Source organism: Bicyclus anynana, chromosome 3, assembly GCF_947172395.1.
Source record: "Bicyclus anynana chromosome 3, ilBicAnyn1.1, whole genome shotgun sequence".
NCBI lineage: Eukaryota > Metazoa > Arthropoda > Insecta > Lepidoptera > Nymphalidae > Bicyclus > Bicyclus anynana.
Window position 1 is genome coordinate 6,509,124 of NC_069085.1, and position 288,358 is coordinate 6,797,481.

The 288,358-nt window shown below is 36.6% G+C and overlaps 3 protein-coding genes and 1 long non-coding RNA gene across 6 annotated transcripts; 3 read left to right on the forward strand and 1 right to left on the reverse strand.

Moving 5' to 3' along the window:
- Window positions 1-13,783: 13,783 nt before the first annotated feature.
- Window positions 13,784-131,384, forward strand: LOC112048683 (T-box transcription factor TBX20-like). Of its 2 annotated transcripts, XM_024086327.2 has the most exons (6): window positions 13,784-14,160; window positions 18,109-18,270; window positions 21,155-21,320; window positions 79,510-79,783; window positions 114,251-114,486; window positions 127,431-131,384. In XM_024086327.2, exons 1-6 carry the CDS (start codon window positions 14,022-14,024, stop codon window positions 127,741-127,743), a joined length of 1,290 nt encoding a protein of 429 aa, XP_023942095.1. In that variant the 5' UTR covers window positions 13,784-14,021; the 3' UTR covers window positions 127,744-131,384. The 2 variants fall into 2 exon arrangements, with proteins under 2 accessions (XP_023942095.1, XP_052747159.1); XM_052891199.1 differs by lacking the exons at window positions 13,784-14,160; window positions 18,109-18,270 and adding an exon at window positions 18,316-18,427.
- Window positions 131,385-137,989: 6,605 nt separating this feature from the next.
- On the forward strand, window positions 137,990-138,679 carry LOC128199863 (uncharacterized). Its single transcript, XR_008252387.1, has 2 exons — window positions 137,990-138,058; window positions 138,459-138,679. It is a non-coding gene; the product is annotated as an uncharacterized LOC128199863 (long non-coding RNA).
- A 26,954-nt stretch (window positions 138,680-165,633) lies between these two features.
- LOC112048684 (T-box transcription factor TBX20-like) lies at window positions 165,634-225,357 on the reverse strand. Of its 2 annotated transcripts, XM_024086328.2 has the most exons (7): window positions 224,857-225,357; window positions 219,236-219,521; window positions 184,061-184,334; window positions 183,636-183,800; window positions 167,507-167,583; window positions 166,832-166,906; window positions 165,634-166,751 (listed from the first exon to the last, which is right to left on the reverse strand). In XM_024086328.2, the coding sequence occupies exons 1-7, from the start codon at window positions 225,059-225,061 to the stop codon at window positions 166,325-166,327; spliced, it is 1,509 nt and encodes a 502-aa protein (XP_023942096.2). In that variant the 5' UTR covers window positions 225,062-225,357; the 3' UTR covers window positions 165,634-166,324. The 2 variants fall into 2 exon arrangements, with proteins under 2 accessions (XP_023942096.2, XP_023942097.2); XM_024086329.2 differs by lacking the exon at window positions 166,832-166,906 and having other exon boundaries at window positions 224,857-225,356.
- Window positions 225,358-258,576: 33,219 nt separating this feature from the next.
- On the forward strand, window positions 258,577-269,715 carry LOC112048688 (sodium/potassium-transporting ATPase subunit alpha-4-like). Its single transcript, XM_052891166.1, has 4 exons — window positions 258,577-261,339; window positions 262,701-262,805; window positions 265,387-265,442; window positions 269,472-269,715. Exons 1-4 carry the CDS (start codon window positions 258,577-258,579, stop codon window positions 269,713-269,715), a joined length of 3,168 nt encoding a protein of 1,055 aa, XP_052747126.1.
- Window positions 269,716-288,358: the final 18,643 nt, after the last annotated feature.

Below are 288,358 nucleotides of genomic sequence, written 5' to 3' on the forward strand. Positions count from 1 at the left end.
GCTAGGTATGTTATATCATATTAGAGCAACAGTTGTGTTTTTCAGTGATGAACACGATTCCAAGAAGTTATGACAGGTAAAGTTAGTTGCAATGCTTTCTGGGTTGCAGTGAATTACGATACGTTCGCTTGGTTCAGTCAGCGGACGATAAGTTGAAAAACCATAGGGTTCTATTCGTCTAAGTCCGACATAACCTTTTTGTTTAGAATGGCCCGTGGCTAGAATGATGAGAATTTCCCCACAAAAAAAGGTAAGTATAGGTGCAATCCAATAACTACTTATTGTAAAGTTTCCATCTTATCAAAGTAAAACGAAAGTTTCAGAAAACTGGTATGTACCTACCACTAGTAGAAAAGTCGACACTGAAGTATATCTAGCTATCGACCAAGTCAATACGTGCAATCCAACATAGAACAGTATAAAACACAATAGTTATAATGATAAATTAACTCTGCGCGACAATTAATATAATAATATAGTTTTCGTTGAAATTTGTTTCGCCGTTGGGCGGAATTTATGGTTTGTGTACACAAATATGATGTATAGACTTATCCTCGCCCCGTTTGTCACAGCCTTTGTGTACGATCACACCCGATCGTTTACGACAATAGAACACTGCGAGCGTCTGAAATAAATCGGGACGAGCGCAAACAAAACGGGACGACGTCGCACAATGAGAGATTAATGGCCGCCTCATTGTTATCACTTGATGCTCTTTACGCGTTTTGTGGTCTCGTTTCACGGTTTATTTGCTGCGTTAAATACATCAATGAGCGTTAAATCACTTTTTGTTTAACAAAATAATGTACTCGTAGTCAAATTGTATTTGTAAACAAGGTTGCTTTCAGAGAATGAAACCTTTGAATTCGTTTTATTTCGAACGTTTTCAAATGCAACGAATTCTATATAATACTAGCTGACACCGCGTGGTTTCTGTTCCCGTAGGAATACGGGGATAATATATAACCTTTCTGGATAAATGGGCTATCGAACACTGAAGGAATTTTTCAAATCGGACCAGTAGTTCCTGAGATTAGCGTGTTCAAGCAAGCAAACAAACAAAGTGTTAGATAGCCTATTTATCGAGAAAGGCTATATATTATCCACGTATTTCTACGGGAACGGGAAAGTTTAGTACTAGCTTCTTAAACATAGCTACTCAGCTAGTACTAAACATTTTTGATTTCAATCAATCAAAATTATGTTGCAATGTAAAACGTACTAATGTCGACTCGGTTGACTTTGTCCTCAAAAAGACACTGAGTTAGCGAATAACCCAGTGGTTTGATGTCTCGTTCTAAAACTCTGTAGTTAATCGCCAGCGAAACCTGATGACTATGTAGGTCCATAATACCAATGAATTAACCAAAAATAGGTATACCTACTTGAAGATTTGCTGAGAAAATAATGAATGATTTTTATGTCCATATTTGTTACCAGAACGAAATTAAACTTAAGAGTTAAGTGTACTGAGATGTTATTAGATATAGATAGAGACCCACTGTTTAAAAACTATTTTAACGATGTTCACGTAGATATCGTCAGAATGGATGCAAAATCTTGTTCTAGGATGATGTGCAAAATTGATTTTACCATTAACGTAAACAGAAGCAAATATTTTATACCTATCTGTACCTACCAACCTACTATTAATGAATTTAGTAATGAAAATCTCGAAAGTAGGTAGTTTTCCTATGTACGTACTAATGAAAAAATGTTAAGAACATTTTGATTCTTCAATGTGCACTACAACGATCATAATGGTCGTTAGCTGACTAGAAGTCTACCATAGACATCGCTTATCATCAGACCTTTCAGTTAGAGTAGACGTCATTTTTCTCCGTAGTAATTTGATTTTGGTATTTTATAGAACGTGTGATTATGATACATCGAGGAGTAGTAACATCTCACTGCCCAAGGACTTACAAAACAGAGCTATTAGGTAGACACTAAAAAATTATTGATGATGACCCGTAACGCCAAGTGAGGCCTATATCGATGCTCGTAAAACTGAAGTGTGTTGCGGTGTTGGAATCCACATAAAAGTTTAACTCCCTGGCGACTGCGGAGATGGGCGACACTTTTTTTTAATAAAGCATATTACTTACGTTTTTCAAGAAGGTCCAAAAGTTACATAATATCGTCTTTATGTTAATTTGTCGATGAGTAACACTAATAGTTAATTAGATGTTTTAGACTTAAGTTTAAAGTCCACCATCAGCTTTAAAATTAGGTGGTTAAGATATTGATTGCTGTGTTTTTGGGTGGTAGGTAAGTTATAGCTTATGTATTCGTCTACTTTTGGATTTTGCCGAAAATGCGAAACCACACAAGATCTTCCGCTTCCCTCATTCAACTACTTCCTTCTAACTTCTATAAGTCATCAGACCACCAAAGTAAAGGCATCCTACCCTGCGCTTACTGGTGTACTGCTCCAGCCATTTGCTCTACGCTGCGATGCGACAAATATGCATTCTGCCACTTTAGTTTGCTAGACTCTTGTATTGTATTATCTGTTCAGTACACATTGCCTTCAGTTTTTGCGCCTATTCTTTTACTCATGGCTAGAGTAGGCTACTCTTTGTCTCAGTCTAATTTAGTAATTCTTACAAACTAGGAATCTTTAAGCCAAGAGTTAATAATAATAGTTAATAAGCCACAACCACATCATCAATTCAGATAAAGTGCGAACCTATTTTATAAGAAAATCACCCGTAAATTTCAGAGATGGGAATCTCTGAAGTTTTAAAGCATCGCTTACACTTGCAGAGAGATCGTCGAAGCGACGAGTAGATGCGTGAGCGATGAGAGTCGCTTTTTTGGCTATAAAACGCGCGTTTTTTGTGCCATAGCTGTCGCCTTATCGACGTGTCGAGTTGTCGACGCCTCCAGCCGCCGCAATCAAAACACCATTCGGGGCGGTCGTTAAAAATGATATAAAGTTTAATTTACAGCTGGTGTGTCTCGGATTAACTGTTATCGGTAATGTGATGTCCACGTTCAGGCTCCGCGTGGAAATTGTTTCCTTTGTTGTTAATAATAAGGAGATTTTTTTTATTGCTTAATATACTTTCAGTTACGTTCGGTGCGCCTCGGCTTGTTAGTGTTTATTTTCTTTATATTGACGGTAAATCTTTTATTTGTTACGCTAATACCAACACTTTAGAAGACGCAGAATTGAAATTAACCGTTGAGTTCAATCATTCATTGAATGATTTTTGGTCTTATTAAGTTAGTTAGTTTATATTAGATACAAAGGTTTTAAAAAAATACGTGAATATAGAAAAAAAGTGAGATTAGTGTTGTGTTAAGCAAACTTGTTTAATCTTATACAAGGACTATCTGTTTATTATATGACTAAAATTCACTAGTAAACATAACTTTTAGTCACCTAAAAACAATAATATTCTGCGAAAAGCACAATGTTTTAAATGAAGAAAATGGTATTTTACCGCTGAAGAGGACGCTGCAGCAAATAATAATCTACATTTGCAAGCAATTTGATGATGAAGCATTGATTTTTAAGCATTGATGGATGATTAATTCCGATGGTTAGATCGGAAAATAGGATTAATGTCGTAGTCTTCCACCTCACAATCAAACACACTCAGTGTGTTTCGATGAGGTGGAATTACCTATTCTTTTAACAGGAATATTACTTGTGAACCTTAAAGTAAACTATATGAGAATGTTCCGAGGCTCGCAGCTTGTGCCTGAGCAGTGGCCTGCCGCGGTCGCCCTGCGGGACTCGTATTGTTTACGATTGTACCACTTCTACTACAATGATTTACAACCGCCTTGCACCCATAAAAGTGGGGACAACGCACTAAAAGATACAAAAGGTGCTAAAGAAAAAGTAATATATTATAAGTTGGAGAGAACGGATATAAAAGTTTGGTGAAATATATCGGTTTTTTAGTGTCCGCCACGAGTGTTTGTTTATATGCACTGGGGCGATTACGCGCGCCCATTCTGTGCTCGCGTCACAGTTCACACACATTCGTCACGCATTACCTGTGCAAACTTTGTGCGGTGTGTAAATGTTACACTGAATATTTTTTGTGCCTTTTATAAAGATCTTTTCAAATTACACGGTATAATTATTTAGTAATAGACATTTTTGTGACTGAGGAAACACGAAAAAGCAGAAAGCTTATTCCATTATATTCGTTTTTAGGGTTCCAAATGTACGTAGTACAAAAACGGAATCCTTATAATTTTACTTGGAGACATTTTAATGTCTGTCTGTTTTCTCCGAATGTATTATAAGGAAAAAGCATCTATGTAGGTGACTACTTGATAATCAATTCTGAGTTTATCAGTGTCGCACTAAAACGTATCTATCAATACTATTCAATTTAAAATACGCAATATTCTAGAAAAAGCCTTTCGTCGAGATTTATAGCTCGAGTAATATTAGAAATTGTATACCTACCTTGAGTAACGACTTGTGATGATGATTTACTGCTGACTGACGTGACTGATCGTATGGATAGCCATAAAGTACCCTATAAGTTATAAGCGATCCCGCAACATGAGCCATCATCACAGCGGTTCGAGTTTTGTTTTTGTAGGCGACCTTTCACCGGCTGCGTAACATCACAGTTTTGCGCAAAAAATCGCGCCGTAATCTCCGAGGATTCATTCCGACCGCGTCGCCCACCCACGTGGCGGCATAATTCTTCCTGAACGAGCTAACTTCATTATTGTGGCGTGAGATACAATAGTTAAGAGCGGGATTTATAAGTCCAACACGTTGACTTCTGTTTATAGCTGGCGGGGCGCGGGGAAGGGATTAGCTTGCGCCCGCGCAGCGATTTATGGCCGTGCTCGATAAAAGCTTAAATGCTCACAACTGGAATTATTCCATGGGCCGCTGCCGTGAATGCCTCCGTTGTGGACGCCACCGCGGTTTGCGAGTGTGGAGACTCCATACGATTGTCTTTATAATTCAGTATGCTGTAAAAATTATAGCGATAAAGCCGTGGTGATATACCTAATATTTTTCTTTAAAAAAAATGAAATTTAGTATAATTTTATGATAAATGTACCTAGGTTAAGTTCGTCAATCAAGATGAAAACAATTGCAACAAAAAAAAAAAAAGATTATTGCAGTAAAGAAAAACGATTCAGAACTATTTTTCTACTAAAATTCACACTAACATTTAGTCCAATTATCACAGCAGGTATCAGGTATAATTATAATAACTTGAGAGTTATTTATTGAAAACTGTACAAATAATAGGCAGGCATGAGGCAGGAATATTAAATATTTTAGATTACCTATTGATACTTCGCTTGCTAATTATTGAATACGTGCACTTACCTACATAAAATAACAATTTTGCAGCCTAGTCATTATGAGAACTTTTAAAGTCTCTGTACAATTTATAATACCTTCAATCGACATAGGTAGGTATCTACTTGTAGAGATTCATACGAAATACTTAACTTTAACAGTTAATATTATTTCCTATTACCTTACCTATCATTGATCACAGATGAGATGAGAGTAAGTAACTTTAATCACTTAATTTATCACTAGGTACGAGGATGTATGTACATGTAGGTATACCTGTTCAATTGTTCATTAAACTACGCTATTTCTAGTATTAACAATTCAAGGCAACGTATGTTATTTAGAAATTCACGGTGGCGTGGTGTGGGCGGGTTTACCTACATGTAAATGGTTAAACTTAAGTACAGATTGTGCCTAATAGTACATAAATAATGGGCTTATCCACGCAACAATGGCTGCCGTAGAGGCCACGGCTCTAGCTTGCAGTAATGAGGTATTATCGCCCATTTCTCAACTCGATCGAGCTTGCCTTGTTATCGATTGAATCTTGTATGAATACGAAAGCGTAAGCATTTGTGTGATATTATACACGGCTGCGGAAGAATGGTGTTCTTACATAACCAGCAAGATGGATTGCGTATTTATTTTTATATTGATCTTCTTAAGTGGATTAACTCCAAAAATGTCTATATATCTAAGTAATTCATAGAAGAAATTATCTTTTTATACCTTATTTATATAGGTCTATACTTATTTAACTTTAAAGTTATATTGTGTTTTTAGGGTTCCGCCCTTATTTTATATTAATACAAAAGTTCTCAGAAATGCTTTTTTGTGGCAGGTAGGTATGTTCATTAAAAAATAATTAAATATATATAAAATAATAATTAAATATATATAAATCTACCTATAATTATAAAAAAGTAATAAAAACACCACATAAGAGCCTCAAAAGTACCTAAAGGGGCTGTACTCATCACCGAACCACTTCCTGTTCGATCACCGTTCTCTAGATTATTATCCCCACTTTTGAGACGTTATTTTCCCACAAATTAGAACGGAACGTGAATAGTGACCATATTAAAAAGAGATAAGTATGGAAATTTCTCTTTTTTAAAGCCACACAATACATCGTTTTCAACCCATATTCGGCTCACTGCTGAGCTCGAGTCTCCTCTGAGAATGAGAGGGGTCAGGCCTTAGTCCACCACAATGGCCCAAACTTCTCACACGCAGAAAATTAAGAAAATTCTCTGGTATGCAGGTTTCCGCACGATGTTTTCCTTCACCGTTTGAGACACGTGATATTTAATTTCTTAAAATGCACACAACTGAAAAGTTGGAGGTGCATGCCCCAGACCGGATTCGAACCCACACCCTCCGGAATCGGTGACAGAGGTCATATCCACTGGGCTGTCACTGCTCACTTACCACAATACATAATATCTACAAATTACTAGATACATTATATGGCGGTTCGTGTAAATTAATGTACAGAACCCTCCCGGTGATAAACTTACTCGAACGTGTCTACACTATTAAAATCTAACTGTGTTTTCAATAAATTCATTAGCAGCCGGTTGTACATCATTACACAGAGTTTTCTATTATTAGTCACTCGTATACATAAGTACCTATACATAAGTACCTATAATTATTTTCTTTGCATCTATTTTAGTGATTTCAAAAATAGAACTCTTTCGAAGGAATAATTATTTCGAGGAGTCGTATAGATGGCGTGGCAAACGTCAAGGGCAGAGGGCACACTATTTGGGGAGCAAACGGAAAGTAAGCTGGAAGTTTGTTTCCATTAGCAACATTTTCAATGTAGGTAGGTACAGTACCTAATAATAAAATATTATGTACTTAGTAGCAAAACCCTCGCAGTTTCACTCGCGTAGTTACCATTTCTGTGGGAATACGGAGATGATATATTATATAGCCTTGATACTCCTTGATAATGTACTTTTCTATTGGTGAAAGAATTTTTCAAATCTGTTCAGTAATTTTGAATTTTTCATGAAATACAAAAGTACAAATCTTTCCTCTGTATAATATTAGTTTAGACTTAATAAATCGATATGAATTTATTGAGTACCTAAGTCTTTGATTGTTATTTTTCGGAATCTTTTAATGCTCCATTTAGGTAATTTGTTATTCTCTCCGACGTCTATCTTACATATTAGGTAACATTTGATAGTCATACAATGGACGGCCGCGTGGCACAGTGGGTAGTGACCCTGCTTTCTGCATCCACGGCTGTGGGTTCGATTCCCACAACTGGAAAATATTTGTGTGATGAGCATGAGTGTTTTCCAGTGTCTGTGTGTATTTATACATTATATAAGTATTTATATGTAGTATATAATTGTATAATTATATTATAATATCAACTATCTTAGTACCCATAACACAAGCTACTATGTATGCTTACTTTGGGGCTAGATAGTGATGTGTACTGTTTAAGTATATTTAAGTATAATGACTTAATGTAAAATTCAATAGATATTGTAAGGCCATTTTTATACATTTACTCAACAAAACTTGAATGTAGATAGTTACTATGTTACTATAATATCTACATTCCATTTGTGTTAGCCATTTTTAGTAGGTTCTCCTCCAACGCTACCGAAGGAATCAAACTGTTCACGCAACGCAACAGTCATAATCAAAAATAAAATTATGAGTATGATATTTTCTGAAAAAATACAGGGTTATCGTCATAAGTAGTCATTTTTACTCTGATATCGGAGCTTCCTGTAAAGATGGTAACTCTACAAACATGTTTCCTCAAGTGCTTATAGTTATTTACACAATACTAAAACATAATAAAGCTTTTTTAAAAATTTCGTCTCTCTATCTTAATGTTTGTCCGAGGTAACCTCAGGGACGTTTGAATCGATTTAAATAGAACTTTCACTGGGAGATATAGGTTAGAATATTAATCAACATGTCGGCGTACGTGAGTCATTAGTTATAAAATATTTTTAAATGTGGATCCGAAGTTTTCATGTATCTATACTAATATTATAAAGCCGAAGAGTACAAGAGCTAGTGGCCAAGTGCGGAAAAGGCCCAGAAGAAAAGAAGAAAGAAGAAGAAGAAAGCTGAAGAATTTATTTGTTTGCTTGGTCGAACGCGCTAATCTCAAAAACTAGTCCGATTAGAAAAATTCTTTCAGTGTTAGATAGCCCATTTATCGAGGAAGGCTATAGGCTATATATTATTCCCGTATTCTTAAGGAAACGGAAACCACGCGGGTGAAATCGCGAGGTGTCAGCTAGTAGCAGCTTATGCTACTAGACGGATGGACGATAAAAGCCGTGACGGATGAGAATGGGAATACGAATGAGAAACTAATCCGTCGCACGGGTGGCCGCAACCCGACACCGAGCATTACATTTGTCATGTATAATGCGCGCGATTTGTTGCCTCTCCTCTCGCCTTCTTTATGTTTTACTTATTCTTTATTCCAATATTTGAGAGTTGCAATACATTTTTTTTTAATAATGGCAACGGTTAAACAGTCGACTGTGACAGGTGATCGTTGTCTGGGTGTGATGAGTCGCGATTATTTATGTAATGATGGTTGAAATGAATGAATATTACTTCGCCTTATTTATTAGCAACCCATATTCGGTTCACTATTGAGCACGAGTCACCTCTCACAATGAGAGGCCTTATCCACCACGCTGGCCAAATGCGGATTCGTATACGTAGGTATACGTGCTACGTAACGTACGTACGTAGAGAATTAAGAAAATTCTCAGGTATTCCTTACGATTATATAATATAGGTAGATAATCTTGTAGAACGATTATGAACTATTTAAGACCATTTAAAAAAAATGTCAACTAACCCATTCTATTGTCTGTACACCTTACTACTTCCACTTCATGCAAAGTCAAACAGACTTCCAAAAGTAGACAAATTTTTCAAGATGGCGTCCTGTGTGGCCCACGTGTGCATGCTTCCGAACAAAAATATTTGTACATTTCAAACCGACACTGATACTTTGCGTTGTGAAAAAGCCGGGCGCCGGCTTTCGTCCTTTTGCGGGATTTGACTTAGACTTTTGTGCAACGCAACTCACAATGGGCCTTTCATGTTTGATGTTTATTCTTATCCTATTTCCTATTTATAAGTTTCTGTTGATTTTTCGATTGAATTATGAGTTCCGGTTTATTGGGATGTTTTGACCGGTTTTACAAGTTTTTTTTTTACGCAATGCACTGTTGAGTTTTTGTACGTCTTCGATGGGAAGTTTCGACAACGAATCCTATTATTTAAGTTTTTTGAAAATTATAATTTTTCTTGTCTCTATGACGTGTTTGTGCTTGAGGATTAAAATAATACTAGTTAATTTTTTTTAGATTAAATAAATTAGATTCGTTATCAACCCATATTCGGCTCACTGCTGAGCTCGAGTCTCCTCTCAGAATGAGAGGGGTTAGGCTAATAGTCCACCATGCTGGCCCAATGCGGATTGGCAGACTTTACACACGCAGAGAATTAAGAAAATTTTCTGATATGCAGGTTTCCTCACGATGTTTTTCCTTCGCCGTTTGAGACACTTGATATTTAATTTCATAAAATGCACACAACTGAAAAGTCGGATCGAACCTACACCCTCCGGAATCGGAGGCAGTGGTCATATGCACTGGGCTACCATGGTTCTCGGCTGTCACGGTTTTTAAATTAGATTAATATTAAATATTTATAGTGCAACGAGGTTGTGATTGAACCTGGAGTATCAAGTCGTAAGATTAAATCCTTTGAGCTATTAAAGCTTTTTAGGTAAGCGACTCAAACTTAAACCACTTAAACTGAGCAATGAACTATGCAATAGGTATGCAATATATTTTGACCACTATTGCCTGATTAATCCTATAGGTAAGTATAATATAATAATTAAAAAAATATACATTGGTATACGAGTATCTCTCTGTCATCTCATCATGTTCATCTGTTCATCAAAGTCAAACTTTCTTTATTCAGTAAGAACATATTTTATTCATTTGTAATCGTTATTAGGTATACCTAAGTAATATAAAAGAAAAGAAAAAGAATAAAAGTAATAGCAAAAAAAATGTACCTACCTAGGTACATTTTTTTTTCTATTACTTTTTTACATTATCCATAGTAATCACAAATTCAAAAATAATACATTCTCAAGTCAGTACGACACGAAGCATCGCATCAGTAATTTTCAATATTATTCAAGAAAAATAAACTTTTAAATATTTTAACACTATTCACAAAAACTAAAAAAATAAGATGGAGTGATTTTTTATAGGTAACTATTGACAGTAATTTACGTAGTAGTTGTTAGTTTTAAATCTTGAAATACAGATTATGAAAAAAGTTTGTCTATGCGGATGTCAAGGAGACGCGTGCTCAGACCAATTAGGTATTGTATAGGACCTGCCTCGCTAGACGTTACTTTTCTGTCAAAGTATATGATCAACGATCTAATGCGATTATAAAAACTGTCTCTATAGAATCGATGTTAAATAGTTGTAATCATGTTCGTCGGTTAAAGAGCTCCGTAAAAATACCTTTTTGTGTAATTGAATTGTTTAAAAAACGGGCAAAAACTTCTAGTTTAGTATAAGACATAGGCATACCTACCAAATCTAAGCTCGTTTTCTTCAGAAAATGACAGACAATTTTATTCGTGACTATGAGTGCAATACAGGTCCTTTTAATTGATTATGAAACACGGCTAAAACTCACGTGATATTATCAGGTCGGAGTATGCCTGACTAGTTTCGAACCCATACGGGGCCCTTAGTCATGAGCTGGTTCTTGCATCGCGATCACGATCCAAACTGTTTGGATCCTTTTATAATTGGTCTGAGGACGCGTGACGTTTGTCTTTTTTTTTTCATCGCGCTGCTTGTATTCTTTATTTTGTGTGTACCTATCTAATCAGAACTTAAAGCTGCAAACGTATAATAATTACCTAAAGTTATTAAGTTACGTCGAGTTTCGAATCACTATGTCAAGTTCTTTACAATTTTTTTTGCAAGTGAATACCTACATTAACTATTTTATGAAGTAGTAGTTGATATAGACGGGCCTTGTCTACTTGTATCATATCTCGAGATACCCTACATCTACTGGCTCTTAATAATTCACCCCCTTTTAAGCAAAATGAGAACAGAGCGTCTTTTCGTGCCTCCCCGTGTATTAACTATACAAACCGTGAAATACTGCCTTCACCGACCCACATTATGACGACTGCCAACTCTATACCTCACTACCTACCGACTTTAAGATGGAAGCACACAATAAAAACGCCCCACTTGAATACTTAATTAAGTTTAGTTTACTAGGATTATAGAGTAGAGCTAGAATTTTGTCGAAATCTCCTCCAGTGAAGGATTCCCCATAGGCATAGGCGTATATAGTAGGGGGGCAGAGTGGGCCGTGGTCACCCGTGGTAAAATTAAAATTCTGTGATGTACCTACGTCAAAATACAAAATATACAAAAAAAATCAATATAATCTATAGACCCGTTTCAGAGGCCAGCGGCCAGCCACAAACATTGTAAACGAAATATCTATTATGTTGAGTGTCGACTCTCCTCAGCGGCATGTCAGTCAGGGGCCAGGCCCATCCTAGGAAATAATCCTAGATACGCCAAAGCCCATAGGTTTCCCTACTTGACCCTGAAAGTCCTTGGGCCTCCCTGGAGATGCTTTTAGTGTCATTCTACAACCCTCCCCTCCTTCATCATCAAGCCCTCGGGCTCTTCTCTAGCAGCTTTTATGTATTAAAAGCCACTAGACCGTCACAATGTGACGCTCTACAGAAGATTACACAATGATAGAGCTTTTGTAACAATCTTGCATAAACTCTTAACATCACTAGTGGGGGAGCAAAGTCCCCTACCAAGACAGTACTTTTTTGTAAATACCTACTACCAATACCTACTATCTATAAAAAAACTTTATTAATTAAATTAAGATTTAATACAACGTCAATTACCAAAATTACTACTTACACTACCTATGTATAACATAAGAAAACTAAATTAATGAAATCCATATATCATAATGATGCGTGTTTTGGGTAGATAGTTTAGTTGGTATATTTATTGTGTCTCCGCCATTATTTATACCAGATCCCACAGCAACGTTACGTTTTTTTGTTTTATCGGTTAAAAATACGCAAGTGAGGTGTAATGCGTATAACAACTTGATTTAATGTGACACGATACGACAATCTACGATACTTACGACAAAACTCTAGAGAATTATGTTGGTAGGTAGGTACCTACCTAATAACAGTAGGTACCTACTTAATATAATTATTATTGTTATATTGGAGATGGAATTTTCCATTTTGTATAATTTGTACGTATAGAGCATACCCTAGTTAAAAACCTCGTGCACGCTACTGGGTAGGTATACCTACTTACCTAATTGTAAAAAATGTCTCTCTCATAGACCAAGTTTCGCCATTGGCACTACTTACCAATTCTTTTGTGGGCAGGTGCGTAGGTACCTCTCGTACTTACCTACGTATACTAAGAGTAGGTACCTAGAAGTAGACTACTCTTTTTAGTAGTAGGTACCTACTATAGGTACTCCTAGGTAACTATTAGGCAATATTTACCTAATTAAGTATCTACCTATCGATCTGCTAACAATGATGTTTGTCTCAATGAGACCAAATTGTAAGGAACATCATATAAAAGTACATCTAACTATCCTACTTATCTAACCTTAAAATTATACCTACTAAAAAAGATAACCTTCTATACTATACTATTTGTTTTGTGACAGGAATGTACATTGTACTACTGTGTTCCATCATAGAATTCATATGCTAATTGACAAACATTATGTTATCCCGCTCTAACAGCCGTATATTGATCATTGAATAACGTCGTTCTCTTTCTAATCTACTGATCTGAATTAATGGGCGGCGCGGACGCGGTGAATGCGCGCGATTTCATTATAAAACTTTCTCTGATATTTTGTCAATAAGTTTTTTATTGTATTTTCTACTAAATTTTCACAAGAATTGGGCTTGATTGCAGTTGCGATTGCTTAAAACAAGATCGAATTATTAAAATTCTTTGATAAAAATATTATGATTTATGAAGATAAATTCTGGAAAATTACGTAGGTAGCTACGTACCTACCTTACATAAAATACTCTAAAATCAAACTCGACTCGGGCTTTTCTGGATATTTTTCATCCATCATCTGACATATCAAGATGGGATAAAACTTGCAAAACTTTTGCAACGGAATGCACAAATTATTGAATGCTAACAATGAATTATGACGGGAGTGAGCAAGTGATATGGAATACAAATTAAATAATAATGTGATATTGTTATGAGTAGGGGCGCCGGGGCCGGCGACAGCGGGGAGCGAGCCGACTGGCCCCGGTTGCCCCGGCGGATGGGGAGGCCCCGCCCCGCCCCGGCCGGCCCCCGCCGCCGCGAGCACGCGCGTTCAGTCCGCGTTCAACCGTCGTGCCGTGTCGCTCCGACTCGCCGTGCCGCGTCGCGCACGCTCGATCGACTTTCGCTTACATACCGTGCCGTTTTCTTACAAAAAAAATGAGCTAATTTCCAATTTCCGCGTGCAATAACAATTAACTGTTTAATTAATTCATGTTTAGTATAAGAAAATTATGATTGAACGATGTGTCGGACGGAATGATACAGTGTTAGAATTAGGACTGGGGTACTGAGTGTTGATGGATGTGGAGGGGTGGGGCTCCAGGATGGTCGCGGAGGAGGGCAAGACCCGGGCCACGGACTTTTCCATCGCGGCCATCATGGCTCGCAGCGCGGAGCAGAGGCGAAGCCCCGTCGCCAGCTCGCCGCCATTCCTCGGTAAGATAGGCCTAACTGGGAAACTTGCCGAATGCGGTCGGCGGAATCGGTTCAACAAGAAATAAAAATACCTACCTCGTAAAATAAAACGATTGTTTTGGTAATTGTTCAGTTGATTAAGTAGGTGTACTAGTAGGTATTGATGTAGGTTAGGCAGAGATGTTCATGTACCTACCTATTTGTCGAAATTTTCATTTGCTTGGGTTGAAAATGGATAGAACCTGCTGAAACTAAACATAAATTCTTGATTTTAAGTAGGTACGGTAGGTACTTACCTACTTACTTGACACTTGATAATTGATAAGAGGTAAATAGGTAAGTTATCTGCATAGCCACTAAGAATAAGGAAAGGTAAGTAGGTATGTACATGTCTAAATACATGTATTATGTATTTGTATACCTACCTATTAGAGAAGGTTTTGATCCAGTTAGGCAAATACTTATTAGAATTGTAGACAGATAAATAATATCCAAGCCCAAAGATATTAATATAAAATGTTAACCTACAATAATCTAGTCATTAAATTTTAAGCAAATCACAAACCTAGCTCACTACATACCTAGTACGTACCTATCTTTTAAGATATTTTAACTGCTTTCCTACTCTACATTCTAATTATTTAAAAGTTTAAATATTGTAGGTAACTAACTTGTTAACGTTTAGGTATTTTGTAAAATAGGTAAGCACCTACGTATGGTAGTTTAATAGGTATACCCACATTAATCAAAACTCCGTCGGTAAGTTATCTTACTAGCACATATTACATACCTAATACGTAGATAGTAAAAATTATAGACGTGTTAGGTCTAGGTGCCTTCGTCTATGGTAAAAATAAAGAAAATCGCTCACTATAGGTACTGAACCAATAAAATTGTTTTACTTATAGGTATGCGTAGTGCTAGCCACTCACCATCCAAAAGTTCATGTGCCTGCAGCGCTAACGGCAGGACAATCGATAAAATGTCATACACACGCTCAGTTTTGTCGGATATCCTGCCGAAGCGCTGCAGGCCCTTGAAATTATTGGATTGCGAGTGACTAGTAAAAGTGATTCTACACTTCATCTCTCACTACGAGTAAGAGTGCACAGCTGTGAGCTTTCTTTGCGCACTTATGTACTAGGTAGGTACCTATCTCTTGATTAGATCGGGAAGACGTTTAATAAACATCTTAATGAGAAAAAAAAATAATTAATAAAAACTGTCTAACTGATTCAGTAAATTGTAAGTTAGACAGTTTTTCTTGAGTTGTTTATGTTTACACGTTATTAGTTACTAGTAGTCGCCGCGCGGTTTCACCAGCGTGGTTCCCGTTCCCGTATGCATACTAGGTAGGGATAAAATAGCCTTCCTCGATAAATGGGCTATCTAACACTGTAAGAATTTTTCACATCGGACCAGTAGTTCCTGAGATTAGCGCGTTCAATCAAACAAACTCTTCAGCTTTATAATAATAGTATAGAGTACAGATTAAGCACCTACCAAACTAGGCGGCCACGAGTCAAGACCACGATCAATGGCTGCAACGACCAGGTTTGTCAAGTGCTTATAGTTATTTACAGGATACCTACTACCTATAACACAATCAATTTTTATTATTTTTGTCTGTCTGTACCGATTTGAACGGGATTTTCTTTGGTAGATAGAGGAGTTTATTGAGCAATATATAGGCTACTTATTGATCCCGGAAAAATGCATGGTTCCCGCGGGATATAGGTAAAGCTGAATTTCACTCGTGCGCATGCGCTCACTACTAGCAACAACGTACCTACACCGGATCGCCTCGCTCGTGAGGTGATCACTCGATGATAGCTCGCTGATACTCACTCGTGCACACCTAGGACCAAACCCTGATAGACTACTCGGAAATTTGTTGACCACGCGCGGTTCACTGGTGACAACGCGGCGTCCACCCGTGGTCCACCTGTCGACTACAAGTGGACGCCAAGCGACGTGACAGTGCGGTCGGGTCCCGGGTCCTAATGAGCTACGATCGATCGATCGATCGATGCGATTATTTGTTCTCTAGCTAGCTAGCTATTTTTCTATGCCGTAGCCAAGCAATGCTTCCTACGTTGCTGCTCTCCCTGTCTATCCACACGAGGTCCACACACTGCTCTACTAGCGCAAATACTCGCGACGCCTCTACTAGCCCTTTGACTCGCACTAGCCTCGACAATACCTATTGGAAGCGGTGCGCAAGACGAGTAACGTGGCCACAACTTCTCTACCTACTTTCCTCGCTACTTTCCTCGCCACTCGTGCAGTGTGTGACGGGCGGATTAAGTACAGCTATTTATTATCATTATATTTTTGCAAGACGATTTAACTTTAGTTGTACATCTTTTACAACTACAATTATTCGAAAGCCGCAATTATCAATAATGAACTTACCGGATAATTGTTGGAAACGTCCAAGTTTTTGAGCACGGCACCTAGATAACCCTAGGTTTTCAAAGAAGAGATGAAAATTGTCTGAGTACTTTGTAGTGTTTGCTAGCTAGTTCAAACGGTGCAGGCGCGCGCTAGTTGGTAGCACTGCGACGAACTGCTAATGGCAAGCCGTCGATTCCGCGGTGTGTGTCCAACATTACCAACTGCCGAAATCAATTCAGACTAAATATCTATTAATAAAGTGCATTGATGTCCATGTTTTATTGTACGAATGTTTGGTAAACAGAATGTTTATAAATTGTATCATTGGTCTGTGACTAAGCCCTCATTCGCACGAGCGTTTTTTTAACGAACGTTAAAAAGATAACGGCGGTAAGATAGGTAAATAGCACGAATAAGTAAGTAAATCGATATTAGTTGCCATTTAACAACAAAAATCCATTCGTTGAGTGGATTTAGCACATCACCTTTCTCCGAAGGTTATTAAATTCGAGACCCGACGTTGGTCGAAGGGTTCACTAATTGTGAGCTCGACATAGACGCGCGCGCAGGCGTCGTGTTGCCGTTGGCTAATTGTTAATCACAGATTAAACACAAACATAACTTGCCATTATAAACAGATTAGGAATTTTCAGATTGGTAAGCATTTATGTAATGAATACCCGTTTGAAGTAATTTGTAAGATTTAACCAAAGGTAAATAGCGAGAATTAGTAGTAGGATCGATTTTAGTTGCCATATAGTTAACAACAAAAATCGATTCGTTGAGTGGATTTAGCGCTCAGTTTACCTTTCTCCGAATTCTATAAAGCTCGAGACCCGACGTTGGTCGAAGGGTTCACTAATTGTGAGCTCAACGTATACGCGCGCGCAGGCGTCGTGTTGCCGTTGGCTAATTGTTAATCACAGATTAAACACAAACATAACTTGCCATTATAAACAGATTAGGAATTTTTAGATAGGTAAGCATTTATGTAATGAATACCCGTTTGAAGTAATTTGTAAGATTTAACCAAAGGTAAATAGCAAGAATTTGTAGTAAAGCGATTTCAGTTGCCATATAGTTAACAACAAAAATCGATTCGTTGAGTGGATTTAGCGCTCAGTTTACCTTTCTCCGAAGGCTATAAAACTCGAGACCCGACGTTGGTCGAAGGGGTCACTAATTGTGTCCGCGCGTAGACGCGCGCGCAGGCGTCGTGTTGCCGTTCGTTATTCCCGATTAATTGCGCGGAACCGAACGCGGTCGACACCGCCCGCCCGGTGGGACACGCTACTTACAAACGAATTACTGAGCATTTTATTTATATTATAAAGGTGCATTTCCAAGTTTTACTGCCTCTTAGGTGCAGTGGTTAACTTGTTCGGTTATATTTAAATAGAAAAGCGGTTAAAATTGCGTTTGGGTTGCTCATTAGTTGGGCATACTTCGACAGATAAAACGTAAGATTTTAACCGATTTGGTCAAAATAGTTTTGCCGCAAGAGAAACTGTGACTGTGAGAGACGGTATCGAGGAGATGAGAGCAACTTACCAAGTTATTTAATTGTAACAGGTCCATCATCGCGGCAGAGTTCGCCGGCGTCGCTCAGTTCGCCGGCGTCCAGCTGCCGATCACCCGTACCCGACGAGGATGTGGAGGTGGACGTGGAGCAGTGCTCGGACGGCGAGCGGGACGCGTCGGACGCGGCCGCCCCTTCCCCCGCGCCTTCGTCAGGTAACACCTGAGTAACTAACGTCGCAACAGAGTTCGCCCGCGTCCAGCTGCCGCTCGCCCGCGTCCGACGAGGATGTGGAGGTGGACGTGGAGCAGTGCTCGGACGGCGAACGGGACGCGTCGGACGCGGCCGCCCCTTCCACCGCGCCTTCGTCAGGTAACACCTGAGTAACTAAATCGCGGCAGAGTTCGCAAGATTCGTAACCAGAGCCTCTTGGCTATTATGTATTCGTAAAGCTATTGAGGCGTGAATTTTAAATAGTAGAGCTTTTTGTGCTACAAATCATCAGGGGAAAACCTATTACCGTCATACTCTTTTCTGCCCTTCTTCAGTTTGAGGTGTATGGTTGCCATTAAAATTACAGATGCGAGGCTAAATAGAGTTAGGAAGGAAAATTAGGAACCGAGAAATTTCCTAATAATCGATTTTTGTTACCTGGAATATCTTATGGCGCAAATACGAGATTTTAGGATGACTTAATATAGAAAGCCAAATATGAATAACTAGCTGCTGCTGATACCCGCGACTTTGTCCGCGCAAAATTTACATTTTCCATAAATCGTGTTCATTCCAAATTTCACATAAATCCATTCAGTAATATTTGCGTGAATCAGTAACAAATATTTGTACCATCCATAACAAATATCATATAAGCTTTTCAGCTTTAATCTCGCGGTAATTTTTTTGCTGGATAATAAGGAGTCTTTGTGTCAGGCTATCATCTATCTCAATTCCTAATTTCAGTGAATAACTGTATTCGTATAGGGTACAGTAATCGGGACGTGAAAGAGTAACAAACATTCATACCAGTTTTGCGCAGATCTTGCATGGAATTTTTCGGGATAAAAGTAGCTTGTGGTAATACAGAGTATTATGTATATAATATTAGTAGGGTTTTCCATTTATAGAATGGCCTTCAAGAGGGTCAAATTATTATAGAATTCAGCCTAGATATTTTTAGAAACGAGCAAAAAACTAACTTAACCACACTAAAATATAATAAAGTAGACGTGTCCATAGGTTAGGTACTAAACCTAATTTGCATGCTCGAAACTAAGCTGCTCCAACATAAATAAAATAATTATTTAAATAAACGCACAGATTTTTATTGTACACACGATTTATGTTTTTTTTAATAATATTTATGAGCAATATTTAGGCTACCATAGTTAACAATCCTAAAGAATCTCTTGTTCATATTAATGGCATGTAAAACTTTAAGGCTATAAAAATTTATCTCCTAATTACAATCTAAATACGGTAGTAAGAGTATGCATTCCGTTATTATAAAAAATGGACTCCATTTATAATTTGAAAACATATAAAATGCACGTAGGTAATTACAGTTTTGACACACAATACCTTCGAACTCAGCCATTGTGACGCAAAAAGTAAATTGGAGTTGTGATTACAGCATTATTATCATAATAAACAAGAATTTCTCATACAACTGGTCGGTTCACACCGCGTTCTTCTGTGATTGAATGAGTATAGAAAATGTTAGTCCAAGAGACCACCGTAACTTTCCCTGTGCATGGAGAACATAGGTACATTAATCCGCGATCTGTATAGAAAAGTTCTCTCATCATGTGTATTGCAGAAATTCTTAATCGAAGAATAATAATTAATAATTAGATTGTCGTCGTCGAACGTTGATTAATTGTGAGAAAGCTTAATAATGTTTGTCTTATTTATGAAGACTGCTACTAGCGTAATGTATAAAGTAAGTGGTATATTTAACACAAGTACCTAACATGCAAATTTAATCTCCAATCTGTACCTATTACTACTCAGTAGGATAATTAGATAGGTTTTTTACTTGGTCATTATAATGTTTTCACAGAATACTACATGAATTAATTAAATTAAATTAAATTAAAGTACAAGGTTTAATGTTTTCTTTTAATTTAATTCAGGGATGCGAAATCAACCTTATTTTATTAATATGTTCACAAGTAATGAATGATGGTATTGAAAGCTAAATATAAATCAAAGAATTAAAATTAAAAATACACATAAATTGATGCAGGTATATTTTGATTCAATAATGATAATACTTGCATGAGTATTTAGTTCTCTTCATCTCACCGCAGGCTCTTCTACTATACGATGTTGTCACATAAATATGATCAGTCAGTTCATTGATCAGTAGTTGCCTACTGCCTACATTGTTTGTCTTTTTTTAGATTAATAATTTGACAAGATTGAGTGAGTTATGAGTATAAACCAAGTCGGCAATACAATGATAGGTAATAATGCATTTATGTCAGTCACAGGAAGCTAAATGGCACTTAATAATAGACATATAAGTACTCGTAATTGTGTTCTACTTTTCTTTAAGGTTATGTAAACTGTGTATTAGACACTGCATTTCTTATAATCAAGAATTAAAATATCAAAATATTGTGCTTCTCTTTCTGTAAAAATATTGAGATATTCTTTCTTCCCTTAACTTCTCAGAAAAAATTTCAGCCCTGAGTAGGGATGACGTTGGTGGTGTAAAACCCCTGTCATCATTAACTATCTGATAATGATCGATCTGGGGTCAGAGCGATAGCCTTTATAAAGATTATTATCAACGCCGCTTGCGATTACAGGCGGAAACCTGGGTGGAATCATCTTGTGGTCCCTGGAGTCACGTGCTATAGATCACAACTTCATAGATGCAAAAATCCACTGTTTACCCTCAGGACTCATTATGAACCTGTATTAGAGAAAGAATTTTCCATTTTGTATAATTTGTACACATAGTACAACCCTAAAGCAGGCTACTAGTTTCAGAGATGGCGTTCTTTACCTATACTTACCCCATTTATTTCTCTACTGTATAGAATGCAATTTATAAAACCATAGCTTGCCTTTAATACGGTGAAATGTTCACAGAATTAGGCGAAAGGGACACGCCCTCTCCCGCGCGCCCGCTGCCGCCCCCCGCGACCTCCTGCAACTGTGAGGAACTTTTGTCGGTCGACTGTCAGCTGGAGACCAAAGAACTATGGGATAAGTTCCACGATTTGGGCACTGAAATGATCATCACTAAGACCGGGAGGTAAGTGATGTAGTATAAGATTTTTCTACTATAAAATGTCCTGCCGACCAATTTTGGTCATCATCATCATCGAGTCCTTAGGTACCTCAAATTGAAAATTGTTCTATCGATTTTGTGAAATGTTTTTGAGCTGAATGTAGTTAAACTTGGTCCAGTCCCTAATGTCGTCCATCCATTTACGCTACTGTATCCCAGTTGCAGGTAGTCCAGGTTTTGCATTTTAAAATAGACCTAGGAAAAACATACTCATCACACAGCTCTCAACACTAAAACTAAAAATTATGCTAAATTGTGATGACGAATTTAGTAAAAATCTGCTACATTTAATGTTACCTCAATAGAGAAGATACAATAATTTTCGTTAAATTGGAATTGAAAATTCTTAATGAACAAGTATTTCAAAGGCCGAAGAATGACAAAGTTTGAAATGTTGACAGAAATTTTCTTAAAGGCACTCAATATATGAAATATGGAAATTAATTACTTCATCAGCGCAAAGTAATCTTTTCACTTCGCAACGCCATCACCGCATGACTCCACTCCATAATCGCCCCAACAAAGGGTTCAAGAATTCATCAGATAAAGTGGCCAATTTCGGAATAATTACTCCGCGAACCCGGCCGTCCTTCAACCCTTTAACGAGATAAATTAAAAGTACATTTTTATCCTAACCGTCGTAATGCCGGGCCATAAATTCAGAAAGCCCCAAAGACAAGCGCAATGGGGGAGGGGAAGATGTTTTTATAGTCACACCGAGAGTTTATCTAAATAATTGCGTAGTCGGTGGCGGCGAGCGTAAAATTGGCATTGTGTACGCTCGAGGGGCCCGCGCTGCATTTTGACGGGAACAAGTCTCTTTAGGAAACGCTACGGTGACGTAATTGACTTTTGATAAAGAGGTTGTCACAGATACGTCGCATTTTCTTCGAGTACATTTTCATAAGGATATTTTTAACGCTATTTTATTTGTTATCCGTATTTCTAAGCATCCTTCACGAGTTGGGGCTAGATTTGTGATCTAGCCTTTTAAATAACTGATAAAAATGACGTATTTTCTTCATATATATTTCACAAAATACGTATTTTTGATCTCCCAGCATCGTTTTCAGGTAACTGTACCTTTTTTGAGGTGTTGTATAAGTTGTTCATTAATGTTTATAGGTATGTTAAAACATTTACATTATTGATTAGTGGTTTACATTGATAATTTTTGCGAAGTGCTTTGTTTTTGGTGTTGGTATTCCGCTGAAAATTGGTATTTCATTGAATTGTTTCATCAAGTGTTTGAACCTCGAGCTGTTACATGTTTCTGATTATAATGATCTTATGAATGATAATAATAATAATAATAATAATAATAAATTGGGACCGGTCCATTATCACGGACAGGACTATTCTTGCGAATAAGCCTGACATCGTGGTGTTGGACCGGGCACAGTCAAGGGTGTTTTTAGTGGACATCACAATTCCATATGACGAGAACCTTGTGAGAGCAGAGACAGAGAAAAAACGTAAATATCTAGATCTGGCTCACGAGGTTACCGCCATGTGGCATGTGGAGTCCACTGAAATCATCCCCATCGTTATATCTGCCAACGGTTTGATCCCAGTCAGCCTCGCTCACCATCTGGGGCGGCTGGGGTTCCGTGGCAGTTCGCTCGCAGGCAAGATGCAAAAAGCGGTCTTGCTGGACTCGGCTAGGATAGTCCGCCGGTTTCTCCACCTGTCGCCCTGACCCCCGGCCGTTTGGTCTCCCTGCCGGGGTGAATCCTCCGCCCGGTGCATATATGTATTTATGTAATATATATTTAAGTTTATTTATTTTGTGTATTTAAGTAAGTTTATTTTTTTTTTTCCCTTTGGCTTTTTATATATATTTATTTTGTACTGGGCGTGAGAGTTTAATTCATTTGGATAATAATAATAATATCGTTTATTTGCAAGAATTAAGATGGTTTTCCATCATAAGATCAGATCAGATCAGATGGTTCATAAAATCAGATGGATCATATATTTGCTCCGTCGACTCTTAGCATAAAAAGTACCCATACAATCTACGTGTATAGGACAAATACATTGAACACCAGTAAGCTGCATATTAGTCTCGTGTCATATGTCTCGGCCCCCGCTCGCAACAAGTGCAGTTAGGCTAAATCACAGTAGCCAGTGGCCCGGAGAGGATTCAATCTCGAGGGTGATGTCTCTATTGTGTGATTGCGTGTATTGCAACCGAACGGTTTTGATACAATTCAATTAGACGTATCTACGCGTGGTTACCGAAGTCAAAATTAATTTCAAATTTATTAAATTTTATCATAATATGTCAGGTTATATCTTATTATACGAGTATAAATAGTACGTACATTTATGTACCTACTAAGTTTTGGTGTAACCTTATTAAGTAATAATACATATTTACTGTATGTCTGGCTGTGATTTCAAAATATTTGTTAATTTTTCAAGTTCTTACAGCTATTTGCACGATACTAAAACACAATCAAGCTTTTTTAAAATTTTCGTCTGTCAGTCTTTCTGTTTGTCCGGAACTCTGGAACGGCTGAACCGATTTTATTAGGCATTGACTAAAACATAGAGAAGATTATGGAGCAACATCTAGGCTACTTTTTATCCCAAAAACATAAATGGTCCCTGCGGGATTTTTAAAAATCAGAGTTTAACGCGTACAAAGTCGCGGGCGTCCGCTAGTTAACAATAAACCAAAAGTAGTAATAGTAGTAGGTAGTAGGAATATCAATATTACTTATTCCTTGACATTTATGTTGAAATGTACAGCGTAGCATTTCTCTAATATAGGAAGTTTTATACTATTACGACTCGTTGTTGTTATTATTATTATTATCTCGTACCTATTATGGTTTTCCATTTAACATCAGGCATTTAACTCATATTCAAAATCTTTTGTTACTATCTGCTATAACCTTAGAAAATAATACATATTATAATAAAATCATGAAATACGTAAGTTCTCTTGTTTCCATAAAAAGAGAATATCCATTATATTTATTTATATCGTCTTCGATTACACCAGAATAAGTTATAATAAAAATGATTTTATCTCAAGATTGTGCAGTCGTGGTATCATTGGCTAAACAAGGGATAAATCAACCCGTCCAATCAAAATGGGATATCAGGGACAAATTTTATCATGGAGGGTGGCGGAGCGTGTTTTTAAATTGCTTTACAATGCTTTGTCTATTAATTGTAGGATGTTTTGGAGATAAAACATTGTTACGGATATTTATAAGCTGTTTTTTTGACCGCCTTAAAAAGGAGGAGATTCTCAATGTTATTTTTTAATGTTTGTAACTCATAACTTCGTCACTTGTTACCCAATTTTGTTTTTTTTTTTTTTTGAAAGAGTAGGTAAGTACTCACTAGTCACTTTCATGAAATTCGGTTTAATACTTTTGTGTTAAAATCAAAATAACAGAAATACGTCTTTGAGGTCTGTTCAATTTTTATGTTAGAAAATTAGGTATGATTTGGTACACTTGTTCCCTACATTAAAACAAAAATTGATATTGAAGTAAATATTGATAAATTCTTGTGTTCGAGGGAGGGAAATTAATGATTTAAGTTCAAAAAACATGCCTATTCTTAAAAAAATGTAGTATACTTGTAGCGATTAGATTTTTAATCTAATGAAGATATTCATCAGTTTATTAGGTGGCTGAAGATGATAAGACCATAATAAGACTATGATAAAACGAAACGATAGAAGAAGAAGTTTTACCAATAAATTACGTGGTTTTTGGATGCTTGATTCTAAATAGAACGTATTGAAAAAGCAAAAGTGATGCAAAAACTTGTTAATTTTATAGCTTTGAAGTATTATTGAGCTCATTTTTATGACAGAATAATATGAATACGTAAACTGGTGCTTATCTTCGGGCTCTTCGGACGTCCCATAATATGCTTCAACTTTTTTATTGCACACAATCTCTTCTCTCCATTTTAGGGTTGCTCTATAGTATACAACCTGCGGGTATGAAACCGCTTGAAAACATTTTGAACCGACAGTGACTTCGTTCGCTTAGGATTTTTCGTGAGTAAAACAGCTAGACTTTACAAATAACTTCGTATTTATATTCCTTATATATCTATATGTAATTTTAAAAGTCAAAATGGAATAGAGGAATATAACATAAAATATTTTTATTACTTACATTATTCTTAAAGTTTCATTGTTATTATGATATGAATTTTAAGATAAAAACACTAACTAAAAAATATATTTTTAGCGATTTAAAAATTCATTTCGAGTTGAATCCTGGTTCATGTAACCGCTCTTCTTTATCTAGATTACAATTTTATATGTAAAATGTAACCACCCATTGCAACAAAAAAAAAGTATTTTTAAAAATTTTCATTGGTGATAATTGAGGAAAAACTCGAAAGATTCCGAACACGCCCACAAGTCCAGTCTTTGTCGTTTTCTGTAATTTTTTTAAATCATCGTTTTGAATATGTTGACATCGATATTAAAAATCGATATCGTCACATCACTATCCGTACCCTCGAAAATAAAATGTCAGTTTGACACTTTTTATTTGTGCCTCATTTTTCGATTCGTCTTGATTTACAAGCGCCTTTACTGCTGACTTTGTTGGTACCTAACTCGCGACGATTTATGCGTTGGACCCCGCAGGACAATGTGCGGGGTCCAAAAAGATCCCAAATATTTGGACACTGTCGCTGTGACTGACTTTATGGTAATGATGTTATTTTGAATTTGACAATGTTGAAATGCTTACACGAATTTTGTCGAATGTTTTTAGTGGATGAAACAATCTTACTACAGTTTAGTTATTTGGAAAGTAGGCATTGAAATATAAGCATTTAATAATTCTCATTTTTTTTTACTATTACCTCCAAATCCAAACGGACTTGCCGGAATTGATTCCAATAGATTGCATCAGCACCTATTTGATTTGATTACTTATCGAAAAATTAACACTATTGGCGGGAGTCAGGTGGGATTTTAGAATTTTGCATTTCAATTGGTAAAAAAAACTATAGTATTACAGCCTGTCTTGATGATTACTGTTTACCATAAAGAAACTAGAAATGAAGGTAGAAAACGCATTTCATTTCATAACTTATTTATTTTAAATCATGTATGGTTTGTTTATAAAATGGTATATAAAATATATCCATATCTAATTGTTCTAAGCTGATTAATCAAATTTTTTCAATTTAATTATTTTCATTAATTTAAGAACAAGTTAATTATAATTAATATTAGTTGTGAAATGACTAGTGATTTATACCCTCATTTGTAATTTGTTTGTTGGTAAACAGTACTCATCAAGAAAGGCTGTAGTACAGCCAGAAAGCCTGGGAACCGTTCCGACCTCACAAATTACATTTACGTTTTTCGCCTCAATAATCATTCACTAATTGTGTCGTAAATATAAGATACTTTTTCCAGAAGCATTCTCGAGTGGATATCGTGATCCTTGCGTCACCGCTAATTGTCTACGTCCGCAGTTTGAGCGATCGGCCGCGACATTAAGCGTTTTATCGCTTTTTAATACTTGACAATTACCGACCGATGTCGTTGGAAGTATCATGCTAATAAATTCCTGTAACCTGCCAAACGTATACCTGTTAATATAACCTTTATTGCCTACGTCATAACAATCATTATGACAGACATTATCCGCGACCTCTGTGAGCCACAGTTATAATTCCATCTCAGGAATATAGCTCCTTTAGCTCATCAGTATAGAGTTTAATTTGCCATTTACATTTTAATTCACTGTACACAGGGCCACATGTTAAGGTGGTCAGTTTACGGCGTTTTTTGCTTGGTAAAATAAAAACTACATGTTTAATCGTAGGCGACTGTACAAGGAAGTTATGAATAGGTAATCATTTCATAGTATATTAACTATCAATGTTATGGCCAAAGATACCGCTTCAATTAGACGTTGAAACAAAGTAGCGCTTTGGTCTCTTACGACCAAGTAATGTGGAAAATTAGGTATTATGTACGCATTACCGTTAGGCATCCACGGTAGCTATCCCATAATAGTTTATTGTATACTTACATATTGCTTAATTGCTTGGCTCTTTAATGATGCTGTTACTTATACGAGTACCAGCGGCGAAGAGCCCCACAAGCCGATTCCCGGTTACCGTTTACAAATCCTTTCATATTAATTAATGTAATGAATATGTTGTAAGGATATATAACGATAACGTAACAGCAGTATAGGTTCATAATTTTTCAGATTTTTAAGATTTTTCAAACAATTTTTTGATAAAATAAAGAGTTCTGATGTGAAATTCGCTAAAACAGTTCTTTCTCGACCGTTAAAAAATAATAAAAATGATTTCATACATTCAAATTACAAATAGGTAAAGCTCCTAGAACATAGGAATTGCTAAAACTGGCGTACAACTAGATTCGCTCTAAAAAAAACTACCACATAAGATTTTTATTACATTCGTCCACAATAAATGTTTTGTACGAATTGTGATTGATCGCACTGTGCTACATATTAATTATATTTTATTCAAATTTTAATTACGACTTCTAAAATACTGCCAGATAAAATCTAACAGTTATACGTAATGCGAAGGCACTGACAAATAAATTTAAAATATCGCTTATTAAATTTATAAAAGTGAACACATTTCTAAATTATTGTTTTCATTTCCTTTTACATTATTTGATTGAATATTAAATCAAGAGGCCAAACTATACGAGTTATGCGCTGGCACCTGGCGACCCAACTCCCGGTCAGTTCGTTCCTTTGTAGAACTTCGTATGGAGAGCTTAGGGTTGTCACATCTTTCGAATGCGCAACTTTTGAATCATCTAGAACTAAGAATTTACGACTAATATGGCAAAAGAGCAACGCTAAGCTAAGTGTCGCGACAGCCACAAACGCCGCCACAAGAAGGGGCCACAAAAGTAGCTGAAGTCACTTGTGGCCGATGTCTGTTACTTCTTTTAACCCATGCAGTATCATAACTCTCGGCTCGAACGAAGAAGGTTTAATTGCGCTGATGCTTTTGATAAGAAAACGTCGTTGTAGAATACGAATTCGTAGTTACATCCATTCAATTTTAACAGAGATGGGTGCGGAATCGTGCGAGAGGCGTTTTGTGTCGGTGTTTAGTGGCCATAGCAGAAGCGAGCAGCGACGACTGTAACGTGTGGCGGCCACAGACGTCAACCGTGTGCGGCGAGTCCATACAAAATGTACGAAAACTACAAGAAATATGCCGGTAGCGGTGTATTGTGGTTGTGGCCGGTGACCCGTGTGTGGGAGCCCTTAGGAGTAATAGCCTAATTCTCTATTCCTAATGTGAATTGAAAAAATGAATCTACTATCTATCTACCTATACAAAAATATTTTTTACACTCACTTACAGAGGAATTCATAGACGTTGTAGGGACACCCACAGGGTATCATTCAGCCGCTGACTGTCGAATTTAAACTCTATTTGTTTGACAATTTTACACTCAGCGTGTGAATAATCCCCTGGCGGTACCCCTACAACGTCTATGAATTCCACTGTTAGCTTACCTAGGCTTAAAGCGTTTAAACAAACAAATAAATCATTTAGGATACAATCGCAGATATAGATAAATATTTAACGAAGTACTAAAACATTTATAGAAATATATATTGTAATAGTAGTGTTGTAAGAGCGTATTTAATGACAAGGTTCGGTCAGAAAAGAACAATCACTATAGATTATTTATTCTGGCTGTGTTAACTGAAAGGTTAGGAAGTTATATGAATGAATGAATGATATTTTATTCAGGTATATACAGGTGTAGTAGGACCTATATACAGGTGTAGTAGGACAACATAACTGCTTTTATTGCATTCCTAGCGAGTACTTAGTGACTTTCTGTAATAGACACTGCTTTTCACGAAATAATAGGTCATCTGTCTGCTTCGTCAATTACTATAATAAAATAGTTGGCAACCCTGTTTCAAAGGTGTTGATCGCTATAAAATTATAAAAGGCTGTAACATTTAACAAACAATATTTAGTGCTGGCCGGACAGTTATTGTAGTCAATGATTACTGACGGTGGTGAGCGGCAATTACAGAGTTTTTTCTCCATAGGAACGTCCGAACAGGTGCCTGCGTACAGACCGTTTGAAGGATAATCCTTTACCTAGAAATGTTAATTGTATAATAAACATATCGGGAAATTGTGGGTAATTGCTTTTTTATACAATCACCTAACATGGTTCACATAATTACGCGGACGTGTTAATGAAAGTTATAATGATAAATTAATTTTCTATAAATTAAGTAGCTAATACAACTGTTGTTATGCGTTGTCGAAATTTCTGAAGTCAAAACGCCAACACTGCAATAAAAATGTAAGAGAAAAGTAAATTTATGTACCTATAATAATTATTATTTTTCTTCTTACAATATTTATGTTTTTCTTACCATAAGTGTAAGTGAATTGTATAAATCTAGTATAATGTAATACTCATGTCGTAGAATTTGCAAAGTCCTTTAACCTCCGAAACGGCTGGACAGATTTTTATGAAATTTTGTGTAAGAATCGGAGGTGGGTCAGAGTATCGGCCAACATCTCATCATCATCATCATATCTGCCGATGGACGTCCTCTGCAGGACATTGGCCTTTTGTAGGGACTTCCAAACATAGCGATACTGAGCCACCTGCATCCAGCGAATCCCTGCGACTCGCTTGATGTCGTCAGTCCACCTGGTGGGGGGTCGGCCAACACTGCGCTTACTAGTGCGGGGTCGCCATTCTAGCATTTTGGGACCCCAACGTCCACCGGCTCTTCGAACTATGACCAACATCTATTCTCATATTAAGTGATATTTTTTATTCACGAAATAAGGAAAAACCACGTTTCCTGGGTCAGCTAGTAGGTACTTTTTTGAAATACGTGCGTTTGCAGTGACTACTACCGGTAGAAAGAAAAATTTAATTTACTAAACAGAACTAGAAAGAACTTCACTTGGTCTTTTGAAATAGCTTAAGATCCTTGATAACCGAATAAATATTTACATTTAAATTTAGTTTTTTGCTACTTTAATTCAGTATTCAAAAAACTCATTATTTTTAACGTATCTACTTTTAGATTTAAGTTATTGTTGCTAGCACATTTAAAACGGCTAAGTAAGGTATGACTGTAAGTTTAAGTTTTATCTTAATCTTCTTATTCGGCCGAAAGTGCATAATCACGGAGCCATTTCGGCATATAAAAGCGCAGCGGGCGAACACGACCAGGCTTCATGTAATCTGTTTTAATAAATCCAGCGCGGGGTGTGTGGGGGGTGCAGTTAGGGGCGGCGGGGGGAGATATGCATTAAACTTAATTGAAATTTTCGTGGCTACGACTACGTGTTATTTCGCACTAATGCACCTTTCAACTTGACGAGTACTCTCACACTACTGAGAGGTCAACGCCCTCTGGCGGCTGATGATTTATATCGTATGTTGATAATATAAAATACTCGATTAACATATTCGGGTTATTATACACTCCAATGTTTCATATGTAAGTAACTGCTGATTTGATGTATTACATCGACCATTTAAAGTACGTATTTATATTTATATATACTTGGATGGATACTATTGATAGTACTAGTGGTCGTAATTGGACTTTTAAATAAAATAAATTATATTTCAATGCTGACATTCAATAATAATCATTTAAATTCATAGAGGAATTTGATATGGTGATCGCACCTAAATTCACCAAAAAAATTATCTGTCGTTTTTTGAGGGGGACGAGATGTGTGAGTTTACCTCGAATCGAAAATATTTATCACCAATAAATATATTCTGTGTACACTACACACAACTATAAATTTAATTCGCAATACCAGTACACACACACCAGTAATTTATACACAGACTTACACATAGCTTTTGTCTAGTTCGGACGGTAGTGTAGAAACCGAAAGGGGTGTGGATTTTCCTCCTCCTAACATGCTAGCCCGCTTCCATCTTAGATTGCATCATCACTTACCATCAGGTGAGATTGTCAAGGCCTAACTTGTAAAGAATAAAAAGAAAGCTCCAGTGGTGTAAGGACAGAGATGATGACTAATGATGAATTGATCAGTGTTGAAGTTGAAAACTCAACCCACATGCGCTGACCTGCACCCGTCTGCCTGAGGTAGTGTTAGCTTCATGTACCTCAGGTACTTGTAAGTTTTAATGGAAATTGAAACACCAATGGTGCAGCAGAAATAGGCATGGCGGTATTCGTGCAACGAACAAGCTCTAGTAGAAAGAGCTCCAATACAAAAAGGTGTATGTAGGGTTGCCAGGTCGCCAAAATTAAAAACCGGACAGTCCAGTCAGTTCGGCCTGACATTTTTGTAAAAAGGCCCGACAGCCTACATTATTGAGGATTTTGTGTACATCAGTATGATCATTACCGTAAAGTTTGTTCCCACACACACTCGTCGTTCGCCCGTTTGCTAAATGTAAAGCCGGACAAGCCGGACACCGTTTATTTTGGCCGGACACGGAATATGAAAACCTAATTATCCCGAAACCTGGCAACACTAGGTGTAGGTATGTACTATATTTTGACTCCTTTACCTAATACTTTTTATGATAGATTATGAACTCCGATTCTATCAAACTCATCTTTATACAGATGCTCTTAGTTTCTCTTCTCATCTACTTTAGTATTTAAAATTTAATATACTTAGTAATTTTATTAAAATGCAAACATGTCTTTTACCACTCCTTCGTTCCGGTATGTTAACAATACTCCTGAGATATTTTTATAACATTACCTAATAAAGCTTGCATAGAAATAAACTACTGTCTTAACCAGGGGCCGGCAACCTTTTGAGTTGTTAGAGCTAAAAAGTATAATTTTCAAAATTTTACAGTTTTGAAAGACATATAATTTTCCTTGGCAATATTAGTACGTAATATGTAAAGTTATTTTATTTTGATTTAAAAATAAAAGGATCTAATTTGACCACAAATCAAAGTATTTATCTAGATATTAAAATAATAAAATGAAATAAATATAGGAATTAGGAGTAAATCAAAGCCATTGCACGGTTTTTCAAAAGGTTTTTGTATATAAAAAGTATTCAATATTTGTGTCACTAAAGAATCACAACTTCACATCGAAGGAGCCGCAGGTTGCCGACACCTGGTCTAAACGACTCATTATAAAGCAAAGCCATCTATCTCACTGTCACAGACATTTAATTTTATTTGCAATTTTATAATTAGTTCTCTACTTTTTATAAATACTTTAGTACAATGTAAAATAATTGCCGAATGGTTATTGTTAGTATTTAAATTATTGTCAAATTACATATAAGAAACTATATAACTGTAAATTATACAGAGTATTAAGTATTATTAAAGGATTTCGAAAGGAAAAACGATTTCCACACATACTTTATAATATTAATTGATATAATATTGACAATAATATACAAGTGCACTTAAATCGTACCTCGGCAGGTGTTTATTCCTTATTCTGAGATGACAGTAATATTTAGTTAGTAATATTAGTTATTAACTTATTAGTAATATACTTATGACTCCATGTGGAAGCCTGAAAGCCATTTGGCTTTGCTTTTGTAATGCCGTTATTTTATTTTTTTTACATAATTTTATATGTAGGTAGTAGATACGTGGTTATGTAATGAATATGAGTAAATTAGCCAACTCCTTACTTTTTTACCAACTTTTTTTCACAAAATATAATATAATCGAAACATCTTTCGAAATAACATCATGCGGATCGTTAGCTGACATGTAAAATCACTGTCGAATCCGTGATTAAATTCGATTACGGGTACAGTTAAACTCTCGGTCAATGTGTCGTCAACGAGCCGTGAGATGGCTGATGATCTCTCTCTATGAGCATCCAGAAATCTCCCGATCTCCATGATTGCGTAATCAATCTACGTTGGTATGAGCTGTCAGCCTTTCATCGCCGGCGCAGCCTCCGGAGTTAATAGTCTTTCACAATCATTATTTTTTGAAAAATATTTTTATATTGGGTTGCTAATTGCTTTGAGTATTAGTAGTAGAGTCTATTAGATATATAGTTGCTTTTCGGGTTTCAATCATTTTCCGTCCTACTTGATAATTTAGGTACGGTGTAATCTAAAACGATTTTTTTTTTAATTTTTTACCATTAAGTGCGATATCACCTTATCACCACTACAACTATAGTGGTCATGGGAGAGGAATAAGTTAATAATTCTATCAAAACTCTGCTACTGCCGTCAGCACTAGGTACTCCAGGCCTTAGCCAGCTTAGAAGCTAAATATTTTAAATTGACCAAAGATGGGTAAATAACTCAAAATCATAGGACCTTTATACCAGCGGTCTGACTGAAGCCTATGCTCAAGTTAGTAGGTACACCGAGAAAGCTTTTATATGATGGTGGGGAAACTTTTTCGAATGATATCTTAATAACGATGAGCGATAGATGTAAAATTTAAAGAACCTTAATTATAGAAATTATAAAGAGCAGCAAAAAAGTGTTGAATTAAAATTTTTGTATCTTAACCGAGAACCGAGTTATTGTAAAAAAACTGAATTCAACCCTTTTTTCAAGATGTCGGAAAATGCACATAGGAAATCTTGGTCAGAAATTTGAAGCTAATCTTTTTTAGGCTCCCTCACGTCATCCAAAATTCAGTTTTTTTATTATAATTAATCAATAGATACGTTTTCGTTACCTATTAATTTTATAAAGCTCAGCAGAAGAAAAGTTTGCTTGGCCAACACGCCAATCTTCAGAACTATTTATTTTTAATTGAAAATTGTTTTCAGTGTTGGAAAGCCGGCTACATAACATTAGGTTGTGTATACGATATTTTAACCCCCAACGCAAAAAGAGGGGTGTTATAAGTTTGACGTGTCTGTCTGTCAGTCTGTCTGTGGCACCACAGCCCCCGAACGGCATAGCCCCCAAACGGATGAAGCGATTTCAATTTAGTTTTATTGTATTACAGGTGACCTAAGTGCGACTGTACTTAGATATGTTTGATGAAAATCGGTTGAGCCATTTAAAAGTTGTAGGGGGTGATAGTGGGGAAGAAAAGCCGAATGTCTGCAAATATACTCGAGTGGGGTCTCAGATGAAAGCGCACCGAAAGAGAACGATGACTTGATCGAGAGTGTAATTGATAATTTAATGAAATTCGGGGGGTTTTCAAAATTTCAATTTTTTTAAGCAAGTGTGACTGTGGGACTGGGTGACTAACATCTAGTTTAGATGTAAATCATATATCTAGGAATGAAACCTTCGAACTTCGCCTCATAAAGGAAACGCTGACACAATTGGTATACTTTATACTAACTGTGTCAGCGTTTTAATATATGAATAAGATAACCCGTTTGCTGATCGGCAGAACCAAACGGTAGCTGACGGCAGCGGCGGGACGAATCGCTCGCGTGGGCGGCATTGTGCCTCCCGACCGCACTTCACATAATCTTGAGTTAAAGCCAGCAGCACAAGCATTTCTTACATTAATCATCGCGTCCTTAAATGATCATTGTCAGGCGATCGTATCTAATTGAATTGAGGAGGCTTTGTTATTAAATTATGCCCACGCGCATCACGTCATCGCAACTGAAACAATTTGCGCTTAGGTAGCAATAAAATATTATAAAAAACATAATACATACATTGTGTACTTACGCTATTATATTTTTTACCAATTTTAATTTATTTTACTTACATTCAGTTGTAATGTACACATCAAATATTTTAACTGCTGTTTAAAAAAAACCCAAATCAATTCAGCTGTGTAATGGTAATGAGTGTGTACAATGGCAAAGTCACTTCGTTATAAATCCAGTATGGCCGATGCCTGCAAATTCATATTATATGAAAAGTTGTGATTTAAAAAAATAGAACACAAAAAATAAATCATGTTTGCCGACATATTTGTTTCCAAAAATACAATATTAATTTTTACATATCCATATGCTTACCATTAAAATATATCTTATAACTTATTCAACTTTACTTTGCTAAGGTTGATTTAAAAAAATTCAATAAATTTTATTAATTTTTGACGATTCTTTTAAACGTTAAAAAGTAAAAAACTTACAATCAGGAAAAACTAAACTAGTTTTTAATATAACTAATAAATTTATTTCGATTTATATATAAAAATTAATGTTGCAATCATCCCTATTCGTCGTATCGATAATATTACCTTTATACGCTTGTGGTTCATTACATACGTGCACGTACGCGCGCCGACGGAACCGCCAATTAAGGTGAAATTAACAATAAAGCCGGCGTTCGTTATAATATCGATTGGTCAAATAAAACGCGCCGATTACATGACCTTTGCCGTTCATTAAAACATAACTGATATTTTACTATAGCGGTGAGGCAATTCAGTATAATGATTAGTTATTGGCGAATTTAATCACACACTCACTCGTAGGCTGTATGCTCTACTTAATGCAGTAAAACGGTCAAGTAATTGAGCCTACGTGTTTACTATTAACAATTACTTTCGAAAGATTATATTATGACGATAACTAAAAAAAAGCAAACTTATATTTAAATAATTTAAAGAAATAAAAATTACATTATAAACATACATATATATTAAATTGAGTAATATTAGAATTATGATTGAATAACCTAATTGTTATGAAGAACTGAATCAATATTATCCCATCTCAACAAAATAATCATCTTAATTCTAAAATCTCTTCTTTAATAATATTTAAGCTATCAGTCAAATTAGCTAAAACGTTAACTTTATATACATATAATATGTCATATAATATGTTCTGTGGTTCTTTCTAACCGTATTACCTACTCGACTGTAACGTCACTCTTCAGTTGTTATTCAAGAACGAATGAAATCTGTAAGTCATTTTATTGAATTTTAATGTCACAGATAATCAAGTCTGTGTTAACACATAAAACAAGTACAAATTAAACGGATACATGCTACCAAGCTACGAAACAAAAAAACAATCAAATGTAGGTACCCACGAGTAACAGTTGGTTGTTTGCTGACCCACATAGCGGCAAAAAGATTTTGAATAACAAAATTTGCGGCCCGTTGAACACGTCGGAAGCGCTTTCGCCTTAATTCAATAAGGATATTGAAGCCTAGCTGGTTAGTGGCAACAAAGGCAAGTCTGTCTGTCCGCGCACAATTAGCTCTCCATTGTGTATGGGGTATTGTGCACCTTGCGATTGTGTTGCGCGCGCTGTGTTGGTTTAACTCCTACACCCATTGTGAGCTTCTCAATCGAAAGCATTATCCAAACACCAGTCAACATGATATTATCTCCACCATTATTAGCTCAACTTTCGATGTTTGAATGTTGTTTTTTTCGTCGATAACTACCTACTATGATTGATTAGGTATATTAATGATATTGACGTAAACCGGTAGCCATTTTGAATGATAAATAGCCGTCGATGTAACCGTTTACGTGTTAATTAGTGGTATATAGAGCCCCGATTAATGTGTTTTGATTTGTTAAATTTTATTGGAGTTTATTGAAGGTTAAATTAAAAATCTTTTTAAATAAACCCACTTCAAAGCTACCTACTAGAAAGTAAAAAATAAATGGGATTGTACATACACATTTTGGCTGCTCTTTCTCTATTTATAGGTATATGCTTTGATTTAGCCTTTAAAATCTATTATCTCACATGTAATACCTACTTAGTATATGTATATTTAAAAACCTGTTGAAACACAATCAGAAAACCCCGAGTAAACAAGTCTTACATAAAACAGAGAATTATATTACAGAAGGGAGAATTGTAAAAAGCGGGCTTTAATTTTTGTATGTCAGATATGATTTTCAAAAATTTTAAATTTAAAAATACTGCAAAGGCTAGCACATCACAACAGTAATACACTCCACAGATCTCGCATAGATTTGATCTAAACATCGTTTAACACGATAACGTAAATGTCAATCAGCTGCCTCTGAATATTTTGATGACCACCGGCGCAGGGTCATAAGTCAAGTTGATCTTGTGGCTGTCTTGTGATGTTTAACCAGATGATATTTTTATACAACTTCTATATAAGTAATTTGGAATTTACTGGACCTTTTGTGTCTTTTTAGGGTATTATCCGGTTTCAAGAAGATTTTCCCTTTTGACTGCCTTTTGATATGTTGTAAGTTTAGGTTATTGTCTTGTACTGTACAAGAATCTTTTAAACCTGGCAGAGGTTTAAAAGAATCTTTTAAACCTCTGCCATCTCTATAAGATTTCTTCTATCTTGTTTGGTTAGGCTAGTGTCTGTTAACACCAAGAACTTCCGGTCTCTAGAAGATTGCTATCTTTTACATGTTTTGGCTACTCTCAGCTTACAAGGTGAATTTACCGCCTCTAAAAAATTGACTTTTACATTGTCTTGCACTTTTTCAACTACTGCCTGTTTAAGAAAAGACTCTAAAATAGAGTTTTAATATCTTCAAACAATATTTAAATTTGATGAAAATGAAAAAAATGTCGTTTGCTACAACAACGACTGACTCTTTTAATCACTGTCTCATTATTTAATTATGAACAGTTAAAGAGTTCTAAAACCGATATGATTTGATAGTTGTCTTTGTCATCTTTTGTGTCTAAGTCAATCAAGTCCAGAATGCTAATGTTGGATTCTTGATTTAGAGATATTAAAACGAATCCAAGAGACATTCTGCCCACTCTCGATTTCACTTCTCCCTTCACCGTTGAAGCTTTGTAAGCGAAAAACGACGTTGGCGAAGACAAAGGCGGCTAATGCGGAATGTTTTGGTGACCACCGGCGGTGGGTCAGGAGTCGGCAGCGCGCACAATACGCGCGTAATGAAGTGGACGCGAGGGGGCGGCATTCAGCTCCGCGGGCCATTGTGGGCCCCCGACCCCCGACCTGCTCGTTAACGCGCGACCTCGTGCTCCTGAACTTGGTCTTGTTAACGTTTGACGATCCCAGTTTTGGGCAGTGGTAAGCTTTTTTGGGATTAAAAATCTATACTAGGTGTAACAAAAGAGCAAACAACCAATGTCACACATTAGAGTGCTAAATTATGGAGCAAAAGAATAGGAACTTTTATTAGTTTTTGGTAGATACGTACATTTACATCTAAGTAGGTTTTTTAAAGTTGTTCTTTTATTTTTTTAAAGTTGAATGCCATTTTAACAACAAAAAAATAGCTTGGATTTTTATTTAAATAAAGGTCTATAGGGTCTATAATAATTATGAATTACATTATTGTATGCATTCGAAAAGGATCTAAGGGATAAAAATCCGAAAAACTATCGAAACCATGCGAAGTCGTAAACGTCTGCTGATGGAAGTTATTTTATAACTTTCCTTCAAACTTATTATAGCTTATGTTACTCACAGATAATGTAGCTTTCTGTTGATGAAATGATTTTTTAATCGGTCTATGTTTAGGCGTGAAAAGCAAAATCATTTTGGTTAAGATTATTTATTTTTTATTTATATTTTTTATTATTTTATTTTATATTTTTCGATCGTTATATGTATTATAGTAAGACGACATCTGTCGTCTACTAATTAGATCCTCATACTGTTTCTCATTTCACTCTCGTCACTCAACAAAACCAGATGCACCGTGAACCTTATAAATTGTAACCGCTTCAGGCGCTTAAACGATACTTCAATAAAAAAATGTGAATGTTACATCTCGCTCTCTCAGTATGCATATGAAAGAGGCGAAAGATGGACCAGTTTAGCTGTGGCGTAATTTTTTTTAAAGCAAAGCGTTAAATTTTCACAGCTACCCCTCGGTGAAAATAAATTATTGTCGATTCCGGGTGGCCGTGGTTGTTCCGTTCAGTTACAAAAACGTGATCGCTCGAACTACCGCGGAAGTTGGGTCGTAAGGGTTGGTTAAGCTGTGCTTAAGAGTTATTGAACGATCAGCAGATGTGAAGGAAAATGAACCCGGTGTCATTATGTAAGGGCCATTAACTTGCGCGTCGTTTGTACCCGTATTGAAAGAGTAAAAAATATTATTACATTTACAAAGGATAAAAGCCGATTTTAACTGAAAGCCACGTTTAAAAAGTTTATACAAAATTTCAGAGGGCAGTAGAAATAACAGTAAGCTCGCATAGATATAATTCATTATTGGGGATTGTTGTTTGTTGAAGAAGTGTTCACAAAGTTTAGACCTAGGTCTAAAAGTCTACTAGTAGACGTGCCGTGGAGTGCATAAGGTTGTCGATCAGGGTATTTAATAAGCATGAAGAAGACAACTCATATACATATACATATATGCACTAGGGTATGCAGTACTTTAATGCATGTATGAAGTGCACGACACTGTAGACGTGAAGCTAATAAAAAAATTCGGGAGACTTCATTGTTAATGAGCGTATTGATTAGGAATTTTATATATTTCATCTAATATTTTACACTAATTATTATTATTACTCATACTCTGTAGATACGCTATTTTACTTAAGTGTTTAAAAGATTAAGCTATTTATGTTGGAGTACCTACCTATAAAATTATAAGCACCTACTTAAAATGTATTTTTATGATACTTTAACCTTTGACAAAGTAAAAATAACGACGGTCAGTTGCTATACCTACTTAGTAATGGAATTGAGAACGAGTTACATAAAAGACGCGGTAATGAAAAACCTATTAAAAATAGTTATAATTTGTCTTATTACTAAAATAATGTAGTCGAAAAACTTTTAAAACAAATTCCACACAACAACAACATGTAATAAAAACCGGAAGCATTTTCCACGCGGCATCGACAAAGAAAACGTTCGCCACACAGGACAATAAAGTTTTCCAACAAATGACGTCTAATTCGACCAAATTGTGTTCGTTACCGGCACCACCCAGCGATGAAGCCATTATTTTCCATTTCCGCGCCGGCGTTGACTCGATAACTCGAAAATGACGACCATTCGTATCAGCAAACTAGCGATCTGTGCTACCTCATTATCAAATCATGGCGAAGGTTCTTTTAACTGGCTACAGTCCGCCTTGTAATTTAGGCCACGCGATATCTGCTTTATTACGTAACCATAACGTAAGCCTTAATATTAGACTACAAAGACTACGTTTCACTTGTGTTCCTACACGGTAATCTCTGTTTACGCGTTGTAAATGTGTAGGGTAGTTTACAATTTTAAAGTTTTTGTTTTAAATGATAGGCATCGCTGTAATATTCATGTAGGTATATATTTTTAATAAACTTTTCTTTATAGATTGCGATGTACACAGCAGGAAAATCATTATTTTTCCGTGCATACCGCAATTAATTTACGTTGTTCTCGTAATCGTAATCATAAATGTGTATAGTTACTGTATCTCGCTAGAGCAACTTCTAAAAACAAATGTTAGCTAGGTACAGCAATTAACTATGTAACTATTATTTTTTGAAAAAAAAAAGATAACTAAATAAATAAATAAACTTTGTAGCTTTGTACTTAAAATATTTTTTTTTTTTATAAAAGAAACGTAATGGAAGTATCTTTTTTTTTTTTTTTTTAAAAAATGCCAATGTCGTATGCCATCTATATTAGAAATCTTTAGGCAAAGTGGCATTATTACCACATCAGATTTTTGATAATTTATATCAATTTCAAACATTTCACATAAAAATATATTCACGGTTGATTTTACAGTCGACTTTTAGATTTTTAACTTATCTAAGTACCTTTTTATCTAAATATATTTTCGTGTGGTTTTCTACCGGGTTGGTAAAATAAATTAAATTTGGGATGGGGCAGGCTCTGGTCTTTAAAGAGTATTACTTCATTGAAATTACCGTCGTTAAAAAATATATTCCTTATCGTCGTTATCAACCCATATTCGGCTTACTGCTGAGTCTCCTCTCAGAATAAGAGGGGTTAGGCCAATAGTCCACCACGCTGGCCCAATGCGAATTGGCAGACTTCACACACGCAGAAAATTAAGAAAATTCTCTGGTATGCAGATTTCCTCACGGTGTTTTCCTTCACCGTTTGAGACACGTGATATTTCTTAAAATACACACAACTGAAAAGTTGGAAGTGCATGACCCGGACCGAACCCACACCCTCCGGAATCGGAGGCAGATGTCATATCCACTAGGCTATAATGCCTTGATATTCCTTATATTGTTCGTTAAACTAATAAAGAAATCCAAAAGTCGGATACGAACAGAAACTGAATTGATTAATGTTCCCTATCATTATTTATTATCTACTTGCGGTGATATAATGTGAAAATGTCATGACATCTTTATAATGCCCTTACGGAATTGGTGTACGTTATGAAAGGGCTGTTAGGTGTGTGACGTCACGCGAGGCGCTCATCAGGCGTATTCTGTTGACGTACCCGCTGTTTTATAACTCACTCGGGGAATGGGGACGGCCATTTCCAGGGATTTGGAAAGGCAGAAAATATTTTGTTGACATACTTACATTATGATATTTAATAAGTTAAAAGAAAATTTTGTTTATAGTACAGGAAATCTAGGAAATATGACTACAAGAATTTCATGACTCGAGATTTTTTACCATCGATAGGGAGCAACCCAACAAGCATAACTTAAGTACATCGACCCTTGGTGTGGCTCAGAAACTTAAAAGTTTTTGGATTGCGTTTTTCTCCAAAACTATGAGTTTTATTATCATTACTAAGTATACGGGATCTTTGTTATGTATGCTGCACCCGTAGTAAGAATTTATTTGCAAGCTACTTACGTACGTAGCTCATTTACGTAGCTTAGTTTTCTCAGTGTACTAAACCGATTTGAAAAGTTATTTCACTGTTGGGAAGCTCTATCCCCGAGTGCTATAGGTTATATTTTAACCCCGTATTCCTACAGGAACTGGAACCATGCGGGTGAAACCACGCGACGTCTACCAGTCTTTTATAAATCTACTATTCAATCTTCGGCAATGCTATAATAAATGACGTAACGCAATTAAATATAATGTTTCACAAGTGTGTATTGTCAAAGTTGTAAAATGTGTAATTTGAGCCTTTGTGTTTAATTATCACCTTGTAATTACCGAGTGTATCTAGAGTCGTAATAAATAATTTGCCACAGTAATAATGGACAGTAGTAATTATGAGTGATTTGTTTATTTCTTATAGCGAATTATTAAAATATTATATTGTTGATGTCCGTGATTTCGTTTGCGTTCTGTTTTTCACAAATTCGGTAGGTATAAAAAGTTGCCTATAGGTACCTATATGGTATGGTATGATCCCATTTGTCCCTGTACCAAATTTAATTTCAAGTTTCAACTGTTTAGTCGTGAAAAGACAGACATACGGATTTTCACATTAATGTAAGTAGGTATGGATTTGATTCGCAATAATTCACCGAATTAGTTTTATCCTACTAATACATATCTCAATTTGTTTTCTACTATTTCACGCCAAAATAACATGCAAAGTGTGGTTTTATTAAAATTAGCACAGAGATCATGCTACATTTCTAAGATATAGAAAGTTCCCACGAGAAAGTAGGTAAATATTCTAAATGAAGGACTTTCCACACAAACTTTCAATTCACCCCCCTCTCTTTCTATTTCAAAGACAAGAAGTTGCCTATGTTCTGCTTCTAGTCCCATTTATCATAATACCAAAATTCATCTTGAACTCTTCAGCGTAGCCGTGAAAAAGCATCAGACAGACAGACTTACTTTCACATTTATAATATTAGTATGGATTCATCACGCAGAAGTCGCGGGTATCCGCCGCTACCTATGTAGGTATTTGAATTTGGAAGACGTTAAGTTCAACAAAGTCTGTAAACAGGGAAGAGTTAACGTTCGTAGTGGTAGGTAAGGAGCATATGAATTTTCCCGTAGTCAACCCCTCTAGCCGGCGCAGTATGGCGGCGGCGGGCGAAAGCGGGACGCACGAGCCGCGCGGCGGTTTCGTACATCGCCACCCGTCCGCGCCCGTAAGCCCGTAATTTGCCTTTCTATTACAGTGAGGGCGTGAAAAAAGGAAAGCGTTTACGGTGTGTTTAATGGGAGCGAGCGGGAAGAAATATGACCGCCCGTCGGGAGGGAAAATTTTGGTTTTCAGAGTTTTTGCGGAGATGTGCATCGGATCGCGGCGCGAGCGAGCCGGCGATATTCGCGGGACCGCTCCCCGGAATAATTAGCGGAAGTCGTGGCTTAGTTTTCCCCCGGGCGGGAGGTTGCGGGAAGGGAGTTCCTCTATTTGTCGTTTAAGAGTTAATCGGTCGAGCGATTCGTCACCCTCGGGAGAGCTCGGGGCGATGTTATATCTTTATTATGAGGCTGCTCAAACTTGCTCGCCCCGGGTGATTAACACAACCCTGATTATTGATAAATTTAGCTAATGTTTGTGTTCGCTGACACTCAATTAGTAACAATATTACTTGATGAGTAATTTGTTTATATTATACGAGCAAATATACTATATTTACTTATCTAAGTATACCTATCTACTTACGATACGTTTACTGTGCTAGTAAATAATTTAGGTGTGCTGGTAATTACTGGCACATAAGGCTTAATACCTTTGCACAGGTTTAACAGGCACATGGTATCGCATTGTCATGTCTTTTTAAATAAGATTTATATTCTCATTCCCCTCCAACTAAGGTTTCCAGGTCGCTGAAATTAAAAGCCGGACAATCCAGTCAGTTTGGCCTGACATTTGGGTAAAAAGGCCGGACAGCCTTAATTATAGAGGATTTTGTGCACATGAGTAACTACATTACATACATATATTAATAGGTCAGACAATTTTTTTTATGTAAAATCAATCATTTATGATTACTTATACCTAACCGTAAATTTTGTTCCAACACACACTCGTCGTCCGCTCATTTGCAAAATGTAAAGCCTAACAAAAGCCGGACAAGCCAGACACCGAATAGAAAAGCCTAATTATCTCCGGCTTTATCCGGACACTTGGCTACCTAGTACAAAAATACTGCATTTTCGGAGTGGGTACTAGGAATAGCCCAGCGGGCGAAGATTGAATCACGACCTATCGATTACAAGTCAGTTGAGCTATTGAGTCTTTAACATCAGGTGGACCATCTGCTTGTATTGTCAACTATTACTTACCATCTGTAAAATAGAGGTAAGTATGTAATATGTCGTTGGATAAAGAATAAGCGAGTAAAACTTTGTTTATTTTGAAAGGGTTGCCGGTATCGACGTGTAATATGTCATTAGCGAGTGACAAATACAGGCAGTCGACTCGTGCGCCGCGCGTCAATTACCCTTAATGGCGGCGCGACATATGTCGAGCGAGACACGTTTGTATCTTGCGGTTGCTATAACACGCTAATTATGTATCATACGCGTGAAAAAAGGTTAATAGTAAAGTTTATTTTATCATAATACACGATATTTCGATCTCAACTTAGTAACGGAACACAACTACAAACACAACTGCAAGAGAGACAGAGAAATTGCCTGAGTTGTTCTTTTCGGCTCTTTTCAGTCGAATCTCTGTTTTTAAACCGGTGACTTGATAGACAAATTGGATGTTTTAAAAGAATTTTAAACAGTACACAGTTACAGTACAGGTACAGTTAGTTTAAACAGTGTAATTTCGACAGCTTATGAAAGGACAACAAACACAGGAGATGATGAGATGATGATGATGATGATGATGCGAAAGAGCAATTGCTGTTTCTTGTAGGCTTTTCTCAGTCGAATCTCTGTTTTGAAACCGCTAGTAGAGTCGAGTCACAGACTTGATAGACTAACTTGACGTTTTAAACGAATTTCATTTGAAAAGTTAATTTCTTGATAGATCTTTAACAAAATACAGTTTCTGTCAAAATGTAAAATTAATAACCAAATAATATAAGAAAAGTAACAAAAAAATATATTTTACTAAGATCTATTTGAAGAAACTACTTGACATTCAAGGTTACAAATGAGTAATTTGAATACTGCTGAAAATTGACCATCTTGTGAAAAATGCTGAGCAGAGTTGGGTGTATGGTTAAGGAGCTCCTTTAAAACATGTTAACTCTCCCTTTCTCTGCTCCTGTTGATCGCCCTGTGCAGCCAAAATTGGTATGATCCTACTAGAGCAGCGTTTCATACTCGTTCTATTAAAGAACTTACTGCAGACTTGAAAAAAAAGCGTGGCACTCGGGGATTGCTACGGTAAAGCTATTGCATAGCATTTTTAACCGACTTCCAAAAAGGAGGAGGTTCTACGTTCGGCTGTATGTATGTTTTTTTTAATAACAATTTATGTAATCACATTGTTGCACGACACAAACACCATGCCGAAGTCTGTTGAACTGAAACGACGTTAGACGATGCACGGCTTTCAACGCCGCACCGCTGTGCCTATCGGAGTGGGGATTGTTAGGTTTATTTTCGTTACGGAATTTCTTGATCCGGTCGCTGCACTCAAAGCCCGCGATAATAACTTTTATTGCATTGCTCAACATTATGATAAGCGGACGAAGTAGAAATTGAAAAAAAAATGGTCAAAATCAATTATTCCATGGACACAGATCACATTGGTTCCAATAGTCGTGTAGGGTCGGAGTTGGAGCCAACAACGACTCGTTCAGCCAATCAGTGGCAAATGAGCGATGCCGGTAATTAAAACGGATCGCCTTACCAAATCAATAAACCCATACGATAAGCCGATTAATTGCATTTGCGCTTAACAGTTCTCAGGACCGTGGACGATTGATTCATAGCACTGCAAGTATCTGGGAAATTAGTTGGGCAAAACATACTAACTCGAAGGCGTACCATATGGGGCATGTAGAATGTTCCACAATACCTATATGTAAATATTTGTACTATTGAATGGTTTTTAGCTTTCAAATAATATTTTATTGCAAACTTTTATTCAAAGTTGAAGCTATAATATAGACCGTTGGGTTGGACATTCTGTCCTTATTTCTATTGTACATTAATCTATTTCATCTTTTTTGAACTAAATTCAAGTTGGATAGACACAGGCATTGTTATAAAAGTGAACTACCAAATCTTACCAACAGAAAGAAAAAGAAATTAAGTTCTGTAAGATTATAAAATATGTAATGTAATTTTTTTGGATACCTACAATACGTTTTCATAGGAAAAATACCTAATATATAGATTACTCTACAATCTATATTCTAGGTATTTTCCCTAATCGTTAAGCATCAAGACTTTCTACTGCAGTTGTACATATGTATTCTGTGCTGCAGTGAGGAAACGAAACGATTAAATGTATATGTATATGTATGAAAGTTTTTTTGGTTTGTTTTTTTCATTAATAGTTAATTTTTGAGGAAGCCTGAAGAAAGCTTGATGTATTTTTATCTTACCCGCCAAAAAAAAAGTATAATGACTAGGTGACATTTTCATATTATTCTAAGTATACCTACTCCGTTTACTTACTAGTTCTTGGTTATTTGATATTTTGGTTGCTAAATTATTATCTACTACGTAACAACTTTAAATAGCACTCCTTTATCATATGGGAAAGGAAGAATCGTGTGTGGCTGACAAATAGTTTTTCGAAATGGTAAGTATTTAGCACCACATTAATGCTGAACTTTAAAAGCGTTTAAATTTTCAACTGATAGTGCATCTCAGTGGGATACTTTCTCGGAACTACGAGTACATCTCCGTGCGAGGGTGACATGCCATTAATTATACGACAAAGGTGTTGTTGTGGCCGTCGAAAAGAGCGTCAACAATGTAAGAATGTTTATTTAGCACGTGGGTTTAAAATTCCGCTATTAGTTTACAATAGTGCTGAAATGGTACAATATCTTGAATTGTTATTTATTTTAAGGAAACATCTCTGGCACATTTGGTAGTGCTTGTGGTGGTCCTTTGGTTTGGTCTGATGGTATGACTCTTGCTTCACTCACCATCACACTTACCATCCGATAAGCATATTGCCTGCAGCTCTAACGGCATGACGTCCGATAAAACTGATCGTGTGTTGGTCGCGATCGGCACGATGTCATGCACATCGCGACCAACTGAGTGCCATGGCACTCATTGTTATTTGGTAATGGCGGATCTATTGTCATTTGTGTAAGGCGCTGTCAATTTTAATTCAGGTTTTAGCCCCGAGACTTCTTTCGTGGCGCGAAGTTTAAGGAAACATCTCTGACACATTTGATAGTGCTTGTGGTAGTCCCGGGTGCAATTCGGAGTATGGTTTGGTCTGATGGTAGGCATTGGCCGTGGCTAGTCACTATTGCTTCAATCACCATCACACTCACCATCCGATAAGCATGGTGCTTGCAGCTCTAACGGCTTGACGTGGCACTCATTGTAATTTGATTTGAGACACTTCTTTCGTGTCGTGCGATCCGCGAAGTCTAGCTTTAGTAATTCCCAGCAGGAGTTCTGTCACAAAAAGCTCAACTACCTACTTACTACAGAGTATAATACCTACATTACTTACTAAAACCTGCTAAATCTTTGTGGCGATATACCAATGATCTTAATCGAAGTTATTGAGTTGAAAAGTATATAGCTACCTACTCTTCGTGTTCAGCGAAGTCGTAAGCATCTGCCTTTGTTAGGTAGGTACGTACCCGCTTCTGTTTGTTTATTATTTCATTTCTACACGACACTAACATATGTTTAAAATGACATTTGAATGTCAACTGAACCACACGTGGAATTTTTAATTAGCCCTTATCGTACTCGAAATATTTTTCTGATAGTAAATTAATTGACTGAAGGTTTTTTAGTTACTATTAATACATCTATTATTAGTAGATTACGAAATGGTTGCATAATAGTGGTTTATTAACCGAAGTACCTGTGTACTTCGAAGATCCGAGAGTTCAATGCAAACCAACAAACTTTCAAATCGTTCCTCTTTATAATTAGTATAGATACACACTAGGGCTAAAAGTGATTATATATTTATACATTGACACCCACAAAGTTTTTAACTAGGGTATGCACAACTACACAAGTAGGTATTTCGATAAAATACGAACAAGATAAGTTTTGTAATGTAGCCACACACGATCGACCAATGAAAAAAATATCGAAACCATACCTACCCATTTCCATGATTTTTCACTGTCCATCATTCCTAAGCGGTTCGTAGATTTGACGGTTTAGTTGACAGTGTGTGGCTGGCGTAAGGAACCCAGCAGCCTGTCACCTGTATTTGCGAGCGGTGTGGGTGGCGCGACCACAATGGTGTTTGGGTTGGCATTCGTCACGGGGCGTCGCGCGCCAGCCATGATTGATGGCCTGCCTCCCCGGGACACGTTACGACGTAGCGAATGCAGAGCCTACACTTTACTTACCAGTAATACTATAGTATACACACTACGTGTCTTTATCTGTACACTATGTGTGGGATTTGGGTTTAATTTCGTTGCCATAAATGCTTATACATTTTGCGAATTATTGACGGCAGTATGCAATTACATACCATTATTTACTCGAAATAGAAAATCCCAACAGGATCATTTCGTTGTCCGACTGTTGGTTTGCCAAGGCCTTTTTTAAATAACGGGTTGGTATATCAACGAATAAAATGAATATTCTCTGCGATCATTTTGAGCTATTATGAAGTCAGAATTAAACATAAAAGATGCGTGAAGACTCAGCAAGACACAATTTCTAATAAATACAATGGCTACGAAACCCTAAAAGGAGAAAAAATGGTTTTTTTTTTCAACGGAAAAAGAAACAAATATAAGTATGTGCGTTACTTTTCGTCGTGATAAGTAGCTGTACTCCAGTACACTTAAATTATTTAATTAACAAACAAATCTAAACATATTACAAAAAATCACAAAACTACAAATTCCTAGAACACGTTTCCATAGGATGTGTGATCTAAAAGAAAAAAAAAACAACGTCCATCTCGGTAGTAACTCGGCCCCGCGTAAATTATGGATCGTCATAGGTTACGCGTAACATTATATGGCGATTGGAGCGATAGCGTCGAAATATTCATAATCCCCGGAGGGCTGCGTAAATAAAAATTATTTCGTTTGAGACAGGTGCAGAGTCAGGTTACGCGGGCCATTAGCATTCGGCCGGACTAGATTGTCCGTCCGGTCCGCATCCCTCGCAGCTGTCCCTCAAATGGGCTTACAAATATCTTGACACTATCGCGACGTGTAATCCTAATGCTAAGTGGCCGAGAAAAGAGTTAAACGATTCTTTGGATTGCGTAACTTTAGCAAGTGCAGAAGTCATTAAATGTATGAGCTACCTGTTTACTCTTGTGTATCTGATTGTGTCTAAGCTACTTATAGGGGTGCAGTACCGTCACTGGAAGCTTTTTGCAAGCGCAGAAGATCTGCCTCAGGGGTAGACAAGGGGGAGGGATCACAAATATTTTGACACTATTGCGTGTAATCTTAATGCTAAGTGGCCGCGAAAAGAGTTAAACGATTCTTTGGATTGCGTAACTAGCAAGTGCAGAAGTCAAATGTGTGAGCTACTTGTTTACTCTTGTGTATCTGATTGTGTCTAAGCTACTTATAGGGGTGCAGTACCGTCACTGGAAGCTTTTTGCAAGCGCAGAAGATCTGCCTCAGGGGTAGACAAGGGGGAGGGATCACAAATATTTTGACACTATCGCGACGTGTAATCCTAATGCTAAGTGGCCGCGAAAAGAGTTAAACGATTCTTTTTATTGCGTAACTGTAGCAAGTGCAGAAGTCAAATGTATGAGCTACTTGTTTACTATTTTGTATCTGATTTTGTCTAAGCTACTTATAGGGGTGCAGTACCGTCACTAGAAGCTTTTTGCAAGCGCAGAAGATCTGCCTCAGGGGTAGACAAAGGGAAGGATCACATATATTTTGACACTATCGCGACGTGTAATCCTAATGCTAAGTGGCCGCGAAGAGAGTTAAACGATTCTTTGGATTGCGTAACTGTAGTAAGTGCAGAAGTTGTTAAATGTATGAGTTGTTAGTGGCAATTTTTTTTGACTGTATAGGCTCCTTAACGGAGGTGCTGTATCGTTACTGGAGCTTTGGGCAAGCGCAGAATATCTGCCACATAACCTCTAGGCTAGATGAAGGGAGGGTTACACTACGAGTATCTTGACACTATCGCGATGTGTAATCCTAATGCTAAGTGGAAATATAAGGTCGCGAATAGAGTTAAATTGTTATTTGGATTGTGTAACTATTGGTTCAAGTGCGGAAGTTGTTAAATGGCTTTGCTGCTTTTTCTGATTGTGTATTGCAATTAAGTTCCGTTTTCCGCCCAAGTCTTCGCTAGCAGGGCGTTCTGACTGTTGAGGTGAGTGAGCCAATGAGTGAGGTCAAGTGCCTAAGATAAGACCTGATGCCTAGAAACTTCTGTGACTGTTATGATGTAAGAAATCGGAAACTTTTGCTTTTCTCGTCTAACACATTATGCAGAATTTGATGCATTTCTAGAATTTGAGGTAAATTGGGCTTATACATTTATTAATACTTGTAACATTGACGCTTAATGCACAAATACGATTGGTTGCGTAACTATGAGTAGATTCGACAACGGAAGTGGTTAAATGTTTGAGCTACTTGCTTACTCTAGCATTTGCGGTTTTGCCACGAACTTCTATTTGGCTGTCTCGTTATTCCAGTGTTTCACCTGTTCGATGGATTTATGTCATAGGGGCCAGGCTTTGGATATTGTACCTTTCCTTCCAAAATGTTGTACTTAAATAGCAGTCTGCTGTGAATTAGGAAGTCTGATGAGGTGTAACCATAGCTTGGCAAGCACGAAGCCCGCAAACATATCTATAACTAACTATGTTATTGCTTTAATTAAGCAGCAATCAACATGCCAAACCAGCTAGTACAAACTGTGACCCAAAACTTGAACTTGGGATCAAACCCAAAGGGGCAGTTAACTATTTAATATTTATTGATGACATAAGTCAAGGAAAACCTGTGCAGCAATATGTTATCTATACAATCTTTGCTACCGTGTTGTTTTATGTGCTTGTAAATTTGTCACATCAAAAACGTAAGTTCTTGAGCTTGTCGACGAGTCCAACGGTAATAGACATGATAAGTGATAAGGAATACTTATAATGTTTCGTAGTGTTCACTTTAACGATAGTCAATTTTTCGTAATTAAATTTAAGTGACTTCACGCCTCAATAACAGTACGTGGTAATGTTTATACGGTTTTGATTACGTTATAGATTCCTTATTTATCTAATACATTTCATTGAGTTTATTAGATATTTTCCTTTACAGTTTGAGACTCGTGATTTTTAATTTCTTAAAAAATTAGATATTTTCAGTTCTGGCAAACTGTCGACATGATTTGACTAAGATCTTTTTTATTCTAGAACTTATAAAATGGTAGTTTTAAAAAGAATTAACGATAAAACATTCATCAGAGTTCTATAACTTATGTCATAGCTTTGTAGCTATGGTACATATTAGAAACTGGCTATAGAAATAATATACCGACCATAGTTTTATGCTCCGTGCTTGTTGGGTATATCACGTAAAAAGTTACGACAAGTCAGTCGTCTTCTAAAAATGCTAATAGAGTTATGATTATGGGCAAATTCCGTCGTGTTTGACTCAACAACAGCTAATTTGTAGTTATTGTTGCCATAAACAACAATTATGCCTTTAATTAACTCTATGACGTTATGATAAGACTTTATGCCTCAACATCGCGTGATAACCGACAATTCGACTTCAATGCTACCCAGATTGAAGTCCCACTTATCTTATTTTGAAATACAAAATAACCACTGAATTCGCAAAGATTATTTTAGAACGCTTCGAGGTTTAGAAAAAATCAAAGTGCGTCATTTTTAACCAACTTCCAAAAAGGAGGAGATTCTACGTTCGGCTGTATGTATGTTTTTTTAACCTTCTGCTCAGTTTGAAGGCGGTGCTAAGCCAGTGATGTTTTAATTCAAGCCGTTTAAATTACAAAATTTCTATGGTTCTTTCAGAAACGGCTTTAATTAAAACATGGCACTGGATTTGCACCGCCTTCAAACTGATCAGAAGGTAGCACATAGGTATTTGCTTTTTAGTTTAGGTTAATTTTAGAGTCGGAAGTCGGTTGTCGCTTATTAAAATTTTTATGTTAACTGTTAAATCAATTGTTAAATCAATGTGATTATTTCATGTGTAAAGTTTGAGTACTTATCGGTTACGTTATTAGAAATGCGTCTAAACATATTTACAAATAAATAAACAAACTCATACTTTCATTACATTAGAAGAAGAAATACTTCAGTGCACACAAAATACAAACAACGTGTGTGTCTCGGGACGCTCGACAGAAGTGATAACTTAAACCTGCTGCCGTTTGCTTGAGAGAAAGGGAAACCAGACAGAGTGACGCTGTAACTCGTTACGTTACGAAGCGGTTCACCCTTCCACAAGAAGCTAACTTCAACAAATTAAATATTAAAAAAGAATAATTATTAAACCCAAAATTAGCATTCATAGATTAATTTGATAATATTTTTAAAAATTAAATATAAGCTAATTTTAATGACTGGTGTAGGATTTATCTATAAAGAACTATTGTGAATCTTACTGAAAATATACATTACCTATACATAGATCTAATGTTTACGTTTTCAACATACAGTTAAAATAAATGCCTCAGTAAATGCCTACTTAGTACGTTACAGAGCGTGATTTGGGTAACCGCCTCGTTTACCATCTTTGAACGTTGAGTTTAATATAACCACAATGGTTAGAGCTTCTTTGTTATATAATTTCATATTGCATAATACTTCAACACACAACGATTTGAAAAGTATAAGTAGTAATGAGACGATGCATGTGGTACGTGTAGACGTCATTCTAGTATCGGAATACCTAATATTCTCTTACCGAAAGAAAGGTAGGGTCGTTAGATTCTATTAAATAGACTCAAGAAAACAATGCAGAACTACAAATTATTATTTGTGAATACCGGTCAATATATAGATGATGAAAATAAAGGTACTGTAGGTAAAGTTCAATGTACTACTACAATATCCAGAACACATTGTGAGCCAGGACAATTATTGCGTCTTGCAGCGTAAGATATAAGAGAAATATCCTAGAGATGAGTAATAAGCCAAAAAATATTGCCATAATGACCTTGAAAGTCACTGTTAAAGACGTCCAACGCTTATGGAGATTCTAAATGCTGATCGAGGATAAATAGCTGAAATGGGATTTATGTTTAAAGATTCAACTGAAATTCTAGAAATGGGATCAAAAGTACAAGAACTAAACAGTGACTTAACGAACGATTAGTAGTGGGTTCTCGCCTTAAGTAGTAACCTATAAACACTCGTCGTTAGATAAAGTTATTAACATATAAATAGTTTTATGTATGAAAACGTGTTACGCGGGCGAAGTCACGGGGCTCTACTAATTGGCGGTGTAATTATAAAATATGAAACAGTTGATCAAGATAATAGATGGCGGCGGAATAAATATTCATATACGAATAGGTATACGTCCGCACGTTAATGCGAAATTAACTGCGTAAAAGTAATTAAAATGGTGTAATAAAATTCACCTACGATACGATCGTCGAGTAAAAGTCCGCCTATAAATTAAGATGTAGGTAATACTGATTGTATTGTGTCAGTATTACTGAATTGCAACCAAAATGGTGATCTTGTAAAACCAATTTCAATATAAATCGAACAAAAATGGCGCATTACGTTAAGCGTCCTCCGCGTGGGAAATGAAGCCGTAATGCGTCATAAATATTCATAATTCGAATGCAGCCGCACGTTAATGCGAAATTAGCTGCAAAAAAGTAATTAAATTCACGGTAAAAAACGTTCCTACGATAAGATCGAGTGAAAAAAGCTGTGGCCATAAATTAAGATGTATTTAATCTGACGGATTACAAGTGAGCAATTCACTTGTCACCAAAACGCTGCTAGTGCGTTATCGGTGACAGATCAGTATCCTATAAAATCGTTTGGAATTCCAATCGGATGTCAGGCACGAAATTGTTATGTTAAACGGTGTCTGCGTGGGAAATGAAACCTTAACGCGTTGATTTTAAGGTTCAATCATTTTTTTAACGCCACTTTCTTTGCCGGCTGTGCCTCGGCAGCTCGAGTCGATGCTCGTTTTGTTGCTGTCGCCTAATCCCGCTCTTAGCTAACCGTTTTGACAAGATTTTAGATGTAGCGATAAGAGTGTACAGATATTTTTGTCCCTTTTGTAGCGCATCTGAAACTTGGTCTTGCTTAATGTTTGATGTAACTTAGTCACGATTTAATTTTCTATCGTTGATATTTATTTTGGTTATTGAGCTCTTTGCACATATTGAAAGGTTGGAGGTTTTCCTCAAGTTTTATATTTACTTATCGAAAGTTTAGTGGGGCTTGATTCTTATTAGACATCTACATATTTTCCGTTACTGTTTGGTTTTCAATACGATATTTTTGTTGGTCTGAACTTTATTTTGAAAACCAATTAAAATTGTACAAATAAAGATTATTATTAATTCAGTTCTAGTTTCTACCTATAATCATTCATCATCATTATGGATGGACCTCCATTGCTGGACATATATGCTTCTTGTAAGGACTTCTAGAAAACACGGTCCTGGTTACCTACTTGTATAAGAGAACGTTAAAATTATTACGATCGTAAAGCTATTATAGGGGCGAACTCAAATCAGAAATGTTTAGGTTTCAATACCCTACTAGAAAATTATGGCTAAAATTAAAAAAAATATTTGAAGAATAGTTTGGAATTTGATTGTATGCTACGTAAATAAACGTATGACTTTAGTGGAACTTTGTCAATTAGTTAAGGGGATTACCAAAGACGTCCCATGGACGTCAGATTTACTTTCACCCCGACCCTGGATGCTTGGTCCGTGATCGCTGAGGTCTAAAGACGCCGCCGCAGTGACAGGTCGGCACAATGCGTCCGTTTAACACGCTCACCGTATTGGGGTGATCTCTTGACAGCTCACATGCTTCACGCCTTCGACTCCTGTCCGCTGTCGTGTGAACGTGTCTCGTAACATTGCGTACAATCCTATCGACATTATAAATGTGAATGTTGTTATATTCTGTTTATGGTTGGATATTGAACACCGAAGTACGTCCACTATCATGTATTCTGTGGTATCAGTTTGAGCAATAAATGAATTGATTTAATTTTATCTGTTGATCATTTAATTCACGTAAGGGCAATAAATGAAATTATTTTTAGTTACTCAATTACGCGAAAATGGCTGGCCTGACTTGTATTAATTTAGTAAACTTTTACCTAGTTTGCGTTCTGCATCAACAAAGAGTTCATTTATTTAAATTTTTATCCGATCCTAGGTGATTTATGATGGTATTAAAGGTTTCTTTGTTTTTCATTGAATTTAGACTTAGAGATAAACGAATTTAAGGTAGTACCTACATCTATGTGCCTTTTTTTGATGGTATCTATTTCAATTAAACTCTATCCAGATATTTCCCTAGATAATTATACCTATATTAGTCAAGGTGTGTACATAATATGAAAAGCGGATTTTTTTTAACTTAACTTATCTGAACTTCTTTATATGTATGCAATTATTCGTACTACGAGTATAATTCATGTTCAGTTAATTAAAGTCATTGTTAGGATTCACTAAGATTCTATATAGGTTACAAAGTTGGATTCAGATGTTACCTAAGTGTAGCATATTAAGATTTTGTATACCAAATTTCTGCGATAAAAAATTTCTACTACTCATTTGTTCACAGACATTTTAATTAAAATTAGCATTTTCATTTGCCCAAATTGGTCTGATAGTATTCCCATCTTTCCTACAAATTGGTTAAAAGGCTATTAATACCCGCTTCATGTTTACCTTTTGTGGTTATCTACTCAGATTATTCGAGTTTTAGTAACCACGAACGTTTGTGCACAAATATTTTCATATTTTCTCCACTTTTATAGATAGGGTTGATAAGTAGGTACAGTTTCTTTACCTTTTGTGGTTATCCGAGTTCTTTGAGCTTACGTAACCACAAATGATTCTTTATCAAATAATAGTTTTTATACTTACTCTTATTCTAACATCTAAAGACACTATATTTTGTAATGAATTTGTCTTACCTTGTGTACCTTGTTGCTCAAGATATTTGTACTGAGGTAAGTTAACCCATTTACCTACTACTTACTTATTAACTTTTAGTAATGAAATAAGTACAATTGTCTAAGATTTTGTGGTTAGTTCTATGAGCTTAAGTACTGGAAGTTTTTGAGCTTAAGCAACCCCAAATATTGTTCATCGATTGGTATTTTACCTATTTTCTGTCAACTAAAGAGTATTGGAAGAAACTGACGCTTGAGATTTACTAATATATTGTTGCCCAAGGTGTACTATTCATAGAAGCAATAGTACCTAAGTATAATTGTCCTTACTAGCAGTAGAACCATTTTATCCAACCAAACAGTAATAGGTAAATAAACGTAGTACGTGCATATAATACGGGCTCGCCGCTCAAGAGATCGTCTGTCAGTAAGATGCGAGGCCGTAATCGCTTCGGATGAACAGCGGTTGAATCAACAATGAGATGGTTGTGGCAACTGGCAGACGACGCGCGAGGCGTGTCCGCTCCATCGATCGCTCCTCCGCTCCTCGACGACGTCTGCACCCCGTCCCACCCCCGCACCCGCCGCCGTTAGCGCCCCGACCGATGCATTTACCACCCGCCGCCACCCTCTTCATACTCGTACATACTCCGCATTCGCAATACCTGTCTACCGTCTGTTTTGAAACGGGCACCTTTATTTTATACCAGACCAGACCCGCGACTTAAAACGTTGAAGAATTTTCATACAAAGTTTCATCCATTTTATCATTACTTTAACAGTAAGTCTTACTTAGTGCGAATCTACTTAGTTGGTATAGGTTTTCTGGGTGCTGCTTATGGTCATAAGGACGCTGCAGTAGTTTGAGTTTTGCGTTGATGCCTGTCAGTCCAATCATTTAGGTAACGTTTATACGTAGTAGTTATATAGTACATACCTTTATAACTACGGCTCCATTTAATCCTAGTCCACCTTGATTTCGCTAGTCCCCCTAGTCGACCATCACTGCGCTTGCCGGTGCGGGTCCAGCATCTTTTACCCGATTGCCAAGAAGAGTTTACGCGCGTATCTTGTATGTTTGTATATTGTAGTATTATTAATTCAATGTCTATCGCTCTTTGAACTATGCACCGTGTTCGTTACCTCTTCATCTTTGTGACTCACTGAGCTATGTGATATGATCCTCGTAACTTTGGTTCATTTGCGGGTATCCACATTTCTGATTCAGTCACGCAGATCCTTTACTATATCTGTTTACATTATTTTAATTTACTTTCTTTTCATAAGTTATTTGTGGATTTTATTTCCTTTTCTCTATTACCTACTTCTGTACATCCAACCATATATATTTATAAGTTTTATTATTAGTTTCTTCATTAGGTAGCCTGGATGATACTATTAGGTAGATATTATTAGTGATAAGGTCGTGTGCATTTTTTGTAAAAAAAATTGTATCTGTTGTATTTTATGTTCTTTGTGGTGTACAATAAAGTATATTTTGTTTCTTTCTTTTCTTAAAATTTTCAGAACATATAGATTTTTCAGCAGGTATATAGATTATATATATCAAAGTAATGTTTATAGCGGGTATCTCGTTTATTCGTGAGGTGTTGATTCGACGGTAGCCGCTTGGCGCTTAATTCCAATGTGCAATTAAAGCCGTTTACATCACTTGCGAGCGACCTGTAAATGTTATTTGTGCTCATTAAAAGCGAATTACGTTATAAATTTTATGTGCGTACGATGTAGCCACGTTAATGCTCTCAAGGAATTGCCGAAACATTGTATTGCGTTTATACTGGAATGCGTTGTACAAGGTATAAAACGAAGTGTATAATTGGTAGTTAAGATAACGTTTTGCGGGAAGGAAATTAGAAAAATTTGAATATTTAACTCGTACTTTGGTACGTTTTTACATAACGGCGGCTCGCGCTGTTGCGTGCGGTACGTTCATTCGGAACAAAGGGCAAACGTATTGTATAGGCTACTAGAACTACATTGGAGAACGTTAGTTAGTTACAGAAAGAAACCTAGTTTTGTCGTCAGTCTTTACTATTAATTATTTAGAGCTATCTAAGACAGAAAAGAAATATATTTTCTTATTAAATCCAAGCCCAGAGTTGGGAAGTTGGTGGTTTCACACCCCTGTGCCTTAAATAGCACGTTAAGCCATTTAAAGCCGCTTCATTCTATAAAATTACAGCGATATGACATCGTTCATTTCCATGGCAACTTCGTTGTTAGTGACATTTTATTTTTGGCATTCCATGGAAATTCAAATTCTAATAAAAGTTGTTATAGGCGAATATTACACCGACGAGTATAAAAAAGCGGAATCACACTGCTAATCATTATATTTAACATCATTTTGGTAATTATAATTAACATCACTCTGGTCATTGTAATTAACATCATTCTGGTCATTATAATTAACATCATTCTGGTCATTATAATTAACATCATTCTAACTGGTCGCTACAGAGTCAAACATGGATTGGATATTGGAGCGTGGCCGGTCTAACTTCTAAACCCTTGTTATATACCTATAGATGTCTGGTCTTGTTGTGGGCCATTCAAATACGCTGATAATGATTGTAATAATTACATAATCAGATTTATTTCTGACCTCTAAAAATAAGAAGGATTACGCCTTTATGCTATGCTGGCCAAGTTTATCTAATACTTACCTTCCTTGAAACCTATTGCACGCTTGGTGATAGTATTCGTGCAAACTTAAGTGATACACAGACACTAATAGCAACGAATTCGTACAACATCACAAAGCGCATTACTGCTCACGGCATCGCGTAATCACTTTATCTTTAAGGCGAAGTGGCATTAGTGGTCTAAATTAAATTTGTCGGGTGTCGGTTCGGCGCCGGGCGCGGTGATCGATCATTGGTAATGGTGCGGCCACACTAACGACCTAGATGTCCGTCAATCGCTTTACGAGATTCTGCGGTGGCCAGATGGGAGGTATATTTTTGTGGGACGCTTGATAGAATAAAGATTTTCAGGCTTTTTTAAAGCCTCAATTCATTAGTTAGAGCCATTGGTATATATTATTTTTATTATATATTTTTGAAACCTTTGCTAAAGTCTTTACAAATAGTCAACTTTGGCGTTTCAAAAGTGCTTATAAACTACATCTACTTGAAATAAATGTATTTTGGTTTTGATTTGATTTATTGACTCACGGTATTACGTACCAGCAGTGTGTTGGGTCTTTACTCTAAATCCGCCCTCTTTAGTATACCTGAGCAGAAATTAAAACGGTCTCTTTAAATTAGGAATAGACACAATAATCAGGAATGCATACTGATATTAAATAGAAAATATTCTAAATTCAACAGCTAAGATATAATAATAACTGGCTTGGCCACTGGCTTCCATCGATTACCTAGATCTTAGATGTCAAATAAAAATGAAAACATCAAATACGTTTTCTTAAAAGGCATAATTCGCAAAATTATTCGATTTTATTTAACTCTTAGTTATAGCAAATTATGTTTAAATAATGTGTTGAATATTTTGTCACTTCTTAATACATTAAAGATGTCAAGGAATGTATTATAGATCCCGAAAGTGTGGTCACCTTAACATACGCGTTTACGATTCATCACTCGTTGACAACCGTTCACGTCATCTGTGACTCAACTTTTGACAAAACTGGAATGATTATGAGGTATTCCTTGCGTTTAGAAGATCGATTGTCAAAGCTCACGATTTCTCTTCTTTAGTTAAACGTGTGTTTATCGCAAAACATAATAACTATTAATTAGTATAAATCATATAAAGTCTGTTATAGCGTAGTGGATATGACCTCTGCCTCCGATTCCGGAGGGCGTAGGTGCGAATCCGATCCTGGGCCATGCACTTCCAACATTTCAGTTGTGTGCATTTTAAGATATTAAATATCACGTGTCTCAAACGGTGACGGAAAAAATCGTGAGGAAACACACCAGAGAATTACGAAAATACTCTGCGTGTGCGAAGTCTGCCAATCCGCATTGGGCCAGCGTGGTGGACTATTGGCCTAACCCCTCTCATTCTGAGAGGAGACTCGAGCTCAGTAGTGAGCCGAATATGGGTTGATAATGATGATGAAATCATAGAATATAGTAAATTACATTATTTTCCTTATAATTCTTAGGAAGGTGTTAAGTGAAAATATATCTCCATGTAAGACAATATCTTCGTCATCATCATCATCATCATTACGTTGCGGTCTAGCTTTATGCTAGTAAAGTGCATTAAAATCAATATAGCCTCTTAAATAACCAAGTACCTACTAACAGCATTTACACACATATACAATCTCACTTTTTATATTGAACACTTAAAGTCAAGTAGACAATATATTTATTATTAAAGAACAATAACAATTTAGCTGCAATACATATTTTTTATAGTTATATTCAAAGAGGCGTTAAAGAATTCAAAGCGTTTTATTACGAAGCATTAACTGCATGCAAATGCATATATGTTATAATTAAAGGCAAATACAATTTGAATCGGCTGCATTGCGTCGATGACAGCAAAAAAGCTCGTTTCAATTAGCTGCTTGCTGTGGTTCTTAATAAATATTATAACTAAGGATGTATATATAATAGTAGCAGCTGTTTTTAACCGACTTCCAAAAAGGAGAAGGTTATATGTCCTGCTGTATGTATGTTTTTTTTTTACATTCAGGCTTCAGAACTTTACTCCGCATGGAACCATATAGATAGACAGTAGTGGATATATACCGGTTTATACACTACTGTACATGTATGCAGCACTGTTTGAGACTGAAAATTATATTTCATGTTGGTTCATAGACAAAAATCTAAATAAGGGTATGGTTTCGATATTTTTTCATTGCTCGCATTCGCGTCCTGCAGACGTTAAAGAGTAAACTTAATCGTGAGTGGCTGGAGTAATATATGAGGAACAAATACAGAGTAATATATGAGGAACAAATACATAATATAACTGGAATATTTGACAAGATATTAAATATTTCTGAAGAGACGAAAATCCGCCTCCAATAAGCCAAATATTCTATCATACCTAATTATGTTAAGAAACCTCTTACAGTTCCACGTTTAAGAGGCTGGACTTGAAATCGAGTCGGATCCCGCACTTTTATTTCTTGTCGTATTCTAATAAAGTCGTCAAGAGAAATTTTAGGAGAACGGGAATAGTGGTCATATTTAAAAGATATAAGGTAAATGAGAGAAACGAATCGTGTGGCAGAGAGAAAACCTCCGAGCAAAGTCCGGACTACTAACCAATGGGTGTAGGGTTAAGGAATTCATTTATATATGTATATAAGAAAGTCGTGTTAGTTACTATTGGTTATTTTACTTTGTTATTGGTTATTTGGGTATTGATATAATAATGGTGGCTTAGGACCAGGAGACGGACATAGGATACTTAGGGTAAGGTTAGAGTATTCTTGTTAAAATATCAAAAACTTTTTATAATTTCTTAATACGCATGAAACTTAAAGGCACTTTAGCGCCCTGTTACGAGTATTAATACGAACAGAAGCACCTGCGTCACGCGTTACCTCTTGATAACTGATGCTAAACTCGTTTTGTACGTTCAATTAAACTTATTAATTGAGAAATCGTATCTTGCCAGTTGCTTATCTTTCATTTAAAACGATTGTCACGGTCTTTTAAATACTGTAGCTACCTTTTGTAACTCAGCTTTTATTTGCGGCTTCGATGTTCACTCTGGATTTGATGACGTCAGACTTTACTTGACCATTCAAAGTTTTGCTTAGAACGTAATTATTCAGTGAACAATTATTCAAATTTGTTTTATAATATATAAGTAAGTAAGTACACAAATTTTACATTTAGTGTTTAATAAAGAGTAGGCAAAATAAAAAATCAAAAATCAAAAATCAAAAATTCAACAGGCAACAAATTCAAAACTAATAGTTAATAAGAAAGAAAAGTTACATATGCAACTTTGTATTTTGTTGCAGGCAGCGGTAGTCTTTATTTATTCCCTTAATATGTTTAAATTGCTTAGCAAAAGGGGCATACGTGAGAAGCTTAAAACGGCTCGTCAAATAATCAAGATATAATATAGATGGAGGTACAGAAAGGACGAGATGAGACGGTCATTAGCGAAATGAAGCCATTAGGAGCGTGTAAAACAGTTAATTACTTTGTAATCTCAAGTGCCGTCGGAGTTACTTTGTAATAATGAACAGCGATTATTTTTTGATGATGCAGACATTTTGTTTTCAAAACTATTTAACTAAAAATAACTAAGAGGGTCGAAATAAGTTACTGATAAACTCGAAAGTTTTAATGAATATTCCTTACTTTTCACGCAAAAACTATTTAGTCGGAATTGAGATGAAATATACCTTAGACTAAGCAATAGGCTACTTTATTTTACAAGTGAAAAATCCGTGGATTCCACAGGATTTGATAAAAAAACACTGTGCGGACGAAGTCAAGACGCCCTTTAGAAGTAAATATGTTTTTAGACAATTTCATCATTGATATCATCAAGAAGATTAATTACTATATATTTACAGACTAATTTTGTATAAATAGGAATATATGTCACAAGGAGAAAGTTAAGCGTAACTAATTTTGTTCGAGTATTCATTTCCGTTTATTGGCTTGTTGATACTGTATTGCACTTATTGTAGTAGGTAATACCTACTGACCGTTGAAGTGTAAAGTTCTCTTGGCTTTCCACTTGAATGGTCAGATTGGGTGTGGTACCAACACCGTCACGATCACTTACTTCATTAATCGACAGTATTAGTGTCTCATGCCCATCAAAATTTTCACAAGTTTTTAGTTATCATCTAATTCATACAATACATCTTATAATACATACGTCCACTGAAGGACATAGGCCTTTTGTAGGGATTTCCTTAGGACCCTAACGTCCATTGGCTCATCGAACTATGTGGCCCACCCATTGCCACTTCAGCTTCGCGACACATTGAGCTATGTTGGTTGACTTTAGTTATTCTGTGGATTTCTTCATTACTGATTCAATCACGCTGAGATACTCCGAGCATAGCTCTTTCCATCACCCGCTGTGTGACTATGTATAGTTAGCGACCAATTCTTATTAGACTTTTAAATTGAATTAAGTTTCATTTTACATAACGTGACTAAAATCCATACGATTCCTATACGACGGATGATAAACATTGACTTTTCCATATCTATAAAAAAGGGAATTCCAGACTCAATTACATATACAATTTTTAATCGTGGTCATAATTAAGTGCAGATGCATAGATAAGCAGGTTTTAGGTATTCCTTAAAAATATGATTAAGAAAGAGCGTGTTCATTTCTCGTTTGTTATTTAAACGAGTGTTTATAATATCATTGAGCATTTGGTTCCGTCGAAATGGTTTCCGGCAGTTGTGCATTCGACACGAGTAATTAAATCATCGAATACTCCGCTCCGTGTCGGGCGTAACATCTTTCTTATTATTTATCGGCTCTCATGCCGCCTCGGTTTTGTTTTCATCTTAGAAACAGAGACGCCGACGATAAGCTGCCTTGTGAAATTGCATAATTTGCGTGTCTTTCATGACTTAGGAATATTGACTCTAGTCCCGTTTTCTCGTGATTCAGTTGACGTTGGAGATCCTCTGGCTGATAATATTTTGACGGCCTCCGCAGCGCAGAGGTTTGCACGGTGGATTTACAAAACGGAGGTCCTTGGTTCGATACCCGGCTGGGCAGATTGAGATTTTCTTAATTAGTCCAGGTCTGGCTGGTGGGAGGCTTTTGGCAGTGGCTAGTTAGCACCCTACCGGCAAAGACGTACCGCCAAGTTAATTCCGGTACAATAACAAGCTAACCCGCTTCCATCTTAGACATCATCATCAGTTATCAAAAAAAAAAAATTAACATTGAAATCATTAATAATGCTTTAAATATTATTTATACATAATGTCAGTCTCAGACTAATTCACCTAAAGTTGAAGTTCATTTAAATTTTGCAAGACTAAATCTTTGTCTATCATATAGATCTCTGTTTTAAAAAAACTTGTTATAAAATCATGAACTAGAACTAAATTTTTTACTCGTCTGTGATCACGATTAGGAATTAAATTTGTAGACTACAAAGTTTCATTCCTAGAGTGCAATCCTTCACCTGTTGTTGAGTTAGATAGAGTACGTAGAGGAATTAAGAATACCTTGCCTATTATGGTTGGTAATCCAGTAGGTAATAACACAAAGTATTTATTCACCAGCCTAATTGCGTATATGAATCGATCATAAACACGAACTTCTATAGTTAATTATCTTTTTCTTTGTCGATTGTTTATCTCGCGTGTTGAAATTTCTTATTGCAGTGAAACCGTTTTATTCGCTTGTTGGGCGCGCATGTAGGGTAAAGTTGATTGCGATCGTATCGGCTTTTTCTACATGTTACAGTGTTCAAAGATTTTATTTGTTCCGCTTTTTATTGCAAACGGATCTCTAATCAGTAGTGGAAATTGTGTAGCGTTTAATTTTATTTAATAAATAATCATTATTAACATAATTCATACACTTAGATGTAAGCAATGATCATTCGACTATGCAAATGTAGTTTTTGGGTGCACTACTTTACTAAAGTGTTGTTCTTCAATCTATTCTCATAAGAGCGATGAACTTCTGTTTTACATATAATGTTTTTTGTTCGAACAGGAACTAATTATTCATTCGATACAAACGTTTGCAGCGTCAACACGAACTAAGTTATTGGCTAGAACGATTTTTTTACGTGCAATGTTTTGTCTTTTCATTCGATTGTTATCAGAGGTAATGAATTGTTTTTTTTTGTTATTACATATTTTATTTAAATACTTTATTTCTCAAAGTAAACGCTTAGTAATAGGCATATCCGCATCGTACGTATCGGATGCATCGTATCAAATTATTCTTCGATCGTAGTATTCTTTGTATAGAAAGTCATACGTGTGTCTACTACTGATCAGAGTGCCTAGTGGGAGTTTTCAATATTGTCATACTGTTACTATCGTGTTAACGTAAACGCGAATTTATATGGAATTAAAACAGTTGTGCAGTAGTGCCACTAAATGACGCTGTTTCAATTCCTTAAAAAATCATGTTTACGTTAACGCGATCGTTACAAACTGCCATTAGGCCCGCAGCATAGTACGTATCACACGAATCTACCGTAAAATTAAGATCCGTATGATGCAGTGCGTCTAATACGTACGATGCGGATATGTGGACGCTTCCTATAAAGTGCTGTCGTAAAGCATTAATATGAAATATTACAATATTTTCGTCTAAACGCTCTATTAATTTTGGTAATTATCTGACACCGACGGTTTTGTTTGAGCACAGGCGCCGTCAATTTCTGACATAACCGCCATGTTTTATGTCGAATGTTGCATATTAACAATGGCGTTAGGCTTTACGGCGAACGGGGCCGGAAGCCTCATAAACCGAGCCGGCCAGATTCCACCGATAAAAACGGCACCTTGTTAATTTTAACTGTTTTATTATGGCTCTTTAATATTTTACATCAATGTTTCTATTAAAAATCGTCAATTTATGACGAATAATGACGTTTGTGTGTCAATTAATTTATGGCTGTAATCGGGACTTTAAAATCTACGTAATACGTTCGCTCGGCTCCGACTTGGTAATTAATGTTAAACTTTTTAAATCATTTAAATATTCCTATGAGCGTGTCGTCGCTAATTAGTTTTTGGATTTTTAATGAATGTATTAATGTAGAATTAGCATTCGCATAATATGATTTTTATATTTTGTTTGTGCTTCTTTATTAATTGGAGCTAATTTTTGCTGGCTGTCATTTAAAATTAAATAAAAGAAACTCTTGAACTTATACGAGTACATATGCCTAGTTGAATTATTTTGCAGACATTTATCACCACATTTGAACCGAAGAAATACCTACCTACTTACTAGTCTAGTGTACGATTGTACAAATGAAGTAGGTAATATTAATTATTAATTTATTTTTACTATGATTACAGTACTAAAGATATAATAATAGATAAATTAGGGTGATTATTGTTTGAAGACTAAAGTTTTTGCGTAACGGTTTTTTTTTTAATCACGAAAAGGTTACCGTAGGTTCATTTGTATATTTCTTAATGATTTTCGCTTTAGCTATCAAGGTTCTTTTATTTTTATACAATTATTATAAGATTCTGAAGGCTTGAACGATTTAATTGACTATTCTAAAAATCATTGTTTCATAGTAATATTTTACAATAGATTAAATTAATGTTGCCTCTTTAAGTAAATTATAAATGGTTTTGCAAGTGGCAACCCTATGAATATGTAACCCTAGTTAGAATATACCCATCATACTTAGATAAATAAATTTTCATCTTAACGTCATAATAATCTCATCACAATTCGTCAGACTTTTAAATTAGTTAATTTCTAGGTTAGCAATGACAAGTGGTGCTTCCACACAGCTGTTTAATAAATAATGTGTTGAAAACATCCGGTTAGGGTTTAATGTACCATAACCTGGCTACATTAGCAGTGTTAAATAATCAAACATTTCTTGCATACAAAGTTTAAAGAAAAATAAAGATGAATTTTTAATTACTCTAGCGTTGGTATTTTCACACTGCGCGAAATGTCGCCGCGTTTTTATAGTGATTACTGGCATAATTAGGTAGTTGTAGAAAAAGCGGTAATATAATGCTGAATTATAAGATTTTAATTTGATTTTCATAAAAAAATTATAAAAAATCGCCATCACGAGTCTACAATATACCTTACATATTTTAGACTCGTAATGGCGATTTTAGTGGGGGTAGAATAGTATTAAGAACGAAAGGAAAACACTAAACATAAACCACTTCGTTTTAATAAAATAAAGTCTAAATTAGGTAGATATAGCTAATATATATTAGGAAGTCCGTTAAGCTTTAAGGATGACAAGGATTTTATATTTTTTAAATTGAGGCAAGTCTGAACTGATGGTAGACATCAGTAGTGGTAAGTTACCACCCTACCGGCACTTGTGCCAAGTGATATAGCGTTTTGGTACGATGCCGCGAAGAAACCGTCATGTGGTAAGAGAATACGTACCCCCTTCAAGTTAGTCCTCGTCCATCTTAGACTGCATCTTCACTTAATATCAGGTGAGATCGCAATCAAGAGCTAAATTGTCACGTCAAGTTTTACACACTCCCGCGCCTGTCAAACGTTTGTGTGTACACCTCACTACATTCAAAGCAAGGCAGACCTTCAAAAGTAGACAAAGTTACCTCATTTGAGGTCTTACCGCTGCCGGTCGCCCGTCTGTGCTAGCTCTAAGCCTCCACATATGGACGAGACGCCCCGCGGCGTTGCTACTTACACACGTAGCGTCGAGGTCATTAACTAAACGTCACTTTTCATGATATTTATGTCTCCATTATTTTTCACATATAACGACATCGTAAACTTAAAATTTCGCCGACGAAAGCTCTTCGCCTGTCGACTGCGCATATTATACGCGGAATATTAATTAACAGTTAATTTTACCGTTAAACATAGTTTGTTGTGTAAAATTTACGAAGATTATGTACGTAATAAATAACAATGATATCAAATATTTCTTTTTAATATAAGGAAAATTGGTAGGTACAGAAAATAAACTCAATAAAAAACAAGAGATCACTGTAATGATATCGCCATAATATGGATTGCTTAACAAAGGGAAATTTTAAAAAGGTCAAAAATAAAAAATTAAAATTGTTACCCAAATTAAAGAAGTGCCTATGACAAGGCAAAACACGTAAGCGCTAACATGTACGTTTCGAAAATAAGAAGTCGTATCATTTTTGGGAACTTAACGTCGTCGTTTTTGTAACCTTATAAATTCAGCTATAGTTTTTTTAATACGAAATGTCGGTTGGGTTATACTTAGTAACAGAAGGAAATGTATTTGTTTAAGTGGCGATTGTTACAGTGTTGTATAACAAGATAATTACGTCGAGCGCGCGGGCGAGCGGTCGCGTGTCGCGCCGTCAGTGTAACAAGACGCGTGAGCGACATCTAGCTGACGGCCACGTGTCTGTCATTGATTCCTATTCTCATGAGTGGACTGAACTAGTTCACTGCTCTCCTTTAGCGAAATTAAACAGGCCGGCGACTTTTCAACATAAATAAAATTCTGATCGACATTTACGATCATCATCATCATCTATCAGCCGATGGACATCCACAGCTGGACATAGGCCTCTTAATGGACTTCCAAACAACACGGTCTTCCATTCGGTGCGGTGCGGGGTCACCATTTCAGCACCTTGGGATCCCCAAACGTCCATCAGCTCTTCGAACTATGTGCCCTGCTAATTGCACTTCACTTCACACACTTCACACTTCAGCTTCGCGACTCGGCATGCTATGTCAGTAACTTTGGTTCTCCTGCGGATCTTCTCATTGCTAAATCGATCAAGCAGAGAAACTCCAAGCATAGCTCGCTCCATCACCCGTTGAGTGACTTTGAGCTTTTTTTTGAGGTCCACAGTTAGCGACCAAATCTCCTATCCGTAAATCATCACGCTCTTGTTCGAAGATTTTCGTCTTCAACTTCAATTCAACATTTACGATATAACAGTAAAAATATTTTCCTACTCTATATACTGTTTTACAAAAAATTTAGCGCTAAACACGGTTTTGTCATTAAATGAAAAGTTCGATGAGACGGTAGAAATAGTTCATTTTCAACGCTAATTTGTATACCTAACTAATGAAGTTCTTGACGATATTAATAGGACTAATTGACTAATCGTCATTCGCAACTATTGTGTTTGTTCAAAGTAACTTTTTATTTAGGTTACGTTTTTACGTAGGTAGTCTTGGTTTTAAAGGTAGATAGATGTACACTTAGGTCTTGAAAAAGATTTTAAAACATGAAAACACATCGGCTCCTCTTAACTAAGTTACAAACTTAGTAAAGAGGAGGTTTTTAAAGGTGCAATGCATTAAACTAAAAAGACTATTCGAATGCAGTAAAATAAAAAGTTATTTACTCCTAAAATACTAGAACTAACAAAACGAACATTTCAACCTTAGCATGTTAGAAAGTACGCATTGTAACCTTTGCAATAAACACTAATAAATAAACAATATATCAGTTGTATATTTATTAGTTGTTGTAACAATGAATGCTTTTTAAACACGCCCATTTCTAATGCAATGATTCCGAGTCCCTTTTACTATAGTTAGTGCAAACAACATAATTTACCATACTTAATTGCACAGTATAGTAAACTTGCATGGCTTTAACATGTACCAATTCCTAATGTAACTTTTTAGTTAGGTCTATAAGTTAGTGTACATTTCTCATCTACGTGACAGGTTGATTCACTTTTTGCTCAGCAATTGAGCATGAACATTCTTCGATGTAGATACCTAGGTAAAGTTGACAGCTATAAATCTATCTAAGTCCCTCACGCACCTATTTGTAAGCTGTAGATATTGTAAACATCTTTTTTGTTCGCAATGTATTCATACACTGCTCTATAAGCTCTATACACTCCTCTATAAGGCAATGAATACATTGTTGTCTCTCTTGTAGAATGGTTATCTTCTAGGCACTTAAAATCCTTGAATGTTTTCCATCTTCAGTACCTATTAGGACTCTTTGACAGAACTCATCAAGGATTACCGCCATGTTTACTTACATCGCTATACTTTTGTATATAGAGTATAGTTAGTTAAGTAGTGGTGAAAATAAAGCCACATCAGAAATGACATTTATGATCTATGCCACAAGTGCTCTTAGCGGTTTTGCATTACCATATGATGTAAAGGATGGTTTTTCATTTATCGACAATTCATATCTCGGTTTAATAAAGTAATAAGGGTGATTTTTATGTGTTATAAAAACATTCTCATAATTACAGCGAAGGGTCGGTATGTTGGTCGTATGTTATATGGGTATTGGCTGTAAATTGAGAACACGTGAAGTTGGCGCGGGATCAAGTTGCGTGCGAATCGAACTGATGACATTTCATGGAAACCAGTCATGCCTGTAAAGGTGGGTTTTGGTGTATCGTCAACGCGACAGATAGTGGGAATGTCCACTAATACAAAAATGACTATACTGTGTCAACAGTATTGTTAAATACTAATTACAGCAGTTTACGCTTTAAAGAATGTTTTTTTAAATTTGCTAAATATACTCTGTTTTTTATGAAAACATTTCCAAGTTTCTTTGTTACATCATCATTAATTACTTTTACGAAAGGTTCAATATTCTACGAAATCATATCTTACAGGCATATGAGATTTACCAACTATGTCTCTGATTGAAATGCTCTGTGTAGTGCATTGTAGGGGCTCTGTTTCTTTGTCCTATTATAGTCTATGGTAATTTTCTTAAGATTGAGTGGGTCATTTCCAACGATTATTAGTATGTATAAAATATGTTAAGTAACTAGTTACCTAGAATTTATTTCTCAAAGGCCTTTTTAGAAAATAACGTCTTGTTACAGCGATTTCATCTGACGGGATCGATCTAATAAGTTACACTCTTTGCCTGACGGTTATTTATTATTTATTTATTTCTTGTGATGTAGGTCAGTCTGTGCTGTGCAAACTTAATAACTTTTTTATCTACGAATTTGTGACAGTTTCTTATTCCGTTTCAGATAAAATCAATAACGTGTTTCTAATAAAAATCGCTCAGTCGTACGACTTCTCCCGTCACCACGACCGAAGCCCGCTTAATTTTGTAGCTTGTCGATTCCACGAAACCGTTCCTTAACATACATAACACAATGTAACAACTTTACCTCGAAACATAATATTACAGTTAAATTTTAATATCACCATCAACACTAAAAATTAATAGTTTGCCAGTAAATTCAACAAGTGCTAAATAATGGAGGTCTTTTAATAATTGTCTTGCGTAAATGCAAATGAACGTTCGCAACGAATAGGAGACATGTAATGTCAAACCTTGAACGCAGAAAACAACCACAAATTATTATTTAAATTCTGACAGCTCATAGCTCTAATACCTATATAACTTCTACTACAACACTGTTCATTAATTTGTAATTGTTTCACCATTTTTAAATGGATGTTGTTGATTTTATAAATGCCGTTCTTATTGCTGTAAACACGCGATAAGGTTTGAAAAATTATCTGATATTATACCTATACCAAACCTGGTACAATTACGTATCCACTGTTAATTGACTTAATTTTATCTACAGTACTTTATGCATTTATATATCTTTACTAGCTGACGCCGCGCGGTTTTACCCGCGTGGTTCCCGTTCCCGTAGGAATATGGGGATAATATATAGCCTACAACCTTCCTCGATAAGTAGGCTATCTAACACAGAAAGAATTTTTCAAATCGGACCAGTAGGTAGTTCCTGAGATTAGCGCGTTCAATCAAACAAACAAACTCTTCAGCTTTATAATATTAGTATAGATATTATATTTAGAAAAGTAATTAAGGTCCTTAGGACAACGTATATTTGATGACCTAGCGTTTTCATTATGAAATTCTGAGCTGATAAGTCCGTTTTATCCATAAATTTTTGCTAACTTTTGACTCTATATTAGAACTTCTTAGACTATCTAATCGTAACAGTGCCCTCGAGTGACCTGTACCCATTCAAATACATTTAGTAGCCTACTGCATAAATATGGTAGTCAGATTCATCATCATCCATCATCATTAACAGCCGATGGACGTCCACTGCTGGACATAGGCCTCTAGCATGGACTTCCAAACAAAACATCCAGCGGCTCCCTGTAACCCGCTCGATGTCCTCAGTCTACCTAGAGGAGGGTCGACCAACACTGCGCTTTGCGGTGCGGGGTCGCTAATCCAGCACCTTGGGACCACAACGTCCATCTGTATATTTATTTATTTATTATTTATCGGCTCTTCGAAGTGTGTGGCCTGTCATTGCCACTTCAGATTTGCGAATCGCTGAGCTATATCAGTGACTAGTTCTTCTGCAAATCTCCTCATTTCTGATTCGATCACGCAGAGAAAACCCAAGCATAGCTCCATCGCCCGCAGAGTGACTTTGAGCCTTTTTATGAGAATAGTCAGGTTAAGGATAAATAATACAACAGAAATCGTAAGCTAACTTATTTTAAAAAAATAATACTGGTTATGAATTGTATTTTTTCATCCATTATCAACCCATATTCGGCTCACTGCTGAGCTCGAGTCTCCTCTCAGAATGAGAGGGGTTAGGCCAATAGTACACCACGCTGGCCCAATCCATGTCCAGCTCGATCAGATGTGAGCCAGCGGTTGTTAAATAATGCAAATTGTATAATTTATTTATTTTCTAAACATTAAATAAATTATCTAGAAGTTAACAGGATGTCCCTCGTCACGTTAGGTTGGACCAGAAAATATCTCAATTTCACCTTTGTTACCTGTATGCCTTAATAGTGGCTCAGTAGGCTTATTCACTATCTTTGACGTACTAGTACGCTAGTTGACATACTTATTATATATTATATATATATATATATATATGTATATACCACCAAGTGACGGCCTCCGTGGCGCAGTGGTATGCGCGGTGGATTTACAAGACGGAGGTCCTGGGTTCGATCCCCGGCTGGGCAGACTGAGATTTTCTTAATTGGTCCAGGTCTGGCTGGTGGGAGGCTTCGGCCGTGGCTAGTTACCACCCTACCGGCAGAGACGTACCGCCAAGCGATTTAGCGTTCCGGTACGATGCCGTGTAGAAATCGAAAGGGGTGTGGATTTTCATCCTCCTCCTAACAAGATAGCCCGCTTCCATCTTAGATTGCATCATCACTTACCATCAGGTGAGATTGTAGTCAAGGGCTAACTTGTAAAAAAGAATAAAAAAAAAAGAATATGTAACTTACAATACTAATCTAACAAATAAAAGAACACATAAAATTGTATAATTATCGTCAAGCAAAAATAAAACCATGTTTTTTGGACAATAAACAAGATAATAAAAACACTAATTTGCTTATTACAGGCACTTACTTAGATAATAATTATTGCATAGATAATTAGGTACTATATACCTCTGCTATAATTAAAATAGACAAGCTATTTTTTATTTTTTTTATTTTCTACAAGTTAGCCCTTGACTACAATCTCACCTGATGGTAAGTGACAATGCAATCTAAGATAGAAGCGGGCTAACTTGTTAGGAGTAGGATAAAATCCACACTCCTTTCAGTTTCTACACGTCATCGTTAAATCGCTTAGCGGTACGTCATTGTCGGTAGGATGATAACTAGCCACGGCCGAAGCCTCCCAGTAGCCAAACTTACTCTATCTACTCTTTAACGACAACAGTAATGACAAATTGATGTATTACGTATATATCTTATTACTTAGTGGACGCCCGCGACTTCGTCCGCGTGAAAATCAAAGTAGCTAAACTTTCAACCCCTATTTCACCACTGGGTTGAATTAAAAAAATTCTCGAATCACATAATATTTCGTATTTTTATTATTATTAACAACACATTTTTAAAACTAACTCTATTTTAAAAAATTAAGGACTTTCCACACAAACGTTCATCCCCATTTCAACCCCTTCCATTTTTATTTTATGTAGGTTTTGCTCCAAGGTCCCGTTTACCATTATATCAAAATTCATCATGATTGGTTCAGCCGTTTAGCCGTGAAAAGGTAACAGACAGACATACAGACAGACTTACTTTTGCATGTACATATAATATTAGTATAGATTATATATAAAAATAATACATGAAATTATTATATCTTTATATTATTATAATTTGACTACAATCTCATCTGATGTTAAGTGACAATGCAGTCTTTAATAGGCAAGGCAGTACGAATACCCCTGACTGGTTTCTTCACGACATAAATTAAATAATTATTATTTATACTTATATGAATTATAATTTAAAATTGACTTAAGTACCTACTGGATAGACCCACCTATAGCAATAGCGCCTGCAAAGTAAACCTATTTAAAATAAATGAATTCGAAAAATACAAACAAATATCAATTAACTTACTCGTAGGTCCAATGATCGAAACCTTCGCGCCTCGCACGGAAGCGGTTACCCATAATTGGTTCCTGTGTACGACGAATTGCATTCTTCGTCGAATATTGCGGTTTCCTAACAAAATATACGTACTTGCTTCTGCAAATATAGTTGAAAAAAAAAACATACATACAGCCCAACGTAGAACCTCCTCCTTTTTGGAAGTCGGTTAAAAAGTTAATTTTTAGCTGTTTAAACTTTTCTTTGTAAACGTGTTTTTAGGAATTTTAGAAATTATGTACCTACTATACGTTTTTCATGCATTTTTGTTTATTGAAGACAGATAAATAAAAAATAATACAATTTTTAATCTCCAATTTAATAGTACACAACACAAAAACAATGTAATGGTTTTGAAAACGAATTTTCATTTTCTCTTCGATAGTATTACAAAGGATAATAATAGTTAGTTTTTACTTAGAACCAATTATTTATAAATATGTTTTTAGGAATTTTGGAAATTACGTATACGTTCTACATGCATTTTTGTTTATTGAAGACGGATAAATAAAAAATAATACAATTTTTAAACTCCAATTTAATAGTAGTGAAACAATGTAATGGTTTTGAAAACGAATTTTTATTGTCTCCGCCGATAGTATTACAAAGGATAATAGTTAGTTTTTACTTAGAACCAATAAAATTTTATTGCAAAAGAAAGGACTAGGTTGCTAATATCTAAATTAACTTCGCATCGTCGAAAAAAAAATTCCGTTTATGCCAAAGAAGAGGTGGCATTGGCATTAAAATAAATTGGCATTAAAAAGCAATAATTGCAGTCAACAGAGCCGTATTAAGATGCTAAGTAATTACGTACATTTTACGCTACTTGCGGTTCGCTGTAAGATTAATGTGGCCAGTCGTGCCTTCCGACCTTTAACAGCCAACGAGTAAATATAAAATGCATTGACTATATCAATTCTAGTAGTAATATTTGTTATTGTAATTGTGGGTAATTTTTCTTTTTTTATTACTTACCAGTACGACTTAAACGCACGAATTTGTCCGCGAGGAATTTCAATGTTTTTTCGTTTAATAATACTTAGCATAAATGAATGAATTCATAATTTGCGAAGCGATGGTTTCTCCATACAAAGTTTTATCCGCTATTCCCTGTCAATAACACGTATAAGTATTAATTTTGCCACAGAAATTTAAATGTGTTCTTATTTCTAGGTTTAGTCTACCAAAATTGGTGCAACGGTTTAATTGCGAAGAAAATAATGATGACGTCTTCTAAATAGTTACCTCAACCGTTAGAGTTTCTATTTCAATAGCATGAAAATAACATTGAACTAAATTCAAATTCCAATCCAAAATAAGCCACCGAGTTTGACGAAGTGACAAATGATATAGGCCCGACTTTCACTTGTGTGCATGTACAAATGTCTTGAGAATGTAACAAAGCATTCGGGTCCGGAGTTTTACAATCCACGTCTGAGCAACTGATGACGGATACGGCTCGTTACAAGATCTCTTTGGGTGGCGAGATGACGCGACATCGTCTTAACGACGCGCTCATAAACGCACGACACCGACTCGCTCCGATGAGAGATCCCGCAGCATTGATACAGAATAAACAGTCCGAAACACACCTTGGACCTTAATACGATTTATTTATGGCCAGTGCTTAACTCAGGGCCCCCGCACTCGGCGCTTTATCGCGCTAGCGCTCTCACTCTGGGAATTTTATAGGTATCCCTGCATTTATTGTACTTATTGGGAGGTTGACACCGCACCCGTGTTTTATGAGCGCTAATAATTCTTTCTTTCACTCCCGCTGTTGTGATTTGTTGTTTTTTTGGTACCGTTGTATCGTTTATGATCAACGCTACCTCTTACTGCTAGTTACCGAGATACTTGATTGCTTCCACTAATTGTTAGATTTCGAATTATATCTAACATTTTAATTTCTATGATATCGTGTCATTTGACTCGGCTTCTTGTACTTACTCATATTGTAAATGAGGATGGTCGCAAATACCCAAGTGTAGAAAAAAACAGAAGAGTACCTCTATGGTTGACGTAAGTTAGATATTCCAAGGTCCAGCACAGTATGGACACTACAAATGCATTATTAGGTTATTACTATGAAATCAATCGCGTCATAGACTTTGCAGATAGTAAAGTTTGGGTAGTAAAACAATGCACTTGGGTCAAGTGAAGTTGAGACAACTATATTAATTTGCCACCTGCAGATGCTGATGATATGCATACATGCATATATGAGTATACATATCATCAGTGAACTTCGGCGTGACTAATACTCTGTCAGCGTGTAGTTGCGATTCGTTACGGATGACCGGGCGATCGCAACTTCATTGAGGCAAGGTGTCACGCTTCTCGGTAAACACTTTATATCTAAGCATATTATCGAACCAATTTTCAAATCAAGACTCAAAGAATTGATTCTTTTAGATATCGAATATGAAGCTAACGAGTTATCAGTTGAAGTGGTGCCTTATACAACAGGCAGTTTTACTCCCGTCGTAAACCGAACGATATCGTCGTATCGATCACTTAAGTTATTTGAGCTAATAGAAACAAGTCTAGCGCAACCAGACGTCGGATCGCGTTAGGGACGAACAAATTGTCGGATCTTATCTTATCTATGACTACTTGTTTAGCCTTCGAAATTATAAAAGCGCCGTTTAAACTCTATGAAAAAAATGTATTAAGAAAAGGTTACGTTATAAATAAGTAGCGGCGAGATGTTATCGCCTCAGGCCGGCAGGAAACGCTTCGGCCCATTTAGGGGTGCATTAAAATCGAATACATCATATTTGTTTGATTTCCTAGTTCGCGTTTCACCCTGTAATTATACAAGTCACCGGCCGTGGCCGGATCTCTGCCGGGTTTTTGTTGATATACATTAATCAAGTTTTTTTATATTGCGAGCATGTGTTTTAAGATTAAAACACTTTCGGCGATTGTGAGGCTTTTTTACCAATCTTGCGGTGTCGCTAAGCTATCGCGAAAATAAATCGATGAAAATAAAACATGTAAAAACAGTTTCGTTTAACAGAATTGAAAAATATTTATTGCATTGATAAGAATAACTTGCATTTCACACATTGTTGTCATTTCTCCTGGTGTGAAATTTTCAGTTTCATTTATACCTTTATCTTTTTATTTTTTTCAGTTTATTCTTTATTTGTATTAAAATCAAACATAAATATTTTATTTTAAATCAATTGTTCGAGATCCTCGTTCTATAGTAATATCCAGAAATACCATGATATTTTTGACGTCGCCTTAATGCTTATTTTAGTTTTTTGTTCTTTTGAGGTCATTAGCATTGTGGGTCGAGCCCCTCATCAAACTCAAAGGTTCATAGTCAGAGTCACCTGCTTCAAAATGTAAAATTTTCGATATTTGAAACTTTCTCAAGTTTTACGTTCGTTATGATTTTTATGATAACCATAAAAATATAAGTTACGTGCTCACTTGCAACGCAACTTTCTGAACACATTTTCATAATAAATTTAATCTGATACTTTTGCTTAACGCAACTTAACAAAATATATTACATGTTTTGAATGTATCGAGGCATTTTCTAGGTGCGATTTCTGCTAATCAGTTTTTCATGTGCAATCCTCTTTACCATAAAAACGTGTATTATTGGGTTTTGGTTAGATTCACGTGTATTTTTAAATTATCTTTTCTGTATCTCAACTTGCTGAGGAATTGTTAACATGCATTTAAGCGATAATTTCGCAGCTTATGTCCAGTTTCAATAGCAGTCTTAATACCTTAGTTATTTAGAATGAATGAATGATATTTTATTCATGAAAATGTAGGTTTAACATGATGGTACATATTATAGAATTGAGCCTTTATACATTTTACCATAACTGGTGTATGAATTATCTTAGAGTATAGAGAATATGCAGTTGATTGATAATATAAAATCTTAAAGATACATTTTAAGAATCTTAATTTAATTTAGATTGTATATGTATTCTTATAACTTTATAGTTTTTACGCATATTGTAAAATCGTTATAAACAAAGACTTAAAACTTTCCAGAAGTGTTTTTAAATAATTAATTTAAAGAGACACTTATTAATGTAATACCAGTACGAAAGTTTGCACTTTAGTGCAAATACATTCCATCTGTCAGTGCAGGTTCAATTTGTTGTGCTTAGAATTTGAACTTATGTTCAAGTTGGAAGTCAATATTTCAAATAGGTAAAGGTTGTCTAGACTGCTAAAGTCGTACTTATTTATCATTTCAAGATTTACTACAACATTGATTATATTTACAATGTCTGAGACTTTTGCATTTGCTATATGAACTAACCTGTAATTTAGTTATGTATAATAATGTATGTATGTAACTGGCATTTACAGGACAACTAATGTTTAATGATTTGTGTAGTTGCTTTGAACTTCTATCTTTCTTTTCCGTTCTGGTCCTTTTCGGATAATGTTACTGAATCACCATAAGTAATGAATTGATATCGGTTACTGGGTTTTGCAACATTGATTATTCCCTAAAACACTATTAAGATCTTCGCTTATTAGAAATTTGCATTCATTGTATCATATTTATCCAACCGATCGTCATGAAACTTTGTACATGTCTTGTAAGTATTAGGAGTAACAAAGGCAGGGGTATGATTAGAGTAGGGTAGGGTGGGGGTAGGGAAAAATATCACATTAGTCAAAGCGAAGCTTGACCGGATCCTCTTACCTTACCTTACCTTATCAGCCGATAGACGTCCACTGCTGGACATAGGCCTCTTGCATGGACCTCCAAGCTCGATCTCGAGTCAGCGGCTCCCTGCAACCCGCTTGATATCTTCGGTCCACCTAGTGGGGGGTCGACCATCATTGCGCTTTCCGGCACCTTGGGAGCCCAACGGCAATCGGCTCTTTGAGCTATGTGGCCTGCCCATTGCCACTTCAGCTTCGCGATTCGCTGACCTATGTCAGTGACTTTGGTTCGTCTGCGGATTTCCTCATTCCTGATTCGATCACGCAGAAAAACTCCAAGCATAGCTCGCTCCATCGACCGCTGAGTGACTTTGAGCATTCTATTAAGGCCCATAGTCACCGAATCCTCTAGTGGGCTGTAAAATTTTTTTTTATACCTGTATACCGGTGACATCGCTGCTAGTCATTAATGTAGCACATGTTAAATTGTTTTTTTTTTTGTGTACAGACGCATGTTCCCGACGGTGCGCGTCTCGTTCGCCGGCTGCCGGTCGGAGGCGCGCTACGCGGTGCTGCTGGACGTGGTGCCGGTGGACGGCAAGCGCTACCGCTACGCCTACCACCGCTCCTCGTGGCTGGTGGCGGGCAAGGCGGACCCGCCCGCGCCCGCGCGCCTCTACCCGCACCCCGACTCGCCCTTCTCCGGAGACCAGCTGCGCAAGCAGGTCGTGTCCTTCGAGAAGGTCAAGCTCACCAACAACGAGATGGACAAGAATGGACAGGTTAGTTTTTTCTATAGTAGCCGGTTTCAAACGTTCCCGTGTAAAGCATCCCGAGCATTCGAGCGTCATGTAAATTGTTGTGTAACTCTTTACTTACATTTCTAAATATTTGGAAAAAATCACAACACTTATTCAGATATCAGTCTTTCATATTGCCTTGAATAAAATAAGAAATTTAAAAAATATAACATAATTTTTTAATTTAAAAAAATACACCGTTTAATGTATTTTTTTCAAACATACACATCAAGATATTTACTTATCATATCATTCGTCGCAGAATTACTTGAAGTATCGAAACCGACTTGAGATATGGTGAGAATAAGTCAAAATTTTATTTAATTTGAAAATTATAATTTTACGCATTTTCATTGTCTATTGAAATGTCCGGAAATCGAATCAAAAAAATATCTATTACATTGTGTGTAGTATGTTACAACAATAATTTTGGTATCAATTTTACGATGTGGTTCAAGAATGACGGGTAGAGTTTAGATTTTGGTTGTTAGCCGCTCCTTTATCTGAACAATTCTCAAATACGCTACGTAAAAAATCCACTAAACATTAACCTACTAAAATAATTAGTTCGTCCGGAGAGGGCATCGTTACGCACACAATCGTCTAAATAATTCCAGTTATGTGGCCGGTCTACTGCCACTTCACCTCGCATTTAATCATCCAGCAAGGTGCCGAACATCGCTCTCTATAATTAGTGGAGTGACACCGAGCATGTATTGATACTAACCGCTACTGACAAAGTGTCAGCGCCGCGCAGCTCGACCACTGACAACTGACACACTGTCGACATGCTGGACATCAATTTAAAACTCTTCACTGAATGACGACCTAGATATTATAGATCTATTTAAACGATCAACTATGAATATAAGCTGTACGTATTTTAACTGTTTCTCGAAAGGAGGCTTTAAAAAATTTGCATTTCTAAGAATAAGCTTTGATGTTTAGATTTAATTTTTTAAGTTTGTTTTCAATTGGATTTTCGTTTTAGCACAAGAAGTATATAATTAATTATATTGTTGTGGTGGTATAACGCACAAATAGACGTCATATTGTATGTAGTTGTAAAATGTAATGCATTTTTAATAAATATGGTAAGGAAAGATGATTTTAAAGAGCAACTGTTGAGTTTATTGCTTTTTTTGGCAGAATCTGCCTTCCGAATCAGTAACAGTCTCTACAAATAGTCTAACTTCGTTTCAAAAGTGTTTGTTAACTAAGCCTACTTCAAATAAACGATTTTTTAAAGTAGAACCTACATGATTCAAGATTTGTCCCTTTTGTATATAACCCAGTAAATTAACCAACAGAATTAATTTAACCCCCAACCACATTTTTATTTTAGCAGAGTTGTACAAATTTTTGACCACCACAGTTTTTGTTACCACATCTGTCAATTCTGTTTCGTAGCTTCATTACTTGGAGGAATCATTATTAATTCATCTGAGCTGTACCAAAAAAAATGTCCCCAACACGATAAAAAAGTTCACACTACATTCTTTTTTTTTTTTTAATTTAAACGGTGACACGTTCTCGGAGATAAGTTGCGGACGACTTCCTCGTGCGTGTGGCAATTTTATAGAATTACGAGTGAAATTGCCGATGCCGGCGACACCTCGGGCGGCGGGGACCCTGTAATGAGTGCGTTGCTGGCTACAAATTAGTTACACATGTCGCGCGACAGCCGGCCCGCTACTTGCCGTCGCAGGTGTCGCGAAATGTCACGACCAGGAAGCATCGCCAGTGTAACTTGGACCCTCATCTATTGGTATTGTGATTGTAAAGCAGATCCTCGCGTTGGTCGTCCTCAGGTTATGACACTAGCGCATGAATTGAGTATCGCGAAACGGCTGTTTTGCTGATTTTGTTCTTGCATCTTCGGATATGGATTAGGTATGTGCTTTTTTGCCTGTTAGAACAATTTACATAATACTGCCTAGCTAAATAGAGTTTAACTAGCGAATTTCTCGTTTTTATATTACGTTTATGTATACTGATTCTCTTGGTGGTACGTATACAAGACCAGTCTCGAGTTAATTTAGAAATTATTCAATCCTAAATTCAGCCGACCCAGGAATCGAACAAACAGCATCTCTTTTATAGACCAATTAGGACGCTCGCGGCTTCGTCCGCCCTTAGACTTCCTTAATCCGGATTATATTTCATCTTTCTACGTCAAGCGGATTTCGAGATTTCGAGTGTCCATTCATCATTATCAGCCATTATGCATCCACTGCTGGACATAGGCTTCTTTTAAGCAACTATTTTTGGCTTTTTGCATCCAATCGATCACTCATCCATCGAGCGACCTTTCGCTTTTATATTATTTAGATATAATTAGGTGTGCCCCGCTGTTTCATTTTGATTTGCGTATAACAAGTAGATACATATATAGCTGAATGTTTGATAGCCAACATGTTATTGAATGATTGATGTTACTCGTCACTCGTCTATCATACAGTACGCTAAAAATTACTACAATCTTCCGTAAAAATTACTACAAACCTACTGGTAGTTCCAGACAACAGACCCAAAGCATATGTTTTCTGTGCCTAAAGTAAGCTAATTAAGGTAGCAGATACATAATTCATTTTACTGAATTAATATCATCATCATCATCATCATCATATCAGCCGATGGACGTCCACTGCAGGACATAGGCCTTACATACCTAGTCATAAATACTTATAAACCCATGGTCTTGGATACAGAAAGCATAGTGATTACTTACTGCACCACATGGCCGTCAAAAAATACCAACTGCACCAGAGTTTATCAGAGGCACGACAGGAATAAAATAATTTTCGGAATGTAACGCTGTTGTGTGTAATTTAATTATAGAAATGTACTCCAAACCCATAGAGGTGCGATGCACGAGAGGGCAGTGAATGGAACAGACTGGGCGGGGCCGTGTGATGGATGGAGCGGCACCGGCGAAAAACGCTCCTAGGTCTAATTGGCTTTCCCATAACGAAATTATCGCACCATCGCCATGCTTCCAGATTAAAACCATTTAATGAGACCGTTTCACCGTGTTCGGTATGAACATTATTTGTTTTTATTGTTCTGTGATTGTTAATCTTACAAATCTAATGATATCATGGCGCATGTTTCATTCGGGAGTTTGGAGATAATTTTTTTAAATATTTTTTATATACCTCTGTGCTATAAAATACTGGGAATTCAGTTGTTTTTACATTTTATTAATGATTTTTTAGGTTGTGTTTCTTGGTGTCCGATTCATTGATGGTTTCGAAACAAATATTCATGAATCCAGACATTACTCTTGGTAGATTGTTCATCATATAACAACAACTACAGTTACAGGGAACCGATCATGAACCGAAGGCGACTTTTCTCCTCATGATGATTGTCATGAAGCTACGGGCACAATTGGCTCTTTATAGAATGAGAGCAATCGCGAGGGAAGCATTTCCAGGAAAGTTTTAACATTTTCCTTGACCTCTCATCTCAAAAGCTTGCAACCGTCAATATTAGATAGAATATTGTCTTCCTTTAGTTCTATCCTCCGACATGATACTTGCTGTGTTCTTCCTACTTCTAACAAGCAAAAAGGAAAAATTCTCAACTCGGAGTGGAGAAGTTACCACACCATACTAGCGTAGGTACGAGTCTTCTTCTTCTTAGCGTGGTCCCACTACGTGGGGTCCGCTTTTCAGCATAATCTCGCGCACTTAGCCCGATCTTGCCCGAACGAGTATAATAACTGATAGTGAACGCTAAAAAGTTGTGGAGCAGTGTGGTAGGTCTGCGGTCCATAACCCCTGTAATGAGGGAGGCCTCGCCCTATAGTGGACCTTTAATGAAGGCTGATAATTATGACAATGGTGGTCCGGACCTCCTGGTCAACTTCCCAAGTTAACGCGTTTTTTTATTCTCATTATGTACCAGCAGGTGCGAAAATAGTGAACTTTACGAAAAAAATCAATTGTATAGTAGGTAGGTAATAATTATATGAACGAAAATTGTTTTACGTTCAAAACATTATGGAACCATGTCGTTATATGAAAGAGCCAAGATTGGCTATAAATAGTTAACCCTGATCGTGCACGGGTCAATTGTTATGTTGTTACCTATAGCCATAAAATTATTATTTAACGCTATAGCACCACGCAACATGATTATTGTAGGACTGAAATAAGTTTGGTGGGTTTATTGGGTATAAAATATTTCTTATTATGGTTCTAAATATTTTGAAAATTAACTGCTTTTGTGAGTTTTTATCACAGTTGTTGTTTGCATTTTAGCATAATAGCATAATTTGTAAAGATTAGTCAAATTAAATACATTATCATAATATAGTAATAGACAAAATAACTGTTAAGAACTAAACTTAATAAATATGTAACTGAAAATAATAATTAAAAATTTTAAAACTTGGTAAAGTTGAATTATAGAACAAGAAACGTATAAATAAGTACTGTTATTACTGTTATTATAATAGTCAACATGTAACAAATTAATCTATGCTTAAAATTATAAAGCTAAAGTTTTTTTATTTGAACACACTTATCTTAGGAACAAGACTAGGATTGTAATACCTCTTTTTGTATAATATGATATCAAGACTCATTACGAGTGTCCATTGGCTATCAAGTGATTTCGTGGAGCATAATACTTACGTCTCCACTTACTTCAAGGCTTTAGATTATAAGTGTGAGAAAAGCAAATAATCGAAATCCATACAATAAGTGAAAATTTTAAAAATTCAATAAAAGTTCTTCAGATACTTGGCTTTGTCATTGGATCAGCTTTGTTCGACAATTTACTTTTAATAAAGTCACATCAGCTACCGTTAAAGGGTTAACTAAAACTAAAAGCCTATTCCGTGCTACCGAACGGGGTCACAGCGTTGTGGTTACAAACCATGAGAATGGTCGCACGGAAAGCGATGACGGCTCGCGATTGTAGGCTTTATAGATAGGGCTGCCCAAACTTACCCGGCTGTTAAAAGAGTTTATTGTTTCTTAAGGCTATGTATGTATGTCAAATTCTTTAGCTCGCAAGAAGCTCTACAGCTGATACTGTTTGCATTTTTTCAATATCTATGAGGTGTTGTCGGATTCGTTACATTCGTGAGAGTGACAAAGGGTTTATGAATTTTAGTAATCCATTCAACAGTGGTTTTCAATTTGTTTTTATTGATATTTGTGATCATGAGATTTTAAATGTTAATGATTGACGGATTTACTTTCTCTCCGAGGCACGGGTGTAAAGTTACATAATAAACTTCGGGCTTCTACTTAACACGGGCTTTTCTTGACGGCCTCCGTGGCGCAGTGGTATGCGCGGTGGATTTACAAGACGGAGGTCCTGGGTTCGATCCCCGGCTGGGCAGATTGAGACTTTCTTAATTTGTCCAGGTCTGGCTGGTGGGAGGCTTCGGCCGTGGCTAGTTACCACCCTACCGGCAAAGACGTACCGCCAAGCGATTTAGCGTTCCGGTACGATGCCGTGTAGAAACCGAAAGGGGTGTGGATTTTCATCCTCCTTCTAACAAGTTAGCCCGCTTCTATCTTAGACTGCATCATCACTTACCATCAGGTGAGATTGTAGTCAAGGGCTAACTTGTAAAGAATAAAAAAAAAAAAAAAAAAAAAAAAACATTTTTCGGAATAAAGAAAAGCTAAATATTTAGTAGTCCCAGAACCTCATTATACTTTTCCGAACGTGGCATTTGAGAACAATATATTCTTTGGAATAAATGAGAACAATATACTTACTTAAGAATAGTTGATAATATAGTTATAGGTGTCAACCCTACGTTAGCAGATATAGAAGTGATACGCGCGGGCTACTTAGACCGTCATGAACATTTCATGCGTTAATCCATTTTGAAAGTTTTATTCTAATGTTTTTTTGGGTTGTAAAGTTAATTCTAAATACCATGTTTGTAAAGCAAAGCCGAGAAAGAGAGAAAGATTTTAAACAATTTTGTAACGTGTTACTTTGCGAAAGTTGAACAATAAATAACATTTTTTTGCTATTCTCCGCAAAAATCCCAAATTCAAGCGACCACGCAATTCCGACATGAAAACCTTTGAGGTAGACATTTAAGCAAAAACGAGCCCTGCGATAAAAAAGCATAACAAACAAACTGACATTTGCACTTACTATAAAGGATAAATTGCACGCTACAGGTTACCAGTTTACCAGTCATAAGTAAAACTTATGTCATCGAATTATAAATTTATACCCAAAACATCGGTGCGAAGGTTCTTAATACGCATATATATAAGTTTAATTAATGAAAATATGGAAATTGCCGGCTCACTGCGATGCTAATGACGAGCCGCGATGATTTATTACACCACATTGGACTGTTTATTAAAATAATGAGAATTGTTAAAACCGCATAACGATCTAAGGGCAACGTTATAATTATAACTTAGTGGGGATTTGGCTTCGCTAATGATCGCGGTTTGCCTTTATTTTCTTATTAATCTACTCTACCTATTTAGTAGTCCGTATAGGTTTTGATTTTTTGTATGATTACAATTATATCAAAACAGCTGGTGTTTTAGTAACTTTTTTAATTTTAACACGTTCGCTGCGGTACGAGGTCAATTGACCTCGTAAGTTTATCATCTTCAAGAGTTACGAGGTCGACGGACCTCGTACCACATCACATAAAGTTTTAGTATGAGGTCGAAAAACCTCGTAACGCACCAGAGTAAAGTACAGAAAAATCAGTGCCGCAGCGAACGTGTTAACATATGCAAACTGTTATATAACGTTTCCATTTTAGGGTTAAGCCTAAACCGTTATTTAATGCCTTATTCAGTCACTATCTTATTTTATTGAAATACAAAAAGATTTTAAAAGTATCTACTTATAAAATTATAAATAATAAATCGAAACATAAAGTCGGTCGAGCTTTCGGTAGCTTTTTTATTGTGACATTGAAAAAGAAAACCGCTAATCGACTACTAATAGGTAAAGTAGTTACCTCTAAAGGTACTCCTGTAAAGTTTTCCGAAGCTACGTCAACTCCAGCCGCCGACAGCCAGCTAGCCTGCAAAGTTTGATGTCTTCATTCTTCATATTCAGATATTGGCTCATCATCATCATCATCATCATCGTCATCATCATCATTATATCAGCTGAATGTTTCAGTTACTGACAAGGGTAATAGGACTTCTGCAGGGATTTCTAATTACAACTTTTCAGAGACAGTAGTCTTGTAAATAACTTAAATACATAATCAATCAATATATTTAATTACAAATTTGCTTTTTTTTAATTACAAATTTGCCCTTGACTGCAATCTCACCTGATGGTAAATGATGATGCAATCTAAGATGGAAGCGGACTAACTTATTAGGAGGAGGATGAAAATCCACACCCGTTACGGTTTCTACACGACATCATAACGGAACGCTAAATCACTTGGCGGTAGGTACGTCTTTGTCGGTAGGGTGGTGGAAGCCACCAGCCAGACCTGGACCAATTAAGAAAACCTCAAAACCCAGAACCTCCGTCTTGTAAATCCACCGTGCATACCACTGCGCCACGGAGAGGTTTTTAATGTCGATATTTCGACCCAGTTGCATGGATCGTGGTCACGACGGGACTGAAGTTGCGAGATGCGAAGTTGACATCAGCTGTTAGGGGCAGAATCGATCTACCCTATTTCTTGTTATTTTTCTTTTTTCAACAACCTCGCGTTTTTGGTTGTTTAGGCAAACCACACTCACGACATCGCTTCGTATGTACCCGTTTAAATAATATTCATAATGAACAACCATGAAATAAGTTTAAAATCATTAAAGTAAGCGCTTGCTTTAAAGTAGGCTAAAAACAATTTATATAGTACCGTTCTTTATAGAACAGTCCATTAGTTAGTCCCGCCATTAACCATTTCCACAAGCTCGCTAACGAGAAGGCTTTTGGCTAATCGCCAACATCGATGCTCATCTCCGTTACAACGCAAAATATTTAATCAACCACGTATCTACTATCTACTATTATTACACTAAACGGCGATCTAATATAGTCTCAGACCAATTATAGAAAGACCTGTATCGCACTCATAGTCACGAACAAAATTGTCTGTCATTTTCTGAGGAAAACGAGCTTAGATTTGGTATATATCTTATACTAAACTAGAAGTTTTTGGCCCTTTTTTACACAACTCAATTACACAAAAAGGTATTTTTACGCAGCTCTTTACCCAACGAACACGATTTAACATTTAACTATTTAACATCGATTCTATAGAGACATTTTTATAATCGCATTAGATCGTTGATCATATACTTTGACAGAAAAGTAACGTCTAGCGAGGCAGATCCTATACAATAATTGGTCTGAGAATGTAGTATTACTTCCACACTCGTATCTACACTTAATGTTATAAAGAGGAAAGATTTGTATTTTTGTACGTAACAAATAAACTAAAAAAAAAAACTGGGCTGATTTGAAAAAAATATTTTACCATTAAAAAAGCTACATTATAAGCTTAACATAGATTATATTTTTATATACTACTTCTACGCGGGTGAAAAGCATGTAAGTAATGTATTAATTAGGTATACTAATATTATGAAGGGACTAATATAGAAAGCAACGTTATTTGTGAACGTTCAAACCTGTGTTTTTTCGAGAATGTGCAGGTGAAACCGCGGAGCCTGCTAGTGTAAATTAAGACGAGCAACTTCTATTTATTCGAATACATTTAAAGTGTCATTAGCTTCACGGTTCAATCTTAGTCGCATTGGGATCGATATTTGCTTTCTAACTAAAAGTGTTTTTAAGTGTTTACAAACAAAATTATGATTTTATATTATAACCATTTTTTTAACAAGTCAATAAATATATTAATGATTGGGGCAAGTGTAAATAGGCATCTTCGCTTCAACTGAGACCTTATCTCTGCTTTCCATTAGGTAAGTAAAGGTCAATTGCAAGCATAATATCTTCTTTTAGTTCGATTATTCTCATGTTGCAGGGTTTGGCGGTTAGATGCAACATTCTGTAACAGGAAAAGCGCTATCTATGTACCTACATCAAATTAAAAAGTCTCATTCTTGATTGAAATCTACGTATGACATACTTGTCAATTTCAGAAAAGTATTTGCCTTCTATTCAAACGTCGAATCGCTTGTGGTATAGTTAACTTTAGCCGCGATAGCCAAGTGTATATGACCTCTGCCTCCGATTCCGGAGAGTGTGGGTCTGAATCCGGTCCGGGTTCCATTAAGACATTAAATATCACGTGTCTCAAACGGTGAAGGAAAAACATCGTGAGGAAACCTGCATACCAGAGAATTTTCTTAATTCTCTGTGTGTGTAAAGTCTGCCAATCCGCATTGGGCCAACATGGTGAACTATAATTGGCCTAACCCCTCTCATTCTGAGAGGAGACTCGAGCTCAGCAGTTAGCCGAATATTGGTTGATAATAATGAAATGATGAAAGTTATAGCAATTCAGTACTCAGTAGTTATGCCGCCTGCAGTGGCGTGCACACCGTAGATGCAAAAATGCCCTGCCTACCCTAAAAACTCATTACGAACCTACATACGAACATATTACGATAGGAATTTTTCAATTTGTACTTATAGTGTCCTAGAATATCCTAGTATATCCTAGTTAAAAACCCTGTGCACGCCACTGGCCGCCTGTAACTTGGGTCCACCAAAGGCGCACAAAGCGAGGCAGGCAATAAAAATCAATAAAACACTCAACACGCCGCCGCTCAGCTAAATGAGCAACGGCGTACATCAATTTTAAAACCTCCGCATTTATAATTACACCCAATATTTTCACGTCGTTAAGAATAAAAACAAACAGGTAATTTGGATAGTGTTAATAATAAAAATAAATAAATTATTTGATGAAACAGTCGGCCTCCCGCGGCGTTCCCTTGCTCCGTGCTCATTAGAGTACGGCAGCTATGGGCTGACATTCACGTCATGACGATCAACGACACAGATAATTATCATAATTTATGGATATCATCGTATGTTATTTGGCTTATGAAAGCGCTTTTTGTCCATAATGTATGTTTACTTAAGGTTCGGCGAAAAAAATGCAATGGTTACAAGGTATGCTTCAATTTGTGCTCATTTAAGTTATATGCAGATATTTTTTTTACCTGCATTGTGTATGTTATGTGATATTTTATGATGTAATAGCTGACGCCGTTCCCGTAAGAATAGGGGACAATATGTAGCCTATGGCCTTCTTCGATAAATGGGCTATCTAACACTGAAACAATTTTTCAAATCGTACCAGTAGTACCTGAGATTAGCGCGTTCAAGCAAACAAACAAACAGACAAACCCTTTAGCTTTATAATATTAGCATAAGATAGATAAGCAAACGCTATAAAGATTGATACTAAAGATTCATATTAGAAAATCGAATACACTCCTAAACTTCAGCATTAAAAATGTGTTAATGTTTACGCAAAAAGAATACTAAGTATTACTTAATTAATTTAGTTTAAACTAAAGTCACTGACATAGCTCAGCGATTCGCGAAACTGTAGTGGCAATGGGCAGGTCACATAGTGGAAAAAGTCGATGGATATTGGGGTCCCAAAGTGCTGGAATAGCGACCCCGCACCGGAAAGCGCAGTGTTGATCGACCCCCAACTAGGTGGACCGATGACACCAACCAGCGCCGGATCGAGGTAAATTTTAGAATGGAGCGAGATCCAATTATGGCGCCTTTTCTGTTTGCTCCTAACATTATATACTAGGGACGTTTGAAAAGTTCGTAGCCTAACGTATATCGGAATGTCATACATTTTTAACCGACTTCAAAAAAAGGAGGAGGTTTCTCAATTCGACCGTTCGATTTCGATTCGATTCAAGCCGTTTAAATCATAAAGATTTTAACTGGATTTTCAGACACTTCTTTCAGATACGGCTTTAATTAACACAGCACTAACTTGGTACCGCCTTCAAACTGATCAGAAGGTAGCACATACGATGTTATGTTTCGCTTTTAATGGAAACTTTTTCATGATTTTTTTTTAAATTACCCTCATGTTAAAGCTACATTATTCAATATATAGCTATATTAATAGAATAAAATTTTATGCATTCATTTGCTTTCGTTACGTTCCCCTCGCGATCCCGTCAATCAAATCGTGATTAGGTACTCGTATTTTTTAACATGAAAAAAAAACGAGTATCTTAATCTTAACTTAATCACTGCAATGAAGAACTTGAAGAAGAAAGGTTTAGCAAAAAAAAAACATTTATAAAGTCATGTTAAAAACTGAAGGTGAATTAGGGCCTTCGTATATATCGTGAAAAAGTGAGTGACGAAATTCCAACGTGGTCGTAACAGCGTCGAAAATGACCAGTGTAGCGATAGACCGTCAACGTCGACCTCTGACGAAAAAATTCAAAAAAATTGTGACATGATCATGTCTTATCGAAGACTAGCAGATGCCCGCGACTTCGTCCGCGTGAAAATCAATGTACATTTTTGAGTTTTTTATATATAAAAAATACAAAATCACAACCCCCCGACCGAAGGCTGGTGTACAATAAAGTGCGTGTTTTTTTGCGCTTGGGTAAAATGGCCAGCCATAGTCACAGTCGGAAGCCTTATTACAAACCCCCGGCCGAAGGCCGGTGTACAATAAAGTTCGCGGCCGAAGGCCGCGCGTTTTTTGCGCTTGGGTAAAATGCCCAGTCATAGCCACAGTCGAAAGCCCTATTACAAACCCCCGGCCAAAGGCCGGTGTTTAATAAAGTTCGCGCGTTTTTTGCTATATATCCGATCTTAATGAAACAAAGCCTATATGTTGCCCTGGACTATGCTTAATCTATTTGTGAAATCTGCATCAAAATCCGTGCAGTAGAACCAGAGAATAGCGCGAACATACAGACAGAAGGACAGACAGACAAACAGACAGACAGACAAGAAAACTAAAAAAAATGTTTTCGTATTCAATTGCTCATTTCTAATTGCCCTAACTTGATTTTAGTTAAATTTGGGCAAAGTACAGACACTCGATTTCTACTCTTTTATTATAGTATAGATAGATAGATAGATAGATTGACTTTTAGGAAGATAGCTGACACTATTGGCATCTCAACAGAAGGCAAACATCACACAATCGCCTTGGCTTCTTTGAGTTGAACAAATACGCGATCGACTGACGAATTTTCGCAACTGCTTGGAGTTGTTTGAGGCAGATACTTTTTGTATGTTTTGTGACCATGGTTAAAACCTGAGTACTTTACTCCAGAAATAAAAGTACAGTCTAAAAAGTGGACACGACCAGGATCCAATGTTCCAAAAAGGCAGAAGCGGTTTTGCGTGTTGGAAAAGTAATGGCCTTAGTTTTTTGAGATTCGCGGGATGTAATTACGATGGATTACTAAAAAAAGGCGTAAATATAAACTCTGCTTAATAGTGAAATCTGCTGCGATGTTTCAGAGGACAAATTAAAAAAAAATGGCCATGATCATTGAGAAGAAAAGTTTTGTTTCATCAGGATAATTTGCGAGTTTCTGCTATGCTTTTAACAAACGTATGAAACGTTTGTTAAAAGCATAGCAGAAATTCATCAGTATAATTTAGAATTCTTACCTTACCACCATATTCATATGATCTAGTCTCGTCTCCATCAGACTTTTATCTATTTCCGAAGCTAGAAAAAGCACTTATCAAGTTCAAAATTTTTATAAAAGTGGTCTATGCATTTTCTAAGAGTTTAAAGAAAAAAATAGCTGGTATAGAAATGTTTCCAGGCCAACAAAATAAGTGTATTGAGCTCTAAATAAAGTTGAAAAATAAATTAATTAAAAAATTATAGCTTTGTAGTTTCCTGGTTTACTTAGGCTACGAACTTATGGAACGCGAAGATTTTGACCATACTCAGGCCAATTGAAAATCAGGCACAATACCGTCTCTCGATCACGCAGTGCCCGGGTGCAATCATCACCCTAGCGCCCCCTAGTACCTATAGAACCCGCGCGGCGAGTGGCGCTTGGGCGCCCCTGAGATCGCGACACCCGGGTGTAACGCACCCCCTGCACTATAAGTAAAGACTCTCTAGCTCACGCAGCACCCGGGTGCAATCATCACCCTAGCGCCCTCTATTACCTGTATATACCCGGGTTAAAATCAACGCACTCCCTGCACCATAGGTAAAGAAAGACGCCTCTATTAGAAGTAAATTCGAGCACGTCGCGTTCATCTCTTCGCTTTAAATATAGACGATCGAAAAGAAATAAATTTCTTTTCGATCTTGTCTTTACCATTTCGGCGCCTCCTAGGATTTGGCGCCTGGAGCGACCGCTCCGTTCGCCGTATGGACGGTCCGGCCCTGACACCAACGTACATCGGCTCTTCAAACTATGTGCCCCGCCTATTGCCACTTCAGCTTCGCGACTCGTTGAGCTATGTCGGTGACTTTGGTTCTTCTGCGGATCTCCTCATTTCTGATTCGATCACGCAGAGATACTCCTAACATAGCTCGTTCCGTCGCCCGCTGTGTGACTCTGAGCCTTCTTATGAGGCCCACAGTTAGCGACCTAAAATGGTTACCAATAAAATAATAACAATTAGGTAATAGTCTATTTTTAATTATAAATTGTAGCCTAATGCGCATTAAAACTACTGCGTATAGTTTCAAAAGTCATAACTAAGGATTAGCGATTTCTATTATAGCCATGTTACTATATTAAACACGTAGCAACGGTAACATAAATCATAATAATTGCCCCCACAGGTGCAAGGAGATGTAAACCAAACATTCAATTTGGAACAGCTGTAATTAAATAAATCAAAATTGAGTAGTATAGTACTTAGTACGACTTCGGAAATTTACATAATGCTATGAAGTATCTCATAACTCGACATAATATTTACATCGAAGAAAGTGATTTAGGGTAACCTTGGACTCTTAAATTAAGTCTTCGTTATTAAATTAACCTCATTTTATGTTATATTGGGAAATGCTTTAGGTTCTATCATAACCACTTTCGATTTTTAAAACAGGTTTAAAATAACAATTGGGTTGGTACAGTTAATTTCAGATAGAGGTAATTTGAAAACAAACAGATTAGATTTTCTAGTGGAGGATATTTTATTAATGAACTGCTTCCGAAAGCATGGTCCCGGACCTGTCATTCGGACATTAGATTATTCCCATACATTTAGTAGTTAAGCGAAAGAGAATCGATATGTAACATGGCTAAAAGTCCAGAAAATCGATCTGGATTAATGTAGCTTAGGTATTACGAGAAATGCGGTTATTGTTATCAATCGTAGGTATGAACATGTGTACATTTGGATGATTGTTATTCAAAATAACTGAAAATATTTGGTTAAACTTTTGATATACAAATGGTTTATATGTAACTAATGAAATACACTATACTAAAGGAATTACTAACTGCCAAGGCAAAACATTAATAACAATAGGTATTTATTAATAACAATATTTCTACTCTATCCACAAGCTAACCACAACTTATTAAGTTACTCAAAACCGATTAAAGACGGTGAGTTTACTTTGTGGCAAGAGGGCATGAATTATTTTATGTCATAATTAGGGCAATCGTTTGAACGGAGGGTAGTCAGCCCGGAAGCGACCGGTGCGTCTGGATAAGGGTAAGGGTAAGTACCATTTGGAAAATAAATAAGGACTAATAGTCAAGTATTATAGTTATGAACTCCTGTCTCATTTACTTAAATTACTAATATTATAAATGCAAACTCTTGGATGGAGGTATGAGTAGGTATGGATGGAATGGTTTTTCAATTACGCCACAACAATTGAATGGTTCTGGATGAAAATTAGTTCAAAGATATTATAAGTCATAACCTTTCTATTTCATTATTTTCATCAGAACGGAAGCCAATAAGGTATTCGCGAACCAAATTCAAAGCCATACAAAAAAAAATGCTTTGCGTAAGTTTTGCAACTTAAACGACAAAAATGACTTAACTCAGCCAAAGGTTTTTTTTTGTTGGTTTTGTTTCCTCTAAAACAAATCCTAAATATTATTTTCTATATTTAAGAATAACCAAAGCAACAGTAGCAAAATCGGAAACAATGGTAGGTAGTACCTAATTTTGCATCAGCATTTGCCAGTTAGACAATTTTACATTAAAACATTGTAGACTTTTCCAAGATGCTCCAGTTTCAGAGTAAAACGTGTGCAGAGGGTTTTCTGTCGGATCTGGATGACGTTGTCGCATGGATTTGTCGGGTTTTTGCGGATAATAGCAAAGTAGTCTTCTCAGTGTCAGCTAGTCAGACAGAAACAAAACGAAAACATGACTTGATTTTAGATTTGGGTCTTTTCAAAATGTAGTGATTTTACTTCTCCAGTATATTTATCTAAAAATAAAGTATACCTACATAAAAAATTCATTGATACCTCATTAAAATAAGTACTTGAAATTAAACGTGTAATATAATTTATCGCATACAATGTAAAGTTACAATTGAAAATAACGTTAGCTTTCTTTTTTTATTCATTGTAGATAATTGATGGCTACCATAGCAATTTTACGAGTCAAAATCTATAAAACATTCGCTAATGAAATTTATTAATAAGCGCATTAAATTTCAAAGGCTCGAGCATTTCGCTACTTTATCATTAGCGTGCAGTGCAAGAAACCGTTGTAAGAACCAGATGCCGTGTAATAACAGAGGCCGGGTTCGTATCCGAGTAAACATGCCAATTTGCAATCATTCTTTTTATGCCAATAGTGGTTACTTTAAAATGCAGAAAGTAAAGGGCATTCCTTTAGCGGCTCGTAGAGGCAATGCGCACTAAACAGTAACAGGTGAGCAAAGATCTTGAAAATTTAAGACTGGTAAACTGAAACGCGACGAAAGGTAGCAATCTAAATATTTAGTTAAATTGGTAGAATTAGGTACGGTAGCGGTACAGACGTTAAGTATTAAAATTGAGAATTCTGAGATGTAAAATTCTGTAAAGATTGCTTTATGTCCTTAAATTTCACGAAAAAATTTTCATTAGACAGAAAGACCAGGCCACAAAAATATATACACATGTAGTTAAGACGAATGCATATTGTCTTTGGCAAAGTCGTTAACTACACGTCGCTTAATTTTCTATATTTTGTTGAAATATTTCGACTCGACTTAAAGAAAAATAACTTTTCCTCGATGACCGCTTAAATGATCCCTTGCTTTTATAAAACTTTTTAGATCCAGTAAAACATAGTTATCTAATTACGCAGTAATGGTTTAACATCAAAACTAACAGGCCTGGTTTCAACTAGAAAACTTGTTGTAAAATATTTTACGTTCCCTTTAAAAGTAACATTGTTGTCGAGAAATTATACTGCAACGTATGCGGCTTCTGCCGTCTCTTTGAGAAGGTTATCTTTAAAAGTTTTATTATCTTCTTTAATATGACTTTCAGTAATGTCTATTACTTGGCTGCCATTGCGTATTGGTATTAAATTATAACTTTCACTCTCAGGTTGCAATTTGTAGTTGTTGGAGGAAGTAAAATTTCTCATCATATTCCATGCACTAGGTTTACGTTCATGTTTAAGTGCTTAGAGATTTATTAGCATATGATTGGGTTTGTATATAAATGGGTGTCTAGTAATGACTTGCGTTAGACTGAGTTTGGATGACCCATGGGGTCGGAATGCTCATCATGGCATTTTAAGTAGGAGTAGTTAATTTTAGAATATACATTTTATTCATTTACTGTTTATGAATAGACATGTAGGTTTTTTGAGAATTTTGTATGAGATGTAGAATATAGGAGTAATTTTTTAAATATATTTAGTGGTTCTTTATTGATTTCAGAAAGCACAACAACCACGATTATTTTATACTAGCTGATGCCGCGCGGTTTCACCCGCGTGGTTCCCGTTAAGGTAGGAATACGGGGATAATATATAGCCTATAGCCTTCCTCGATGAATGGGATATCTAACACTGAAAGAATTTTTCAAATCAGACCTGTAGTTCCTGAGATTAGCGCGTTCAATCAAACAAACAAGCAAACAAACAAACTCTTCAGCTTTATAATATTATTTTTCAAATCAGACCTGTAGTTCCTGAGATTAGCGCGTTCAATCAAACAAACAAGCAAACAAACAAACTCTTCAGCTTTATAATATTATTTTTCAAATCAGACCTGTAGTTCCTGAGATTAGCGCGTTCAATCAAACAAACAAGCAAACAAACAAACTCTTCAGCTTTATAATATTAGTATAGAAGCTTTATAATATTAGTATAGATTCTATTTTATAGTAGCTGTTTAATAATTTTTGGTTTTAACTACTGTTGTTTTGGTTTCAAAACTACTGTTGTTTTTCGGGAACAACGATTCGCTTGCGAGTATAATAATATGTAGGTAAAGACTATTTTTAAAGTCGAGGATTACAGTGACACAATTTTCTGCTTATATGTGTGATTATTCTTTTACATTTGATAATAAGCATAATAATTATTGTATAGCTCTAAAAAGCAGTTTGTTTGCTATTTATCTGCTTGTTCCGTTAATTATATAACTGTATTTGTTAACGTTATGTTATTATTCGTTTTACAAGTTCCGGATAATTTATAATCTACTATGTTGTCACCATTGTTGTAGGTAACTACATAAAAATGGAATTTTATACGTACCCATAGGAAGATTGTGTTAAATAATTACTTAGCAACTAATGTTTGAAAAGCTAATCTATCATTTTTGATATGATTATGGCCAGTAAAGCAGTTACCAAGCAAACACATCCGGGTTTGAAATAGCTTAACTACTTTTACATAGTATGTTTTGTGTTTGTTTATTGGACATGTAGTCCATCATATTGTGATATCATCATAAGTAGATATATTTTAAAAAGATAATGTTGAAACATTGTTCTTTACAAATTAGGAGTTGAATTATATTTCTTTATGTAAAAACACTAAGCTCAACAGTGATTTTGTTGGCATTCATATGACAATTCATTTCGGTGGATTCTGTAGCAAACGTTGATGCAGATTTTAAATGACTGAGTAGGTAATTCAAGCTATCGAAATACTGTTTTAATTCAATAACTCCAACTAAAACATTACCTAGACCTACTCTAATTATTACTTTCGTAATTTATAAGTAAACTTTTCAACAGAGGGGTAAATAACAATAACATTGCGTCAGAACGTTGGAGAGTCAACATGCGCCTGTGTCATACGTACCTACAGCATTTACTATTGGATCTGGATGATTCTTAAACATATTCTTCAAATAATAGCAAATTAGATTAACCATAATCACTAATTAATTATGGATATCGACTAAAGACATTATTTTCAGCTAATTTGAGGGAAACAGGAATATTGGTCTATATTTTGGTCTATGGTAATAAGGATGTCGGTGACGCGAACGCTCGAGATTTCACACATTCAAAAAGACTATGACCTTGTTGATCATGAATGACCATACTGGTGCCGTGAAACGATGAGATTTTCCGCGTACAATAGAATACCAAAAGCTGTTTCAAAAGTTTTCACTTCAAAAAAAAAAATCTCCGCCATTATTAACAGCCAATCGTTCAAAAACGCAACTCCCGTTCCGATACCGATGACCGGAATGCGGTCTAATGGTTGTAGTGCCGCGCAGTTGCAGGTATTGTATGCAAATACATTCAAACCGTGGAGAAGTGAGCTCATTTAGCAGAGTTATGAGCCTTGACTGTCGTTATGACGCGATGCCAATGATAGGAGGCCTCGTATTAATCAAACGGTGTAATGATACCTTCGGAGGCTGAGGGCCGGCGTAGCGGGGGGCGGTCGCAGAGACAACGCATTTCTCACTTCAATTTGTGACTGTCTACAAACTGTCTTGTTTTTTTTTTCAAGTTTTTATTTAACTCGCCCTGTTCTGTGGATCAAATCTTGGAGTTCAATTGGCATGCTTGCGTATCTTTGGTATGCATGACACATGTAAGCAGCGATAGCCCAGTGGATATGACCTCTGTCTCCGATTCCGGAGGGTGTGGGTTCGAACTTTTCAGTTGTGTGAATTTTAAGAAATTAAATATCACGTGTCTCAAACGGTGAAGGAAAACATCGTGAGGAAACCTGCATACCAGAGATCTGCATCTGCCAACCTGCATTGGGCCAGCGTGGTGGACTAAGGCCTGACCCCTCTCATTCTTAGAGGCGACTCGTGCTCAGCAGTGAGCCGAATAGGGGTTGATAACGTGGTTGTTCTTCACCACTTTCACCCCCATAACTTATAAAGGGCTCAACCGATTTTTATCAACCATGTCTAAGAACACTTGCGTATAAGTCACCTTTAATACAAAAAAAACTAAATTGAAATCGCTTCGTTCGTTCATCCGTTCAAACAGTAATCTACGCGTAGTAAGTCGCGTACATCCACTAAGCGAGATTCCAAAAATACATTAACACGTTCGCTGCGGTACGAGGTCAATTGACCTCGTAATTCTAGCTTCTACAAGGGTTACGAGGTCAAATGACCTCGTACCACACCACATAAAGTTTTAGTATGAGGTCAAAAAACCTCGTAACGCAGCGAACGTGTTAAGCAACACTGTATTTGTGTAAGCAAATAAAAACAACAAACAACGTGTCTAGCGAGCAGTAAAACAACTATAATATCTTCTTCTCTACAGGCATCTGTGTTAATAACATAAACGTATCCGACACTACGTCGATCCGTCCGTGTTACTGAGCAATTATTATTTAATACGTTTCTACTTTTTTCATTCCGAGATGACGTTTATCGTGGGTCCCTGCGTGACGTGACGCGGTGGACGCGGGGTCTAGTGCAGCGGTTCCCAAAGTTGTTTCCGAGGAACATGGGGATTGCTTGAAAAAGTCAATTAGGGTTTTTTTTTATTCTTTACAAGTTAGCCCTTGACTACAATCTCACTGATGGTAAGTGATGATGCAGTCTAAGATGGAAGCGGGCTAACTTGTTAGAAGGAGGATGAAAATCCACACTTCTTTCGGTTTCTACACGACATCGTACCGGAACGCTAAATCGCTTGGCAATTCTCAATTTAAGGATCAATTATTACAAATTACGCTTGATTACGATCATACCTGATAGAATCAATGGATGGTAAACGCTTGACCAACAGAGGCGGAGTGACATTTATATCATGAAGAGAAAAAGACATATGATCGACCAATAGCGACGGAGTTGAAAATATCACTCTCTCTTTCGTCTCACTGCAAAGAAAGAGATAGTGATTTTCATTCTTCACATTAACAGTTAAAATAAAAAAATAATTATTACACTTTTAAACTAATATCACTATAAACGATTTTGTATATACGTATTTCAATTATAGTGTATTTTTTTGTAATAATTTGATATTTTTATTTATCTTGAAAGTTTGGGAATCCCTGGTCTAGTGACTAGTCGAACAGAGATTTACCACTTTTCCACCTCACTGCCCGTGTCACATTTTACGATCGGACGTTTTATTTGAATATATTTTATTGCTACCCATCTTTTATGACACATGCACTATTAGATGATATTTAACCGAATTAAAAAATGCTTAAATGTCTGATAGTGTGATTTTTGTATTATCGCACTCTTGTGTTGATTTGATAACGAAATAGCAGGAATATTTATTTGTAATTATCATTCATACAGATTAAAGAAATGTAGTCCATATACAAATACACTGCTTAATAACAATTTTGCTTTACGGTAAAGTAACTACAATTTTAGCTCGAATATATATAATTCAAAATAACAAATGGAGCTTATTTTTTATCAAGTAAATATATTATATTTTCTATTCAACTGCTAGTTCATATATGATATCTAAGTATTGCATTTTAAATTTATGCACTAGTCTGTTAGTAGGTAGGTATACGTACATAAATTACAAAGCGCTAAAATTACAAATGTCATATCCATTAGACACCTATATATCAGGTTGGTACTGATGGATAGTTGACAGATAGTCAGGGTCTAATAGTAAAACTAGATTGCAGGACATATTGAAAGATTTTAAATAATAAAATCGTTATCTAAGCGAGGTGTCACAGCATGACACGATCGACACGAGTACCTCTACTTGACCGATTATTTTTATTTATTTACCACTTTTCCACCTGACTGTCCGTGTAATTTTTACGATAGATATTTTATTTTTGAATACATTTTATAACTACCAATCTTTCATGAAAAATAGTTACGCAGACGCGTTCTACACTTATTTAATTTGTAGAATAGTTACACAAATGACTATTTTATTAAAATCAGTAAACAAATGTTTTATTTTACTGCCCATTTTGTTTATTTACTTTATTAACCAAAATCTTAAATGCAACTAGCCGTACTCCTCGGTTTCACCCGCGTAGTTCCCGTGAGAATACAGTGATAAAATACGGCCTGTGACACTTACAAATAACGTGACTTTCTAGTGGTGAAAGAATTTTCAAAGTCGGTTTAGTAGATACAGAGAATACCACGAACTTTAATTAATATTTTCTTCGAATGACAATGTTGAATGAATGATAGCGAATAACCCAGCATGTTAGCACGCTTCCTTGTTACACTGCAATGTCACTTACCATCAGATGAGATTGCAGTCAAGCGCTAAATTGTCATCGAGTAAAAAAGTAAGTAGGTACAGTCAATTATTGCGGCCGACGGAATATAATTGATTATAGATAGATAACGCATAAAGCCATTCGTCATATTCGTTTTTACATGCGGTGTAATTCGGTATGCCGTGTTAGTCAATTATCTTTAACGGGATTTAAGATAACGTCATATTCGATTGGCCCCGCTGTCCTGCTTTATCGTTTTATTATAAAAGTTACTCGATTTGGACGGCGTAATTGTTGGTGACAAAAAAATTATCGAAAGTGCCAAAATCTGGGAGCTTTTTTTCAAAACTAGGTGATGCCCGTGACTTTGTTTGCGTGAATTTGAGATTTCTTATTATTCTATGGCAAATCCCATTGGGGGTAAATTTTTGAAAATCCTTTCTAGTTTCTAGATAGTAACGAAGTAGCCTTCGTCATAATAACTACTTGTGTGTTCAAGGTTTAATGTAACCAGCGCCCCTAGCCAAGTAGCACGTTGATTCTCTTTCTACGATTGCTAACGCTTCGAAATCTAGAAAAGATGTATGGGAATGACATTTTATATCGACAGGTCACGTGATCAAGATCTGTCATTCCCATACCTACATCTTTCTAGTTTTCGAAGCGTTAGAAAGAGAATCGACGTGCCACTTAGCTAGGGGGCTGTTCAGCGGGCTAATTCACTCATATACGTAACCTATACGTTAGTAGACATGTACGAAATAGAGATTATATGTAACGAATATCATCCGTTGTGACAACCCTGGGGTATCATAGAGTAGGTAAATGACATTTCTCAGTTGTTTATTTTAATCGGTTGGTAATAGAAACCAAATTAGTGAATAGGCCAGCAGTTTGAACTGTGTGTTGATAGATCAGTCAGTAACGGTTCTCTTCTGTACCACATTATTTACATACAGATTGTTATTATTATTTTGTCAAAATATTTAATAAGTACCTACCTATAAATAATAGATTTACCTTAAAAAGCGTCTTTATACAGCAAAGATCATAGTACATATTGGTACAGCCTTGCAAGGCCATGAGAAATTCATTTCAATTAAATTATTTTTGGGACATAACTATACTTAACATTAGAGTCTAATGTTGACCAGTATTAACCATTACCTATCGTTCATTTTTTTTTATTTAAACCTACATTTGTAGAGGTCGTTGCAGGTTCCTGCCTTAAAGTCAAGGTCAGATATTATCTTAACACAACTATTATTATAACGCACCTACGAAAATAAACTAGTCAGCAAAAGCTATTAGGTATTATGTGATTTAAATTAAAATGTAGGTAATTAAAGTCGTGGTCAAAATCCACGGAAAAATGGTTTTAAGTGTGTTGTTAAGAACGCGCTAATCTCAGGAACTACTGGTCTGATTTGAAAAATTCTTTCAGTGTTAAATAGCCCATTTATCGAGGAAGGCTATAGGCTACATATTATCCCCGTATTCCTACGGGAACAGGAACCACGCGGGTGAAACCGCGCGGTATCAGCTAGTATATGATTAAACTCGTCATTAACATTCCATTTGAGTACCTAGCCTATACTACAGAGTTATTGATAGAGAGCTTGCGATGGTCAGACATACGTAGGGACATTTTAGAGAGGCTGGAAGTCACTCATCCTATGGCGTGGCGTGCATAAGGTTGTCAATCAGGGTATGCACTAGAAAGACACATTAACCAAATTGGTAAATAATGGGCATTCGATAAACATTAACAAAACATTTCCTAAGGTAAGGCAGTCTTTTAATCCATGGAGTATGTGTGTAACAACACCAACTTCCCAACTTTGTAAAGAAAAACTAATATTTCATATTTCGACACAGAACTCGAACCCAGTACCTTCATAATCCGAAACAGTTTAACTACTCGGCCAACGAGGCATAAGTCATTACAAAAACTCTATGAATAGATGTATCTATCCGAAAAAACCATAGACAAAATGTTTATTAAGCAATCACCGTGAAGTGTGTTTATGGACACACATTATGTGTGGAGGAATCCACTATCGAACGGTTGTTTATTTAAAATTAATAGATTATGTTTATTAAGTGGTCTTATATATCATAATGTGTCATAATATAATATGAATATTTATATAAGTTGAATGAATGTATCCGAATATCGTTAATGTATTAATTTTAGATCGAACTTTATAGAAAAATATTTCTTTGGTTTGTCTACTTGAATACCTACCTGATGAGAGCCGTGATAGCCCAGTGGATATGACCTCTGCCTCCGATTTCAGAGGGCGTAAGTTCGATTCCGGTCCGGGGCATGTACCTACCGCCAACTTTTTAGTTATGTGGATATACTGTGAAGGAAAAACATCGCAAGGAAACCTGCATACTTGAGATTCTCTGCATATGTGAAGTCTGCCAATCCGCATTGGACTAAGCCCTCTTATTCCGAGAGAATATGAGAATATGTGTTGATAATGATGATGATGAGGATGTCTACATACTTCTTATGTCATCTAATGAATAATTTGATGACTGACAAACAAAGTAACATGTCCAGCTATATAAACAAATATTAATAACATTTAACTAGATGACGCTAAAAGTCTCTCAAACTAACTTTACAAAAAACTGGTATTGAAAATTAACTAGAAAAACGAAAGTGAGTCGTATATTTATTTCAGCCTGACATTACTTTCTCCCCTTACACTTTTACGAACAGAAATTATCCCATAAATAATTTTCTTCTAAAGGTAAACGTTGACTCGAATAGTCACAAGGAAAACAATGGAGTAGACATTTCAATAATTTTACTTTTAAATTTATTGCATAGTTAATTTAGTTAAAATAGAAAACAACGCATTCCTCAATATTAAAATACGAATGACGTCAGTAGCAAGGAGCAAGCAATTCGTTAGTGTTTGAGTCCGTGCATACATTTTTACGGCGTCTGACTCAATCTGCGATAAACGTAATTATTCAAGAGACTGGTAACTTCATCACCATAAAAGAAAATTGAAGCCACTCGAATTGCATCCTATACTTACCGCTCATATCCTATGCTATATTTTTATTTAACTGCGTTTGAAAAACGCAGTAAAATAAAAATAAAAAATTGGAGAGACTTTTAATTGTTTCCCTAAGAAGTAATTTCTTGATAGTTAATTAAATTGTATAATTTCAGCTATTTACAATCATTATTAATTATGTAGGGTTGTAAAACGCTCGAGTACTTTGATACACCGTTTATTCCAAGGGGCAGATGCCTGCAACTTTGTTCGTGCACTTCAATTAATTCTAAGCATTAAACGACTTGATTATGACAAGAAAAACGATGGAGTCGCTTTATGGTCAAATTAATTTATTGCACAGTAATTGTTGTAGCATTAAAAAATATATATTTAACCAATATTCGTATCTTTGTAATTGAGAATAATATTTTAAAATCTAAAAAACATAACCTGACTAACAAAAATAAATCTAAAGAAAAATGTGTTTTACTTTTTAATATCTCTCGCTACTACCTAAACCTACTTAATAAACCTACTTAATAGAAAATTATATAACTTCCACCTTGACATTAGACATCTATAAAGTTGGTTGAACCATAAAATAGATATTATGAGAGTAGATTCATAAAACGCAAGTTAACTACTTAATTATATCTGTTATGAAATTTTAATATTGCTAACATTTTAATATTCAAATGACACACGAGATCTATTTTAATAACCCGGATGAACAATAAAGTGGGCCACGAAGTCGTGCTCACTACAAAATTCAACAAAATATTATTTTGTAATTTTTCAACATGAATATGATTAGGATTAGGATTAGGTCTCGCATGACTAGGATATACCTACATAATTACTTGTTTGTTCCTTGGATGCTTTTATAAATGTTCTTAATCATTTTTTAAAGGTAAAAAGAACATGTTTTTCAATAATTCAGATTAGGATTTTTGAAACAATAAATGTAGAGTAGGGTAGGCTGCCTACTCCTTTAAGTTGTGGTCATTATTTAAAATTGATTTTGCGTTATTCCGATGACGTGTCGCAGCAGGCCTAATAAAGGCCTCGAAATCCGCTTCTTTAAAGCATCATTTTTCATCGCTTACCGGCGTTGTTGACTTAACCTCAATGATGCTATCGGACAATCGCGCACGATATTGAGTAATAAATATTTTCGCTTAAGAACTTCATACCTGTACCGATATGTGACACCCACGCATTACAAAGTCATTGGCGTTTCTATAGTGCTATAAGAAATTTTAGTTTATTACATTTAACCATAAAATAATATACATAACGCATAAACGTCCGAACTTAGTTTGTATTGCGTTTAATTTTAATTTGTTAGACCTTATTTTGTAGTGGCAACAAAGTGTAAATCAAAGTAAAACGAAACATACAACTGTTTTTGAACACCCGTGTGTTTGCAAATCGTGTAATCGAAAAAAAAACTTTGAATTTAAATGTTTTTGTTGACTGTTTTAAAGTTCATCAAAAGACAAATAAAAAAACAAACGCATTTAAAAGACTTTTAGCACATTTATAAGTTTTATTAGAGATTGCGCAGACAACATACTTATCAGGTGATATTAAAATTAAATAAAAACGATAAATTGTTCGCGCGACTGTGCTCGCCCACGCTGACTCTCCGTCGGATCTGTTGACATCCCATATTGTATGGGCAAACGATGTTTGCATAAATATATCCATTATTTTTTAGTGGGTAACTGACAGTTTGAATAACATTAACTTTTATACAAAAATCTCTCTCGCGCTTATTAATATTTACATCATTAAATATATTTTATTCAATATTTGTTCGCGTAGCCACTAAATCATAATGATACCTTATTAAGATTTGGTAACGCTAACGACCTTGTTTGCATTGATTCATTTAGGTCATTAGTCAACGTTTTAATTCGAAAACATCGAGGTTTTGGGTCGGAAAAGTCTAGGTTTATATCACCTGAAGGTTATTGACTTTGAGTTCTAGAGTAACTAAACTGCTAATTTCGACTGACTTTGCATAATTAGATTAGACGTCTGTAATGTAATTGTACTTACCTATTATTAAGGTTTTGAATCACTAAGTGCAATTATTTAGTTTAGATATGATGTTTTTTTTTATCTACTTATATTTTTACTTGGTGATTTTGACTGCAAAACCATGTAGGTACTACCTGTAATGCATAATATGTATTATCATCACCGCCATCAGCCTTGAATTCGAAAATCAGTGATGTTACATTAGAGTTAAACTGTTGGTCCATGAATTTACCATGAAAATAGTAAACATTAAAACCCTAAGCTCGCCAACCTGTATTAGAGCGGCGTGGTGGAACCCAGTTTCATATCCCTTTTTTTATAAATTCGTCTGGTTTGGTTGCGGGCCTTTAAAAGGGCTGATACAGAAGCATACTAATCATAACGCTGATTGTGATTACAGGGTCCACAATTAGGTATTTAGATATATCGCATTGAATAATACGCAAGGTAAAGCGCCACCGGTGCGCGGTAGGTAGGTGGTAGGTACAAATGGGGTAATTTGTCGCCGCGGCGTGCGGAGGCGAAAATCCGCCGTAATCCGCGGCCTCGCGCGCTAATCGAAATATCGACGCGCGGCTTATTGACACGGACTCGGCCGGGCTCGACTGCCCCCGCACCTGGGCCTAACTCTCTGTGATACCTATTCAAATAGGCATATTATTTTTTCCCAAGTTTGCTCGTATCTCGTATTTTGTGATCAAAGCAGAAATAAAGAAAATCCGCAAAGTCACCAAAGAGCTCAACGAGTCACAAAGTTCGAAGACTCGATAGACGTTGGGATTCAAAGATTCTGGAATGTCGATCCTGCACCGGAAAGCGCAGTGAACATCAAGCGAATTACAAAGAGTGTCGCTTGATGCAAAAGGCTCAAAACCGTGTTGTTTGGAAATCCTTACAAGAGGAGGATCCAGAGAAGACGCTAATGATGATGAAGGTTGCTATGGCACTCAAATCGACATTTCTTTTTCCTAAACGTTAATTATACGTCTTTTTTCTGCGATTTATTCTCATCATCATTGCCAACCGATAGATGTAATTTTATTTTTTATTTTTATTTAATTTAATACACTTTATTTGTACACCACAAAAATAAAAGAAAACAAGCAAAACAGAAACACAAGAAAAAGTAGAATACAAAAGGCGGCCTTATCGCTTAGTAGCGATCTCTTCCAGGCAACCTTAGGCTTAGGAACTTATTAGGACAACTGTAGGTGGTGTGTACGTAATAATATTGTACATATACATACATACAAATAACTACACACTAATACATAAACCATAATACACAAATTATATAATAATTATAAATATCATAAAATAAACTAATATATAAATATATCATTATGTCGTATGATAAATATTCTAATAAAATAAAATATGTAACTAGTGACTAAGATAATATGTCTTAACGGATTTTTTAAACATATCAAAGGATTTGGATTTCCGAATGTCGACTGGGAGTGCATTCCATAGCTTAATAGCACGAACAACAAATGAACACTTATAAAATTTACTCCTATGGAAAGGCATACACAGAGTAAGAGCACGACATGTTCTTAGCTCTGATTGCACTCCCAGAAATGTGAATTTCTCCTTAAGATAAGGAGGATATTTTGGATTAAAGAGCACACAGTACAGAAGAGAAAGTACATGCAGATCCCGGCGACGGCGAATAGGAAGCCACTTGAGTTTCTGACGAAATTCAGATATATGGTCATATTTGCGAAGGCTAAATATAAACCGAATTGCAACATTTTGAAGTCGCTCAAGTTTATTAAGATAGTCCTCAGTCAAACTGGGATAGCTTGCGTCCGCATAATCGAGAACAGAGAGTAGGAGAGAATTTTATCTGTTTTGCTAAGTTTTTATTATGATGACCACTCTATGGAGCTTCTGTTCAGGTAGCGGTTCTGTTCGTAAAACTACGTAAGTACCTAGTAGTTTTTAACAAAATACTTTGTTGTTAAACTAGTTGGTAGTTATGGTAAAATATATACTGTTTTAGACAATTTCAGCTAATAAAATAAAAAATTTCAATGATGTTAAATGATAATTCTCCCTTCTGATTTCTACAAAACAAGCTTAATATTGTCCAAGTTATGATTATCATGCTATTCTCAAGTAACGAAACGTATAGGTAGCGCATGTGTTCAAACGTAACGTAACGTAACTCGTAATTTCGTTCTTATGGTCTGTATGTGATGGCTAGACTGATGGTTTCGTCACGAAAATAACGAAGGTCTGGCCACCACAGTCTTTCACTATATTATAATCTACCTTCAGCTCCGAGACGTGTCGCCATCTCAACGGTCGGACACGTTATGTCCCCCTCCGCTCGCCACTCCGCTCCTCCCCTCGGCCCTCCCACCGCCCCCCACCGCAATTATAACTGCTCTTTCACCATCAAGCCATATAATACCCTATTCTTAGAACGTTAAAGATTAATATCCTATAGCGACCTGTAAGAGGGGCGAGGATCCCTTAGTGATCTGTGTCGTCGCCTACGTAGGTACGTAGAGTACTATCTTCGTTGAGAATATAGAATAGAACGTGGTTAGATAGGTATAGAAGTGTCTTTGAACTCATTTTAATATAAGTCGTACTATCACCGTAGCAGTGATCTAAAGAGAGTTAAATGCTTAGTCTTTAAAGGACAATAAATACCTATTTATCTCCATCAATCTACGTGCGTATGAAAGTTCATATGGCTCAGAAGGTACCGATTTAAAGGCAGTTAGAAAGTACATGATATATAAGTAAGAGTTATGGTAGACACAGACACACACACACACTTTAGGAGGTAGGTATACACCCCACTCCATGTTATCCACCAAAATAACTTGCAAATAATATTATCTAGAATAATCTAGTAGTCCAAAGTAGCTTATCATAATGATATTTTGGTCAGTAGGTATTGCGCATAGTCATGCTTATTCGTCTAATTTTATACTTAGACTAGCTGACGCTGCGCGGTTTTACCCGTGTGGTTCACGTTTCCGTGGGAACACGTGGCAACACATATAGTCTTCCTCAATAAATGGGCTATCTAACACTGAAAGAATTTTTCAAACCGGATCAGTAGTTCCTGAGATTAGCGCGTTCAAACAAACAAGCTCTTCAGCTTTATAATATATTAGTATAGATATATATACCGAACATGACTTTTCATCTTAGGGTTCCTCGAGTTACGGGCATCTCAACTTCATTTTATCAGTAGGTACCTAATCATGCCCTTCAAATTAAAATAGGTAATGCAAACAAGTTTAGCTACAAAATACCAAGATCTTGATTTTAAAATGTAAAGGAATTCAATTAAGTTATAAATATGCAAATCGCCATCCAATATCTTAAGATTTGCTTTTTTATATACCTACATAATATAAATGTTTCTACCTACTCAAATACTTAATCTTATTATCGGGATCCTTAAATGTTACTGGTCACATATAATTCTCTGATCGTCAGTCTATATCATTTGTTGCACACTGCCACATGACGTGCAAAAATTAATAAAAGACGCAAAGCATTGAAAATTCGAACGCATCAGTATGTTTTTTATTTTTCATACCTACCTATTAAAGTAACTCTTAGATCAACTGAAACTCTCAAAAAGTTCTTCATCAAGACGGTACACTTGAAATCTTTTATAAAATCTATCGCTTCTAATACAGTTTTATTCCTAGCTTAAGCAGAGATGTATTTTATACTAAACGTATCCTACCTACCTTCTTATATAAGTAATTGTTGAAAACGCAAATTAGTATAATTATCATTGTAATAATATGAATGTTAAATTGACCTGTAATACTTTAAATTAAAAAAAAATGTGTAGGTAGGTATGTAGGTGGATGGTGGACTAACGACAAAATATAATATTATAATGAGTCATAGGGAGACACTGTACCTATGGACCATGGTATATTTAAGTCCCTAAAGAAATCTATATTCAGTATTGGGAAACCATAGGTTGATGTCATTATTATGATGAAAAATTAAACGAGCGCTGATTATGGAGTTACTATTATTTTTTTACATAAGTAAAACTACCCGTGACAGTAAAAAAAGTAGTCAATAATATTTATTTATTGTTTCTGGTGGCGTTTGTGGCAATGTGCGAACAACTTAATGGATACCATTACGACACGATACTTCAAACAAAACAAAATTACAGACAGGGTCTAAACCGAACCAAATGGTATAAAATATTTGCGATTACATTTAAAACATTATGGTATTCCACGTCAGTCAAAATATTATAAGATAAAATCTACAAAATGTAAAAAACAACGCTTTACCTATTAACATTTATAACCATTTTTGAAAGGTGGGAGGCTGGTTACCACCCCACCGCCAAGCGGTGTGGATTTTCATCCTTCTCCTAACAAGTTAGCCCGCTTCCATCTTAGATTGCATCATCACTTACCATCAGGTGATATCGTCAAGGGCTAACTTGTAAAGAATAAAAAAAAGCATGGCAACTTTTATCTTAACTCGCTTAACGTTTAGGTAAGCTCACAAATCGTTAAAGCTTGCTACACTTGGCTAAACCCGTAGCATAATCCCGGAACACCGCGGCTTGGCGATAACTTACCGACGACGCAGGTGTGAAATTTAAGGCTACGTAATGACAACAGCCCCGCCCCGCCGGAGATGCAGCATCTTATTTCTTATGAGGTTAATGATTTTATTGTAATACTAGCGAACGCCTGCGACTTCGTCCACCCTCTGACCTCTTTAATCCAGCCCTTACTTAAAAATGAGTAACTTCTCCCGTTTTCCCAAGATTTCCCTTCACTGCTCTGCTCCTATTGATCGTAGCGTGATGAAAAGTATACTATAACCTGCCCAGGAGTATAAGGAATAATGGTATCAAGATTTAGATTTTACAAATTAGCACGCGACTTCGTCCGAATGAAATTTAGTTTTCCAAATCCCTCCAACAGTAGTAGTAACAAAAAGTAGCCTATGTGTTAATCCAGAGTAAACTCTATTTCCATTCTAAATTTCAGCTATATTGGTTCAATAGTTGCGGCGTTAAAGAGCAACAAACATCCTTTCGCGTTTATAATATTAGTTAGTAAGTAAGTTTAGTTATTTTAGGATTAGAATAAGGATCTAAATCCATTAATTTAGTAGGCAACAGTGCCCAAGTGATGTGTGAAAACATAGACGAATAATAACTGAGATACTTGCGGATGTGAGGATACCGCTAACAGAACACTAGATTGCGCATTATTGAGCACCGTATTATGGGATTACGATCTAAATTATCTCATACCTAATTAATAACTTCAAAACGAATAGACGGCTCGTTGCTTAATATGATAATAAGTACACACAGAGGCGGATGTACTGAGTGTATCTATTAAAGTAATTAGGAAACCCCCAAACACCTTAATAATGAGATTACGCTTCACAACAGCACCGCACAATGAATCGGCGCTCTTGAAACGTACGTAATTATGTAATAAAAGTGAGTAGGCATTCGAATTCATTAACAAACCTTAATTATAACATCAGAAGCGAATGTTGCTAATAGGGATGGGACGATGCATTCGACTACGAAAACTACGACTGATGAGTTGTTAATCAACAATTAATTTTATTTTAATTCTGAAATTAAAATGATGTGTAAAATAAATGAATTTTTGAATTAAGAAGTTTACAGTAGGTATATTGACATTATGGTGAAGTTATGATTTGATGATGAAAGAATCAATAATGGAAAATACCATTTAGTAAATGATTAATTTGGTTGTAGGTAAGAGGTTTAGTTGAAAGATAAACTACCTAAAGTGTACGTATTAACCTTTTTTTTTATTCTTTACAAGTTAGCCCTTGACTACAATCTCACCGGATGGTAAGTGATGATGCAGTCTAAGATGGAAGCGGGCTAACTTGTTAGGAGGAGGATGAAAATCCATACTCCTCTCGGTTTCTACACGACATCGTACCGGAACGCTAAATCGCTTGACGGTACGTCTTTGTCGGTAGGGTGGTAACTAGCCACGGCCGAAGCCTCCTACCAGCCAAACCAAACCAAACCTGTTATACACATCAACATATTTTTATAAAGGTACAATTTATTAACTCTCTTTTATATTCGGGTCAAGTGTACTTCGAACTTCAGTTCAGTGTTTCGATCGAAATTTCAAAACATTCGTTTGCTTTAGAACTGCAGAACTTTTATACCAATCCTATCCTTACCGTTTACGACCGTGAGATGCACAAACAAATAAAGTGAAGTTTAAATTTAAGTTGACTCTACTCTTCAAAACAAATTTATTTAACTACCCTTTTGTGGAGAACTAAAGAAAACGTCTTCGCGTATTATTCTAGATTCCTCTTTATTTCACCATCTTCTGAGGTATCTACCTAGATTTAGGAACGCAAATTGTTTAATTTAGATATCATATTATTACTATGAGAGGCAGTTGCCATGAATATTTTTTCGCCTCGGTGAGGCAAGAAGGTTAAGTTGGACTTAGATTAAAACTACAAGGTGGTGTCTACAGTTAAGTCCTGTTGATTTGACCGTAGAAATCACTGTGAAATTTTAGTCGAATTTTGTTTACACATAACTACGATTCAGTTTGAAACATTTCTAATCGTATCCTTTATGTGACATAATTTTAAAATATTTCTACATAACATCGTGCTGCACATCAATTACTAACGACGTGTGTATATCGCTTATATTATTGAATTCGACTCTGGCTCCGACTCGGTCGCCGCACATCCCTAGTCGGCATTGTCAGTGGGCGCCGGCCACTATCGGCCGTCACATCGGCCGACCAATTAATTACAATGTAGTGATGAGGAATCACCGACACTATCATTATATAGATAACGTTAATTAATTTGACAAGAAAATAGCATCAGGCATATTGTTTTGGTATACTCAATTAGGCTTCGATGTTGTGTTCGTTGCTGCACATCTATTTTAAGCGTCGAAGGTACAAAAAACATGATGATGAGAATCTATCATTAATTAACTTTCTGGAACTAAAACCTTTCTTTCTTTTTCGTGTTCTTGCTCGGCGTTTTAAACCGTGCTTTTTCATAAACATAGGTATACCTTGCGCCATATCGAAGAATTTGAGTAATTAGAATGCCAATGATGTTAAAAATGAGGCACTCAAAAGAGGAAATTTCCACATCTCAATGTTAGTTGTGGTCTACAACTAACGTTATTTAAACAAATAATACCTGAATATCGTCTACAATGTCGAGTTGTATGTTCAGAAAGTGTAAAACTATATATACATAAATACTTAATTAATGGAATTGAAGACAAAAAAATTGTGCATGTGTGCGCTGTTTTGATTATTTGGTAGGGACATTTGATCTATATTATAAAAGTATCATTGTAGAATGCTAACAAATGCAATCAATAATGGTGAGCATTGTAACCCAATGTGGAGTTTGGTTTTTAGTGAAGCGGAGATTGCATAGCACAACACTATTATTTGTTATTTATAGTTTTATTATTTTAAAACCTTTTAAAGTGTGATATGATTTTCAAAATAAAATCTTAGTCTTAGTAATAGAGTCGAAATTATACATTTATTTTTTACAAAGATTAAAAAGAATAATAAAATCTAAATTTAAATAAAACAAATACACACTTTTTAAATGTTCACCCATAGGCAAGGTACCCAATACCCTGGCTTTTTTTTCTGATTGTGCAAGTGTCGTAGGCTCCTTATGGGACCTCAGCGGCGTCACCTTATCCCTCTGGATGGCAAAACTTATCCATTGGGCCAAAGATTCAGCTCTTGGGTCACCTGACGCATGGATAAATTTGTCAGACATACAATTAAAAGATTTCAAAGTCTTAGTTAACTATCTCATTTTTCCTTCACAGATAGTCCTAAACTCGATGCACCGGTACCAGCCGCGCATACACCTAGTGAAGGTCCGGGACGGCGGCGGCCCTATCACCGACCTCTCCCGGGAACAGCACCGAACGTTCATTTTCCCGGAGACAGTCTTCACTGCGGTCACGGCCTACCAGAACCAGCTCATCACCAAACTGAAGATCGATTCCAATCCATTCGCGAAAGGATTCCGGGATTCCTCAAGGCTGACTGACTTTGACAGGTGAGCTATAGATATGTTTACTACTATTTTTATTTCATTGTTTGTACTATACAATAAGGAACTTAAGCTAACTTATCTTAATAACTATACAAATCATGGAAGTGGAATGGTGGCATTTCCTTTTGCGCATAAAATGAGCCAGCTCTTTTGTCACCAGTCGAGGCAACTAGCCGCGGTGAAATATTTCAGAGAAATTTTTTGGCACTGCTACTTCCTGACATAAGGGTCTCCACGACAAAAGGAATAAATATGGAACTCTCGGTCAGATAGGCATGCTTGTGTTACTTAATGCTTGTGTTTGTAGGTATTAGTCAAATCTTGGAAGTCCATAAGCACTTTGCTGACGATTCTTTTGACTCGTCAAAGAATTAGATCTACTAGTTACCTATACATTTTACAAATTATTGGTTTGATGCTAGTTCTTTTCATCCAAATTCCAATGCACTTGACGTCAATGGTGTTTTTGTTGGGAATAATAACCTATAACGTTAATTCAAATTTATCGTAATTTATCATCGTTAGGATTATAAGGTATTTTATTCTTATCTATTATGCATGTAGTCATTTCAGAATATTTAATTTAAAATTTTACAAGATTCTCTGTTATAAAAACTTTTAATTATTTAATGCAGAAGATATGCCTAAAGCAATATTTATAAAAGTCGAATTAAATATACAGTATAATGTGCTGAAAAGCGTGTAATTATTGTTGATAGAAAAAAAACATTGAAATCCTATTGTTTTGCGAAACAAAACGAAAATCCAACTTTTAGCATATGTTAGCCCCGTTCAGTATAATTTCCACACGTATTATTTTTGCTCAAATTAGCACCAATTACTCAAAACGCGAAAGTGACGACCACGCGTATAAGCTGGTACAGGGTGATCCGCTGCGGGCGAATTTGATAAATTGGCAGGTTATTAAGCAACAGTTGAAAGGCATTAGGTCTGCCGCCCTGCAATTTGCGGCGGCTTTTGCATGAATAAAAGATCAAAAACGCGCATCAGATCGCTGCGAACGCTAACATCGGAACAGATTTAGGGATGTTGTTATCCCCTATCGGCTCAATCGACTCGCAAAAAATAAGATTATAGCTATAAAATGTTTTACAATTTATGGCGATTGTGTTATATTGCTCTGATTTGCAATTTATACTGGCTAAAAGGGTATTTATTATTTTGTCGTAAATTCGGGAATATGTTATTTATTATGGTTTAGAGATGTAATCTGTAATACATTTTTATAAGTGTCATCTATCCAAGGTAGTCTTTCTACTTTTAGAGGACTGTTTTGTTTAGCTTTGGGTGTTTAGGTGTTATTATAATGTTTAGTTAATGTCAACGTCAATTTACTCGTAAAATGCGCGGATTTTGAAATTACAATTTCGTGTGCTAGTTTTTTATCGTCCGTCTCTCTAGGCGGGATGCCCTAAGCAAAATTTTTCCTTAAATATCTTATATGCTAATCCAGGACCGTTCGTTTGTGTATAAAACTGAAAGTTTTATTAATTTATCATCTAACTCTGACTGTGGCAGTTAACGGTTTTTGATGAACGAATTTTGATATCATACGTTTTCTTCTGTAGCACTAATTGATTTTCCCTAAAGACGTTATAGTGCTGTCAACTGACTACTTATCCAAAGGCCAAAGTCTTCGTATATGCCTAGCATGCGACCAATGACATATCTCATGACGAGAAATAGACAAAATGTCAACCAATGGCGGTGGAGTAGTCCAAATCCCATCTGTTTCGTCCTAACGCAACGAAATAGATAGCGGTGTTTTCGTTTGCGCTGCTATTGGTTGACATTTGTCTATTTCTCAACATGAGATACGGCGTTTGCTCGCATGTTTGACCCACTGGAATAGAAGAACTGTACCTTATTCACAAGTTGGTACAGGGTGATCCGCTGCGGAAAATTTACTTTAGATAGTATAAAAGCGATTGTGCAATCAAAAAATACCTTGGGCATGACGAGGCTTTAATTGCAATTCAAAATCAAGAGGTTTCAAGTGAAGCTAGGCATAGGTATTCCGGGGTAAATCCTGTTCCAATATGGCAATATATGTAAACCAGATTTTGTTTTATCATATGTTTTATACTAGTTGACGCCGCGCAGTTTCACCCGCGTGGTTCCCGTTCCTGTAAGAATACGGGGATAATACATAGCCTATAGCCTTCCTCGATAAATGGGCTATCTAACACTAAGAGAATTTTTAAAATCGGACCAGTGCGTCCTGAGATTAACGCGTACAAGCAAACAAACAAACAAACTCTCGAGCTTTTTAATATTAGTATAGATTCATAGACAAATGTTACCTCGAAATCAAAAGTAACATAAAATATTACATGTCACAATCATAAGAATTGTGTAACTAGAATAATTACTTTCAATTGCATTTCAAAACCGTTACATATTCATTGGGTCTGCTACTCAAAAATGTTATCTTGTCTTGTACTTTTCTGATAAGAACTATTAATATATCAACAAAATAGATGACTTAAATAATTGATGTGGCGCACAGTTTGTATCGATTCTAATTTATGTCACGTCACTAGACTGTATAGTTAAGTCAGAGATAAATCTATCTCCACAAATATCGACTGTGTCACTTGTTGGACGTGTACCTAATCGATAACGTTATGCTAATCATATTGAAATATTCGTAAAACGCACAGCCCTCGGATACCGTTATATGAACATTGCGTATTCAAAAATGAATTAGCCTTATTGTTAAGTTTCATTTTATACTTAACTTATATATAACCACTGTGCATTTGTAGAGTCTATTGATGTGTAGTGAAATAAATGAAATACCTAGGTAATCGTAGTACTGAAAGTGACTAAAAATTACAACTTGTTTATTGAGAATATTTTGGCCATTATTATCTCATTCATTTTATCTATTAATCTTTTCTAGTTTATTCCTAGGTATGCTGCAATGATGCTTGGATTCTCAACTTTTTCGGTTCTGTGAAGCATTACAGAACCAAAATATGTAAAGTACAGTAAATGTACAGAGGTTATTTGAGAATCAATTGTCCGCGTCTGTTATGTAATCTTTCCACGAGAGTTCCAGACTCATCTTAACTGAAAAGAACCTGAAGCTTAATTAAAGTATTAACTATATAGCATTAATTAGCTTATCGCTATGTATTTACAAAAAATTACGTAAAATAAAAAAATGTGACTTACATAACATTTTAAATTACCTATATTAATGAAATAAAGAATGTTTTTAACCGCCGAAAATATTGACACGTGTTTTAAAAACTCAAACGATGATAAGCGTTTCTTTGAACAAAACAAAAGTATACCTACCTACCTAAAGCCACAAGTACATTACAAGTTTCTGCACTGAGCTGAGTGCATAATTTCGGAGTGAGTTACTCACATCACGACCGGTCCGAGCATCGCCGACGATGGCCAGATAATAGAAATGCGCTTTAATTTGTCATTTAGGGCATAATGAGAAGCGCGCCCTGTGATTACGCGCCGCCGCCGCCGCCGGCTCGCGCGCTGTTGACGTGTGTTTCCACACGCCGCCGGCCCCTACCACGCACTCGCGTATGTCTACATTATTGTGTATAATCAATGAACTTAGAAGAAAAAAGAGGTAGATGGGTTATATAAACCACATTCGATGTTTACAGCACACAAAAATTATTTCAGCGACGTTGTCAACGGCGCGATGATAGTGCGGCGAATGAGCTCAGGTTTGCTAATTAGCACAGTTTTAACGTATCTACCTTTTTCTTCTAACATCATTGTGTATAATAGATGTAATATTTATAGACCCGCGCACATGTTGTTCTGCCATATTTTCTTAAACCATAAAGAAATAGGGGGAAAATTAAACACTTCAAGAATCATTTTTTTTTATTTTGTAAAATTATCTAATAAGTAGATTCCACTTGAAAGTTCAACAGCTCAAGTGAATTGCCGAAATGCTCTACGTCGTAATAAAACTGTTTACCACGATAAAATTATCGCATCGATTTGAAAACAAAATATTTCGTCAATCACGTTAACGGGAATAAGCCTATTAAACTTAATATATATCTACTTACATCAATTAATCGTAATCCACATCAATCTTACTAAAAACTTTCCGAAAACTTGCAATAAGTTGCCAAACTATACGATAAAAATCATTAAAATCGATCGTTTCCGAGGAGTAGGTACGACAACAAACCGTGATGAAATATGTAATCTTCAGTATGAAGTCACGACTTTGGTTTATGCTTAAATATATTAAAATTAAACGATTAAACACAAGGACTGTGTTCTGAATGTTGCCTGTATTTCTTGTTTTTCCTGTGTAGGTTTTCTAAGCAATGGTTTTCATTTACCATTAGAAGGGTCATCGGATTGGTCCGTTATTTATTGCCATAAACAATACATTGTGAGGATGTATTGAAGGGAAAAAATGTTTTGCATATACCTGGCGTACCTAGCCTCTTTTGCCTGTAATTTCACTAAATTCTAGTATCATTTAATCTTATGCAAACATATTGTATGTTATTATGTTATAAGCTGGTAAATGAAAGCAAATAAGTAAATATTCACATCAAGCGAGTTGAACGCGAGAATAAAAACGACGGTAGGGGCTACATGGGAACGGGCGTGATAAAGCCTCCGGCAAATTCTCGCCTTGGAGCGAACGGTTCGACTTTAACTTAATGAGTGGAAATCGGAATTATACGGAACACTTTAAAAATGTGTTCATAACCCGCATTTATGGGTGTAAATATTGTCGATATAAAAAAGTTTGATTTCATGCTAAATTTTAAGTGACTTTAAATACAGGAGACTAGGTGTTTCCTGCGGTATTACTCGCGTGTAAACATGATCGCGTATGTCGCACGTCTCATCATCATCATCATCATCATCATCATCATCATCATCATCATCATCTAACATCATCATTAACAACCGATGGATGGACTTCCAAACACCACGATCCCGAGCCGCCAGTATCCAGCGGCTTCCTTCCTTATATTATGTCTATGGCTATATAATCCGACAGTAGTTCTGATGTTATAGCGTGTTCAATCAAACAAACTCTTCTCCGTATTAAAATTATTAGTACCTGTAGGATACTCAAGTATTATAATGTAGATTCCCAATTCGACGTTCGTATGTTTATTCTCACTTTGGACACATTAAAAATATAAGTGTGGCGTTATGATTTAAGTGAGATGATGACGATTGAGGATAGTAAAATGTATTTTTAACCGACGAAAAAGGAGGAGGTTCTACGTTTGGCTATATGTATGTCCAGCAATAATTCCGTCATTTATGGACCGATATTAAAAATTCTTTTTTTTTGAAAATATAGTATTAAAAAACATGTAACATTTCAAAATCTCAAACCAGTTTCAATAGAAACGCGATGATGGTTTTAAGAAAAAAATCAGAAATAGAAGTTCTCGCGAACGATTTCATGTTTTATTTTAATTTTAAAAATTAAGTTAATGTTAATTTTTGTATTACATAAAACCGATTTCACTTTTTTTCAACGTACAAACGTACAAGTACGTACAAGCACAGAATACATATGTAAGTATACGAGTCAGCTAACATATTAAAAGATTTGATGGTTCAATAAACGTTTTCATTAAGCGATGATCAGTTCCGAGAAGCTATTAATAGAGTAATGGACGCGTCAGTGCGTGCTACTGGTGCTGGATGTAGGCACTTTGTTACAGTAATTGATACACGTGGAGATTGACGGCCATTTTGAGATGCTATCGATGCATTACCGGCTTCCTACGCTACCGTGCTCTCACCAATCAAAAATAGATAATTAAAACTTTAAAACATCCATCTAATGTTCGATATCGAGATTCCTAGCACCGCTTTTTTTGTTTATAAGCAATCGTGATTAGATTCAATCGGCTTAGACGCAAGAGTTTAGTAGACAAGGTTTCTTCTTGCCGATGGACAACGTAGGATTTAAAAAAAAATCTAATATATATTTATAAAAAAAAAACTTTTTTGCTATCGGTGTTTCGCGTACTTTCCTGATTTACGAAACTAACTTGAATTGTAACTCAATGCAGTGGCGTAACTAAGTAATCAAGGGCCCTTGTGTAAATAAAAAAGGCCCCACTACTATATAAACTGGTTAGGTTTTATCAATAAAAATATTTAATACATATATACAAATACACATAAATATATACAAATACACAAAAATGCTAAGCTAATTTATCATCAGCTCTGTTTCGTTTTCAAAATATTCTAAGTTCAGTTCGATCGCGATATTCTGTTAAGGATTCGAGTGCCCCCTGAGTTTGAGGCCCCCCGGGGCATTGTTCCGCCTAGCCCCTGGATAGCTACGCCCTTTCAATGCGAGTCAGTGGACATTGGTAAAATATTTTGTTATTTTTAAGAGTGAGTCTACCTACAATAGTGTAATGGATATCTCAATGTTGAGTCCAACCAACACCTTCATTAGTGAGCTTTTGAGGCACGGATTCCTGAACATGAGCACCCTGTGTATTTGTCTAAGCTTTACATCTTCTCTATAAAATACAGTATTATATATACACAGTGGCTTAACTGTAGGGTGGCAGGACTAGCAAAACTAGTCAACTTAATAGGCTGTGAACTCAGAAGTTATCATTAAAAAAAATTGACGTATTTCAAGGGCCCCAGATGCTGTAGTTACGTCACTGATTATGCACATGTAAATTAATTACACTAATGATGACGTATATAGCTTTAGCATTAGAACATAACTCATGATGTGATGTTGATACGCTGTTAATATTTCACCCTTTATTAACAAAAAATCGCCTCTCCGAGATTTAAAATAATCGGCTCCTTAATGACTTCCTTCGCTGACGTCCGAAATGGTCGGACAATGAGTGTGATAAATCGGCATAGTGTGGGAATGGGGGGCTCATTTCAGGTATTAATTAATAAGGTACGCCCCCCACTTAATCAAGCAAGTTTTGGTGAGTCTTTGTCGGCATACATTAGCTTAATTGCAAGCGATTCACACACATTTAATATTCTGTTTAGGTTTCTATAAGACTTGCCTTGACAGTCACGCTTGATAAAATAATTACAAGCTAAAGAAGTTTGATTGAGAATTACATTTTTCGTTGTTTTTTATTCTTTACAAGTTAACCCTTGACTACAATCTCACCTGATGGTAAGTGATGCAATCAAAGATGGAAGCGGGCTAATTTGTTAAGAGGAGGATGAAAATCCACACCCCTTACGGTTTCTACACGACGTCGTACCAGAACGCTAAATCGCTTAGCGGTACGTCTTTGTCAGTAGACAGCTGTAGATGCTACAGATAATATGTACCTACTATAAGTGATACGTCAAACTATATTTAGGTCGGGGGTAGAGTGGTCAAAATAAAAAAAAAAACAAATCATCAAATAAAATATATATTTTTATACGTTTTAGATAATATTACCTGTGCTGTTTAAATCCATCTGTTTTTACCACTTCGCGCAATATGTGTGGGATAGTGGTTTTAAATTCCGATTTGTCTAATAGTGATGTCGCAGGATCCATCATGATTTAGTATCGATGTAAATAGAGATATTTCTTTTTAAATTTTAGTATTGATAACATACTTGTATTTTAGAAGCAATGTAGAGTTATAGAAGATTTTATATTTAATTAATATTGAAAAAAGCCTCTTGAGGCAGAGGATTATTTCTCTGACTATAAAAATCTGTTTAATATAGGGTTAGAAAATACTGAGTTCAAGTTCAACGAACCATTTTTTCATGATGTTATTACGAGCACCATTTAACCCACTCACAATCTATTTTATTTGTATTCTTGTTTAAAACCTGACTCAGTTATAACAGTTAAAAAAAATCTATAACTGAGTCAGTTTTATTATACAAGAATACAAACAAAATTGATTATGAGTGTGGTAGTGAATGGTAGAGAAACATTAATTTCAATGTAGACACCGGACCCGTATATTACAGGTAATTCTTAATTTATTAGATACCAAAGTAGGAACTAGTACCTATTTAAAGAAATTTAATTCCAGACGGAGAAAGTCACGGACGTTCGCTAGTATGAAATAAATTGAACTCGTTAATTAGACTACAAAATCACATTGCATACAGTATAAAAACAAACTTAATCAAGGCATATGATAATTTTTATGATATTATCTTTTATGTTTTAGTAATAAAATACATTGTATCTGATATGCAAGTACTCGTGTGCCTTTCATATCTGATGTAAATGAATATATATAATGATTATGCCACAGTTTTTCAGTAATTGTTGTAATGAAAATTTTCGTATAATAGATGTTTGTGTTCAAACAAAAACTACTTAATGTGATGTTGGAATTTTTATATTGCATGGACAAAGTAATTCATATGGTTTTTTAAATAAAAATCTTTCCAGTTCCTTCATTACGCTGGATTTATAATTTACTTACAATGCGATCATTAACTTTTTTCGCTTGAAATTATTCGCTATCAATAAAGGCGAATCGATATCGAGTATCGACAAAAACAGATATCCGATAACAGCACTGGCAATTCCTCGCCGGCCTCTTAGAGCGCCGCCCTGTAATTTGGCGGCGAGTGTCGGCCATTACCTCTGATACCGAGATCATAATAAATACCCCATTAACGCCCCCATAGCACCCGAAACGACACGACATAATATCCTCACATTCTGACGAATTAAAAAATAATAAAAAACGTAAGTATAGTCTGTGCACCGCTAATCATAAGATATTAAATTGCCACCACAGATTATTGTAATCCGGACGAGGTTGATGGTCAAATCGTACTGTACACCACTAATTTCACTGGAAAAATACCTTATTACCCAAATGCGACGCAAAGCGTAGCGTTTTTTTTTGTTTTCCTATCACAAGTCAACGCCTTACGATCTTTTACCTGATGGCAAATGACGCTGCAGTGTTAGGAGGCGCGATGAGTTGAAGTGGGTATGGCAGATTATTGAATCTATGTCAGTCAGTGGTATTTTGCTTATATCAATAAGTGACTGACTGGCTCAACTCACCCATCACGAGATCTCAAATCTATACTGCCGATTAGCTTGAAACTTAGCTCTATGTGACTGTGTCGATATTATTTAGTCGTTTCGTGACAAGTATTCGTAGATGTTCACTAATGTAACAGATTTCATATATAATATGAGAAATCACAGACCCTTTAAGAGTGTTTAACTTTGTGAAAGCCTTTAGCTTGGTGACACCCAACAAACAATTGAATTTGAAAACATTCGAAAATTGTTAAAGATTAGGAAAATTTGAAATGTCTTTAGCTTCTTTGCATTTATGGCTTGTCCGGACTACTTTAGCAGTTTAGTCGAGCAGCATAAAATTTAGCTGCTAAACGTGCCTGAACACCAAAAATTTAGTCGAGTAGTAAATAGTTTAGTCTACGACTAGGGCCTTCTACCACGCGTCCACGCTCACTGGTTCATCGGCTAAACAAGCCCGAACCTGGTGAATTAGTCGAGTTTATTAGTTGCTCCTAAAATCATAAAATGACGTTTCGCTGGAGCGAAGCAATTCGTCGTGAATTTTTGTACCCATAGCTTCTTTTCATCCACGTCTTCTATAATAGTCAATGTGATTAGTTTAATCAGTTTATTTACTTTATTGCGTTGTAGGTTGTTCATCTTGTAGACAACTCGCTTGTGAACTGTACTCGAACAAAGTGCGATCGATTTTTGGACAGTAGCAAGTAGTTTAGTACGCTACTCGACTAAAATGCTAAAGTAGTCCGAACTAGGCATTAGGTTAGGTGCACTAAGTTACTGTTTGCACAATGCACTTAATAAAGACTTATAGGTACAGCTGATAAGTACTTAAACTCTTTTTTATGAGGTTGATTTTTTTTATTTCTATTGAATAGGATTTTCAATATAATATTTTAAGTAGTCACACATACTTCGCCGTTACGCGCTCTACCTGGCCGGCGCCCGCGGCCGCACCGGTGATAGATTAAATTCGACACGGCATCTCGTGATGTCATGCCAATTTCGAGCCTCATCTCAGATCTGCTGCCGTCACGCTCATTTGCCGCCCTGCCTCGTATCTCACAGCTCAGACGCCGTTAATAACAACTGAGATATATCGAGATATACCGAGATCTGAGTAGTGAGTAATAACTGGTTTAGGTGTTTTTTGTTTTCATTGCAATATTATAGAGAAGTGATTGGAATATCCACGATTTGTTGAGTAGTTGTGCTTCATGGTTTTACCATTGCCTACTTATGTTCTCTCTTATAAAGGCATGATTTACCGTGTCATTTATTATCCAAATTTTCAATAGCATAAGTAAGATTGGACGCCAGTAATGTGATGGTATTTTGTTTTCAGTAATAATTTTGTTCAGCCATGCTATAAAAAAAAAAATATTTCCACCTGCATTTTTATCATAGAATTGATTGTTGTTGAAATTAAAACATATACCTACTTACTGACCGTATTTTATGTTGATGCCCGGTCATAAACATATAATATTATACATCTCCTCCTCCTCCAACTAAAATTTCAATGTACAGAATTTGACAGTTTTATTATAAGTACCTATATTGATGGATATCTTTACCATAAAATAGTTAAATTAGGTAGAGTAGGTACCTAAAATAACACCTATTTAACGGTTTAGTATGGCAGGATTAGTGAAGACATGTTGAGTAAACTTTGTGGGATAAAAACAGTGGCATACCGTGCCTTAGAAGGGCCATGTATCAAAATTAGTTAGGGGGTCCAATTGATAAAGATTTGTCACAACAGAAATAAAAATGCTCGCTTAAAACAAATATGAAATAAACTTAACTTAAGTAGGATGTTGCTAATTTTTGGGGCACGCATAACCCGAAAAACAAGAGTTTTTTTTTTCAAAATTGTTGTCATTTTTGAAGCGAAAACTCTGCAGTTTTTTTTCGGCAGCCGGGAAGCACCAGATTTAGTGAGATTGTACACTCAACTAATTTTTGCTTTTACATAAGGGGCCCCTGTAGTCTGGGGGCACCGTATCATTGATACGTTGTAAAAATGGGGGTTCCCCAAGGATCTATACTGGGACCATTTCTTTTTCTCATTTATATTAATGACCTTCCTTATGTTGATAAGGATAATCATGAGATAGTTTTGTTTGCAGATGACTCATCGCTTATGTTTAAAATTAATAGAGGAGAAATTAATTACGATAATGTAAACAACTCTCTCAAGAAAGTGGTACATTGCTTTGAAGCTAATAATTTAGCGCTCAATATGAATAAAACAAAAACGTGTATATAGCGGTAGCTACGCCCTTGGATAAGAACAGGGAGATGATTACGTCATTGATTAATAGTAGGTATATAGTTTGTTTTGCAAAAGGATGACTGCACCATACCTACAGACTGTGGATGTAGATTGAAAATTATTATAATATTAATACCTCGATTTAATGAGTGCAATAACGTTTTATGAGTTTTGAAAACACGTGCCTCGGCGGTGGCCGCTCGCCGCGCCGTTCCGCGAACTGTTTTATAGAGCGCGCCCCTCCACGCCGGACGGACAAACATACTTGCCAAACAAGCTTCGGGGAACACACCTATTATATATACGTAGCTTGGCAACTTCGTTCGTAACACTCCCGATATTACGCTCGGGCGCGGGCGTGTAGCGATGAATGAAAAAGCCACGACTGATGCACGTCACTTCCCCGCGCGGACGATTTCACACCCGCGCAGTCTTTCCCCCTGTCGCCCGCATATCATGGGAGTGTTATCAACGAACTTGCCATACTATTATAATAACCATGTTGTAACTTGACATTTTTTAATTGTGCCATATATTACATACATACATAATAATTATATGTAGGTATAGAGATCTGGCTCGCTACGTTACGTTACGCTCGTTACGTTAGATCAGCGATCTCTCGCGGTTTTAAAAAAATATTGTTGCCGAAAAGATTGATAAATTAAAAATGTATGATTTATATAATAACTAGCGGACGCCCGCGACTTCGTCCGCGTGGAATTCAGTTTTTCACAAATCCCGCGGGAACTATGACTTTTCTATATATCTATTTCCATTCCAAATTTCAGCCAAATGTCTTCAGTAGCAGCAGCGTAAAAGAGGAACAAATTTACTTACACACTTTCGCTTTTATATTATTAGTGTGATAAGCGATTTAAAAATGGCAGGACATCTGCATTCAAAGATTAAAATTTTTGAATGCACATTTTAAAATGTATTATATTTTTTGCGAAATATAAAACCATATTAGTATACCACATTCGTTTTCTTAGAAGCATATTTTATAGAGCACGGCCCGTTGAAAGCTAACGAACGCGCCAACTCGCTAAACGTGAGCTTCGCGGAACTCTCCGCAGTGGGTAAGCTTCGCACTACAGTAAAACACTCGTACGAATGTTTATGTTCTATGACGTACAACCTAAGCGCCTTCTTCCTTTTCCTTAATATTTTCTGCGGAATTCCAAATTTAAATTTATTGTTGTCTACCCTCCGTAAACTGACTTTCTTTAAGTCATACACTTCGTAAACTGACTTTCCTTGAGTCATACTAGTATTTAAACAATTGTGAGAAGTAATTATAATTATAACAATTATTATTAAATAAACAAATTTGTTTAATATTTATTCTAAAAGTTGGTTTACATCTCCATTTTGGCGGCACGGTACCCTTTAGAACCGTTAATGGAGTTAGGTGCGTAACAGAATTTGAAAAATGTGCTTATGCACTAAGCCTTCTAGAATCCTAATTTGACTTACATATACTAATAATAGTATTAAAGTACCCAAATGTACGTAATTTACACCTACGTAATATTATCTCTCTGTACATTGGAAATGTTAAAGTTGTCCCATACGAAATAGTTTTTAATAGTATTAGGAACTTTTACATACATATAATAAATGAATTGTTTATCTTTATTTCCAGAGATCCCATGGAGTTGATGCTAATGGAGCAGCAGTTACTTCGCTCTCCGTTACGGCTGTACTCGGGGGCGAGCAGCACTATTGAGGAAGAAGCAGAGAAACGGGCGGTCTGGGCCAGGACCCCGCCGGCCTTGCAGCTTCTAGCGCTCGGAGGCCGGGCCTGGCCTTCCGCTTGGCCGCAACCCCTGGGGCTTCCACCAGACCTCTGGTTACAAAAGCCCCCTGCGCCAGTTCGGTACTGCCCGTACCCCCCGCCCGCGCACCCTTCCGCCCCCAGACCGGACCATTCGCCCTCACCGCGACACCCTATGTAAAATATGCACTCGTTCCCAACCTTCAGCAATTCCTATAGAAAGTGGCAAAGACTAATAAATTGAACTTAAATAGTGCTGTGAAAAAGTTTTAAAACCTATGAAAGACTAGAAAATTAAATAAGTGAATAAATGTACCTATTAAATATAAGACATAATTGTGTAATTCGGTCTCTATAACAATATACGTTTGTAATTTGAAGGTTCCTACCCGAATATTAATATTAAATTGTATAGTTAGATCAATTTAGGATACAATTACCTGTATAGTGTTTCCTAATTCTCTGCATTTCTTTGTTTTGAACATTCTTATAATAATTATGATAACGTGTACAGTAAAATTGACAGATTATTAAATTATTAAATAAATGAGTAACCAAAGATTCTGTTCTGTTCTGTGAAAATATTTAAATTGTTGATAAAATTAAAATTCAATAAATAAAATTTACTTTAAAAAATATCATTGACATTCCAAAGTAGACAAACCCATCTAAATCTAATATCTCTTTTGAAAACATAATAATAAAAGACATCGACACCTTCCAGTTAAACTTATTTTAGTAACTACATGTGTGATGCTAAATAACTATTTAGTCTTTAAAGTTAGGTATGTTTACGTGTATAAATGTGTTTAAAGTGTATTTTTTTTCCTCTGACAAACATCGATCGAGGTTGGTAAACTGTCGATCCTTGCCAACCTCGACATTTTAATTAATAAAAAAAGAAACATTTTTTGTTATGAATAATTAATTGAATATGCATATAAATAATTCTATCAAAACTTTGGAAAACAGTGATATAATCGTTCTATTGACAGTGTGTGTATCTGTATATTTTAGAATAGTTATTTATATTCCATTTAACATAAGGTAAATAAATTATCTTTATAAATTATAATTATTGAATATTTTATAAGGATTGGTAACAAATCATTCATAGTTCACACCAAATGTATTTAGTGTATTTAGTATATTCTTATTGCAAGGATAAATATAATTATTATTTACTTGCAACTAAATATAATTATTATTTATGTAAGTGTTAGTATCCATATCACATTGCTTGAATTTTAATTAATTATAAATTTAAATTCATTTTAATATTTGGTTATCTTATGTATTCAAACCAATAAAGTTTTTAACGATTCCATAGTTTATGTTTAATGTAAATAAATGATGGGCCTTGTTTATTGAACACTCATTGGTTTTGGCGAGGTTTGTTACAGAAATAGAATTCCGAAATGTGTAAAAATTATAAAATATTCAATATTAAATTTTAAACTGAAAAACTATAGTGTAGTAGTCAAGGGTAACTTTGCTTTTCAATGCATATTTGGAAATAATAATTATGAAAAAGTACGGTAGTATTTTCAAATTATTTTACGTATTCGTATTTGTGCGTAGATAATCCAAAAATACTGATTTAGGGTTATAACTAATAATAAAAATGTATTGTTACTTTGCTAGAAACACATCAAAATGTCTTAAATATTATTGTTTAATAAAAAATATAATGACTGGTTTAGTCGATATTTGTGATTAAATTTCCTTATTCTCAAAGAATAAAACAAAATAGATGCCAAGGCCCTCTGTCCATTAAAAAGCAAAATTATCCATATATGCATCCTTTAATGTAACATGTTATAAATTGATTGTTATATGACAAGCTCACATTATTTAACATTCCTATATAACATTGTATATAAAGATATAACAAATTTATCCATTTTAAAATATAAACATTATTTATAACATGTTATATTATATATGCTGTATATTACATGTTATATACAGTGTATATTTTACTTGACTACTACAAAATTATATAGAAATTGTATGTATTGTATAGTGGTTGATTAAATTATTTTTGTAGATTAAGCACTGTATATAGGGGTCACATAGTTGTTTGTAATGGGTAAAGATTTTTTTTTTGAAAAAGTAATCTGTAGAAGAAAAATGTGTCAACTGCTCACATACTTTGCCTTCTTTTAATTTATATTATTAAAGTTAATAAGAGATAAAATAAGATACTAAAATTTTGCGATTTTAAGGCTGCCTTTGCGATTAAAAAGGCTTGCGTGTTATGCATTTTTCTTGTGATTGTTACTTGTCTGTCCTATGTTTTTTTGTAAATCAAAGGGTTTCTTGTCTTAATAAAGAGTAATAAAATGAATTTAACAGTGATAATAAGTCTATTTAGAGCCGCTGCAAAGAGACTATCTAAAATTCTAAATACAGTATTACTATAATAGTATGTAATCAACATTCTACTGTACAACAGTGTAATAATTATAGTCACAATAGCCAAAATAATTATTTATATATTTTTCCAACATGCTCGTAATATGACATTAAAATTGTAATATTAATTCAAACCTGAACATCTGCCTGTTAAAAGCGTTAAATTCTAAACAATAATAAATTTTAGGAAGATTATATAACTAATATAAATAGGAGCAATATATCCTTTTCTTTCCGTTAGCACAACAGAAACGCATTTTTAAATTATTCGAAACCCATTTATCAAAAATGTGTTTATGTGTGTTGACTAAAGTAACGTCAGAACAGAAAAAAGGCATTGTTAAATTATGATCGAAACCAGCAAGAAACCGTTGTTTATGAACCAATTCCAGACAGATCATTTATGAACATGTTTCTGTTTTGCTGACGCTCCTTCAGTTTCACACGCAAATGCGCCTCTGTGTACGCCTTACATACCTACAATAACAAAGCAAACCCCCCATCCTAAAGTACGCAAGATATATCATATCTTTTATGCAGAATTTACTGTACAAGAAACAAAACACTCGAGAAGTTTTAGTGTCCAGATTTGACATGTCTCTCAATGTTTGTTGCGCCGTGATTCTTCATTGTACCTCTGAGATTCTTCATTGTACCTAACAGTTCATTTATAAAATTTTAGCTTCAGCAATATATTATGTAAAATGGTCTCTGCTTTGCGCTTATTCTGACTCTCGTCGTACATGATGACAAAAAAAAACAATTTAGTCAAAAAATTTAGGTATAATAAATACATCTAAATACCCAACTGCAGTTATAGTTTATTATTTAGAGCTATAATTATATTATATTGATCAGTGTTTATTTATTATTTATTATTATGAGATTGATCTACTTAATATTATTATGAGAGTGGCTTTAGTAGTTAAATGTACAGACAGGCGTTAAACAGGCGTGAAACTGTAAGCGCCATCACTGCAGAAACCATATATATATTATTAAGTTATCATCAACCAGAGAGACGATGCTAAAAATGTTTTTTTAGTGAACCGGAATCGACGTCATTCTCTTTCTGTATCACTCAAAATAATTTAACAATCCGTTTCTGCTGTGCGGACGTTCCTTGAGCTTACACAAACATGCTTACAACTGTACCTACTACCAAAGTAATAATCCTAGAACAGATCATCTTTATCGTGTGTCATCCCTTACGAGTACAAGTATGAAGAGGAGAAGACATGTATAGAAGACATTTATGTGAACCTTTATTGTAGCTACTAAATTAATTATTATTATTTGTTTATTTAAGAGATTTTAAATTTGGCAAAGATGTGAGCAGTTTGCATATGTAGTGACACATATCAGGGTTGAGGCCCTACGTGTTAATAAACTAAAAGAATACAATTATTGTTTTATTTTTTTAAATGAATTCCTTTTGTCCTTCTCCTAAAATAATTATTATTCCATTATTACTACCTACCTACACAAAAACTACTAATAATTTAATAAGATTCTCACCACATGATGGACAACCTTTGATGAGGATGGTAAAAGTATGACGTCTTGTCCATAAGTACCGAGGTGGTAAATTGCAAGCTTGCAATTACACATTTGCAGAGGCGTAGCTACCACCGTATCAGCCATATTAATGATACGGGGCCCCTGGTCTACAGGGGTAACAAAAATCACTAAAGAGATTTTCGGGATTCCGCTCGTAAATTGGGCCCCCAAACTAAATTTGATCCAAGGCACGCTACGCCACTGCACACATGCAATATATTAAACGGACCTATATAATGATATAAGCATCAAGTTAAGCCAATCATCTTTAAAAAAGGTAAAGTTTGTGGTAGGGGAATTAGAATAATCTAACTAAAAAGTCCGCCAGAAGTGGGTAGTCCAACGGTTCAGGCTAGGCGACGCGGCTAGGTTCAAATATTGAACCAATGACTACAATGTTGAATCAAGTCTAGACGCTAAAGATTTGGCATTCATGACATGACACAGATGTACATACATACTAGGATTCCTACCTATTATTTACCTACTCTGTATTTCTCATGCTCCGAATAAAGTATAGAGAGTTTCATATTTACATTACAAATAGGTAGGTGAGCTGCAAACCGTTAGAATTTGCAACATATACACTATGGTCACACTCATTTTCTTGTCTTTATTAAGAGTCATTAGGCATTATGGAGCGAATATATCGATGAAGGCCTTCCGTCCGGTAATTGCCGGCGATGTAGCGGCCTACAAATTGAAAGCCGCCGCGGCCTGAGGCGTGTATTGATGGATCTCCTGCCATCGGGAAATTATAGCCGGCCCTCGCGACAGCTTCGCAAATTGTGCGTATAATGCTAGTAAATAATATGCCATTCGCTATAAATTCGTATCGGAGCAACACCTAAGTGCATAAGTGATGCTTTTACGCGTGAGCCGGCTACATTGTAATTTCTTTTACTCATCCTCAAGTTCAATGGCGCAATAATTAATTGTCTATGATGTTTTATGTCTATATTATATTTCCTCGATCAGGTCACACGATTGTGGTCCCACGATCTTATTTTCTGTGTAATAAAATCTACGCACCAACAATAAAATCGTAAGTAGCACAATTTGTAGTTAGGAGGGTTTTACTACGTAAAAAAACTTTCGCTTGTTTCCTAAGCTCCCACTGTACTGTTAGGTATAATTTATAAGAGGTACGTACCTTTATATGACCTTATTCCATTATGTCTAACCATGTTTTATACAATACCTACCAATACCTGTGCCGTGTTTCAAAAATGGTTAATATTCCTATTCCTCTCCAATTAGTCGGAATAGGAAGAATTAGTGCCACAAATCAAAAATCGAGCGCCTATAGATCTCACGCCCATAACACACGTTCATAGTCCTTTGTCTGCGAAGGACGCGCATTAAAAGAAGGAAATAACAGCGAAATAAGCACAAAACGGGGCATAAATTAACGCGGGCGTATTCCGCAGACACCGACTGATTGACTCCTTTCATTACCGTCTCGCATTGTTCGGCCGCGAGAGAAAAATTGCATATCCTTTTGGAATCACAACACATTTCATAATTATGGACTATTGTGGCGTTGTCGGAGTTAATTCCTCGAGGACGAGCGAACTCCTCGCCCGGGGTTCGAGATATATTGGTGTGAGCAAAGACGGCACGTGATACTATAATGGCAGCTGTTGATTAGTTTTCAAGAGAACTAGTGTTCGAGGAATGGTCTCGTGGATTTAATGTGCCGCTTGAAGTTTTTTTTTTAATTTTTTTTTATTCTTTTCAAGTTAACCCTTGACTACAATCTCATCTGATGGTAAGTGATGATGCAATCTAAGATGGAATCGGGCTAACTTGTTAGGAGTCGGATGAAAATCCACACCTCTTTCGGTTTCTATACGACATCGCACCGGAACGCTAAATCACTTGGTGTCGTACATCTTTGCCGGTAGGGTGCCGGTAACTAACCACGGCCGAAGCTTCCCACTAGCCAAAAAGTAATAAGATACTAGGTACATGAGTGGCGTTAATATTTTACATTTTAATTTTTTTCTGACAAATTATTTCATTCATTCGGTGTAACACTGTAGTTAACCGACTTCCAAAAAGGAGGAGGTTCTACGTTCGGCTGTATGTATGTTTTTTTTTTTTTTTTTTTTTTTTTTTTTTTTTATGTATGTCCAGCGATAATTCCGTCAATTATGGACCGATTTTAGAAATTCTTTTTTTGTTTTGTAGGGCTTACTTCCAGGGTGGTCCCATTTTTTTCATGTCAGGATCTGATGATGGCATCCTGGAGAAATTGAGGGGAACTTTCGAAAGTTGTAGAGACGGCTAGTACGTTTGTTAGTGTTTCCATAAGGTATTTTAAACCACTACAATTTTATGAAGGTTTGGAGTTGGTCTGATGATGGAGCCGAAACACAGACGATGGAACTCGTCAAGGATTTACAGCAGTCACCTTTTGTTTGGGCTTGATTAATTTGTATTGATGAGTACTTTCCACCTATATGGGTTGTGACTGTATTAAGGGTCTGGTGATGAAGACGAGGGACAGTGAAGAGAACTCCTTGACGGTTCACAGTAGCTACCTTGTGTTTGGACTTGATAAATTTGTATTGATGAAAACTTACCACCTAGATGGATTGTGACTGTATTAAGGGTCTGATGATGAAGACGAGGGACAGTGAAGAGAACTCCTCGACGGTTCACAATAGCTACCTTGTGTTTGGACTTGATAAATTTGTATTGATGAGAACTTTCCACCTAGAAGGATTGTGACTGTATTAAGGGTCTGGTGATGAAGACGAGGGACAGTGAAGAGAACTCCTCGACGGTTCACAGTAGCTACCTTGTGTTTGGACTTGATAAATTTGTATTGATGAAAACTTACCACCTAGATGGATTGTGACTGTATTAAGGGTCTGATGATGAAGACGAGGGACAGTGAAGAGAACTCCTCGACGGTTCACAATAGCTACCTTGTGTTTGGACTTGATAAATTTGTATTGATGAGTACTTTCCACCTATATGGGTTGTGACTGTATTAAGGGTCTGGTGATGAAGACGAGGGACAGTGAAGAGAACTCCTTGACGGTTCACAGTAGCTACCTTGTGTTTGGACTTGATAAATTTGTATTGATGAAAACTTACCACCTAGATGGATTGTGACTGTATTAAGGGTCTGATGATGAAGACGAGGGACAGTGAAGAGAACTCCTCGACGGTTCACAATAGCTACCTTGTGTTTGGACTTGATAAATTTGTATTGATGAGAACTTTCCACCTAGAAGGATTGTGACTGTATTAAGGGTCTGGTGATGAAGACGAGGGACAGTGAAGAGAACTCCTCGACGGTTCACAGTAGCTACCTTGTGTTTGGACTTGATAAATTTGTATTGATGAGAACTTTCCACCTAGATGGATTATGACTGTATTAAGGGTCTGATGATGAAGACGAGGGACAGTGAAGAGAACTCCTCGACGGTTCACAGTAACTACCTTGTGTTTGGACTTGATAAATTTGTATTGATGAGAACTTTCCACCTAGATGGATTGTGACTGTATTAAGGGTCTGATGATGAAGACGAGGGACAGTGAAGAGAACTCCTCGACGGTTCACAGTAGCTACCTTGTGTTTGAACTGGATAAATCTGTATTGATGAGAACTTTCCACCTAGATGTATTGCGACTGTATTAAGGGTCTGGTGATGATGACGAAGCACAGTGAAGAGAACTCCTCGACGGCTCACAGTAGCTACCATGTGTTTGGACTTGATAATTTTGTATTGATAAGAACTTTCCACTTAGATAGGTTGTGACTGTACACACGCAGAGAGTATGCTAACACTAAAAATAAAAAAATAAAAATTTTAATAAAAAAAATTCAACCGACTTCCAACTCAAAAAATAACTTTAACTAAAAAGCAAAAAATAACATCCTACCTATGTGCTACCTTCTGATCAGTTTGAAGGCGGTGCCAAGCCAGTGTCGTGTTTTAATTAAAGCTGTTTCTGGAATAACCACAGAAATTTTGTAGTTTAAACGTATTTAATTAAAACATCACTGGCTTGGCCCCGCCTTCAAACTGATCAGAAGGTAGCACATAGGTAGGATGTTATTTTTTGCTTTTTAGTTAAAGTTATTTTTTGAGTTGGAAGTCGGTTGAATTTTTTTTATTAAAATTTTTTTGTTATTGCTCTGTGGTCGAAGCCAACATTAGAAGATCCGTATTGAAGAACTAAATCAAAGTTCCGAAATCAAAACAAAAAAAAATCGAAACCGAAAATGCAATGTTCCGCAAATATGGTAGGTATTTAATAAGCTTATTGCTTAAACTGCATAAATATAGAATAATTCTGAATTAGCCCAAAAAGTTTAAATTGGCGTCATTGTCCTAAAAAGCATAATTGTTCATTAAGCGGGCGGATGAAATAAAGTTTATCGCTGCTACAATTGTATTGAGAATTTCCTTGAAATTGAATGCATTGGTTAAAATGTTAATGAAATCGGTAATTGGATTAAAACTAACCAAGAATAAAAGTTTGACATATCGGCATCTAATTCTTGCTTTACCAATGATTATTAGCGGATACATTTTGCTTTTGTTGTAAGAATTGGTATTTGTATCCGAGATGTTTATGTGGTAAGCTACGATTTCTTGGCTTTAATTGCACTCATTTGTTTTGCCTCGTGGCGGTATTGTTCCCAGGGCTGGGCGCGGACCTTTGCCGCAGATTATCAGCGAGTGAAGCGATAGGAGGCTCCACGTGCTATCTCCGTCCGGTCATGCCCTACGAGATCGCGATCTGTAATATTTCTTCTTTAAGAATTCCCAGCGCGGCATTTAACATAATTATTATTGTAATTTAAGTATCTTCCCATTAATTTACAAATAGATACCAACTTTATGGCATTTAATTTCATTGAATATTGTGATGTTCGTTTTTTCCATGTCTCATGTTGTTTAGAAGCTCACAAGTTAGGTAAGATTATTTTGGTGCAAGATGGCGTTGTCTGAGTATGTTAATTTATAAAGTACTTGGCAATGTTATTGTATGAATATGTTTGTTTAAACTACCTTCATAACCTAGATAGAGTCTGAGATGACAACATTATAACTGTCTATCTACTCTATGTTTCTTATCTTACGGGGCTACAACCGTAATGGGTATCTGGTAATTTCGGTGTTAAAACAAAAATGTCCTTTCTGACAATGAGTGTTCGCTTTGTATGTAGCTATTTAATTATCTACTGACTTTAAGCAAATACCTTTATAAAATACTAGTAGACGCCGCGAGGTTTCAAGCGCGTGATTCCCGTTCTAGTAAGAATACGGGGATAAAATATAGCTTATAGCCTTCCTCAATAAATGGGCTATCTAACACTGAAAAAAATTTTTCAAATCGGACCAGTAGTTCCAGAGATTAGCGCGTTAAATCAAACAAACAAACAAACTCTTCAGCTTTATAATATTAGTATAGATTTGGCGTTTATAAAGTATTTGGCGATGTTACTGTCTGAATATGTTTATTTAAACTACCTTCATAACCTACAGATGACAACAATATAACTGTCTATCTACTTTACGTTTCTTAACTTACGGGGCTACAACCGTATTGGGTAGCTGGAAATTTCGGCGTTAAAACAAAAAGCCCTTTCTGACAAAATTTCGCTCTGTGTGAAGTGAGTAGTTATTTAATTATCTACTGATTTTAAGCAAATACCTTTATAAAATATACCTAACAGTGATCTGTAAGATTCCAATTTTTCGGTTAACGATTTCGGATAACACTAATAACGTTAAAGCACAATCAATTTCAGCTACAAACAACGGGAAACTGTCGGGACAAATAAAAGACGTAAATTTGCGTTTAGCGTTGCTCCAGTGCGGTGGTGGATCAGGCTAGATGTCGATACGGACAAGCCATTGCCCGCTGTCCGGCAAACGTTTTTCTAAGTCAATGTTCCAATTGTAACGGTGTACGTCTGTCCGGGTTTCCGGCGTCAGCTGCCAGCTCTAGCGCGATAGACAAGTAAATAGAGGAGGCTAATCGTCACGTCGAAAGGAAACGACGAATTACTCCGTCACGGAGCGCCCAACGATTGCTTTGTCCGGCGCTGGGCGAACACCTGTGTGAACTTTGTGCTGAATCAATTGTGCTCTCCTCACGATTATTAGGCTGATTTGTTACTCCGTTGTGCGCTGAGGCCGATAAACAGTTTCTGTTTTTCCTATTTGGAAAGCTAGGCAGTTAGGAAGAATTTAAGACTCAACTGTTTTTTTTAAATACGTTATTATGATGTCAATTTGATACTACAAATACAGTGCGGATTGATGGATACCTAGTATATATGTTTAACAATGACAAGTCAGACCTTGACTGTGATCTCACTAGCAGGCTAATTCTCTAACCGTGACGTATGTTTGACACATACGAAATTGAGATTCTATGTGGCAAATGTCATACGGTGCCTACTGACAAACCTTCGTGCACCTTAGCAAAAAACTATTTAGATAAATCTTGGCAATCATTTTGGAACCAATCAAAAACCATTAAAGGTAAATTCTATGCCTCAATTCAACCAGACATACCCAAGCGACCTTGGTTCTTTCTCCATAGGTATGCTGTCAGATGGGTTACCTCCACAATATCCCGTTTAAGACTTGCTCATGCCTGTACACCTGTCCACTTGAACAAAATTAGAGTGAGAGATCACTCTCTGTGCGAATGTGGTTTGGACGAAGGCTCAGTTTCCCATATCCTCTTCTCTTGCCCTAAACTTCTCCACCCCCTATATGATGTTCTCCCTCCTAAATTCCCACGTCCTTTAAATGTTGAGTGTTTGTTAATGTCTGTGTTTAGTCCCTATTGTAAATTTATATGTAAATATATTCAATGTAATAACATTAAGCTGTAAATATTATATGTGTTAACAATATTAATTTTGTGTTCTTTCAGAAATGTGACTAACATCCACACTAACAAAAAAAAAAAAAAAAAATCCGCTATTTATAGTGTCAAAATTAAGCTGATTAATAATCAATTCTTGATTCCCAGCTTACACCGATCAACCTCTAAAAGTGTGTCTTCCTTACCCACGCGACATTGGCGAAGTAAATTGTACCCAGTTGGTACAGCAGCAAGCCATAAAATCAAAAATTGAATTGAATTGAATTGAACCTTCGTGGATGACATTTCTCAGATGATTTGATGTTTGTTTTATTAGGTTGGTAATAAAGACCAAATTAGTGAATACCCCAGCAGATGTTGAGTGATTTAATCGCTGCCACTAACTAACCATGGCCGAATCCTACCACCGTCCAGACCCTTAACTCTGAAGAAACTAACCTTTTTAAATATTTACCTCTGAATCACATACATATGGAATCGACGTCTTAACGTGTTATTATAATAACCAACTTACCAACTCCTGGCTGTTATTGAGACATACCAAGGAATCCAACTAACCTCATAATCCATAACCACATGGGTGAGCCCATGTCGTACTGATTCGACTGACTGAAAGAGGCAGTTCCAGACCCGAGAAGTACCTCATCATCATCATCATCAATTTTAACAGCCGATGGACGTCCACTGCTGGACATAGGCCTCTTTCATGTATTTCCAAACATAACGGACTCGAGCCGCCAACATCCAGCGGCTCCCTGCTTGATGTCCTCAGTCCCCGGTCGACCAAATCTGCGCTTTCCGATGCGAGGACGCCATTCCAGCGCCATACCTTTTGACGTAACCTACAAACTCACTTCTATAGTTACGATAAAAGAAGCATTAATTCCGCAATATCCACAAAAACATTAACGAATAAATTTTGATAGCAATAACTCTTTCATAGTCGGGTCAAAATTGAGTTGTTTGATACTTATCGCCGAATGTGCAGCTCGTATGGCCGTCGATGTTCGCGCCACGCTTTCGTGACCGGCCCGACAAATTGCCTCGCATTCAAACTCAACGCTTCAACGGCACTCCTATTATTTACCCATACAACACATGATAAGTATAATTTATGAATTATCTATAAACATAGGTGTGAAAACTGAAATACCTACTCGTATCATCATTATCAACGTATTATAACGGCGCACCATAGGACCCATATTTGCATATGCAGCTTCATATCACTTTTCCCGTAAGGAGGGAGAATGCTTCTTCTTATCAGAGGTGATATTATGAAGCCTAAGCTCATCACCTACCACGCTGCCTCAATACGGGTAGGCGAGTTTAGGGCAATAACGATAATTTTGTAAAGTCAGCCCCCACATTCTGTAAAGTTACAGCTCTGTGACATCGTTGGTTTCCATGGAAACTCCGTTGTTAGTGAGTTCAAATTCTAATGAAACTTGTTATAGGCGAATATTACATCGACGAGTATAAAATAGCGGAATCGCACCTCAGATGATGATAATGATAACGGCTTAATGTGCTCTCCAAGACAAAGGGGTGCAACATCTCCCAACTTCACTATTCCAGGCTGAGAATTTTAACTAAAAAATATTTAAGAATTTTAACAAATCATAAATTAACAAAGTCTAATCCAGAACTCGTATCTAAGAGCTTGTGATCCGAAAACATAGGCTAAATCACACCACTACCACCACAGGGCACAACCCTAGGACAAATATATCTAACACTACATTATTAGCGAGTATTAGTAGCGTCTATATTTACTATAGGTATTTAATCCCCGTATTCGCAAGGGAATGTAAACTTTCGCCAGTAAGTCATAAAATATGCAAACTGTTTTTTCTATAATTTAAAGTTTAAAACGTCATCTGCGTACAGTGAATAGGCACCTCTAAGTACTCACTGATTACATTTATATAATAACTCCTATCCGTATTCTCAAGCGTAATGTATCTAATTTGACAGTCGGAGCTGTTAGGTTGTCTAGAGTCAATCTTAACGACGGCACCTATCCGCGAGTCACGAGAGAACTGAGTGCTAAGGAGATCGTTTACATTATACTGCTACGTCACGACAAATCGTCACTAAACAAAAAACGTGAAAAAATTGTTAGTATATTCGCTATAACAAGGATATACTATATTTCATATCGCCTTCAAAATTATAATACTGAGAATCATTCTCGTAGTAGTTATTTTGTGATGCATTGTATTTTTAGACCTTAGAAATAGCGTATTTAATGGAAACTTATAGCTATTACATTATAGCTGTTGCACTAATTACTTATTTAGTACTTATTGTCAGGTTAAGCTTCATTTCTTCTCTCTGGGGATATTACTCGTACCTTCTACATAATATAAGATCATATTTAATTTCAGTCCTATTTAAAAAAGGGAATACAGGAATTCGCTGTATTCGCTGGATACAGGTGGCTCAGGATCGCGGTATTTGGAAGTCACTACAAAAGGCCTTTGTTTTGCAGTGAACGCCCATCGGCTGATATGATTACAAGTATAATGATGATGACAGTACAGTAGGGCGATAAATTGTTTTAAAGACAGCAGTTGAAATAATAGGAAATATAAACAATTAACAATTTATTTTATAAAAAAAAATACTTGTTATTTCATTTACTTTATTCGTCAGGAAATTTCTTATTTGTCTACTCCATAATTATAATTGAATGATGATGAATGATGTAGTGATAACTACTATAAAATAACTGTTATTATAAAATAATTAGTCCAGTCGAATTTATTAATAATACAAAGTAATCATAGGTATAGGTATATTTATGACCGTCTTTATAATGCGCGGATTTATTGACGTCGAACAATGGAAATGAATCCATATCGTGCCACTTCACGCCAACTGTTCTGTCAATCAGTGCTAACCACACACAATTATACACTGCACTTGGGTACCTATCCTTGAATACCAGTCTTGTACTGAAACCGTGCTAAATGCCGGGTTCTACGCTTTTCTAAAGGCGAATATTGCCTCATAGCGTAAGTGGATGCATGCAACGCGATTCTCTCGTACTTTGCAGTTGTAAATTTGCTAAAATCTCTCCATATAATAACATAGATTTAAATATTTCTAGTTACTTGCTTGTTGCAACCTTGTTACTTGGAGAAGGAAGATTTCGTACTAAATCCGTAGTTAGATAAAGTTGTTAGTAACGAAAATCACTTTATTATGACAGTGTTTGTGACGTTCGACTACGCAACGCGGTTCAATACGCACTTTTACCAGATTTTTAACCGACTTCAAAAAAGAAGGACGTCCTCAATTCGACGCGTATATTTTCATTGGGTTTGTTACTATAATCAGGTAGTCATATTTTATTAACCAATTTTGTATTACAAAAACATACAACCAGCCAAACGTAGAACCTCCTCCTTTTTGGAAGTCGGTTAAAAAAAGGTTTTGCTTGACCGCGATCTCACCTGACGGTAAGTGTAGATGTGACCAAAAGTGGAACGTGCTTATCTAGAAGATGGCAAAGTTGTAATAACCAAGTAACATGAAATTCGGTATGAACTTAGTCATGATATAATATGTCGATGTAATTACAATTCAATCGTCAAGTAAATTATTGTTTCTTTTAAAAAAAAGCTTTGCTATTCCTCAATATTCTTCATTTTTATACATGATGATGTTAATGATTTTGCTAATAAATTGCAGCGAAGGATACCTTTTTATAGAGCAAGAATACAATAAGGAACTTAAGCTAACTTATCCCAATAACTATACAAATCATGCCCACGTGGAATGGTGGCAAGAATACTGGCTGCATTTCCGCGCTGGACAGCCAGGCTGATCCTTTGCGCAAAAAATGAGCCAGCCCTTCTGTCACCAGCCGAGGTAACTAGCCGCGGCGATATGATTCGGTAAAATTTTTTGGCACTGCGATTCCACGGCTCAAGGGTCTCCACGGCAAAAGGTACAAATATGTAACTCTCTGTCAGAGAGGCATACTTGAGCCATTCACCGCACCGGTTTCAGCTTTTCAGGATAACTTAAATAACTATAACTATAAATTCATCGAATCTTCGAATACTCAATTGATTATGGATCTACCTATTCGAAGAATTGATAAAGTTTTGACAAAGTCCCTTAAGTAGGTAGGTCGGTTGAAAATATTATTTTTCAACTTTTAACAACTTCGGTGTAATATCCACAGGAATTTCTTTCAACATTTTATAGCTTTTTAATTGCATTGAAAAGCATGCAGCACGGTCGACCGAGCGCGCCGCTCGACTGTGACTGCGTGAGATTGTTACTCGTAAATAATCAACGGCTTCACGTTCATTTGTGTATCTGCAAGTACGCCAATGCTTCATTTATCTATATGTAAAACCTGTTTGTCTGACATATCAACTCTGCACAAACTGGGGGCTAGATAATACCATGAAACTTTGCTTAAAGATTCCTTTTACACAATAGGTCTGCACTAAGGTTAGTGAAAATTTGTGAAAAATTTACCTATTTAGCCGTTGATACCTCTGCCTCTGATTCCGGAGGGTGTGAGTTCGAATCTGGTCCAGGTCATGCACCTCTAACTTTTCAGTGGTGTGCATTTTAAGAAATTAAATATCACGTGTTTCAAAAGGTGAAGGAAAACATCGTGAGGAAACCTGGATACCAGAGAATTTTCCTAATTCTTTGCGTGTGTGAAGTCTGCCAATCCACATTGGGCCAGCGTGGTGGACTATTGGCCTAACCCCGCTCATACTGAGAAGAGACTCGAGCTCAGCAGTGAGCCAAATATGAGTTGATAATGACGACGATAACCTATTTCACTGCTTATTTAGAATGGGAATAACAAAATCTGACTAAGCACTAATAGAATTTGGAAAGATAGAAACATTTCTATCTACAAATAATCCGAGAATTAGTCTTCCTTGTACGACTAGATCAACAAATCGATCTGTTGATTTGTTCTGCTGCTGCATCGTAATAGACATTTTCGAGATGCGATTCGTCTCATCGTAGAACCAACAAGTGGGTACATCAGTTTTATGACAACAATCGTTGTTGAAGATTCCGATAAATCTATCTATCCACGAGAACTTTGGTCACATTGCCAGGAGAGGAGACAAATTAAGAGAAATTCTTTTCTCTCCACAGGCAAAGTGGAAAATAGCGGAGAACTTATAATTTCTTAGCTGAGCGACATAAAATTTAAATGACCTATAGATATAGGTACCCTACCCATAGACCCATTAAACTAAACCAATATTTAGGTAAGTATTATCTTTATTTCCATGGATTTAGTTAATCAATGTTTTATGTCATCATCGAAATTATCTAGTCCCAATAGAAACAAGCAATCAACCTATGCCATGAACGAAGCTGAGTGTAATACTAGAGGTAAAATGTGCCATAAAAAAGTTGAATGCCTAGTACCACATTATAGTAATAAATACGGAATTACGTGCTCAAACTGTTCACACTACCTATTGGAAAATCGGACTACAAATTACGTATGCTAACACAAAAAGTTACCAACCAACATGCGTTGCAACGCTTGGCTTCACAACCAGAAACGGTGATTGGTGAAGACAGGATATTTTAGAGTATAGTCAAAATGTTACATTATCTGTGCATTGTCCATTATACCCTCAGACTAATTAGATAAGGATCGGCCTAGACGTTACTTTTCTGTCAAAATATATGATCAACGATCTAATGCTATTATGAAAACTGTCTCTATAGAATCGATGTTTCATAGTTGTAATCGTGTTCGTCGGTTAAAGAGCTCCGTAAAAATACCTTTTTGTGTTGTTGAATGGTTTAAAAAACGGGCAACAAAATGTTTTAGTTTAGTATAAGATCATTTTAGTTTAGTATAGTATATTTTGTATAGTACCTAATCTAAACTCTTTAGAAAATTATTGACAATTTTGTTCGTAAATTAGGGTGCGATACTAGTCCATAAGTAATTTGTCTGAGATATATCATTTGAGGACATAGGACCAAGGTAAGTATTTATATAGGTATATAAATACTTATCTTGCTTACTATAGGTACGCTATATTGAAGCCCATAGTAAGGCAACTATGAACCTCACAAGAAGGCTCGTAGTCACTCAGCGGGCGATGGAGCGAGCTATGCTTAGAGTTTATCTGCTTAATCCAATCAGAAATTAGGATATCCGCAGAAGAACCAATGTCACCGACATAGCTTAGCGAGTCGCGAAGTTGAAGTGGCAATGGGGTCGGGCACATAGTACGACGAGGCGTGACGAGGCGATGGACGTTGGTGTCCCAAGGTGCTGGAACGGCGACCCCGCACCGGAAAACGCAGTGTTGGTCAACCCCCCGCTAGGTGGACCGAGGACATCAAGCGGGTTGCAGGGAGCCGCTGGATGCTGGCGGCTCATGACTGTAGTGTTTATAAGTCACAAGAGGCCTATTCCAACAGTGGACTTTTATCGGCTAATAATGAATAATTTTAGAATTGACTATAGAGATCTTCTATAGAGATAGGATACTTACCTCTTTTTCCTGTGTCTATCGGAGATGAGTCTTTGGACCATCATCCGTTGAAATGACTGCTATAAGTATGTCATTTCGGGCTCTGCACACTTAGGTAGGTACTGATGTAGCGTCCCTTCAGGAGTAAGAAAACATTATACTATGCTGGCTCGTATAGGTAAATGTAATGGCCTAGATATTTATTCTTTTTTAAGACATGCCCTTAAGCTTATGTACAAACTTCATTCCAATGAAGCGAAAACACTCTGTTCGGAACGGTTCATGGGGCAAGGATCCAACTCTAAACCTCTCGCCTTGAGTCTGGCCCTGAATCATGAAGCTATCGGGTCAAAATTAAATTAGCAAACCCATAATGTATGCGAAATGTATAAACGTTTCCTATACTATAACAGCAATCCAACAAGTAATACGATCTAGCGCAGGGAACAGAATCACATCGCGATATGATCCTTCAGGTGCGCCGAAACTCCTCCCCCTTGTTTATTGCTTATTAGTGGGAACACGGCGGCATGTTTGAGCGGCGCTTTGTTCTCGCCGACAACCCCCCCGTCCCCCGCCCTGCCCGCCGTTGTTCTCCACACGGGCCGGTCACGACGCCTGCGCAAGCGCCGCGCCACATAAATCCCAGCTATTTGACGTTAGCTCGCACCTAAAGATGATATCGATCTAAGCACAATGATATCGGTGGAAGGAAGTGCAACGACATCATAAATTGTGATAATTTTCATATATTACGTGCGTTCGTGATTTCCACTATCGATAATGATCGATACTCCGGGGAGAATAGTTTTGCATGCTTCGTTTGATGCAAAAATAACTGATCCATAGATTACATTACGTTATTCCAATTTCCAATAATAAGCGCTGAGTGTGTTACTATTTTAATGACTACTATCGGAAGAATTTTTTTGTTTTTATTTTTATTCTTTTCAAGATAGCCCTTGACTATAATCTCAACTGATGGTAAGTAATGATTCAGTCTAAGATAGAAGCGGGTTGACTTATTAGGAGGATGAAAATCGTATGGCGGTACGTCGTTGCTGGTAGGGTGGTATCTTAAGCCGAAGCCTCCCACCAGCCTTTTAAGAAAATCTCAACTGGAATCTGCCCAGCCGGGGATCGAACGTCCGTTTTGTAAATCCACCGCGCATATCACTGCGCCACGGAGGCCGTCAAAAAGAAGATTCATGTATCAACTTAAAGGTATGTAGAAACCTACCTGATGGATATACCTACTTTCCACTTTATGCAATACCTACTAGTAGATTAAAGTTTAATTTTTTGTATAATACATGCAATTTTAGATTAGATAACAAGATATGCCTCTCTGACAGAGAGTAACATATTTGTATCTTTTGCCGTGGAGACCACTGGGCCATGGAGTCGCAGTGCCAAAAAAATTTACCGAATCATTTGACCGCGGCTAGTTGCCTCGACTGGTGATAGAAGGGCTGGCTTATTTTTTGCGCAAATGATCAGCCTGGCTGTCCAGCGCGGAAATGCAGCCAGTATTCTTGCCACCATTCCACGTGGGCATGATTTGTATTAGGATAAGTTAACTTAAGTTCCTTATATTCTTTCTAAATAAAAAAAAAGAAGGGATAATATCTCGCCCTATTATCATGCAAAGTTTAAAAACATTTTTTTAAAAACACCTAATGTTTAATATAGGAACGAAATCCCAGCACCTGCTAATGTTTAAAAGAGGATCGATTCCGAGAAAGAGATCGATATCAGACATTAAGTTTCAATAGTGAACGCATTAGGCACACACGATGTAGCGCGTCGAACATTCCCCGAATAGGTTTCTAACAAGAGAATGACATCGTATGATGCCTTTGACGGATACTATCATCATCAAAAACGCAAACGCATCACGCAAATTGCTGATACATCAAGATACAACAGATTAGGAGCCCATACGAAAATCTACAAGAATATTACTATAAGCATGAGCAGAGAAAGAGGCTCATCTCTTGCATCTTTCGCTTTGTCTACTAAGTAATTTGCCGATGTTACAGCAACTTGGACTATAAAATGTGTTACGTAAGGTTTAGTTTTGTTTGTTTTATGTGTGAAATGCGATGTTTGACAGTGGTGGAGTGCAAGTGATGCGGTAGATAGTGGCTGGGCGCGGCGCTCGCTAATGGGAGTGATAAGATCGCGCGACCACGCCTCGGCCGCGGCGAAGAGCCCGATAACACTAGCACCTAGTAGGAGTATACAAGTCTTGGAACTTTCAAAGTTTTCGTCGATTTCGTAACTACGAGTATAATACGTTTAACAACCAGAGAGGCAAACGAAAGTATACTTAAAATATTAGTTTAAAAAAAAAGTTGTACACTTACATAATTAGTTGACGTGATTTACACATCACACTGATCTAGGGAAGAGCATACCCTAAAACATACCTTGAAATATAATTAAATACTAAAATCTTCAAAATAGTTCATTTGTGATGTTTTTACAGGATACCTGTGACACAAAACTAGTTTTGCGACACAAGTCAAATCGATGTTTAATATTTGAATTAGGTACTCTGTTTGAAGATAACAAGGCTTGAATTTATACAACTAACTGCATACATTCTATATCCCAATTTGATTTTACAAAATCACTTCTTCACATACTTACCTACCTAGGTAGATATATATAACTTTGTCAAAGTTTTTGAAATAAATCAAATCAAGTTCATTAATTTAAAAGAAAGGTCAGTTCACTAACACCAAAAAAACTCAAGTCACAAATCGAATTTCGTTATCGAAAACTGTTCAACTCGTACTGATGGTAAAGGCTCGCATCGCGGTTCCCTTTAGCCAGACCAAATCGCATTCTTAACTGTTGACAACGAATAATGGTTACAGATTTGTTAACATGATTCCGAAACAAATGGCTTGACAAACAATGAAAAATTGTTTACTGTAACGACAATTATCATTACTAAGTGAGTAATGAATGTCAAGAGTTGGAACCACGATAGCCCAGTGGATGTGACCTCTGCCTTCGATTCCGAGAGCGTAGGCTCATGCCGGTCCGGGGCATGCACCTTTAACTTTTTAGATAATATTAAGAAATTAAATATCACGTTCCTCAAGCGGTGAAGGAAAAACATCGTGAAGAAACCTGCATATCTGAGAATTTTCCAAATTATCTTCGTATGTGAAGTCTGTCAATTCGCATTGGGCCAGTTTGGTGAACTATTAGCCTAACCCTTCTCTTCTTCGTTCTGAGAGATTCGTGCTCAACAGTGCGCCAAATATCGGTCGTTAATGATGATGATGATGATGAGGTAATGGAAAATAAGTTTATGAATTCCTAATGTTCACACGTGAACATGGATCATTCGGTGATACCTATCAATATCACACCCTGGGGTCTGAACATGATTATGCCTTTTTTAAATATCATTAAACTGAGGTCTTGAGTGATCTACCACAGAATTCAAAAAACTAAAAAAAATCAAGCTTTATTTTAAGCAGACTTACTCCGGTTTGCCTGTTTATGACTCTATCACCGGTTTGGAAGACAGGACGTACCTACCGATTGTGTCAAGCTTTTTCGTAATCGAAAATTGACTTGAAAATCACTCGGCTCAAATGCGATTTTATACTTATTCAACTTCGTCGGGATACGATTATGTTTTTCAAGATATTTTTACATACTATAGTATTAAAACTAACCGAACGTTACGCATTACGTATGGAAATCGTGCTCACGTCTTATAAATCGATCATATCGCTGGAACTTTTTAGCTGCAATTAAAGTATTCGTATGCATACTTAATTTTACGGGGCTTCATGCACTTAAGGTGGTTTCACACAAGTTTTACACTCAGTGTAACCTTTAGTCCACACATTGTAATATTGGTATACGTCTATAACCATATATTTAACGCATGAAGATTTCTTTGTCTCAAGTCTTTATAGATTATCCTCCACCGAGAGCCTGCCATGCCATGGCTCACAGAATAATCGATAACAATAAGTTCTCAATTAACTTATTGTTATCGATTATTCTGTGAGCCATGGCATGGCAGGCTTGAAGTTTGAAGTTTTAACACAAATTGTACAGATTCCGTATATTTGGTTGGTTACCACACGCGGAAAACTTAAAGATTTCACTGTGAAAAATGAAAATCTCAAAAGTAACACGATTACGTAATTTAGATTTATTAGATTAGATTACCTACACTTTTTAAGCGTCCGTGTTCAACGAAACTTCAGAGCACTAAATTGAAATTAAATCTTGCCGAAAACACAACGAAATTTATGACATTTCAAAGTGCGCCTAACACACGACAAAAGCTCAATGAATTCAAGATCTAAATATCTGTATCCACGGAGACGGAACCTGCACAGAAAAAGCAGTTAAAAGAACACGAAATCAACATGAAGCAAGCCTTACGATCAAGGCTTCTAACCATCGATTCTTTTTCTACAAACGTTTATGCTTAGAAAACTAAAGAATGTATAGGAATGACATATCCGAATGCTATCAATCGGATATCTCATTTCCTAGATCACGTGAACTATCGATAACCAATATATTTTATGAAGCGTTAGCGAAAGAAAGAATCGATATGATATATGGCTAAAGGCTCAGATTATATACCAACCGGCGATGTGTAGAGTTCCTTATACGCCGAGGCGCGGAAACCTGCGTGCCGATTATGTGCCGATGTACACGACACTGTTATTACACGAAGCATTAACAGTTAATTATTAACGTTTTTAGTATAATGTGTTTACTCGTAGCTAATTACAAAACATATATACGTCTAGCTTTATACATAATGTAGCATGTCTGATGCTGATCGGAATAGGAAATTGAGTCTATGACTTTGATCTTCCTACATTGCTTCCTCATTACCTATTATTTAAATATTAACTTCTTTAACGACTTTATTATATTGTATGCACGATTTGTAAAAGAGTGAATAGAGATTATTCTGATAATACCTACTTAAATAGTAGGTATATCAGCTGTAAAGCTTTTACTATATTTTTTTAAGTTGAGAAAGCTATCTCAATTTCTTTTTGAAAGATGTTGTGTATTATAATAATAATACCCGCTTAGTAATAATAATTTGACAATCACTAAGTAGGTACATAAAATTACTAAGTTACTCTACTACTTAGGTAAATATCTATATTAATAATAATTAATTAAAAGTGCACATTACAACTAATATACCTTCCACAACAACATAGTTAATAAATTATTTCTTTTTAGTTTTAGTTCGCAATATTTATTTGGATTTGAACGCAAAGGAGATGTTCGAAAAGGGCCTACTTTTCAGACCGATACAGAAATTAAAAATATACTAAAATTCTTGTATATTTTACTTCAGTAGAACCTTAGCCGAAATAATATTCGCCAACAGGGAAAATAAACTGATTTTGTCCAGAGGTGTTATTGGTGATAAAGATAGACAAATTATATACATATAAAAGCCATTGTTGATATATGCCTATACTAACTACTTTAAACTGTGGATATACCTACTGACCTACAGTTAAGGATTCTATAATATCTTATCTCTAACAAGACCGCAATACGATAAAAATACTCAACGAACTAACAACTTCCAAGTCAGTTAAAAAGCTAAATACGTTTCTCATATGTTGTAAATTAATTAACATGATTAAAGTTAGTTAACAATTCTAATATCGAAGGCTCGCTTACAATGTGTAGATTTACGAACCGTGAAGGAAATTGGTAGGGTCTAATGCGCGATAGTGATGTTTGTAACGAGTAACGACTGCTATAGGATTATTATTGCTGCTATGAATAGCATACTTTATTACTTCATATCCTAATTGTGACGCACTCATAAACTGGGGTAATTAAAAGTGTGCAATCATTTAAAGGTGCTATTTCTGTGGGATTTAAGAAAAAGGTCAGTCATTAAGTTTTGTGTGTGTATGCGAGCGAGCTATGGTTGGAGTTTTTCTGCGTGATCGAATCAGAAATGAGGAGATCCGCAGACTAACCAAAGACACTCACATAGGTAGCTCAGCGAGTCGCGAAGTTGAAGTGGCAATTGGCAGGCCACACAGTTCGAAGAGCCGATAGACGTTGGGGTCCCAAGGTGCTGGAATAGCGACCCCGCACCGGAAAGCGCAGTGTTGGTCGACCCCCCCACTAGGTGGACCGAAGACATTTTGACGGCCTCCGTGGCGCAGTGGTATGCGCGGTGGATTTACAAGACGGAGGTCCTGGGTTCGATCCCCGGCTGGGCCGATTGAGATTTTCTTAATTGGTCTAGGTCTGGCTGGTGGGAGGCTTCCGCCGTGGCCGTGCAGAGCCTTGTGTTTGTGTTTTTTTTAGATTGAATTTGTGTAAATGCTGCAACAGTCACTGGTGGACCAAATAAATAAATAAATAAATAATTACATCATTAATGACCGCTAAAACGTGCGACTTCGTATCAAGTTTATACGAATCCACCTAACCTAAACCACTTTAAAATTAAAACGGATTACTTTTTTTTAATAAACAAGTTGTTTTGGTGTGCTGAGATCTCGCGTTTAGCCACAACCAAGCAGGTGCAAGTGATTTATCTCCTTATAAACGTTCACCAAATTACCATTTAGCACCATAAATACCTTATTATCTTGACCGTACGACATATTAATGTCTGGCAGGCTCCTACGCCCGGGGAGACGGGTATCGCAGCATCCGTACCGATTGCATTATCACCGGCAAAGCATCGTTTTACTTATTATACCTCCGTGATAGTTAAGTACCAGTACTGAATACTTAACTAATAGAAGTGTGAACGAATTGTTAATTATTAGCAATGATATTGATGAATTAAACGTTTACTCGATAAAGAAATCGTAAAGGTAAATATTTAGTTTTTAATTTGTGATTTGGTGACAACTAAAAAAATCAAGAAAATTAGATTCTTTTAAAAGAGCAATTTAAAAAAAAAAGAAAAGGAGAATTGCAATTGGATAAAGAAATTGCATTTCAACTGTTAAATTGTTCTGGATGAATTGATTAAAGATGAAAAGGAGAATGGCCATCCCCGGCCCATACCTACCCTAACCACCCGGCAGTTTACTCATAGGTATATAAAAAATCTTAAGAATTGTACTTTAATAATTAAATCATTGAGAGAGACGTGATAGCCCAGTGGTTATACCTCTGCCTCCGACTCCGGAGGGCGTAGGTTCGAATCCGGCCCGGGGCATGCACCTCCAACTTTTCAGTTGTGTGCATTTTAAGAAATTAAATATCACGTTTCTCAAACGGAAAACATCGTGAGGTAACCTGCACATCAGATAATTTTCTTAATTCTCCGAGCGTGTGAAGTCTGCCAATCCGCATTGGGCCAGCGTGGTGGACTATTGGCCTAACCCCTCTCATTCTGAGAGGAGACTCGAGCTCAGCAGTGAGCCGAATATGGGTTGATAATGATGATGATGAACTAAATCATTGTCAAAAAAAACGCTTTTTATACCGATATTCTCACAGGAATGCGATCTATAGTTATAAACGTCAGTTCAGTTAGTACGGCAATAAGGTAAAACGTTGTTTTAAAAGTGCCAAGTACATTTCTATGAGAAATATGTTTCTATATACTCAGTCCATCCTGTCCATCCACCGACGTGAGGTACTACATACTTTCTAGGTTGTATTGCTGTCTATTAAAATAGATTACGTTTCATCCTACATTTATCATCGATAGCGTCAAATTATGTTACATAAAAATGATGAATCGTAACGACAAATCATGCGTGAGTGTACATCATTCTACATGAGTTAATAGTTTAATGCGTATACTTGGATATTAATGTTGTTTTAACCTTTAAATATGGTGTCAGCTGATGTTATTAAATCATTCATATATTAAGACATAATAATTAAGTTATTAAATGTGTCAAGACTGTATAACATTTAAGCTACGAATATACATACATCTAACGCCTTTATATCAAGCACATGGTTAAACAACAAAATATACAACCAATATTGGTATTGGTTGTATATTTTGTTGTTGTATATTTGGACATCTTAACTGTTCTTTTTAATTATGTTGTTTGAATTTTATTAAAATTTACCTGTTTCAGAATCCCATTATCATCTTTATATAATTATTTAAGTAAGTTGCACTGTCTTCGAGATTCTTTTAAGAATCGCTGTATGCAGGAACTTTATAATTCCGCGTCAAAACGTACCTATGTGTACGTATATGTACTATGTATGTTTGTTTTAACTAATAGTTAAAAATTACACATCCCCACCTAATTTCAACATCCATTTCAAACATTATGAAAAAAACTTCATCCATCCATCATCATTATTATTGTGATTAAGAAAGAATTTCTCTCACACTTGCAACTTTTAGGGTAGATACTGGTACAACCATGTATTCTGTGCTTTGGGATTCGTTTTTAGAATAACTAGTACCTTCAGTAGTTCGTGTGTTTAAGGCCTAAATCCAGGTGTCCTGTAATTAGGCACCGCACCACATCAAAGGTGCTGGCAATCGAGTAGCGTTATGGCCTCATTCCGGAAGCTCCAATTAACCCATCACATCATTCATTATTTTATTGCTGACCAACCGAACGTAGGGTACGTTTTTACTTCACTGTCCCTTTTATAGTGGGACAAGTTTTTGTTACAAAACGACTTCAATTTCAACCTTTAATAAAGTTATAGTAAAAAATAATTAGCACTTACGAAGACTAATTCCCTGTTTTAATCACCATAAATTTTGTTAGTAGGGGTCTCTTGTTATGATATTGTTTTTATGTCTAATTCGTTTTAATATCCATCAAACTGTTTACTATGAACAACTATTGAATTATTGTTTTGCAAGATATTTTTTTTTGTTTGCATACCTACTTTATAAGCATGACCGACTGGAGCGTTCGGCAATCTCCTTTCATATTTAACAATACCGATTTAATTTACTGATTATTTAAATACCAAATCAATTTTCATAGTTGTAATGTTCGCACACACTCTCTGGGTGATCGGTTGATCAATCACATCCAGTTGGTTGAACACTGTATCTACTTAGTACCTCGTGGTACGTACTGCTGTAGTACCAAAGTGCAACTAACCCCCCTCTTATCCGAGGCTTGTATTTATAGACTCATCTATTGACAGTCTAGGCTGTTGGCATATACTAGAATAGTACTACTTTTTTATAGCGGGTGAAACCTCGCGGCATCAGCTAGTTATGTAATAAACATAACTGGCTGATGCCGCGCGGTTTTACCCGCGTGTTTCTCGTTCCCGTAGGATTACGGGGATAATATAATAGCCTATAGCCTTCCTCGATAAACGGGCTATCTAACACTGAAAGAATTTTTCAAATCGGATTAACCTGAAATTAGCGCGTTCAAACAAACTCTTCAGCTTTATAATATTAGTATAGATAATAACGTAATAATAATAATAACGTAATGAGTTAGCCATTATTAAAAATAAATTATACGTTTGAATTTATATTTTGGTATTATCAAAATCAACTTGTAGTCTATTGTCAAAATCGACAACCACGAAAGATTAACTAATAACCCGATGCTATCAGTAAGGTGACTTCGCACCTTCGCCGAAAGTTATCGGGTCCCCACATCTGGGTAAAGCTGGCCATTGTATTCGAGATGCCAAGGCCGGCTCCATCCATCACCTGCTAAGCCCTCAAGAGCAGCCGCCACCGAGGTGACGTGTTCCTATAAATATTTTTGATACGGATTTGGTTGCGACAGGTCATAAATATTAGTTATCACTTTGAGGATCTTATAATCACTCCACCAATTTACTCGTATAGTAAAAAGTAGTAGGTAGATACTTATAGAAGATTGCTTGAGTTTAGGTTCTTTGCAGAAAGGCTTGTATAGTTTATCTGCAGTAAATTGTTGTTGTGTTAGGTACAATTAGGTGTTAGCCCAGGGTCCGTGGTACATTTTTACAATTGATTACTATCACATCTTGATGAGACGCTCAATTTTTTTATTTACGAAAATTCTTGATTCTGGTAGCTGCGAATCTGAAGCTGGTAGCTGTTGAATCTGTTAAGAATTCTGAGCGTCGATACGAGATAAGTACCTACCTACATTATCTCGTTTCGACGCTCAGAATTTTTAAAATGCACCACGCAATTTATAAGACATTGTGGCTGTTAAGTTGTATAACTATTAATTAAGTTTATTATTATTTTTTTAATATTAATTAATTATTATTAATAATAATAAACTTAATTAATATGCACCACGCAATTTTTAGGACATTATGGCTGTTAAGTTGTATAACTATTAATTAAGTTTGTTATTATTAATAATAATTACAAATTGCGTGGTGCATTTTATCTCGTTCCGACGCTCAGAATATTTATTACCTGGTTACCCAGTTAGCTACTAGAATCAAAAATTTTCTTAAGTAAAAAAGTTGAGCGTCTCATCTGGATGGAGCTACTCACGGAAAACTTACTTCATAGTAATCAATTGTAAAAATGTTCTACGGAACCTGAGCTGTATCATAATATCAGAATAAATATTAATGAATAAATAAATAATGAATAAATAAATATTAATTAATGTTTAAATATTGGTAATTAAAATATTATTAGCAAGCATAATATCAGACGCAAGAAATCTATATTCGAGAATAAACAACTTACCGAGGGGTATTTCAAATTATACAATTTAATTTAAAAAGTAAATGGGAACTGGAAATGGTTTAACCATCTGTTAATCCTTTTGAAACTCAATTATGTTAAAAAAGTTCTTGCAACTGGAATATAAACTAAATAGTAGGTAATTTATAAATGGTTTTCTGAGCGTGATTTCGCCCATTCCTTTTTTAAAGAATATTTGCCATATCTTTTAAATAAGACCAATATTCCCATTCCCTTACAACTAGTCGGAAAATAATGTGTGAGGAGTGCGTACGACTATATTCCACTGGATGGGGTTCTAACCACGACGTCCACTAGATGATGACTCTAGTATTGTATGTAATAGCTTAACTATTTTTAGAGGCTTGAATGAAAGTGGGGAAGAATTACTGGATGTCTGCAAATATACTCGAGTAGGGTCTCAAATGAAACGCACTGAAAGAGAATATTGATGACTTGATCGAAAGTGTAATTCATAATTTCCCTTCCTACGGGGTTTTTTCAAAATTTTCATAATGAAATTTCTTTTTAAGTTTCTGATAAAAAATTCTTTCTTTCTTTCTTACCATTAAGATAATTTTACGCGTTAACGTTAGGCGAGAGGAACATAAATATTTAATAGATATTTTCCCACAATGGGGTGGACATCGACACCGCTAACCCTCTGGTGCGTTGTAAAGGACGATCGGAATCGAATAAATTCTAACCCCGAGAGTTTTGCTAAGCAAAATTATTAGCTTCCATTCATTGTAACGTTCGCTCTCCCATTGTTGGATAGGTATGTGTGGAATAATTTCTCTATTATCGCAAGTAATCATTCGATTATTTTAACACTTGTTAGGGGCTTATTGCACATTTTATGTGAGCTTGCTTTTCAATTGATCTCTTTATTGCGACGTTTTGTTACGTTGCTTGTGTGAATCGTGTAAAATATATTTTTATTATATATATAAAAATATGTTTTTTTAGCTTTTATTTTATTTATTTATTTGTAATTGTACGCTGAAATAAGTTGTTAGTTAATTGGTCTAATTTGGTCGTAATTTAAAAGTACATCAATTTTGAACGTAGCACCGTAAATAGGTACATAATTGGGAACAAACATGATACTGTTTTATTAACGAATTTTATCTGTCAATTAAGTCTGGTACGATGCCGTGTAGAAACCGAAAGGGGTGTGGATTTTCATCCTCCTCCCGTTAAAGTTGTGAAGTTAGCCCGCTTCCATCTTAGACTGCATCATCACTTACCATCAGGTGAGATTGTAGTCAAGGGCTAACTTGTAAAGAATAAAAAAAAAAAGTAAGTTTTTAACTAAACAATCAGAAATATAGAAGTTAGAGAACTATACGATGTTGCTGTTGATTGTAGATACAAAATTGTGGATCACCTCTGTTCGTCACAATATATCACAGAAAAAGGCTACCAGTTTTATATTATTAGATATGTAAGATGCGAAACTCACTCACGTACGGTTAGTTTATGAATAATATAAAAACTTGGCACCATAGTGGCCCAGAGGTTAAACCAATTTGTACTAGGTACCTAGTTATTTATTTATCAGTTATAATTTTTTGATAGTGTTTTGTATTTTATTAACATTGTTAAAAAAATAAAAAAGGATTGATACCGTTTGCTTCACACAATAATGATCGGTAAGATTGCAGTTCAAAGAGGACTAGGAAGAAGGAAGAATTAATGGAGTGGACTGGCATGAAGACAGTTGGAGAACTTTTCCGCCTAGCTATGGATAAGGAGAAGTTTAGGAAGCTAACTTCTGACCTTCAGTACCTAAAGGAGAGGCACTTTTAGAAGAGTCCACGTCGACTGTTATTATTAGTCCATCAAAAGTCATCTTTCACACGGCCGCAGCAATGGATCCGTAATCAAATCAGTGCGGTCACAGACGTAACCGAGGTGGCTCGTCCCCAAGGAGCGGGGGTCCATTGACAGGTTATTGATACAAATAGCCCCACCCTCCCCCAGGGAGCCCACCTCGATAACACCAATAAAACCTGATTGATATTGTGTAAGTGCGCCCGGAAAATGTGGGAACTCAATTGATGTTACAGCCAAATTCGATTGGTGGAAAATTGAAAAGAATTACACTTGCAGTGGAATTACAGCTTTATGGGGACGCGGTAGAGTGAATTGTTTGTCGATCTGTCTTGCGTTGAGTCGTTTTGTTGCTGGGGCCCTTGTATTGATAGTAGCTGGAGGCGTGAATAGTGCTGTCTAATGGTGAGGTTACACGCGCATTGTCGAAAGTTATTGTATGTATGTAGAAGGTACCTGGGCGTTAGGCATTACCTATACCTATTGTTTTATAAGTACTCCGGATCTAAGAGAGATGTGGGCAATCCTAGAATATGGAAAATTAACTACTGATCTGATAGTTGTTAATGCTATTTTCTTAATGGAATAAGAATTCGAAATGGTAGGTAAGACGGTCCTACTTAGATAAAATGTTTATAGTTTAAAGCCTAAAATTCTTCATTTCTCATCTAGGCACTGTGTGGAATTTTTTTTTGAGTAGTCAACGTCCATTATGCTAGTCACTCACCATCCAATATACCCACGTGCCTGTATCACTAACGGCAGGATATTAGATAAAACAGTGCGTGTGTTGGTCGCGATCTGCAAGATGCATGCAAATGGCGACCAACACACGATCGGTTTTATCGGATGTCCTGCCGTTATGCCTAGTTCGGACTACTTTAGTATTTTAGTAGAGCACGAACGATTTTTGGGCGGAAGCAAATAGTTTATTAAGCTACTCGACTAAAATGCTAAACTTGTCCAAACTAGGCCTCAGAAGCCGTACTAGACTACTTTAGTATTTTAGTCGAGTACGAACAATTTTTGGGTGGTAAATCCAATAATTGTTCGTACTCGACTACTACGTACTAAAGTAGTCCGAACTAGGCGTTAGCGCTGCTGGCTTGTGGATTCATTGGATGGTAAGTGACTAGCATTAGGTACCGAGGTATGTACTTGAGCTGTAATTTCAAATGGAGGGTTGCTCGAAATGCTTCCACAAAAATCTTAATAAAAGATCTAGATACAATAAGAGTACCCATTAAACACTTCTAAATCAAAAGCATAACGTGACAAATACCATTTATCCGTCTCCACAAATAAAGCCTAGGCTATTTCGTTAATAGTAAACGTATGTAAATTAACTTTTATTTTTATTAGTGTCTAGAATATCTTTTACCAAAGGAAATAAAGGAAAACGAAAACGAAAAAAGATTCCTATTAGAACAAAGGACTGCATTACATTAGCTCGCCCCTATCAGTGGCGGTCGACAAAGTAAAATTGGGGACACCTTATTTCCTCGGCTGGTTTGCAAAACACGTTCACGCTTCCCACCTATTCCCACATCTCAACGCTTATAGATACTATCTGTTACACTTATTAAACATACGTAGCTGTGAATTTCAGTATTTACTTCGACGTACATTGCTGCTTTTCTTTGCGTCTGCAAATAAAGTAAGTTTCAAGGAGGGAATGTATCGGTATGTTCTCACTTTGAACTAATATCGGAATTCCGTAGCGTTGAGGGGTAGAGGTTCAGGTGGGAGCCTTCTTCACACTGATAACACGCTAATGCCCTCAACTTTGCACCACAAGGGGAGGCAGGGGTGAACAGAGAGGGGGTGGGGGTTGTTCGTGGAGGAAAAATGGGAAAAGTCAGATCATTCGCCTTATTGAACACAAATAACTTTATCGAGTTGCAATATGCGCTGTGATACGAGATGGCGGATTTAAATTGCCCTTTGAGAAAGCGACTATTTAAAAAAAACTTTTATCGTTTAAAAAGCAGTAGGAGTTAATGAGTGGATGACTCTGTTACAGTTCCAGTAGATTAAAATTATGCGTTTAAAATCTAGTATCTATGTTTGCCAGACTTATTCTTGGTGTTTTTATTTTGAGTTCAGTTTCTTTGTTCGATTATTTACCTACATTTGGATACATTGATTATAATCACAGTTTGAATATATATATGAACCTATTGGATATCGTTTTAAAGATTTTTTTAGTTAACGTAGAATAACGTAACGAAAAATGGCTAGTAAAATGGGTAAGCAAGTAATGGGTAAGCCACTTCATACTTATTTGACATCTGGTACAGATGGTAAGATGGGATGGGGATGATGTCGAATGCCACATAACGTAAGCAAACAAAATATCATGAGCAAAATATAATATGACTATCGTAAATGATAAATATTAATTAGTTTATACCTAGATCATAAATTCAGGGTGCTCCAACCTAGATCTCATCATTGCTTTGCGCTAAGCACTTTTGTATTCTGTTTCATTTTCATACTAAAACAGCTATTGTGTAGGTGCGCCAAATATATTGTTGTAGGTAGACATATTTACTGTTTAACATTAAAGATATTCCCTAAAAAGCGTAGGCAACGCCGCGTGTCAACATAAAACAGTTTAACGACATTATAAGTCGCCGTCGGAGATGTTTCGGGGATGGTTTTTATATTTTGGTAGGCACTAAACGTGCATATAAAGTTTTATTATGTCGAAGCCTCGGAGGTAGGTGTTGGGGGAGGGGGAGCCGGCGCTAATGTCTCTCCACACGTCTCCACATTTCAGGAAAACTGCAAACCTAACCGCGTAATAAATTCACGTTTATTACCGCAAATGTTCGTAACGCAGGTTAGCAGTCGCTACCGGAACGGAATAGTACAGAGTCTTCTTTAAAGAGTTATTCTACAATTAACTAAGTAGAGTAATAATAAAGGTCTATAAATGGACGCCTAGGTAGATTGGGAACATCAAGCAGGTTGCAGGGAGCCGCTGGATGCAGGCGGAGAGAAATACAAAAAAAGAAGAAAGAAATTTCGACGGCGTTGACGATAGAGATGGTAAAAGCGGCTTTGGTTTATATACTAAAGCCCGGCCGCTTAGAGTTTGCGTTTCTGACAGGTCCTGAGCGATTCAATCACATTGCCTCGTTATTTTTTGCCTCATCTCATGTCTGATGAGACTATCACATAGATGAGAAATATCGAGGCAATGTAATTGAATATGTTTGCCTCATACACGCTCACGACCTGTCATCAGAAACGCAAACTTCGAGCGGCCGGGCTTTATTATAAACCAAAGTCGTTTTTAAATTTAAATTTTGAAAAATCCCCGACTGTTGACAGTTGTGGCAGGAATTTCTTTCAGCATTATCGAAAAGTAGCTCAACGAGTTGCGAAGCTGAAGTGGCAATCAATGGGTGGGGCACATAGTTCGAAGAGCCGATGGACGTTGGGGTCCCAAAGTGCTGGAATGGCGACCCCGCACTAGTAAGCACAGTGTTGGTCAACTCTCCCCACCAGGTGGACTGACGACATCAAGCGAGTCGCAGGCATTCGCTGGATGCAGGTGGCTCAGTATCGTGATTTTTAGAAGTCCCTACAAAAGGCCTATGTCCTGCAGTGGCGTCCATCGGCTGATATGATGATGAAGATGATGACTGAAATCTTTCGGCTGTGATCTGCGATTATCAGAAAACTCTAAACCTTAATCATGATCTAAAAGCCAAATTAAAAGGCCGAGGGTCAATTTCGGTTAAAAATTGGCATAAATTACAAAGGTAATTGCTTTATTGCTCAGTGAATGGTATCGAAACATTCCATAGCCGTTAATTTATGAGCATTATCAAAACAGATCGTTACTGAATTGATAATTTTTATTTATTGCCAGTCACCTATCCGTTACTGCGTCGTTTTGGGAACGTTCTCGTAAATGGGCGCGTAATTCATTTAGGTGTTAAATTTATGCGTCATATTTTCACCCTCCCGATCGATCTAAAATATCGTTTTTATTAATGTCCTATCGCATAAATTATAAATTTGTGTTGTAGGTGGCGTGTGTACCTATCTACGTACGATGTGATCCAGTGGTGTAATTATGGGGTGGCCGGATTGGTAAAATGCCATGGGCCCATGACTCGAAGGACCGAAGGCCAGCCCGCACGTGAGCTCTGAAGTAATCTTGAAAAAAATATTCGCTACGGGCCTCAGAAGGCCTATATTACGTAGGTATCCTAGACCTAATGGTATGTACCTAATTATTGCTAAGGCGGAAGTGCCTACACCAATTCTTTCTTCTTCTGCTTCTGGTGGCAAGCTCTGCTTCACAGTACCTACTCTATTACTTTTATCTCTTAAATCAGAACATTTTGATTGCATTGAATTTTGGACAGTGTTTGTTTCGCGTAATTGTGTACAACAATTATAAGAGCCTGCAACGAACAAATCTTTGTTTTATATAGGTACTTACTTACGATTAAGGGTGAAACATACGACCTACCTCCCAAAAGCTTAATTCAAAGTCCATAGTGGCCTACCGTATTTAATGATATACAAATCAAATCAAAATCAAAAATCATTTATTTCAAGTAGGCTCAGTTTACAAGCACTTTTGACACGTCAGTTGACTATTTGTAAAGATTCTACCACCGTATAGGTAGGTACATAACAATGTAAGCTGCTAAATGTTCAGCTTTTATAAAACGAAGAACTAAAGAAGAAACTTGCACCACGACTATACATTAGGTAGTTATACCAAGAATCCTGAAAGCTATCGGCTCTACAATAAAGCTAAGAAAAGCGAATGTTATCGCATAGAAAAATTCGTACGTAAACATTCGGGTCACGTAGTCTCGAGCCCGCCGCAGTTAAAAGCGGATTATGAGCAGAGTGGCCAATAACAGGGCATTACGGCCTCGGCCCAAGGAGCCTGTCGATAATCCATCGCGTACGCTGCTCGGCATCAGTGAGACCCTGCCCTTATTAGGAAGCAGATTTTTCGCGTATTTTGCACCTTATTGTGTTTGTTATAAGGATTATTTTGCATTGACATGGTTAGTTTTTGGTTAAATGACAACGTTGAATAGGTACCAAAGTAGAGTTTGGTAGGTATCAGCATGCTGCTAAGATGTAGGTACGAATATGTGGTATGGTGTATGGCTTACTATGGTTTTGCTTTGATAAGGTTCCTTGCTAAAAATTTGATGAGAAATCTTCAGTTCTCGTATATTTACATTCGTAGATAATATACAAAGTAGTTAACTTACCTAATAATATTTACTGGTCTCAATAGAATCCAAGGGTAAAAGCTACAATATTAAAAGGTTAAAATATTAAAAAACCCCGGAAAAATAAAGACAACTATCCCTTTCACCATAGTTGTAAAAAAATACGGCCAATTTTGGATAAGCTTATCCGATCGTCTGATCACAAAAAAAAACTAAAACCAGATCTTCTACAGATTAAACTGCATCCAAACAGGTCCATCTATTTAGCATCTACTGTCCCACAGCCAGACACACATAAAACTCAAAACAACCCTCTTGATCACCGAGGGTTAACGATTACGTAAACGAAACGAGAAACTCAGTGAAATGGCAAATTCAATCAGACCATGTCGAAAGTACGGCGTCACTGGTACAATATCTGCGATTGGAAACAGTTTTACAAGCAATAAATTTTTGCAACCGGCGGGTAGCAAGTAGCAACATTTATTAGCTACAATCCAGATTAGATTAGCGTTGCATCCCTCGGCCCTCGGGGATGAAATTTGTCGTAGTAATGTGGCCACGCGCGCAACTAATTCGATGGAGACGGCGACCCTTCCTCTATGTGACTCGAATGTCGCCTCGACACTGTTTCATTTTAATTGAATAGTTACGTTGGGGTTGTGTCGCTAGATAACTTTATAGTCGCTTTGCATAATTGCGGGTCGTGTCGCTCTAATTTGTTACAATTTCGCAATCTGTCACGCTTTGTCTTTGACATAAATCAGTGATTGTTTCGGGCAATAAAGCTGAGAACTCCAAATGAAAACAATTATCTTGATTGTTTTTTATAATGATAACTAGCTGACCTGACAAACGATATTTCTTTTATGTTAAAAAATGGGGGGTGGAGGTCTTCTTCTTTAAGACCTTTCTCTAGTTGTAGTGCATAGGGATAGGGATAGACGGATCTATTCCGGGTTGCATTCTTTAGCGTATCCTAATCAAAAACAGATCGGTTGCCTTCTTATCTGCTTCTATGGACCGTTTTCAACAAGTAGTCTTTGGTCTGCCACTCCTTCGCCAGCCCCCATATACCTAGGATACCACTTGAAAACTTCAGTGCATAATCCGATGTTCGGCGTACAGCTTGTCTTATTGAATCTAATTTTCAGCATGCATTTTATTTAGGCAAAATTACAAAATTGAAATGATAAAAAAAATAGAGCATGTTTAATCACGAATATAAATATTTCTTTTAATTTCTGTGTTTTTTTTTTTCAAATTTTCAAAGTGAATATGTTTAATTGTAAATGTAGCTGGCCTATTGACTATTTTGTCTCTATCAACATACTATTAAAATAAACATCAAATCAACTGAGAAAAGCCATTTACCTACAGTCTGATATCCACGAAGAGTTGTCTGTTGTCATCAAATGACATTTGTTACATAGAATCTCAATTTCGTACTATACCAACTAGCATACGTCAAAGTTAGTGAATTAGCCTGCTGCTACGAAGAAATATGTACCTTGGTTAGCTTTGAATATGCCTTGTAGCGCCATCTAGCGGTGGACTTGGGGAGTACAACCGGTTCGGGCGACCGGGCTTGGAGAACCTACTTCATTGATACAAGGCAACAGGAGCTTCGGACGTCATTTTTTATAATGTATGACATATACATATATCTATAAAGTGACTTTATAAAGCTTTTCTACGCGGATACGTTTGACTTTGATGTTTGTTCATCTTTAGTGGGTAGGTAATCTTAAACTTATATTATAAAGAGGAAAAGCTGTGTTATATTTTATTGTAGGGGTAATTCTAATAAACCGATAAAAGGTTTTTTTTTCTACAAGTTATCCCTTGATTACAATCTCACCTGATGGATGTAGCAATCTACGATGGAAGCGGGCTAACTACGTCTTTTTCGGTAGGGTGGTAATTTGCCACGGCCAAAGCCTCCCACCAGCCAGACCTGGACTAATTAAGAAAACCTGAATCGGCCCAGCCGGGAATCGAACCCCGGACTTTCGTCTTGTAAATCCACCGCTCTTACCACTGCGCCACGGAGGTCGTCAAAATTCTCTTCTTCTTCTTTCTTTTTTAACACAAGAAAATCACGTTTTTTGCAGTGCCGGATTAGAGAGCTTAATGCCCTAGTGCCCTAACTAAGCAAATTTTCCCCATGCGTGTATCCTAAAGTGAACTACAAAGAATATAGCTTTAGCTACTTATAAATGAGATAACTTTTCTGCTTTAGGTTGAAAATGCTTTATAACAAATCCTGGATTCGATTCCCATTTCGGATCAATTTCGGATTACTTTTCAGATTGGTTCAGGTTTGGTCTGGTAGAAGGTTTCGGTAATTTTTCTAAATCTGCCATCTTATCAGTAGAACGTATTTCCCGTATGTACAGTAGGTAGGTAATAGGTACGTATTAACCAATTAGTGGTTGAACTTTACCAAAAAAATTATGGTCTAAGATTCGGCTTTCTAAATATATACTCTCATCTGTTATTTATTAGTGATTAGATATTGAATAGTTGAACACAGTGAACATTGCAAATAGGTTGCCTAGTTAAATTGCGACCAGACACATTTTTCATACAAAATTTAGTAAACCAAGAAACTAGATGATAAAGACAAAGACAACTTATATAGTTAAATTAAGCATACAATAAGCTTCCATTTGTCATATTAGTTAAGGGCATAATATAAATAAAAACCTGTTTATAAATATTAAGAAACCCCACAGTGTAAAAGCATGTTCACGATATTTTTAAATAACCAATTAAAAAAATCGCAACCAAAGTAGATTACTTAATTAAATCAATTTAATATTATCTGGCCGCAATTTCACTAAATTGCGGCCAGATAATATTACATTGATTTAAAATAGCTACTTGCAATGTATTGATGTGTTTATTTTCTATCATTTATTTCTGATCCCAAAAAATAGCAGATGAGGGTATACATTTCTTACGCCGGGTCTTGTACTATTTTATGCAGGTAAGTAAATGAAACAAGGACAAAATAATTATGTTAACAAACATTTAATTTTTTTCTTTATCAATATATTATTTATAATAACTATAATTTAACTACATAGTTAATATAGGTACCTAATTATATCCGCCTCGACGAATTTCCACAGAGTACCTTAAACACAGACAGCGAATATATCTACAATTTATTTATAACATCTATACTACAAACATCTATGTTTGCTAGTAGAACATTATGGTTTTCTTTTGTATTGCACATTTTACCTAACCAATAGAATTTTTCCAAATTATTAAAAAAAAACGATATGTAGATATTGTCATTTAAATCGTTCACTCCCTCCGTTCACTTACTATCGTCCACAAATGTCAAGTAATTATGACACACTATCTCGAAACCAATTCTAAAAACTTTATTAGGAACATAATAATGTTATTCTATTATAACAATAACTAATTACAATCTTAAACTATATTTAAATATTTTATTTTACAATATTATACACCGATGACCTAGCATAGGGTCGTACTGTTCATTTCACTGTCTATTTATTATCACTCACGCAACCGGTGAAAGCACTAAAACATTCCAATGTTTATAACATAATACTATGCACTAAAAATTAAACAGAAGTGCAACCGCAATTACAGCGTCATTTCATTATTCTTCTAATAATCCGCTAGGTTCGTAATGTGAAGGAGATCGAGTCGTACAGTACTGCACTAAGTGGGACTGTGCGGCGGGTGCGGGGTGTGCGGGGGGTGAGGCGGCAACGAGTGAGGACTCGCATCGCGGAGAGAGTCCGGAGACGACCCGGGCGACGACCGGCGCGGAGGGTACGGAGAGAACCGGTGCTGCGCCAGCGTAGGCACTCCGCCGGGGTACACCGGTCGCGGCAACTGCAGCCCCGACCCGGAGGCCAAATGCTGCTGTGCCAACAGCTGCGGAGCTAAACAAGCCCACTGTCCCCACAGCGCCGCAGCCGGTACACCGTATAGCGGATACGCCGCGCGGAGAAACAGCTGCGATCGAGCAGCAAGAATCGCCTTCTCCTCCAGAGTTAAGTTGTTGTTATGCTGATCCATATCGAACGGCCGCAGAGGCGAACGCAAATAGTGCTGCTCAGCGAGCATCGACTCCATCGTCTCCCTGAAATAATTGAAATGAACATCAGACATTTTGTCAAATTGTCGACCAAATTATTGTAAACGATTAGATTTTGTATCTACCTAGGATTGGCGGCGCTGAAGCGCGCGTCATCGGGAAAGAGTGATGATCTTTCGTGCTCCCCCGTGATATAGAATCTCAAAAAGAAACAAAATTCAAAAATAAAATAAACGTCTAAAGACTTAATTAAGCCGGTTCCGAAACGGAAAACGTACGTCAGGTGTATTTGAGCAATGAACGAGTCTTTGGAGAAATCGTGAGCAAATTATAAATCATCGGGCGAATGCAAAGTGGGTCTACATTTATCTCGATTCGATTAGCCATGAGTTAGAGATATAGTCATAATTGAGTAGGCCTAGGCATCAATCAGTGTCGCTGCGTTTGTTTCTCAGAGCGTGTCCGATGCTCGATTAGAGAACAGATACCAAATTCTGTCATTTTGTAATGAGGGCTAATGAATGGCTGTGGCTGAGTGAATGATACATAGCGATCGTTCCAATTAGTATCTGGTGTCTATTACGTACGTTCGCATTTCTTCACTTAAAACTTATTTCAGATTTCTCAAATTTCGTTGTAAGCGACACTTGTATTGAACTGACTTGAAGTTAAAGAGAAGCTCATAATATTTATTTAGTTTTAATGGAAGTAGGTATAAAGTAAATAATTTTAATTCAATTTATCAGAAAAAAAATAAGTTGAAGTTAAATCGTAGTTTATAAATACAAGTAAAGATTTACCTCTCAAATTCAGTGAGACGTGAGGAATCTCGGAACCCCTTCGCGAAGGGATTGCTGTCTATTTTGAGTTTAGTAATCTGTAACAAAAGACATGATACGTTTAAACGTGCAAAGGATATACATAGATACTAGCACATGTAAATTGATTTATTGTAACATGTTTAGAGTTCCTTAAAAAACAGAAGTAAGGTTTTATTTATGAGAATAAAGGTGACGCTAAGTAGATTACACTAAAATGATATTTGATTTATAGGTCGCAATCCAAGACCACTAACATGAACTTAACCAATGATTTTACAGTAATTATTAAACATTGTTTTATACAAATAATAATTATAGAGATTAGATAAGTAGACGAATAAATACATAATTATAAAGTAACTACATCGTTAGTAATAAGTATGTTTAATCTAAAACTGTGCAAGAATCTTAAACATAATTATTGTTAAACAGATACTGACAAAGAACCGGAAGCTGCGGTAAATACAAATAAAAACCAAAATTTTTGTCGTTATGAATGGTCCGAACGAGATCTTAAATCAAAATTAATAATGCGTTTGCAAAAACGAAACGCAATTAATTTTGTTTGCGCTTACAATTTGCATTGAGTAGTTCCTGCGAAACTTCTCAGAATGTAAGCGGAATTGAGTCGATGCACTCATAAAATACACTGTTGATTTAGGTACAGTGCGAGGTGTTAAAAAATGTGTTTGGCAGAGGCCAAGCAGTGTGATGAGAAATCGCCCCCTCGCTGCGCGGCCGCCCCCGCTGTGGCTTCACACAATTTGTGAATATATTTACAACAAATCTCTCGCAACCTGGTGCCATTCAGGTCTCACTTCCAACGTTTGTACACTTTAATGTCGTTTAAATAACTGTTTATCTAATCTTAGTTAAACAGACAGTGATAGTTTTAGATTTACTTAATTCGCCGATTAAGCGCAGTATAGTAAATTGAGTCGTTAATTTATTGAAGTTTCGTTTGATTTGTATTACGAGATACGAGTTAGCGAAGGCGTAGCTGGCCAAAGGCTACTTGGAAGCAGTCTGTAGATGAAAGCTGCCGATTTTACCTATATAAATATATAATACAGCCCGGGATAGATCCGGCTGTAAAAAACTTTTTCAGCCCTATGAAACATGCAATATGTATGCAATAGGTATGCAAGGATTTAAAGAAGACAAAATAGATTATATTACTGGTAGATCAAGAACAATATTTAAAGAATATTGCGATGCGGATCAGTGGAGCATTTGTTTGAATTTCTATACAAAGAATAAACCCGTTTGATGCGACGCGTGCGATACGTATTATGCGGATCAGTGGACGCCTGCCATTAAAAAAGCCTTTAGGAAAGTGTCACAAAATTATTTAAAAAAAAACGTCAACTAGATCTAGACTATAGCTAGTTATACCTACGAGTAAGTAATTAACCATAGCAACAAATTAGGATATCCTAAAACAACTATGCATTTTCAGTAATAAATACTGCCATGTATTTTTAAAATGTCTGGAACCAAGCATTTAGCAAGGGTCATTTTCAAATAGTTCGAAAGTTCCAATTGAATCGCCAAGTCAATTGGCGAAGTGTGAATACGGTAGAGTGCTATTTGCAATAAACAAGTCATCGGGCAGCCATCGCGACGTGTCAATCTCTCAACGCGGCGGCGGCCGGCGGCCGGCGACGCGCCATAATTACCCGCCGAGTGATCCGACCTGCTCAGCTATTCCAGCAGAAATCGCTGCAACCTCGCTCACATATACTACACTTACTACTGCGACTTCAACTGCGGGTGATATGTATTTAAAAGTTGGTGGAAGAAGCAGCCCATTTGATGTGCAGTGCAAAATGTCTATAACAGAGCTACACTGCGCAAGAAATTCTAGAAAAGAGCTTACCCATTCTGAGGTGTTAAGCCTCATTGTGCCTATTGTATCAATGACAACCACACCTTTGAAGTTCAGATTAGAACATAGCAATCAACGCATTAAACTCCTTTACCTCAGGACAAGCTTTGACAAAGACCTCCTACTATAATTACTATTTGTTTTGTGGTGTACACATAAAGTGTTTAAATAAAAAAAATACTATTTATAATGTATTTAATTCCGCGAGCGTAATTGTATAAAGTGTTTGTGTGTCCCTTTAAATTGTATCTTTTATATTTGTAATTTTTTATCAATCATTATCTACTTGCCCTAAGAATGCACTTCGAATTTTGCTCTGCCTGTGTTTAAATAAATCGTTTTATGTTATTGTTTTATTTTTTCCTTTTCTGTAATAATATTAATAATTTCAGAATACCCAATCAAAGTTGTATCTGCCAAATATAACTTAAATAAGTCCAGAGTTAGTGAAAAAGACAGACAGACAATTTCACTTTTATAATATTAACACGTTTGGCTGCCAGCTCTATCTATCGCTACAAATGTCACAGATTGCTCCACCCGCTTGTTACTTCCTACACAAGAGTTAATTGCACAGTATTTTGACGAGTTCGCACTAGACAGGTAATTTAGGACGATGAACTCGCCCAATGAGTTTAGAGAATTGCAACGTTAACGACGAAGTGACTCGAAATCTCAAACGGTTCCACGAAAATAATTTAAGCGTCGGCGATTAACCGCCCATTTTACTGTTAAAAATGTTTATGAAGTTGTTTGATCTGGCATCGCCGTGAGATCTAATGAGATAATTAATCTACAAAAGTTTCTGATAGAGACGCAGTATTGTTACAGATCAAAGACAACAATAAACATTGGAATATATTAGCCGATATACGTCAAGACTTCGGTTACAAATGAATTTAATACTAGTAATGATGACGGAAATAGTTGTGACTTCTGTCTGCTCATTCCGGTATTGTAAATTACGAAAAAAGGCATTCTGACAAATTCACTGGGTTTTGAAAAACATGCAGATCTGAGAAACAGTTATACTCGTATGTAGAATTTTGATTAACGTAAACGTTCCTGGCCCTAATCAATGACATTATTGATATAAGTCAGGTCAAGAGTACCTACTTACCCTAGACCGACGAACTTGTATTAAAAGATTGATGTTACAAGAAGAGCAAAGATGTGCAAAGATCGTAGGAAGTGGATGGACGTGGTCTCTGCTTACTCCTTTGGGAATGAGGTGTGATTATATTATGTATGTTGATTAACGCAAAATGTTAAAATATGACCTGAGAGATATTGTTCCGCCTTATGCCTATAGCATGCGATAACGACAATCTCTTGAAGATAAATAGACAAAATTAACCAATAGCGGCGGAATAGTCCCATTTGTCCGGCCTTATGCCATGCATGCGATAACGACAATCTCTTGAAGATAAATAGACAAAATGTGAACCAATGGCGGCGGAGCAGTCCCATTCCTATCTCTTTCGTCCTAACGTAACGAAAGAGGTGCTATTAGTTTAAATTTGTTTGTTTCCCTTCACGAGATTCGTCTTTTAATCCCATGTTTATGAGGCATACTGAATCTTTTTGAGATATTGTCAAAATGTAAGTATAAGAAAATTCCGTTTTTTATTGAATTATTCTGCAATTCTAGGAGAGAAAAATTTACTATAGTAGTCAATTGTTCAAATCTCATTAATAAGTATAAATATTTCATTGTCACACATTTGTGCGTTGTCACGAGACAAATATGTCTTGTGAAGCACAATGAGGCATCGGATTGATGCATGTGTGTCCAAGAAGCATGTTCCTTCGCCCCTCAGAGCGAGCGAACCAGGACGAGGTGTCGAGGGTCACAGTGCTACTTATACTTGCACGCCCACCTGGCAAACGATTGACTACAATGGATTCGTGTTTGGGTACAACTCTAATAGCTACTAGCTGATAATATTGACATGTTCTAACATGTAGCTAGGATGTAACCGTCAGAATTAGATATTCATTACGAAGTTTGTATTCTAACTTTTAGTACAATCACATAGCCTGACTGAGTTTTTGTTGGACTCTTTGCACTTTTATATGTTAGGATATGTTTATATTTTATACAATAAACGTGAATATGATATGAGGTAAAGAAATTTTATATATTGCCACAGAAACTGTATTTTTTGTGACTTTTATACTATAAATATTTAAGGAAAGAGCTATTCATACATCGGTTTCAAACAATCCATTTCGAGGTAAATCATGACTAATCATACTTTTATTTATAAACTCTAAAATAGTATTAAGCAAGTATATGTTTAAAAAATGTCCGCATAACGAATCCACTAACTTTAAAAATCACAGATTCATATGATCTTAAGATCAAAGATTCAATCACGTATGAAGCAACAAAATAAGTATTAAGTATTTATGAATCAACTAATTAACAATCTATGAAATAAAATTGACTTAAACGCGAGAATAATGAATGGATCGCTTTCACGCAACAGACGTTTATTAGATTTAGTACAAACATAAGGACGAGGCGTGTCAAAACAACCTAATTTAAGTATCAACAAACGCTCGCCTTGGGCGGCGGCGGCGCTCCCGCTCACTGACATTAAAGGAGACTTAATGACATTATTCCCGGGTGGGAAACAAAAAAGTTTTAGGGCCTTAACATACTACAGACTTTTAACAACGACTAGAACTAGACTATAAAAAAGCGTCAACTGCCTTACTGTCAGGGGGCGAACTGTTAAGATAAAAAATTGAAAATAAATACTGAAAGACTAAAGTTTATGCTGTGTGCCATACCGAAATATTCATTTTCGTGATATTCTTATTATCTGTCTGTGATATCAACTCATTTGTACAAGTACAATAATAAGTAATGATGATTGCAAAGTGTCTACACTTGGTGTTTGATGTTAATGAAAGAGATCATTGTTATAATAGCAAAGAAGCAACCAATAGTATCGATTGGGAATAACATCTAAGTACTAGTTATAATAGCTATTTACTGTCTAAAAATATAAACACTATTAGTGTTAATCTATACTCTGCATTTAACTGTATTAAATGCAAAATACAAAAAAGGCTTATTAACTAAAAGTTGACGGTAGGTACATAATTACGACAATACTGAAATGTCTACCATGTAGACAGGCCCTTAACGTCATTATTCCGGGCGGTAAACAAAAAAGTTCAAGAAAAAAGCGTCAAGAAGGGAAAGAAGTGAAATGCGTTGGCTCAAACTTCAGGACATACCGATTGTCTTGATTTATGATATATTATTTGGGGAAGTGCATTCCTACTGAATGACAAGTTTTAATACGACTGTCTAAATACAATGTGTTCAAAAAAACTGCCTAGTTTGTAGTGATACTATGTGTTATACCAAAAATATTGCCTGAGCTAGATTTTCGAGACTTTTTCAATTATTTGAATGAATTCAAAGATGATTCAATGAAAGAGCCGTTTTAGCCCAATGGATATGACCTCTGCCTCCAATTCCGGAGGGTGTGGGTTCGAATCCGGCCCGGGGCATGCACCTCCAACTTTTCAGTTGTGTGCATTTTAAGAAATTAAATATCACCTGTCTCAAATGGTGAAGGAAAACATCGTGAGGAAACCTGCACACCAGAGAATTTCTTAATTCTCTGCGTGTGTGAAGTCTGCGAATCCGCATTGAGCCAGTGTGGAGGACTATTGGCCTAACCTCTCTCATTCTGAGAGGAGACTCAGCTCAGCAGTGAGCCGTATATGGGTTGACGACGACGACGAATGAATTCAAATAAATCTTACGAGTATTTCTCGTTCAGTTTCGTTAGTTAGTTTTAAAACCGATTTATTTTCATCGAAAGTTATATCAATAAGTATAGTTGGAATATGATTTTTTAGCATAAACTTTGTATTTTAAAGATATTTCAAAGGTACAATGATTTATAAAAACAAAAATCATTTACATACTCGTATTTAGAGGTGGAAAATAGATAATGAGTCGAGTAACATGACGGTTGGAAAAAAGGGACATGACAGTAGCATTCCGGGGAATAAATAAATGTCGCGTTACCGTCGCCGTGGAAGTTATGGCCCTATTGATTGATATAAGGTTACGAATGATGAAACTACATCGAATATCTTTATAGATAATAATGATCGTAATAATTTAAAAAAATGTATGATCTATACTAATATTATAAAGCTGAAGAGTTTGTTTGTTTGTTTGAACGCGCTAATATCAGTAACTACTGGTCTGATTTGAAAAATTCTTTCAGTGTTAGATAGCCCATTTATCGAGGAAGGCTATAGGCTATATATTATCCCCGTAATCCTACGGGGACGGGAACCACGCGAGTGAAAGCGCGCGGCGTCAGCTAGTATATAATAATTTAGAGATCTCATCTTTGGAACTACACGATAAATAGCGTTAAAATTAACACATATTTTACACGATTTTTACGAAACTAACCGTTTACGCAGCACACGCAGCGTAAGTTCTCAATAGGAAATAAAAAAAATAATTTTGAAACATTCTTCATTGGTGCTCCGCTCCTATTGGTTTGAGCGTGATAATATAAAGCCTATGGTCTTCCTCAATAAATAGGCCATCTAACATTGAAAGAATTCTTCAAATCGGACCAGTAGTTCCTGAGATTAGCGCGTTATACCAAACAAACCTAAAATTAGAAAATTAGTATAGATTTGAAATTTTTGTATGTCATGGTTATTTTACTTAAACTGTTTTATAGAACATGACTTAGTAGACTATTGAGCTTACTTTAAGCGAATTAAAATTAATAGGTAAGTACTTCTACCAAAATTTTAATAATTAGCTCATCTTAAAGTCATTGTGTGGAATGAAATCATTTCTATAGTTAGCTTTCCAAAATATATTCTAAGTTCTAAGTTCTCATCAATTGTAGGAACTCCGCTAAGACAATAAATCTCGAACGACCAACAGCTGCGGGAGCTGTAAACGACGTTTTCGAGAATTCCGAAGCTTTATTATTTTGCAAGTGTTCCGAAATTATCGCTGATACATGCGGCTCCGATAACTAGGTGAATACCGGTTCAATTCCTACGTTTTAAATAAATATAGTTGTGCGGTTGTTTTACTGCTAACTAAAGTTTTCATTTCTCTCATATTTCCGGAAATAATCAGTGAAAATACTCGACCATCGAATTTATATTGCGGAAATTATATTAGCTAATTTGCATTGTTTTACTACAGTATGCTTTTATGAAACGACTCTGTCAGTTTCGTATCATCTTTTTTACTAATTTGGAAAACTATTTGTAATCATTATTAGGTATAGGTACTCGTATATCCTGAAATGGTTTTCCATTTTGGTACTACAATGTATTTCGGGTTTCGTGTTACTAATTTATCATCGTTTGTAATTTGACAACAAATAAAAAAATAAATCGCTTAAAGAAAGAAACATCCAACAGTCCTCAAACTTTTAATTTCTCATAATCCTTCGTCTTCGTCTAGCAATTCTATCAAACGCAAACTATCACCAATCGAACCTATTGATAATATAAATGATATTGTATACAAATTGTACAAATCTTCCGCTATTTCTGCAGCTATCTTGATAAGTACTCTGCCCATCCACATTGTCCAACTATATATTCCTCCAGCTAATTTTCAAAAGACAGTCTCTGAGTTTTTTTATATTAACATTTCTGTATTAATTTTCGGCTATTCTGTTTACTTTTGGTTAGGAAGCTTGTTCCAACGCCGGTCGTTCTTCGACATCATTGAGTCTGGACAAGAGATCTTTTACAGGGCCCACGGTCAATATGAGGTCGACCTTACATTCGTGCCCATAATCACGACTGAATACTCGCAAGATCAGGGAGTAGGCGATCCGCCACATTTCAATCGAAACAGCTTTTCTAATTAGGTGCACCTACATTAAAATTGCGGTCAACTTGCGATGAAAAAAACTAGGGATTGAATTGACATACGTCAATGTGAAGGCCACTTTGATATTTGTTGGTTACAGATTAAAAACACGATAATAGTTAAGTGGTCCATATTTGAAAAGGAGGCCTTATCAATACTACGCGACAAACAGGTGCGTGGGTGAATTTAGACAAGGCAAACGAGCAGAAGTGAAACAGTGGGTGCTGAAGAGAAATTCTCAGACCAAATGCCTATGGACTTGTATCGCACCTAAATTCACCAATAAAATAGTCAGTCGTTTTTGAAGGGGATGAGGTAAACTCACACATCAAACATATTTAACACCAATAGATATATTTTGTGTCCCTACTACATACAATTCGCAATTCATACGCGTGTAAAATTTACATAGACTAACTTCACACACACACATCGCTTAGACTACACTATATTTGATTAATTTTTGGGATGTTTTGCTGTTATATATTGATTTTAATAAAAAAATATATATATAATAATTTAGAAATACATACAAAAGAAACGTCATCTTTTAGTAAACTAGAAGTTGCTAAAAGCGTTAGCTTTTAGCGATCTCTGTTCTGTGTTGTTTACCATTTTTATGAGTTCCATTCAACTACGCAAACCAGCATTTTTCATAACAACAATGAATCATCGATTAAATAAGAACAGCCCTTAACTATACAGTTACAGCGATGTGACATCGCTCATTTCTATGGCAACTTCGTTGTTAGTCACGTTTTATTTTTGGCATTTCAAAAGATAAATTCAAATTCTAATAATATTTGATATACCTATGCGAATATTACATCGGCGACTATATATAAAATAGCGGAATTACAATTTTTCATTAACGCGTTAGATCATTGATCTTATACTTTGACAGACGGGTAACGTCTAGCGAGGTCCTTATATAATTCGTCCGAGAAGAAATGTTGAACAGTCAGTAAGTATAAATTTTATATTAACCAAGTAAATTAAACTTGGAGTACGATAAATGTAGTTCTCCTGAGGTGGCTCGGTGCGCAGACGCAATAAATTGAGACGGGCCGCACACGACGGCTCTGCGTGACGTCACACCCGGCGTGATCGATGGCAGGCGAGAAGGAGATCACGCTTTACCACCCTCCGTCCAACACAACGAGAGAGAGCGGGACAGAATACTAATAAATAATTACATGTTAAATTATTTTAAATCCTCTCCTAAGCAAGTACGTTGACTCCTTGTATTTTTGACTTATGCTGTCATGTTATCGTGCTGTATTGTTCGCTGGAATCCTGTGACATATTGCGAACAGTTTAGGTATTTAAATTAGATCACTTGCATTTATGCAATCTCAAGAGAATCTTTCGTTTGACTGTTGGATCAAGGGTGGCAGTGGCTATTGGATTTTTGCAGCTCCTACTGAACTCTGAAATTCTATAGGTATTCTAGTTCGCAATCAATACAATTACCTTAAACTGCGTTAATAAAATTACAAGTTTTAATATTTTAACAGGACTTTACAGGGCGTACAGGATTAAAATATTAAAATTATCGTTACATTTTCTTTATTTCTGTAGAACAGAAAGTTTTTTAAGTCAAATTTGCCGCTCCCTAAAATCTGCCGCCCTAGGCTCCAGCCTACTTAGCCTACTGGTAAATCCACCACTGACGGGTGGGGATACAGAAGGCAGTGATTTTTGAGGCGCCGCGTATTTTGCGGAGGTTCCTCACTCTGGACCCTGATTACCAGTTGCTTGGGCACTCTAATGCCCGCAACGGGAGGGTTGGATTTTGTATTGGCCGTTGGGGTCCCAAGGTGCTGGAATGGCGACCCCGCATTAAAAACACAGTGTTAGTCGACCCCCCACCAGGTGGACTGACGATATCAAGCGAGTCGCAGGGATTCCCTGTATACAGGCGGCTTAGTATCGTGATGTTTGGAAGTCCCTACAAAAGGCCTATGTCCGGCAGTGGACGTCCATCGGCTGATATAATGATGATGATGAACATTTTAGAAACATTGTTAAAAATTAAAACATCTGTAAATAAATATTTGAGAGATTAATATGGATCTTCCAGGTTTATGTATCATTAATTGTCTAAGTAGCGTATAAAACAGTTCTAATTGAAACAGACATCTACAGTTCCATAAATAGCTTACCTACTCGCGTTTGTAGGTCGTTCGTTAAAGCCCTGTGGCATACTCATTTATGATATTATCAAAAACTTATTAATAATAGCAGCACGTTGACAAATATAAAAGGATCATATTCAATAAGAATGAATCGATTATACGGAAAGAAAAAGAAGTGAGGGGGAGAGGCGCGCGGCGCGGGGGGGACACCGTGACACCTGACCGCAGCCATTTTGGCCCGTGAAATATGTTTATTTGTCATGGTCCCCTTTGTTATTGAAATTGTGTTTGGCTTTACTCCTTTATATTGTTCGATTATGCCCAGAACCCGTTTGTGGATCCTCAATGTGAGAATAGACATGAACATTTTAGAACAGAGGTTCCCAAACTGTTTTTTCTTTCGAAATCTAGCTGGTTCCGGTGAACCTCTGCAGCTACGTTTCTACCATTTCTCAAATTTCGAAATAATATGTATATCCAACTATGAAAATTTGCGTTCCGGGTCAGTTATAATGAAATTAACAACATAATTAAGAGGTTTAAAAAAAATGAATTGATTTTTTTTTTCTCTTATGTAAAGTACCAATTTGGTACTTCATACAATTACGATCTAGCCTACTTATGAGACTAATTAGTGATTTAACTTTAACCTAAACTTATAATATATTATTATTATACTAAGATAATGTCCAATAACTTAATCTTAGTCTTTCACTAACTATTACGTCTTTATGTCATTAGATTCAGTCATTGCTGAATTAATTAACATAATGCGCTTTGAATGGATGTAAAAAAGTACTCAAAGCAAAAGGACTCCAAAAATTCTCACTTATTTTATTAAGAAAACGCCCCATTCAGTATGAAACTAAATGAAGAATAAGAAGAATGAAGATAAAATTTCATGGACGCCCGCTTACGTACCGTGAACCCCCATTTTTTTGTCACCTCAACGTAACTTAAGTCTCCCGTAGACCCTTGGGGGTCTACCTGGAACACTTTGGGAACCAATGTTTTAGAATATTGATTGTTGATACTGAGAAATGAGAAATAAATTTCAATTAAGAATCTATTGAGCATGTTTACGTAAGGCGGCTGGGGCAGTTATTTCCGTGATTATCATCTCAAGACGCTGAAGCTGTGAGTAACGGAAATAGTGTCATAATTTCTCTAATCGACATATTGTGCGTTCCCTCGTGCAGGCTATTAGTAACGTATTTGTGTCAAGATTAAGACGCTTTAGTAAACAAACATCAGAGTTAATACATCGGGTATTTACTAAAGGTATTGTGCCTTTGTTGGTACGTACTTGAGTTCTCTGACAAAGCGAGTCATGTAGTAGTCACTTAGACTCACATTTATGGACGGCACTACAACATTACAGTGATTTTGAATGGGTATAACTTTCAGAATGAAGTTCAAAACTCACTCTTACGCTTAGAACACGTAACAGATACGTATAACGCCACTGCTTGCGACGCCTTCCACCACCTCGCTGGCCTCTTGCTAGCAGCGTTTTGAGTGACTTTTAATGTTCGAGTGTTTTCGAATGGACATTTTATAGTACCTAGGTCCTCTCGGACATCCGAGACGTAGGCGCCTTTGTTAACAGTTGAAAGGCTAAGAGGAGAGGGGAATTTAAAAGTCAATCCTGCTACAGCACGGCCATTCTCTAACGTTGTTTTGTTTATCTCGCAAGTGCGAGTTTAGAATTCACCGCTATCTTTCTCTTTCTGTAGTATCGTGTTAAACAGAGAAAGATAGAGGTGAATTCGAAACTCGCACTTGCGGTTTGGCGAGTTTAGAGTGATAATATTTGATTCTATACCGACCATTATCCATAATGATGACAGAGACCTACAGAATGACCTTTCTGGCTACCTACTTCTTTGACATAGAGCATTATGTGGAAGCTTTTTTATTTTGGTCCGACCATATCTCGTGGTAATTAATGTAGGTACCTAAATAATTGATGCTTAGCAGACCTTGATTAGGTACCTAACTATATTCTAGTTAAAAAAAATAGGCACCGTTTCACGGATAAACATGTTTCAAACCGTCGATCCGTCACGGCAGGTTGCCATCCGCGAGATTTTTTCACCCGCAGGCAATCGATCACAACAAATTCACTAGTCATCGGCTATTAAAAAACGCATTGTGTATTGTAGACGCGTAAACTCTTACAAACATTGTCACCTCACCCCGTGGTGGAGGGACAAAGGGCTTCACAAAACGAACAACTGCGTGGTGGGTGTACAACGTTAAATATTGAAGCAGGTTCGATTCCCGGGAAACCGCCCCGCGGCGCGCCTCGGCGACGCGTAGTCTCACGCCGCGGTACAAAAAACTCAGTTCACATTTCTTTTCCATTGAACGATGTTATCTCGTCCCATATCAGCGTGTCCTATGATAAAGCACCAATAATGATGTTATATTTTGAATCGATTATACGAGGTAGGTATATAATAAATATATTTAAAATATGACACTTTTTCTGTTGGAATTTTCGAGCTTCGAGCTTTTAAAAATGTTGGTGGCGCTCTTTTGTATTTGCGTTATATTAGAAAATTGTTTATCATCACGATTTATAACATTGCACAAACGAGGTTCTATTAACGAGGTTAGGTAATTCGTTATAATTGGATTAACTTCATTTAAAAACAGCTCCATATTGTAAAAATAATGGTCTGCAGAAACACCCTTGATGCAGATATCTACAGATTATAGTATACATTTTGTGTGCCCTGATAGCTCAGTGGATATGACCTCTGTCTCCGATTCCGGAGGGCGTAGGTTCGAATCCGGTACGGGGCATGCATCTCCAACTTTTTATTTGTGTGCATTTTAAGAAATTAAATATCACGTGTCTCAAACGGTGAAGGACCAACATCGTGAGGAAACCTGAGAATTTTCTTAATTATCTGCGTGTGTGAAGTCTGCCAATCCGCATTGGGCCAGCGTGCGGTGGACTATTAGCCTAACCCCTCTCATTCTGAGAGGAGACTCGAGCTCTGGTTAAGTACAAAAAACAATACTCTAAACCTTTTCCTTGTTTGATGCAATCTCAATAAAGATACTCAAAATAAAATTATCATAGTTTAATCACGTCAAACGACCAATTCTCATTTTTTTTTGTCAAAATTAACCCTGTGGACGCAATACATATCGGCCGACAGTCGGCAGGTGCAAACACGTTAAGTGTGCTCTTATTGTTAAGGGATTGGGTTATCTGTGACACTATCGGGTTCGACAAATGGTACAACTGTCAGAATTGTGACGTCAGCCAAATCGGTGCCCGCGCCGTCGGCTTGTCGTGATGAAGAGCTTATATTACTTATTATTCTGAGGTAGTCTTCTTTTTGGGGTACCGTAGTCAACAAGGAACCCATAAAGTTTTATTCTATGTCTTTCTGAACTGTTTTCTTCAAATGATGTTCCAATATGATGATGATCTCATAGTGTGGGATCTATGGATAGATTTTTAAAAAATATTCGGGGTGTGTCCTTTATAAATTTAAGGATCCATTTGTCAAATATTAAGGTTCAATGAGCTATACGAGTATGTATTACGAGTAACACAAAATATTTATTTATTTTACCTCCTCCTCGAACAAAAATTATCCTATGTTGCCACCATAAATCCGTTCAGCACATCCAGTAATTCATTTAACTAGGCCAGGCTAATAAGCGAGAATTTAAAAACGTGTACTGTTGATATTTTTTCCAGTATTTAAATTAGGTATAGGCGGCAGTAAATACAGACGCCTAAACGGCCTATCTACAACTTATCTATACCTACTCAAACTGTATCCGAATTAGGAACGTCAACACAAAATTTAAAAAAAAAAATCCCAAGATCTATAGCGTACGTAAAGACGCCGTGCTATACATATAACCCTATAGTGTAATAGTAGTGTTCATTGTGCGCTTAATCATTTATATTCAGAAGCGATCCATTCGCATGGCGCTATCATTAGGCGTTAGCTGTAAATCTCGCGGCGCGTTAGAATCAATGGATATCAATAATACGGCACCGGGGAGCCATTCGTGTTGCCATCGCAGAGGCGGGGCACTGTACTCGGCAAATTGACGCGCTGATACTCTGCGATAGGAAATCAACGTGGAATAGTTACTAGTTTACTACGAGTACTAGGTATGTGCTCAGTCAAAGCAACTGTGTATGTTACATTCCGGTTATTTGGATTCAGTAGATTTTCTATTCGGCTCACTGCTGAGCTTGAATCTCCTTTCAGAAAGAGAGGGGTTAGGCCAATAGTCCACCACGCTGGCCCAATGCGAATTGGCAACTTCACACACGCAGAGAATTAAGAAAATTCTCTGGTATGCAGGTTTCCTCACGATGTTTTTCCTTCACCGTTTGAGACACGTGATATTTAATTTCTTAAAATGCACATAACTGAAAAGTTGGAGGTGCATGCCCCGGATTTGAACCCTTTGGAAAAATTATATACAACATATGTTAACAATATCTAATTATTATAAGCTTATTCGATTTTTTTTTCATTAATTTAAGAACAAATTATTTATAATTATTATTAGATGTGACGTGACTAGTGATTTATCTTTAATTTGTTGGTAAACAGTACTCTAAACTAAGTACAGTAGGTACAGTTGATGGCACAAGATATACAGAAAAACAAATATAACGTTAGATCTGATAATAATGAATACTTTAACTGAATGTTGTTAACAAATAAAACAGAAAATATTGTTTAGACAAATCCGAAATATCCCACTTCTGATACAACAAAACTAAATAGCATAACGTGTAATAATTTACAAATTGTCCAAACACGTCTCCGAATCCACATATCAAGGCGCACCACGCAGCAGCTAATTAACGCACGAATGAAGATTTATGTGCCGCGTTGTCGATATAAAGTAACGCTTCCTTTATGAACCTCAAAACGTCCTAATTACTACAAGCAGGAACAAAACGAGCGGCCGCGACGCCCAAACGCTCTTGTGACAGGGAATTAATTGCTCGTGGAGACACATGCGGTGCGGACAGGGTGGGCTTACTAGCGGGGAGGACGCTTGTGATTCTGTCTATTGGCGTAGGTGTATTAACATTTTCGACACCGATACTCCGTTAGTGATTGTATTTACAATGTAGAAACTGCCCATCGACAGGGCACGTTATCAAGATCTGTCATTCCCATACATTTTTCTACTTTTCGAAGCGTAGAAAGAGAATGCCACTTGGCTACAGGGAACCGAAATATGAAGGTGGTTACAATTTTTGTGACTTAGTCCTGAATGCTCGTAAATCTGAGATGAGTTAACCTCGGTTTGTATAATTAGGTAGATACTTGGACGGTTGCAAAGTGCATGAATATGAAGGTGGTTACAATTTTGTGACTTAGTCCATTATGATCATAAAAACCAGTCTTAAGTTAATCTTGGTATTGATAAGTTCATAATTAATTTTGTAAACAAAAAGCTTTATGCTGCATTATGCATGTTACATTTATGAGAAGCAACTTCTGTAACCTTGTAATGTAAATTAAACATACAATCTATATTCTTAATAATGCTGTAACCTAGAATATAGAAGAACTACTTTGAAGGTACGACTACAAGATCGTATTGTGTAGGTCAACGAATTAAGAGTCCACTTTGAACACAAGGAGTATGGATGCGCAGAATACGAAAACATATTACAGCTATGTAATAAGTATACTGTGTTACAGCGGTCTCGGTTTAATACTACTGTATGCACTAAACTTCTAGTCAGCTCTGAAGATACATTTACGCATAGATCTAATTAAATTCAAACATGAAGTCCTCAAACGACGAGACAACACATTAGCAACAAATAGTTGATTTTACTATCGAGCCACGTTAAATTTAGCACGGTGAAAACTCAACATCAGCAGTTTGCGCTCGTCTCCTCACGTCTGTCGTCAGGTCGCCCGCGGTGGCCGATACAGAAAAAATTCTGTGCCACCCTTTGTTCAGGCTGGACATACCTTTCAACGAGATGCAATTAGTGCGCCAGATATAGAACACGCCGATAGCCGCCCGACAACGCGCCGCTATCTCAAACGCTCGGATCCTGTGATCTATTTTAGATATCGAGTGATATCTAATGCCAAATAAAACGGTGGACATCTTATTTATGTGTTCGCACAACTCATTTCAACTATGTAACGTTGTACTTACAAGTTGGTTCTGGTAAGCTGTCACTGCGGTGAACACGCACTCCGGGAAGATGAATGTCTTGAATTCCTCTTGCTCCAGATCTGTTATGGGCGCGTTGATCGCGCCTTCCCGCCGCAGGACCAGGTGGATGCGGGGTTGGTATTTGTGCATCGAGTTCAGCACCAGCTATAGACATAATATTTTCTTTATTGATAAAGGTTACTCGACATTTGCTTAGAAAAACTACTTGTCTTATCTTAAATATACAACTTGAGTTATTCGCACAAGATTTCGATCCAGGTTATACCTATTCATTATCTTAATATTATCAATGATTTATCATAATAATATAAGTCGTCATCATTAGCCGATGGACGTCCGCAGCTGGTTAAAGACCTCTTCTTATGATTTGCAAACACCTAGGCTTATCTATACGTAGAAAGTACCTGTCCATTCTTGTCCATCTCGTTGTTGGTGAGCTTGACCTTCTCGAAGGACACGACCTGCTTGCGCAGCTGGTCGCCGGAGAAGGGCGAGTCGGGGTGCGGGTAGAGGCGCGCGGGCGCGGGCGGGTCCGCCTTGCCCGCCACCAGCCACGAGGAGCGGTGGTAGGCGTAGCGGTAGCGCTTGCCGTCCACCGGCACCACGTCCAGCAGCACCGCGTAGCGCGCCTCCGAGCGGCAGCCGGCGAACGAGACGCGCACCGTCGGGAACATGCGTCTGTACATCGTAAAATTGCAAATTCTTTACAAGGTTTAAATAATAAAAAAAAAATAACAATATAAACCACAAATGCGTACAACACCCTGGGTGGCCTGAGCGCTATAATTCACAAATAGTAATCTGGGGGCGACATACCGCGCGGCTAGCCGCAGCTCTAGTTTAATTCAATGGAACGTAATTAAAATAACTGTAAAAACCGCTTAAAAAATTGTGGTGGCGGTATAATCTCAAGCGTTTGCATATTAAACTGCAAAAGCGGCTAGCCGCGAGTTAGCCGCCCCTGCGGTTAACCGCTAGTGCGTTAAAGCGCTTAAAATTATTTGCCCTTAACCACGTTCCAAGACTAATTAGTTTTTTTTTTTATAATTTAGTAAAATTCCCGTAGAGTTTATGATCATAATATCATTTTATGCTACAACATAATAATTTGAACTTTTCAAGTAAATTGGATTCAGAACCTTTTAATACTGTACATAATATGCTCAAAACGAAAGAAAATAATTGGCCATGTCTACTGCATAAATAAATTTTAATAGCACATAATATTGAATTCTTTATTTTATTAACATAATTATCTACTATTATGATTATCTTCTAATTCAAGGATAAAATTAAAAGTTTTAATATATATCAAGATTGAAGTTATTCTTCAAAACTAGTAGGTAGACATATTCAAAACTTCCATAGCACCGAAACCAAACGCGAGTTTTGTATAAATTCTTTTTTGTTTACTGCTTTATTAAGTTCCTCAAGCTATTGTTATGGTGGACCGTGAATTTTCACATTAACGCAATTATTCGACAATTACTTGCTCGAGTCGGAGTTATCGCTCCGACCGGCACCGATCGTCTTCTGCTCATTAGAGTTATCGCAAATTATCGCAACTAAATATAAATTACTTTTTATAAATTGCATATTTATCAGCAGGAAGATTTAAATTTCTGTTAAATTGAGAATTTTCTCGGTTTATTTTAGTCTTGTCAGTTGATTGGATGTAGCAGATAGAATGTTTTACTTCCCTTCACCCTAGCGGTGTCAACAATAATAAATATTTAGAATAAAAAAACAATAAAATGTACCAATGCCTACTGCTGTTAAAGCATAAAATACCCTAACACAGTTCCTAAACCACGAACAAAATCATATCTCTCAAGGTGATACACTTTATACGACTATGACTCTTAAGTGTCGCCGTGGCTCCCCTTCCCCCTTCTTAACAGAGACATTCTTTAATGTCGCCCGTTGCAGAAAGATGAATGGGCAGGCATTTTTATATAGGTGTATGTTTTTGTTTACTCTTACTGAAATTGCTTGTGGTTGGTTGAAGTAATGGGCCTTATTACCCTCTTCTCTTTGCGGTTTCCTGCTATCATTTTTTCTCACTCGAGCGGGTGGGGTTTCAAAACATTCAATTCGAACTGAGACTAATAAGAAACAGAATTTCAAAATAGAAACGTTAAAGAAACCGATCGGAGATAATAAACTCGTTGTACAAAGAGAGAAGTGTCACAAAAAAGTGGCGTCGGTAGCGGGCGCGTGTAACACTATCTTCGAATCGACATAAAATGGTAGTCATTGAGGCGTCGAGAACGGAAACAACAAATCTTTGCTGTAAGCTGAGAAGCTCCGTGAGCTGGTCGCTCACTTTTTGTCAGCATTACGCGATGAGACGACCAAATGCAATTGTTATTAATTTCACGTACCGAAAAAATGGGTCTACCCTACCATGCTATTTTATGTGACGTTGACTAATTTACGAAAAACTGCGATGTCTTTTATTGTTTTCTAATATAAATATTTTAATTGATTGATTAGATTAGTATAATGTAAGTGGTATAAATGACAAAATGATTTTTACCATGATTTTGAGATTCGAAATGCCACGACATCAGATGTCTTTACGTTGAGCTTCTTTTACAGACATTGCCTTTGGACTACTATTTAAGCCAGCCAAGGAGATGTAGTCGTTATGATCATCATCATACATTGTTAAGTGCCTTTTTTATCCTCCTAGAGGCGTTTATAATGTAGACAAATTTAAAATAATTTGTCATTTTGTACAACTTTCAAATTTTAATAATGAAATGAGTATAATAAATTGTATTCGATAATGATTATATATTTTGCTTAAAGAAAATAAAGCGCAAATCTCTATTACCTAAAAATTTTATTAGAAAGCGAAATTACACAATTGTATAGCATATCGTTGATACGACAATGCAGTTTACGATAAATTAACCTTGAATAACCGACCACCCAGGCGATAGCACAATATAAAATCAATCAATGATTATTGTATATTTTCACAATACCGATTTGATTGGCAAAGGTTTCCTATTGCCATCTTAACGTCTTACAGTCGTAACATTGGCAATAAATGCTGAAAGCGTAACAAAAGCAGAGGCATCGTTAGCGACATGCGATTTAATGATTTTACAAGATCCGGGGAGCGAAGAAGAGAAAATAAAAATACTATTAATAAGATTTATGCACGTAAAGACCTATTTACACTCACCCGTCAACGGGTCTAGAAAGACGGATAATAATCATCGTAAAGTAATAGCAAAGCGCCTTATAAGGGATAACATTGCTAGAATATTAAACTATCGTTTATTGTGGGAACATAATAATTGAGAATCGTAAAAGTTCTGTGATTGTGGGTAACGATAATATAAATTAATATAATTGTAATTTATCTTAACGTTAATGATACATTAAATTGATTTGTTTTATAACGCATGTATTGTAGAAGTTTGTTTCATCAGAATCGAAGAAGAAAACAGTTAGGTTAGCGGCTTTTCACAGGGAACTATTATTATACTTGTACATAACTCGAAAATAAATGTGCCTATAGTTAACTGTCATGGGCAACACAAACAACATTTCATGGGGACATTTTTAGATAATTAAATGACTTAGGTAGAAGCAGCATCCATATTTATCTATAATATAAAATGACCGTGGTAATGGTAGTAATCGAAGAAATTCTCAAAACTTAATTGGTTACTTTGGTAGGCAATCAATTGTAAACGGCCCGTTAGAGTCAAACGCGTCGATTTGCGACACTCCTTATAGCATTCGCGATAGTGCATATTTGCATACGGGCAATTGCACGCATGCGTTAATGGCGACACTCCTCGCACACTGATATATACTGCCCCGATGATATATGGCCTCCGACGTCGTCCATCATTCTACCACCCAAAAGTTAGCGAGAAAGCTCGCGCGACCAAAAGGAGTACGACTGTACGAGACGTACACCAGTTTTAATGAGCAGACACTGAAGACAGAAATAAGGGGTGACCGTTTTACAGTGACTCGTTATTGTTATGACATTGTTAAAGTGCCTGGCTGGATTGAGATGTAGTCATGGTGCGTCTTAGGATGTAGGTAACTGCATGTATTAAAGCTAGGCATCTAAATGTGTTCGACTATAGTTTGAGATATATTTAACTATGCTGCTGAGTTAGCCTGCAAGTTTTAATATTAATATTAATCAATATTAAACGCTTGTTGTATGGATCAGAATGTTGAGCGGCAAAAGCGACAGATAGTAGAAATGTTTGCGAACGAAATGCTTATGTTGAGATGGATGTGTGAATAAGAAATAAGCATATAAGAGGAAGTCTGAAAGAGGCGTCAGTGACAGAAAAATTGAGAAGTAAAAGGTTAGCTTGGTATGGAGATGTATAAATTGCGGAGGGATGAAAGTCATGTTACTAGAAAAATGTTGAATTTGCAAGTGGAAGGTCACAAGAGGAGAAGAAGGCCAAAGAAAAGATTGTTGGAGTGTGTGTACAGGGAGTGGATGATGAGTTGACGAGTAATTGAGAAGAATGGAGAAGATTGACATATTTGGCCGACCCCAATTAAGTGGGATAAGGTAAAGTAGATGATTAAACAATGTTAATGTTACGCTTTACTTTATATTGTAAGTATACAGCTTCAAATACCTATCAAGTTGATTACATGACTTCAACACAAACGTTACGATAAGAAAAGATTTGTATTTTTGTACGTAACGAATAAAATCAAACTCTACTGGGCTGATTACCAAGTTCTTTCACCAGAAGAAAGGTTCATTATCAGGGATTATTAGGGGATCTATGCAGGTGAAACCGCGTTTGCTAGTAAATAACAAACAACAAGTAAAAGTTATCGTTAAAAGAAACTCTATCCTCTATAAATGGCCATTCCTAATAAAAGGAATATGACAGGGATACATGGTCGAGAGGCGAGCAATGGCGGCAATGGCGGTGAGCATGCATCATACCGTCGCGCGCGCAGGGAAACAATGATTGACGAGTTTGCACCTCCGCAGGCCTCTAATTAAGACGATATGCGCCACGAAGCTAAGCAACGAAGTGCTATAATTTCATGTGCTATTATTGCTTTACTAACAGCGCTGGTTGCTACACACATTAACTAAGACTAGGTAATAAAGAAATTAAAATATTGTGATTCTGATGATTTTAAACTTATTTCGTGGTTGTCCATTATGCATATTATTTAAACGACAAGATTTTTAATGTCGATATTTTGACCCAGTTGCTTGGATCGTGGTTACGACGGGACTGAAGTTGCGAAATGCGTAGTTGAAATCAGCTGTTAGGGGCAGAATCGATCTACCCTCTTTCTAGTTCTTTTTCTTTTTTCAACAACCTCGCGTTTTTGGCTGTTTAGGCAAATCACACTCACGACAGCGCTTGTTATTAGGCGTATCGCGGCGCCCTCTTGGGCCATTAAAAATCTCGTCGTTTTATCGTGGTATGTACCCGTTTAAATAATATTCATTGTGAAATCTCTGTTTAAATCTTGAGTGCCAAAGATATGCTGTGTGCCTTTGATGACTCTGGTCTTAAGATAAAAATATTTAATAAGTATGATACCGCGTAAATTGATCCATGTATTAGGTAACCCTATGCTTTGCCATCTAGAGACAATACTTTTCCTTGTGAACGAACATTTCGAGTATGTGCTATTACTGCTTTACTAACAGCGCCATCAAAAAATTGTGAATTTTGCGTTTAAATCTTGACCTCCTCAGATATGCTACGTGCGTTTGATGACATCGGGCCTCTGATCTTGAGACATACAATAATTAATAAGTATGTTAATAAGTAAACTGATCCATGTATCAGCTCAGGTAAACCTAAGCGTTGCCATCAAAAAGCAATACTTATCCTTTGGGAAGTTGGAACAATGACATTGGACGAACATTGTGCGAATATTTAAATTTAGCCCTGTCATTTTGTATTATTTGATCAATTCTTTTATGTATTTACCAATACATTTTAAACCAATTATATGTACGCTGTTGTTTTCTAAACATGATCAATTGTAGCCGAACCTATTTGGAAACCTAATTACGAGTCTAAGATCTATACAATAACCTAAGCTGATTACAAATTTAAGTAATAACATAAATACGTTCCAAGAAAACCACAATATGAAAATCCGTCCAGCAGTTTCGGAGCATCGCGTGAAAACACGTTTTCTAATCCTTATTTACCTACAGTTTTTCATTATAATTGTTGAAAACAAATAGTGATATAGGTAGAATATTTCAGAACTCGGGGGACAAGGCAGCCAGTGAACATTAACGCAATGTTATCACATCGTGATACCCGACAGCCAATCAGCGCGCGTCTAATTATACAGGAAAGCGCTTTATTATTAGCAATTATACGCGGCCATACTGCCGCCGATTTCATTTACTCCATTCGTTGATTAGGGACAGATGGCGCGTGGTTTGCTAATTAGCACACTTGAAGTAATCAGTAACGATGGTTTGATACGTTTTATTATGTTAATTAACTTTACCTTATAGTTAAAGTTATTAACTTTAATGGCACTGATGAAAATATTAACGTTATAATGCTGTTCATTTAAATTGAGAGATTTTAATCTACCAACTTCATATAATAATTACAAAATTAGAAGCTAGGAGGAAGAGGTATAATCATAATAGGTGGGGTTAAGATAAAACTGTAGGTATTGTGTGGAAAATTTTCAGCTTATTATATCTCAGTGATAAGTAGGTAGGTACTCTGAGTTAGTTTAGTAGATGTATTATTGTACTAACGACGGTTATTCTTTAACTTTAGTTATATTTTAGGTTGTCTACGACATTAAACTTTTATAAAAAAACTTTTTTACAAAGGGGAGAGCTCTATTTCAAGAACCCTTAACCTTATTGCATAAATATTATCCGTATGAACATTTTCAAGGTGCTAGCTAGTTTGGGGTTTGTTATATTGGTTGGGTTTGCTCTAGTTTGGCAGTCAATAGTAATTAATTTTATCATCATTATCAACCCATATCTGGCTCACTGCTAAGCTCGAGTCTCCTCTCAGAATGTGAGGGGTTAGGCCAATAGTCCAACACGCTGGCCCAATGTGGATTGGCAGACTTCACACACATAGAGAATTAAGAAAGTTCTCTGGTATGCAGGTTTCCTCACGATTTCAACGTTGAAGTCACGTGATATTTAATTTCTTAAAAAGCACACAACTGAAAAGTTGGAGGTGCATGACCTGGAGCAGATTCGAACACTCACCCTCCGGTATCGGTAGAAGTCATATCCACTGGGCTAACAACGGCGTTCATGGCCGATTATTATTATAAATATTATTAAATATATCATCAGCCCATTGTTTTTCACAGAGCCATTAAAACTCTTTGATATGCAACAAGAGAGGGAGAGAGGGCGCCACCGTTGCCCTGTCAATACACAGTTTAACGGGCTCCGTATTTTTATGTCATTAAAAATATAAATATTTACTAAATAATTCTTAAAGCTGCTTACAAATGTTGTGTATGTGAAAGTTAGTGAGGTGAAATAAAAAACTCGGTATAAAAATCAAAAAAAAAAAAAGATCTGACAGTGAAAACAATTAAGACTATTAATTTGTACATACTACTAATTTATTTACATAAATACTATTAATGTGACTTTTATACCCTTTAACTCTTTGTAGTGTACATAAATAAACTGTGAAAATTTTGAAAACTGTGAAAAAAAGTGTATAAACAAGATTTTCAGTTCAATACAACCGTTAACTTTTAAAAAAAAGCAGTGATGAATTAGCGCAATACGTTCGCATACCGTTGTCAATTGAGTTACGTAACGCCACCTATTGGCCGAACACTAATTTATTAAGTGTTTTTACGTATAGAGAAAGCTGACTTTGCACGATATTATAATCTTGGATGAAGAGGCAGTGATTAAAATATACATTTATTTCTTCTCTTTGCTTACAAGACAAAAGTCACGATAAAAATAATAACACCAGAACGCTTACGTTACGCCATTTTAGTATCTGTGATTAACAATGTACTAGTCTCATAAAGATTTAGCAGACGTTCTATCGCTAGATGGCGCTGGTAGTTTAAATTAAGTATAGAAATATTGTTTAATTATTTTTGACCAGTACATATTAACTAACAATTTAACTATGGATAATACTCTGAATGCTAACATAACCTATAGAAAAAGAAGAGCGCGCTCCTTATCTCTGTCTGATCCAGATTGGAATGCATCTGCAATGTTGGAGCAAACGATTAATTCATTAGAACATACAACAGAGTGCGATGCTAGTTACAAAAGTCTACCCATGATGTCAACGTTAGAATCATCGACGACGAAGGATTTAAAACAAAAGTTGGAATCCTTACAACTTGAATTGGCGACAGCCTATGAAGAGATAGATAATCTAAAGTCCGAGATATTAGAATTAAAACAGTACTCAGTAGAACAAAATAAAAAAATTGACTTTATTTTAAATGCCACTTCTAACAGTATACAAACGCCCAACAGCGCGCGGTTTGATTTCTGCACCCCAAACTCCTACAGAAAATTAAAAGAGTCTAAGGATGTTACGACAGATCAATCGACTTGCAAAAATGTGGAAAAACGTTTTCAACAAGCGCTAAATCAAGAAATGCCAAGTAAGGGGATACCAACTCCAACTGAGACCATATTGAATGAAGATAGTGAGTTTAAGTCGCAAAAACTATCACAGAAGTCATTAACAGATGGCGCTGGCTGTCACTTTCAGCAAAAGAAAACGTCAAATATATTTATAATAGGTGATCAACAGGCCCAAGGAATATCATTAAAGTTATTAGAAACACGTTACAAAAAGTGGAATGACGTTTATAGTGTTAGTTCGATTGTTAAACCGAATGCAAATTGTACCCAAGTGCTTAGCAGCTGTGATTCCCTAATAGGTTCTGTTACTAAGAATGATATTGTTATTTTGTTTATAGGTTGTAATGACAAAGAGCCGTATAATTTGTTTTGTAAATTATCGAATGTACTGGATAAATTGAAGGTGTGTAAGCATGTTTTTATACCTAAAATACAACAGAACCCTTACCTTAATGTAAAGTTACTTAATCAAAAAATTAAACTAATTATTAGGAATTATTGTAACTGTATGTTTGTTGATTTCGAAAATTATTCCACAGATACAAGTACAATACCACATAATCTGAATTTTTGTGACCACATTTGTTTTAAACTTAACATAGAAATTGACTACTTGGAATATAATGAAAATTTTATAACTAAACCTAAAAATTTTTACAGAAAATCTAATAATAGCCTCTTAATCTCAAACTATCAGTCTATTTTAAATACCAACACAAAACTACACACTCCTACATATGAACAGCACAAAAAAAATTTAGAAACACAAATACTACTCAGAAAAACGAAAAAAGGTACTATACCTTATTATTTTAGAGATGTAGAAAACACTCACAAAAAGGACGTTGTATGTAAGAACAAGACACTGTCTCCTACGATGTTTTTTCGTGAATAAAGCAAGTTTTACTCTTTTCCACCAAAACATTGCAGGCGTACTGAGCAAATCTGATATTTTAGATATTACCATAACAGACTTTTTAGAAAACGGACTTTGTGTTGACGTGATTTGCCTATCTGAAACATTCCTAAAATGTGGTTCGGAATCAAACCTAAGACTAAGAAATTTTAACATAGCCTCCTGCTACTCTAGAAAGGAGGAACGTAGAGGGGGGACATGCATTCTGTTAAAAAAAGACTTGTGCTATAAAACACTCGAGATAAAAAATTCCAAACAGTACGTATTTGAAGGCTGTGGGGTAGAAATATTAGACTATAACATCATAATTATTTGTATATATAGAACACCCTCATCCAACGCAAATGATTTCCTTTATGAACTATCCTCTCTTCTTGAAACTCTAATGCGAAGACGTAATAAAAAAATTATTCTTTGTGGTGATTGGAATATCGACATATTAAAACAAAACTCAATAACGCAAGGCTTTATCGATATTTTATATAATAACAATCTACATAATCATATTCTTAAACCTACAAGGCGCAATGCCTGTCTAGATCTTATAGCGAGTAATCTCTCTGATGTTAAAGCAAATATACATTATTTGGGGTTGTCGGATCACGAAACGGGACAAACTATAACAGTTGACGTTATTAAAGATCCCAAGATTAAGACAAAGCCAAAGTTTTGGTTTGAAAATAGAAGGGACTTTTCACGAGAAAATTTAAAAAAATTTAAAGAATGTATGTCAGCACTATCATATAGCGATATGTTAGCTGAAAATAATTTAGACGTTGCGTTTAACACATTCCATGACTTAATAACTCTTTTTTATAATCTATGTTTTCCAATTATTCGAGTAAAAATACAACAAAAGCTTTTAAAAAATAGCTGTATGACCAAAGGACTTAAAAGGGCATGTATAGTGAAACGAAAGATGTACCTCAAATATCTTTACACATCTACCAATAAAAACCTAAATAAAAAGAAGTACCATAAATATACACAAATTCTAAAAAAATGTCTACTTCAAGCGCAAAAAATTGGAGCTACCAAATATATCCAGAAATCCACAAATGTGTGTCTAGCATCTTGGAAACTTATAAAAAATTCTTTTCAAAACGATACCGTGAAACATGAAATTGACGAAATCTTAGTAGATGGAGAAGTGCAGACAGATCCTGACGCTTTATGTGAACATTTTAATAATTATTTTATTAATTTGACTAACAAAAATACAAATACGATTAATGATTCCGCTAATGTAGTCAGGATACCTAATCATAATACGAGTCTATATTTGACACCTATTAATGAATTAGATATAATAAAAATTATAAAATCACTAAAAAACACAAAATCAGTAGGTTACGATATGATTAACACTACAGTATTAAAAGAATGCGCACTAGTCCTAGCATACCCGATTACTTATTTAGTGAACCTATCATTCGAACAAGGAATGTTCCCAACAAAATTAAAAAAATCTGTTGTGAAACCCATATTTAAAAAAGGTGATAAACAATTGCTTGAGAACTATAGACCAATCACACTTATACCAATTTTATCTAAAGTATTTGAGAAGATTATGAATAACAAAATATATCATTATCTTAACACATTTAATTTACTAAAAAATACACAATATGGTTTTAGAAAAGATAGCTCGACAACTTTAGCTTGCTTTTCTTTAATAAAAAATGTAACAGAATGTTTTAATAATAAAATATATCCCCTGGCATTATTTCTGGACATGACAAAGGCTTTTGATTTCGTGTCCCACAGTTTATTATTGGAAAAGTTATACAGGTACGGCATACGAGGAAAACCTCTTGACTGGGTTAAAAGTTATCTAAAAAACCGGGAACAATGTGTAGAGATTACTAAGATAGTTGGGAACAAAAGATGCCAATTTTTATCTAAATATAGACATAATGCTTTTGGAGTTCCCCAAGGCAGTATTTTGGGACCTCTATTGTTTACAATATATATTAATGACTTGCCAGATGCGATATCTCATGACTGTATTCAATTTGCTGACGATACTACATTGATCATTAAATGTAAAAACAAGCATGACATTGAAAAAGAAGCTAACATTTCATTGACTAAAGTAATAGACTGGCTAAATGACAACAACTTGCAAATCAACTTAAATAAAACTAATTACATACATTTTCAAACATATAATAATACTGCTACTGACCTTAATATCAAATATAATGACATTGTTATTAATAATATAGAATCAACAAAATTTCTAGGTATTAATATTGACAAATTCTGTAACTGGAAAGCTCACATCCATGGGGTATGTTGTAAACTAGAAAAGTTTGTTTATGTTCTGAAACGTGTCAAACAAACAACTACTCACGAAGCCGCACTGATGGCCTACCATGGATATGTGTCTTCACTGCTTAGATATGGTCTGATACTTTGGGGAAACTCGGTAGATTGTGATAGAGCATTTAGAGTACAAAAGAAATGTATCAGGGCACTCTTCGGTGTGGATATGCTCCACAGCTGCAGACCCCTGTTCACATCTTTAAAAGTATTGCCACTACCTAGCTTATATATTTTCGAAATGTGTATGTTTGTAAAAAAAAATCCAGAACAATTTATAAGCTATAGATCAATAAAAAATTTGAACACCAGGTACAAATACAAGCTATGTATACCTATGCAGAGGCACAAAGTTACCAGCAAAAATGTATACTGCATGGCGGTAACTTTATTCAATCACCTACCTGAATACATAAAAAAATTAGCTGTAAATAAATTTAGGAAGACATTATTTGATTTATTAATGAAAAAGTTGTACTATAGCGTCAATGATTACATGAATGAAAAACTTAAATAGGGACATTGACCATAAAAGTGACATTTATATTGACATTTTTTATTGACATTTATATTAACATTAATTAATTTGAACTTTGTTTTATTTTTATTGTTTGTAAATTTGTAATTTGTAAATTAATTTGTATGATCTGTTAACTTTTGCACGCCAACTATGGCAGGATATGTGTTAAAATATAATATAAGACCTATGTAAATGTACCATATTCTGGCAAAATAAAATTGATTGATTGATTGATTGAATGAAATTCTGAACTAGTCTTCCATATTTTTCAGGAGTCATTTCCGTAAATCAGTGTTAATAATCCACAGTGTACCTATTAGATACATGTCTGCTAATTGCTAAAAGTGAACAGATATTATCCGGCAATCACCATGTCAATATTAGCAGCGCTAATAGCCCCGCCGCTGAATATTGAATACAGAGTGACAACAATCCGCGTTGGTGGCCGTTGAATATTTCATATCGGTAATGGCCCCACTTGAGGCTAATTTTATGGTCACGGGTTAATATATCATGTCTAACGGTGATCATACCTAGCGTAATTTTATGGAAATCACACAAACTAGGTATTTATCCACTACTAGTTGTTATTTACTAGTAGTAGAGACAGAGAGTTGTTGTTGTAGGTACTAGGTAGTTGTTAAAGATATAAATACTAGTTGTAATTTTTGTCTGTGTAGTTAGTCTTGTTTTTTGTCTTTGTAATTTTTCACAATATAAGTATAAAATACAAAACATTATTAAAAATTTATAAAAAAATTCACCCTCCCGCTGGGACATTTGAGCGCCCAAGCAACCGGTGGTCAGGGCTCCAGAGTGAGGAACCTCCTCACAATACACGCCGTCTCAAGAATCACTGCCTTTAGTCTTGTTTATTATTAGGTAACTACTCAGTAAACTAAGGAAAATTAAGTTCCTTATTTTTGCTACTACTATAAAACAAAGTGAGAGAGTAGAGGTCAATTAACAAAATAGACAGTTAAAGATAAATAAAAGGAAATTCAGTGATTTGAATAAATAACTAACCGGCCTTTGATGGTCTCCGTGGCGCAGTGGTATCTACGCGCGGTAGATTTACCAGACGGAGGTCCTAGGTTCGATCCCCGGTTTGGCTGATTGAGGTTTTCTTAATTGGTCCAGGTCTTATTGGTGGGAGGCTTCGGCCGTGGCTAGTTACCACCGACAAAACGCACCGCCAAGCGATTTAGTGGTACGATGTCGTGTAGAAACCGATAGGGATGTGGATTGCATCATCACTTACCATCAGGTGTCATTGACAGGTGAAGTAAATTGTAAAGAATCAAAATAAAAAAAGGATTCTACGCGAAACAATTGTGAGCGTACACTAGTTACATAATATTAATTAAAAATGCTTCCTAAGAAGTTTTTATTAATAAATACAATAACAAGGTGTTAAAAAATCACCAACAATGTAGAGCGCTATTCGTTATCAGCGGAGCAATCGTAAGCTCAAACCGAACTTGTAAGTGGTCCGTGACAGGCTCGGTAGATATCTCTGATCATGATCAGTGTCCAGATATGATCAGTGCGATTGACAAAATCGTGCGAGTGTCGAAAATTGAAGCCCGCAGTTGGACCTCCCAGTGGCTGATACGGATTAGGAAATAGAAACAGATATTGTTATCTGTTTCTATTATAAATAATAATTTTTTACCTTGTCAAGCATTGCTTGAACTGTTGAGAATTTATTTTTTTAGCTAAGTTGTTAGCACTATTGTTATAAGTAGAATTATCGTCTCAAGTTACAATTTATCTGTTTACAGTTTACAAGATTTTTACCATATCTTAGTGGAATGTTTTCGAAGCGAAGAGTATATTGTAATAAATATTGTATTACGAAACCATGCCAGAAAAAACGCAAGATTTTTTTACAAAATAGTAAAACATAATTTGAATAATTAGCTAATATTCATTATACTTAAAATAGAGCTTAGGTAAGTAACTTGTTTTCTGTGTTTAGGTCAAATCTTGGAAGCTAAATTTGAACAGTTTCCTCTAAATTTGAACTTATATGGACCAAGAGACTGCGACAGACAGACATAACAAATTTTATGAAGAATGAAAGTTTTTCAATCTGTGTTCCTACCACAGACAACATGTTTGGCCTACGGTAATTTATAGGTGCTTACCAGTGGCGAAGGATGGAATTTAGATGAAGGTAAGCCGTCCTAAAGAAATGGAATGTCATGTAGCGTGATACAAACTCCGGTTTCTCATCTAGATACAGTACAACAATGAATATGCATGTATTTTTTAAAGGTAACCCGACGGGAATCAACTTGCATGAACTCTTCGCCGCTGGTAACTTGTTCAATTCTTTTTAGTTATTTTATAAGCAGTTTAATTGGTTTATTTCTTGTGAACCAAATAACTAGTAAACTTAGTGCTCACATAACACCTACCAAATATTAGAAGTTCGAAGGCCGGACCTCCCAAGAAGACAATATTTCACCCCGAGCACCATCCGCCCAGCCCCGCCCAGCCAGCTCATTAAGCAACTAATACACATCAATCTTTCACACATTCCAAAAGTGTACAAACTTTAGCAAGTAGATAGTATTGGGAATGTTGTACTTTTGTCATAGGAATTTATTATCACTTAGCAATAGTAGCAATCAAATTAATGCTATTGAAGCAGAGAAAAAAATATCCGTGATATTATCCTTTATTAAGAGCTGAAAACTCACCCCTAATGGGGATGATGACTGACTACAAAGTGCTATAGAAAATTACACGGAAGAAAGAAAACTCAATGTTTATAACTTTATTCTTATTCTTCGCTTAGCAGAGTGTTTATGGTTGCAGCGATGAGCGACGCCTTATATGCAATACCACTTTTGGGCAATTGACTAAACACTGGGCGATTGGAACACTCCACCATATACTGACTGAGCCTAAACTAAATCCGTGCAATGGGTTGGAGATCTGCCTCAAGATTTTTAGCCTTCGACTTGGCTCTACACAAATTGGACCCTGATTTCCAGAAATGTGGCCAAAAATTTTTACAATCCGTAAAAGCACAGCCGACGAAAGTCTTTCTTAAGGTACTCCAGCTAAGAAATGTTTGTTATGAACCTTCTCAGGATACTATAACTTTATAGCCTGACCTCAAGACCCAACACCGCATGTTAATTACTGGACCAAAGAATTATAGATATGAGTACTATGTATAAGTAAATGTTTCGCGTTGGATGCGATTACCGAAGAGGGCGTGACGGCGCCGACGTGTGAGTGACGAGATGACAAATGACCGCGTGTCTTCAGAGTCCGCGACTATAATAAGAACATTACCTGTGGAGTTTGTACTGCTTATAGGCAAGCATAGTCTTAATAGCACTACGCTTCGGACTCTGTACCTATCGAAAGATCATGGGTTGCCGCTGCTTGGACTATTGTCGTGCTTTTTCTTAACACAGCCTTTATGATTAATTGGAGGGGAAAGGAAATATTAGTTTTTATTAGTTAGTAACTAACAGACGGAATTATTCGTTTTTAGTAGTTAGTAACTAACAAAGTCACTAAGCGGGCGATGGAGAGAGCTATGCTAAGGATTTCTCTGCGTGATCGAATCAGAAATGAGGAGATCTGCATACAAACCAAAGTCACTGATATAGCTCAGTTAGTCGCGAAGCTGAAGTGGCAATGGACAGGCCGATGGAGCCGATGGAGGTTGAGGTCTCAAGGTGCTGGAATGGCTACTCGTTTGATCGACCCCCCACTAGGTGGACCGAAGACATCAAGCGGGTTGCAGGTAGCCGCTGGATGCTGGCGGCTCGAGACTGTTGTGCTTGAAAGTGCAAGAGGCCTATGTTCAGCAGTGGACGTCTATACATATAATGAACTAACAGAAGTCAGTAATAGTAGATGGACCCGGCATCCGCACGGTGAATCCATATTTAAAAAAGATATGGCAAATATTCTTTAAAAAAAAACTGAAACCCCATCCAAAGTCATTGAAAAATTATGACCATGATGACGATTCAAATAGTCAAACTGTAACATCTTGACGCGTATTCTTCGCTATTTATACATAGCGTATAAAGTACCAATTAATTAACTAATGAACTCAAACGACGCGTTGGACAGTGAGTCACGGCGCGCAACCGAGCGGGTGTTGGATTTCAAACGCATCGGATGCGAGGCGACAAGTCGTGACGGAGTCGTCGGCCGTCGCGTCACACTCATCCATCACGACACTGCGCCCGTGACGGGAATATGACACTGAAATTTTAACACTGTAACAAGAATGATGCGACAATATATTTCAAAACGTTAGGGTGCGTTACCTCTGAAATACATACATACGAGACTGCAGGGTTAGACCAACTTGATTAGTGGGAAATAATGACGTCTTTAAAAATCAGATGTGAGGAATAACAAATAGATAAACAAGATTAAATAATGTAAAGAATCTGTGGGAGTTTATCCAGTCTACAATGTACACCGTAGTTGTACGTTTAATAAATAGAATACATTGAAAGGTTGACCCCTAAACCAATAAAGGTTCAAATACTTGTTTTAATAAAAATTCCATTCTGTACACGTAACAGCCATGTTCACACGAACAGCAAATTATAAGGTTGGAGCGGCGCGCGTAGCAAATAAAACATTTCTACAATGCAATACAAAGCCATTACCGCAGCAGATGTTGCATGTAAGTATTTATTACAGGGCGCGTAATTAGTGATTTTATACAAATATTACTTAAGCGTACAATTTTAATTGTGCGGTGAGGCAGTGCCTACAGTAGGTACAGTGACGCCTAACCCTTACTTACCCGCGGTGTAATCAAGCGATATTTTGTAACATGGCGTGGTTCTACTATCGAATTATTCTAATAATTTATCTACATACAATTAAACATTCATTTCGTTTTATTACATACAAGGACAGTAGATGGATCATAACCCTGATAAAATAAACGCAGCACAGGATCTAGAATGAGAAGTCAGCCAGACACCATAAAGTGTATAGATATTTATACCAGAAACAAATAAAAAAAAGATAATAAAAACAACAATTTATATCGAAATACAATGATACACCACACGCAAATAACATTAACGGTATTCTAAGATAGCCTACATTATAAATTGTCGACATAATACATCATTAATAATTAAAATTTACTAAAATAAGTCATCATCTCTTCAGTGTGTGTGTAAACAACATCTGTGCAAAACAAAGCTTTATCTGCAAAAAAAAAAAATTAAAACAGACACCAATCGGAATCTTGAAACAAAACGCTTCGTGTAGCGATGGTGACAGAAGCGACGAAATCGCAGACGATCGGCATTCGCGCAGCGCTGTGCGAAATTCCGAAGCCTTTTGCTCGTTTTGCTGCCTTTATTGCGCCAATGGTGTCACATTGCGCTGCGTATTTTGCATGCCTATTTCAAGCGGCGAATGACTTTATATCTTTTTATGCAAAATCGTCCTTTATAAATGTGTTCAACGTAGGTTTAGATTTCCTTATTTTATGCATTTGTTTTGAAAATATTTGAATATTCAAACCAATACCTAGGAATATGGTGTACGTTTGGTTCAAGCGTTTGCTTTCTTATATTTTATTTTATATATTTGCATATAAACTATTTAGAAATCATAGATACACCTTTAGTATATCTACATATTATTGTTTTTTTAAGTAATGTTCGTTACATATAATGACTAACATTCCCCTCTTTCCTCCAACTAAACTAAGCTAAGAATAGCTAGTGCTAAGAGTGCATACAACAATAGTTTAATAGTACGGGACAGAACAGATCTCTCGGAACCGAGTTCGGTCCTTACTCGTATCTACGTACCATATCTTGATTTCTGCAAATTTGCTTATCAAAAGTTTCATTATTTGCCACATAATTTTCATCGTTGCGCCGGTAATTCAGTCACACCTGTGTTTTCATGCCTTAGCGCTATGACTCATGACTCATGACTTTCGCAAGTCGACACTCCTCGTCGATATTTGGGAGTTGGCGAATATTGTCTGAGCTAGTCGGCACCTTGCGTCCTGTTAAAGTTTCCATAATATCCTTCCCAGACAATTAAACAAGATCATTTGCAGAATTTGATAAAATTATTTCATCAACTACTTCGCTTTTGTTTGTCTATAAGGTACGTAGATAAGATAGATAGGTAAGAACGATTTGGTTTGACCTGGTGTCAGTTCACGCCCTTGGTTAAAACGTACCATCAAGAACACTTGAAACCTCTTCCAAATAATGTAAGTTCAGCAGTTCATGAGGTAGCTTGTTGATATATTATAATCAAAAAAACTACTTGCGTCTGATAAGGTAAGATACAGTGTTGAAAAGTCTTCAAATTACCTTTCATTACCTTTTACACATTCTGCTACGTTAACAGGTTGTCATTTATTGTTATCTAATGACACAAAATTGCTATTAATCCTGGAGAACGGGCGTGACCAGGCCTGTTACTCCTGCAGGTCTATTAATAGGTATATTATTAAACTGTGACGTTTAGGGCCAGCGCAATGCGTGCAGTCTATAGTTAGGATGTTTTCGTTTCGGTCGGTGCGGCGTAAACTCGCGCTTGTACGGTGAGGCGTAACTTTAAACACGTCGAGAATCGACGAATCATTAATTCCTTTTATGTGCCGATTAATTTATCGATAGAAAGGTTTATATGTAGCTTACGTAGGACAGCTAGAGGGTGCGACGAATAAATGAAAGCATTAAATTTAATAGTTACTAATTAAATCACTACAGAAATAACTATAGCTAAGTAAATCTAGTAATGATCACTTCACGTTTTTATAGGTTTCCGAGGTAACTACGATCTCAGTAATGAGGAATACATGTCACACAAAACATCAATTATCAATCGTGAAATACAAAAAATAATCACATGAATTTTCATTAAAATACTTACTTATTAGTTGTACAACATTAAGAGCTCCGATGGAGATCTTCTATAAAGTTTATAAAAATAATCGAATCACATCTGAAACTTTTGCTTCTAGCTTCGACTTAATGGCTCTATTTATCTACGTATACAAATCCTAAATACAATACCTAATTACTTTCTATCAGCGCGCAAATATGAAATGAAAATTTGGAGTGTAATCCAACAATGAAGCAAGGTCATGACACAATCAACGGTCCTCCATCGCTGGAGGAGGCTCCACCCTCGCTGACATGTCGCGTTTAACAGCCCGTACGTGCGCCCCCTCCCCCCGACGACATTACCGGCCGCAGACATAGGGCACGTTCCCGCCAGACGTTGATGTGCCTACCTACCCGCACCTACCCGCACCTACCGCCGTACATAGCCCGTGGCTTGATAACGACTGCATTTATACACTCACTACTTGCTTAGCTACTTGGCTGTAGGAGTTTTACTTTAGATAGTGTTTTTATTTAGGTACCTATTTGTCGCGGCTTCGCTCGTGTTACAAATCAACCCTTCGGGGAGCAATGTTTTTTTGGATGACAGGTACTTGTAATTTTCAGTAACTCTGATACATCCTGAATATACATTACAGATCTACTTATTTTAATTTTTTTTATATATACTTTATTCCACATAAGAAAAACAATAACAAAAAAAATAGAAGAAAACATAGTATTCAAATATATGCAAAGGCGGTCGTATTGTTTATTCCAATATCTGCCTAGACAACCTTTGGACAAAGGAGTTAATGTACCTAATAATGGATACGTATATAAAATATGGATTCAGGATGTTCAGTTGTTTTAATGTAAAAGAGTAAATGCGTAATAAACGAATCTACAAAAACTAATTTTCGTATACTCGTAATATCACTAAGGATTTACGTTGCTGTTCCTACCTACCCACGCCTACCCGGCTTTACATAACCCGTAACGCTAATAAAAAAAATTAATACATCATCTCAATAAATAATCAGACAACTGCATTGCTCAGCAAAAGAGCAATTACATAGATGTGCCTACCTACCCACACCTACCCGCCGGTACAACACTTAATCAAGATACTAAATAAAAAAAAAACACTTCGTTACTCGGCAAACAAGCGTGATATCGTAATATTACAAACAGATTCTAAATCTGCCAACAAGTGCGACTGTACACAGATATTAACGCATTCGAGGTGTCGATCGGTGCAGTGTTCCTCGAAACAACATCAAAGGTTTATCGCATTAAATACATTGTAACAAAGGACTACCCACATTTAAATTAAATCTCAAAGTCTTAATTGTTGTGTACTTTGTTCTAAATTTTAAATGTCTATTTAATTTTACTCGTATTAGTGTTATCTTTCCTTTGAGATTTCGTAAATCGTCGATCCTAATGATCACACTCAGTCAAATCGTATTCTCATATCTGCTTCGTCAAACAGGTCCTATTTAGTGGTTACCACAATCTCAGGTTAAGGCGATCTGTCTGATATAATGAGGAAGCATAGAATGCAGAGTATATATTGTTGAGAGTGAGGATGGGATAGTTGTACCAACAATGCTTTAGTTCTATAGCGATTTTTTCTGAATGTGTATTTGTTGTGGGCTTTTTGAGGGAGCAGAGGCATCGGACGGTTTAAGGCGAGTCCAGAAGCTTTGCCAGAGGGAAGTTCGAGGTTTAGATGGAGTGCTCTCTAAGGCTAAAATAGTTAATAGAATTTTATAGACGTCACATGCGTTCAATTTATAGATGGTAAAGTGCACTGCCTTGCCTTATCACTCGTTACGAACTCATTGGAAAAATATTTTTCCATTTTGTACAATTTGTGGGAATAGTGTTTATTTAAGTTAATAACCTTGTTCAGACCACTTACAAAGTTAGGGTATATATGCTCAAAATACTTCTTACAGCTGGTTTTCAGTGAGTTAAAATCGTCGTGTTCTACATCGTTCAGAAGCACCTTTTTAAATGAGTAGTAGGACTATTTGTAGAAGAAGCTGTCCGGAAAATTACTATCACTTACTACGTATAAAAAAATTGTAGGTATCATACAAGTTTAGATTGTGTACAGCAATCTCTTTGAAAGCAGTGGATAGGAAGAGTCATTACACTAAAATTGCTGCATAAATCGTTCGCGTGTCCCCAGCCATGTTGATCAGTAATAATTGAGGCACCGTTTCACATTACACGGTTACATATGCTCCTGTATGCACATAGGGAGGCTACCGGATGTCACCCGCGCGGGGAGGCCGGGGCCGAGTGCGTACATAAACATTTTCCGCGTACTTACTCCCATAAATTAGTTCCCGCGAAGGCGCGGTATAAATAACTGCGAAGCGCATGGCCACTTACTCATTACCCTCTAATAGGTTATTGATTTCCTGTTACGCGAACGAGAACTTATAGTTTCGAAGAAAAAACGTAAATGCTGTAATTTCTGTCAACGATTGAATACTAAGCCCTCATACGCACGATAGCTTTTTTAATGGACGTTAAAAAGCGTTCAAATACTACAAATGTGTTCCCAAGTGTATGTTCATACGACAGGTTTTTAAAACACAACGCTTGTTTTCGAGTAGTGTTGCATTTTCAATTTTGGGCGTTGGAAATAGACCTTCATTTAACTTCATACTACATTTTAACGCTTTTTTAACGTCCGTTAAAAAAACTCTCGTGCGAATGAGGGATTAATGTTTAAACTCATATTGTCAAGAAATCATGAAAGGTTTTTATTTAGTTGGGGGACATGGATATAAAAGGACCATTGTTAAGGATCAAACACCTGATCGGATAAACATGCCTGACCTTGAAAGCAAAAAAATATATAGCTACATATAGGTAGTGTGTAGAGTACTTAACAAGTAATTACCACTAAAATATTACTAAATATCTCATAATCCTTTTACGGGTTTACCTACACCTTCCAAACCAGTGCGAGTTACTAAGAATTCATAAAAAAGTTACGTACGAGTATTAATGTGTATAATACAGTTGTCCTCTAATAGACGCCTTTTTAAAAGTCAGACAACCAGTCACAATAAAAAAAATAAAATTACATCCTTAACCAGGCGTTTAACAATCAGAAAAAACGACAATCACCTATCATTATCAACGCAAGGCGTTCGGTGACGCGCACACAATAGCACCGGAAAGAAAACGACGAAAATTAAAAGTTTTCTCCAAACAAAACAACAGCTGTCATATTAAACCGTCAAAGTAAAGATTACGAATGAAATATTCACGGTGAAAGCGGGGTTCAGGCCGTGGTTATGTAAATAAGTGGCTACGAAAATGTACATAATTAGTTTACACGTTTTCTCGACGGCGCCCGCCTCCCCCGGCATATTGCGTGGGGTTGGGGGTGAGATTAGTCCACAATACACTTGCTAAGGGTACATTTACATGAATCACACATCTATTACACGCTGTGTACAGATAGGATGCATGTGTTCCCTTCACATAACCTAGAAAATGGATAGGGTTGTTCTGAACCACCATTAAAAATGGATCGAGTTTGTAACAAAGTATATATCTGTTTTTCAATCAAAATTACTATTTGTGCTGGTTTATGTACGATATGACCCTATAATTACTCGTAAATAACAAATAATGATTTAATAGTCGTCTGAAATGTACATTAATTAACTCTAAATGGGATCTAATACAGAAGTATTTTACTGGTATAGATCTGAATAATAAAAATGTCACCTGGTTAAACGAACATTTTTCAGAACACATTGTGTTGTGTTTTGTGTAAACGCATATATATTACCTAGCTTTTCATCATTGTTTTACTTACGTGTTTTTTGCTTCTCCTTAAAGCAATATACAATAGGTTTTGCTCTCGACTGCATTCTTTCATTCATTCATAGTAGGTACTTTGGAAACGTGGACAAATAAAATACTCAAGTGGTTTTTACATGATGATGTGTATGATAGACCTTTGTACAGTATTAATTAACGATAGTAATTGTTTTGTAATCTTGTTTTTATTACTAGTTTACACCTATTAACAGTGGTGTGCACAAAGTTTTATAAATAGAGTATGCATTAACGTACAAATTGTACAAAATGAAAAAAATGCTTCTCCAAAACGGGTCCGTAATAACTCTTTATAAGTTATCTATGAAGTGCACGCTACTAGGATAAGTACACTTGTATTAAATAAATAATTCATATAATACAGGCTAATTTGCGGCAAACAAACAAAGGTTCATTATTATTACAAGACTGTTTATTCAAATGAAAGAGCGTCAAAGCGATCGCGACCGGAGTGACAGCTAATCTCTTAATAAGACACAAAGCAAAGTGAATTCGCGAGGTGTCGGTAAGGGAGGGCGGTGTCGACGCTCCGGTCCTGGGAGGGGGCCCCCTTAATTCTTTTGTCGTTTTCAGCTCCGTCAAATATCGCGTTTCCCGTTTGCATACATTTACACTGACGCCTGCCCCCCGAACGCGAACCGACGGCGTCTCTCACGAATAAAATTAGTGTCGGCAACGTGACACCAACTGAATTTAAGCTTAATAAGATATTTATAAAGAAATTTCCGATTCAGCGGCAAAGTTCAAAATTTGCCTCGGACTACGTAAAGAGTTTTGGTGGCGTTTTCAATTTAAACTTGGGAGCAAGTTAAATAATGTGCGAGCGTCCCGGCCCCGGCCAACTCGTTTCATTTAAGGTTTTAGTGAAATTAGCTTTTGGATTCGAATGACATTAAAATATCCGGAGACGGTTGGTGCCGAAGTTGGGAGCCCGTATCTTTGGAACTGAATGTCGGATATTTTGCTAAGCCTTTAATACGAGTTGGAACTGTAAGCTGAGCGCTACAGACTACAGAGGGCCGCGTAGCTAAACCTTTGTCGACTTCACTGAACTTAGTGGATCGAATACCGACGTCGTAGCATTAGCAATCACATACGAGTGCGGGGTTTAAGTGTTTGAAACAATGAATAAGTAAGAACTCTTTTTGACGTGATAACGTCTTATAATTCGATGGAGCCGGCTGCACACTCGAAAAAAGATGACGTCATGTGGCGTTCTCTCGCTCTAGGGTTGCCAACATTTTTTACAAGAAATAAAGTATATTCTGCAGAAACGTGAGAATAATTGACCGACAATGGCTGACGTAATCGGAAAAAATGTTAGATTGCATCTACCAAAAGAACCTGTACTCTTGAACTCTGAACCGACGATGCAATGAAACTAAGGGCGCCACCGTATTAACCTTGGGTGCTATGCCGAGTGCCTTTACACCAACTCAGTGGCAGATAGACATGCGATAGATGGGCGAAAAAGTAAACGATGACACCAGTAATTAACGAGTAGCTAAGTATCATAACTCTAAGCTGTAGATCTGAATCGTCCGGGTGATCGACCCGCCATCCATGCAGTTCGCGCGAGCCCGGCAGTTAATGCGCGCATAAATCAGCAGTAACACGGTGACCCGCCACCTCGCCGATAAAACTCCAAATTGTTTCTCGCCCCCGGTGGGCGCCGCCCTCGCTCGCTCTTAAACGCCGTTTCAACTTCCACTTGTGAATCTCACTTTTTACTGTTCTCAAAATTGGCGTTGCGAATTGCTTTTCTTCTTCGCAGTTTTAACGGAACGCCGCGTTGGATACTGTTGTTGCACATAAGACATGTGTATGTTTATGTTGGATATACTTACTGTTTCCGCTGGGGTTACGTACCTACCACTTTTTTATATAGTAACCGCATATTACGCATACGCATAGTGGCATTTCACTTCCAAGTGAAAAGCTTCTAAGGATGCAACAGCAGTCAAATAGCCGGTGAATTAACCTTAAACCTCTCAGATTTGGGACCGGCCTCAAACCTGTAAAGCTATTGAGACAGTGATTCTTGTGGCATTTGTTTTGACAATTTTGCAGATTTCATTTTTAGTTGGCCTTTTTAATTTTTCCTTTTCTAATGTCAGACATTCATCATGTTTACAGTCAGAAATTGGTGTCTGTAGTATACAAGTATACCAACGACAAAACGAACGAGGCCAGGGTTAGTCATAGTGAACCAGCGGACAAAACATTACAGTATCATTCTCAAATAAGACAAATGTAGATAGGAAATATAAAGAGAAATTTTTGCGTTTGAATGCGTATCTATCTATCTTTTAACCAATAGTATTGTTTGCAATACTTAGAAAAAAATACATTAAAGACCAAAACATTTTCTTACTTATTTAGTAAGAAAATTCCATGCAAAAGCGCTATTGCGTTTGTTAAAACGAAAACGTACGACTACGTAGTACGTATTTACACAGTTACAAACAAAATCTACGCAATTCAAAGCGCGACGTCGACGTGTCTACGGCAGCTTTTTCGTTTATAGTTGCGATTGTAAACATAATCGATAACCCATTTTTTTGTATGTAACTATCGCGAGCGTAGCACTGCTCGCTGGCATTGGCAAATGCGAGCCAATTAGAAGATAAAGCGTTGACAATTACTGTGTTGGATCGCGATCGTATATCAACAATTATCGTAGCGAGCGACAAATGGCGAGCGGGCCACGGCACGGTACGATCCTACGACTGACTGTCCGTGCTGGGTTCGCAGTGTTGCCCTTGTAAAACGAGTTAGATTAACTTCACTTTATCTAGTACATATTTTATCGCTTATTTCAGCTGAGTATTTTTATGACATGAGCAACTGTTGAGTTTCTTGCCGGTTTCTTCTCAGCAGAACCGGTGGTAGAATCTTTACAAATAGTCAACTGACGTGTCAAAAGTGCTTGTAAACTGAGCTTTGAAATAAATGATTTTTGATTTGATTTCGATGAACGTTGCTTACAGAGCAAAGCAAGGAAGATTTTCGACAATGTGTTATTCTGTGATCATAAATTAATAATCGTTTACATTGGCAACCATAACAATGCAATGCTGATTGGTGGCGGAAAACAAAACAGACAAGCAATTTGAAAAGATAGAGCGAAAGTGATGTTACTCGTACCTGAAAGAGAATATCGACAAGTTCACCCGAATACTCATATAATTTGCTTTTTTACAAAAGTAGCGCTGAGTACTCTATAACTGATATTTCACACTGAAAGAAATTTGGTAATTACGAGAAATTAGCAAATTAATTTATTTACTTGCTGTCAACTTGAAAAAAATGCAGTAATAATCTAATCTATCTATAATTCTCGTAAGTAATTATTATTTAGTAAAAAAAATTTTAGTATTTCAATGAAATATCAGGCAAAGTGAAGCCCGGAATAATTTTGAAACCCACTGAAATGGTCCTTTAGTGACAGGTCGTTAGTAATGCAACAAGTATTAATAAAAGAAGAATCTAACTCTACCTACATAAGATAGTAAAGACCGTGTGTTTGTAGTATGACCAGATTAAAGGGTTTGTTATAACATGATAAACAGAAAAGCAGTTGCCTGAAAAAAGAGTTTTACGCGGACGAATATGAGGGCGACAGCTAGTAATACATAATTTACTGAACCTAATTGATTCGTGCGAAATATAATGAAAATGGGCGGGGCACATAGTTCGAAGAACCGATGGACGTTGGGGTCCCAAGGTGCTGGAATGTTGACCCCGCACTACAAAGCGCAGTGTTGGTCTGGTCGACCCCCCACCAGGTGGACTGACGACATCAAGCGAGTCGATATTCGCTGGATACATATGGCTCAGTATCGTGATGTTTGGAAGTCCCTACAAAAGGCCTATGTCCTGCAGTGGACGTCCATCGGCTGACATGATGATGATGATGATGATAATGAAAATAAATATGTTTTCAGCGGTTACAATACGATAGAGATGCAATATACAACGATAACGTGTCAGATCACAGCAGACACTTTCGCAGCGACATTTTTTAAAAACAAACATTATCTAAACGTCGCCGAGGCGAAATAAAAAAGACATCAAAGTAATTTCTATTGCTCTAACGCCCGGATGATGTAGTTTAAAATTCTTTTGGCATATCACGTCATCTCTTTCATCGGGAGTAGGTAAGTGTCGCCGCACACGGGCCACACGCGACAGCCACAATCGCCGCTACAAGAAGCAAGAAGGGGCCACAAAAGTAGCTGAAGCGCGCGACAGCAACTTGTGGCGGGTGGTCAATACTTGTGGTCGGTGGCTGCTACTTTTTAACCCATACATGCAGTATCATAATCGTGTGGCGGCGTTTAGTGGTGCGAGCCACGACTATTGTAGCGAGTGGCTGCCACCGGCGTCAACTGTGTGCGGCGAGTCCATATAAAATGAATGAAAACTACAAGAAAACCGGTAGCTGCGTTTTGTGGTTGTGGCCGGTGGCCCGTGTGCGGGAGCCCTAATGTTTGAATCACTGTTTTATAACTGCGACCGACTTCATCTGTCATTTGAAGGAAATTTTAATTTGTAATCGGAGGTTCTGATGATGGTTTTCTTCACCAACTTTATGTTAGGTTTACAATCTCTCGTCTCGAGATGATTAAAGATGGATTATTGGATCAAAAGCTAGTGCTCAAAACTTAATCTAAAAGTTTTAAGCACTAGCTTTTCAACGATGTAGTGACTTATTGTTTGAATGGTACACTAAATTACATAATAACCCTGCAGGTTGCGGTTTCCTTATTACTTAAAATGGAATGTAGAACTTGTTTTATATTACTATGTAGGTGACGACCAAAATCTACTACCAAACCAGAATTGAACTAATTTAGAATATGTTTTTGCCCCGTCGGTTCAGTGGTTAGGCTACGTGACTGTATCAGAAGGTTCTGGTTTCAAGTCCTTGGCAAGGTTTTGAAATAAGCGTTTCTTTCTTCTTAGGAAGTTGGCCTTGCCTCGGGACCGGGTGTTAAGCCGGTCACGGTCACTATCATTACCATTTGACAGTGGTCGTTAAAGAATGTTACATTATCACATTAAGCACGCCAACCTACATTGAAGCAGCGTGATGGTTCTAAGCTCCATATCCTCGCTCTTGCAAGGCTTGGTACTGGCTCATAATAATTATGATTTTAGTTTTGCCATATCTATCCGTCTGTCCACGGTTTAGCGCAGAGACTATTACTACTAGAAAGTTGTAATTTAGCAAGAGTATTTTTTTTCAGGTTTAGAGAAACGTTGCACAAGTACCTACTACTAGAGTAAAACATCGACAGAGTCGTAATTTTTTCTGCGTTCCCACGAATTTTCAGCTTCATACTTCTAAGATCCAAAGCCCCTCTCCTTTAAGAAAAGGAAGACCTAACCTTGTAGTGTGAGTGTAACAAAATATATCTAACATATCATATTATAAACATCTCGAATTATTAAAATTGTTATTCGTTGTAGCTAGAGCTGATCCCTTCTTCTAAGGTAAGGAAGGAAGCCCTGGGCCTAACGCAGGCCGTTAAAGTGGGCTAATTTGATAATGATTATGATAATCAGCTGTAGGCCTTAAGGTAAGAGAGGCCTGGCCCTGTAGCGGGTCAATAAAATAGGCTAGATTTGATAATGATATGATAAATCAGCTGGAGCACTAAAAAGACTAATTGTCATTTGAATCATTAAATACTTAATAAATAATTTGCATGCCAAATTGGCAAGATACATTTACCATCTACATCTACCGACCACCTGTATACATATAATGCAAATAAATAAATTGATTGATTGATTGAAAAGTCTGAAGGCGTAGAGCCAAATCGCGGAAACCAACATCAAAGAGATTCATATAAACAATCAGAACACAATACAGTTTTGTCTCAAAGAATACAAAAATCTTTTATGCGAACTAAAATATTGTACAAGTTATTTATCATACGGATGGGAAAAATTTATATAAAAGAAAACGGTGGTGAGAAGTAAATCAAAGGAGCTGGTGTCTGCCAACTCTGTGATTACGTGTAGTCGAGGAGACGATCGCCAGATCGCTTGAATTGTTTTAAACTCTTACTTCTTCAAATCGTCGTCTTACACTCACATATGTTCTTTTCGTTTTTGTGATTATAATTAATCTTCAGTCGTTAATTTTGTTTTCAGTTAATATTATTGTTAAGGTCATCATCATTATTAATCATCATTGTACATAATCAAAACCACTCGACTTCTGCTGGACCAGGCGTTCTCATTGTAGAAGAGGGGATTTTAAGCAAGGACCACCACTCTGATAATTGTAGATTTAAAAGGTTATTTTGATTTTTTAGCGATCAGTATTAGGTATTAATATTGACCGTAACGTGTTGCTATGGCACAGGGGTGTAACCACACAGTATTTAATATTACTTACCCATCTAACTAAGCCAGACCGCCCTCATTAGTCAAACTCATCATTTCAGCGATAAAATGCCTCCCAGTCCCCAGTGACTCAGTCCAATCCAAGTGTTTATAAAGGGAAAAATATAGGCAAGGAAATTCACAATATCTGAGTATATCAAGAACAAATATAATAACTATTAATAAAGGTTAAATCTTACACTAATGCCAAGTTTTTTTTCATTAATGCAGATAAATATTACTTAACTACTTACCTACTGCAAAAAATTAAAATTTGAGCTACTAGTCTTTGACAATTTATAGTTTATCTAACGAGTCGGTGTTCATAGTATAGTGAAAAGAAAACCAAGAATATATGGTATGCTAATTTTAAGAAAAAAAAGTTAGAAGATTAATTCAATTTCAAGGTTTTATAACTACTTTGTGTTACGTTTATCTTATCTTTAATTAATTTAATTCTCGTAGTCTCCTAGACTACAATCGTTGGCAAACACAGCGGCGGCAAACATCTTAACCACGCTCCGTTGCCGCGGCGATACTCTTATATCAAAACATGTTAATTTAAATCAATTAAGACAACTTTACAATCGCCGATCGCTAATATCAAAGCGATATCAAAGGAGCAAATATGAGTAATAGTGGAAGTATGGTTTATGAGCGTTATAAATTGAATTTTATTTTCATCTGGCTCTAATGGTGTTCGCTAGAGATTTGAGCAACTTTGATTGCGGATTACGTACCTATTATCGCATTCGACGTACGATTTCATTTAATTGATTTATAAGACTGGTGGGTTTTTGTGACTCCGTTGTGACTGTATTGAATTCATATTTTTCATATATCTACGTTCGTTCCGTTCGATTTTACAAAATATCTACTGTGTAAAAGGAATTTTCATGGTGCCAATCCAATTAGTTGAACTTTTTATATTACGTAAATAAGCCGAATTCTTGAATATTGCATCGATTAATAAGCATTTTAATGCCTTTAATACATCAAACGCACGGGATCATTGCTGTTTTTTTTTTTCAGAAAAAACAACCGATTAATTTGTTATCTAAATACCTTTCTTTTACCAAATTATCGCATAATATTATTCTAGAAGTAGTACGATATTTAACAAGTGAGCATCGTAACCAGATCTTATTACGATTTAAATCCGACCACATAACCGTGGAACTACTGAGGTAACCAAAGTTGTAGCTGCACATGGTACAGCTCTCGTTATTTGTTCAGTAAATTTAAAAATTAACCTACCCCATGTCTAAAACATCAAAATATTTGCAGACTGAATGAATAATGGTCCCACGTTGAACAAAGTTTAGTGGCGAACAAAAGAGGCGCTTAATAACAGCTTATCGTGTTAGATGTGCACAAGATTAGCGCAGTGATTCGACTGAGATATAAATTATTCTATTACGCTTGTTATGATAATCTGCAAGGGGTGGATGCGGCTAATGTGCTCGGTTTTGGCGACACTGCAGTTTTACCCTTATGATGTGTATGCAAATTTAACCATTCAGTTTTAAAAGCTTTGATTTAGGTTGTCTTTTACGTGGGTCCTTGGGTGCTAAATGAGAAGCACGTCTTGAAGTACGAATGAACTAATTTTGACTTGTGTCAAAAATCGCCTTGCAAATGATCAAAGTTCCTGTCAAATCGAAGCAAATATGTTCGTCAAAAAAATTATAGTTTGCGGTGTTGTTTGTCAAACATTGCTTGATGAAAAAGTTAAGTTTTATCATTTCGAATGCCTTATAAATACTTTAGCGATCAAACATAGGAGCTTGGCACTGATCTTTCGTGTATTTTTGAATGGACAGCTTGCGGTATCTAGCTAAATATAAGTCCTTGTTTAACCCAACGTTCTGGTGTCCACTAAACCCGTTGAACTCAGCGATTGCACCTGACTCAGCAGTGCGACAATCCGGCAGATCTCAGTGGGGCAATTCAATTACATTGAAAGATCCCTCATAAGCGAATCGTTTTTCCGAGTCATTAATTTTTTCGAACGACACAACAGGGCTCTGCGATACGGCGGGGCGAGGGGCTATCTCACGAGATAATGCTGATTTATTTCGGCGGACGACGCTCGCGATCCGTCGCGCCTCGTCGCGCCTCGTCGCCGTCACATGTGAATGTCGTGTTGCCCCGATACACATTCTCGCGTGGAAATGTGTTATACCGTCCCTTTAAGCTAGCCACACACTCACAAACACACAATAATATTTTTTTATTAAAGTTACACTTCATTGCTGAAAAAGTTCATCAGTAGATAAAGCAGGGATGAAAACACAGTACAGGCCCATTTTATTAACCGACTTTTAAAAAGGAGGAAGTTCGGCAGTATGTATGTTTTTTTTATTTGATTACAAATGAATTGGTGATTATAATTTAATTATTAACACTCGTTAAACGGTAACCCATAGTCCAATGGGGTCAGCAAATCAACACGACGAAAAAAAGTTACTAAGTATTTTGCTATTATCCGCGAAAAGCCGACGAACCCATGCGACAACGTTACCCAGGTCCGACAAAATATGTACGTACTCTCTACGTACGTTTCACCCCGAAACCGGAGCATCCTCAGGAAATGTTGACTCTACAACGTGCAATCACAAACTTTGCAATTGCACGTATATTTATAATTTTCTTTTTTTTAAAGGCATTGTATAGATAATAGCGAAACTTAGTTTGTTTAGCAGGACGCGTGAGGGGTCGGCGCTCATTCGCGGCGGCTAGTTGACGAGATTTATGTTAATCGACGAGGCCGACTCGGATAAGTCCGCGTGACGCCGTTTGGTAAATGTCTCCCTATGCGAATTTGAAAGCCCCTGTTTTCGATTTTTTGTATAGATGTTCTAATTTTAATTTAGCCTCGATTTAGGTTCGATCCCCGCCCCGTTGGTCCTCTCCTAACACAGTATTTCCCGACAGATTGGAGGGGAATTAAATATTGGTCATATTTAAAAAGATATTGCAAATATTCTTTGAAAAAAAAATTCAGAAGCGATTTTTTTCACACAACCTTAGGACTCGGAAAATGATGATGATAAAGTATACTATATAGGTAAAGGAAAATGCTTTGTTTTTTGTAACGATTTATTAAGAATCAACACAAAATTAATGAGCGTTGTGATTGTTACACACTGCTTCATAATAAAATGGGACCCGAATATTTCCGAATTTCGTTTTTTATGACGCATGAAGGAAAAAACTGACGTCGTTAACCCGAGTACATTATAAGGTATAAATAAGCGTGGTACTAATACGGCTTTATATTCCATGAAACAGAGCCTTCATTGTTCTTGCTCCTTATATTGCCATTTATTTGGAAGGGTGACAGAAATGGTGCCAGCCAGTTACCTAATTATTAAAAAAAAATCTGCGTTGTGTAACTTTTTTTTAATTTTTATTAAATTGTATTATTATAAAGTACTATAACGTTATTTCGTAGATATATTATATATAGGGAGGATATTATAGCGGTACTTCTTACGCCTATCACCAGACGAACTACACCTTTTAGTTAGTAGGTATTTTTTTTACAAGTTAGCCCTTGACTACAATCTCGCCTGATAGTAAGTGATGATGCAATCTAAGTTGGAAGCTAACTGGTTCGGAGGAGGATAAAAATCCACAAACCTTTCGGTTTCTACACGACATCGTACCGGAACGCTAAATCCCTTTGTCGGTAGGGCGGTAAATAGCCACGGCCGAAGCCTCCCACCAGCCAGACCTGGATCGAACCCAGGACCTCAGTCTTGTAGATCCACCGCAGCGCCACAGAGGCCGTCAAAGTAAAAAAAAGTCAAAGCTAGTAGGTATCAGAGTAGAACGAGTAAAACTAAGATGTTTGACTATGTAACGTTCTCTAACATATTAATGATATTGTCCAGTACTCGGTCTAACCCAGGACCTGTGTGCCTAGTGGGTTTTCAATATTTTCATACTGTTACTATCGCGTTAACGTAAACGCGAATTTATTAGGAATTGAAACAGTTGTGCAGTAGTCCCACTAGATGGCGCTGTTTCAATTGCTTAGAAATTCGCGTTTACGTTAACACTATCGTCACAATATCAAACTGCCACTAGGCCCTTTGGTCAATACTAGTTAATCACTTGACCAACGAAGTCCTATCCTACATAATCAGGTTATGCGCGGTAATTTAGTCGCGCGGTTGGTTGGTCGCGTCGCCGGCGATCTCTTGTCAGTAATAGCACAGGTAATACCTATTGTTCTGCCGCGAGGCGCGACGGATACGCTTCGCGCGGCGGACCGTTTGCCACCTACCTTATCGACGATTCGATATACCAGAACAAAACGATAAAATGAGATAAGGTTGAATTATAATATAAATACAATAAGTTTCAATACATTTTTCTCATACTGACCTCGTAAAAATCGCATTTAATTTCTAATAACCTACTTTTATTTAAGGTGAGTACAAACTGACAATGGTAGTCGCTTAGCTCTTGCTGGAATAGCGATGCTGCACCGGAAAGCGCATTGTTGGTTGATACTAGTTGACCCAACGACATCTAGCGGGTTAGAGAACTGCATGCGGTTTAAGACTGTCGTATATGGAAGTTTACAAGATGCCTATATTCGGAAGAAGTAGTCAACTAACAATGATAAATGATAACAATGACTTAAGGTGATAATATGTAGGTACATCTAAATTTTTATAGACAATTTTGCTAATAAGTCATCAAGGTAATTAGAAAGAAAGAAACTGCATTTACCTATAAATATTTGAAAATGATTGGTTTTCTAAGAAAATAGCTGTAGGCTGTATTGGCCTCACGACGCTGATTTTCAATTTCAGGTGAGTTTCATCTTTATGAAGTCTTGGCCTTCATAATACTCATATTATAGGTAATTATGATTACGTAGAGTGTGGAGGTTTATGTGAGGGTATGTACGATTTATTTCTCGCGCGGGCGGCCGATTTTCGTGTCGCGACGGCGATTACCCATTGTTCTGCCGCGAGGCGCGACGGCTACGCCTCGCGCGACCGACACGCCTCGCGCGTCCACCGTGTGCCACCTACCTTATCGACAACTCGATATTGCCTTGATCTCGTTAAACAATACGTTTTCGTTACCTACCACCGTGAGTTAATACTGTGCAATTTGGAGTGTGTTTAATTGGAGGTTTTCTATACTATGGTATGTACGAACATTTTAACAAAGTGTAGATTTGTATTTATTTACCAGATCGAGAGATTCAGAGCAAATCAAGTCAAGAGTATCATAGAAGGTGAGAGGGACATCTGCACCTCTTCAAAGATTTATAAAAATATAGCCAAATGCAAACCAACTCTTTCTTTGGTTGGCTGTGTACGAGTAAAATACGATTTTTAAATATTAGGTATGCACCACACGAAAAATTTATATTTTCATAAATAAGTATGACTAATAAACAGTTCTTGAAAAATTTTAAACTTCCTATTGAAAGAATGATCAAGACAAATAGATAGACTAGAACTAGATTTTCTAATAAAGGAATTGAAAAATTCTTAATAAAATGATGGACTCAGATTACATCTTTCTCTATTTTAATATCTAGGGGATAAAATAAATTTTGCCCCTAGATCAGGGGTTAAATTGTATCTATAAATTTTCAATATCTAGAAGAACTTGTACCTACTGTATATTTGCACTTTCTTAAAATCAAAAAAAATCAAAATCAAAAATCATTTATTTCAAGTAGGCTCAGTTTACAAGCACTTTTGACACGTCAGTTGACTATTTGTAAAGAGTCTACCACCGGTTCGGAAGGCAGGTTCTGCTGAGAAGATACTCGATACGGCAAGAAACTCAACAGTTGCTCTTTTGAAAAAGTCATACAGTATTATAATTTACAATTGATAACAATTTCAATTTCTTATAGTTTTATTTCCTGCGTGAAGGTGGAAGCTGATCCAATGGCCTCCAAGCGCTTTTATCTTTAAGGAACTCATCAATGTTGTAGTAACCGTTCTTTCGAAATTGCTGTTGCATTTGGACATTTTAGCCCCGCTCTACTCTAAGTATAAATTAAAAAAAAAATCTTCTAACCTTCCAGTCTTAGTGATGATCATCTCCGTGCCAAGGTCATTGAACTTGTCCCACAGCTCCTTAGTCTCCAGGTGGCACTGTATGTGCCTCATCTCCTCGCTGGACCAGCGCTCGGCGAGCTGCGGGTTGCGGGGCGGGGGGGAGACGGCGCGCGAGCCGCTCGGCGCGCCGCTCGCCGAGCCAGCTTCCGACGTAGAGGACACGTCGACGGGAGAGTCGCGCTCATACTCGGGGAGAGGAGGTGACGGAGACCCAGAGGCGGATGCTGTAGCGTCCACGAACTTTTCTAGAAAAAATAAAACAAAAAAAATGTGTGAGACACGTCATCATTATGAGCCTATCTTATATATTGTCATTAACCTCTTGTATCCTCCAGTATTAAAATCGGTTCAGCCGTTCAAAAGATTAGCTAGGACAAACCGAAAGACGAAACTTAAAAAGGGTTGTGTATTGGTATCGTTTATAACTTAATGCATCACTGTGTTAATGCATCACTGTGTTAACGCCGCCTTCAAATTGATCAGAAGGTAGCACATACGATGTTATTTTTCGCTTTTTAGTTTATTTTTGTGATTTTGAAGTCGATTCAATAATATTGTTAAAAAGATTTTATATTACATAAAGTTGGATGCATTTTATTCAATATCGTTCTGTAAAAGTGTACAAGTCAAGTGGAGGTTGAACAAGAGTGTTTTAAGTGATTTAATTTGATTTTTGGCTGGAGGCTTCGGCCGTGCCTAGTTAAAACCCTACCGGCAAAGATGTACTGCCAAGCGATTTAGCGTTCCGGTACGATGACGGGTAGAACCCGAAAGGGGTGTGGGTTTTCATCCTTCCATCTTAGATTGCGTCATCACTTACCGTCAGGTGAGATTAATAGGACTCTATTAAAAGTTTTATTAAGTTGCCTTCGGCTTACTAAATCATGACATGACTTGACGAGGACAGACTAACTGCCAACGACTGATGATGGACTACGAGTAGGTATATTTGACCCACTTTCGCCCTAACAGGGCAATTTGTTAACAATGATTAGGTGCTTGATAATTGGCTAAATTACAAGACATATTGTGAAATAAAAAAATAAACAATAATTTACTCAGCCAATAAAAATATAAACAAAATGAAAAAAACTGCAATAAAATACCCAACTAATATACTCGAACAATCAGAAGGTAAATTACATAACTAAGGTAAACCTATTATACCTATAGCTTTATTATAAGGTTATTTACCTACCACTTTGGGTAATTTGCAATTTACTTTTATGGCAAGTAGATAATAAAAAGCTGTTATTATTTTGACAATTCTTATTGTGTTAATAAAAATGTAAGACACTGCCAGTAATTGTCTGTATGTCAAATCCATCATCAAATTGTATTTTTTTACTTTTATGAACTTTATGTAATCACCATGAAACATGGTAAAACTTTGGAAATAGGTATAATGATAACCTCTTTGGCGCAGTTGGGAAAAGGTTCTCTGGCAGTTATTGCTATATGCAATAAGACCGTCTTTGCATATACTTGTTATCTATGTTTTCTCTGTTGTTGTTCTTGTTTTGTGCAATAAAGTATGAATAAATAATTAAATACATATAATGACAACCTCTTTGGCGCAGTTGGGAAACCTTCGTCTGTGACTCGGATTTTATTTGACCAATTAATTATTTTCACTGGCTTGAAATGAAACAAAGTCATAATAGGCATTACCTCTGTAGTTTACCTGATTTTATGTCATACCCACGAATTTACAATTTGAACATTATTCTTAGCGTGCGTTCTAACCTGCGTTGATCTGTAAGATGTTTAAAATTACAACATACTAAAATTTGGTGTTTCAATCATCGATCTATTATTCTATTTTCCCCACGCTACAGGCTATTGTGTAATCCTGGTGTTTTATTTATATAAATTCTTAAATATTTATAACCTATATTATCTTTTTTTATACTTGATTATTTTATATTTTTTTTATAATATGACTAAAAAGAATACTAATTAATCTGTTATTATATTATATACTTATATCTTACATGAATAAAAATTAGTTCAAAATAATTTTGAAATTTAGTTTTAGACAAATCCCGCGAGGACCATTAATTTTCCGTGATAAAAAACAATCTATTGTTGCTCAATAACCTCTTATATCTACCAGCGAAAGTCCCATCAAAATTGGTTCAGCTGTTCTAGAAATCAGGCCGGACAAACAGCCAGACAAAAATTATAAGGATTGATTCTGTTTTAGTATCGTATAACTAAATAACTATAAGCACTTGACAAAAAATACACCACGTCATTTTTACTATGTCTTGATAAATATTTACTAAACAATAGATTAGGTACTTGTGAAGTATTTGTAGGTCAAACTTTTCATAACGAGAAAACGATACGAAAAAGTTATGAAAGTTATGCACGTTAATTTTGTACCTAATAAATATTATCCAATACTAATGAAGTGATTAAACTCAGTAGTAATAAATACTATAAAAATACTACTAGGTACTACAATAAACTAGGTAATAAAATGGACTTTTGCTCGCTTACTTATGTTGCCAAAAAAGAGTAATGAGATAATGAGATGAAAATCTCAAATAGGTAAGTACGTATATTTTATATTCCATAAATACTCCAGGAATTATGAGGAAGGAAGGAGGAAGGAGGGTTACCCATTCTACATTGAATTAGTATCTACAATTCTACATCGATAAAACATAAACAACTAAGAAGTTCAAAAAAATGTAAATTGTATGTACCGAACTTCATAAATGGGTATGGTAAGAGAAGGCTGGAATATATTGTTCCGACAATCTTTAACGATTTTCCGGATGCGGTAAAGAATCTTCTAAAAGATACCAATATACTCACGAACGTACATAAGCGGAAACTAAAGAATTATTTTTTGGGACAGCCTGTGTAGCGTCGCAGCACCGGTTCACTCACACTTTTTTTCAACTACCCTATAATCATTATTCTTGGTATTTATCCTCTTCTGTTTGTTAATCTGTTTATTTATCCTCTTCTGTTTGTTAATAATGTTCTGTTTGTTCCTAAATATTGTATTTATTGTATGCAATAATAACCAGTGCACAGTAAAACTAACTGTGGTTTGTGTTGCACTATGGTTAGGCTTAATTTCAATGTGTTGTTTGTTAAATAATAATAAATAAATAAATAATAAATAAAAGCAATTTACTTAACAAAACTTATTTATTTTGCTATCATCCGTGAAAAGCCGTGAAGTTTTTATCTATTCATGATAAACTTCCACAAAGTAACGCCTGCTCCTATCCAATACCTCAAGTAGAGGTTAGAACTAGCATATCTAAAAGGAACCTTAATGTGTTTCTTTTTTTACGAGTATTATTGTGAAAGACATATATAAGGAACTTAAGCTAACTTATCCTAATAACAATACAAATCATGCCCACGTGGAATGGTGGCAAGAATACTGGCTGCATTTCCGCTCTGGACAGCCAGGGGCTGATTACAATGGGACTAAATGGAAAGCAAACCTAATGATAGTTTCAGGAGCGAAACAAAATCCGCCGCATTGAAACAGCAACCGCAAAGCACAGTGGGTCTATAGATTATATGATCTCCTACACAGGGGAAGGTTTGTAGAGGAAAGGACCATTCAAATATAAGATAATAATGACTTATGTGCTACTCAGTAATTCATCTAACAAAAAGTTTTAGTAAGGTAGCCTTCCCCTTACTAAAGCATGACATGACCTGCGTAGTCTGCCAACGACGGATGATGGGATTATACCATTTTAGCCCTAACCTATAATTATAGTAGTATTGTTAATATATAATATAATATTAGTATAAGAATAATCTTATAGTTATGCCTAGTTATCCATAAGTACTAATATTATAAAGAGGAAAGATTTGTTTGTTTGCATTGAATAGACTCTGAAACTACTGAACCGATATGGGAAGTTACACTATCCCGAAGAGGTTATAGGCTATATTATATCCTCGTATTCCTACGGGAACGGGAACTACGCGGGTGAAACCGCGCGGCGTCTGCCATTCCATTATTATAATTATCCAATCCATTTCGGAGGAGTGTATCCTTCGAAATGGATCGATCGATTTTATTGAATTTTTCTGTAGAATGATCGTCTCTTCCCCTATTTTTTAAAAATGGCTATTCGAGTATTTTTTTTACAAAAGAAATTTATATGGCAGAACAATGTGCCAGGTCAGCTAGTGATTTTATAGTAGCAATATTTATTCTTGCGACAAAAAGTTATTGTCTCTGTTCAATCTATCAAAAGCTGCGATTTTGGGTAACCAGGTCTAGGGAGATTATTAAATTATCTAACATTAGGTAAGATGAAAAGTTTTGAAGTGATCGGTCAATCATTTCCTTTTGCTTTTCAGTAATTTATTGAGTCCTTATAAAAACGAACCCTTAACAAGTCACAGCATCACTCTTGAGCGGCTGGATCAATTAATTATTATATGCAGGAGAAGGTTCTTATAGAAGAAATATTAAGAAATGTGCACTGAACTTTTGAAAAGTTCATAATCAACCCATATTCGGCTCACGGCTGAGCTCAAGTCTGATCTCAGAATAAGAGGGTTTAGGCCAATAGTCCACCACGTGGGCCCAATGCGGATTGGCAGATTTCTCACACGCAGAGAATTGAGAAAATTCTCTAGTATGTATGCAAGTTTCCTCACGATCTTTTCCTTCACCGTTTGAAACTCGTGATATTTAATTTCTTAAAATGCACACAACTGAAAATTTGGAGGTGCATGCCTCGGGCCGGATTCTAACCCACACCCTCCGGAATCGGAGGCAGAGGTCATTCATATCCATTGGGCTATCAAGGCTCTCTTTGAAAGTTACAATATTTTTTTGAAAAGTTACAAAGTTGCATTTTACTATACTAAGTTGAATTTTCATTTTATTACATAATAAATTAAAAAATAAAATGATAGACTGGAAAACTAGAACTAAATCTAAGTAGATCAATAGCGTAGATACCCAGGGGCGGAGTTCACAAGCTCAGGGGGCCCACAAATCCTTACCAGAAAACCGCGATAGAACTGAACTTAAAGTTTTGAAAACGAAAATGAGCTGATGGTAAAGTAGCTTAGCATTTTCATGTTATTGTATTTATTTAATATTTTTACTTGATAAAACCTAACCAGTTTAGATAAAACCTAACTCATTTATTTATTTGCACCAGGGCCCTGGTTAGCTAGCTACGCCACTGGGTTACAATTAGATACAACCTTAATTTCCGAATAAATTTATTTCAATTACGCTTAGTTTACAACACACCTCAAGTTATGTCATGATTTAATGGTGGTAATTAAAGTCGAAAACTTAAAATTAAAGTTACGAAGGTTACCAAAGCTCCTTGGTCCGAGAAGACGCCACAACAAACTCAGCCAAAGTTTATTTTTTAATGGAGGAAAGGTGTACTTTTACACTAATGTGGGTTTGTGAAGAAAATAAATTTTCTCCTTACTTCAATTTACCAATTAGAGGAAAATTAGATACTTAAAGTTTTATAATTTAGAATTGAATTTCTAAAATACCTCCCTTAGTAAAGTTTTCTTTTGTTACACATCTTAAAAACTTTTTATACGAATACAAACCTAGTGGTGTAAGCGTGTCTTCCCTCGGGTCCCTGTGCCTCCTGGCCCTCCGCTCCTGGCGGTCCCTGGCCATGATGGCCGCGATAGAGAAGTCCGTGGCGCAGGGCCGTACCGAGCACTCCTCCTCCATGGCGGGCCCCCGGCCTTCGCCCTGCAGCAGCATCAAGAACCTGCGGCCCCAAGCCTCACCGACTGAACATCCCATCGGTGGCGCAGACCATAATCAGCTCGCCAGAATTAAAATGCTTTATTTGACGCCCACTGTACCTTCTATTAATCGTTTCAAGTCTTTTACAAAAAGCAAATCACAAACAACAACTAAAAACTACACAACAAAAATGACCGTCTTATAAACTTTCAGCATAACAGTCGACAATTACTAGTAAGTTGTGTTACAACAGAGATCGTAAGTTTCGTGGCGTAGAAACTTTTTACGCGAAAGCGAGGCGATACCGACCGGACCGCTGTGACTCGGCGCGATGTGAACTCGACTGACGACGCGAGGCGGCGACGAGCCGCAGGGAGGGGCCTGCCCGCCCTATGCCACCACACTCCGACCACGCACACGACCACTTTTTTATTACTTCTTTCTTATTACGTGCATCCCACTCGCACTTACCCTTTTTCTCGCCACGTGTCTCTCTCGCGAGTTTTTCTCCGCGCGATAACTATTGAAATTCGCTAAATGGCTCACCGCGGCACTGAAAAGGCTCGAGTTAAACAGTGAGCCAATATCGTAGTACTTATTCTCACTATTTATGCATTTTAAAAGCCCGCCGATGGGTTGGTCGCGATTGATTCGTGCGTTGCATTTGTATGATCAAATTAATAGCCTCTCAGATGTTATACGAAATGTATGCCGGCACTTCGAGATTATAGGCCATTAAACATCAAATGTGCTGTATGTTAAAAATGTTTTGAGTGGTCTGTGTGTATCATAAATAAACTAATACCATATTTACTAAAGGTATGTGTAAGTGTTCTTAACAAATTAAATTTATTATTTAATGCGAGTAAGGTGCTAACTATTTTTAGGATTGACTAAAGAAAAGGAGTTGTTTACGTAATGTAAACATATCTAAGCGAGACATAACTACCATCAATGCTTTTGATAATAACGTAACACCAAAAATTACTAATAACTAATTACAAAAACTGAAAACATATGTTACTAAAAACCAGTGGCGTAGCATGCCTTGGGGCCCTGTATCAAAATTAAACCTAATTGAAATAAATGAATAATGACTATTGACTAGGTATATGAAAATCAATTCAGTAAACTAACAGCTAATTAATACCTACAAAAATATTACAAACTAGCAGATATTGTTAGTTAGGTAACAATGGTCTGGTAGTTTGTAATATTTTTTGTGGTTTTGGGCAATTGGTAAAATCAGTGGCCTAGCTAGGCTAGGGGCAAAGCTGTGCAGTGCCCAGGGGCCCTCAAGTTCAAGGGCCCTTAAAATCATACCAGAAAATCTCGATGAAACTGAATTGTATTTGTAATTTATGTCGTTACTGTTGATAATATATTTATTACCTGCACTGCAGTGCAAGAATAAGAGCTGATGATAAAGTAGCTTAGCTTTGTTAAACTATATTTTGTATTTCTATTTTGCCATGTTTACGTTAAGTATACTTTTACGTGATAAAACCTAACCAGTTTAAGATTGTAGTGGGGCCCCATTTTTATCTGTACCAGGAATCTTGGTGCCTGAACCACCTAGCTACGCCTCTGGATGAAATATTGTAATTGTTGAAATTTATTTATTCTATCCATGAAAGAGACAGCCAATGTGTCATGTTGAAAAAGCTAAACAGTAAATTCAGTTCTGAAATACTGGCACTATTACCTATTTTTTTGCCACAAATGGGTAAGGGCTAAGGGTAAATTCGCCAAACTGTAATATTTCTAATAGTAATCAATTGGTCTTGGATCGTTCAGATGCAAACTTTGCAACGATGTAGAGACATCTCTCCTGAGGATGCTTCAATTTTGAGGCGAAGCGTGCGATTTTCTACTGTAACGATATTGATAATAATCTAATATACTTACGTATACTATCAAATATATATATATATATATATATTAAAAATTATTTCATTTCAAAATCAAAAATTAAGCAAAAAAGTTTATAAAATTTTAGGTACTTATGTTGAGATACTTCAATTAAATTATTTGGAACAAATTTAAATAAAAAAAAATGCACACAAACACATAGGTACATACATGCACATATTTTCTATAGGTATGCATGATAAATTCAATTACCATTAATGTATTCTTTATGATTGCTAAAGTACAAAGCAGGAAGAGCGAGGATTCTGAGGAACCTACATGTTATTTCAAACTTATAATTAAGGGTCCTCATCACAATTGCGCAATAAAGAGCAAAAATAATCATTTTCATTTTTCGTTATTGGATCTATAGGTTAAGTTGTCACATTGATTCGTAATTACTAATCATAACGAGCTTTAGCAAAGTAAAGACTGGTTATTTTTTACATAATTATATAAACAGGATAGGTACCTACATTTTTGAATTAAAAAAACTCGCTACATTTAACGGAAAAACGCGTGGAAAATGAATGCATGAAAGACGATAGAGTTTTAGGCCAGCTTTGCTCAAAACGGAAGTTACTCTACGCCTACAATTCGACACTATTATTTTATTAACCGACTTTAAGAAGGAGGTTGTGTATTACGTTCTTACGTAGCTATGCAATATGCATATTAAGTGTATGTTCGTAAATTTATTGTTTTTTAAAAACCCACTGATCCGATTTGAGTGGGATTTTCGTTTTTAAGACGCACAGTTAAGTATTTAATTTTTCAGAGGAGGTTTTGGTTTGCACCCTGAAGTAATTACCCTGGTTTTTCGCTGGAGGGGCAGTCGAGAGTGTGGTTGCTTGTATGAAGTATAGGTAGGTAGATACCTAAGCAAAACAATTTAAATTCGAAAAAAAAAACAATTTAGCTGATGTAAAAATTAACTTCTTAGACGACAACAGTGGCATCGGACAAAAATAATATTCTTGTCTGATCATCAAGCGGGACCGTCAATGATTACCCTATAAACCATATATTGAAAAAAAATTATTGCCATTGGTCCAATTATTGGAGATGGCATTCATCATATTTAACCTTGACCATGGTGGGCATGGGTTTATCTTTTACCGTGGCTAAATACCTGAAGTGGCAATGGGCGGGGCACATAGTTCGAAGAGCCGATGGACGTTGGGGTCCCAAAGTGCTGGAATAGCGACCCCGCACTAGTGAGAAGGTGGAATGACGACATCAAGCGAGTCGCAGGGATTCACTGGATGCAGGTGGCTCAGTATCGTGATGTTTGGTAGTCCCTACAAAAGGCCTATTTCCTGCAGTGGACGCCTTCGGCTGATATGATGATGATGATGATGATGATGATGAAATACCTACGGGTCTCGAATTTTCCTCATCAAGGCCATTATCCTCCCGCTGCAAACTGCTGCTTTCCCGTGTTTTGGCTAGGTGGCTGCTTTCTGGCCAGGTAGACGTGCCAATCTAGGATACTCTAATAATAATGTAAATAAATTTATAATATGTCTTAATAGCTACTTAGGACATATTATAAACATTTATAGTTTACCCATATATAAACTAACTAAAAGTGTAAATTAGTTAGGTCTTGAATTTTTAATTTCTAAACGGATTATCATCCGGTATTTACAAATAGCAGGAGAGACTGTTATAAGATTTTATTAGTAGTTATCCTCAGGTCTAATTGGTAGGTCATCACCTTCATCTTCATCATCATCTAGTCGAATGCGTGATGGCAGACTTCACACAGTAGAGAAATAAGAAAATTTTCAGGTATATAAGTTTCTTCATGATTTTTTCTTTCACCGTTTGAGACATGTGATATTTAATTTCTTAAAATATAACTGAAAACTATATTTTAAGAAGAGGACGGTTCATACTCCTGACCGGATTTGAACCTACGCCTTCCAAATCAAAGGCAAATTTCATATCCTATGGGCTATCACGGCTCTTGGTAGATAGGTCAGTAGCTTTGACACCTATGGCAGTAGTAATTATTCTTTTTTTTTTGTTTTTTTTATATAGAATATTTGCCATATCTTTTATAATATGATCAATATTCCCATTCCCCTCCAACAAGAAGACTGTGCTAGGAATGGGTGCGACAATAGACCAACGGGCGAGGCTCGAACCACCACCCTTCGGTGATGAGGCCGACCGCTCTTACCGTTGAGTTATTGAGGCTATGATATATATAATTCTAAGGATTGAAACAATAATTCCAAAGAGCTAAAATTACATAAAACCTAAGCAAAAGCAAATGTGCAATGTTCAACAATCAACGCTCAATCACAAACGCAGTATACATAAGATCAAAGCAAAACAACTCACGAGTAGCGACAATCAAGCACTAAATGAAAATTGCGTAAAATTGGACAACAAGGCGTGTTCAGTATGTTTATAATAATTTAGTGTGTGAGGAGCAAACTAACCGTGTCGTGGGGCAGTTAACTGTTATCGGAAGTTATGAACGTACTACGAGCCGAGCCTGGTGGATTGACGACTAGGATAATTAAATATCTGGGAGAGTTATTATCGATGATTTTTTCAAGGTTTTTTTTATTTAATGACAAGCTGTGAGTCCTTGTTAGTTGTTGCCACCTGATGTTAAGTAACGATTCAGTCTAAGATGAAAGTAATTCTAATTTTACCGAATCATTTCACCGCGGCTAGTTGCCTGGTGACAGAAGGGTTGGCTCATTTTTTGGTTTTTGCGCAAAGGATCAGCCTGGTTGTCCAGCGCGGAAATGCAGTCAGTATTCTTGCCGTGGGCATGATTTGTATAGTTATTAGAATAAATTAGCTTAAGTGCCTTATTGTATTCTTTCTCAATAAAAAAAAAAGATAAAAGCGGGCTAACTACCTATCAAGTCTGTCTGCCAATCCACATTGGGCTAGCGTGGTGGACTATTGGCCTAACCCCTCTTATTCTGAGAGGAGCTCGAGCTGTGAGCCGAAAATGGGTTGATAATGATGATCCATTGTTGTACTAGATATATGAGAAACTGGTGTTTGTATCACGCACTATTAGTTTCCTTTTCTTTGGGACAACTTACTTTCATCTAAATTCTATCCTTCGGCCCTGCTACCTATACAAATTTATTCTACCCATTACCTCTACATTGGTATTTTTTAAATCACGCTTCTCATATAGGCTACTTTACCTATAAAATAAAAAAAATATATGTTGAGGAGGAGTAAAATTCGTTCAGGTTTTACCAAACCCATTAGATCAGGTTACGTTTTACAAAATGAATTATACTTATGTTTTTCTGTATGGTGCATATGGGCATGTTTACACGAATGCAATAAATGTTACGTGTTATTTGTGTCTGAGAGTCAACACTTTTTTGAGCTAATTTAGAATCTAAATTTAAAAACCGTTTTAATGCTTACGTTATTAGGCACCTATTTACCTACTAGTACAAAATTTTCAAATTGTAGTCAAACGCATCAGTAAAGTACCTACCATAGTGGTTCTATTGGCAGGTCCGTACCTATCTAAATGCAGATAATATTGAGAAATATTTTCAGTGACTTGCCGATGAATAATTATTATTTACCATAAAATCATTGGATGAATACGAAGTAAAAAAAAATAATTATGTAATGACATTATTATGGTACCTAGATAGGTATAGGTCAGGTCTCTAATGATGTTCTTAAAAGCTTTACTAAAAGTAGCTAACTAGCAGGGGCGTAGCTACCGTATTAGCCGTATCAATGATACTGGGCCCGCGGATTACAGGGGCCCTTTAGTATGAAATAAAAAAGGGGGCCTTTTAGTATGAAATAAAAAATTAGTAAAATTTTATTCACAATACCACTTAATCTGATGCTTCCAGCTTTGCTTTGCAGCGTGCTTTTCGGGATTTCCTGCTCGTCTATTGCCCCCCCCCCCCCCCCTTCAACTAATTTGGATACAGGACCCCTCCGAGGCAAGCTAACCAAGCACTGCTAACTACTTAGGTAACTTTTACTTATAAACTCTTTCAGTAAACTGACAGGTAATCTATAGAAAAACTTTAAACATAGTAATTGTTTATTACTCACTGGTTGTTAATTACGAAAATTGCAGCTTAATTACCAATAAGTTGAAATACTTAAATAAAAGATTGATGGACAAACAAGACAGACATAATTACAGACGTGGCTACTAAAACATATCGTTACAAGTATAGATAATTGAATTTACATTGTACACCACATAAAGCCTATAATTTCACCCTATCAATACAAAAATATGCCATGCATAACCTTATTCGCTATTTAATAAGAGTCAAGTCCTCGGCCAGGCTTTTATCTTGTCACTGGACAGCATTCCACTTTTTTTTACAAATCAACGGCTGATTTGTGATTAAAATTTTAAAGTAAGCAAGTTGTGTGAACGCACTGGACGCTCGGAGAGGGGATCGACGCCCCTTATAGGCGGTCCGGGGGTAATACAAACGAAAAGAAACTCTATTTTCTTTAAGCATAAGATTTAAAATCGTTGTGTAAAAAGTGGGTGCATAGAATGCAAGTTGTGGAGCGAGGGTCTTGCTAAGTAGCGTAATAAGCATTCTGGTAGTGTTTTTTTCGTTAGCCTTTCGTGATAATATGATCGTGCATCGGCCCTTGTGTAATGTCCGGGGCTTTTCCTTTGGTTGGATGGACATTGGTTTTGCTATTGTTGTGGGACTGAAATGAGGGTGTTTTGGATTTATCTTACAGCCGTTTAAATGGTTTCTTGGGGCAGTAAAGAGTGTCTTGTTGGCAAAATATAAAATAGTTATGGACAACAAATTAGCCCTTGGCTGCAGTTTCATTTGATGTTAATTAACGATTTAAGGTGGCAACTATAGTAGATAAGTATGGACTATGAAGGTAGGTAACAATTGGCAGTATAAATGCCAATGCATAACTTTTAAGCAATGTGTTAAAAGACATTTAGTCGAGGTTACTACAACATTGATGAGTTCCTTAATGATAAAGGTGCTTGGAGGTCGGATCAGTTTTCACCTTTACACAGGAAGTAAAACTATAAGATATTGTTATGTTATGTTGTTATCAGTTATAATATATAACTGTAAATTATAATAGTATATGATTTTTTTAAAAAGAGCAACTGTTGAGTTTTTTGCCGGTTTTATCTCAGTTGAACCTGCCTTCCGAACCGGTGGTAGAATCTTATAGGTATACTGAGCCTACTTGAGCACCTAGAGCAGCGTGGATCATTCTTAGGTCCCCCCTACTTTTTTTAAATTAAATAAATAAGAAAAAGTCTGCTTGTGTAAATAAATTATGCTTTTTATAACGACGGAATTTTTTGCAACATTTAAAGTCACCATCTACTTAACCTAGGTCTAGGTTATATAGGTACACCTAACGATTTTTGGTAAAAATTGTATCACTTATTTATTAGGTTAGATATTAAAGATTTCACTGGAACCATACATAATAGGTACAGCATGTATCTAACGTAAATGGCATGTTGTGGAATAAGCTCAGGCTAATGTGATTTACTTGTTTCAATATCGTGGTGCTTAAATTTTATTAGATAGGTACCTGCGCGATGGCTCGATGGTGCTAGGAATACATAACAAGGTAGGCATCTACTATATATTTAATAGTAACATAAAGTACATATATTGTTCGTCTTTTATTGAAAAATTGTAGATGAGTTTAGGGACTTGGAATAAGAGGTCTTTCAGTAGAATTAGGTAGATATATTGCCTTGTTTCTTCAACTTTGACGGCCAGTGATATGCGCAGTAGGTTTACAAGATGGAGGTCTTGGGTTCGATGCCCGGCTGGGCTGATTGAGGTTTTCTTAATTGATCCAGGTCTGGCTGGAGGGTGGCTTCGGTCGTGGCTACCCTACCGGCAAAGACATAACACCAAACGATTTAGCATTAGCCGTATAGAAACCGAAAGAGGTGTGGATTTTCATCTTACTCCTAATAAGTTAGCCCGCTTCAATCATCAATTGCATCATCACTTACCCGCAGGTGAGGTTGTCGTCCATGGCTAACTTGGAAAACATAAGAAAAAACTTACACTTAGTATAAATAAAGGCATCAGAGAAAGACTATATAAGCCTTCCTATACCTACTAATACTTAATAAACATATTCCTTTAGTATTATTTCATCACCCGCTTAGGTTCTGTGTAGTTACTTAACCTGTTTAGGTAAGAATCAAAGCTCTTAGATTCCATTATTAAATGAGTTAAGAAGATATTTATTTAGCAGCAAAGAGTTGAAATGACCACCATATTTCCTAGAACGTTCCTGTCGCCTACGAAACTGCTACGAAAGCAGATTCTTGCATGGAATGTTTTGTCTTTCTAAACCATGAACTAGGTACTAGACCTATTACCTAGGTTTATTTTATTCTTTACATGATATCAACTAGTGCTTGCGCAAAGCAATTAGTTCAAAGAATATGTTTTTCTTACGTCATAACGTAAACTATAGGTATATGACATATTTCATCATACCTTTTAAAACCTGCTACCTTCTGGAGCCACCACGGTCCAAAATGTTTACCTTACGACAGGAGTAGGTATGGGCTGACAATTATATCTAAAACATCGTGAGGCAACGTGCTGAGTGATTTTGTTAATGCTCTATATATATGTGTGAAGTCTGCCAATCCGCATTGGACCAGCGTGGTGGACTAAGGCCTAACCCCTTTTCTTTCTGAGAGGAGACTCGTGCTCAACAGTGAGCCGAATATAGGTTGTTAATTAATGGATGAAATAAATAAATGGGGATGAAATGTTACACTACATTATATTACATTAGGTACTTATTACCTACTATTAGATACTTATTACATTACTTATTACTATTACTTATTACATTACTTAGATATTACTACACTACTTTTTATTCGCAAACGAAGTCGCGGGCATCCGCTAGTTTCCTACAATTTCATATTAAAATTAAAAAGTAATTCTTACGACAGAAGCATATGATGAACATTGTCTTCTCGTGGCGAGAAGGTATCCATGAAGATTAAACGTAAAATAAAAAGGACCATATGGATACAGACCTTCAGCTCGTTTAAAATGAGGTCTGGTTAATGCAGGCTTTCGTTCTAAAAGAAACATTTTCGAAAGACAATTTATTTTCGCATATGTTTACCGTGTGAACTAGGGATTTACGTGCGGGGTGACAATACAGGCAGACGTAGCTCGCCCTGGGGATTCGCTAAATCGTAGCGGTTACCTTGCCTTTTATTTCCTCCGCAAATTTTACTTTTGGTTCGAACATTTTACTTTCCAAACACCTCGCAAGAGACTTTGTTATTTAAATTTTAATAATTTTTCTATACTTGTAGAGCTTACTGTGCCGTGGGAGACATGCCGAAGAACCACAATAAGAAAATTAATAAATAACTAACTAACTAAAAAATGGCTATGTCGTATATGTAAGTAGGTGCGAGGAGATAACCAGCAAAGTCTCTCTATAACTTGCTTAAAGACCTTGGACTCTCTAGAACTGCAGCAAGTTCTATAATAGAATGGGTATCTAAAGCTGCTCTAATAGGATCTTACGAAATTTGGCTAAGCAGGGAGAACAACACGAGCGGAGAAGGGGAGTGTTTGTGTGATTGTCAAGGAACTCCTTAACCCTACGTCCTTTGTTCACAAGTCCAGGACTCTCGGAGTTTTTCTCTCTGCCAAGCGAAGGACCCGGCAGTAAATCCATGGATTGCTAAGATATTCGTCTCAATTGTAAGACCTAAGTCAGTTTATGTTATTATTAAAAATATATATATCAAATCAAAATTAAATATTATTTTTTCCTAGTTTATGGAAAATAATTTACAGATCTACCTACCTAGAAACCCGCAATTCGTTTAAAATATTTGTTGAAAAACTTTGGGCAACGTTGTACTAGGACAGCGTCCACATGCTCATAATGTGCAAATGCTAAGCTCTCCGCGTTTGGCTGACACTGTTCCACGCCGCTTGTGAGGTGTGGTCGCACTTACAGCGTGGAATTTATAGTTCTTAGATTTCATTTATTTATCTGATTAGAGTGCAATACGATCGTGATTAAACTCTGTTAATTAATAGTTAAATTACTCGTTCTTTATTTAAATGGGTATTTGAAGGGTTAAAACACGAAAACGTGAACCATATATACCTACTGAAAACAATGGTATCCACTATTGCGTGCCGTAGATGATCCATAAGAGCATGAATTGAGAGCAAAAGTTACAAATGTCACTATTACACCTTAAAATTAAAAATATTTGCTTCTTTTAACTATTAAATAATATGAAAGGATTTTAATGAACTAATGTGATATTGATAGTGTTACAAACTTTCTTTGAACTCTCCCTGTTACCTAGTAGGTACCTATAGATATTATTATGTTATACAAATCTTGGAAGCTAATTTCAAAGAGTCCATTCGATCGTCGGGAAGTGGGTATACACTTCCCGACGATCGAATGGACTCTTTAACATTCTTGTGTAGGTAGTATATATTACGTAAAGCGGTTTTAAAAACTATACCTACTATACTACCTACCTAGTGGCATAAAAAAATTCTAAATTAAACAAAGTTAAATGTGGGCTCATTTGTCTTGACAATTATAAATAACATTTTACATTATTAAAATACAAAAATCAATTCTTTTTTATTTGTTAATACTTAGTAATTATTACTTTTCTCGAATTTGACAACTATTAATTATATTGCCAACGCATCAGTGTAATACATAGGAAGTACAAAACATAGAAAAGTTAATTTTAACAGCGATTTTTGAGTTTTGTAAGTTTTGTGGGGAAGACAACGCTATCAGTGGGTCCACCGCGAAGGCACCGAGGCAGAGCGAGGCGCGAGCTTGCTTTATCTCCGCTGGCTCTGCGCGAAACAATATATTTATTGGACAGTAGCGCGGCGATCCGGCGGATGATCTATTTATCCTCTGAAGAGAACGCTGCCACAGAGGCAACATACAAACTTGGAAAAAGGTAAAGTTTCTCAATTCGTCAGTTTTTTGGTCTTAAAGACGCCTGGATCGATTCTTTTTTGGTTTGAAAGGGAAATTTTAAATGAATGAATGATCATAATCGTCAAGTTAGTTACAAGGAATTCTGGAGAAATCAAGAGATTTTTAGTGCGTTTTTGAGATCGGCAAGCTTTGCATTTTGTTTTATAAAACTATACACCAATCTGTTGTACTTACACTTAAGCGGGCCGTCCCATCAAATGTACTACTATGGAAATGTATTTGAAGTCCTACTAAAATTACAACTAAGTAAAACCAACGATCTTTTTTAACCTGACCTGCCTAAAACTATGTTCAAATGTAAATTTGAATGAATTATTTAATTTTTAACAGAATAAACACACATTCGAAACAAAAATTCAACATTTAACATTAGTCTACGCCGTGGACTAATGTTGAGGAACTCCTCAGTTCCTCATTCCAGAAGGTCATAGTTTACTTGTCCCCCTGTCCACCGCTCGAAAATCCGTGAGCGCCTAAAGTCACAAACAGTTTTGTCACTCGTTACAAAATAAGTACACTTACTTACGTACTTATAAGTACACAAACAAATTCAGTAGTTTACATTAGTCTACGGTGCAGTACGGCACAAGCCGTTCGTCATTCCAGAAGGTCACAGTTTGCACAGCGCTGCTCGCTGCCCGCAGCCACAAACAGTTTTGTCACTCGGTACAAAATAAGTACGTAAGTAAGTAGGAAAGAAGTACACAAACAATTTCAGTAGTTAACATTAGTCTACAGTGCAGTACGGCACAAGCCATCCCTCATTCCAGAAGGTCACAGTTTGCACAGCCCTGCTCGCTGCCCGCAGCCGTCGTCTGCTCCCGACAGCGATGTCCTTGTTTTACGACACGCCGCAGTTTTGGTCCAAGATTAAGCGAAACTAAACTGCTGGCGAATGCAACTCAATAACCTCACACATTTACCCAACAATAATGTGCTTTCCAGTTCCCACTGTTGTACAGAAGACGAGCAGATTACACTCGTAATATTTATTTTATTTTTATTTTAAAAGAGTGAGCGGGTTAACAGGAGCTAGTGGTTGTAGGAGGTTGTTTACTGGAGGTTTATATCCAGTTGTTGATGTCCACCGGGTGATAATGATGATGATGATGACATTCATCAGCTATGCACCCATAACACAAGCTATACGCTTTCTTTAAGCACAACACAGAGGTATTCTGAGGCTAGTTACTAGGTAGTGATGTGTAGGCAATGATATTAGTAGTATAAAACTATCATTGTGTATTGATAAAGCATCTACTAACACCAAACAAGTGCTTAGCTAATACTAAGCTACTATTAAGCAAATCATTCTAAATATGAGATTGAATTCAAACTCTTACTAGTGAAAAACGTTTTAGAGAGCTCACCTGCAAAACGTTTTTCTGACAATAGGTATATCTAGGTATTTGTAAGACCAGAAAACCCATGAAATATTAATCAACTTGAAAAATTACTAACAATAAAGATTGAAACATATTTTGCACAGCTAGCTGCACAAACATACGTAATACCTACACCTGTAAGCCAGTGGCAAATGAATAGAAAACAATCGTAACATCTACCTCTTCAGGTAAATAAAACCTCCGAGAATCTCAATCACGGTTCTATTTGTTCGAGCCGGTCTCTCGAGAGGCGAACAAGATGGATCGCGGTGTCAACACAAATTTGCATCCCTTGTTTGTCTCCACGGAGTCTCGGCGGAAAAAAACACCGCAATCTCATTGTGTTGGTGCAGCGAGCGCCTCGCATCAGTTATTCGTGCGGCCGGCTAACACGATTATCCGTCGTTTCGACCGAGACGCTTCCTTTTTTTCCATTTCCTTGTTTTCCAACTTCGTGTCTACTCCGTGTTTTTCTGAAATGGGATATGTCAGACGAAAAATTGACAAAAATATGGCTGGCACCGATGGAAAATAGTGGGTTTTGCGATTATATCGGCCGGGCCGGGTCGCGGCGCGCTATCGGAATTTATTTACAAGATGATTTCCTTGTTTTTTGTGTTTTGTGCGGATTGCTTGTTTATGTCATCTTTTCAATTACCATATTCCAAACTGTATTGGATGGTGGCTTCTCAAAGGTTAAATGGAAACTGCTTAACTAACTGCCTCGTTAACTACTAACTAACTAACATAGCGTAGACTTATACGGCTTTGGATCTTGAGGTACCAGGTTCAATTTATAAAATATTGAGATGTTCTTTCTTCCAAGAAATTCACACTAGCAGGCTTATTTACTAACTTTGACGTATGTTACTTGACATATACGAAATTGAGAGTCTAACAAATGTCATCCGGTGCCTGACAAGCCTTCGTGGATATCATACAGTAGTGATATTTCTAATTGATTTGATGTTTATTCTTATAGGTTGTTAATAAATACCGTATTACTGAATACGCCAGCAGAACTGAGAAGTTGATGGTGTTGTATCCCAATTCCCAGTGCCTTGGAGAGAACGTTGAACCTACGATACCGGTCATTATTCTGATACGACGAGTATGTCAGTATCTACTGAGTTAAATAATATAATTCCAAGCAGCGTGGTGGGTTTAAACTCTAATTTCCAAATTCTTTCTAAAAAGAGGGCATGACCTTGATGACTTAATGCATTTTAGACGCAATTATTTTCATGAATCCATAAAACTGAAATAATAAAGTTTATATTAGGCAACTTTAAACAACTTAGTCCTACCTACTCGGTCTCCTATTTCATACGATCTGATCTCATTAGCGCCATGCGCAGACGTAAAAGTGGACAAAAACTCAAGCCAACAAAAAGCCACGGAATGACAGAAAGATTCCAAATATTTCGGCAATTCAAAGTTCTGCGGAAACATAAGTCTCATTTGTGATTTATTACGCCTTGTAAACTATTACAAATTGTTTTTGAAAATGCTAAACTTTTTTTCTTCGGTTAACTGTACGTCAAATTGGAAAGTTAAACATATTTAACTTACCATATTACGAGTGTACAAAGTTTTTACTACTTTGCATAAAGTTTTTGGTCAATGATTCGAATTATCGCTGAAAAGGAAAACAAATAGACAGTACGTAGACATAATTTTCACAAAATGTAGCTAACCAGTGATTATTTATACTAATATTATAAAGCTGAAGAGTTTGTTTGTTTGTTTGATTGAACGCGCTAATCTCAGGAACTTTTGGTTCGATTTGAAAAATTCTTTCAGTGTTAGATAATCCATTTATCGAGGAAGGCTAGAGGGTAGGTATATATTATCCCCGTATTCATAAGGGAAAGGGAATAACGCGGGTAAAAACACACGGCGTCAGCTAGTGTATAAATAATGACGCTGAAACTTCGTAACTAGGAAGGTCCAAAAAGTGGGCATAGTTGATAGTATCAAGTTACAAAGACCCTATAGCCAGTGGCGTGCACGACGATTAGGAAAATTCATTCTCCGATACAGGTTTTTAGTAATTCCTCAGGGTAGGCAGTGCTTTTATTCATCTACTAGCGGACGCCCGCGACTTCGTCCGCGTAAAAATCGATTTCAACTTTCAACCCCTATTTCACATTCTATTTTGCAAGTTTTATAACATATACCTAATAAATAGTCCACTTATCATTTTACATTTACAAATGTACCTAGAAAAATTAAGGACTTTCCGTACAAACTTTCTACCCCTACTTCACCCATTTCTGATTTTGTTTTCGCGACAAAAAGTATCCTATTATCCTTCTACGTATTATTGTCTAAAATCGTCTTAAGTATCATTTGAATTCATTCTGTAGTTTCAGCGTGATGCCCGGTCAAAGAAAAGGCAAACAGACAGACCAAAAATAGAAAATAGGCTTCAGTATCGATCTCCTACCTCTACCCTACTCCTACCCTAGCCGTACTCTAACTGTATCCTACCCCTACCCTACCCTACCCGTAATCTTCCCTTTCCCCTAGGATAGGGGTAGGCCCTACCCCTACCCTACCCCTAACCTGGGCATATACTCCCCTACCCTGCCATACCCCACCCTACCTCTACCCTACCTGTACCCTACCCTACCCTACCCTATACCTTTCCTACCTTACCCCTACCCTTAGCAAAATCGGTCCAGCCCTATAATCGTGGTGCGATGACAAAGGAGAATAGAGACTTCTATGCTAAAATTATAATCTTTGGATCTACTGGACCGATTTGAAAGATTGTTTTACCAATAGAAAGCTACGTTATTTGCGAGTGTCATAGGCTATGTTTGATTCCCATATTCACACAGGATCGGGAACTACGTAATTGAAAGCGCGGGGCGTCATGTAGCGGAATTTCTGCGTCTTTTAGAAATTTTGTATTATCTCCGAAACTATTAAATTAATTAACATACTATAAAGGGCAAATCTTGTCTCCATAATAGCCTTGTGATTATTAAATAATTTATTTTGATAAGGATTTAAGTTAAGTAGCATAAATAATAACGCAAACCTAAGTATATAAAATTTATAATTTTTAAAACACAAAAGGTACTATATCTGCTAATATATAGAAGATAGATATATGGTGCCGCGGACTTTTTTGTAGAACTTTTAAAGATACATAAAGTCTCTGTACATTAATTTCAATTTTACACAATGGTTAAGGCAGCGCATGCGAATAAGTCTGGTTAAGAGGATTTTCGGTCCGACCTGTATGACAAAAACTATGTTAACTCGGCGAATATATATCATACTAATATAAAATATAGCCTATAGCACTCCCCGATAATGTAGCATTCTACTGGTGAAAGAATTTTTGAAATCGGACCAGTAGTTCCGAAGATTACCCCATTTAAAAAATGTGACAAACTTACAAACTTTACCTCTTTATAATATTAGTATAGATTAGTATAGATATAGATGAAGTGCACGCCACTGCCTATAGCCTAGTTTAGTTCATTTCATTAGTGCAATATTTCGCAAATTGTATTTACTGAAATAAGCAGTGATAGCACAGTGGAAATGACCTCTGCCTCCGATTTCGGTTATGCGCATTCTAGGAAATTAAACATCACAATATGTCTCAAACGGCGAAGGAAAAACATCGTGAGGAAACCTGCATACCTGAGAATTTTCGCAATTCTCTACGTGTGTGAAGTCTGCCAATCCGCATTGGGCCAGCGTAGTGGACTATTGACCTAACCCCCTCTCATTCTGAGAGACTCGTGCTCAGCATTGAGCCAAATATGGGTTGATTGTGATGATGATAATGACGATTTACTGAGAATGTGTTTTCACATTGACTCAAAATATTATAGTAGGTTATAGCCCAGTATACATATATCTTCACTCTGGTTATAGATACTATAGTTCGTTGATAACACTCTCATGATAAGCGGGCGACAGGGGGAAAGACTGCGCGGGTGTGGTGAGTTGCCAAGCTATATAGATTAACAAACACTTCATGGTTAGGTACGTCACATAATCTATTTCTATCGCGAAGTCATGATATTTCGACTGCAATCATAATTATACTAAACACGCAACGTATCATGGATGACACTAATGTCTTCATTCAACATAACAAAACTACTGGGAACGGATCCTATGAAGTAATAATTTCCTCACATTGAGGCCTCCGTACCTCACACGATCTAGCCCATTGATTCCCAAAGTGGTCCAGGACCGCCAGGGGTTCACGGGAGACTCCTCGGGGGTCTACGTCAGCGTCACCATAGAATAGGGGTTTACAATTAGTAAACGGGGGTCCACTAATATTTATCTGGTTTTATAGTGGTTTCATACCGAATGCGGAGTTTTTTAAATAAAATAATTTTGATTCTCTTCTTTTTCGAACATAGTTAGTACAAGGTGGCTGTATTATGTGGATTCAGCAAATTTCCATATAGTACAATCTAAATTTTAAATGTTTTGTCGACATGTACAAATTTAAAAGTTATAATAAATTCTTTTCAAACTAAGTCTAGTTAACAAGCATTTTTGAAATGTCAAGTCTGTCCATTTGTTCTGACTCTACCGTCAACGACGTACCGCCAAGCGATTTAGCGTTCCGGTACGATGTTGTGTAGAAACCGAAAGGAGCGTGGATTTTCATCCTCCTCCTAACTAGTTAGCCCGCTTCCATCTTAGATTACATCATCACTTACCATCAGGTGAGATTGTAGTCAAGGGCTTATTTGTAATATATAAAAAAAAAAGAAAAAAAAAATTCTGTCACCGATTCTGAAGGCAAGGTTTTTCATGTAGCAGGGGGTCCACCAGAACCAGCAAATTTTGAAAGTGGTCTATGTGAAAAAAAAGTTTAGGAACCTCTGACTAGCCAAACCGTTGATTACGGGTTGATTGTACCCAACAAAAACAATCGTAGCCCGGAACTTCCATTATTATAGCAAAAAAATAATTATGACGCCTCATGACGGTAATTATCACCCATCTGGTAGTCACTTCAAATCTTGTGTTCGATGGACTCTCTTATTATGTTTAATGAGTTACAATTGCACTCATTTTTAGGGTACCGTAGTCCAGAAGGAACCCTTATAGTTTCGCCATGTACGTCTGTCTGTCCCTCCGTCTGTGTGCGGTTTAGCACAGAGACTATTGTACTAGAAAGCTGTAAATTAGCAGGAGTATATATATTAAAAATGTGAACAAACTGGTAGAATAAAATCTTGAAATTTTTTTAGGGTGCCTACCTCCCCTACGTGTAAAGTGGGGATGAATTTTTTTTACTCATTTATTTTATAGTGCGAGGTATCGGATAGGTCTTTGATTTAGCGCTCCGGTACGATGTCGTGTAGAAACAAGTTAGCCCGCTTCCATCTTAAGAGCGCGCAGCACGTCGGTACGATATGGATAAAATTCGAAGCGCAAGCGAGATGCCGAATTATGACTTTCACGTGTCGATTGACGCGCGACGCAAATTTTATGACGTGAGCGCCAAAACCATTTTTACCTAATTGCAAGTAAATTAAACAACATAACGAAAAACAAAATGGCCATGTTCAAGATATATACCTAATTTTCTATACGAAACAAAAATTTAAGAGAATAAGTTTGCTTTTCCTGAGATTGAAAGCAAAATGTGAGCAAAACATGTATTTTTCAAAAAAATAAACTATCGAGAAAAGTATTACAAATTGTGTATTTTGTATAGTCATAACGAAGTTAACACTTTGAAATATCATTTACCCAAATATCAGGCTCCTAACTTTTCCAGAATCTGAGATCCAGAACCATTTGTAACCACCAAATTACATATTGCACACTCTTAAACTGCATCATCACTTACCATAAGGTGATTGTCAAGGGTTAACTTGTAAATATTAAAAAAAAATACTATAGATAGATACATTAGATATAATACGAGTGTGAGTGATAGGAGTGCGTATAGATTAGAAGCGTATAGACTCAGGATACAGAAAAACACCATAAGGGGTGATAGCGCAAAGAAGTGAAGCCATTTAAACTACACATTTTATGAGTTAGTACACCACCAAGCGATTACTCACTCTGTGTTTGTCGTGTTGTTTGACGTGCTATACAGGTGACAAATTTAATTAAATTAAGCCGTCTTGTGCTATTCGTTCGTGTAAAAATGCCGTTGGTAAAAAAAAAGAAACTGGATAGGATCACATTTCACGTGTAAGTAGCACAAATTAATATTCTTATGATATAATAATGAATAATCAGGTGATTGTCAAGGGTTAACTTGTAAGTAATAAAAAAAATACTATAGATAGATAAATTAGATATAATGCGAGTGTGAGTGATAGGAGTGCGTATAGATTAGAAGCGTATAGAGGTGTGAAGCGGACGCCTCGAGCGGGCGTGACGCGGACCACCCGCGCTGCCCAACACGACTCGTGCTACGGTTACTTTTGAACTTTTTGCGCACAAATTTATAGTTTCAATACGAATTTCTGTTCTCAGAATGGCATATTTAATGACAGGTCAACACTGTGGACTAAGACCCTGTGACAGTCTGAGATATCTATTTTTTTTTAAGTCTGAAAGTTTACTTTGGTCCTATTATACGATTTTATGTTCCCAGATTGGTATATTTAATGACAGGTCAACACTGTGGACTAATCAATCAATCGATCAATGAATGCATCAATCAATTTATTTATTTGCAGATACATGCATGATATATATACAGGTGGTTGTAGATGTAGATGGTAAATGTGTCTTGTCAATTTGGTATGCAAATAATTTATTAAGTATGTGTTATTAAATTAATAAAAAGACCTTCCGTTATCCGACTCATTAGATGAATGCTGTTGGTTTGTCAGTCTATGGCTCATAATAGTGTTGCTAGGTCGAAATCAAAAGCTGGGGAGTTCAGTCAGTTTGGCCTTACATTTAGGTAAAAGGGCCGAACAGCCTACATTATTGAGTATTTTGAGTACATCTGTGTACATCAGTATTAATATTTACGACAATTTCAAGCATTCATGATTACTACCGTCGTTCGCTTAATATAAAGCCTAAAAAAAGCCGGACACCGTTTACTTTGGCCGGACACGGAATTGGAACTATGTCCGGCTTTATCCAGACACCTGACAATAAGTACGGAAACCAAATAAGGACTTTGGACTATGGTGGCTTTGGAAGACAGGTTTCAAGGGTCTAGAGCCGTCCACGTATGAAGTCTTTTAATTTTCCTCGGCATTGCCTGAAAAATAATGTCTCCACTCGTCAATCACAAATCTTCGCCATAACCATGTAAACACATCTATAAATCAAACTTTAAGGGTCTCTAGCGAAGTGATCAGTAGCATCCTGGAAAATCCCGAGTTGCTATTGATTTTTTTTTTAAATCTAATTCATGCTCAATCACTCAATTGATTGTACAAATTAGACTCGACAAGTCATAATTAAATTTTTTTATCTAATCGTGATCCAAATATAATATGGCTATTAAAATCACGATATTGCGACAACAATTTTGCTAATAAGGCTGTGCGGGATTAACCTATTCTCACACAAGCTCAAATACAAAGCAAGAACGGTTATCAGTCATATTTAAGATAACGATCACTCGGACGATTTACATACGTCAACAGGGTTGACCTAGAACGCTGATCTTGTGACTGCTGGTCAGGGTCTCTTTAAACTTATCCGTATAAAAAAACAATCCGACTAATTGATAACCTCCTTCTTTTTTGAAGTCAGTTAAAAATTCAACATTAATCAGTCTATTAAATGACTTGTCAATGGTTGTTGACTTGTAATATGGACAGTGTTCATGAAAACAAGCATCTTTGTCAATGGATTGCCTAAAATACCAGTCCAGGATATGATTATGATGATGTCTAGAATCCAGGACTCATTTTTTGTAGACAACTATATTCCACCATGTTCGTAATGAAAGCCGGTACGATGCCGTGTAGAAACCGAAAGGGGTGTGGATTTTCATCCTCCTAACAAGTTAGCCCGCTTCCATCTTAGACTGCATCATCACTTACCATCAGGTGAGATTGTAGTCAAGGGCTAACTTGTAAAGAATAAAAAAAAAAAAAAAAGAAAGATGTCCCAAAATTGCCCCAGGTGAAATGAAAAATACCACCTGATAATATAAATGTGCTAAAATTGCAATTTTCAGTAAAATAAATAGAAAAACTCCAAAATAGTGGGGTTTTAAAATTATATTAATTTTTCTCTTCTAGTATTATGTGATTATCTATATCCCTTTTAGTATTATCATTATTAGTATCTTAAATACTATCATATAATGTGTGAAATGTTATGATACTCAATACGCAATAACCCCGTTACCTAGAATCAAAAAATATAATTAATCAAGACATTACAGTCAACCCAAAGATATGAGTTTCATTGTGACACATTAACTTTTTTTGTCTGGGGCAAACAATGTATTGAAAGTGGGACATCTCATTTGAACTTAAGTTTAATTCATTATCCACATCTCCTTTTAATTTTCCGTCATTTATTTTTTTTCTGTAACGTGCTGGACCCAAAATGGTCTCCTTTCGTGGGTATGAACAGACCCCAAACCATAGGCTTCAAGTGTGGTCCGCAACGCTGTCGGCGCAGCGCACCGGCACGCGCGCAATGCGCCGCGCGAGCGCACCTTTTACTCGCCTTAATAAATGACCAGCGTACAGTATTAGGCGGATCAAATATATCATTTATGTAAATTGTGACGAAGACATATCTAGCCAGCTCGCTCGCTGCTCACTCCACACGACGGCGCATTCCACGGCTGTGCTTAAACCACAAATACTTAGTGCTTATTATAAAATCGTGTTCTGTTTATGAGTAATGTTAAAGTTCCTTATCGTGAACGACAATTTCTATTGAGTAGATTTAACGGACTTGGAGTTTTGTCTCCACTCAGAGATAATTTATGCTCTAACATTTTTAGTACTAGCACAGAACACTTAGGTACAAATACGAAGTACCTACCTACAAAAGGTACAATAATATCCAAGTATAATTGTTGTAATGTAGCCTCAGCGGGCGAGGGAGCGAGGTATGCTTGGAGTTTCTCTGCGTGATCGAATCAAAAATGAGGAGATCCGCAGACGAACCAAAGTCACTGACATAGCTCAGCGAGTCGCGAAGCTGAAGTGGCAATGAGCAGGCCGCATAGTTCGAAGAGCCCCAAACAAACCCTTGGGGTCCCAAAGTGCTGGAATGGCGACCCCGCACTAGTAAGCGCAGTGTCGTCAGTTTACCTGGTGGACCCCCCACCAGGTGGACTGACGACATCAAGCGAGTCGCAGGGATTCGCTGGATGCAGGTGGCTCAGTATCATGATTTTGGAAGTCCCTACAAAAGGCCTATGTCCTGCAGTGGACGTCCATCGGCTGATATGATGATGATGATGATTATTATATTATAGACTCCAAAATATGTATCTTTTCATACTTTTACAGTTATGTGCATTTAAATATCGCATATTTCAAACGGTGATGGAAAAACATCGTGAGCAAATCTGCATGTCAGAGAATTTTCTTTATTTTCTACGTGTGGTGGAGTATTAGCCCTCGTAATAAGTAAGACTCGTACTCAACAGTGAGTCGAATATAGGTTGATAATAATGATGAGTATAATTCAAAAGAGTTTGCCTCATATAAAACTTGAATGAGAATCTTTTTTAACAGAGTTGTGATTGATTTGATTAAGGTAAGTCCCTAAATTGAAGTATTTCTCAGCACGACATCACACCAGGTGTGTCCTTACCTCCTGACTCTTGATTCCTTGATCCATTGTCTTGTATTATAGTGGTCATGTAGCGCAAAGCATTCTCGTCTCAATTGCCCTTTTCAATACAAGAACTATTGTTTGTTCGTACAATTGTTTATTGTTGTTGTGACAGCGATTTTGCGACTCAATATAAACAAGATCGATACGTTGGTGTTCCTCTCGAGGTTGGGGCATTTAAAAGCTATTTAAAAGAGACATTTGTTGCACTTCAGACCCGTTGTTATTTATGTTACAGACATTTAGAGTCAGTGGTTTGTTAGATCTGTTATGCAATTTGTCTGAAATGTTAAAGGTAAGAAAGTAAAAGGTCTATTCTTTGCATATTTCTTAATCCTAGTGTACTTTAGGTAAAATAAAATATTGTGATTTTTAAAAATAGATGCTAGACCCTGTAATTGAGCCATTTGCATTTGCCTATAATTTTACGTGCACAATTATTCAAAGTTCAAAATAAAATTAAAATATATAAGGACACAGGGGTACGAAAAAGAGCACAAATACTGCTTTCGAGCGATAGAAAACACTATGTATTATACACGAGTGAAACCGCGATCAACTAACTAGAAGATTTTTAATAAAATGATTCAAACCCTTTTAAAGCGTTAGATGCAAATTGGGTTAGAACTATAGAGTACCTATCCTACTTTATAAATGCGAAAGTTTGAATATTTAATACTATTTCACGCAAAATCTAATGAATAGCTTTGGCTGGGAATGAAGACAGCTCGCAAACTCACCCTATCTCCGTTCCCAGCCAAATCCATTTTAGCACATGGGATATATTTAAAAATCCATGGTTCACGCGGGATTTGTGAAAAACTCAATATGACGCGAATAAAGTCACGGGCTTTTTCTAGTTCTAATAATATTCTATTATTTTCTTCGATAGTAATATTTCTTCTAGTTCTACTTATATTATAACGAGGAAAGATTACATTGTTTTATTTGAATAGGCTCGGAAACTACTGAATCGATTTGAAAAATTCTTTCACTGCTCGGAAGCTACACTATCCCCGGCTTTATTTTATTTCCATAAAATAAAGCCATGGGAACGGGAACCACGCGGGTGAAAGCGTTCGGTGTGTGCTAGTAGTTAATATTTTATTGTCAAGTCACTTTGTAAGTTAGAACTTAACTAATAAATTAAAGGTTTTATGGTGTTTTCATTTCGGGTTATATTCATAAAGCAAAACAACTGATCATATGTCAAAGTACGTCAACGCAGACAAAGCTGTGTGACCAAGCTAGTCAGCATATAAATACGGAATTTGAACCATATTTTACTACAACACATTTTCAAAGTCATAGATTTACTATTAAGGCAGAGAACCATTCGTCTTCTCTAAACTAAATTGAGAGGTTTGCACACAAAGTCATTGTGTTGTAACAATAAAAGGCGTTTCTTACTACGCACTTCATAAATATTAGAAAGACATTTTAAAGTATTTTGCGGTTGAACAGCGTGGGCGGGCGTTTGTAAAATTATTGTAGTACAGTGAAAATTTCCAAAAATATTTTTTTTTATTCTTTACAAGTCACCCATTGACTACAATGTCACTTGTTAAGTGATGATGCCATCTAACATGGAAGCGAGCTAACTATAGGAGTTGGATGAAAATGCACACCCCTTCTGGTTTCTACACGACATCGTACCGGAACGCTAAATCGTTTGGCGGTACGTTTTTGCCGGTAGGGTAGTAATTAGCCACGGCCGAAGCCTCCCACCAGCTGAAATTAGTTTTCTAACTGTACTAGTGTGTCTACATCGCACTGAAAACTACAGTACAGCAATTACCAAATGTGCCAGAATCATCAAAATTATAGACATACAAAATATTTTACAGTGAAGTCTATATTCAAGCAACAATTTGAGATGTTATCTATTTTTTTCATATTGCTTTACACCCTACTGTAATCATAAAACGCAATTATTTTTTTCATACTTAATTTTGATTCGCACATGTCTTAGTTTACGGTGACCATGAATTTTAATTTCCTCATGTTTCTACTTATCTAGGCGATGCGTTACGTCTTCGTACAGTCTCGCGAAGTATACTTATTTTTCGTACCTAATAATAATAATAATGATCAGTTCTGATAGAGTTTATTGTGGGATCTTCTCGGATCAAGGCGCGTTTGGAACCCTCGTAACTTTAATTTTAAGTTTTCGAATATTATTACCACCATTAGACTAAATTAAATTATGACATTATCTTGACCTTTCAAAAGTGCTTGTAAACTAACCTAATTGAAATTAATGAATTTAGATTTTTTTTAAAATTTCTCCGCGCTTTTAAGTAGAAAATGAACCTCAGAACCTCGGGAAAATGCACCTAATTATTTTTTGTAGCACATACAACATTATTTTTATTTTCTTAGAAATTTTAAGAAAGCTTTGTGATTTTTTCCAAACTACATCACCTAAATGTAGGTGACCATTTCAATAAATTAAAGTTCTTATTACGAACCTACGAACTAAGGTTTACATTATTAAGTATGATAAACCTTCCTTGATTATTGTATCTTTAAGTCTCTTGAAGATCATTCATTTCTTAACTAGTTAACAAAATGTGTGTCAATCTCATTTAAATAAAATTATATATAAATGTAACCCAATATTAAAATTTTGTATAACTGTAAAAAAAATGTATCGTGTATATACCAGTATGTATTTTTTGTCATCATGTATTAATTTTGTTAATAAGAACATACGTGTACGTTTACCTACTTAAATCTAATTTTACACAACTGCATGTATTGGAATCGATCAGGACACTGTATTGTCGCTCACAAGTATCATGGTCACCCCATAAGAAGTCTATATTCGCCACGTGGTCGCCTACGGAGGTCTGTTTGGACAAGTCACCCACCATTAGCATCCCGCGTCTCTCCCCCGCTCGCCGCCATGTTTTTTTCCCTCCTCGGTTTGTCAACTCGCACATTAGCCAAGGTGTTTCCACTGCGGTGGTCTTTTTTGCGGACTGTTAATTGGTGACAATGGTGATCATCAACCATTCAGTGAAGAGAGATGTTTCCTCAACAGATGTTGCTTATTTTGGCTCAGTTCGTGTTACTATTTTGACTTGGCTATTGTTATGAATGAACTCATCGTTTAGCAGATCACTCTTTCATTACAATACTTAAGTTTATATAGGAAATAGATATAGAAGAGTTTTTAAAAATAATTTTATGGAATTTCCTTTTCATCTATTTCGTGGTTTATTTTTTTTATCAAAGGTTTGAATAAGACACGCCTGTTGGAATAATTCTTACATTAATCTGCGATTACCTACTCTGTTTTATAACTGGATACTTACCTATATGGAAAGTCTTATTATAGTATTAATGATTAAATAAATTATAATAAAGCTTGGTGTTGAACTGCACTATACGACTGTGTACCTACTTAGTTCTAAATAAGTTTGTAAAATGGTGGTAAACAAAAAATCCTTAAAATCCTTGGAACCCTCGTAACTTAAATTTTAAGTTTCGTATTACTTACCACCATTAAATCATAACATAACTTTACGTGCTTGTAATCTAAGCCTAATTGAAATAAATAAATTTTGAATTTGAATTTATGCATCGAAATAAAAATAAATAAACTAATCATGCTTCTTGAATTGAAAACATTGCGATACCACAGACAAAACTAAATCCTACTTCCTACTAATATTATAAACGCGAAAGTGTGTATGGATGTTTGGATGTATGTTTGGATGTTTGTTACTCTTATAACACCGCTACTACTGAAGCGATATAGAATGAAATTTGGAATGGAAATAGATTTTACTCTGAATTAACACATGGCTACTTTTTATCCCGAAAAAATCCATGGTTTCCCGAGATTTGGGAAAACTGATGATTTTGATGATATGAATGTTTGTTATTCTTTCACGTCTCAACTACTGAACCGAATTAGCTGAAATTTGGTATTAAGATAATTAGCCTGGATTAACACATAGACTACTTTTTATCCCGGAAAAATCCATGGTTCCCGATGGATTTGTAAAAAACTAAATTCCACGCGGACGAAGTCGCGGGCGTTCGCTAGTTTAGTATATATTATTAAGAAAAAGTATAATATCGATGCGTAAGCAAGTACAAGAGATGCTTGTCTTGTAGATAAGCAGCCAGATGCAGTTTTTGTGTCTATTTTGGTGTAAGAGCCATATTAGGCGGCTTCTTTGAAATGAGTGTGAGAGGTGTCTGTTTTTATAATACCGTGTAGGTTATTTTTCCCATCATTTCATCATGTCATGAAATTATTAATTACACTCTCGATCAAGTCATCAATATTCTCTTTCAGTGCGCTTTTATTTGAGACCCCACTTTTTTTTTTTAAATTTAAAACTTGAGTATATTTGCAGACATTCGGTTGTTGTTCCCCACTTTCACCCCCCCCCACAACTTTTAAACGGTTCAACCGATTTTCGCCAAACATGTTTAAGAACACATAAGTCACCTTTAATTAAAAAAAAACTAAATTGAAATCACTACATCCGTTCGAGAGCTATGGTGTGACAAACAGACAGACACGTCTTACTTGTAATACCTCTCTTTTTGCGTCGGGGGTTAAAAACTGAGTGACTTTCTTTACTTTTGCCCTGATTTCAAAATCTTTACACGGCTAAACCGCTAAACTAAACCGATTTTGATGAATACGAGAGGAACATAGCTTTCTTTTATCGTGAAATAAAAAATAAAAGATGATTTTAAGAAGGATCTTAGCTCTAATAAGCCAATCCGAAGTTTATATCATTGGTTTTTTTCCAAAATAACGAAAGGAATGTCAAATACAAAAAATCATACCTACAGTTGAACATAGAACCTCCTCTATGCGTATGGAGATTTCTATCTTCTAATATTTTGACTAACTTGCCTTGTAGAGCATGCCAAAAAATTATACAAACACTTGATACCCGCAACTGTTTTTCCGGTTTTTCCGGTAGGTTTTCCACAAATTGTTTCCAAATAACATCCAAATCTAGTTAGTAGTTATTGCGTGAAAGAGTTCATACCATCATAACAATATTTTTTTGCAAATCCCGCAGGAACCATAATTTCTTTCGGGCAAAAAGCTTATGTGTTAATCCAGGATATAATCTATTTCCATTTCAAATTTGAGCTAAATCGGTTCAGAAGTCACGGCGTTAAACAGTAACAAACATCCATACATACTTTCGCGTACCATTAGTGAGACACGTTCGCTGCTGAACGAGGTAAATTGACCTCGTAAACGTTAGGAGGTCGATAAACCTCGTTCCTCACCACATAATGTTTTAGTACGAGGTCAAAAAACCTCGTTCCGCACCAGGGGAAAGTATCAGTGCCGCAGCGACGTGTTAACAGTCGGGTAAAAAATCGCTATTTACAGCCAGTGGCAGTCAAACAGCTTCCTCAACAACATCCTCCCACGGTACACTAAAAATAAAAGTTAATTTTCCTATAATGTACCTACCTACATAACGTTTAAAGATCAATAACCAGTTATTTGGTGGCTATAAGATGCGTTCTCGGTTTCTCTCGTAGTCATCAAGACATATTCTTCTATTAAATTTTGGAAAGGATTTTGCGAATTCCTTGATAATACTTATACCCATACCCATACTTGTACCCATTTCTTTACGAATGAGTAATCCATAAAATAACCTAAGACCAGGGTTTTAGGACAGCACTGTCTTTACCAATTATGTTGTATTAGCTACGGTTAAATTCAATTATTCCAATAAAAACTGGCAAATTGCTATTTTAAAATCATCATTACTTACAATATTTATTATATTATTGCATAAAATAAATTTATTCTACTTTTTTTGTGATGATGAAAGCTGATTTAATTAAATCCAAGCATCTTTGTCGTTAATAAATCCATAAATTGAATAATAAGCTTGTTATAAGCTTTTAACATAAAAACATTTTTGCATTAACCTTTTTCTACCATCGTGTCTCTTTCACAGCTTTATGCATTCCTTTATCGACGCTGTGAGAGCTATTGTGCTGTTTATGATTTCCGAATACAGTATAAATTGGTGGTAAAGAACTTATATAGGAACATTACCTACAGCTGAACCTTTTGGAAGCCTGATAAAATCGTATAAAAAATAATGTATCCGAACTCTTGCATAACACCGTCCCTGCAATCGAAACTAATTACTGAACGGTCGGCGTTGATGAAATAAGTTTTTGCGCGGATCCGCAACAGCGATGTTATAGCATAAACGATACGCCTTCTTAATGATGCTAATGTATCGCTCGGACTCTCTCACCAGTTAGCGTAGTGATGTGCTAGCGTAGTCTGTAGTCGAATTTAAAATACTTAGTCGAATATAATCACACTAATATTATAAAGGCGAAAGTTTGTGTGTAAGTGTGAAAATGTGTAAGTATGTTTGTTCCTCTTTTACCCTGCGGCTATTGAAGCGATTTGGCTGAAATTTGGAATGAAAATAGATTTTACTCTGGATTAACTTTTTATCTCGGAAAAATCCATGGTTCCCGCGGGATTTGTGAAAAACTGAATTCCACGCAGATGAAGTCGCGGGCGTCCGCTAGTACTTGATAAATAAATCGAAAAAACTATTTATTTGACGTTTATTAATGAACTATAACAGTTTAAATAATTTATTTTATTTATATTAATTGATATACGTGTACGATTTTCTTAAATTAAAGCAAACTTGGTATGCAGTTAACTTGAGTGGTTTAAAATTTTCAATGTTAAAAAATAATTGTAAACAAATGTACAAATCTTTATTGCCCTTGTAAATTGTTTTAAATAAATCGACTTTAATTAACCTTCAGACAAAAGACATTAATAAATATAGGTATTTACACTTTGCAATCTGACTGAAAATTTTTAGTGAACTTTAGTTAGAAAATCTATCTACGAGTAAAGTATGTGCTTAATATGGCTGTGGCCAGCCAAATAAATAATAATAAATATTAGAACCTACTTAAACAATAAATACATTACTATCTAGCCTTAATCCACTACCCACTACCAACTGCGCCAAGCATCTGTCATTATTGTAGTCAAATCGATTGCATTTGACTACAATAATTTGCCAGCCCAGCACTATTCAGTCTATAATTGTTTAAAACGACTTGCTGATTCCATTACTAGGATGCTAATATGACGACACCTTCTGTTTTCTCATCTCTAAATGACAGCTTACTTGAGTAGCTACGTAATTATAGGCATGAGATCTAGTTTAAAAAAAGTGACCTATTCTAAGTCTGTTCATACCAGTTTTAAATTTAAAATAAGAAATAATAGCATTTAGGCACGTAGGTATTAAGTCAATCCACAAAAGCATATATAATAATTAAGTATTTAAGTAGGCTTTGAATATGAGCCGTGATAGCCCAGTGGATATGATCTCTGCCTTCGATTCGGCGTAGGTTACAATCCGATCCCGGGCATGCACTCCAACTTTTCAGTTATGTGTATTTTAAGAAATTAAATCAACGGAAATCTGCATGCTTGAAAATTTTCTTAATTCTCTACGTGTGTGATATCTGTCAATCTGCAATGGTCCAGTGGTGGCACCTAACCCCTCAATTCTGAGAGGAACACTCGTGCTCAACGGTGAGCCAAATATGGCTTGTAATGATGATGATGATGAAAAGCCTATTCATCATCATAATCATTACACTACATCATTACACTGATCTCCTCTCAGAATAGAGGGGTTACCTGAATTCAGTTTACAAAAATTAAAGTGTGTAAAAATTAATTGATAATTTTTCAGTCTAAATAACAAATAAATCTAAATAATAATAACTAAATATCAATACAACTATAAATAAATCTTAAACTATCTAATGTAACCTTCGTAAATAATTGTAGGCAAAATGTGTAATAATATTTTGTCCATTGAATTGTGCTTCTACAATTTATCTTGAGTAAATCAAAGGAACAAATGGAATTATTTATTAGGGTTCTTATCTCAAATCGCACCAAATTCACTGCCAATAATAAAGGGAAATCAGAAAAGCTAATGAAAAGCAATCAACATGTGCGCAAATTCGACACAGTGCTTGTACCAACGCGTAGGTATTCTAATGGCTATTCACGATTATACACTGAAGCTGGCAATCTCATAATATAACGCCAGCTACACACGATCAAGTTTACCACCAAGTCTGCAGCGCACTTGCGATTTGGACAGTGAAACAATATCGAAGTATGGTCATAGGTATAGTTTTAAATAGTTTTTCACTGCCGACATTCCGGAGTGCGTGCAGACTTGATACCCAGTACACTTGATCATTAGTGATTGACAAAAAATTATGTCTAAGAAACCAAGATACGCCTTGAATTAATACATTCGTTGGCAGCACCTTCAAAGTGATCAGTAGGTAGAAAATATTATAATATTATTTCTCGCTGTTTAGTTTCATGGGTACGTTTATGTTTTGAAGTTCGTTGTATTCAAATAAAATATTTACTACACGCTGTATATTGGATTCACTTGTATTAAGTAAATTTTGGAAAAATGTTTTAATTTTCGTTGCTTCATATTTTTTATTCATAATTATGCTAAAACAATTATACATATACAACTAAATACAATATTGAAATTACTAGTAACTAACCTAACCTAACCATAATATAACAATAAAATATAAAATTATATATCTACAGACTTAGGCGTCAAAGAATTCATCCGAATCGACGATCATTGGTAAAGTGGCCAGAAGGCTGGCAGTATTGCCACGTTGTAGGGCAATACTGATTCTCTGACCTAAATATAGGCCAACCTTCTGTTTCATATCGATTTGTGAGTATAAAAATGAATTTCCTTTTTATCATATTATAAATATGATAAATGGTCATAGGTTTCGATATTTTTATCACTGAAAACATATCTGAGTGCGTGCAGACTTGCGTGCAGACTTGATAGTAAATTGATTGGAGTGGCTGGTGTATCGGCTGTTCACAATTATTCACTGAAGCTGGCAGCCTCGTCATATAATGCGTCGGTCGTAAACTGGCACTCGAGGCTCGAGCTAGCTACCGGCGCCTGCCGCTTGCGCATCAAAGGTGAACGCCGACAAAGGCACCGCACCTCTTGGCTCTTCCCGCCCTGTCAACGCGGTCACGGGTAATACGTAATGCCTGCCCGGAGTTACGTCGCGTATGGAGTTTACAGGCGATTGATTTAGCATAAAATGGCCATAAAAGGCGATCAAAATAAAAATCATTATGCAGAAACAATCTTTTAGAGCTTAATTTCATCATATTATCGTTATAAGTTTTTTTTTATAATAATTACATACCTTTTATTCGTATTACGAAGGTTTCCATATGGCTTTCTTGATATGACACCTATTATAGAGAAAGCTTAAAGCTCACTGAGTAAGAACACATGGATATTGTGTGCAATTACCTCATTGTTTTTATGTAATGAATATTTTGGTAACTCTCTTAGGGTAGCTATGTAGAACCTCGTGCCAGACGAGACAAAAATAATCATTTCGACGGAATTATACATTATTTAATTTACTAAAATCAGCTATCTCACTTTCAGAATTCACTAGACTTAATACAATATAGTGTCGCCAAAGTAATCCTAATTCCATTGGAACGAACCCAAAAACTGCGGGCGTCTTAAGATGGGAGTCGCCGTTTTAATTGGTCGCATTACACTTGATCCCTTTATTAATAGGTTGATTACTTGCGGGCCGGCGGCTCAAGACGGACGCTAAACCGCACGAATCTTATGCGAAAACGTTAGGAAAATCTCTGGAAATGCAACTGCATTTACCACATCTAAATCCGTACTGAGATGTAAGGAACAGTTTATCTAACGGATGCATTCAAATCAGCGCGATACTATTGTATTTTCACCCGACGCAAAAAAGGGGTGTTATATTTTGCCGTGTCTGTCTGTCAGTCTGTCTGTGACACCATAGCTCCCAATCGGATGAAGCGATTTCAATTTAGTTTTTTTTTCGTATTATGGTAAAGATTACTTATGTGCGAGTGTCCTTAGACATGTTTGATGAAAGTCGAAGGTGAAAGTGGGGAAGAACAACCGAATGTCAGCAAATATACTCGAGAGCGACCTCAAATGAAAGCACACGGAAAGAGAATATTGATATCTTAATCGAGAGTGTTCTTAGCTACGTTTGATGAGAAAATTGGTAGTGGCAAAATTGGACATTGAAATCCAATTGTTCATAACCTTCAGGGTGTTTCAAAGTTTTTAATTTTATGTAATTTTTAGTTAATTTTCTAACAACGAACTTTTGACGTACAAATTTATCTGAAAATTTCTCGGAAGAAAAGAAAAGCCTAGAACTCGAATGCATGACCTTGTGATCCGGATAAACTAACCATTGGACAATCGAGGTATTTATTTATATACTGCAGCTACCCTAAATTTTAAAAACCGTTTAAAAAATTGATTGTTTTCCATGTTAGTTATTTCACTTTGTAGTACTTTAACGCGTTGGAAGTTGATAGGTGCAGCGAGTCGGAAATATCAATATTGTTCGGAAATAGCCGGCGTATCGGCGTATCGGCGTATCGGCACTGCGGCTATAAATCTGCGAGGTGTCGGCTCCTATCGGACGCTCATTCTCCGCGCGATGGTTTGTATCATTTGCAAAGCAACACACGAAGTATTAAAAGTACCGAAGTACTGTTTGAGGTTGCATAATTAAATTTACATAAAAATAAAATTTAAAAAAAAAACTCATTTATCTATCCAGCTCCTGTAGCCAAGTGGCACGACGATTCTCTTTCTACGATCGCAAACGCTTCGATAACTAGAAAAATGTATGGGAATGACGTTTGCTATTGACAGGTCACGTGATCAAGATCTGTCATTGCCATACATTTTTCTATCGTAGAAAGAGAATCGACGTGCCACTTGGCTACAGGAACAGTAGTTAGCTCATGTGTTTGCTAATCAGGAGTCATTATACAGACTTGACTTTTAAAAAGTTTTTATATTAACTAAACTTGCTTGATTTGAAAATTTTAATCAAAGAAAGATGTCTTGACACCGAATTGAGGAGCATAGGTAAAGTTTGTGAGGTTATTTGGGGTAATCTTCTGAACGGATTTTAATTATCTTTTACCAAAAGAAAGGCACGTGAATTGTGAGTGCCATGGGGTATATGTTATTCCCTAAAAGAACGGGAAAGACGCGGGTGAAACCGCGGACAGTTGCATAATCATTGTATAAAATATTAGAGAACATATTTTTTATCACGTACTGAAAATAAATAAGCGGCATAATAAACTCAATACAATTCTAATGTTGAATTTAATGCCAAAAAGTCATAGATGATTAAAAATATGTAGTTTGAAAGCAATGACACTTTCAACATTGATAGATGCGATTACAGAACTTGGACTTTTTGAATACAGTTAAATCATTTATTCCAAATAATACATGATTTATTTTACGTTGGCGTGTGTAGAAAGACTTAACAATGCCCACGCGTCGGCGATCGAGCATTTCTATAAGCGGCCGGCGCTTGAGTGGACAACGAGTTCACGCAGAGGCCTCACAACTGACGCTGATGAGGGAAGAAACTCACACAGGTGATCATTTTCTTACACCAGCTCAACTGGAAGCCGTATTCCGAACTAACCTTACCACGGGTCTCACTGAAGAGTTCGCACAAGAGTTACTGGAATCACACGGTGAAAATAAATTGAAGGAACTAAGAGGAACAACTCATTGGAAAATTTTTCGTCATAACTTATTTGGATGGTTTCAATGCGTTCTTTGGTGCGGAGCTATATTAAATTTTGTTGGATACTTCTTTTCTGGCAACTCTGGCTCTGATTCTGGACATTCTGGAAAAGAATATTTGTACTTAGGGTGCGTTATTACTGCAACTATAGTTGGCACTGGACTTTTTGGTTTTTATCAGGAAGCAAAAAATATGGCAGTCATGAGTGGATTTGAAAAAATGATACCACCAAATGCTACAGTAATAAGAGAGGGTTTTAAAAAATCCATACCAAATAGTCAAGTAGTATTGGGAGATATTGTTGAAATGACGGCTGGTGAAATAGTTCCTGCAGATGTAAGAATACTATCTTGCACCAATTTTAAGACCGACATGTCATCATTAACAGGTGAATCGGAACCAATTAAACATAGGCCAGAATGTACTAATACCAATCCATTAGAGTCAAAAAATATGGTATTCTTCGGATGTCCCGTTAATGAAGGTAGTGCAAGAGGAATTGTAGTGGCTACAGGAGAGGCAACTGAAATGGGAAAAATAGCTGGTTTAGTAACTGGTCTAGAAAAGGATGAAACACCTATAGCTAAAGAAATAACTCATTTTATAAAGCTTATTTGCGGTGTCGCTTTCACTTTTGGTATAGTATTTTTTATTATGGTGTATATGATACAAAAAAGCTGGTTAGCTGCATTACAATATATGCTTGGTATTATATTAGCAAATGTCCCCGAAGGTCTAATTGTGACATTAACAGTGTGCATGACTCTATCAGCTAACAATTTAAAACGAAAAAATTGCCTTGCAAAAACTCTACAGGCCGTAGAAACGTTGGGGTCAACCTCTTGTATTTGTTCGGATAAAACGGGAACACTAACAGAAAACCAAATGAATGTTTCACATCTCTTTTGTAACTATACTATTTACGATAAAACAGACCATTCGCATGTTTCTGATCATGCATATGCAACATTGAGCTTAGCTGCTTCTCTCAATTTGAGGGCTACGTTTGCTCATGATACTTTAAATTTACCCATCGAAAAACGAAGGATCATTGGTGATGCCTCAGAATCTGCTATTTTAAGGTATATGGAAATTAATAGGTCTGCTACGCAAACTAGACAGGATAATCCGAAGGAAGCAGAAATACCTTTTAGCTCAGCTTATAAGTACCAAGTTACAATACATAGAATGCTTGCCACCCACAACAACTATTTAATAATGAAAGGTGCACCGGAAATCGTCTTGGAATTTTGTGTAAAAGTGATCACTGATGAAGAGGATCAGTATTTAACCCCACAAATAAAAAAAGAACTTAAAGCTAATTTTACTAAATTAGCTAATATGGGTGAACGTGTGATTGGTTATTGTGACTACCAGTTACCTTTGTCCGAGTACCCATTAGGTTATAAATTTGATACACAAGAACGTAATTTCCCTTTAGAAAATTTGAGGTTCTTGGGTGCAATTTCTATGATTGATCCACCTAGACATAATATTGACCAATCTATTGGTCTTTGTCGTCAAGCAGGTATTAAAGTAATAATGGTAACTGGAGATCACCCAGTAACAGCATTAGCAATATCAAGACAGTGCGGTACAATAACAGAACCTACTGCATATGACTATGCTTTTGAACATCACATTGATCTATCTGATGTACCACCTCATATTAAGCAACAATTTCGTGCCGCTGTCATAACTGGTGACGAATTACGGAAAATGAGTACGCACGATTTAAAAGCTTGTCAAAAGAAATACAAAGAAATAACATTTGCTAGAACTAGTCCGCAACAAAAATTAATCATTGTCGAATCTTATCAGTCTTTAGGCCACGTTGTTGCCGTGACAGGCGATGGTGTAAACGATTCACCCGCTTTAAAGAAAGCCGATATTGGAATTGCAATGGGAATCACTGGAACAGAAGTATCTAAACAGGCCGCTGATATGATACTAATGGACGATAATTTTGCATCTATCGTCCTAGGAATACAGGAAGGTAGGCGCATTTTCGATAATTTAAAGAAGACAATAGCATATACACTTACGTCGAACACGCCTGAAATGCTACCGTTTGTACTGTACGCGTGCTTAGGAATGCCTTTACCCATGACTCTTATTATGATTTTGGTGATCAATGTTGGAACAGATTTGTTACCGGCGATGAGCCTCGCATATGAAACTTCGGAATCTGATATAATGAATTTACCGCCTCGTAAGCTAACTGATCACCTTGTGAATAGAGTATTGATTTTTATGGCATATTTTCAAATTGGACTTATTCAGTTCTTCGCTGGGATGTATTGCTACTTCGTAGTATTTGCACAAAGCGGTTTCTTTCCTTCTAGCTTACTTTTTATTCGTGACAAGTGGGAAACCAGCACAGCAACTATTAAAGACACAGTAGGTCGTTCGTGGTTTTATGCAGACCGAAAAAGGCTAGAAAGAAAGGCACAAACTGCGTACTTTGTTGCCGTGTGTTGGACACAGGTTTCTGATGTAATTATTTGTAAAACACGACGGATTTCCTTACTTGAAAAAGGTATGAAAAATCATGTTTTAAATGTAAGCATTTTAGTTGATATCTTAGCTGCTTCGATTGTAACCTACCTTCCTATCTTTAATGAGATTTTTGGTACCGAACCAATAGCTTGGCATGACTTTATTTTATCGTTGCCATTTTTCATTCTCATGATTCTTGGTGATGAATTCCGAAGGTTTTTAATTAGACGTTCGCACTCAAAATGGATAGAACAGGAAACGTATTACTGAATTTTGTTTTTAATTATTATTACAATTTCGTCAACTGAGAGAGAGAGAGAGAGAAGAGAACTGAAGAATTTGCAAGAATTGTACAATTGTAAATAAAACTAAATGATAAAACATTTAGTTTTATTTATGTACATTCTTGCAAGACTAACTTTGCTGCATTCAGTTACCTACGTATTAACTGTGGTTACGTTTAGTTCATTCAGTTTTGTATAGGATATATAGAATAATATTTTTTAAGTGAAAGGTGTAATAATGTTTTAGTTTTTTAGTTAGTTGAGAGCAAAAATTTAAAAACGGTATTTGTTGTATAAAAATTCTATATTAAGAGCAGAAGCGTTATAATTAATTTCATGTACGTAAGAAAGATTAAACTTATTATATATTATATTCTTAAAATAATAAATTTAAACTTAAATACACTGTTTTTTATTTAATATTAATTTATTTTCCTTCCTCGATAACTGCGCTATCTAACACTGATAGAATTTTCAAATCGGACCAGTAGTTACTGAGATTAGCGCGAGCAAACTCTGCTTTATAATATTAGTTTAAATTACAAAAAAACATTAACATTTAAGGTCAGTACTAGTGTCACAAATAGCTTGACAAGCCATTTAGTTTTCATCGAACTTTATTTATCTTTATATTAATATGTAAAATGTTTAGTTATTCATTTTATTTTATGTCATATATCATTCTTTAAAAGAAACATGGAGAAACAACATTAGAATAACTTATTCTAATCTTAACTCTCAAGTAATCTCTTTCAGACAACCTTTGGTAAATGGAAATATTATCATTAAACCAAATAAATCCGAGCAAGTAAACTGGCGGCTACAGATCGTGCTTGATGGTCCGTGTAAGAGGCCTATTTCCAGCAGTGGATGATAATGATGATGAAATGAATGATGAAATAAATCAATTGTCATTTTTATCTGCTGACCGTACAAATAAAGTCGGATGATTGCGGCGTGGTGCGCGCGTGCTGCTTGAGTCAGCGAGGTAAGTGCTGGCCACAATTAAGATTGCACCAATGAAGACACATGCTGAAGTGTTTTCTAATTATGTTCCACATCAATCACAGCTCACCAGAGCCAGAACACCGCCAATCAAGTAATTGCATCGCGTGCATCGACTTTTCGGCCCTCGATAATAATAGGCATTTTATTGCCCCTAATGGAGTCTCTAGGGCCGTAGCCCGGAAAAGTCCCTGCTTTTAATTTAGATTAACATATTTAGGAAGCTCCTACATCCGTTATGGATATTTTGTAATCAATTAAACGCCAGTCTATTTATGATACGTTAATGGAATGTTGATACCGTTGAGTGCTGGCTATCAATTTGATTGATTCAAAAAACACGCAACGCTGCCCTTACGTTGCGGTGTAAGTGCTATGAGTCAGCTTCTAATCCAGCGGCATCTCACGTCAGCTGGCATCTGACACGGCATGACGAAAAAGATTTCAATTTGTGGAACGGCATGCTCGTCTGTGACCCACAGAGGTGATACTAATCGGACAGGTGGTCTGTGGAAGACGTTGGCTCTTCGATCATCCACTAATTTGAGGACCATACCATACTTGTTATTTTATAAATTAGTTCGAGTGAGTTAGAATCATAGATTTACGAGTCGGTACGTTATAATCAATAACAGTTTTACTTTTTGGGACCACAATTCAATAAATAATACCCTATATATACTAATACACATTAATTATTAAGGTACCTAATATTATAAGACAAAGTTATCAGTCATGTCTGTCTGTTCACACAAGTCGAGAACTTCTGAACAAATTTCATGAAATAACGTTCATTTGACGATCACAGGCTCTGAATATATACTACGGTTTTAGTTGACTATAGTCAAATCGCTAACTATGGGCCTCATAAGAAGGCTCAGAGTCACACAGCGGGCGATGGAACGAGCTATGTTAGGAGTATCTCTGCGTGATCGAATCAGAAATGAGGAGATCCGCAGAAGAACCAAAGTCACCGACATAGCTCAACGAGTTGCGAAGCTGAAGTGGCAATGGGCGGGGCACATAGTGCGAAGAGCCGATGGACGTTGGGGTCCCAAAGTGCTGGAATGGCGACCCCGCACTAGTAAGCGCAGTGTTGGCCGACCCCCCACCAGGTGGACTGACGACATCAAGCGAGTCGCAGGGATTCGCTGGATGCAGGCGGCTCAGTATCGTGATGTTTGGAAGTCCCTACAAAAGGCCTATGTCCTGCAGTGGACGTCCATCGGCTGATATGATGATGATGATGATGATAGTCAAATCAAGTCGACTTTTTAGATATACTTAGCTACATCTTGCCATTTGACTCCTGCTTGCGCCCTTGTGCCTATTGGATCAGCCTATTTCAGCACTCTTTCGGTCCATCTTTTGTCCGTACATCTGGCTAGGTGACCTGCCTATTGAAAGCTCGTCCGTACGTACTTACGGTTTAAGAATTTACGCCAATGGTTCAATGTGAGTACCAGATCACTACTTCGGGCAGCATTGAGCTAAAAATCATTGCCAACCTCCGAAGAGACGGCACATGAAGCAGAAGAAGAGGTACAAAAGCCTAAACAATATTCATAATTATTGCAGCAGCATTACATTCATCGATCATTGTGAGCCTTGAAAACGTGTAACAATTGCACGCCTATATATCACGAAAAAAATAAACCTCTTTGTTCGAATTCTATAAATCGTTTTGTAGCAACGAATTCGGCTATCGACAATCGAAATTGTAAGACCAGATCACCTATCACCGTCCGATGTGTTCGTAAATCATGATCAGCCGTTGATCGGACGTGATGCGACGTCAGATTACGGCGCTCCTAGCTTTTTGTTTGTAATTTGTGATCGCCGCCGAGATGCCTGCATGACTGGCACGGTAGTGGTGGCCAATCAAGAAATATTTAACAATCGTCATCGAATGGAGTGGTGGGCTTCATAGCGCAGTTAGTTTACTGCTCGTTACACGCTTTTTTATGCTATTGATATTATAAATGCGATCATTAAGAACCGAGCTCCGTCACAAAGAGCTGACTGAGGTACTATACCTCCCCAATATATTACCCGATTTTGCAGCACAACGCTGAGCTAATGCTTCATACTACTACTGATACTATGTTCATCATTCATCATTGGCAACCCATTTTCGGCTCACCGTTGATCAAAATGAGAAGTCTCCTCTCAAAATGAGAGGGCTTAGGCCTTTCCACCACGCTTTTCAAATGCGGATTTGCCTACTTCAGACACGTAAAGAATTAAGAAAATTCTCAGGTATGCAAATTTCCTCCAGTTTTCCTTCACCGTTTGAGACACGTGATTAGTTTCTTAAAATGCACATACCTAACTACGCTCTCCGAAACAATATAAAGTAATATAATAAATAAGTAATACTTCATACTACTAGTAGTTAAACGAGTAGTATTGTTTAACAACTAGTAGTTTCCTTACTTATTTATTTACCATTACCCAACTGCTATTTAAACTAGGCCATCCCTATACTTTGTGGACATATTCAATTTTTAAAAAAAATTGTCGGCTCGAAAAAGGTGTCGGATACAAAAGACATAAGCGGCTAACAGTTGGTAATCCGTCACCGAGCGACACGACACGCTTGACAGGAGCACAAAGGACCCACTGAAGCACCAAGCAGTCCTTTTTAGAGTTTCGTAGCTAAGACTAATTACATAAGGACCTGCCTCGCTAGACGTTACTTCTCTGTCAAAGTAGATCAATGATCTAATTCAATTATAAAAAATGTCTCTATTAGATAAACACGAATACCCACAACTATGAAGTTGTAAACGTGTTCGTCGCTAGAGCTTCGTAAAAATACCTTTTTGAGTAGTTAAATGATGTAAAACGGACAATAATTTGTTGTTTAGTATGCCTAATCTAAGCTCGTTTTCCTCGAAAGATGACAGACAATTTTGTTCGTGAATTTGGGTGCGATACTAGTCCATAAGTAAATAGTCTGAGGTCCGTAGTCAGTAAGGGACCCGTACATTTGTGCAATGTCAGTCCATCTAACTTGTGTATGTATCTATCCGGTCTATCCAGGGTGTTTCGCTGATGACACCCGCGACTTCATCCACGTGAAATTCAGTTTTAACAAATCCCTCGGATACCGTGAATTTTTCCGTGATGAAAATTACCTATATATTAATCCAGAATAAAATCTATTTCCATTCCAAATTTCAGCCAAATCGGTTCAGTAATTGTGGCGTTAGGGAGTAAGAAACATCTAAACAAACATCCAAACAAACAAACTTTCGCGTTTATAATATTAGTAGGACTAGTAAACCGTCATTTAGTAGATTATGTATGCTAAGAAGTAGTAAAATAAATTATGTATAAATCTATAAACTTTTTTTTGTATCCTAATCCTAAGGTCGTTTAAAAAGTAATGATTACCATTTTCCAACTGAAGCAATCGTTTGCTGTAATATTTTAGTTTAAATAATGATTTAAAATTATTTGAGTCGAGTGACCCTTTTTTCTCTGATTGATTAATGAACAAATTCTCTATATCTATCACTTAAAATCAAAAGTTAACAAGTACTTAGATAAACACTAACCAAATTACGGTTACTAAGGGACATTGCGCGTAAGCAGACATGTATTATTGTAATTAGGTTTTTTTTAATTTATACATACACACATACTATTTTGATACCTACTTACTACAAGTAGGCTAGGTGCCTATTTATCCATATGATTTATTTTGTTACAGAAAAATCACTAAATTTAAATTAATTAATAGTTAACTTAACACCTGCTAGGTATTAGATATACTTAGTAGGTAGGTAGGCTATTTATTCGAGTATTAAGGTTATTTAACTCTTGCAGGAACTTATTTGTATAGAAAGCAAAAATCTCATCACTTGTAGATAAGTAGTCAGGGAATTTAGCTTTAAAATAATAAACAATGTAGGTATTAACCATGTGTGGTCAAAAAGTTGGTGATCATTCATAGTATTTTTGACAGCATTGTGCAACTGTCAAGCCTTGCCTTAAAGTAACCAGTGACGCGGCAAAGAATCTTACTTTTTTATATTATCAGTACACCTGCTACTCACTTTAGAATGTTATAGGAAGCATTAGGTACCTACCTATTAAATTAAAAGAACTTATTACGTATCATCACCATCTACGTCACGGTGTTTGTGTTTTATTTGATTTATTACTGCAAGTAAGCCTAAAGCTTAAACATTTTAAGGTTAGGTAATTTTACAGGGAAATTATTGTTTATATTATTAATTAACTTAAAAGTAGGTACTTCTTTTTGCTCTACAACATTGCACCCATCACTTTTTTATAGACGGAACGAGAACCTGAAGAGAAGAGAGAGAAACCACTAGAATTTATATCAAATAACCATCACTAACAAATGTATGGTTTCCTAGGGCAGACTGGTGTATAATGGACCTTCCATGCCATGGGAAGTAGCGTGGAAAGGAGACAAAGAAGTAGTGTGGCAACGTTACTCGTCCTGCCGAATGTTATGCTCCGTCGTCCTGCCCACAACTCCTCATTTTGTCGCTCTTTGAGCTCGAGACAAAGGAAAAGTTCGTAGGTAGGTACCTAGTAGGTACCTATTGCCCCGGAAAACTCTGTCTATAACAAACCTACCAACTTTTTCCATGGGTTCTACCCGGCTTTCCATAGAACCAAAAGTTTTTATAGATGCCTGTTACCTACAACTTGGTACAATATTTTTTTTTTTTGGAATTCTTTTATTTTTTATTATGTTTTCGACTTGTGAACTTGTAAAGTGACGACCATCTACAGTTATGACGTGCATTTATAAATACATTGTATTGTGTGAAATTGCATCGAAACGCAGACAAAGGCACGACAAACTTTTGATACTTTTCTTCCCGTCGTCCGTTCCGCGTAATTCTTTATTGAAAGTAAACGTCACTCAAACGTCAAAACATCACTAAAAACGGTTTGGTTAATTTTCCGTAACTTTAGCAATATTTGTTATGCTCACAGCTTGTGGCGAGCAAATAATGATTAACAATAATAATTCATAATACCTATTGTACTCGAAATACGCAGTCCTTTGCCGTGCCGCTACATTGCTGCTAATATTTCTCGCATGAAAAACTTTTTTCATTATTTCTTGTATTTCCATTTTTTAATTATTTTATAATTTAAATTTTGCTACTTCATTAGTAACTAGCGGACGCCCGTGACTTCGTCCACCTGAAATTTAGTTTTTCTCAAATCCCGCGGAGCCATGTATTTTTTCAGGATATAGCTGTAGCTCCATAACCTCCTCTATATTCCAGTTATAAGTCTCATTAAAATCGGTCCATCCGTTCCAAAGATTACTCCGGACAAATAGAAAGCCATACAGACAAACTTTACAAACAAAAAAGCTTTTTTGTGGTTCGCCATCGTGAAAATAACTTTATGCACTTAAGACAACACAGAATAACTTGAAATCCCAGGCAGATACTAAAATTTTATTTATATGTATTGACATGCTTACATGCGAGATGTTTTTACCCTTTCATGCAAGAACTACTGAAAATAAAATGAGAAAACATTAGGTAATTATAAACATTATCATCAGTGCAGTAGATTTATGTTATTATAGAAAAGAATAGTGTAACGATTTGACGAGAAGCCAAACTGATAGCAGTATCCAATTTCAATAAAAAACTGATACGCCGTATTAGAAAGCTCCTGTCTAAATAGTGAGAATTTGTGTTATGGTTGTTGAGAGTTTCGTGGCTGCGTGCGCCGCGGCGTCAGCAAATTATAGACAAATCTCGATGAGCTATTAGGCTGGATTAGGCCCTGACATGCGGCGCGACCATCGAGTAGATTGGAAGCAAAAATTACCCATTATGTACGAGATTTTTTGGGGTTTTAAAACACAAACCGAGTTATAATGGATTTTTAGCGACATTTGATGGTTTATTTTCTTCAGGAGTTTCTATGGCCACCTTCCATTTCCGTCATCAAACCAGTTACATGGTTGGCAAATCATAACATTCTCAGCGAAAATACGCAGTTATGTATACCTACCAAAGTGGCATTTAGCTTCCAAGATCTATCCTATTTTATATATTGGTACTACCAGAGCAAGAATAAACGCTTGTAAATAAATATGTAATGGTGAAACTGCAGCGATTATACTGATACATTAATAATACACAAGCAGAATGTGTAACTGTTTCAATTCAAAGTAAAAGCAATTCAGCTGATATAATATAAGAAAGGAGAAATGCATTATGTTGGTTTTTGCGTCACGCTAAGACTTTTTAACGACATTTGTGTCGCAAGTCACGCCGCAGCCTAACGTAGCCTTGGGCTGAGGCATTTTTTCATCGCGTCCGGGTGAGAAGTGCGTGATTGGGGGCCGGCGCGAGATCACAGGCTACGCACGCCACCGGCCGCGCTCTCACTGGGTTATGATCATTATTTAGAGCATAATAAAGTGCTTGTTCACTAATTATTGCCACCCAAGATTTGTAACGAAAACCACAAATCTATCTCTTCGGGATTGGAGTGACAATGACAAAGACTGCTTTCCCGAGGTTATCGGAGGTTTAGTCTTTTTTAAAATAATCTTGTACGTTATGGTTTTACAAGTTCCTCGGTTGCAGGTGGTATAAACATTCATTAATTATGTTATTGTAGGTGTTGGTATAAATAAGAGGGTATTTGATGACTTGTGCTCAGTTGTTTGTTAGGCAGCAAAGACACCGTCACGCTGCTCGAGGTGTTTCCTCTACCTCAAAATAATGGTATAATCACTGTCGCTGCTACCCGTTACGTCACAATGGATAACTTATGCATAAAAGCGTTAGCTTTTAGCGTTTTCTGTTCTGTGTGCAGAATAGTGGTTGCTATTAGAAATAAGTACAATAATAGTCTAACGGACAAAGATGAAACCCGGGACGGGTTAACCGTGGAAATACTGATACTTGAATGTGCAGGGTCTCTGTGGGCTCCAGGAAAAGAGTGCTCTAGAAGCACCGCTGACTGGATTGTGGTTGCAATCGAAAGCGTTCCTACTGCACCTACTCTATGGTTGGTTGGTTTTAGTCGGTACAAGTCCAACAAAGCCTACCCGTGTTGAGTAGGTTTCTCAAAGGTTAGATGTAAAAATGCGGGGACAACTCCCCGAATAATCTAGCTGACGCATATCTTTATTTTTTACATTCGATGGAGCGAGCTAAGCATGAAGTATCGAAGTAGCGAGCCAAGCTGCGCGATGGAATCAGAAATGAGGAGATCCGTAGTAGAACCAAAGTCATTAACATAACTCAGCGATTCGCGAAGCTGAAGTAGCAATGGTCAGCGCACATAGTTCGAAGAGCCGATGGATGTTGGGGTCCCAATGTGCTGGAATGGCGACCCCGCACCGGAAAGGCCAGTGTTGGTCCAACCACCACTAGGTGAACCGAAGATCATGATGATGATCATCCCCGCAACCCGCTTGATTCACCACTAGGTGAATTAAGCGGGTTGCGGGGAGCTCCTGTATGCTGGCGGCTCGCGAACGTTTTGCTTGGAAGTCCATGAAAAAGGCCTATGTCCAGCAGTGGACGTCCATAGACTGTTAATGATGATGATGAAATAATTTAAATAAAATAAAAAAAAGGTTAAGAGTAAGCCAATATCCGCGCAGTGGACAATCACGTTTACCAATTCTTATTCAGATTTGCCCCGAAAATATCGATTTTAGGGTTCCGTACACCATGCGGAAAAATACCTTCACTAACTGTAACCCTTACACTATTTTGAAATTGAATTTTATTTATTTATTTATATCTGAATTTTATCGGGAATTCAGTTATGTTAGGGATCTGTTTAGGATTCAGTTATCAGCGGTATAGGGAATCCAAATTCTCTCCAGAAGAGGGGCAATTAAAAACAAATGTTACTATTAAAGAAAGCAGAACCAAATATTTCTGTAAATATTTGCCATTCCTTTACAAAAAAAAAAAAACAAAAAATGTATTTAATACTTTTGCAATATATCAAGGTCAACTGTAACGAAGAGAGGTTTACTGCTATTTTACCTAAATGTTTATTGGAAAACCAACGAAACATTTAAATTTTAGTTTAGTTTATATCTTTAATGGTCAATGTCACAACGTTCATTAATAGTTTCGTGTTCAAAAAAAGTCACAGATCTATACTAATATTATAAAGCTGAAGAGTTTGTTTTTTTGTTTGATTGAACGCACTACTCTCAGGAACCGATTTGAAAAATTCTTTCAGTGTTAGATAGCCCATATATCGAGAAAGGCTATAGGCTATATAATATTATCCCCGTATTCCTACGGGAACGGGAACCACGCGAGTGAAACCACGCGGCGTCAGCTAGTTAATGATATAGTAGGCATAAAACACAATAAAAGTCCTACAGAACCCAGTGGGGCCGAGCCTTGGTCTCACATGGCCGTCTTTTTTATTGTGTTCGTTATTTTGAGTGAAATTGCGAGAGCATTAAGTTGAGTGTAGGGTGGAAGGATCATTTGCCGCCGCCCTGTGATCAGCGCTGCCGGCCCGACTGCAGCACGTATTAGCATCAAATTAATTTGTTACCGATAGTTTGTTTCCAATTGCTCACGGACTCCGAGTGACAATTACCTTTGGAATATTTTTTTTTATTGTGGTTTAACACTAATGAAAGTGTTTTTATTTAGCAACTTTATGCGGTTACACTTAGTAGACTACGTTCAAGAAGATGTATCTGTTTGGAACAACGACATACATTACCTACGGTACATAGGCTTGATGATAACTGTCATTAGCACGGCTCACGGAACTGACAGAAGATTGTATGAAAAACTTGTCAAATAGTTGCTATAGCACAGTATACAACTTACTATGGCTATAGTATTGGAAACAACTTTCATGCGCCGTTTTTATGAAACGTATCTACATGCAGACTATGTACCGTAGGTACAATATAATGTCGTTTGTTTGGAACCTCTGTCTGTGACTTGAATAATATATCTGTGTGCCTTTATTACACAGAATCATCCATACTAATATTATAAATGTAAAAATGTGTGTCTGTTTCTTTGTCCGTCTTTGTGATTTTTTAAGGGAGATAGTTGAAAGGATGGAGAAGTGACATAGGCTTTTTTTTTACAAGTTAGCCCTTGACTACAATCTCACCTGATGGCTACTCTGTCTCTTTCTAACCCCCCACTTAGGGTTTGAGAAGTTTGTATGGAGCATTTGTAGGGTAGGGATAGGGTAGGGGTAGGGAAGGGGTAGGGTAGATAGAGAAGAAACGCACATGAGTTGAAGCTTGACCGGGTCCGCTAGTATTAATATAGGAATGACACATCTGCTGACCTATTCCCTAATTTGGTCAATAGTAGTTTATGGTCTTTAATAAGCTATTAAAATAAACATCAAATCGACTGAGAAATGTCGTCTACCTACCGTATGATATCCACCAAGAGTTGTCAGTCAAAGTTTGTGAATTAGCCTGCTGGTTGATAGTTAAATCACCTTTTGATAACGAATATCATTTCCATACATTTAGTTTTTCAAGCTTGAAGCGTTTGTAGAAAGAGAATCGATAATGTAACATGGCTAGAAGCCCAGCTCGGAGCAAGGGGTGGGGGAGATAGCCACAGCAGCGTCGCCCATCTGATAGCGACTAATACGACGACAATTCGCAGCCTCCCGCTTCGCTCCGCAAATAAAAGACTACCCTCCACATGAGCTCGGATTTTTTAATCCATTTCTTTCCTTTTACGTTCCAGCCAAATTGCATTTTCGTAACAATTCCCGATTAGGTTGCTCTCCAGTATTAATTGATTCGGTTTTGATTGTAAAAAGGTGTGCCGGAGAAACTTCTACAGATATAAGTACTTTGTTTCGTTTGAATCGAATTCTCTTTACGTAACTACTCGTATGTATTTATCAATTGAAAATGCAAATTCTCTACGATTCTAAGGGTACAGGTATTAAATAAAAATTATTATTAAAGGTAATAACAGTTTGAGAGAACCGTAATAACCCAGTTGATATGACCTCTGCCTTTGTTTAAAAGGGCGTAGGTGCGATCCTGCCTGATCCGGGGCATCTCCAATTTTAAGAAATAAATATCACGTTTTTCAAATGGTGGAGGAATCCTGTATATCTCAGGATTTTCTTAATTCTCTACGTATGTGAAGTCTGCTAATCCGCATTGGGACAGCATCGTGGTGGATTAATAACCTAACCCTTGTGCTCAACAAAGAGCCAAATATAGGTCGTTACGTTAATGATTAATGTCACAGTTAAGGTTACTATAATGGTTAGTTGCTTTTAGAACTGCAAAGCTAATAATTACTGTTAAAACATGTCATCATAAAGTAAACCAAGCATTTTTAATTCTTCATTATTTAGTCTTATTCTGGTTTCTCTTAATGGTTGTGCTCTCTCATTAATTGACTTCCATATGAATCTCCTTCGATGCAGATTTCAATCGTTGTCCTTAGATTGAACCCCTCCACCATCGACCTTATTAGCCTTGAATTAGAGTGAACTTGATTAATTAAATGTAACAACTGTTAGTGCTGTAAACTCGAACGAGCTTAGAAGTCATCCGGATGGCATTAAGGCATAGCACACACGAATAGTGTATTCAGGAACAATTTCTTAGGCCGTTGCAATGGTAGAAATATAATATCTAGCTACAATAGTTTTTAGTAACGCGATAGATTTTGTATAAAATAACCTAATAGTTGTAAAAATAACTCAGTAAATTAAAATGAATATAAATAGGTGCTTGGGTATTTTTAGTTTATTGGAGAAGTAGTTGTATTTTGCAGCAGTTCTGTGTTACTTAATACTCTTAGATATGAATAAAAACATTTGAAATAAAAAATGATAAAGATTAGTCTCAATTGTGATGTGGAAGCGACATACGAGAAGAGTATCAGTTCCTGGTTTTCTCATTAATTTTTGGATGTTTTATGTTCTGTCTTAGATCCATCGTCTGTGCATGGCCTAAGGAACAACATCAAACAATAATTTCCGAAAAAGCAATTATCATTATCCGGCTAGGAGGGTGTAGGGCGATCGCATTAACATCATAAAAGGGGCGAAGTTGTCTGCGCGCCCCCGGGACGCCCGTCGGCGAGAGACAGTTACATATTACGCAATAAAGAGCTGTTCTCGGGGAAGGAAGTGTGAAAATGAACAACATCAAGGGGTTATCTTGAATTACTCACTAAAAACTTATTGCCGGGCGGCGGCGGGCGGGAGGGGGCCGCGAACAGATAAGGGCGCGCTATTGGGATCGGGTCGTTCTCATCCAATTACACGGTCGAGCGCTCCGCGGCGCAGATAAAAAGTGAACTTGCCTGCTGTCTCCGCGGGGATTGTCGCTCTAACATTTTCACCTACCCGCATTTTGCGTTCGTTTTATTTTGGGTACTTCGAACCTCACTAAAGTTGTGTGAAATACAGGTAACTGTATTGTACACCTACCCGTGTAGGTAGGTGAATTTGAAAATATTTATTTATTGATCTGAGCATGTTTTGCATTTTTATCAAATAAAGCTCTTCCGAAAATTACACATTTCTGCAGCAGAAATAGAAGGTGCTGTAGACATTTTTAAATTGCAATATGATGAGAACATTGCAATTAATAATAGCAAATTGTGTGTGTTATCGCCACGTTGCAACGACTTGCGGTACGGACGACTTCAGTGTGCTCGTGGCGTTCGAGCCGTCCACATTTCTTGTTGTGTAATTCTTTATGGGTTAGTTGGAATAGGCGAGGAGAGTGACTTGAGTGGAAAAGGGGAGTGTATGTTAACACTCAAAGGTATCTTTAACCCTACACACAATGTTCACAAGTGCGTGACTTCACTCAAGGTCATTCTCTGCCATTTTAGGGTCTTATTTTGGTTACAGTTTGATTTGTTAATTAGGTAAGTTGTCCTTACAAATATTATGAATCATATTATAACCTTTGTTCGACATTAGTTTTCTTATTTTTGTAATCACTTGTGAGTCTGCTAAAATGTGTAATTAGAAATCTGCGATTTTTAGACAAATCTTTTTCTTCTGCACCTCTGAAACTTGTGACCATTTATCAAATTTCAGGGGTGCACACAACTGAAAAAATACCTACAAAAGAAACGTATAAGGCAGGCATCCGTAGCGCAAGTTCCACAAAGCAATCAAAGTCGACGTGCGAAGGGAATTGCCAGCGCGCGTTGCCGCTCAATTCAATTAGAGCAGTCGCCGCGGGACCTTCACGGAAGTGACGCGCGTCACTCCACTTTCGCATGCTCAGATTGCAATCTAACGTTACGCCAACCGCAACAGCCTTTTTCACCTTTTAGACAATTCAAACGTAGGCGACCGCATGGCGCATACCCTCCTTTTAGACTACAAGCCCTTGAACAAAAATTACATGTGAAATGATCCAACGTGAATAGTGCTTAAAAGGCTGTAAGAGAAAATAACTCTGAGCACTATGCTGTCATTTCTGTTCGGTTCAGGTGAGTACGCGAGTGAAAAGTAGGGTTTGCGACTCTTATATTTCGACTCCTGCGCTGAAAAATGTACGGCGTTTTCGGGTAAAGTATCTGTATATGTGTACAAAACGAATTGCACAAATGCCGTACAGTAATAAATGACCTATTTTGCTTCTGCAATTGTCGACAATTAAAAGTTTGTTCTGACTTCCGGCACCACCATTTTAGTACGGCACTAGGATTTTTGACATTTATTTTTAATCGTCTTTAACACTATAACAAAGCCGTACAATTATAATTAGTTGTAATTCATCATCATCATCATCAGAAATGACGGCATAGTGTTCAGAGTTATTTTCTGATATAGTAACAGCCTTCTAAGCGTTATTCACGTTTGGGTCATTTCACAGGTAATTTTTGTTCAAGGGCTTGTAGTCTATTTGCCCTAATAGCACTGTAACCTAATAAATAACAGTGACATTTGTTTTCGGTACTAAGCCCCACCCTCCGTCACAACGGAACCCAATCCGACAGCGCGGCCGCCGCCGTATGTAAATAGTTTACCGAAAGTCGCCGCTCGTCCATCACGCGTTGTCACATAAATTATGCCGCGGCGAATCCGCGGTCGAATCATTGTTTGACTTTTATCTTATTACGTATATCTCCCGATTTTGTTCGCGTCATATTTCTTCTGACTTATCGGCTTTTATCTATCGTTTTGTGGCGAGTCGCGCTATCGATCACCCGATACCGGCGGGCCGACAAATGTCTCCGAATGTTTTGAGTGGATTAGGCGAACTGTCGGTCCGTCCGGCGATGCCTCGGTCACCGGGTGACTAATGCGCGGCGGAGCTTATTTGGAGCGCGTATCGACTTATTGTCGCTTATCTGATGCGCTTGGTCCACGTCTCACAGACTCCCTGCGTCGCCACCGATACGCCGATGACTAATGACTCCTCCGCTGTACGTCCAAAGAACGTTACCACTGATCGCGGTAATAATTTAAGTCACGCATTTGACTTTCGAGGGACGATGTCCGTTTTAATATGCAAATGGCAATAGCCATATTTCAAGTTGCAGACCAGTGGGGGTACTCACTGATCCCTGTAACATCACAATCCGTCATCGTACGTCCAGTACCTTATAGTTTGATCTTCTTGCACATATCAGTATGTACCTACACATTGAGAGCTACTCTGATTGTTCTATTCGTGTCTATGACTTAAAGGCATTGAGATAAACGTTATAAAATCTCTATAAATATTGCCTATTTGAATTGTTCCATCAATCAAGGGAACCAGAGTGCCCAGTAGTCAGTAGCATCTGTTATCACACGATCGGCCGACCACCGTCACACAACACCCGACACCACATTCTCCACTCAGGTGAATTAATGAAAACATCCACCCATAAAGCTTCAAAACGTTCGAACCCAAACGCCTCTGCCTTCTTATGAATGAAATTCCAACCGGCACGGCTTCGAATCCTTTTTTATGGTGATCATAAATTAGAGGACCAATTTCCAGCGAATGTCACAGCGCGGATAAAGGAATCATTTTTATAATATCCTCAGCGCTTAACAAGGGTACAAATAATGCCCACGCACATTCACGCAGCTATAATTCCGGATCCAGAGATATAGCACTGACTGCTAAACTGTTAATATAAATAATGAACTGCGTTATGGTCCGCGGTGGGCGCTGGCCAGTTTTGTTGACTAACCAGCTTTTTGTCGCAAGACGTATCAGGCGGTTTGCGCCATGATATGTGGCGAGCGAGCATTGAGATGATCTTACATTTAGAGGAGGCATAAATCCGGTTTAATCAGCCAAGGCTGTGTATTCAAGAGTAATTAACAATCGATGTTAAAACACTATTGTAGGTACGTAGACACCTCCGTGATGCAATGGTATGCGCGGTGCATTTGCAAAACGGAGGTCCTGAGGCCAATTGAGATTTTCTTAATTGGTCTAGGTCAGGCTGGTGGGAGACTTCGACCGTGGCTAGTTACCACCCTACCGATAAAAACGTACCACCAAGCGATTCAGCGTTCCGGTCCGGTAGAAACCGAAAAGGGGTTATAATTTTCATCCTTCTTTTAACAAGTTAGCCCGCTTCCATCTTAGACTGCTTCATTACTGTTTGTTGTTTTGTTGTGTTGTGTTTCCATTTCAACTACGACGGAACGGACAACTATCTAATATGCATTTAGGGTGTGAAGTTGTCCGTTTGTTTATTTGTGCATAAACGAACTCCAGAATGGTTAAACCGATTTAGATGCAGTTCTCTGTTTATCGATGATGATTCTTAGGTAAGTTTTATCAGCAAGGTGCGCTGTAGTATGAAGAAAAAGATTTAATAGTCATTTTCCGCTCGTAAAATGACTATTAAATCCTATTCTTCATAACGGTTTGGCTGTTAGGTATAAATGCGGTTTTCTATAATATTGTATTGATGTATATCCGTCATGGATTTAGGTAGGGGTACCTAATGTTGTTTACTTTCTATATAAATTGTCTGGATGAGACGTTTGTTTAGATAAAACACAAGAGGCCTCAAAATGCACCTATAGTATCTAATCTGTTTGGTAAAACATCTCACTGGGTGCACGTGAACTGTGCTCTGCCCGATCGGATAAAGCGTTGCTTGGAGCGAGGTACGGCCACTTTGTCGGTGCTTTTGGCAACAGCCGCAGCATTCGCTCACACTTATTGACCTTTCTTTTCAGTAGATAACCTAAAACAGATCGTGAGTGTTGGCAATTTTTAGCTCGGTTTTATAGCTTCGGGAATTCGAAATTCGAAATTAAAATTCAAGTTCGTTTATTTCAAGAAGGCTAAGTTTAGAGAGAGGTAGAGAAGTATTCGAACTGTCGAGTTCTACGGAATATCGCTAATGTTACACGCGATAGTTTTCCTCTATATGAGCTATCTACTTAATACTACTAATTACAATAATTCTACTTCCAGCAAAGACAAGCCAAGCGATTTAGCGTTCCGGTACGATGCCGTGTAGAAACCGAAAAGGGGTGCGGATTTTCATCCTCCTCCTTACAAGTTAGCCCGCTTCCATCTTAGACTGCATCATCACTTACCATCAGGTGAGATTGTAGTCAAGGGCTAACTTGTAAAGAATAAAAAAAAAAATATCTACTTAATACTAGTAATTAAAATAATTCTACTTCCATAGTGGATAGCTTAATTGGTTTGAGGATTAAAAAGCTTATTAACTCATGTTTGGCTTGGGCTAAAATAACTTTATAATTTGCTGTTACACACATCATCCTTGTGTTTAGTAAATTACAATTTGTGTCCATCCATCTAAAATATTCAAACTGATTCTCTTGAAATATGATAGGGAATGAGGCATTAAGAAAAGTCTAGATTTACTCACCTCAGCTACCGCAGCGCGGCCCACGCTGGCTACGCGATGGCGAGTCACAACTACATTAACCATGAATATAGATTTTCTCAGATTATCCTACCTAGTGTACTTAACGAAATAATGAATGCATTCAAATAAAAGTATTATCCATGGAAATATATTATATTAACTCATATTTATCGCTCTATTAATAATCGTGCAAAATAATTTAGAGTCAGGTTAATTTAACTTCACATCACCTACTGTGAAAAAGTGCAATCTCAACACCTATATAGGTACAGTTAGTTTTTTTTATTTTTTACCCATGGCTACAATCTCACCTGATGGTAAGTGATATTGCAGTCTAAGATGGAAGCGGGCTGACTTGTTAGGAGGAGGATAAATCCACACACACCCCTTTTCGGTATCTACACAACATCGTACCTGAACGCTAAATCGCTTGGCGGTGCGTCTTTGCCGGTAGGGTGGTAACTAGCCACGGCCAAAGCCTCCTACCAGTCAGACCTTAACCAATTAAGAAAACATCAATCGGCCCAGCCGGGGATCGAAACCAGGACTTACGTCTTGGAAATCCACCGCGCATACCACTGCGCCATATTTGGACAATACACACATCACTGCCTGCGTCTAGACCTAAAGTACCTAAGCGCAGGTACACTGAGTTATGCGATTGGTGCTAAGATAGCTGAGGAATTGAACAATTATTAAGATATTATGAGCAATCAGAAGCAATTTTGCCGAATCAAACTGCGAATTTGATTTTTCGATTGATTGCTGCCGATTGGTGCATATTTGAAAGAAAGAAATAAAGAAAAATGCGTTTATTTCGAAATTATGCCACACATCACAATATCTCCAGTACACCAGGACATCCAGGACAATACCCTGCGATGTGTGGAATAACCCAGAAAATGGCCCCAGTTCAGCACATTGCTACGTGACCATTTGAATTAGGACACGTTTTCAGTTGGAACCATAGATTGGGTAACGCCACAATCCAATCGCAAAACACCAATTAATTTCTCCAAATTTTTTCCATATGTACGTACTACCTTAATTATTTAGTCTCGTCGTAGCACTTAGACATGGTGTCCCTACTAACGACACAGGGCAAAATAACCTCACGAAGCAAATCTACCTCCCAAGCAAAACAAGCACTTATTTATCGTCCACCTCAGAGCGCTGACTTACGACTCGCTCCGCCGCCCTTTATGTCCCTCTCTGCGTCTCAGTGTCCGAATGTCGCGGATCGTGCTACCGGGCGTCCCGGCAACAATAATTTACACACAACACGAAACGTATTTAGACAACAAATAAATAAATGTCATTTTATAAGCTTTTTGACCCCTGATACAAAAAGTGGGGTGTTACAGGTTTAGCCACCAATTATAAGCCGATGGAAGTCCGCTACTGGACATAGTCCTCATAAAAGGGGTTTTACAAGAATAACCACCAACGAAACCAAGTATTATAAGCCGATGGATGTACTACTGGACATGGTAAAGACTTACAAACATTTCGAGCCGCCAGCATTCAGAGGCTCATTCTATTCCGGTTGATGTAGTCGGTCCACCTAGAGGCGGTCGACCAATACTGCGCTTTTCGGTGCTGGTACCATTCCAGCGTTGGTACCTTAACGTCCATCGAGTCATCGAATGAAGTCGTCGTGGCCTGCCTAATTCAGCTTTGTGACTTCGCTGACCTCTTCTTCTTCCTCTGGTTCTTCTGCGGATGGAGCTCCGCTAAGAAGTTAAGGGTGTTAAGGGTTAATCTGCGGTATAGAATCAGAAACTAGGAGTACTTTTTGATTCAATAACGCAGATTAACTCCAGGCTTAGATCGCTGTATCGCCTGATGAGTGACTCTAAGTCTTCTTACGAGTTAGCGACCAAATCTCAGATCCGTAGGTCATTACTGACAACACGCACTGCTCGAAGACTTTTGTTTTCAGACACTGAGGAATTTTGGACGAAAGATACCGCGGATTTCCCCAAAAGCTGTCTAGCCTAGTTCACTTTTCTCGAAATTGGACTTACTTAACTTTGATTGGTTAATGTCCCAAGGTATAGGTAAGGCTCATTTCAGTCTTATATTAGTTGAAGTGACGTTATAGCCAACGGACGCACTATTCATACTCCTTAGGTCGTATAAAGTGTCCATGTAAATGATTAAGTGCTAAGTTACGAGGAGCGTCGCGCGCGCAGCGTGGCATCCGCCTCCATTCAAGCCAGTATAAAATTACCTTACCGCCGAAAATATCAAATCGACAGGCTCAGATGTTATCTCAACGGAATGTTATAAAATTGAATATTTTCATATATTAAAGCAGCTAGCACGGCGACCTGTGGCGATGCTCTTCCGGCTTACACCATTGAAAAGAAAGGACCTGCCTCGTAAACTGTTACCCCTCTGTCAAAGATCAAGAATCAATGATCTAACGCGTTTATAAAAACTGTTGCTATAGAATCGATGTTTCATTTTTGTAATCGTTTTCGTCGTGTAAAGAGTTCCCTAAAAATGCCGGTTTGGGTAGTGTATAGCATAAAAAACGGGCAAAAACTAGTAGTTTAGTAAAAGATGGAGTAACGTTTCATTTGTAAGTATTTCTACCATAATTTTATCAAATTTGTAATAAAAACGATTTCTAAAAAGAATCTATTCTTTTGACGGAACAGCAAAAAATCGGTCAAATAATCGAACATTCTATATTGGATAGTCTAAGCGATGTGTTAGTCTGTGTAAAAATTACGCGTGTGTTCATTGCGAGACAATTATAAAGTTGTTTGTAGTGTATGGACACAGAATATACTTAATGGTGTTAAATGTTTTCGATGTCTGAGTTTACTTCGTCCCCCTCAAAAAACGACAGATTTTTTTGTTGGTAAATTTGGGTGCGAGACAGGTCCATTCTTTTTAATGGTCTAAGTTTTCCGGCGCTTGGCTGCCACGTCCGTGCTCTCTAGGACTTTTATGGTACATTTTATGTCGATAGAGACGTTATTTAATATCGTTGTTAACGTCTCCACAAAATTTGGGAGACGATTTTTTTTTTCTATTTTCCATAGTCTCATATCACTCCAGCTTTATGATGACCAATAAATATTTGGAATATAAAAGAATACACGGCGTATAACTTTTTGACGTGTATGGTGACCCTTTCAAGACATTACTCGAAACAACCCCATAAACCTCTTCGAGGTGAAAGATATGGTTTGAACGATTGAATCGCTTTTTTTCGTGTTCATTGCATTTTTTTTTAACTCAATATAATAAGGTAAAGGTAAGTGAATCATTTTTATGGATTTTTTTAAACTACGCTTAAGACTGACAGCACCATCGGCTTGTCCAGAATTTGTGTCACCTTTTAGGTGCTGAACAAAGTAGGAAAATAAATGTCGCTGCTTTTCAGTTTTTCTCAACCAATTTTAACTTACTTTTAGAGATTAATTTAAATTAATCTCTAAAAGTAAGCCGTAATGCAATGAGTAACTTTACAAAGATAAAAACTATTAGCTTAAGTCTATCTTATATATATCTAAACTATGAATTTTGGACCGTGGCTTGTACATATGTTTTCTGTGACCGTGGGTGGGTTTGCAAGGTGAAGATCTGGAACCTTAAAATATGTTTAAGGTTCTAGATGTTCAACTATCCAAGTATGGAGCGTTGTTTTTTATATTTTTAGAGCTGACAAACGTTCAGCTTTTAACAATTTAACTAACATTATAAAGAGATAAAGTTTATGGTATTGTAGGGGATATTCTCTAGATGCACTGAACAGATTTTCAAAATTATTTTACGTTATTTGTGAGTGTAATAGGCTATATTTCATCCCCGTATTCTCACGGAAACGGGAACTACGCGGGTGAAACCGCGGAAAGTTGGAATTTAATAACTTGACAAAGGTCTGACCATCACGGCTCCTGGTCTACAGTTTATATTATTCTCAGCATGACATATGTCACAGGAAGTCATTGAGTCTATGAAATAGCACTTTAAATAAATACGCCGTAAAGAATATATAAACCTTCTCCGTATTTCTAAATTGAAATCTTGGAAGCTAATACATTTAGTGTATTGTGGAAAAATTATTTACAAGTGGATTTCTCAACTTCAACCTTAGAATTGTTTAAAGAAACAAAAGCTCAGCAGGAATCGAACCCAGAACCTCGTAATAAGCCACAAACCGTAAACACAAGGCCAACAAGAGTTGGTTAACAAAATTTTAATTTTTAAAAAACAAAGTAGGTAGATACATGAATGTTACTTATCTCTATGTTTATTCTCTGGGTGGTGGGAGGCTTCGGCCGTGGCTATTTACCACCCTACCGCCGAAGATGTACCGCCAAGCAATTTAGCGTTCTATACGATGCCATATAGAAACTCTAAGGGGTCTGGATTTTCATACTCCTAACAAGTTAGCCCACTTCTATAGATTGTATCATCACTTACCATCAGGTGAGATCGTAGTCAAGTCGAAACTAAAGAAAATTGTTTATTTGAAATAGGTAGTACACATAAACATATATCTTTGGTCAAAGCATACAAAAATTCGTCATTATCAACCCATATTCGGCTCATTGATGAGCTCGAGTCTCCTCTCAGAATGAGAAGGGTTAGGCCAATAGTCTACCACGCTGGCCCAATGCGGATTGGCAGACTTCACACACACAGAGAATTAAGAAAATTCGCTGGTACGCAGGTTTCCTCACGATGTTTTTCGTTCACCGAGACACGTGATATTTAATTTCTTAAAATACACACAACTGAAAAGTTGGAGGTGCATGCCCGGAATCCACACCCTCCGAAATCGGAGGCAGAGGTCATATCCACTGGGCTATCACGGCTCTTTCAAAATTTATGACACCTTAATGAAGCTGTTTAAGCATAATAATCAATATATATGTAAATGAATGTCATTCTAAGTATATATATGTTATTAATTAGCATTTGTTTACACATGCTCGCTGCAGGGGGCTCACAAGTCGCCTGCAAAATTGGTTTCAACGCCTACGTCCATGCTGTAACCGCTATTGGAATGTAAAATATTGCATGTGAAAAACCATTTGGATTTTAAGCGAAACATTGACGGAAAATATTTAACAGCCAGTGAACGGGAAACTAAATACAATAAAAGTTCGATTGAAAACGTTTATTTCCTTTTTTGTTCATTTTTATTTCGACATATATTAGCTACGTAGTACCTAGAACATTGGCCTAACCCCTAACTAAAGTGAGCTTAGATATCCTAGATACGCCAATGGCAGTGAGCCGAATGTGGGTTGATAATGATGATGAAAAAAAAATTTAAATATCACGTGTCTCAAACGGTGAAGGAAAAACATTGTGAGGAAACTTGCATACCAGACAATTTTCTTAATTCTCTGCGAGTGTGATGTCTGCAAATCCGCATTGGGCCAGCGTGGTGGACTATTGGCCTAACCCCTCTCATTCTGAGAGGAGACTCGAGCTAAGCAGTGGGCCGAATATGGGTTGATAATGATGATGATTAATAAAATCATTGACCTAGAATGTATTAAAAATACTTGGATCTTGTTCACGAGATCACAGTGTGGAATATTGAGTCAATACTGTTGTTTCGATAGTCGTTTTAGTCAATGGTCTTATAGCGAAAAGCTATTACGCAGTTACGCAGCTTATAAGCAGTAAAAAGCTTACTCTTGACTATTGGATCAAGGACCTGATAGAAAGCGCGTATTGTGAGGAGATTCCTCACTCTGGAGTCTTGACCCGACACAATGCTTACCTTAGTTAGACGCTATAATAATTTATTTATTTTGCTATTACCCGCGAAAAGTCGACAAACCCATGCGACAACATCACCCAGGTCCGACAAAATACTCTCTACGTACGTTTCACCCCGAAACCGGAGCATCCTCAGGAGATGTTGACTCTACAGCGTGCAAAGTAATTGCACGTTGTAAGTAAGTGAAAATTAAAAGTAAAAATACATAAAATACACTAAAAACAATAGCCGTGATAGCCCAGTATAGCCGTGATAGCCCAGTATAGCCGTGATAGCGCAGTGGAGATGACCTCTGCCTCCGATTCCGGAGGGTGTGGGTTCGAATCCGGTCCCGGGCATGCACCTCCAACTTTTCAGTTGTGTGCATTTTAAGAAATTAAATATCGCATGTCTCAAACGGTGAAGGAAAACATCGTGAGGAAACCTGCATAAGTCTGACAATCCGCATTGGGCCAGCGTGGTGGACTAAGGCCTAATCCCGCTCATTCTGAGAGGAGTCTCGAGCTCAGCAGTGAGCCGAATATGGGTTGATAACGACGACTATAAACAAAAGAAACAAACATTACCATCATTAATTCCAATAAACCTTGGCCCAACAGATAAACTTCTAACAATTAAACAACAAGCCTTTGTTTTTCCGAACGCACGAACAATAAACAAAATCAATTCCCCGGGACACCGGCGAACTAGAAAAACGTATGATATGTTCTCCACAGTAGATGGGCCGCGGGCGCGTGCCGTGCCATCCCGGCACAAACACGGCACGTGAAAATTATTGCCGTACGGATTTTTCGAGAGCATTAATGCAAATTTATCGAGCCGCGCAGCGCTAATTGCGAACGACGCTGGCTCGCTGATTGTTTCCTCGTCCAATTTATGGCAACACCTATTGCAGATTTAAAGCCTTAATTGTAAACCGTTGCAGTGTTTTATTGGATAGTCGAGCCCGTATTTATTTGGGTGGCACTGACTGCGGTTACGTTTATTGATTTTCCGCGCCCGTTTGTTGTGAGTCGCAGTTTTAAGTTTCAGCTGTCGATGTCGCCGGACCGGACGCGACATGATCTATTGCTACATCTAATGCCAAACAGAGAGTAATGTCGGTGGACACTGGACACTCGAAATGTTAAAATACAAATGAACTTTAGCTTGTTTTTTTCAGGAATATTTGCCATATCTTTTAAAAGTGAGCAACATTCTCATTTCGCTTTAACAAGTCGGAAAAAGGCTGAGTTAGGTGAGGAGTGCGTACGACAATATACGTAGGCGCATATTAAACCGAAACCTGTCGGACACAAGTCCGGTCCTTTTCCTGTTGAGCCATTCAGGCTTCTAAATTATGTTCCGCTAGATTATGTGATTTTTGAAAAGGAGATTGCAATATTGCCACAGAAAACATACTTGATTGCTGATTTTTGTACTAATGATGATGTAGATAATGAAAATTATATTCCGCGTTAATCCTATCCTGTGAGAATATCGAGTTACCTAATAAGTATGACCTACACCAGAATATCATTCTTTGTATCAAATTTTAACCATAAGCAATTAACATTAAATAGAGAAAGAGTAGGTACCTCCAGAGATTTTTGCCGACGGCTCTTTGTAGTTTCTAAATCGTTAATAGAGTCAATACAAACTGAACTAAACTGACTTTTACTTTATTTAAACTACATTTTAATTATTTGTAATCTAACATTATTTTTATTTTCAACTGTCTGTGTTCCTCAATGTAAATTCTATGCGTTAGGAAATTATTTGATAATTTCCAATTATTATCAACTAAGTATATCAAATCTTACTTTATTGTTTCGTAAGAACCTTCTACAAAGTGCTTAATCGTTAAAAAAACATGAATGAAATCGGTCAAGCTATTCAGCGATCAAGTAACCAATCGAAATAAGGATTTATTTGTATCCATAGAATTTTATAAAAACTGATTTGAGGAACGTAAAAGTTCTTTCCTGGGTCATAGGACATGATTTTTTTCGGAGATCTACGAAAAAGAGTATGTTTTATAATTTAAAACTAAAATCACGAAATATCTTTCATTGCACTCGTGGATAATATTCTTTAGTTTATGCTGCAAACCGTACTACCTATATATAATGTATATAATGAAAAAGAAATAGTGACGTGAAATTTTACATTATAAAATGTAAATTTTGAATCAAAAATGTGTTAATAAATTAAATGACGTCACATCCGAGCGTTTAACAAAGTTAACCGTAGCCGGGGGCAGTTGGCTTTTTTCGCTTAAGTTTTCCACGCTGCCGGGGCCGGAAGTTCTGCCGTTATTATTACTATACTAAGAGATGGCCGTAAGACAGTTTTAAGATTACATTAAAGAATATAATCATAATATTCTTATTAAATACTAATACACCAATTAACTATTTCTGATTGTCGAATTCTTGCGCTGCTTCAACGACCTCAGCCCATAATTTAAAAAAAAAATCGTTTCTAAGTTAATTTACGTAATTTTTGGGATCAATCCGTATTTTTTATTGGCATAGTTTATTTGTGCGGTGATGATCTATGGTTCCAAGAATTGGTTGCTAACTAGTGACTATACCTAGGCCTCATAAATCGGCTCAGAGTCACACAGCGGGCGATGGAACGAGCTATTCTCGGAGTATCTCTGCGTGATCGAATCAGAACTGAGGAGATCCGCAGAAGAATCAAAGTCACCGACATAGCTCTGCGAGTCGTGAAGTGGCAATGAGCGGGGCACATAATTTAAAGAGCCTTTGAAGGTGCTGGAATGGCTACCCCGCAGTATAAAGCGCAGTGTTGGTTTGATGGACGTCCATCGGCTGATATGATGATGATGATGATGATTTAAACAATACAACTAGAAGTGCAGAAATATTGGCTGGATAGGAAGAACTACACCAGCATAGACGGGAGTGAGAAAAGTCATAAAGGAACTGCTCCACCCAACGCCTGTTGATCAAGAGTTCTGGGTTCTGCTCGGATGAACTGCTTCCCTTTGCCACGCACACACGATGGACTCGGAATAATATGTACAAATGCAAAATACGTAATGTTACACTAGGGAGCAGTATCACATGTGTGACCTAACCCGAAGTTGTGACAAGAAGTAGAGAGCGGCTTAAAATAATAAAAATTCAAGTGACGAAATTAAATAAATAAATATATTTACACAGTACACACATCACTTCTTTCACACATGTACCACATTCTAGCAAATACAGTATTTGATTGATTGATTAATTGATTCATCTTCTTTTTTGATTCGTTCTATAACCAGGTCTTGGCCTCCTCTACCACTTTACACACTTAGCCCAAAAGTAAGCGTATGGCCTGTGTTATGGATACTAAGATAGGGGATTTTATCATATTTATTTGTATACTACATACAAATACTTATAAATTAATGGAAAACCCCTAAGGTGGTCTCTTGGCCTACATTTTACGCGGCCAACAAGCGGTGCGATAATATCCACTCCTCGTCCTCCTCCAGACCTTAATGGCCGAACGTGTCTTTCCACTTTGTGCTTAATAGGTGTCATAACTTAAATAAAATCTCAAGATTTGGAATTAAACTTCCTGCCGTATCTATATAATTCGGTAAGAGTTGTAGAGTAATGAATTAAACGTGACGTTGCAATGGTTATTTGGACTGTCAGAAACCTCAAGCAAATTCAAACTCTACTTTTAGCAATGTCAACAGTTCAAGTTATAAAATGTATTTTTGAAAGCTCATCGCTATACTAAATGGAAAGTACTTCCAGTCTGGTATAAATAGATACATATATACCTGGAGACCCTTGGGCCATGGAGTTGCAATGCCAAAAAAATTTACTGAATCATTTTGCCTCGACTGGTGACAGAAGGGCTGGCTCATATTTTGCGCAAAGGATCAGCCTGGCTGACCAGCGCGGAAATGCAGCCAGTATTCTTGGGCATGATTTTTATAGTTATTAAGATAAGTTAGCTTAAGTTCCTTATTGTATTCTTTGACAATTTTATATATGTGAATAATACGTACTATGTTTTCAATTTGATAGAAAATACCATGTAGGTACCTACCTATTTATTTACTGTGCCATGATATTATCTACCAAATTGAATAGTCAATGTCAGGGATTATGCCCAAAAGC

What these genes read in the sequence shown, in the direction of transcription:
- LOC112048688 (XM_052891166.1), top strand. Translation starts at nt 258,577, where the DNA reads ATGCCCACGCGTCGGCGATCGAGCATTTCTATAAGCGGCCGGCGCTTG. An exon ending in GTTGGACACAGGTTTCTGAT is followed by an intron (nt 261,340 to 262,700) that starts GTAATTATTTGT and finishes AATCACAGCTCA; the next exon opens with CCAGAGCCAGAACACCGCCA. An exon ending in GTGTTCGTCGCTAGAGCTTC is followed by an intron (nt 265,443 to 269,471) that starts GTAAAAATACCT and finishes TTCTGTGTGCAG; the next exon opens with AATAGTGGTTGCTATTAGAA.
- LOC112048684 (XM_024086328.2), bottom strand. Translation starts at nt 225,061, where the DNA reads ATGGGATGTTCAGTCGGTGAGGCTTGGGGCCGCAGGTTCTTGATGCTG. An exon ending in CAGCTTACCAGAACCAACTT is followed by an intron (nt 167,584 to 183,635) that starts GTAAGTACAACG and finishes CTTTTGTTACAG; the next exon opens with ATTACTAAACTCAAAATAGA. An exon ending in TTCAGCGCCGCCAATCCTAG is followed by an intron (nt 166,752 to 166,831) that starts GTAGATACAAAA and finishes CAATTATTTCAG; the next exon opens with GGAGACGATGGAGTCGATGC.
- LOC112048683 (XM_024086327.2), top strand. Translation starts at nt 14,022, where the DNA reads ATGGATGTGGAGGGGTGGGGCTCCAGGATGGTCGCGGAGGAGGGCAAG. An exon ending in CAGCTCGCCGCCATTCCTCG is followed by an intron (nt 14,161 to 18,108) that starts GTAAGATAGGCC and finishes TAATTGTAACAG; the next exon opens with GTCCATCATCGCGGCAGAGT. An exon ending in AGATGGACAAGAATGGACAG is followed by an intron (nt 79,784 to 114,250) that starts GTTAGTTTTTTC and finishes TTTCCTTCACAG; the next exon opens with ATAGTCCTAAACTCGATGCA.